Raw genomic sequence first — 288,358 nt, 5'->3', positions numbered from 1 at the left:
TGCTCTTGAGAGGGAAGAGTAATGTCAGGATCGCCTAGACCTCCTGCTTAGCCATAGTTCTTCTTTGTCCACTGGGTGTGCTGCTGTCTTCTGTTTCCTCTGGGTTCCTCTGTCTGCCTGTCTGTCTTCTTGTTGCTCCTGTCTCTGTCCTTTATAGCTTCTGCTTCCTGGTTGGTTCAATTGCCTTTGCTTGAAGTCAGACTCCTAATGCACATGCCTCTGATTCCTGATCTGTTTATGTACCTGTACCTGTATTATAGAAGTCTGTTCACAGTAAAAGCCCTTGCTGGTAATCTGGCTTGTCCCTGTTTGTTTCTGTTCTCAGTCCCTGCCCCCAGACCTGTCCTTGCTCCCCTGTCCTGTTCCAGTCTCCTCGTTGCCGACCTCTGCTTGTTTCCTGACTTCGCTACCTGCCGCCTGCCTCGGACCTCTGCTTGTACCTGACTTCGCTACCTGCCGCCTGCCTCGGACACCTGCTTGTGACCCCTACTACGCTCGTGCTGTTCCGCCCACCGAGATCCTACCCGCCACAGGAGTCTCCCATGACATAGCCAGACGGATTCAACCAAAGTAAGCATTGTTAATTTGTTTTCCTGACTGCATAATATACACTTACGGTTTGGTAAATGGTTTAGCCAGCCAGCCTGCTAGATAGGCCTGGAGTGTTAGTCAGTTCTCCCAATGTGGAGTAGGTTTTGTTTTGGTTTAAAGGGACAGTGTACCCACATGTTTTGTTATGTTGTTGAGAAATAAAGCCACTGAACGTTTTCATTATCCTGAAACTACACGTGTGGACTGTTCCCTGACTTCGGCTACAGGCCGTCCTGCCACAGTCCCCTTTTAACCAATCACACTCAGAATCAGTCACAGAACATACATATGCCACAGTCAATAAACAGCCAAGCAATACCACAGTACACTCACTGTTTGTATAGAGTGAAAACGAACAACAGGAACTCCATATAAGCGGGCATCCAACTTGATTGAAGATCAGGAAAAGAACAGCCTCTGGGGAGGTGTAATAGGGGAGTAATCCCTGTTCAAGTAATGTGCCTTTAATCTGGCAGTGTGGTGGTTAACTGCTGGTAGTCAATTAATAAACACCACATGCCTGATTGCTTACAAAAGCCTGTCTGTTGAGACAGGAAGTGACTCCTTAGCTCTGACTGAGAGCTGACCTTTGGAGAGACAGAGGAGTGTTCTTGAGACTCCCAGGAGAGACTGACCAAGAGAACACACATCTCTGGAGCTGACTGGTCTTGAGCTCTGCCCAGCATAGCTGATTGCAAGACACCAAATAAGACTTCTAAACCTGGATGCTGATATTTTCTGTGCACGCACGGTTGCGGTTCCAGGAGAGCAGAGAAGCTTACTCTACAGCAAGAAACCGATAAGACTTTCATAATTAAGAGACTGCTTATATCTGCTTATTTCATGCTATATGTTTTGGGGATGCGAGACATGCTTGACTTATGGAGTTGTGAATTAATTGCATTTTATTTTCACTAGAGATACTCCCAAGTGAATAGAAGCTTTGTTCCCCCCCTCTGTGTTTGAATGATTTCCTGATGAAAAGGAAAAAGGCACAATAAAGCCTATTATAATTTCACCTTATAAAGTCTCCAATTGTGTACCTCTGTGAACGTCCGTCTACATATGGTGTCCGAGGTGGGACAAGAGGTGTCTTTGTAGTTAAAAAGGACCGGAGATTTTTATGTGAATTTTTTTTTAATGATTTTTGCCTACAAGCAACTTAGAAAAAAAAAAACCTCATGCAACAGAGATCAGAGTTAAAGGGACACACCACTGAAACCACACTGCACTGAAACTTACAAAACCACAGATGGACTCTTTGCCCCAATCCCTAGAGGAGAAAGACTGCTGAAGTAGCTAAACCTTATTTTGCCTATCACAAAGTGTAATATGGTCATTGAAATAGGGGTTTTGCCTTCCAGCTATAGTCAGGGTTCAAGAAGTGAGTCAGCCCTTAAAAAGGGATAGGTGTTTGTTGTTTTCAAAAGTTTCACTGAAGCAGTGAATACAGATGGTGACCCACGAATGGTACTGATTTTGCAAATAAAGGTTACCACACCGCATAGGGCTACCAGCTGTGAAAGGAGTATATGCAGAAAAGTGTGAAAATTGATACAAGAATGTGCTGAAGCAGGGGAATTTTTAGCAAACAAATGCTGAGTGTTGAGTCACCCTGCCGGGAATGAAAGAATGTTTTTTTTTCTGCAAGTAAAAAAGTCTGCCTATATATATCTTAGGAGCAATCTATCCAACGTTTTTCGTAGCGTAAGCTATTTCATCCAACGCGTTGGATAGATTATATAGCCCTTATGATTATCTTGTTCACAAACTGCGTGCTGATATTTTCTCTGAGTCTTTCAAAAAATTTGTGGAATTTGGCAATATTAAAGTTACGCGATATCTCACTTTACGGCCATCCTCACCTTGTGGCTGGTCGTGAACTACATACGGGAGACTTGACGAACCAGCCCGGCGGTGGTTTCAATAGCTCTGACCCCTGAGGGCGTCCCATCGGCGTTTAGCCGGACGGAGCGGCGGTTTCGATGGCCCTGACCTGCAAGGGCTCCTTACCTGGACCTTGGAGACGAGCGGAGGGTTCTCCTCAAGTGCCGTGGCGGTGTGTTTCCAGGCAAAGATCTCTCTAAAGGAAACAAAGTGGATATCCTTTGATCCAGCGGTGGCTGTGTGACGTCGGGTAACCCATGTCATTGTACATGAAATGCTGAATAATTTTTGATCTGATGTATGCAGATATCTTACCCTAACAATATATATATATATATTTATTTTACTTACTTCACTATGTGCGTCTGCGCTTTTGTACTCTTTGTATTTCAGTTGCTCTAGGGGTGTTCTCATCCCTATCATTATAGCTGCAGACGCCTATCTTTAATATAGAGGTTGTTTTTTTCAACTATTGTATCACATAGGTGGTTAATGGGTTAACGTAATATTTTACAATAGAGGTATATAGTTGCGCACTTGTATTTGTTTGCATTCTTTATTTGAGAGAATATATGCAGATGTCTAAAACATAAAAGTATTTGGACACATAATTATTATTTGTACATCTCCTCGATCTTTAGAGTTACTCCTCACAGCTTAACTTGGTCATGATTTACATAGATTCTTGATGTTCTGAATTCCTATTTATTATGTAACTTCAAGATAGTCTATGAGCATATTTGTATTTTTATTTTATTATACAGATAATAACCCAATATAGGGAAATATTTGTCATATTCCACGAGAAAAAATGGGTATGTGGACATATTTTCACAATTCACTTCATACGGAATACTTCCTCACTTACTTAAGAGTGTATTATGGGTCACTTTTAGTTTATAGGGAATTGAAAATACCCAATGTTAGCAGCCTCATACTTGAATCCTAGCTCTGGGTCTCTAGAGAACAGGAGAGAAAGAAAGGGAGTCCCGAAAGCTGGTATACTCCTATAGCCAGTGGTCAACAAATCACAAAAAAATCTACTCGCTGAACCAAAAACTCTACTCGCCACCTAGCCCGGGCCCCATCCCCGCCCCTATTCCCACCCCCAACCCCGCCCCTAGTACTGCCCCGAACCCCGCCCCCAGCCCCGTTTTAAAAAAACCCCATAAATTGAATAAATTCCTAGTAAGAACAACATTAGTTTTTGACATAAGTTTATTTATTGTATTCCATTTTAGTCCTTATTACGTGTGTGTGTGTATATAAATGTCGGATCTAGAAAAAAAAGCCAGATGTGAATGACTAGTTTCCTGAACCCCTTAACCAGTGCCTGGATGCCCCCGCTTCACAATATCTAAAGCAGCAATCCCACCTGGGATCTTACATGATCCGCAGTCCCTCAATGTCCAGGTACCTCATTCCCGCAATGCTATATTTTGGAGGGGTGGTGTTCCCTATCTATCTTCTGGGTTAGGGGGATTCCTATTTCTCCCATGTGAAGCTTCAGTAAGATCTGGAAGAAAGCAGTACAGGTTATTTTGGTGTAGGTATAGGGCAGTTAAGATATAAAGGGTAAATAAAATATCCAGAAGGTGAGACAGAGAGTGTGGGTGAGAGACAGACAGTGAGAGAGTGTGGGTGAGAGAGTGTGGGTGAGAGACAGACAGATAGAGTGTGGATGAGAAACAGACGGTGAGAGAGTGTGGGTGAGAGACAGACGGTGAGAGAGTGTGGGTGAGAGACAGATGGTGAGAGAGTGTGGGCAAGAGTGGGGGCGAGAGAGTGTGGGCGAGAGAGTGGGGGTGAGAGACAGAGGGTGAGAGAAAGAGGTGAGAGACAGAGGGTGAGAGACAGAGGGTGAGAGACAGAGGATGAGAGACAGAGGGTGAGAGTGAGGGTGAGAGACAGGGGTGATATAGAGTGAGGTCAGAGACAGAAATGAAAGACAGAGGTGAGAGACGGGGGTGAGAGACAGAGGGTGAGAGACAGAGGGTGAGAGACAGAGGGTGAGAGACAGGGGGTGAGAGACAGGGGGTGAGAGACAGGGGGTGAGAGACAGGGGGTGAGAGACAGAGGGTGAGAGACAGAGGCTGAGAGACAGAGGGTGAGAGAGAGAGGGTGAGAGACAGGGGGTGAGAGACAGGGGGTGAGAGACAGGAGGTGAGAGACAGGGGGTGAGAGACAGAGGGTGAGAGACAGGGGGTGAGAGACATGGGGTGAGAGAGACAAGGGGTGAGAGACAGGGGGTGAGAGACAGGGGGTGAGAGAGAGTGAGGGTGAGAGACAGGGGGTGAGAGACAGGGGGTGAGAGAATGGGGGTGAGAGAGAGTGATGGTGAGAGACAGGGGGTGAGAGAGAGTGAGGGTGAGAGACAGGGGTGAGAGAGAGTGAGGGTGAGAGACAGGGGGTGAGAGAGAGTGAGAGTGAGAGACGGGGTGAGAGAGAGAGTGAGAGTGAGAGATGGGGTGAGAGAGAGAGTGAGGGTGAGAGACGGGGGTAAGAGAGTTAGTGTGAGACAGGGGGTGACAGAGAGTGAGGGTGAGAGACAGGGGGTGAGAGAGAGTGAGGGTGAGAGAAATTGGGTGATGAGAGTGAGGGTGAGAGATGGGGGTGACAGAGAGTGAGGGTGAGAGACAGGGGGTAAGAGAGAGTGAGGGTGAGAGACAGGGGGTGAGAGAGAGGGAGGGTGAGAGACAGGGGGTGACAGAGAGTGAGGGTGAGAGACAGGGATAAGAGAGAGTGAGTGTGAGAGACAGGGGGTGACAGAGAGTGAGGGTGAGAGACGGGGGTGACAGTGAGTGAGGGTGAGAGACAGGGGGTGAGAGAGAGTGAGCGTGAGATACAGGGGGTGAGAGAGAGTGAGAGTGAGAGACGGGGTGAGAGAGAGAGTGAGGGTGAGAGACGGGGGTAAGAGAGAGTTAGTGTGAGAGACAGGGGATGACAGAGAGTGAGAGACAGGGGGTGAGAGAGAGTGAGGGTGAGAGACATTGGGTGACGAGAGTGAGGGTGAGAGACAGGGGGTGACAGAGAGTGAGTGTGAGAGACAGGGGGTGAGAGAGAGTGAGGGTGAGAAACAGGGGGTGAGAGAGAGGGAGGGTGAGAGACATTGGGTGACGAGAGTGAGGGTGAGAGACAGGGGGTGACAGAGAGTGAGGGTGAGAGACGGGGGTAAGAGAGAGTGAGTGTGAGAGACAGGGGGTGACAGAGAGTGAGGGTGAGAGATGGGGGTGACAGAGAGTGAGGGTGAGAGACAGGGGTGACAGAGAGGCGGGTGAGTGGGTGAGGGGATGAGGGAGTGAGTGGGTGAGGGGATTAGTGGGTGAGGGGATGAGGGGTGACGGTGAGGGGGTGACTGGATGAGGGGGGGACTGGGTGAGGGGGGTACTAGGTAAAGGGGTGAGGGGGTGACTGGGTAAGGGGGTAAGGGGATGAAGGGGTGAGGGGATGAGGGGGTGACTGGGTGAGGGTGTGACTAGGTGAGGGGATGACTGCGTGAGGGGGTGACTGGGTGACTGGGTGATGGGGTGACTGTGGTGAGGGGGTGACTGTGGTGAGGGGGTGGCTGTGGTGAGGGGGTAACTGGTGAGGGGGAGACTAGGTGAAGGGGTGACTGGGTGAGGTGACTGACTGGGTGATTGGGGGGGGGTACTTCTGGTGTCCTGCACACACGCTCTCTCTCCCATACACTCTACATCTCTCTCTCTCTACCATACACACACACACTCTCTCTCTCTCTCTCTCTCTCTCTCTCTCTCCCATACACACACCCACACACACACACGCACTCTCTCACACACACACACACACACACACACACACACACACACACACACACACACACACACACACACACACACACACACACACACACACACACACACACACACACACACACACACACACACACACACACACACACACACACACACTCTCTCTCTCTCTCCCACACACACAGTCTCTCTCTCTCCCATACACACACACACACAAACACAGTCTCTCTCTCCTATACACACACACACATACACACACAGTCTCTCTCCCATACACACACACAGTCTCTCTCTCTCCCATACACACACACACACAAACACAGTCTCTCTCTCCTATACACACACACACACACACACACACACACACACACACACACACACACACACACACACACACACACACACACACACACACACACACACACACACTGTCTCTTTCTCCTATATAAACACACACAGTGGACAGGAGGAGGGGGGTGGAGAGAGAGTGGAAAGGCCGACGATCCGAAAAAGGCAGCTCCCCACCTCCCACCCCAGACGCCAGCAGCGACTGCGCACCACCACCCCTCCCGCGCTCTTCTCCCGCCCAGCGCGATCAACCAAGGGAGCGCCGTGGGCAAGGGGACCGGAGGGAAGGGAGAGCCGGGGAGGGAAGGGAGCGTCAGGGAGGGAAGGGAGCGCCAGGGAGGGAAGGGAGTGCCAAGGGGAAGGGGGGAAGGAATGAACACCCCCCGCTGGGTTATCGTGAAGCCGCAGCAACTTTCTAGATAAACAAAAAGGGAATGTACCACCTCCCGCTGGGTGGGCAGCCAGCCACGGGGACCAAGGGCAGAGGAGGGGCACCGCACCGCATTCGAGCAGCGCACACGCACGCGCTTACACGCCCTGGCAGCTCCAAGACGCGTCACACCCGATCAGCCAATTAGGGAGGGGGATTTTTTTTTTTTTTTTGCAAGCAGGGGAATTTTTTTGCAGAGTAGGGGAAATCTAACTGGCCACGAGCCAATTTCTACTATTTCTACAAACCGGGTTTGTCGAACACTGCCTATAGCTAATAGAAGTAAAAATATGGATCCCCACTATTAAGACAGAAATACCCCTTGCTCAAAATCAATGTTAAGTCCATTGGGGACTATGGTCTTCCGCTTATGGATCCAAAAAGTTTCACGATTGAAAAATATATAAGCTGTAACACAGACCACATGGTTTATCTCATGGAGTGACCTTGTGGCCTCCAATATGTTTGCAAAACCACGAGGCCTGTGAAGGTCAGGATCCTTGAGCATTTGGAAAACATAAGATGGAAAATCATTACCCATAATGTTGCAGGCCTCATACATAGCTGCTTTCTGATTAAGATTAGTATGTTTGGGCAATCATTAGGGAAAAATAATCTCTGTTATGCCTTTTCATTTTATTTTGACCACAATATTTCTACAGAAACTCTCATTACTGTTCACAGATGTCCATTAAAGCATGCCATCAAAATGTTGCTATGAAACATTAAGCCAAACAGCCAAGGCACAGAGGTGGGCTAAGATGTTGGTCAAGTTTGGACCAATGTATCTAAGCTCTGGTTTCTTGTATCACCTTCTTTTTTTGGGCATCACTTTGCAGCATATCCCTGCTTTTTCAGACCAGGCACAGCACAAGAAGAAAAAACTGGAAGCTATGAGTTGAGCTCTGCTGGTATAGGTGATAAGTGCAATTTATTCTTTCTGATGGTGAGAGACGACATCACACTTCATTGGTCAACTATCTCCTATCTAAACTTAGCAGTCCCCAGTAAATAAGATTTTTGTACCACAGTGCTGCATATGCAACAGAAATGTCCCTGTCGTCAGCAAGAGAAAGATCTGGCCTCTAATGTTTCAGAAAGAAAAGCATGAGAAAAATCCTGATTTAATGTAAATGTATGCATATCTTTATTTATATAGAGTCATTCAAGTACACAGCGCTTTACAGAAGTAACACACGTGACGTAATAGGAATAAGAACTTCATACATATAAGTAGACATTAAGAAAAGGAGTCCCTGCCCCAAAGAGCTGACAATCTAAGTTGTAAGTAAGATGAACTTACAGAGACAGTAAGAGGAAGGGGGGATAAAGTTAACTGTGTCTGCAAGGGGTCATATTAAATGCATATGAGATGTATAGTATCAGCCAACAGAGCTACCCAAATGCTTCTCAAAAGAGGTACTTTATGTTGTAAAAGAAAAAAGGACAAGCAGCGCACAACTCATAGTGTAGTAAATTCAATTGTATTGAAAAAGTGAAGGTGGTGATAAATGCACGTACATCACCATTGGAAAATCAGGCAATACATGAATTATGCCACGTTATCAACTGCAGTCAGCGTCAGCAAGAGTCCTCCTCCGATCGTCAACCAGCAAAGCACATCACAGTGGTAGATGGAATCTGCAGACATGAGATATCCTCCAGCCGCTTCACGTTCAATTACAGTAGGTAGCTGAATCCCGGTGCCTACGGAGTCCACTCACGTTTAGCCACAGGTAACAAAGGGTGTTACGCCAGTGCTGCCCGCAGACCAGACTCGTCCCTTATACTGAGGTGGGGACGTATAAGTGCACGCACCCGCAGCAGAAGGAGCGTGTCCGGAGTGTGGTGTTTGGGCGTTGCCAGGCCAGGTGTGAACAGGTGTAGCAATACTTGCCGATACCGGTACTGAAGGAGCGAAGTGGTTGCCGTTAGCCAAAGGTCGGGGAGAGAGAGATCCAGAAGGTCGAGTTCCAAGCTGAGGTCGAGGGATGGAAGAAGCTGCAGGGTCAAGAGGGAGCCGGGATCCAGGGACAGGTAAGTATGTCCACCAAGCCGGGTCGTAACCTGAATGCACGAAGACAAAGGGAGAGCCAGAATAGACGTCTGTAGCAGAGACTATGTCGAACGATGTGAGAGAGGCAGAACAGGCATTAAGTACTGTGGCTGACCAATGGTTAACGGAGGCAGGCCTGGAGGAGCCCTAGGAGCAGTCCAGGATTGGTTTCCATAATACGCTGCCAGGTGATAAGGTTTAGGGTTAACTAGTAACCAGCGTGTGGGAGGGAGGTGTGGCTTCACTGCAAGAGCAGTGAATAAATTAGCTGGTGCTGGAATGTGTTCCGTAACAGCACGGGATGCGCGCGCAGAAGCAACGGCAGGCAGCCGAGCACCAGCCCTGCGCGGGGCAGCAGAAGCCCGACGGGGAGGACGGGGAAGTCCCCTCAGCAGGGAGGCCAGGCGAGGAGGGAGCCGCACAGCCGCGGGAGCGGACAGAGGTGAGGGGAGGTCATGCTGCGACCGACGTGACCCCCGAGTCCTCACAGAGGGACACTCCCACTCCACACCTCTGGTGTACCAGAACACACAGATGTCTAATCAAATAGCTGACGGAAGCAGGTCCCACTGGTAAAGCATGTGCAGTCAGCGATAGATGTCACTAGACCCACGTCATATGAAAGTGACAGTCAGATGTAGAAACGGGCTGCACGGATGCTAGCAGAGATTTAGTATAAGTGCTCAATGATAGTCCAAAATATCAATGTGACAAGTAAATATCCTAAGCGTTTCGTCAAAACTTCTTATGGGGTATGTAAAATGGTGAATACCAATATTTAAATACCCTACGAAGTTCACATATTGGGCCAAACTGGTGGGGGGTAGTTCTACCAATCCCACAGATCCTCACAGGAGTATCAAGTTATTAATCACAAATTTATACCTGCTTCCGTCAGCTGTCCTTTATCACCACCTTCACTTTTTCAATACAATTGAATTTACTACACTATGGGGAGTATGCCAGTGATAACTGCTTTTAAGAACGCGAAGTGGCTTTTAAGGCTGATTCAGCCTCCTGCTGCGCGATTCACTAAGCAGTGATAACAGCGCTTTATCTGCCTTCAAAGGCATTTTTTCAGCCCTGTGAAAAAACAGGTCCGGTCAGGCAAAAAACGGCAAACGTGCTGTTTTTTGCCAGTCATTGGGATTCACTAAGCAATGATAAGTCAATCGTGGTTTTAAAGCACGCCAAAATAACACACCAGCAAAAGGCTGGCACAAAAGAAGTGAACCCAGTCAAAAAATCTTGGTTTACCTTTTATCCGGCACACCATTAACACAACAGGCCGGCGGGTGTCCCCGGGTGATAACCGTGGGAGTCCCCAGGTCATCCCTGCGGGAGTACGGGGCCTTCGGGTGTTCTTTGTGGGTTTCTGTGATCCCCGCTGGCCTGTGGTACCAATCGTGTTCCCCCCAAAAATAAATAATTATTTTAAATAAATACTGATTGTTTTTGTACACCATGTGACTCTCTTGACGTCACATCCTTTCCCCCAAGAAATCTGTCACATGGTCTACTACAACCAATCAGATTGGGGATATAGTTCCTACAATCTGATTGGCTTAAATACCATGTGACAGCAGCCATGTTGCTTTGATGACGTCATGTTAAAGGGAAGGGAAGCACAGCCATTCTGATTGGCTGGCTTCATTTCCTTTACATGACGTCACCAAAAAAAAAGGAAAGGCATATGGTTTTCACTGGCCAATCAGAGCCGTGAGAACCATTTGCCGAAAATGTGACGTCATAGGCCTATAAAAGCCTATAAAAGCCTATGCACCCTCATTTTAAGGCAAAAAGCTGAGGAGGAAGGACCTCCTCCTCCAATAGAAGGAAAAGGACGTGCCTACCAAAGATGTAAGAAGATATAGATGAAGAAGAAGACCGCAGAAGACCCATAAATACCCCAGAAGATTAATTCCCAAGAAGACACCGAAATTGGTTTACAAATTACAGATGAAGAAAAAGAAAGAAGAAAAAGACTTTGGATTTTTTTTTACCTGTGGCCTGTTCCTGTTCGTGGATTGGTTCGAGAACTTACTGTGTCCCCGGAAATCAGAGGGTGGAGACACCAAAAGGTAAATTTAAAAAAATAAATGTATGTTATTTTGCTTTTACAGGTTTTTTATTTTTATTGTGATTTACTTTTTTTGTATGCCCATTCATTGCCACTGTATTTATATATGTCTCTATGGATATACATGCATACAGGGGACAATCAATGGTTGTTTTTGCAAATGCTTGTTTTTATGAATTTTAAATGTATTTTGGTACTTTGTTTAGAAATGTTTGGGCAATTTAAATTGTATTTTTATTTAGTAAGATGTAATTTTTTGTGGTGTTTTAAATAGTTTATTTCCAGGGGCGGGGGGTGCTTGCTTATTAATAGTGGTTTATTTTTGTTAGTTACATTTTGTCGGATGGTGTTCACTTTGAGCTTTCATTTCTTTCATAATGGTTTTGTTTTGTCTTTTTAATTGTGAATTGTGGTCTTTATTTTGGATTAATTGATTGGCGGTAATTTAGTTCTGTTTACTTCTTGATTTGTTTTTATTTTCTGATTGTTTGGATGCATTGGATCTTGTTTGCGATTGTTTATTTTAGGTTGGCCATTGACTGGCATAGTGTTAAATGATGCCCATATTATGTTTTTTTGATCCTCCACCATTTCTTGGTATATTGTTAAATCATGTCTATATTATATGAGCATGATGTACCCACTGTACCAATCAATGGGTGAAGGGTGGGGATGGCTGCCTGGGTAGGGTGGTTAGGCCTCCTGGGTGGGTGGTGGCAGAGGGTGCGTTAACCCCTTAATTACTATAGCGGTTATTACCCATGTCTGGATAATAGTTATTTTAAACATTACTGTACTGTATGTGTTTTGGTGGGGGGAGGGGGGAGGTGTATTTCTTGATATGTAGACCATGTTTTATTTATTTTTAATACAGGATTGGTACTGCAGGCCAGAAGGGACCCACGGGGACTACTCGAGGACTCCCAGATGCCCATGGGGACCACCTGAGAGCCCAGCTGTGGGGGCCCCAGGGACCTGTGGGGACCACACAAGGGCCCCCAGACTTCCATGGGAACAACCTGAGGACCCCAGACCCCCCTGGAAATCACCCAAGGGCCTCCAGACACCTGTGGGGATGACCCAGGGACTCCCAGACACCTATGGGGACCACCCATGGACCCCGCGGGGGCCTGCGGGGACCACCTGGAGGCCCCGGAGCCTAGCGGGAAAATAGGATAAAGTTATAGTGAAGGAAGTCTGCAAGAATATGAGATTTCCTTCAGAGGCATTCATAAAAACGATTACAGGAGTGTAGCATGTGTTTATGGCAGTTAAGCCAAGGTCTGGGGTTAGAAGGGCCAGAGCAGCAGATAAAAAGAGGGTCATGTAGATCAAGATAGGACCAGCATATTAATGGAACAAAAAGAGAAGAGAGAGAGAGAGAGAGAGAGAGAGAGAGAGAGAGAGAGAGAGAGAGAGAGAGAGAGAGAGAGAGAGAGAGAGAGAGAGGAGAGAGAGGAGAGAGAGGATAGAGAGGAGAGAGGAGAGAGAGAGGAGAGAGAGAAGAGAGAGAGAAGAGAGAGAGAAGAGAGAGAGAGGAGAGAGAGAGGAGAGAGAGAAGAGAGAGAAAAGAGAGAGGAGAGAGAGAGGAGAGATAGAAGAGAGAGAGGAGAGAGAGAGGAGAGATAGAAGAGAGAGAGAAGAGAGAGAGAAGAGAGAGAAAAGAGAGAGAAAAGAGAGAGAGAAAGAGAGAGAGAAATAGAGAGAGAAAGAGAGAGAGAAAGAGAGAGAGAAAGAGAGAGAGAAAGAGAGAAAGAAAGAGAGAAAGAAAGAAAGACATTTGGAGATCCTTTTTGTTTTTTGTTGCAAACCAGATCCAGGTAGTGGCCATCCCTGTGGGTGCTGGCTGAAATAAATTTGTGAAGGGCAGAAGAAGAGGTTAGGTAAATTGGGAAGCCCAAGGGGGAAAGGGGTCATCAATATGGCAGTTAAAGTTCCCAAGGGAATGCGAACAAGAGTCAGGGAGAGAAAGGAGGAGAGACGGGATTCAAAGTCAGAGATGTCTACATTAATGCTAAACATTCTTTGTAATTAATTAGTAGTGCTGGTTCTGTATGAAAAAGCCAAATGACATGCTGTAGAACTGAGCATAACTTCTGGATATGATAACACAACAATCCAACATTGAGGTGGTTTGATTCTTGGATGGCGGTGCAGCTGCCTTGGAAAAATTTGTGGGACCAAACTTGCAAAAAACTGGGTACAACAAAGTTTAATGGCACTTAAAACAGCAACAAACAAACTCTGACGCGTTTCAGCCGCAACTGACCTTTGTCAAAGAGTATAGTATACACACAACACATCAGATTTAAATACCCACAATTCCCGCCTCCTGTGATGACGTATCGGCGCTCTCTGCCTATGAGAGTCAAACTGCCCCCTCTATCAGGGACGCTGAGTAATAACAGCACTAAACACAGCTGGTATCTCTTAAACAGGCAGGCATCACTCGGAGGCACAGAAGCTCCAGACCCCTTATGACGTGACGGCTGAGCCACCAATGAAAAGCTCTTAGTCTGATTACAATTGAGGAGCTCTTATGAGCACGCCCTACAGCACCTGGATTTCCAGAGACTTGTGAGTTCTTTTTTTTCCTTCTTTCACTGTACCCATGGCCTGTGACACCCATACAAAATATACCCCCTACAGAGGTTAGTGGGAGTCCACAAAGAGTGGCCCTAAGGGTTATTAGTGACTAAGGATTACTGATACGACAACAAAGCTGTGTGTATATGGAATTACTGTTTGCACTGATACATGGACGTTCCCTGTGAGCATTGCATAGGAGTTCTATCTCCTATTCCTCCACCCTGAGGTGGTATGAGGCACATACTGCTGCGACACACTTTATTCGAGCAAATACCCAGTATGTACCTGGCAGATACCTGGAATGCGCCGCTCCTCACCTCAGACAAGCCCCGTTGCGTTTGCCTTCCCAGCCATGGTTCATGCCTGGCTGACGGGCGGCTGATCTGTTAAATGATAATGATTAGGATTTAATAGGCTGCAATGCTTCGCGTGTCTACCAGATGGCATAAATTCATGAATTGTAATGCAGTATATATATATATACTGTGCAGTATTGCAGCCAGCGGGAATAAAATGCTTCAATCCCTGCCTGTAAAATAACACAATGCACTCGGGCAGAAAATAGTCACAAACCTCAATACACCCGAGTATACCCGAATTCGTGGGACTAGCCGAGCTCGAATAAAGTGTGTCGCCAGTGTACAGTTAGGTCCGGAAATAATAGGACACTGACACAATTTTCATAATTTTGGCTCTGTATGCCACCACAATGGATTTGAAATGAAACAACCGAGATGCAATAAAAGTGCAGACTTTCAGCTTTAATTCAAGGGGTTGAACAAAAATATTGTATGAAACATTTAGGAATTGCAACCGTTTTCATACACAGTCCCCTTATTTCAGGGGCTCAAATGTAATTGGACAAATTAACACAATCATAAATAAAATGTTCATTTTTAATACTTTGTCGAGAATCCTTTGCAGGCAATAACTGAAGTCTGAAACGCATGGACTTCACCAAACGCTGGGTTTCCTCCTTTGTGATGCTTTGCCAGGCCTTTACTGTAGCTATCTTCAGTTGTTGTTTGTTCGAGGGTCTTTCTGCCTTAAATTTTGTCATCAGCAAGTGAAATGCATGCTCGATCGGGTTGAGATCAGGTGATTGACGCGGCCATTGCAGAATATTCCACTTCTTTGCCTTAAAAAACTCCTAATTGCTTTCGCAATATGTTTTGGGTCATTGTCCATCTGTAAAGTGAAGCGCCGTCCAATCAACTTCGCTAAATTTGGCTGAATCTGAGCAGACAATATATCCCTATACACTTCAGAATTCATCCGGCTGCTTCTGTCTTCTGTCACATCATCAATAAACACTAGTGACCCAGTGCCATTGTAAGCCATGCATGCCCATGCCATCACACTGCCTCCACCGTGTTTTACAGATGATGTGGTATGCTTCAGATCATGAGCCGTTCCAAGCCTTCGCCATACTTTTTTCTTCCCATCATTCTGGAACAGGTTGATCTTAGTTTCATCTGTCCAAAGAATGCTGTTCCAGAACTGGGCTGGCTTTTTTTAGATATTGTTTGGCAAAGTCTAATCTGGCCTTTCTATTCTTGAGGCTTATGAATGGTTTGCACCTTGTGGTGAACCCTCTGTATTTGCTCTCGTGAAGACTTCTCTTTATGATAGACTTGGATAATGATATGCCTACCTCCTGGAGAGTGTTCTTCACTTGGCTGGATGTTGTGAAGGGGTTTTTCTTTACCATGGAAAGGATCCTACGATAATCCACCACTCTTGTCTTCTGTGGATGTCCAGGCCTTTTTGTTTTGCAGAGCTCACCAGTGCGTTCTTTTATTCTCAGAATGTACCAAACTGTTGATTTGGCCACTCCTAATGTACCTGCTATCTCTCTGATGGATTTTCTTTTTTTTTCAGCCTAAGGATGCCCTGTTTCACTTGCATTGAGAGCTTCTTTGACCGCATGTTGCGGGTTCACAGCAACAGCTTCCAAATGCGAATGCCACACCTGGAATCAACTCCAGACCTTTTACCTGCTTAATTGATGATGAAATAACGAAGGAATAGCCCACACCTGTCCATGAAACAGCTTTTGAGTCAATTGTCCAATTACTTTTGTTCCCTTGAAAAAGAGGGGGCTACATATTAAAGATATGTAATTCCAGAAACCCTTCCTACAATTTGGATGTGAATACCCTCAAATTAAAGCTGATTGACTGCACTTTAAGCCCATATTCATTATTTAACTGTTACTTGAATTTATTTTGGTACACAGCCAAAATAACAAAACTTGTATCAGTGTCCAATGATTTCCGGACCTAACTGTATCATACAAATACATTTGATTGTAACAAAAAAGGTTACTCATCTAATCCATAGCCATAAAATAAAACAGGGATACTGTAAAGGCTTAAGAAGAGAAAAGCTTGGTCGACGAAGTCATCTGATAATAAAATCATGAATGCTTAGTGTATGGAGCAAGGGATGGAGCATTACCTTGAGAACTGTTAATATAAAATTTGTATTTCAGAGACTTGTCTCTGCCCATAATAAAATATCTGGATATGAAACCTGCAAAAGAAAAGATAAATAAAACATTTGAGTAGAGGTGCAGCCATCAGCAAGGATGGAATTTTTGCAGAGGTACTAAAGTGGCAATCCCCTATAGCAGAAAAAATGATATAATTGAAGTAGAAATATACTGTACAACATCTTGTTATTTTTTTCTTTTAATCATCAATTTAAATGCTAAAATAAGCATTTATCACTCAAGATTCATCCTATTGACTTCTATGGCGAAAACGGCACTGTTATTTTACTCAAAAGGCTATGATTATGGAGGCAGATATCTCTGAATTTCAACTTCTTAAAATTAAAAGGAAAATGTAAAAATAATACTGTTAAATGGGGATATTGACATATATATATGTATATATATGTATATATAATCAAAAAATAAATAGATGATACCGTTCTGTGGCTAACGAAATGCTTTTATTTGTGCGAGCTTTCGAGATACACTGATCTCTTCTTCCGGCGATGTTACAATGAATGAAGCAAGCAAAAGCTATACTATAAACAGTGTCTCTTGGAATGTTATCTGTGCTGGTCCTTCCCCCGGTGTGGATGTGTTATGGCACATACACACTCTTTCATCACTTGCTTTCAGGAACCTTTTCACACCTCCAGCCATAACACATCCACACCGGGGGAAGGACCAGCACAGATTACATTCCAATAGACACTGTTTATAGTATAGCTTTTGCTTGCTTCATTCATTGTAACATCCCCGGAAGAAGAGATCAGTGTATCTCGAAAGCTCGCACAAATAAAAGCATTTCGTTAGCCACAGAACGGTATCATCTATTTATTTTTTGATTATTGAAGCTCGGATAACACGGTACTGATACCTCTATATGTATATATATATACGGCTATATGCTAACGGTGGAGGTTTTCTGTCGCCTTTTTCACCCACCATAACTTAAAATGTATGGTAAACCTACCCAGCCTATATATTTTTTTTTTTTTAAGAACCCAGTGCTGCATCTAGAAGTTGAGTCTAGTGCACAACTGCTAACCCTTTTTTTGATCTGCCATCCAGGAGAACATAACATTCCATTTTGTATGAAAAACGATACCACTAAAATTTGTAAGTACTCCCCTTTCTTTATATTCCCAAAAACATTGTTTAGGAATCTTTGTTTACTAAAAAAATAACAAGAGAGAGAACACGGCGTTGACTTCTTGCCATTTTAGTTATATAGTTCAGGACATAGGAAGTTCTAGGTATCATAGGCATGTTTGTGACTTAACATAACTTTTAACTTTTCATACATGGCAGGAAGGTCCAATGTAATGAAATGATATGGAAGAATAGATGCAACCCTTTTCTTTGATGCAGCAATACTGTCTCACTCATTCAAACTCTTCTTCCTGCATTAGAATGCTGTTTCTTAAATGGCAAAGATGTTGAGGATCAGTTGAAGAGATAGTTAGAAATAAGACTCGCAGATACATTTATAAGTTGGCATGAATGCAATGAGTTGTAAATAAAACGTTGAAAGGGCAGTGCACCACCTCCATAACCCCCCTTTATTTTTTACATGGAGGGGAGGCTTGGTGTCCCCTGAGGTGAACCATGATTATTTCAGCTCCAGTACCCTGTGCTTTATGATATACTTCCCAGGATAGGTGCTGCAGGTACTACTGTGAATTTAAATCCTCTGCATAACACGGACCAATATAAAGACACAACAGATGACATAGCGACTTTCTATTGGCCTGTGTAATGCAGAAAATTTAAACCCGCATTTTGTTTCCCCTGGTGGGGAATACAATACTGTTGCTACCTTTACAGTTATGTATCTCAGGATGTAGGGGGCCCCTGGAGCTGAAATGAACAGGTTTAAGATAAGGGGACCCCCTGATCCCTTACATGTAAATGAAATTGAGCAGGGGAACTTCTCCTTTAAACCTTCCCCTAAATTAAAAGTTGAAATAATGATATTTCTGAGCATGGCAGTATTAAAAAGTTAAATGTTGACCTGTTCTTTTTTTTCATGTTTGCCAATATCTACTAATAAGAAGATGTTCTAATAGTTTTTGAAATAAATCTTCAAAACTATTGAAACTCGCATGGAACTGTTTTTCCCATCATTCTGCTACATAAAAATAATTTGATCATGGACACATTGCTTTGATAAATACTTTGAGAGTTATGGAATATTTTTAAAACAAATTATTACAAAAAAATCAAGCGCAAGTGGCTTAACACAAAAATAAAATTTGTTATGTTAAAGAAAGAATCCTAAAATATATTTTTTTTAGAGGAAATGTATCATACAATACAATCTGAAACAATATTTGAGTGAAATGCTGCTCCACAACAAGCATTCTTAAAACAAAATATGTAGTTCTTTTTATTTGTTTTCTTTCTTTCTAAACACAAGCTCTTGGTTAAATCAAACACACCAATAAAATGTATTTCCCTATAAAGACAATACAGTTATGCTATCATCGCCTTGAATGCTTAATTGCTACTCACACTGCTTCAATAATAGCCTTCAGTATTTATTTTTTTTAAGCTAAATTGTTTCCCAAGTTCTGGCAAAGCAATAAAATGTAGATTTTTTTTTAGTCCAAAAAATGACATAAACTAAATGTAGTTTACTTTATACACTGAATTCCCCACACGAGGCACTTCTAAAACTCTCAAATACACCTTGAAGATCTATGACGCAAAATAAACTTTAATTGAAACTTTTAATGTTGCCAAATCTCCAATAAGATTCACATTGTCTCAAAATGGCGTCATTGTTTTTTCAAAGCCGTTTGATACATAGTGAGTTTCTCATCTTCACTTCATTCCTACAGACACCTGTGCCTGTCTACAGTCCGGAAGGAACTAGTCCTGACACACAAAGGAATTAGGATTCAATTGTTTTTGTGGAAGGAAACACACTTCTTGCCAGCATACTATTGCTCTGCTTTTGCCGACCATCAGTTGCATATTTGTGGCTAGCATTGGCACCTTCACATGATCATAAAAGTTACAACTACTTTGACAGACATGCCGGAATTGAAGTAGGCAGAAATTGGTTTTAATGGGAATCTTTGCAAAGCAGCTGCTGAGTGTAGAAACAAGACTAACTAAATGGTAGATCCATAACTTCCCCTAAATTAGATTGGAGCAATCATCTTGAAAAATTGTCCCATATGTTAGAAGAGTGGAGCTCAGACCTAGGGTTATGGCAAGGACACAGGCCATATTAAGGTTACACAGTCTGGCTACAATTAAATACTCACTGCAGAAATTGTGATGATGCTTCAGGGAGCTATTGCACTTTAGTCTTATATAATTGCACATTCGGAAATTACTCATTCTAAAACTACTACGGACTCTGTTAAATAGTTTACAAATATATGCTTCCAAATAAGGAAAGCATTACTTAAAAACACACAAATCTATTACTTTGAATTAAAATACCTTTATCCAGACTCCTATCACTTAATAGATTAATTGTTTTCTTCTTTAATTAAGGTTAGAGTTTGTCAATTTACTTTAAAAAGAGTATTCCTTTGGGTATAGTTGAAATAGTCATGTCATAGATTGTAATGCACTCAGCCATGTTGGACTACAAATCCCAGATAGCATTGCAGGTAATAGAATATGACATTCCACATTGGAGCATATTAGTCAATTGTTTTTACTGTCCTTTTTCCATAATTACAACCTTCCATTTGTTTTCTATGTCGATACTAATTTGGGTGAAAATTTATTTCACTCCCATAAAAAGCACTGTACTAAATGATATATATATATATATATATATATATATATATATATATATATATATATATATATATATATATATATATATATATATATATATATATATATATATATATATATATATAAATATATAAAATAAAAAAATAAAAAAAAAAATATATATATATATATATATATATAAGCATTATATATAAGCATTACTTTAGTTTGTGGTGTTTAATGTAATATTAATTACCTTGTAAACTTATGCAAAACATGTTTTATAAGCAAACTGTATACTGTTAATTTTAGAAACTTATTGCAATTTATTTTTAATCATCCCTCCCATTTTGTGTTTCTTTTTTATTTTATCTCTATATTTATTTTTGTCACAATAATATACTTTATTACATGTCGCCATGACACCTTTGGCTACTAACCTGCCCTACTCCTGGCAGTAAGCCCTGGTAGAATCAGGCTGCCAGTAGTCAAAATGGGGTTTTCCCCCTCCTTGATGCTGCACTGGAGTGATAGTGGGAGGCGGTGACATCAGGCCTGAGCATGACCAATTATGGGACAGACCTGGTGCCCTCCTCCTGGCTGTACTTAAGGGCAGTGCTGCCCCAAATTTAGTAGTGCCTCTCCCCACTGAGGGAGGCAGGTTGCACACAGGGAGCTTGAAATTGAGGCCTACCCTGTTCCTCTTCCCCTTGGGGGAGAGTGAGTATAGACCTATATCCTGACTCCTGATAGGGGAGTCGGGAAGAGCTAGGAGAGCTACAGGGGCCCTGACCTGACCAGGGATGGTCCCTGTACTAGTCCAGGGACCATCCTCAAGTTGACCAACCCAGAGACTGCAGTGGGCAGAGATCTGCCTTGTTCCTGTACTGAAACAAGAATCCCCACCATGGAGCTTGGAGGATGCGTAAAGATGTCCTTCCTTATACTTATGAACCAGGATGGGTTGCCCAGAAGGACTAGATGGAGGAGATGATCCCTATTGGGCTAAAGATGACGTCGAGGAGTAAATCCCGCGAGACACCAGGACAAGTGCAATGTGATAATGACGTCGCCAGGACCGGAGCAGATAGGGACCGCCCATGATGACGCTGATGGGGATTGACATCTCGTGGGGATTCAGGACCAGCCAGGACCATTGAAGGGAGGCAACAATGACGTCACTAAAGACCTTAATGCATAAGCACAATGCGGACGAGGAAGGGACTTTTCATTGGACTCACGTGAAGTAATTTGTGTTGGGGTGTTTGTTTGGTTTCACTAATTTGGAGGACTATTTATATTGGACATTTCTATCAGAACAACATGCTAGTCACTTGATAAAGGCCTCTGTGCAGGCCGAAACGTTGTGCTATGACAGAATAAATTATTTTTGCTGACATCCGCAGGGCCCTGGATCACTTTCCTGTTTCAGTATACAGAATTTCCAAATATAGGTTCTTCCCTGAACCAGGTGCACCGGTACCAAATGCAAGTATTTTACTGCTACTTATCTTGATTACATTGGTGTGCAGAACTACATCCCCTTTTGTTCGTGTACTGCACAGACCAAGAGAATAAACCATCCCTGTTGTTATACTCCCGCCTGGTATGTGATCTTACTGGGGGGGAGAGGTGATGGTTCTACTGTAGGAGATCATCTTCATCTATCTAGAGCCTATAGCAGATGGAGGCGCTGCAGTGCTAGAGAACCATGTGGGTAATGTACCCCAGAAACCTGATCCTGTGTCCCCACTACCACCGACGGACAGCTCAGCCCTCCTGTTACCAGCAGGTATCATGCACCACACGTTTAGTAATGGCCAAATCTCCCAGAGGATGGGGGAAGCACTGTTACATACATATGCACAAAGGTTTCTGATAATGAAGGATGAGAAAATGTATTCTCACATAAGCCAAATCAATACCTTTGACATATAGCGGTGTTATTCTATATGACACCTTCCAGCCCCACAAGTGATCTTATGACTCATTCACTTGAATACGCTGTCAGGTGTTTTCAGGCACCAAAAGATGTCTTCTGAAATAGCACAGCTTAGTATTTAATGTTCATGATCTTATGAATATTGTTTAGACTTGAACATGATTTATCTAAACAAGATACTTTATTTTATAATTAAAAAACGGTTCTTTAAAAAAAATGTAATAGTAATTTTGAAAAAAGCTACTGTACAAGCCGAATCCATGAAAAAAATGTTGAATGCTGCAATCCAAATAATAATTACTGTATATAATAAATAACTAATTATCAATGCTCAATTCTTTCCAATCTAAGGTAGAATCAGAGCAGGATGTAATTTTTCTCCAGAAGCAATTGGATAGACTGGATTTGGGGCAGGTAAATGGCAGATTAAGTTTAAATGTAAGGTTATGCATTTGGGAAACAAGAATAAACAGGTGACTTACAAATTAAATAGGGATAAATTAGGGGAATCCTTGATTGACAAGAATGTAGGAGTGCTTGTATAGGCTTAGCAATAGTGCCCAAAGTCATGCAGTAGCTGCAAAGGCAAACAAGGTCTTATCTTGCATTAAAAGGCAATGAATGGAAGGGAAGTAAACATAATTATGCCCCTTTATAAAGCATTAGTAAGACCACACCTTGAATATGGAGTACATTTGTGGGCACCATTCCATAAAAAAGACATTATGAAAAAGTTAAGAGAAGAGCCACAAATTAATAAAGGGGATGGATAATCTGATTTATGAGGAGAGGCTAGCTAAATTAAATTTGTTTACATTACAAAAGAGGCGTCTAAGAGGGGATATGATAACTATATAGAAATGTGTTCGGGGACAATACAAGAGGCTTCCAAAAGAACTATTCATCATAAGGGCAGTACAATTGACAGAAGGATATCATTAAGGATGGAGAAAAGGAGATTTCCCAGCAACAAAGGAAAGGATTCTTTACAGTAAGGGCAGTAAAAATGTGGAATTCATTATCCATGTAGACTGAGATGGCAGATAAAATAGATATCTTCAAAAAAAGGATGTACATATTTTTAGAATGGAAAGGTATACAGGGATATTGTAAAGATGCTCATCACAAGCAGGAAGCGGACACGCAGGACTGAGGTTGGAAGGTGATAGAACCGACCTGAGCCGAGGAGCAGAGTCCTAATAAAGTAGTCCATCGTAGGCCGAAGGTCAGGGCATGCAGCAGAGGTGCATAGTCAGTGTGGATGCAGAGGTCGAGGCAGGCTGGAGACAAGGATAGCTGAGGTACATGAGCCAGGACTGGTAATGTGAGAGACAATAGGTATAAGCGTGTTGCATGAACTCAGCATGAAAACTGGAACTTTTCTTTGCAACTTCCTGCTCAGAGGGCTGTCCTTTTAAAGGAAGCTGCCAGAGACAAATATGGATGGTGCAGACAAAGAGGGCGAGCAAGAGAAAAATCCCGAGCCAGAACATGAAAACCAGGAAATTATTTTGCCAAACCTCATAGTACCTCCCCCTCCAGAATCGATCTACGGATGATTTTGATAGGCTTGTTGGGGAACCTTCTGTGGAAACCTCGGATCAAGGAGGAAATGTGGACATCACAAGCCTTCACCAAGGAATTTTCCTCTGGACCATATCCCTTTCAAGATACTAAAAATTGGAGACTACCTCGAGATCTACAGGAATACAGAATCCGGCAAATTACATACTCCTCTTGGCCCTCCACCAGAACCGGTCCTGGAAGAGTGGCAGCAGCAGAGAAGTTGTTGTGGACCACTGCCTTTAGTAGTGACACATGGAAGACCGTGGAAATCTTTAAGGTATCCAGTAGCTCCAATTTAAACGCAACCGGATTTACTTGTTTCGCTATCTTGTAGGGACCTATAAACTTGGGCCCGAGCTTCATGGAAGGAATCTTCAAATGGATGTTCCTGGTAGTTAGCCATATGTGGTCTCCCACCTGGAACTACGGAGCTGGCCGCAATGCTTATCTGCATGATACTTCTGCTGAAGGGAGGACTTAGTTAGGTTGGCATGAATCCTCTTCCACAGAGACTGTAGCTCCTGGACCTTGTCATCTGCCACAGGAACTCTAGAAAGAGATACAGACGATGGGAGAGCAGAAGAATGGTACCTGTAGGCACAGAAGAACGGGAACTCCTGTGTAGAATCGTGTTTCAACGAATTCCGTGCAAATTCTGCCCAAGGAAGAAGATCCACCCAGTTACCCTGACTTACAGAGATGAAGCAACATAGAAATTGCTCCAGGGATTGGTTCGTCCTCTCTGTGAGGCCATTGGGCTGAGGGTGGTATGAAGACAAGAAGTGGAGTGAGATCCCCTTTCGTTTGCAGAATGCTCTCCAAAATTTGGCAATAAATTGGGAGCCACGGTCGTAGACTATCTCAATCAGAATGCGATGAAGGTGAAATATCTCCTTGATGAAAATTTCAGAAAGTTCAAAGGCAGTGGGTATCTTCCTGAGTGGTACAAAAATAGCCTGCCTTGTGAAGCGATGAGTTGTAAGGCTACTAACAGCTCAAAAACAGAGAGTGCAAAAAAAAAGTCAATAGGAGTTAATAATAATGTGGGACTGCTGAGGTAAGCCGCGAGGGAATTCCACAGCATGGGTGTGGGAGGGGTGGAAGCATATGGGGGAGACACTGTTGGGCTGCGTGTATGAAAGAGGAGTTCCAATGGAAAACGCTACCTGAGATCCGAGAAGTATAGAAGGCCTGGGTCAGCGCCACTATGGATCCCTCATGTAGCCCTCCTCCAGCGCAAGCCTCTCCGCAGAGGGAACGATGCCGTCCTAGGTGTCCTCTGCACGGTCTCCCATCAATAGCGCGGAGTTCCCGAGTGCCGGAAGTACGTAGTGGTGCATCCGGTCCGTCCGGAAAATCTTCCTCTCCCTGTAGACACGTGATTTCACGGGGGAGAATGTGATAGCCGCCGACACCCACGTACCCTCAGATCCTCAGCGCGTCACTCCAATCAAGCGGTAGCAGCATAAAGAATGATGATTGGAAAGTTGAATCGCAGAAGCCCAAAAAAATGCACCAACAGCTCACCAAGTGGAGGACTAAAAACGTTTAATAAAGACTACATAAAAAAGAAAATAGGACAAACAAAAAAACTAATACATAACCACCCTAGTTTTTTGTTTGTCCTATTTTCTTTTTTATGTAGTCTTTATTAAACGTTTTTAGTCCTCCACTTGGTGAGCTGTTGGTGCATTTTTTTGGGCTTCTGCGATTCAACTTTCCAATCATCATTCTTTATGCTGCCTTGTGAAGCGGTCGACCACTACTAGAATGATTGTCATACCCTTAGATGATGGTAACTCTACGATAAAGTCCATGGACAGGTAGGTCCATGGTCTGGTAGAGGGTGAAAAAACACACAAGACAGAGTCCGTGGTACCTTTGTTTGATTGCAGACAGCACAAGCGGCTACAAAGTCTTTAACTTCCTTGCCAATATTTGGCCACCAGCAGAGACGTTCTATAAAATTGAGGTCTTCCTCACTCCAAGATGACCAGCCACCTTGGATTGATGACCCCACTACAACACCTCACTATGAAACGGGAGAGGTACAAACAACTTGGATTTACGTGAGGACGTAGACCTTGGATCCCCCACCTGTGCTTGCGAAATCTTTGTAATAGTGCGGATGACACTGCGAAAATGATTTGAGATGGTGGAATGATGGGACCATGATCCCACTCGTCAGAGTCTTCCTAAGAGAATTGGCGAGACAGAGCATCCGCTTTGACATTTTGGGATCCTGGTCGAACAGAGATAATGAAGTTGAAGTGTGTAAAAAAGAGAGTCCACCTCGTCTGTCGAGTCCTGAGTCTCTTGGCACATTTAATGTATTCCAAATTCTTATGATCCGCTAATATAGTGATGGGCTGTGTAGTACCTTCCAGAAAATGTCGCCACTCTTGATGAGCTAATTTTATGGCAAGTAATTCCTGGTTCCCAACATCGCAATTTCTCTTGCCGTTAGAAAACTTCTTAGAAAAGGTGCAGGGGTGTAGACTCCCTTGAATCTCCTGTAGTTGGATAGGATGGCCCTGGCTGCCATATCGGATTTGTCAACTTCCACCAAAAGGCTTGGAGGGATCGGGATGAACCATGACATGGGCAGATGAGAAAGCAGACCCAGTCTCTTGATTGCCTGTACTGCTTCAGGTGTCCACTTCTTGGGATTCGCCCCCTGTTTCATAAGAGCCGTAATGGGACCCACCACCATGGAAACGTTTTTAGTGAACTGTAAGAGGACATGTGCAGAGGTATGCAATGGAGACCTTTTTAAGGTGAAATTAAATAAGGCTTTTATTGCGCCTGTTTCTTTAACACAAGAAAATCATCCAAACGTATGCAAAAAAGGGGCCAAACAAAGCTTCTGTTCCACTTGGGAGTATTTCTAGTGATACCTATGCAGTCCACAACTCCCTTTAGATTAGCATGTCTCCCAGACCCAAACATATATCTTGATATGTGCAGATATACAAAAGTCTTAGAAAGGAAAGTCTTATCTGTCTCTTGTAGGGGAAGGCTTCTTTGTTCTCCAGGTTTAGAAGTACTTTTCCCTGTGTCTTGCCGGCAGCGTGCAGTCTCTTCTGGCAGGCTCAAGACGTCTATCTCCTTGTTCAGCTCACAGGTGTGCTAAGGAGTCTCACTTCCTGTCTCAGAGGCAGGCTTTTTCTAAAACCTCTAATCAGCCAGATGCTGGTCAATTAACCAGCACATAGCTGGATTAGAGGCAAGTTTTCTGAACAGGGTAAGTCCCCTGTTACAAGAACCTTCTGTAGTAGTTGGCGAATCCGAGAATGCGCTGAGTGGGTTTGAGACCCTCTGGTATGGGCTAGTCCAACAGACCTTTGCTCTGTCCATCTCAAAACCCTGGGCGGAGATAATGTATCCAAGAAAGGTGATCTTGAGTTGTTCAAATTGGCATTTCTCCAGCTTGGCGTAGAGGGTGTGTTCTCATAACCTCTGAAGCACCTGCCTTACCTGGACCCAATGTTCGGATCATGAAGAAGAAAATATCAAGATATCGTCAAGATATACAGTATCACCAAAAATTGATCAAGGAGATCTCGGAATACAACATTTATGTAACCTTGGAACACAGCCTGAGCATTGCACAAACCGAATCACTAAGTATTCATAATGCCCGTCTCGGATATTGAACGCCATCTTCAATTCATCACCTGCCTTAATTCGTGCCAAATTGTAGGACCTGCGAAGATTCAACTTGGAAAAAATAGAGGCCCCACTGATTCGGTAGAATAGCTGCGGAATGAGAGGGATAAAAAAAAGTTTGTTCAATCCCTGATAATCTATACAGGTATGCAGAAACCCGTCCTTTTTTCCCACAAAGAAGAAACCTGCTCCCGCAGCAGCTGTAGACTTGTGGATGAATCCACGTTTCAAATTCTCATCTATGTTCTCCCACATAGCCTTCGTCTCCGGCTCTGAAAGGATTACGTGTGCCCACGAGGTGGAAATGGCTCCTGGGAGCAAGTCGATCGGACAGTCGAATGCCGACAGTCGGATGCGTCCTCAAAATCCTGGCAGATGAGGTGAAGACCAGGAGGAGAGACACAGATGACAGCAGTGAGTAAGAGCTGGGACAAGGTATAGACAAGCAAGTCCCATGACATAGCTGGCCCCAGGCGGTCACTTGTCCCGTTTACCAGTCGAATGTAGGGTTGTGGGAACGCAACCAAGGAAGTCCTAATCCTATACTGCTGCGGCCGAGTTTATTCGAGCATTTGCCCGTTCTCGGCCGCAGCAGTAACCTGGCGCGCGCCGGAGGGTGCCGGACACGCGCCAAAGCAGCGGAAGAGCGCCCTCCGATCGGGGCGCTCTCCCTCCTGCTGCCGGGTCCGCCGGGTCCCCCGGAACCCCCTGCCGCCGTCCCCCACATCGCGGGACACCAGGGCTCCCTCGGGGAGCCCTGGACGCACGTGCAGGGGGCGCTGACACCCGATGACGCGTGACCGCGCATCGGTGACACGCGGCACGCCGAGGGAGTGGGGCTAGCAAGCCGGGGCATCCCCCGGCTTGCGGAACTAGCCCTGCTCGGATTAAACGTGTCGGTAGTGTAGGTGTTGAGGGTGAGTTGATTGCCATGAAAGGGAGTAGCTCCTTATTAGAACTCTGATGTTCACTACCAGGGAGATAGACTCCTGGGTGATTGTCCCAGGTACTATGGGTCTTCCATCGATCACCACAATCGCTAACAGAATCTCCTACAAGTGAAAGGGAATTGCGTGCATCTTGGCGAACGATAGATTAAGGAAATTACTGGCTTCTCCGGAATCCACGAAGGCCTGAGTGGAGACTGCGGCAGAACTCCATGAGTGGGAGACCGGCAGAAGAATCCGGGAAGACACAGAAGGAGGATGGATGGTGGAGATGTCAAGCGAATGCTCCACCAACTTCACTGGGAATGGGCATTTTCCTGATTCCGCACCAATTGGGCAGTCATGGATCTGGTGGCCCTGGGACCCACAATACAGGCACAAGCCAAAGCTACGCCTCCTGCTTCTCTCCTTTTCTGACAGTCTGGTGTTACCTAGCTGCATATGATTATCATCTGGAGTAGGCGTAGAAACAAAGTTTGGGCCAACCGAGTAGTCGGACTCATAGCAGCACGGCACTTCTCGGACAGGTGTTCCTGCATTCTGAGATCGATCCATACGCAGAGAAAAATCAACTCCTCAAGGTCCTTAGGGATGTCCCGGCAGGTCAACTAATCTTTTAGGGGTTCCGATAGTCCCTGCCAAAAGGCTGCTACTAGGGCTTCATTATTCCAGCCGGTTTCAGCCTCGAGGGTGCGAAATTCAATGGCGTACTGGCCTACTGCGTGAATTCCCTGGTGGATCCACAGGAGTGAATCTGAAGCTGAAGATACAAACACCAATTTGAAAGTAGGATGAAGACAGGGGAGTCACAGGGGAGTCACTGACCAGGGACAAATCCCTCTCCCAGAGCGGGGAGGCCCAGGCCAATACCTCGTCAGTTAGAAAAAAATTATGTAGGTCACCCGGGATCAGTGCATGGTAAACATGGATGGTTGTAATTCAAATTGAATAGTGCATTGATTAAGAAAGCCCATGCATGCCATAGGGCCCCCACCATACCGTAGAGGAGTCGGGATCCGAGGTTCTCTGATCGCTGGGGATAATGGAAGCGGTATCGGAGCTGCTTCTGCTGCCTTCAAGTCCGGTTGATGGGTGCCTATGTGGGTGACTAAGCCCTCACTGCCTCATACATCCATGCCAGTTTTTTGCTTGTGTATGGTGAGGCGTTGCTCATGATCCCTCAAGTACTGCCCTTACAGGGTAACAGCTCGTCCAACCTCAGCGGGGTCATATTTGGGCCGAGTAAAATGTAATGATGCTCGTCTCAAGCAGGAAGTGGACCTGCAGGGCTGAGGTAGGAAGGTGAAAGAACCGACCTGAGCAAAGGGACAGAGTCCTGATAGAGTAGTGCGTCGTAGGCCCAAGGTCAGAGCTGGCAGCAGAGTTGCATAGTCACGTGGAAGCAGAGATCGAGGCAGGCTGGAGTCAAGGATAGTAGAGGTACGTGAGCCAGGTCTGGTAACTTGAAAGACAATAGGTATAAGCACGTTGCATGAACTCAGCATGAAAACTGGAACTTTGCTCGGCAACTTCCTGCTTAGAGGGCTTTCCTTTTAAAGGAAGCTGCCAGAGACAAAGATGGACGATTCGGCCAGAGGGTGAGCAAGGACAAAATCCCGTGCCTGAACCTGAAAACCCAGAAATTATTTTGCCACACCTCATAGATATACAGTACCAAACATGTAAACATGGGAAGAATGTTGATCCAGGGAGTAATCTGATTGCCAATATGTGAAGTCAGGAAGGAATTTATTGTTTCCCTTATGAGATATCATTAGATGATATTTCAATGGGGATTTTTCTTTTCCTTCCTCAAGATCAATATACTGTAAGTACAAATATAGGATAAGTGTCTATCGTCTAAATCTAGCGTAGGTTAAACTTGATGGATTTATGTATTTTCAACCTCATCTACTATGTAACTATGCAAAGATTAGTCTCAACTTACTATTGTAAATATGGTAAAATATATTATTATTATTTATTCATCAGGTGCCATCAAAATCTGCAATACATAGAAAGAAACATTAACCAATTGAAAGCGATTATTTCATAGATCAATTGGGTTGACGATCCAAATACTGGTGTTTACCTCTTTGCTACCATTTCATGCTCCACAGGTAATCAGGCAGATAAGCTATTGCTTGGACCAGAGAAAAAGGCATGTTCATTTAGGGTTTATTCAATTAATTTGGTAGCTGTTTGCAATCTGTATGATATGCCAACTGTTAGTATGGTTTTCCAGCGTTGCCAACATGGGGGGTGGGGCAGCTGAGACTGCTGTCCTATGCCCAGTGAGTAAAGAACCCAGAGTCCACCACTGGTATAATGACCCTAACATTTAGTGCTACATCCGCAAGCCTCCCTCCCATCAGCAAGCTCCCACTGATAGGCACCTCCACTTTCATCCTGCAGCAGGTCCCCTCAGACAGACCCCTTAGCAGATTCTATCTGGTAGGCCCCTCCACAGGCCTCTAGCAGGCCATACCCCGCCAAGGCTGCAGGTACTGTAGGCTCACTGTGCTCCTTTTTGTTGTGGCTCTACCTGCCCATCAGGTATACCTCCAGGTTCATGCCTCTGCCTACTCCCTTCCCCCACTCAGGAACATATCTACACCTCTCCCCCAAACCCCCATATCTAGCCCTAAACCTATAACTACCCTCCCATGGACCATAACTACCAACACAGCCCCCAAACTACTGCTCCTATTTAGTTTTTGGTTCTAGAATTATTTTGTGTTTTGGACATGTTTTAGTTCTGCTTTTGCCAAAACTTAATTTGTTTAGTTTTGGTTTTGAAAATGTACCAAATTTTGAAAAAAAACAAACAAAATAAGCAGGGGAAGGCTACAATAGCATAGTAAAGCATAACACAATGCTTAAAATAAGTATGAAATCATAAAAACAATCACAAAGCTAAAATAACTGAAAAACGTGAAATAATTAAAAAAACGATGGTGACAAATATCACTTGGCCAGGTGTTATGGTTTTGGATTTTATTTTACATATCTTAAGAGATTGGGTTTTATAATGTAAAATTCTGGTAGGTTCTGATTTCATACACACAGTTTTGTCTATCTCTAGTCTTCTGTCTGTTATTTTGACGATCAGTTAACTGTATACAGGCATACACCGGTTTGAGGACACTCACTTTAAGTACACTCGCGAGTAAGTACATAGCGCCCAACATGCAAACGGCAGCTCGCGCATGCGCCTGTCAGCACGTCCTGAACAGCAATACCGGCTCCCAAATTGTACCGAAGCTGTGCGCAAGCAGGGAGACTATAGAGCCTGTTACAAATGCGTTATTTTCATCAGTTATGCATGTATATGACGATTGCAGTACAGGGCATGCATCGATAAGTGGGAAAAAGGTACTGCTTCACTTTAAGTACATTTTCGCTTTACATACATGCTCCGGTCCCATTGCGTACGTTAATGCGGGGTATGCCTGTATTGTTATAGTCAGTGAGTGAAGTGTGATACTTATTTGTTGAATTGCATTTTTGGTTTGTCCACCCTGGCAATTTCACATGGAATAAGAATTTGGTCTTGAAGCAAGATTGGTAAAAGCATATTTGGAAGCATGGTGCTTTGAATAATAGGCTTTCCATTGTGCTTGAAAAACATTACCCCTCCAACAGCTCTTATAGGGTGGCCTTATTTGTGAGAAATATTAATGCATACTGTAGCAACTATAAACATAATACTACCCTAAACAATGTACACAGTGGGTTATCATTTTTATACAAAGTAATTAGCTTTACCTACAGTAACAAAGTTATTGGAAAGCACCACACACTGTACAGTAGAAAATTACATAGATAAGGAAAAGAAAAGTATTTTGATGCTCAATCATGCAAATTTAAGAAGTTCTGAACTTTTTCTCCCTTTGGCAGAACCAGGACAAAACCGGAGCAAAACAATGCACCAGAAGATGAGAGAAAAAAAAAAGATTGGAGAAAAAAATGGCATAGCTCCCAATGGGACATTTTTCTTTCACTAATGTGGTATCGTTTTTTGCTGTTTTACAGGCAGATAACTTTGATAACTAGCCCCCCTATGCTCTACATTCCTATGAGGAATTAATCATATTTGCATTATGTCTAGCGATTCAAACGTCTACAACAGTTTTGACCTTATTTTACTAACCTGGGCAGCTCATATTAAATTTCTCCAATAACCACCCAAAGACTGCAATTTGTCTTAGGAAATGTAACTGTATGATTAGTCTAATTTATTCAGCTATAGTTCTAAGGATATTGAGATCAGTCCGTTTATCTAAAATTGAGCAATGTAATAAACCACTGCATCATGATTTGTTATTCTGGATGAATATATTCTGTTTGCAGTGTCCATAGGAAGATAAGCACAAATACATTTTTTATTGAGTGTGGTCTATGTTAACAGATAATCCACAGAGATGAATATATTTAAATGAATCAGATTTTATTTGTGTGAAAATACATTTAACTCTCCCCAAGAGTAAGGTCTGTACAATATATTAGCAAGTAAAGCCACAATGGTGTGTGCTCTGCTAAAAATGAAAAAAATTCTAAAATTGGATTTTACTGCATAAAATGTGTTGTGCTAAACCATATTATTACAATGCACATGAATGTTTAAATGAACTGGAACATGGTTTTGAAGCCTACTGTATATTCATACCAACAACAGCGTATAATCTTTGTAGACATAAAAACATATTTCTGTATTTTAATTCTGTTCTTTTGTATAAATTATTACTGGCACTAATATTACACACAGTATGTAAACATATTAACATTTCTTGAAATCTTCACATATATTTATCACTAACTGAAGTTATCTATGGGCTTCCATTCATACCGTAGAGAAAAACTGGCAATAGCAAATTGAGTCCCACAAGGCTCTCTACCATACAAATCTTTAACTAAATAATATTAGTGCCTCATACTCAAACATTAAGAATTCAAAGATAGAGTATATTGATGACATCTTCAAGGTATAGGTGATACCAGATAAAGTTCTTACAATATCTCCTGACTATCTCTCTGTGCAACTCTGCCTCTCTGTGGATAGGATGGAGATTGGCACCGGAACACCGAACGGGTGACCAACATCCACTGGAGGGTAATCCAGGCAACGATGGACAGTCCTTCTGAAATGTCCAGGGGGAAAGTAAACCACTGATTGTCTGCATCTAAAGCCGAGATAGATCCCGCCTCTCGCAAAAATCTCTAATTCCACATCAGCTGGTATGTGGACACCTGTGCACATCCCTACACATTTCATTCAATTGTTTTAACATACATACATACATGCACACATACATACATACTCCAGAAATAACTGACTATGGATCTTACAAACACCAAATTTTGTGAAAGATTTAGAAAAATAAAGTTGACTAGTATAGACCAATACTGGCAAATACTTTTAAACATTGGTGATATTTGTGAACTTGTACTGTTTATCAATTTTTATTTCTGGAACTTTTTCAAAGCGAGCAGTAATCACGAATTTCTACCTGGCTATCTATTAGTGCTTGGCAGACAAGAAACTGATTTATACTGTAATGCCATAATTTAGGAGATAATAAATAAAAAATAAAAAATATTTTCTGCATGTACTATATTAAAGCTTTTACTAGAAAATACAAAATTGCAAGACTTAAATAAGGTTAAATTCATGAAATGCAATTTAAAATGACAATTTGTAAATACTCGAAGATGCAGAAAATTTCTTTGGACTACGTAATGAAGGACTACTGAAGCTTTTTGGCACAATAATAATATTTTTAAATATCAAATACAATATTTCATCCAAAATCTTTGTTCAGTTATTCAATTATTGTTCAGATCTAGTGGAAATAATATTTTCTCTGGAACAGAAAGGAATGAACATTTGACCTACTGCAGGAAGAAAAAAAGTAATGAGTTACTTACATTGTTCTTAAAACATATAAGTGTAGCTAATCCTTTGGATTTTAAAGATGCAAGCAAACTGCTCAGATTCACAGAGGAGAGTGCGAGAGTGAACAAGAGAGAGAGAGAGAGAGCAAGAGAGAGAGTGCAAGAAAGATCGCAAGAGAGGGAGCATGAGAGAGAGAGAGCACAAGAGAGTGCGTGAGAATAACAATTAACTCAAAACAATATATTGAAATAGAAAACATAACCATTAATTCAAAACAAGCATTTCACACAAAAATGAATTGCATGTCACTATATTTATATATACCCTAAAGGGGCATAGATAAATACATTAGCAGTCAATGGGCAAGCAAAAAAATACAAATAAAAAAATACAGTAAAAAACCCTGAAAAATTTAAATTATATACATTCAATATTTTTCTTACCTTTAGATGTCTTGACCCTCTGAATCCCGGCATATCAGGAAACTCTCGACCAAAGACGCCATCCTCTGACATCCTCAGACATACCTATGCCCTCAATGGGAGCATACCTATGCCCTCAATGGGAGCAAAGATAACCCAATGGCAAGGAATGGGCAGCTCTACACCTAACTACCATTACAATACAGTAATGGGCAACATTACTATTGCCCAGATCTGGATAATATGAAGGGCATCCTCATCACCATTTTCCATGTCCATGTCCTCCATTGGCAGGAACACAACAATAAAAAATATAATCTAATGGCCCCTGACCCCTTAATCACCTTCACGGTTAGTAAACGCTAAACTAATTAAGGGGTTAACCCTTCTCCCCCACTACCCACCCTTGTGGCCTAACTACCCACCCTGGGGCAACTATCCGCACCCTCTACCTATTGATTGGCACAGTGGTAAATCAAGTCCATATAATATGGGTATGATAAGCCTCTACAGCAGTCAATGTGCAAACTAAAAAAAAAAAAAAACAGCATCAAAAAGACACAACAAAAAAAAACAGCATCAAAAAGACACAACAATAAAAGAAATATGCAAGCACATAAACACCAGACGAATAATAGAACTATAATGCCAAAACACCAAAAAAATAAAATTAAGCTAACCTCAAAACACCAGAATTATTAAATTAATCAAACACCTAACCACTAGACCAATCAAAGAAATGTAACCCCTAACAAACAGAACAATTAAATTAAATGCCTAAACAATCTGAAGATGTAATAAAAAAAGCCCTTCAAATACATAACAATTAACTGAAAACAATAAACAAAAATAGAAAACATAACAATTAATTCAAAACAAGCTGGTGCCAAAAAAATGCATTGTCTGTCCCTGTATTTATCTACAGTATACCCTGGCATAGATAAATACATTAGCAGTCAATGGGCAATCAAAAACATAAAAATAAAATAATACAATAAAAAAACCTGAAAAATTAAAATGACATACATTCAATATTTTTCTTACCTTTAGAAGTCTTTACCCTCTGAATCTCGATGTATCAGGAAGCTCTCGACCAAAGACGCTATCCTCCAACATCTTCCGACACCCTCCACGGTTCTCAGCGATACTCCGCCATCAGGTAAAAAAATCTTCTTTTTTCCATCTTCTTATCTTCCATCTTCAATCTTCTTTCCATTATAATCCAATGCAACACCATGTTAAATCCAAACAGATGTTGACTCATCTCCTTCTTAAAGTAAAATGAGACTGAACAGGCCTTATATAAAGCCTGTGATGTCACATTTTAGGGTCAAATGGTGCAGGTCCAATCCAATTGGATGATGTAGCATGTGACAAGCTTTTTTAATACAAATTAAGGATGTGATGTCATCTCCAAGAGAGGTATGTCACATCCTTAAAACCACATGGCTGCCAACACATGGTACAGGAACCAATGGGATTGAATACAATCCCATTGGTTCCTGTACCATGTGACATGTTCCATTTTTTTTTTTACAAAGGATGTGACCTCACTTTAATCAGCCAGTCTTCTACCCAATCAGTAAAATAATTTTATGATTTTTATTTTCATATATGATTGGAAATCAATTTGATCAAAGTTTTATCAAATTTGGTGAGGTTTACTGTGACCTTCACAGGTTTTGCTATAGTTCAAGTGAGATTCACAATCTCAATAAATATTCCAGTAATGAAAAAATCTGAAAAAAATGGAAGTATGCAACTTTTGTTGTCGTATAGTATGTTTACATTTTGCAAAACTTTTTGTAAATTCTGTATAATAAATTTGCAACAATTTTTGTGAAGCAAACTCAGGCTCCTTCACACATCTCTACTCATGTGAAAATCTATTAAAGACTATAATGGATGATTTAAAACAATTGTCCCTACTTGTTAATGTTTAAAACAAACAAAAAAATATAAAAGAAACCTTGAAAGCAATCAAATATTTCTTAGAGCTTCAACTTTATTAGTCTATAATGCTTAGCCATACTTCTTAATAGTACTAAGAAAGTGGCAAGAGGAGTTCTGTATCACTGGAAAGGAAAAACACAATAAAGGGCAGGCATTTTAATGTGTCAAAAAGGAGTACTGTTGAGATTGTGACCTCAAGTAATACAACAGAAGACAAAAGCCCCAGTACTACATTCAATGTGCCAAATTATATAGTTAAATATATCTGTTTTTCTTTTCAGAAGTGTGTTATTTAATTAAATTCTTTGCCCAATGCATTTTACGTTTGCAAACCACGGCATGGTCACCCCTCTTTTGCAAGTCCTAACACTGCAAAAAGCTCTCATAACCTCTCTAATGGAGGGAGAACTTCTTAATAGACTGGTCATTCACAGGTGCTTAACAAGAACTGACATTTAAAAGGTGAGATGAGTGAGCTTGAAACAAGAGAGGAGGGGTCACAAACCTACAAATTAATTACAAACACACCCAGCCCCTGAAATAAAACAAAATACAGAAAGCCTCAGTGCTACATCCAATATTACAAATAATAAATTTAAATACTTTTTGACACACACACACACACACACACACACACACACACACACACACACACACACACACACACACACACACACACACACACACACACACACACACACACACACACACATGCTATTTGGGTTCTGAGCTTATAGGGGGGCTGTGTGTGTTTGTCAATTTCTATTGTTAACATTTTTTTACGGTTTGTGCGGGTTCAGCTAGTTTAGGACTTGCAAAAGAGGGGATACTGTGGTGTGGTTTGCAAGTTAAATTGCTTTGGCTGAAGATTTTCACTAAATGACCCTCACTTACGAAAAAACAAACAAATACGTATTAACTACATCATTTGTTATATTGGATGTAGCACTGAGGCTTCTTGTCTTTTGTTGCAGATATTTTAATGTCAGTATGCCTAAAGATGTGCTCGCTTTAACCTTGCTGGGACTGGTGCTGCTGGACCTCAGGCACTTCACTGTTGGACCAATCACGACTGTGACCAGACCCTGGATGCATGAAATGGAAGTGGAGGTTGTACCACTTCCGTTTTGTTCAAGCTTTTTGATCCGTTAGAGCTGTCAGATCGACATACCCCTATAAAAGGAACAAGTGCCCATGACCTACCCGGTAAATCATCAGGGCCCATGCCATATGGTACATCATTAGGGAAATCTATCAACCTCCACTAGTAAAAAAAAACTACATTGGTGTCCAATACATATTGATATGTAATACAATATATTGAAGTTGTTACCTTAAAGGTTATGCTAACTGTGGTTAACATCTACAGGCAGTGGTGTATCTTTGTCAAAACATCTTAGTTGACAACTTAAACTGTGTGATTTTGTGGTCTTGAAAAGATAGCGTAGAACCACATCTATTTGTAATCTTAAGAAATATAACACCTACAGAATGTTAGTATTATTACATCATTCCAACCAACCATTTGCCAGACACAGTAATTTATTTCTGCATTTTTTTAAAAATTAAATAACATTTGTGTCATCTAAATATTCAATGTAAATGCCTCTCTGTTTTTTAACAGTGGAAGTTAATTATAAATATCACCTTTGTTTTCTAATTTTACTGAGTTGATTTAAATGTCTTTGACAGCTCCAATCCGATATCACCATTCAAGCTGACAAGCATGACATGCATCTCTGCATACAAGTTCTCAATTATACATAATCCAATGTTTTCTTGGTTTTTAATTGAATCACTAGTCTCAAACTTGTTATTTTTAATTTTCAACATTTGTTTTCTGACACTGGTCCCTCTATGTTATCAATTATGTAAGCACGAGGCTTCAGTCATGAAGGTGATTAAAACAAAACTAATTAGGCATGATTAAAAATAAAATAAAACAGAGAACTTTGAAACGTGCACATGTTATCACATAAAGCAGACTTCACCATACTACAAATGCTTGCTTTTCCATTCCAGGAGCTTGCTTTCATATTGCTTACATTTGATTGATTTTGACAGAAATGAGAGCAAATGTAAAACTTCTTTTTTTCTTCCTGCATATTCTCTGAAATTGCATTACAAGGCCCTGTTGATGTGAAATTCTCCCACAGCTAATTTTGTTAAGTGGGTAGGAAACTGAATATAAAGGAAACTGACTATAATCCAAAATTTTCCTTGGCAGCAAAGCTCACCGAGGCTGTGCCTTTACTGGTGAAGAGCAATTAATTGCCTTACCTATTTAATTCCTCTGCCATCACTACAATATTAGTGCTTCAGACAGGAAAATGGGAACAGTACTTAAATTCGGAAAGAAATAACAGAATAAACTGTGGCTTTTGTAAATTTCATTTGGTATCACAGTACTATAGTGGTTTTGCATTTTAATAGATGCAATTTAAAATATGTCATAAGTGTACTATATTGATGCAGTGGAAGTGTGAGCAAACCTTGGGGTTCACAACCCAGGAGGTTATAATGTCTCTTTAATGGAGATATTAAAGAGGGTATGTAGAAATTGTGGACACGGTAGGGTTCATGCCAGATGATCTTTACATGTCTATAACCATACTTTCCATTTAATCAATCAATTAGAGATTTTCCTTGCTACAGGGCATTATTCTTTTGATAATGTTTACAGTCTGGGTATTACTTATTATATTTATTTGCTCCCTGAGACTTTTCCTATGATTCACACTGTGAGTTGGATCAGAGGCTGGAGCTAATGCAAGTATAATCAAAAATATGATTCTTTTAGAATAGAAACAACGGTAAACTAAATCGGTGTCAGATCTGTGCTTCGGTAATTAGCCAGGATTTCCAGTGATAAGAAAACCTTCCCTCATGGGAGTTTTTTTCTGGCTACAGTATTGCAAGTGTCCACCAGGTTTAAGACAAAGGAGAAAATACAACTCCAAGAGGCATTGCAATACAGGACACTCCCACTTCCCAGTTACAGTAAGCCCTTTTTAAAGGTCAAGAAGTCCTATGCTCCTTGTGTTGCTCACTTCAGTTTACTTCTCGGTTCCTGCCTCCCGAAAAGCTAAGTATTTAGCTTGATTCCCTTTTGTATGACCTCAGATCTGCTCTGGACTTTGCCTTGCTTAACCTCTTAAGTACCTTGCCTGTGTAGGACCTTGGATCTTCTCTCGACTTTGCCTTGCTTAACCCCTCATGTTTCCCTGCCTAATAACCTGTGAATGACCCTGGATTGCCTTTGATTCTGTTCTGTACCCTGTCACCTGTCCCCTGATTTTTCCTTCCTGCGTCTCGGTCTTCCCCATTTTTCTCAGAGCTTGCAATGCTGATAACGCTCAAGAGTTTGATTCACTCGTTCAACCTGCCCAATACTTTGTGGATGATATCTGGTTGATAGTGAATGATGAATTCCAAGTGCTGAAGAATCAGCCTTCCAAAATGTAGAGGTAAATTGCACCTCTCAATCACAAACAATAGATTCTGGTAATCCATGTAAGCAGAGAATTGAATCAATGAAAATGCATGCAAATTTTTCGGCTGTCGGTAGTTTTGGTAGTCCAATGAAATCAGCCATTTTAGTAAATAAGTCCACTACCACTTAATAGTAGAACAATTCTCAGATGGTGGTAATTCCATGATGAAGTCAAGAGAAATTTTTTATCATGGTTTCGTAGGTTTCAGTAAGGGTAACAAGAGCCCCGCATGGCACATACGAGAATTCTTATCATGAGAACAGATTTAGCTGGATGCCACATATTTATCGATATCCAAATTCAATGTAGAAAATCAAAAGTATTGTTGTAGAATTTTTATGTTTTATGAACACCCGGTTGTCCTGCAAACAGGTAATTGTGACACCATGCATAACTTGAACTTTTAAGGATTCTTCAGGCACGTATAGATGTTGATTGAGATAATAAAATTCCTCTTAGACGTGAACATTTCCTTTTTTATTTAATTCTTCTAGAAATGGATCTGCACATAGAATTCTTTTTTAAGGCATTATCAAGGTCCATGGTTTGTATGCTAACCACAAGACTTTGCGCATGTAAGATCAAACTTGATTCATGCGTCCCGGGTTCAGGAGTATCTCTATGAGAGAGGGCATCTACCTTGCCGTTAGCAAACTCTGGTAAAAAGATGAGTGAACACCCAAATTTATGTTTCATTATCTTGATTCTGGACACTGTAATCTCATATTTCTTCTTCAGAATCTCCCGAACATCTGCAGCAGTTTTCTCATCATTTTCTATGCTTATCTCATCCACCAGACAAATTGTTTCACTATGAATATCAGGAACATGATGATGATTAAAAGAGAGAGATGCATAAGCATACAGTTTGTCTGTGTGAAGAAAAACATTAGAAGCAAAAGTATACAGTATATAGTACTATACTTTCTCGGTTCTGATGATGTGAATCCTTCCACAAATCTTAGTCTACCCTTGGGAATGACCAAACACAGGCAAGTGTCACTTGGACACATCAAAGGACAGAAAAGCCCAATGCTACATCCAATGTCAAAAAAATACACAGTGAAATACTTATTTATTCTCTTGAATAAGGGTCATTTAGTTAAACCCTTTGGCCAAAGCGTTATAAGCCGGCAAGCCACATCAAGGTATGACCAGTGAGCAGATCCTAACAATACAGTACCTATGTTAAACAAATATATATTCACCGAGCTTCTCCGTGTAAGGAGCATGCTGCTGGTGAAGGATTGGCCATACATATGTGAAAAAACAGAGAGTGAATCCATGCGCATCTCACATTGGGATAGCAATAAATGGGGAAATAAATATATATAGTGCAAACTAAATCTGTAAGACAAATGAGACTTTTAGTTATATCCTTTGATCAAATAATGCCAAGCCTGCTAACCAACGTCAAGGTAAGTCTCAATAGCAGGTCCCTTTGCTAAATGCATACAAATAAGCATACAAATGCATATTGAGCAGCTTGTGGGAGGCCAGTCCCTCCTTTTTCAAGGTATATAATCTCCCAGTAAGGTCCCTGTAAATTCACTGTTCACTCTACTTGCTTACAGGTAAGTAGTTTCACTGGTATATATCAGTTTTTAACTGCACTAAGTTACATAAGCTTATGCTAAGTATACCCTTCAGGGTATATTTCACAGAATATTTTTATGCAATAAGCATAGGGACCTGCTATTGAGACTTACCTTGACGTTGGTTAGCAGGCTTGGCATTATTTGATCAAAGGATGTAACCAAAAGTCGCCTTTGTCTTACAGATTTAGTTTGCACTATGTATATTTATTTCCCCATTTATTGCTATCCCAATGGGAGAAGTGCAGGGATTCACTTTCTAACACTACCTATGCAAATTCTCATTTACAGATACAGCAGCCAATATCCGAACATTTCGCGGGTTATATTCCTTTGCATACCCGGTCTTGGTGCGTGATTTCTTGAAATTTTCTCACATTAAGACGCGAGTTTACTAGTGTTTTAATCGAGTGCAGAAAATTGCATTCTAGCGTTGTCTGCAATACCGTCGAGAAACTCAAGTGTGCGATCGCGAGTTGTCTTAAAAATCTAATGGCAAATCTTTTTTTGCCGTACAGTACTTCAAGGGACCTATGCAGTAAGTCATCTTGAATAGTGATCATATTCTTGGACTCACTCTGCCTCCTACGATACCTGTTTCGTACAAACGTGTGAAAAACATTAAAAATATTTTAGCTCCAAGCAGTTTGAAAGAAATCACTGTAGATCAGTCTACTTCATGTGATCTACGTTATGGCAACCATACATGTGGGCGCAGGCTCTGTCTCACATGTAAACATCTGGCTGCCAGTGATACCTTTCACTCTTTTTCAAATAATAAAGTCTATGAGGTAAAGGGGAACATTAATTGTGTCTCTAAATTTGTCATTTACCTCATATTTTGTTCCTGTGGCCCCCAATATGTGGGTAGAACGATCTACACAATGAGTACGAGATTCCTTGAACATAGGAGGAATGTTATTAATGGTAACCAAGTTCGCAATCTATCCAAACACTTTCTCACTCAACATAACAAAGATCCTTCATCTTTGAGGCTACTGGGATTAGAACACATTCCAGTATCAGTGTTAGAAGGTGATAGATTCAGAAGGCTCTGTCTCCGTGAGAACTTCTGGATCTACACGTTAGATACATTAGCTCCAAAAGGTTTCAATGAAAACATAGATACCAGTAAACTCATTTAGGGCTCTAAGCAGTAAGCGCCAAAAAAGTGCAATCGCCAAGTGTAAATATCGGCATGATTCTGCCGATTTTCCCTCTCCGTATGCAATAAGTGCCGAAACCCTTCCGAATCAAGCCGAAAACATTTGCTCCCACTCTGCCGATGATTTGCCGATCACACACAGGTGTATCGGCGTGCATAGCGGGGTGGTGTTAGGTTCGCCAATGAAAATTCTTGCTGAATCTGCCGAAGCAAGCATGTTTTGGATTGAGCGGCCCATTTAAAGGCAGCATGTATTTTTATTCATTCTCTGTGTTATTGGGAGTGAGAGAGAGAGAGACACACAGAGCTGGACAATTTACATATTTCATATTGACTGAGAGAGTTGTTGTGTATTGGGAGAGGTTTGTCCTGTGTTGTTTTGTTAATATCTTTGTCTTGTTTTCACTTTGTAAGTGTTCAGTGCGATTGTCTTTAAATTTCTTTTCTGTTCTTTGTGAGTGCTAGAGGTATGGCCGCAAGGCGTGGGAAGAGTGATGCTGGTGTGAGTGGTACTGGTAGTCATGTGAGTATGCATCTGAGTGAACGTAGGATTAAGGGGAGTGCTGTTGCTGTGAGTGCGAGTGGTGTTGCTGGGAGTGTGAGTGCTGCTGGTGGCTCTGTTGCTGGTGTGGCTGTGGTGTCTGTTGCTGGTGCTGATGGGGTGTCTGCTGCTGGTGCTGCTAGTGTGTCTGGTGGTGGGGTGGTTGGTGGTGGCCCGCTTTTGGAGTCTCTTCCATTGGAAGAAGGAGAGTCCAGTCAGCAGCAGCCAAGCTCTGGGGCTGCACGTGGTCGGAGGAAACGTGTGGAGCGGCTACGTAATCCTCGGTTCAATGAAGAGGAAAACAGAGTTCTTGTCACAGGGATTTTGGAGCACTATGACTCTCTGTATGGCCATTTACTAGGTAAGTCTATCTTTGCATTGATTGTTCAAAGACATGTTATCCTAGGTCATGTGAGATGTCTTAATATCAAACTATTATTCTCTAATATCTATCAATGAAAGTTAATTGTTACGCACATATTCCTTCATGCTTTATAACGACCATAACAATCAGTCTAAAAAGTTTGACAAAGTTCATACAATATTCATGCAAGCTTCCTTACATTTGTATGTTTCCACGTACTGCTGCGGCCAAGTTTATTCGAGCATTTGCCCGTTCTTGGCCGCAGCAGTAGCCTGGCGCGCGCCCGAGGGTGACGGGCGCGCGCCGAAGCAGCGGAAGAGCGCCCTCCGATCGGGGCGCTCTCCCTACCGCTGCCGGGTCCGCCGGGTCCCCCGGAACCCCCTGCCGCCGTCCCCCACATCGCGGGACACCAGGGCTCCCTCGGGGAGCCCTGGACGCGCGTGCAGGGGGCGCAGGCTCCCGAAGACGCGTGACCACGCGTCTATGACGCACGGCACGCCGAGGGGCGGCCACTAGCAAGCCGGGAAATCTCCCGGCTTGCGGATCTGGCCGATGCGCAATAAAGCGTGTCGGTAGTGTAAATGCTCATGTGGTACACATATTCCACCTAAACCAGGATGTTTGATATCTCTTGGAATAGGTAGCAGTTTAGGCAACTGATCTTTTTCTAATAATAATTGACGTCATATATTTTGTATGTATTTCAAGTGCGGACAAGTTCAGCATCCAAAAATGAAATGTGGGAGCAAATAACATTGGCTGTGTCTGCGTGTGGGAATCATATCAGGGAATTGTCGCAAGAGATTCGATGATATCAGGGCAAACTTAAAGAAAAAAATCCAAGCACAACGGATGCATGCTTCTGGCACTGGAGGTGGGCCGGCAACACAAGCTCTAATCTTAATTCCATTGGAGGAGCAGATGTGGGAAAAATTTCTTCCTGTCGTCGTGGAGGTTTTGCCAGGGGACAGAGATATCGGAATTTATTCAGCTCCATTTCCACCAGGTGACAAATCTTACTGTACTAGGCGTGTCGTAGGTTATAGTTCTTATCTATATTTCCGCTGCTACTTATACTTTCTTCCCAATATAAGCATACCTACATATATATCTGTATATATGTGTCTCTCTCTCTATATCTATCTATCTATCTATCTATCTATCTATCTATCTATCTATCTATCTATCTATCTATCTATCTATCTATCTATCTATCTATCTTTATATCTAGTTGTCCTACAAAAATAAAAAATTCATATATGTGTGTGTGTGTGTGTATGTGCGTGCGTGCGTGCGTGCATGCGTGTGTGTGTGTGTGTGTGTGTGTGTTTTTGGAAACATGTATTGGCTCAGCTATCATGGATGACATCATTATGAGTAAACATACACAACTTGACCTGCATGAAGGGATTATGTGTACTGATCTTCCAAATAACACACAAGCTTTACAAAGCATTCAACATCATTGCCCTATAGTTCAAAGCTGAATGTATGTGTGAATCTTTGTGCACACAATGGGTTAACATGCATAACCACAAAGCACATCCGCACTCATTGTCTGTCACAGTAATGTATAACTTCGTTATACTGTGTCTGTGCACACAAATGCCTAATTCACTTTTTCATGTATGTGTCGATACATATATACATATTATATATATCTATCTATATATATATATATTAGTGATTATCTATGTTTCACCTATAAACAGGCCATTACTGCCTAATCAAGTCTTGCATGGAAGATTGTGCATTGAAAGGCGAACATTAATAATTTGCACAAACACATTTGATTATGTTTTATTAAAGCTCTTTTTTCGCTTCATGTAGTATAATGAGAGCATAAATAGGAACATGTACCATATAGTATTTAATTGTGTTCATATGTAGCTCACTTCAGATTTTTATTTCGCTCATGTACCGGTGTGTGAAACCAGCTGCAATTAATATGTAATCACAGCATAGAGGTGAACAGAGGGGGTGTTGTCGGGCACAGAGCCAGATCACAGGGTCATGGTAGGGTCAAGTCTTGTGGGACGGCTTACAGGTGGTAGAACCAAATAAAAGGTCAGGGTGGTGTCACGTCTTGGGGGAGGGACTACAGTTGTTACACGCTGACAAGGTGAACAGAAGTTAATCACATTCATTAGAAATGGTAATTATCTGAATACTTTCAACCACCAGGCCACTATATATGAAAACGTACGTTAGTCATTCGTTCACTCATTCGTTCACTCATATCTTCTATTTACCTTATAGATACGCCATCTTATCACAACAGTACCATCTGTGAGCGACACACTGCATGTGTTGATGAGTGTCAGCCACATTGAGCGCTACACCTGCTTCACTAAAAACATTCATTCACATTTCCACAATTAGGTACTGAATTATAAGCAAAATCAACTTTGCTGTCATGGTAGTGATGTACATTATTATTGTTAGATTACTACACAACATATGCAGTGTATGTACAACAGAACACTTAATTTTACAAAGCATTCCTGCATGAATATTGTATGTTGTATGGTGTTTAAAATAAATGTGCCAATTAGGTTCACATGTACATTTATGTTAAGATGGATAATGTACAGCTTGCCTGAAACATATCATTGTCATTTCGTTATGTGATGCTGATATTTAGCCATAATTACTCCCACTACACAAACTTCATGCTAATTATGTACACATGTCAATAACATTCTGATGCTGTCACTGCATGAAAGGATGCATGAAAGGTCAATATCAGAACTGTCACAAATTCAAAAAGTCATCATCCAAGTTCCTAAAGAAATCCAAAATGTAAACAGGACATTACAAGCACTAGTTCTGAATGTCAGCCAAGCAAATCAGTTGCGAATGACAGCAAGAGAACAACAATTCCACTTTACCCCATCTGAGGATGGATCTTTACATGCTGCAACTTTTTCTCCTGAGTCATCAGTTCTTCATTCCCCAGTTCTGGATGATACCGGTACAGTAGGTGCAATTTCTGTGCAGGTCCCTCTCAACATCCAACCGCTTACATCTGTTCAAAATCTGGAACCGACCCCTACAAATGAGACACGAAAAAGAAAGTTAGGGCCACAATTACTACTAACCAGCTTTTGGAAAAAGATTAAAACACCAAAACAAGAAACTGCTCCACCATCACTCTTGCAATGTTTATCAACTGCTTCACAACTGCCACAGCCCACACCCAGTGCCCCTGAAGTGCCACAGCCCACACCCAGTGCCCCTGAAGTGCAACAGCCCACACTTAGTGCCACTGAAGTGCAACAGCCCACACACAGTGCCCCTGAAGTGCAACAGCCCACACCCAGTGCCCCTGAAGTGCAACAGCCCACACCCAGTGCCCCTGAAGTCCAACAGCCCACACCCAGTGCCCCTGAAGTGCAACAGCTCACACCCAGTGCCACTAAAGTGCCACAGCCCACACCCAGTGCCCCTGAACTGCCACAGGCCAGTACAAGTCGTATAGTTAAGGCCAGAGTAGTTGGCAAAGGGAAAAGGCAAACACAACAGCCAACAAGCAGGCCTGTGACTCGCTCTCAAAAGGATAAACAAAAATAAATAATCACATTCACTAAATTTGTTGGTGTCCTGGTGGTGTTTACTGCAGACTATTTCATGCATAGTGTATGTATGATCATGTACAGATGCTTGATAACATTCAAGTATGTCCTTGTACACATGAATGTTTATAAATGCTCACTGACTGAATGAAGGAATATTTGATAACATATGAATATGTATTAATCATCAGTTGATTAATGGTACAACATTATTACACACTTGCCATGTTAATTAAAGCTGACATTCACTTAGCTCTTGTTCAAGATAAGATGTATCTGGGTTATTTTTGTAATGTAGATAGTCATTTCATGCTAATATTGTTGACATACAACTTTAAGTAACTATCCATAAAACAGCATACATTTTTATGTTATGTTTTCTGGTGTCTTAACTCTGTAAGACATTACTTACCTTAATCTTCTTTCATAGTTAATAATGTTGGCATGTGATCATGTATGATTTTTGGATACAATAACAGATCTGTAAGTGTGTATGAATATATCTGTAGTCTCTTTGTATCTCTATGGATATATTATGTATACACACACACACACACACACACACACACACACACACACACACACACACACACACACACAGTATGTGTGTGTGTGTGTATATATATTAACTGATAAATATATATATATATATATATATATATATATATATATATATATATATATCTGCCACTGTTGTCAGCAAACAGGCCTTGTGTTAATGAGATATAAATGTTAGGACACTTGCTAAAATTATGGGATTCGTATGATTGAGCCCATAATTCACTCACCTGTATTTAACTTTGAATATGATTACAACAAGGCCTACTTACACACATCAATGGCTTTAGTTTAGCACTCTATATAATATATATATATATATATATATATATATATATATAATCAGAATGAACAGTACAGGCCTTCATGTTTGAAAAGAGGCCTTGTTTGCTGTTAAATGCAACTTCTACACAGCTGACTCAAACAGGCCCTCAAACATACTCACCCAGTAATGTTATAAACTGTAATGAACTGATAAGATAATTACAACAAGGCCTGTTTGCACACAAGGCCTTCAATGTAGATATATATATATATATATATATATATATATATATATATATATATATATATATGTATACGATATATATATAGTTATGGTGGGTAAAAAAAGTGACAAAAACCCTCCACAGTAAAGCATAAAGCAACTGTAAATATTACTGTATGTTCATTTGCATGTCTTAGACAGGTCTGCAACCCTGTCTTTCCCCATTGTCACCCAGCATACAGCGCTTCCACTGCAGCAAGGGATTCTGGGAAATGACATGCAAATGAGCACTCAGTGCCACCTTTTGTCTCAAGCTCGTATTACACAAGCCAATCCTCAAGCCAATGCATGCTGTTTTAAACACAGCTTTTAGACAGAGGCTGGGATGAGATGCAAAGCCATTAAACCCACTCACAGACATGTTTCATGACGTGCGCGCGAAAAAGACGTTGTGCGTGCACATTATTATGTATACAGGCACCGGAACTAACATATCAGTAGTAATGCCAGCAACGCGATTTGAAAAATGAGACAGTTCTGTATCTGTAGTTTTATCCTTGCAGTTTAAACATACTGCTGCGGCCGAGTTTAATCGAGCATTTGCCCGTTCTCGGCCGCAGCAGTTACCTGGCGCGCGCCGGAGGGTGCCGGGCGCGCGCCGAAGCAGCGGAGGAGAGGCCCGCCGATCGCGGCTTCCCCCTCTCCTCTCCGGGTCCGCAGGGGCCCCCGGAACCCCCTGCCGCCATCCCCCACATCGCGGGACACCAGGGCTCCCTCGGGGAGCCCTGGACGCGCGTGCAGGGGGCGCAGGCACCCGATGACGCGTGACCGCGCATCGGTGACGCGCGGCACGCCGAGGGGATGCCACTTGCAAGCCGGGAAATCTCCCGGCTTGCGGAACTGGCCACACTTCAATAAAGTGTGTCGCCAGTGTATACGTAACTTATGCGTGAATATCCACAATCATATAGAGATGTGTTAAGCGTTGTCATGCTGAAACATAGATAAATGTGCCATATTTGAACATCATGTGTTTGCTGTATTTCACAGATGTCGAGGATGAATACATGGGACCAATGTATGATTTCAGATGGCCCAATCGTTATATTAGATGATTGTGACGACTAGCGAACAACTATTATAATAAATATGTAACAATGCTTTCAATGATTGGTGCGCAGATTAACAATCCCTACATAATGTTAAGGACTACCAGATCTGGTTCTAGTGAATACAGTGAAAACAGCTGTAATAGCGCCTCCCGAGGTCAGGAGGAAAAATACCCCTGATACCCCCAAAATAGAGGACAAGATGCGGCATTCCTGTAATGATCCCTACCCCATGGAAGAGTGGCCCTTCCAGCCCTTTGAAGATAAGAATAAAGATATATCTTATGGGGAACATGAAACAAGATGCACCCACAAAACACCCCTAGGATGGTGGAGGTGCCTAAACATGGTACACACCGAACAAACAGGTCTATATGACCCCAAAAATCCCTGCCAGCTAATGCAATTGCAACAAAAGCATGGTGAATGCTGTGAAACTGCTTAAGTTTCGAACCTAGAAGGAGACACCTGTACCCCTGATGGAATGGAGTCATCCAAAGCAAAAAGACAGAACATGAAAAATAAATAAGTTCTCCAATTACCATTGAAGGATCAGACACGTCCGCAGACCTCATGGAGGAAAAGGGGGCCGAGATGCCCTGCAGCATAGAGGAAATGGAAAATACATCCCACGGATGACGAATATCCAGAGGGCCCAAGGCAAAAGACATGTACCCCAAAGAAGTATATGTCTGCTGCTGTGAGTGAGAAACCCTTAAACTATACCAGGGAAACAGAGCTGGAACCAGTGAGTGAAGATCACTTGACCAGCCCTGAAGATGTCCTACAAAATGTCAGGCATGTACACAATTAAAACTGAAGAGAAAACATAATTCTGAGCTACAGAAGACTGTGCTCACAATTTACTCGTTGGCCAGGACCGAATTAGAGGATCTAAAGACTGCACCAGATATTGCGAACGCTACTAATGACACCATGGTGGAAAAACAGAACAAATCTGATAGAATGATTGCTAATTTGAAACAAAAGTATGAGGAGGCACTGAAAGAGATTAGTCTCTCTCAGTAAGAAGTTTGCAATTGCCATAGATAGATGGAAGTCTCTCAGAATGAGGTTCACACTCTCTGCATAGAACTGAATACCTCACACCACGAGGTCAACAGTGTCCGGACAGAGGTGGACATATTGCAGAATGAGGTTCATACTCTCTGCATAGCACTCACACCAAGAGATCAGCAGTTGCGCACAGAACTGGAAGTCTCTTAAAAGAAACTTCACAGTCTCGCTGAGGGGTTGGACAGCTCTCAAAAAGCTATCCTCAATCTTAGTATGGATCTTAAAGTCTCTCAGAAGGAAATTTACACCCTCAACCTAGATATTGAAGGAGAACGGGAGTCTCAAATCAGAAGTGCGTAAATGGAAGGAGGGCTACATGGAGGCCCTGAATATTACATAGACTGTAAAAAGAGAAAATACCAGGCTGAAAGAAGAAAATTCTGATGTGACTGACCACGTCAATGAAAAGAAGGAAAAGCTGCACGGGCTACAAAAAATAAAGAAACTATTGGAAGATGAAATGTTTGAAGCATTGGAACATCACACACAAGCAGAGCACCAACTGCAAGATCTGCGTACGCACCTCCAGAATCTTGAGGAGAAGCAGCAAACTCTGCAGGAAGAAAATCTGCATGCTGCTAAAGAAGTACAAGTTCTGCAAAAACATCTGATTACCCAGTGTATCCCCACAGAGCAGTATGAGGAAATGAAGGCTACCCTGAACAACACCAAAGCTTTGTTGGAGGCCAAGCTTAGAGGCCAGGTGACTCGATACAAGAGGGAGCACGAGAAGGTCCAGGAACTGAGGCAAGCAGCTGTGGCCCTAGCACAGAAATTCACAGCTCTCCACAATATAATGAGAGCTGTGTCCTGCACCCAAACTAACTCCCATACAGAGAGTTAGCATGAAAGACTATATCTCTACCTAATTCACGCGAGCAGAGACTGTGGGTTTATTGAGCAATGGAGCATTAGCCCATGTATGCATAGCCACTGAGCATTACCACGATCTCTGTTCGTTTTTTATGTGACCAGCTCCTCACGTTTTTATGGTTCTGAGTGTATGTAGACACTACTTGTGTACTACAATTTTATTTTTTCCACCCATTGGATGCACGACCTCCTAATTTGTTGCAGATACACCCCCTATGACAGCTGCAAAACGGTAGTGGTTAGAGAGTATGTGTGAGTGCTCTTAATATTGCTGCAGCATTTAGACTTGCAGCATTACACAGGCAACACAGAAGTGAACTGCTGATCAGGAGCACAGAAGCAGATATACTTACCTGCTATACTCCACCGTGTATACTATATGTGCACCCACCTGATGTACCTACCTGTGTATATTGTGTGATTAAGACTATTATCACACTCACTTGGTGTACCAACCTGTGTATATTGTGTGATTAAGACTACTATCACACATACCACTACCCGGAACGTGTATATATTCAGCCACTAGTGGCTGTGTCTGTGTTTGAACACTACACTCACAGATTCCAATGGGGTTTTGATACCACCAAGCTGTAACCCGCACATATCATCAGGGATATTAGCTTACACTCCAACGTGAGACCTGGCACATATATTTTACTTTCGCTGCGCTTTTTTGGCTCACATGAGTCTCACTTATTTTGGTATTTAGCGTCTGTATTTTAACCTTGAGTCAAGACTCTAATAAAGTGTTTTAACGTGCACAATTCACTCATCACTATATACACCCTTATTCCTGTCCCCTGTATATTGTGCATCTGCAGAGTGCTCTCCATTGGGCTTCTATTCTACCCACAGTATCAATTCATTACTCACCCCAGATAGTAGCACCTCGGAGAATATAGATTTAGCAGTTGCGAGGGTTCTCTTCCCCTTACCCTCCCCCCACTCTACCCTAGTGTTTAACTCTGCAGGAAGAAAATCTGCAGGCTGCTAAAGAAGTACAAGTTCTGCAAAAACATCTGATTACCCAGTGTATCCCCACAGAGCAGTATGAGGAAATGAAGGCTACCCTGAACAACACCAGAGCTTCGTTGGAGGCCAAGCTTAGAGGCCAGGTGACTCGATACAAGAGGGAGCACGAGAAGGTCCAGGAACTGAGGCAAGCAGCTGTGGCCCTAGCACAGAAATTCACAGCTCTCCACAATATAATGAAGGATACTTGGAAGCAAGATTAGATAAAGCACAGTGAAGATATATAGACCCCGAGAGGAGAATTGCAGGATGCACTAAAGGAACAGGGATCTCTCACTGATGAGTTGAACTTGCAGCAAAGCCTAGAAGTGGAAGAGCTAAAGCTGGCAGCTAAACACACATCCCAAGAACTTGCAGCTCTGCAGACGCAGATTGCTGAGCTCAAGATCCAGCTCGCCAAAAAGGAAGAGCGTGAAGAGGTGTCCATTCGTCAACGGGCCAACCAGACACTGCGCTATGAGGTCAAGATGGCCAATGCCTGCAAATTGCTGAATCACATGGACAATGAGAGGGCCCGACTATGGCTGGAGCTGGACAATGTCCAGGATGAGCACCAGTAGCTACAGATCAGGAATAGAGAAAAGGAAACAGAGTTAAGCCTTGCTCTGGGTCAACTGGGAGATGTGGAATAGCAACTCAATTGCAAAGACGCTAAACTGGCAACTGCATTGAGTGGAAAAAGAAGTACAGAAGGACAGCTTCAAGAGCTGAAAACTCAAACAGCTATTCTTGAATGCTCATTAAGTGATGCCATGAAATGTCACAATTCTCGGATAGTAGAAATAGATTCTGAACATCAGACAGAATTCAAAAGTAAGCTGGCAGAGGCTTTGTAAGTCCTGAACAAGGGTTACAAGGAATGGACATTTAGTGCTAAAATGGAGTCCATGGAAATGTGGCAAGAGAAAGCTATTTGCATAAACGCTCTGCGAATGTCACCATACAGTGTACCTACAAAGAGATGATCACCTGATGCAGGGGAAATCTCATCACTACGCGGTCAGTAGAAAGACTGTACTTGGAAAAAGTTTTCCTCGAGGGACTGAGGAGTGCTGATCTCACGCTACTTCTGGAGGAGACACTAATAACCTGGAGAAAGGGCTCCAATCCCAGCGGGACTGGGGGTTCTCGTACTCCATTCACTCTCATTCAAGCCGCAGAGATATCTCGAGTGAGAGTGTAAGGATGGGCTTTGGCCGTGGTAAGCCCGAACTTCCCAAAACCAGGGGAGGTATGTAACAGGCATGTATCACTGTTTGAGGAAAACTGCATCTAAATCCAGCAGTGTGCTGGTTAATGGCACACAGGCAATAAACCAGACTCCACCTGGCTGATTAGGACTTTAAAAAAAAGCCTCATTTGAGAAACAGGAAAGGGATTCCTTAGCCCACAAGGGAGCTAACAGAAGGAAAAAGAGGGCTGTGTTCGTAGAGGATGACAAAAGGGGACCAGACCCCTGATTCCTGAATTTCCCAAGCAGACACCTACCCAGACACCACTGGCCTGAAGGGCCACCTGCGTTAAGGTACCGCTGAGACTTTGGGGTGATAATTGGGTAAGGGGCTTTTCCCCCAAACCTTGCAGAGAGGGACTGGGGAAGTAAGTTAGCCCTTATACAGGGATAGGTGTTTATTGCTTTATGTATATTTTTGGTTTGCTGTATTGTTTAAAGGGACAGGCAATAAAGCCTCATTTTAATTTCACCTTAAAACGGTCTCCATTGCATACCTCTCTCACACGTGGTGCGCACACTTGACAACATGCACCTCTCTCCAGCTGCGTGGCAAGTATTCATTTAGCCCACTTGTCTCCTGCAGCCAGTCCTTGCCTCCACGGAGGCCACGCCTCCGCTCCGCCTCCCTTGCTACTGGTTCCTGTGTGCTATAAATACCCTGAAGTTCCCTTCCTGCTTTGCTGAGCATAACATGTTGTAGCCTTGAGCTCCTGCATCTGTTGTGCCTTGCTCCTTGTCCTGTGTTCTTCTTGCAGTTTGACTCTTCAAGCACTGACCCGGCTTGACTTTGGAACCCCTCTGGATAATGAATCTGGCTTACCCTCGACTCTGCGAACCTCTCCAACCCAGACCATGGCTAAACAACCTCCACGATTCCAACCTCTCCAACCCCAGACCATGGCTATACGGACTTCCAATATTCTGATCTCTCCAACCCCAGACCATGGCTATACGGACTTCCAATATTCTGATCTCTCCAACCCCAGACCACGGCTAACGGACTTTGACAATTCTGACCTCTCCATTCCAAGACCTTGGCAAGTATTCACTAACCCACTCTCTCCAACCTAGACCCGGCTATGTTTGACAATCCATCTGCCAGGCACGCTTCCGCTGCTGTGGGTGCGTGGTTTGCTACTTCCCCACCTCAGTACCGGGGTCCTGTCTTGCTCGTGGGCAGCGCAAGCGTTACAATTTCTTCATGAAGAGGCACTGTGTTATAGACTTGCTTTTATGATACTCTCAAATAGCACCTTGTTACGCTGGTGCTGCCCGCAGACCAGACCCGTCCCTTGTGCTGAGGTGGGACGTAGGGATACACGCACCCGCAGCAAAGGGAGCACATCCGGAGTGTGGTGTTAGTGTTGCCAGGCCAGGTATAGTAAGGAAGACAATACTTGCTGGTACCGGTAGTAGAGGAAGAGTAGTTATTGCCATTGCCAAATTCAGTAATTGGAGAGTTGCGGAAGGTCGAAGGTATAAGCCGTGTGTCAGAGGATGCCAGAAGTCACGAAGTCCAAGTAGAGCCGAAGTCGAGAGCCAGAGGGGGTAGTCGTCCAATCCGCATCAATACCTGAGGAGTCACTGAGAGAGTAGTCAAATGCTTCCATACAGAACTATGTCGAGCGACAAGTGATGGGAAGCACAGGCATAATAAGGCTGGGCAGGCCAATGGGAAAAGGGGGCAGGCCTGGAGGACTGCAAGGAGTCCTCCCTGATAAGAGGGAGGTGTTACAGCCCAGCTGAGTGTAGTCATTCATTTGCATGGAACTGTGTGATGCTTGGGGGCGACGCCTCACTGCAGGAGCAGTGTTTAAAAGTGCTCTGTTAGGCGTGTGCTCTGTAAGCTGGGAATGCATGCGCATAACGTCTGGGGCTGGCGTGCGTGTGTGCGTGGATTCGGTGACTGACGCGCGTATGCGCATGGGGTCAGTGACAGACGCACGTGTGCGCATAGAGCGCGGAGCCGGAGACACACTTAGAGGCTGCGGTTCAACAGGCACCTCTTCAGTTGGTGCAATCCTGTGATGGCGAGGAACCTGAGTGCCAGTGGCAGACAACGGAGGTATGTGGGAATTGCGCTGCAGGCGCTTGGACGCCTGAGTACCGACGGGAGGTGAGTAATGGTCGCGCTGACGGCGCTGAGACACCAGATTCCTTACACACCTGGATAATCAAACAGCTATAAGTTCCTTGCTATATTCTTTACATGGAATGATATCTTGATTCAAAAAGATGATTATGTTGTTTTGTACTGGGAAGCACTAGTTTGGGACCTCCAATCCCTATACATATCTACTGTATGTATTTTCAAGAATGACAAAGATAGCAAAAACAATGTAACTCATTTTAACATTTGCACGGTATGGAAAAGTAGTCAATAATCAGACTTCACATTTAACATTACTAATGTCAGTTTTTAATTACATAAAAGCATTATGCATACTATTTCTATTCTAAGAAATTAATTATTTTAATAATGCCTCATTACATTATGTAAAATGATGTCTTTATAAAAATATCTTTATTCCTTTGCATGATACAGTAAATGCTTCTAAAATGTTGCGCACATTACATTAAAACATCAGTGTTTCATGTTTTCCAGGCTTTAACATTGCAACTGCTGCTGCATTCTTTCCTTAAGTATGATTTCCTACTTCCTAATAAGTCCCTAATGGAAGTAGGGATACATTTTTTTGTGCTCTTCACAGTTAAGCTTTTTCATTTGAGGCAGCACTGCTGTATTTAGAGACAATCTAGCATCAGTGTTTTTCTGTTGAATCTGCAATAATGTGTACTTTAGTTTTTCCTAAAGTAGTCTTGTTTCTAGTTTTGTATTGTGGTTAAAATTGTGAATTTTATGAAAATGAATCATGAAATAATGTTATCTGGTGCTGTTTTGGTTTCATATTCAAGTATGTATGTAAACTGTATTTAGCAATAGTAATGATAATAAATAAATTTGTTGATTGTTTAGAAAAACAACAAGTGAAGGGACAAGGCAAAGGATCTGCCAGATAGCTGATAAAAGAAATTGAGGCTGACTTCTGGGCCAGGTGAGCCTCCAGAGCTGCTGTTCCAAATGTCTCCCCATGTCAGGGGCCCTTTGCAGAACCTTGGCTGAGAGTTATCCAAGCCATGGGAATTTGGGATTCAGATTTCATCCACTGAATTTGCTATCCATGCTTTGTAATCATTGGATTAGAAAAATGTTGTTCACTAAACATTAATAATGACATACAGTAATCATTGGAATGTGCCTATAGAAGGTTTAAGCATCCCATGCAACAGCATATGCTCACTCATGACATTCCACTACCAATTAGATCATCCCCAATGAAGTTGCATAGAGTTATTTTAGCTAAACAAAAGCAAGAATTTAAAAAAATCTCCAAGATTAAAGCTCCCGAAACAATTTGACACACTAGATCATATTTCAGAAAAAGTGGTATTGTTGCTTTAAAAAAGTGGCTGATTTGGATTAAAAAAAATATATCAGTCATCCAAATGTAACCTATTAACCAATACAACATTTGACAGCAGTAATAGTCTACTGTATTTATCTTAATTTGCTATTATTTTTCAATATACAGGTGACCCTATTCCATATAGTGAGTAGTAGGGCGATACACTGTTAAGAATGTATCAATTGAAATCTGCTTGAATGGAAGTTGATCCATCCTTAAACAGTGGTACTACACGTCTCACATATTAAATAATAGATAGGAGATTATTAGATTATGATTACATTTTGCATTAAATAATTTTCAAATGATATATGGCTGCATTACCAAGAGTTTTATTATATTTAAGGCTAGCGGAAATGTATTTACAGTCCCATAGACATTAACTTTTTCTTGCAAAGTGGCATTGTTGTGTGCCATTCATTAAAAATTAGGCTGTATTAAGTGGGTACTTTCATGTATTGTTTATAACCTTAAATATATCAATATCTTATGTACATCCGGATTCCATAAATATTACAATCTCATTCTGCAAATATCCTTTTTTTTAGAAGCAATGAGCATACATTTACATAAAGTAGGTGTTGTAACTTCAACAAATGCAAAGAATTTTTAAAATGTGAAATGAAACTTTATGCTGAAGAGAGCCAGCTATTGCTCTTTATGGACTTCTCAATCGTTGTTAAAAAAAAATCAATTTTTAAATCCTCGATCATTCAAATACCTTACACTAGAAATAAAATAGCTCTTATTTATGAGTTGGGAAATTCAAAACTTTGAGCTCCAGTATGTATTATATGCAATGAAAATGCAATGATCTACAGAACTTCACACATACATCTCAAGGGGCATTGTTACTGACTCATAAAAAGTCAAATTTCTTTTACTTGTGCGTAAAAATTATTTTTACATAGAATTCGGCACTATTGTTTTAATATTTTATTGCTGGGCTGACTACATACCGTAGTCATGGACAGAGTGGAAAGTGAAATTCAAGTATAGAACTCTCAATGCCTCACTTTAATTTGTTAGACACAATAGGAACACCGTTTCTGGTTACTGGACAACTTTAGAATGTCTTTTATATGTGCATTGCATACCCGTACATTCATTCATATTGTACTTCAATATGTTTGAAATACAAAGCACATAACTAAATTAATATGATCAGATGTACTTGTCAGATCTAGAAATCATACCTCTTTATTGCTCACAGATATCACAGTAATGTCAATGCAGTTTTTAACTCAATGAATATTAGATTGAGCATTGTGAGTTCCATTTATTATTAGTAAAAACCATATAAATACCCTAGATTTAGTGTTTTTTCTTCATTTATGTTCAAGAGATTACTACAGTGACAACAGACATCTCTTTTTGGTGTGTAACTATGTTGCAAGGAATTGGACAAGTTGAAGTGTTTTGCATCTTGTATTATCTTGTTAACTTTAACAGGGCCTTTCCCTTGTCTAAAAGGCTTCCAAAATAAAGTATGTCTTTTGCTGATGAGTCCATCAGGGAACTGGTAAATTTAAGCAGGAATAAATTGGCCAGTCTCCACCTGACTCATAAAGCAGGCTTTAAAGCCTGCTACACAAACTGCCTAGATCTCTAGAACAGAACAGTCTGTGCTGCTAGAGAGATCTCGGGGAAGAGACACTCTGTTCCAGGCAGCATCAGTCCCTGGAACCCGCAAAGAGGGAACGATATAGCGGAGGATCATGAATAGCCTATCTTGCCTGCCTTGTGTTTCATTTCAGCTGTCATATTTTGCGTGTTAGAGGACATTGTTCAGGAATAATCCCAGATCCCAGAAGGTCTTGAAGTCCCTGAGGTCATCTCTTTGTTAGGGTCATAGCTTCAAGAGTGCGGGGCATCCTGGAGAGAGGACTGCTGAATTTTTGGAGCGGAGATTTTGGTGGCCCGGCATCCGTAAAGATGTGAGGACTTTTGTGTGTGCTTGTCCTGTCTGTGCCCAGACCAAGACACCTAGGAGCCGTCCTGTGGGTCTGCAACAGCCTCTCCTGATTACGGACCATCCATGGACCCACATATCGATGGACTTGATCGTGGATCTATCCTTTGCAGGGGTATGACCACAATCCTAGTGGTGTTTGATCAGTTTTCAAAAGAGGCTCTCTTTATCCCCTTGAGGGGCCTGCCCAATGTTTCCACCTTGTCCGAGGTGTTCATTCGGGAGATCTTCCGACTTCACGGGGCACCACATGTTATTGTTTCAGATCAGGGGTCACAATTAATTTCTACGTTCTGGAGGGCCTTTTGCCAGCAACTCTGGATTTCACAGCATTTCTTGTCCATCTATCATCTCCAGTCGAATAGACAGACGAAGCGGGCGAATACTACTTCCTCGAAGTTGCATCAGTTTCTCAGGTTCCAGGAAGTCGTTAGGAATGGAAGGTGCAAAACGAGGCTGCAAAGATCGAATACTTCCTCTGCTCTGGGCTCTCAAGTCCCTGTATTCTTGTAGATATAGATGCGGATGCAAAGAGCTAAAGTAATGAAGCTATTTTAATGTCATTTTTAATAATAGTTTGCTGAAGCAGGGCGTCTCCTGAGCTGAACCGCTTTGATTTCTGCCTCAGGGTCCCCCCCTGAGTGAAAGCCCCTGGCATGGGGCATCGGGTGCGGGTATCGCCGCCATTTTTAAAACTCTGCATCACATGGCGGGTGATTTAAATAATGGAGGTGATACAGGCACCCGTTACAGGGCTTGTAACTCAGGAAGCAGGCTGAAATAAATGCGTTCAGCTCAGGAGACCCCCGCACACTATTAGTAAAAATTAAATTAAAGCATCTTCATGACCATAGCGGATAGCCACTATGGTTATGACATTTTTTTTTAAACTTTATTTCTGTTAGCAGGGAGGAGGGAGTTTTGGAAGATGGAGGAGGGAGTTTTGAAGGAGCAAGGAGGGAGTTTAAGCACAAGGAACAAGAAGAGGGAGTTTTGGAAGAGAGAGGGCGAATGACATATGATGTCTATAATAGAGATGGGCCCATTTTTCCAGACCAAAGAGATCTTGGCAAATTTCACCCTTTTCAGTTCACGAAAAAGTTAATGTTGATCCAAAAGTTTGAAAGAAGTTTACAACACGTTTGCTCAATGCTGAAAGTCAATGGGCACTGCATTTTTGCTTAATTTTGCTTATTCTTTTGCATGAAATGTTGGGCTTTTTCGCTAGAACGTTTGGCCCAAATTTTGCTAACTTTTGAAAGTTCACTTGCACCTGTGCAGACTCGAATCTTGACATATTCATACATCTTTAGTCTATAATACAGAGAGAGAGAGAGAGAAAGAGAGAAAAAAAAACCTGGATGGACTATGGTCTAAATTTTGTCAGGATAAATCACTGTGCTAAACTGAATGAGTATATGGGCATATTCAACTAACAGCTGGAAATTAAATAACCATACATTATTTAAGGACTAGTACTTGGTTAACGTTGTTATTTGTTTTTGTGCATAGGTGTTATAATTAAGCTAATGTTAATTAAGTAATAATCCCAGAGAACAGGGCATTACTGCCCAATAATGCCCTGGCTGGAAGAGTTGAAGGCCCGAGGCGAAGCCGAGGGACTTTAACACAGCCAGGGCATTATTGGCCAGTAATGCCCTGTTCTGAGTGGATTATTAATATTATAGGCAAAATGTAGGCTTTTTTCATAAATAATAGACACTTTTGAATAGTTATATAGATATTTTTTTATTAAAATAAATGGTAAATACATTAAAGCACCTTTATACACACTTACATTGCAGCTATCTATATCCACATCCTGCCACCCCCTCTGTGTACACACACACACACACACACACACACACACACACACACACACACACACACACACACACACACACACACACACACACACACACACACACACTGCAGCTACACACACACACACACACTGCAGCTACACACTCACACACACACACTAAATAGACAGAAGCTACAAACACACTGCAGACAGACACTTACTTTTCAGCTACACAAACACTCTCTCTCGCTCCTCAACTCAGAATGAAGCTGTGTTCACGGAGGGAGGGGAGGAGTCACTGCCTGCTTCTATTTCCTGACCAATCCCCTGCTCTGTCTGAGATCTGTTCCTGCCTCCTGACCAATCCCCTGCCCTGTCTCAGAGCTGCTCTGACAAAAGGGAAAGCTGATTGGCTGGAAATAAACACATTGCACGCTGCAAAAATTCAATCAGAGAGCAGGGATTTCAGTAATGCTCGGAATTTACCAGCTTTAGCCTATCATTTTGATTAACGTTAGGTTAAATAGGCTAACGGAACTTAGTGCATCTGTCTCACAGTGTTTTCAACACCACTAGTAAGAAGAACATAGACCTGATAACATTTTAAGCACCCTGTACCATTTATTTAATCAACTCAAACTGTATTAGCAGACGTATCATATTAATTTTATAGATTATTTACTATCTCCTCAACATTTGAACATATTTAAACAGTTTGTGATAACTCAGTCAAGCTTCGTCACATAGCAGCTTCGTCACATAACAGCTTCATCTTGCACATTCTTTCCTCAGTGGCACTTCATTGTCTACTATATATCATTTCCAAATACACCTTGGTTGAATTAAAAATAAATTCAATGCAGCTCAAAACATGGACACCATCTCCCACCTTTTACTTTAAACAGCCACCAATACAAGAGACCCAGCTTCTTATCGTTCACAGTAACATAAGATAAAGCTGTTCTTACAAACTCCAACAATAATTTCAATATAATCCACCCCAATATTTCCTAATACTTTGATGTTGATAGAAAACACAGACCATTCCAATGGGCTCTTAATCTGAGAAGCAGCCAATAAATCCCAGAATAAGCAATTATTATGTGAGTTATAGTATGATCGGTCCCAGATCTCTTTGTTTCTTTTTTATGATTATTTTAAAAGTTACCATTCCTCGCATTATCAAAACTTGAGTCTTAGCATTTGCTATTTTATAAACTAATGGTGGTTCTGAATCCTATAGCAACTTGTACAAGGAAATACTGTACATTTCAAAACAAGATCATAACATGTTAAAAGTCTAACTTTACTTAGTTTTTAGCAATTGCTTGCAAATCTTTGAAATCCCCAATAATCTTCTCCACTGGTAAATACAAATATAAATAATTAAAACAAGGCCACAAGCACTGCTACTATGGATACAAATAAAAATCTTTCACACATCTATATATCTAGGATCAGCAAAGACACATACTGTACTGTACATCAAATCATGTTACAGAACACCTCCCCTTGATTATGAGCAAGGAAAGGAATGGGACTCTTAGCCTTCTACTGATTCTGGATGTGAATTCCAGTTAGGAGGATTTGTTTAGCAAAAAAAAAGTGAAGTTAGTTTCTTCTAGTTAAAATTATGTATTTTAAATCTTATAAATCATGATGACAGGCTGTGCAATGTGTGGTCCTTTACATTTGTACCAAACACGTTTATGCACGGAACTGAAGTATCAAACATGACTAAAACTAATGTTTCCACTGAGTCTAGCTTGAAAGGTAACCTCAATATGAATTCCTTCAAATAGTCAATAACAGTTTTGACTTTAGTGTAGAAATCTCTAAGCTCAAATTAAATGAGTTGGTGGTCTCTAGTGAAATCAGAGAGCATACAATTTGTATTCGATTAGTGTACTGTAGTTTAAATTGTTGGCTCAGATTTTATTATGAATACAGGGGAATTAAGTGCAAGTTCTGTATGGGTGTCCACAACAATCAATAGCAGAACTATTCCTGAATTTACACAATGGTTTTGTTCTTTATTTTTGTATATAATGCAACACATAAAATGGTAATTAACAAGTAGAGAAGCGCCTGATCCCTGGTCTAACAAAATGTTCTATTTTTTGGCTTTGGTTTTGACTGAAATGGGTTTGTTTTGGTTTTGATTGTGTAAAGAATAAGAATTTGATGTAATAAAAATCATGTAAGTATTGCTAAGTATTTGGCATTTAGTAGCTATTTGGAAAACATTATGATATTAGAAATAATACGTTTTATGGAAACTATCATGGATAATAGTGAGAGTTTAAGATATATATATATAAGAAATATATAGAATTGGTAAAATTGTATGCTATTTATACTTTACCAAACGTTTGGGATTTATTCTACGATTATGTACAGTAGATGAGATATACCCACAGAAAATAGATTGGAAGTTTATTTTCCTCTCTTCCTACTGTATGGTTCATTTAAAAATCATAACAATACAGAAAAGTTTTCCAAATATCATGTAAAAAAACTTGTTTCATTATATTTCTTACATTATTAATTATAGAACACATCCTCCTAAAAATAATAGAAACCGACACTCCAGAGGTCTTCACACAAAAAAAAGAGATTTAAATCAACGTTTCGGTCAAACACACTGACCTTTGTCAAGATAAAGTGGTGTGCATATAATGCTCCTTATAGTATATGTGTCTAAAGTGAACTGTTTTACATGATACATGTAAACGGGTGTAACTAATCACCACCCATAAAAGGGACATCATCAAGTTTCGTAGGTGTATCTACAGATGCAGCGGCCGTTATTCGAACATTTACCTGGTACATCCCATGTTACGCCGCGTGGTGGACCCGAGATGGTCAGTTGCAGACATAATGGCCCGCCGGAGTAACACAGCAGGGGTCCTTGCTGTGTGACTCCTACCGGGGTCTGCCTTTCTGTAATAGACGCGCAGTAAGAGATAGGCTGAATCAGTTACTCTAACTGCGCGCCTCTCACAGGCAATCGCGGGGGTTTTATAAAAATTCTAACATTACAGTAATGGTCTCCGGAGCTGAACCACATTGGTTTCAGGTCCAGGGACTCCCTACTTCCTGAAATATGGGCCCCATTATGGGGTGCCGGTATCCCCATGTTAAAATCCTGTGGGTCACGTGACCGTGGGATCTAAACAAAGCAGAGGACTACTGACACCCCACACCAGGACCTGTATCTCAGGAAGTAGGGTGTCCCCGAGGCTAAAATCAACTTTGTTCATCTCAGGAGACCCCCTGCTCCCTCACACTAGTATTAACCCCCCCCCCCAAATAAAAAATCATTACCAGTGGATAGCTGCTAAGATAATGAAGCTGCTTACATTTTATTTTTATTCATAGTGTGCATGAGCAGGTGGTCTCCTGAGCTGAACAAAGTTGATTTCAGCCTCGGGGACCCCCTACTTCCCGAGTTACAGGCCCCGGTATGGTGTGCAAGTCTCTCCAGAATGTTAAAATCCACGTGGGATGTAAACAAAGCAGAGGGATACTGGCACCCCATACAAGGACCTGTATTTCAGGAAGTAGGGGGTCCCCGGACCTGAAACCAATGCAGTTCTGCTACGGAGACCCCCTGCTGATCTACACTAGGAATACAATTTAAATGTAAAAATATTTACTGGAGTAAGCACCAATACCATACCCACCCCCTGTGCCCCCCCCATAAAACCATGATTTATTATTTTACACACAGGAATAATACCCCAGCCCGACGGGGGTCCCAGTGGTCCTGACGGGTGTCCGCAGGCCCCACAGTGCACCCCGGTGGGTACCCACGGGTGTCTACGGGTCTCCGGGTGGTCCCTGCTAGGCGCTGTGGGCAGCAATGTGATCCCCATGGGTTACCGCGGGCCCCAATGGGGTCCACGGGTGGTCCCATGGGTGTTTTGGGGTCCATGGGTCATCCCCACAGGTGTCTGGGGCCCTTGGGTGGTTTCCACAGGGGTCTGGGGCCCTCGGGTGGTCCTGCGGTTCTTCCCCGCTGGTGTCCCCTGTTGGTCCACTGGTGGTACCCGTGGGCATCTGGGGGTCCTCAGGTGGTTTCCACAGGAGTCTGGGGGCCCTTCTGTGGTTCCCACTGGGTCTGAGGCCCTCGGTGGTCCCTGCCGGCCCCACATCTATTTTTAATGGACCAATAAAGATTTATTTTCATACCAATTTTTGACCCACTCTCCTGGCTGTGCTCTATATTCTCTTGGATGCTTATCTTCACTCTCTATTAGTAGCAGCACGCTTCACAAAGAACACAGGATGGGGACACTCCAGAGATGTGAGTAAATCTTCATACAATACTATAACATTATTGTGGTTTAATAGTGTTATGCCGGTGCTGCCCGCAGACCAGACCCATCCCCTGTGCTGAAGGGAGAAGTAGGAATACACGCATCCGCAGCAAAAGGAGCGTGTCCGGAGTGTGGTGTTAAGCGTTGCTAGGCCAGATGTATGTAAGGTAGACAATACTTGCCGGTACCGGGTGTAGGAGTAGAATAGTGGTTGCCTTGCCGAGGTCAGGGAGCGGAGAGATGAGGAGGGTCGAAGTCCAAGCCGTGATCGTGGGATGCCAGAGAATATGTAGTCCGAGGAGAGCCGAGGTTGGGAGCCAAAGGGGGTAGTCGTACAAGCCGTGTTAGAACCTGTAGAATCACCAAGAGAACAGCTCTACGGATTGGTGCGGCTGATACAACCCAGGTGAGTACTGGTAGTATTCTGAGTACGCCCACGCAGTGTACGGGGGCGGAGCCTTACAGCAGGAGTGGAAGCTGAAGAGCGGATGCTGGGCGCGTGCTCCGTAAGGTGTGTGTGCATGCGACCAGCGTTGGATGAGGACGCATGTGTGCGCGCGGGATGGGGGGACCGCGCCTTCCACTGAGGAGGAGGGGGAGCGGTGGGACCGCTGAGGGGAGTGACCCTGCGGCGACGGAGGAGCTGACGGCCCGTGGAGGCAGGTAGGTGGAGGTTGCGCTGCGCGCCCTAAGTCTCCCTGAGAGTTGTCTGTGTGTTGCGCGGACGACGCTGAGAAATCAGATTCCTAACAGTACCCCCCTCTTTGGGAACAGCCTCTGGATGGTCCTCAAAAGGTTTCTCCGGTAACTTCCTTCTGAAGGCTCTAAGAAGCGTGAATGTCCTTTAAAGGAACCCAAGACCTCTCCTCGGGTCCAAAACCTTTCCATTGCACCAGGAACTGGAGTTGACCCCTGGACACGCGGGAATCCAATAGAGAGCGAACCTCATACTCTTCATTATTTTGGATGGTAACTGGATCTGGCTTGCGAGTCTGGTCCGGGAAGAAGTGACTGGAGATGAATGGTTTTAAGAGAGAAACATAAAAAACATTGGGAATCTTCATACTTTGTGGTAGCTGGAGACGAAATGCCACAGGATTGATCTGTTCTAAAATAGGAAAATGACCCAGGAATTTAGGTGCCAATATTGGGGATGGTACCTTTAAATGGATATTTTTAGAGGAGAGCCATACCAAATCCCCTGGCCTGTACCTGGGCGCAGGACAACGGCGGCGATCGGCCTGAAGTTAAGATCTGTGGGAGGAGTCGAGAAGGGTAGTTTGAATCCTGGACCATTTTGTTTGGAGAGAAGAAATCCGTTCGTCTACGGCCGGTACCCCAGAAGGCATGTTGGAGATGGGCAAGCAGGGAGGGTGAAACCCATTATTTATAAATAAAAAAAAAGGGCGACTCACGGGTGGCTTCATTCTTGGCAGAATTAACAGCATACTCCGCCCAAGGAAGGAGTTGAGTCCAATCATCCTGGGAATCAGATATAAAGCATCTTAGGTACTTTTCCAGGGACTGGTTGATCCTCTCCGTCTGTCCATTGGACTGTGGATGATAAGCAGAGGAGAAGGATCTCTTGGTGAAAGTTGTCCAAAACTTGGACACAAACTGGGACCCTCTGTCAGAAACAATAGAGGAAGGGATCCCATGAATCAGAAAAATTTGATCAGTAAAGATATCAGCAAGGGCGGGAGAGGTGGGCAGTCCCTTAAGTGGGATAAAATGAGCCATCTTAGAGAATCTATCCATGACCACCAAGATTGTGTTCATTCCTCTGGATTTGGGCAACTCCACGATGAAATCCATTCAAATATGGGACCTAGGGCGGTCGGGGACTGGTAGAGGTAACAGAAAACCTTGGGGTTTTTGACAGAGTGTCTTGTTCTGCGCGCAGGTAGGACAAGCGCGGGTATATTCCAAAATATCTTGGGACATTTTGGGCCACTAAAAATTCCGACGAATAAGGTCAATAGTTTTTTTGAAACCTGGATGACCTGTGGATTTTGAAGTGTGGCCCCAACTCAGGACTTCAGGAACAAATTTGGGAGGTACGAAGAGTTTGTTGTCGGGAACCGCCAAGTCCTTAGGAATGCGTCTCTGAGAATGCATAATCTTATCAAGGTTCTTGAAGGTAGATGTGGCGAGAATCCTCTCCTGTGGAAGGATGGTCTCAAAGGACTCCTCTGGTCTCTCCTCTGAGGAATGTTGTCTGGAAAGTGCGTCCGCCTTTACATTTTTTGTCCCGGGAATATAAGAAAGGTGAAAATCAAATCTGGAAAACAAAAGAGACCAGCGAGCCTGTCGGGGACCAAGGCGTCGGGCGTTCTCGATGTAGAGAAGGTTTTTGTGATCCGTGAGGATAGTAAACGGCTCTTTCGACCCCCTCCAAGAGATGTCTCCACTCTTGGAGAGCCATCTTCACGGCCAGGAGCTTCCTGTTACCCACGTCGTAATTCCTCTCAGCAGATGACAACTTCTTGGAGAAGTATGCACAGGGATGTAACTTGTCTTGGGGAGAAGGTCTCTGAGACAGAACTGCTCCTGGGCCGCAATCGGAGGTGTCGACTTCCAACACGAAGTGAAGATCGATGTTAGGATGATGGAGGATAGGTGTGGATTCAAAAGCTTCCTTGAGTACCTTGAAGGCGGACAGAGCCTCAGGTGACCAAGCAGATGGATCAGCCCCTTTCTTCGTAAGAGCTGTAAGGGGTGCCACAATGGTAGAAAAATTACGTATAAACTTACGATAGTTATTGGCAAATCCCAAAAAGCGTTGTATGGCCTTGAGGGTATTGGGTCTTGGCCATTCAGTCACTGCCTGAAGTTTACCAGAATCCATCATAAAACCCTCGTCTGAAATGATGTAACCCAGGAATTGAGTAGAGGTCTGATGAAAGGTGCACTTCTCCAGCTTGGCATACAGATGGTGTTCACGGAGACGAGAGAGAACGTAGGAAGTGTGGCGAATATGATCCTGGAGATCTTTGGAAAAAATCAGGATGTCATTTAAGTGAACTATTACAAAAATGTTGAGTACCTTATGAAAAACGTCGTTAATAAAGTCCTGGAAGACTGCTGGGGCATTACATAACACGAAGGGCATTACAAGATACTCGTAGTGGCCGCTACGTGTGTTGAAGGCCGTCTTCCATTCGTCCCCCTGTCTGATGCGCACCAGATTATAGGCTCCACGTATATCCAACTTGGAAAAGATCTTAGCCCCCTGTAATTTATCAAACAGTCCGGTAATAAGGGGTAGGGGGTAATGATTCTTAATGGTGATGCGTTTCAAACCCCTGTAATCAATGCAAGGTCTTAACGACCCATCTTTCTTTTTCACAAAGAAAAAGCCAGCCCCTGCTGGGGAGTTGCAAGGGCGAATGAAACCTTTCTCCTGGATATATTCATCCATGGCCTGAGACTCGGGTAGTGACAAGGGGTAGGTCTTGGATTTAGGCAAGCAGTAACCTGGAACAAGATCGATCGGATAATCGTAAGTCCTATGAGGCGGCAAAAGATCTGACGTGACCTTATTGAAAACATCCCGAAATTGATGGTAGACGGGTGAAGGGTAATCTCAGGGAGGGAGGTATTGGCCAAAAGTTGGAATGCTTCGCCTGACCTCGGTTTCCAAGTGATGGGAGAAGAGGAAGTCCAATCAATCAGTGGATTGTTTAGCTGTAACCATGGAAGGCTAAGGGTTATGGGTGTTCCAGGAGCATGTATGGCATCGAGGGCTAAGGTCTCCTTGTGAGGGTGTGAGGTCAGAAGGAGAGGAACCGTCTCTAAGGAGATGTATGGCGGGGTAAGAGGAAGTCATCTATACCGACCAGTGTGATGGGATTTATCTTTCTCTCGAGCGGTATGTAGTTTAACCTGGCGAATTCTAGATCCACAAAGTTTCCTCCTGCTCCAGAGTCAATGAACACTGCGGTAGAGGTCTGAAACTTATCGCCTGTAAGAGAGACAGGAATGGTGAGTTTCTTAGGGAGATCTCCCTTATGGAGGTGACGAGGTGACATGACACCCACAGAGAACCCCTCCGTACTCACTGGGTGTTCCCGTTTCCCGGCTGCAGGGGACATTCCCGAACCAGATGCTCAGCGGATCCACAGTAGAAACACAATCCCCCGGGGGGGTGGAATTGCCATATAGGTGTGCGGATGCGTTGTACCCCTAATTGCATCGACTCAGGTAGCTCCAGGGCAGGGCGAGGAGGAGTGGTAGCACTTGTAACCACAGGAGTACTGCCAGGAGTACTAAGGAAGGGAGATTGAAAATTAGGAAAGCGAGGGCAATGACGCTCAGAGCGGCGTACCTGGATGCATTGATCCACTCGGACTGCTAGTTCGATGAGAACCTCCAATTGATCTGGCCTGGTTGACGAGCGAGTTCATCCTTGATGGGATCAGCCAGACCTTGCCAGAATACTGAGACAAGAGCCTCCTGCCCCCAGTTAGTCTCGGCTGTGAGGGTCCGGAACACCATGGCATACTGCGTCACCATTCGTCGCCCTTGAGTGATTTGAAGGAGAGAAACAGATGCCATCTCCCAGCGTGCGGGGGAATCGAACACTTGCTGGAACTCAGCCTTAAAGGCTGGATAATCCTGGGTAAGGTCAGAACGTCGCTCCCAGAATGGGGAAGCCCAAGCCAGGCGCTGCCCGTCAAGAGGTTATAAATGTAGGCTACCTTCTTACGTCCAGTATCGAAGAGATGGGGAGCTATTTCAAACTGCACCTCACACTGGTTGAGGAAACCCCTACATTCTTGCGGTTCGCCTGCGTAAGGCTTGGGGGGCGGAATTCTTACGTCAGAGCTGCTAGCTGCGCTTGTGGGCAGGGGGATTAACACCAGGAGAGGAAGCGGCTGGTACTCTGGCCGAGAATACAGCGACCTGATGTGTTAATGCCACAATTTGATCCCCCATGGCCTGGTTTTGCTGAAGCAGATCAGAGAGAAACTGCTATCGTTCAGTCTGGTCTGCGTCTTGTGGGCTCAACATAATGTTACACCGGTGCTGCCCGCAGACCAGACCCATCCCCTGTGCTGAAGGCGGAAGTAGGAATTCACGCACCCGCAGCAAAGGGAGCGTGTCCGGAGTGTGGTGTTAAGCGTTGCCAGGCCAGATGTATGTAAGGTAGAAAATACTTGCCGGTACCGGGTGTAGGAGTAGAATAGTGGTTGCCTTGCCGAGGTCAGGGAGCAGAGAGATGAGGAGGGTCGAAGTCCAAGCCGTGATCGTGAGATGCCAGAGAATAAGTAGTCCGAGGAGAGCCGAAATCGGGAGCCAAAGAGGGGAGTTGTACGATTCATGTCAGAACCTGTATAATCACCAAGAGAACACCAAATAACTTCCATACAGAAACTATGTCGAGCGATGAGTGAGGGCTCAGAGATGCCTGATAAGGCTGGGCAGACCAATCAGGGATGGGGGCAGATCAGGAGAAATGCAGGGAACCTTTCCGGGTTGGTGCAGCTGATACAACCCAGGTGAGTACAGGTTGTATTCTGAGTACGCCCGCACGGCGTACAGGGGCGGAGACTTACAGCAGGAGTGGAAGCTGAAGAGCGGATGCTGGGCGCATGCTCTGTAAGCTGTGTGTGCACGCGACCAGCGTTGGAGGAGGACACACGTGTGCGCGCAGGATGGGTGGGAACGCGCCTCCCACTGAGGAGGAGGAGGAGCGGCGGGACCACGGAGGGGAGCGACCCTGTGGTGACGGAGGAGCTGACGGCCCATGGAGGCAGGTAGGTGGAGGTTGCGCTGCGCGCCCTAAGTCTCCCTGAGAGTTGTCTGTGTGTTGCGTGGACGGCACTGAGAAATCAGATTCCTAACATATAGAGATACAGGGACTATCCACTGAGGTTCTGGGAAGTGGGTTTAACCCTGTTACTCTGTTCCTTCAGGGAATATTGGCCCCTTTAACGATTTCATATCACTTGGAAGTTGCTTTAAGATTATTTAAACCCCTATACCTGTGTCTTGGATCAATTCTGATGATTGTAATCATATGTGCCAAATGGATCAGGCTCTAGAGCACACTTACCACATAAAACTCTCGTACATCATCCCGTAACCAGCCACTTATGGCAATTCAGTCCGTACAGTGACAGGGTCTTGTTTGTTAATGGCCTCCACGTGTTGTAGAGCTGTATACGTGACCAGAAGGCGTTGCTCTAAAGGCGTATAGCGCTGCTGAGCTCCAGTAAATTGCTTTGACCAGAATCCCAGCTTTTGGCTTTTTTCCTTTATGGTAAAGTCCCCAGGAAGCCACATTGTTCTGTACTGTCACATACAGCTGAAATGGCTTTCCCGTTTGAGGGGGCCCCAACAGCTGATGCTGCATGATTGCCTCTTTTGCGGCTTTAAACACACTCTGTTGTTTGACTCCCCAAGAAAAAACACTCTTCACCCTGGTCACATTATAAATAGACATATAGAACACCCACAAGCTCATATTGAACCCCCAAAATAGCCACAACATATATATAAGCATATAAGTGTCTCAGAGGAGTGCTACTGAGCATGGCAATATACATTTAACACCAGAGACGAACATGAAACACAGACAGAGCTCAATTCACTTCCAGCGAAACTTTATACACGGTACAGTGCCTAAATATACATGTATTGATATCTATTAAATAAAATGGTCTTTTAGTTTAAAATTTTGGCCAAATTGTTGTAAGCCCCTGAGCCACTGCACGGCAGACCAAATATCAAGGGTCCCTACACTAATATAAATTCTTAATAACCTGTGCATTGCCAGGAAGAATGATTTATAATAAATCTGTCAAAATTAGTTGCAAAGATCTAAGTCTCCCACTCTCAGGGGAACTTGACTGCTTGCAGTGTGATTGTGACAAATCTAATACAGAGTGCTTTTCCTGGTAATGTACAGGTTAATAAAAGCTTCAATCAGACTTAGAACTTTGCAACTTATTTTGACAGATTCATTATAAATCATTCTTCCTGGCAATGCACAGGTTATTAAGAATTTATATTAGTGTAGGGACCCTTGAGATTTGGTCTGCCGTGCAGTGGCTCAGGGGCTTACAACAATTTGGCCAAAATGTTAAACTAAAAGACCATTTTATTTAATAGATATCAATACATGTATATTTAGGCACTGTACCGTGTATAAAGTTTTGCTGGATGTGAATTGAGCTCTGTCTGTGTTTCATGTTCGTCTCTGGTTTTAAACACATTATAAATAGGCCATAGAATAAGTCCCAAATGGGGTATGAAACCCAGTCAGAAGCACAAATTCCCTAGAAAGATTGTGCTTGTTTAACATTGGTGGGTATAGGCATAGCTTGAATAGTCTCTATCACCTTGGCAGGGATTTTACACTGTGGCCCGTCCCAGACATTCCTAGAAACTGGATCTCCCTTGAAGGCCCCTGAATCTTTGCAGGGTTTATGGCCCAGTCCCTTGTTTCCATTTGTGCTACCAACTGAGGTTATGCAAGTTTTACTTGTTCTTCTGTGCCCTGTAACAGGGGACTTATCCCTGTTCAGTAATGTGCCTTTAATCTAGCAGTGTGGTAGTTAATTACTAAACACCACCTGCCTGATTAGATTGCTTACAAAAACATGTATGTTCAGACAGGAAGTAACTCCTCCCTAGCTCTGATTGAGAGCTGACCTTTGGAGAGACAGAGCAGAGGTTCTTGAGTCCCAGGAGAGACTGACCAAAAGAAACCCAGATCTCTGGAGCTGAGCGGTCTTGAGCTCTACACAGCAGAGCTGAATTCAAGACACAGGGAAAACTACTACACCTGAAGCTGAACCAGGAAGTGAGATTTTCCCTCCAAGAAACAGATAAGACTTTTATTCTTAAGAAACTGCTTATATCTGCTTATTTCATGTTATATGTTTTGGGGCTGCGAGAACTGCTTGACTAGGGGAGATGTGAATTATTGCATAGTGTTTCACTAGAAATACTCACAAGTGAATGGAAGCTTTGTTCCCCCCCCTGTGTTTGGATAATTTTCCTGATGAAAAGGAACAGGCACAATAAAGCCTATTATAGTTTCAGATTATAAAGCCTCCTAATTGTGTACCTCTGTGAACGTCCGTCTACATGCCCATAATCATAATATCATCAATATAATGAAAAAGGGGAATGTCCAATTTCAATTCTCCCAAGGACCCTACTACAAGCCCTTGACAAAGTGTGGGTGAATATAAATACCCTTGGGGTACTACCTGAAAGGTATATTGTCGCCCTTCCCATGTGAAAGCAAATTGGTCCAGTGAAGCGAAGTTGATGGGAATTGAGAAAAAAAGCATTTGCTAAATCTATGACTGCTAGCCATTCCCCAGCTGCCTGGTGATCCCTTCCACCACTATCACCATATCTGGGACAGCCGCAGCCAGAAATGGGGCCGTCTTATTTAGCCCGCGATAATCAACCGTCATCCACCAGGAGCCATCAGGCTTCTTAACTGCCCATACCGGTGCATTGAATTGGAAGGCCTAATAACCCCTGATGTAACAATGCTTGCACTGTGCCATATTTCTTTGTGTCAAGCACACAGGCTATCCTGGAGCGGGTATTCGTATGGGGGATTTGGCATGCCCTATTATTATTTTCTTGATTGCCAGTAAATAATATGCCTTATGAGGGAATCCAAATGTGAACACGCCCCACTCTGTTTGTATGCTTTGACCCAGCAACACATCTATGCCCAGTATGTTTTCAGGGATTCAGTTACCACTACACTGGTTGGGAAAGAGGGGCTTTTATTGATTGCCAAGCATACTGTAACCCGAATGGCCCTAGTGATTGCCCCACCTAGACCCTCTATATGCACTACTTCTCCTTTTTCCTTATCAGGGTTCCCGTGTATGTTTGTCACCTCAGCCCCCGTATCCACGAGAGCCATAAAAGATTGTGTGGCTTGTTTCTTACCCCACCACACCTGGATGCCTATCTTACCCCACCACACATAGGGATGCCTATCCCCTGCTGTCACTGTTTGAACCCGCAGCAGTGGAACCCCCTCTGTGTGTCATAAGGGTTTGGCCACCTCCCACCCCTCCAGGGGTGTGTGAATTGTGTCAGTCAAGTATTTTCAGGGGTATAAGGACGGGGCAGAGGGCTTTACTCTGTTACCCCCACACTGACTTTACTATCTGTCTTATACACCCTATCTGTGTTTTTTCGGACTATTTCCTTCAACTTTTTTAGCAGCTCGGCAGTGGTTTTCCCATCTATTTACTCCCGTGGGACCCCCGCCTTCAATAATCCACCCACATCTGTTTACGGCTTATTTTAATACAGGTTTTCATATGTTCGCCTTTTTGAGTTTCCGTGCTTCTAACAGGTTTAGGCCGACTATCTTCTAATTCAGCAAGCTGCCCAAGCAGTGTGGTAGCCTCATGTACCTTACTCCCTTGTATTAGACCCCCTAGGAGTGACAAAATTGGGGCCTTGAGAGAGAAGGGGCAGTTTTCAAACATTTTGCCCGCATCCCTGGGGTAAAATTCGCATGATCTAGACCTTCTCATTGGGCCCCTCCTAACCCTCCAGCGCATGCCATAATACGTAGCCGAGTGATCCCGTCTTCTATTGTTTTCCAATTGTCAGTTGGCTCTAAGTCACTTGGATCGGGTTACGCATGTGTTGTAGCGTCCCGCACCAAATCCAAGAGACTGAAATTATCTATGTATCCCCGAGCATGCCTCATAATCTGTCTCAGTAGTGGGTCATTAGTCATAGCCCTTATTGCCACTTCTTCCTTCCCTGAGAGCCTGAAACTGTCTCCACCCTCATCCCAAAGGCGTAGCACCCACGAGAAGAGTAACTCCCCTCCTCGCTGGCGATATGCCTTCGCCATATAAGTTCATTTTGACTGGGTGTAGTCACGTACATCTTCCATCTCAATATCTTTACCGTCATAGTATCGGACCTCACCGTCCACATCATCCTCCCTACGCCTTCTCTGTCGTCGCTGCGTGGTCACTACAGGCCGGACCTTGTGTGCCAACCTCACTGCACCCTCCACTTCTGACTCATCAGATAACTCTACCTCCACTTCTTCATCCTCTGAGTCACCCAGTGGACTCTGCAGTCTGTACTACCGCTCGCATGCGTGCTACAGTAACCCCTTTTTTCCCCTTTCTGCAGTGTGGTGCATTTACCTTCAAGGCTCTCAGCCCGCTCAGTTGCCGCTCGCAGAAACTCTTTTACTATAGATAATTGGTCCTGACTGCCTGCAGTTCTAGGTCCCCTGTCTTCCTCACCTGGGCTTCCTTCTGGAGTGCCTGCAACATTATCCATCCCACTTCTGCTGCGGCTATCTGCTCCCATTTCTTATAGCCCAATAAATTTAACCTGGCATGTTGATATCCCAGCTTTACACCAACATCTGGGTGTACCGGGGGGGGGATATTTAATTTGTTCCTCGGCTACGGGTGACCAGTGTCCGGATCTAGCCCACCCGGGTATGGAGCCGTTCTTTCCTCCCCCGTCCCCCATATTTCCTGTCTTCTTGTACATAATTTGTTACAGACAGCTAAAAATAACATCAACCAAATACTCATAATGAGTAAAGTGTCAGTTTCCCCCACACACAAAATATCTGGTTCATCAGACATGTGTAAGTTTCTGGGTGAATCCTGCCGACTACGCCAAATGTAATGCAAAGATTCTGGATTCAGATAATAACTTGCACACTCAGTCAGTAAACAGTCTTAGAGGTGTAATAAAAAAGGGATTTTACTTAGCTTTGGTTATGTTCTTAGTTACAGCTTGCACAGCTTAATAGCATACAACAAGAAAAATGCTCCAAACACCCGAGGAAGCCCCAATCAGTCTAGTCTGATTCAGAGAGAGCGAGAAAATTATTGGCCAGGGCACCTGCACGGTGTAAGGAATCAGGGAGCGCATCCCCCGTGGGGCACTCCCTCCCTACCTGACATCTCGCGAAACCCCGCTGTCCTTACGGCGTGCGCTCCCGCAGGAGCTTTTCTGACGTTGTGGAGTCTGGCTCCGCCCCCCACTTGCGACTCGCATCAACATTGCGTGTGGTGCACACGTGACGCGTGTGCACCACTCCCAAGATGCGTTTCAACTCTCGTTATTATGCCCACCTGTCTCCTGTGTCCTTCCTCCTATGAGTGCCTCTGCAGAGGCATGCCTCCGCTCTGCCCCCCTGTAAGAAATGTGTGCAGAGGTACGCAATGGAGATTGGTTTTAAGGTGAAATTAAATAAGGCTTAATTGCGTCTGTTGCTTTAAACAAAGAAAACATGTGAAAATCCACAAACAAAATCTGCTCCACGTTGGAGTATATTTACACATGTAGTCCAGCGATTCACCAGCCCAAATGATAGAGACATTTAGATATATATAGACAGACATAGATAATCAGTCTTATAAGAAAAGTCTTATCTGTCTCGTAGTTTTAGGGGAAGGCTTCTCTCTTTCCTGGGTTGCTGCCTTTTCCTCAGGCTATATCAGCATTCAGGTGTAGAAGTCTTGTGAGCTCAAGACATCTGTGATCCCTCTATCAGTCTCATCTGTGAGACTCAGGAACTTCTGCTCTGTCTGTTTCCTTGGACAGCCCAGTTGTGGACTAAGGAATCTCTCTTCCTGTCTCAAAGGCAGGCTTTTCTAACCAACCTCTAATCAGCCAGGTGGTGTTGGTTAATTGAATACCAGCAGTTAACCACCACACTGCTGTATTAGAGGCACCTTTTTGAACAGGGACAAATCCCCTGTTACACCCCCTCTCTCATTGGTCATGCTCTCTCATATATGCTCAGCTGTGCCACTTGCACTTTGGCTGAGCATAGTTCCACTTAGCCCTGTTCTCCCACTTCCTGGTTCCTTGTCCTGCCTTGCCTTGTCTCAGTTGCCTTGTTTCAGATTGATCTCCTGTGTACCGACCCGGCTATACTTTGGACTCTGCACTTCTGGCTTACCGACCCGGCTTACCTCTGACCTTCTGCATCTCTCCAATCCTGACCACGGCTTACGGACCTCTATGCTTCTACTGGCTCAAACCCCAGACCACGGCTAAACGGACACTGACCATTCTTCTGGCTCCTACCTCAGGCCTCGGCAAATACCTGACCATTCTACTCTCCAATCCTGACCCGGCTGCCTGACCATCCGCACTCCAGACGTGCCCCCGAGGCTGTGGGTGGCGTTATAGCCATTCCCACCTCAGTACTGGGGCCCCACCTTATTTGTGGTGAGCACAGCATTACAGTATGCCCAGCCCCACAAACGTGGACCAGGGTGAGGTTGGTCCGGCCCTGTCCTCAGTTGTGGACAGATGCTCCCAACTACAGATTCGTTTTGCTTCCCTTGCGCAATCCATTGGGGCTCTTACTTTGCAACACTAGCAGGCCAGTTCTCTGAGACCCGCGACCACTTTTTTGTCACCAGACACCCATCCTTCTGCTGAATCACGTCTGCCTACTCCTAATCGCTACTCTGATAATCCTCATGGGTGTCGGGGTTTCCTTAACCAATGTTCTATCCAATTCAATTTAACCCCTTCTCAATTTCTCTCTGCAAGATCCAAGGTGGCATACATAATCGCTCTGCTTTCCGGAGACGCTCTGGCATGGGCTTCCCTCATCTGGGAACGGAGACCAGAGCTGACACAGAATCTTGACCACTTCACTATGGAATTCAGACGTGTCTTTGACACTCCATGCCCTAAGGTGACTGCTGTATCTTCTCTTTTTCACCTTTCCCAGGGTTCGCGCCCAGTCGCTCGTTACGCCTGGAATTTCGTACCATAGCAGCTGAAGCAGGCTGGAATAATGAGGCGCTGTCGGCTGCCTTTTTGCAAGGCATATCTGACTATCTTAAGGATGAACTAGCTGCTCAAGAACGCCCTGCTGACCTGGAGGAACTTATTGCTATCTGCATTAGAGTGGACCAGTGCCTTCAGGAGAGGAAGGCCGAATGTTCTTCCCCGCGGCCGCTTCCGGCCAGATCAATAGGCTTTTATTGTTCCCCTACAGATCCGCCGCCTCTAGATGATCCGGAACCCATGCAGCTGGGAAGTCACCGGTTTTCCTTATCGGAGAGTCAGCGCTGACGTACCAATGAACTTTGTCACCATTGTGGTCACTCCGACCATCAAGTTCTTTCCTGCCCGCTCAAACTGGGAAACGCCAGCGCTCAATGAGGTACCTGGGAATCTCGTTTTGGCACTATAGTATCTCTCCTTCCCCAACTCTCTCAGAAATCCGTCTTACAGCTCACTACCTATGTGCAAAACAGAAAGTGAATCCCTGCGCTTCTCCCATAGGGATAGCAATAAATGGGGAATATATATATATATATATATGTATGGTGTAAATATCTATAAGAAAAAAGGAGACTTTTGGTATACATCCTTTGATCAAATAATGCCTAGCCTGCTAACCACGTCAAGGTAAGTCTCTTTAGCAGGTCCCTACGCTAAATGCATACTAGTGTTATGTGAAATAAGCCCAGAAGGGGTTAAAATATCAAAGCATATGCTTGTATAACCTAGTGCAATTAAAAACTGGTATATACCAGTACAGATACTCACATGTAAGTGAAGTGCAATAAGGGGACCTTGCTAGGAGATTATATACCTAGAAGAGGAGGGGCTGGCCTGCCACAAACTGCTAAATAAGCAGTTGCAGGTGATTGGCTAAATATATTCAATTACACCATAGTAGTGTTGCCCTCTAGGAGCGTGCTGCAAAGGATTAAAATCGGCCCAACAAATAATGTAAAACAAATATAATCACTGCGCTTCTCCATGTAAAGAGCATGCAGCTAGTGAAGGAAATGGCCATACAAATGTGCAAAACAGAAAGTGAATCCCTGCGCTTCTCCCATAGGGATAGCAATAAATGGGGAATATATATATATATATATATATATGTATGGTGTAAATATCTATAAGAAAAAAGGAGACTTTTGGTATACATCCTTTGATCAAATAATGCCTAGCCTGCTAACCACGTCAAGGTAAGTCTCTTTAGCAGGTCCCTACGCTAAATGCATACTAGTGTTATGTGAAATAAGCCCAGAAGGGGTTAAAATATCAAAGCATATGCTTGTATAACCTAGTGCAATTAAAAACTGGTATATACCAGTACAGATACTCACATGTAAGTGAAGTGCAATAAGGGGACCTTGCTAGGAGATTATATACCTAGAAGACGAGGGGCTGGCCTGCCACAAACTGCTAAATAAGCAGTTGCAGGTGATTGGCTAAATATATTCAATTACACCATAGTAGTGTTGCCCTCTAGGAGCGTGCTGCAAAGTATTAAAATCGGCCCAACAAATAATGTAAAACAAATATAATCACTGCGCTTCTCCATGTAAAGAGCATGCAGCTAGTGAAGGAAATGGCCATACAAATGTGCAAAACAGAAAGTGAATCCCTGCGCTTCTCCCATAGGGATAGCAATAAATGGGGAATATATATATATATATATATGTATGGTGTAAATATCTATAAGAAAAAAGGAGACTTTTGGTATACATCCTTTGATCAAATAATGCCTAGCCTGCTAACCACGTCAAGGTAAGTCTCTTTAGCAGGTCCCTACGCTAAATGCATACTAGTGTATGCACTACCTATGCCTTTTATTGATTCAGGTTCTGGGGGCAACTTTATTGACATAGCTTCGCTCTCAAACATAACATTCCTCTTATTCATAAAACCGTGCCTGTCGGATTGGAAGCCATAGACGGATGCCGGCCTTTATCTCTCTGGAAACCATCAAATTTACTCTTCTTACTACAGATGGCCATAAGGAGGAGATTTCCCCTTCATACTCCATCAGTTATGGTAATTCTAGGACTGCCATGGTTACAGCAACATAATCCGTAACTTGATTGGACTGATAAAGAACCCATCCAATGGAAGCCCCATTGCATCAAGACTTGCTTAAACCCTACTCAACGGATCTGCAGTCTAATTACTCCCTGAGAGGATAAGTGTTCTACCCGAAGTCTATGCTGATTTCAAGGATGTGTTCGATAAGGTACAATCCGAAGTTCTTCCCCCTCATCGCCCTTTCGACTGTCCTATTGATCTCTTGCCAGGTTCCGTCTGACCCAGAGGTAAATCTTAGCCCCTGTCTCTACCTGAAACCAAAGCCATGTCGGAGTACATTCAAGAGAATTTAAAGAAAATTTTCATCCGCAATTCCTCATCCCCAGCCGGAGCAAGGTTTTCTTCATTAAGAAAAAGGATGGTTCCCTTCGCGCTTGCATAGACTATACGGGGTTAAACAAAATCACCTTAAAGAACCGCTAACCGCTTCCCCTCTCTCCAAGCTTTTTGATCGTCTCCAAGGAGCCACCATTTTTTTCTAAATTAGATTTGCGTGGTGCTTATAATCTTGTGTGGATAAGACAGGGCAACAAGTGGAAGACGGCATTTAATATCAGAAACGGCCATTACCAGTATTTAGTCATGCCCTTTGGGCTGTGTAATGCCATTTTTCAAGAATTTGTTAACGACATTTTTCGGGACATGCTGAACCTTTTTGTTATCATCTATCTTGATGATATTCTAATCTTTTCTAAATCTCTCTATGAACACATCAAACACAATAAAATGGTCTTATCTTCTGTCTTCGTGAAAATCACCTTTATGCCAAATTGGTGAAATGCCAGTTTCATCAGACTTCTACCACATTTCTAGGATACATTACAGTGGCGGCCGGCGTGATCCTAATGCAGCTGCTGCCGCAGTTTAAAAATAGCATGCGGCTGTCTTCGGCCGTTTTCGTCCGGTTTTCCCGCGCCTCAGGCGCTTTCAATAGTAAGCGCCATTAGCGCTTATCTATTGAAGCGGCCGCCGCATGGGAAACTCCATTTTAAAAGGGAAAAGACCCACGGCTAGCCCGCTATGCACCCGGCAAGCTTTAGAATAAGCTTGGCCGGGACAGTATTTCTGACTCTGGTTTTGCCATGGATCTTGTCATGCTAAAGGCAGTTCTGGATTGGCCACAACCTACCTCTCTCAAAACAATCCAGCGTTTTTTAGGATTCGCAAACTACTATCGTAGATTCATTCGAAATTTCTCCACACAGTAGCCCCAATCACAGCCCTAACAAAGAAAGGGGCAGACGCTGCTTCTTGGCCACCCGCTGCGCTCCAGGCATTTGATCTTCTCAAAAAGACTTTCGTCTCTGCTCCCATCTTAGTCCATCCTGACCCCAAACATCCCTTCACTCTGGAAGTGGATGCTTCCGATGTCGGGGCCAGCACCATATTATCTAAGAGACAGACACCCCAGGCCAAGCTACATCCGTTTGCTTTTTTTTTCCAAAAAATTTTTGTCAGCAGAACAGAACTATGACGTTGGTAATCGGGAATTATTAGCCATAAAACTCGCTCTACAGGAATGGAGACACCTCCTGGAAGGTACGGAATCACTTGTGAAGCGTGTGATGTCACTTGAAAGGTCCGGCCTTTACTCCCAGATGGGCGAAGCCCACACCAAAGCGTCATCCGTTAACAAGGATACAATGTATGCCACCTTAGAGCACTTGGACTGAAAGCGGGATCACAAAATTTGAAAGTGAATAGAACATTCTAAGAGCCTGGAGGCAAGAAGGCTGCTGGAAGCAGAGAGGGGAAAAGCCTCTCCCCAAACAGGACACTGTAACAGATATACCACATACATACCTCAGGGAGGTTTGAACTTCCCACCGAACGGCCTGTCGGAGACCGTAGACCGGTGTTCCTGAGCAGACGGACACTGCGGGGTGAATTTCCAACGAGACGTGCACCCCCCGCTGAGTTGGTTACTGAGGACCGGAGGACCATTCAGACACATAGTGAGCCCGCACATAGTGAGCTGTTTCCACGAGTGGTAACATGTCCAAAACATGTCCTGTTGATATATGCTGTTTTTTGATGTACGTGCAATAATCAACTTTTTACTCTATAAATTTATTTAAATACTACACTATGGGGTTTTTTTGCGCTGTTTTTTTCTTTTTTCTGTATTAGTTGGACAGCTGAGCCATTCCCCAGGAACAGCAGCATAAAACCTCCCTATTAAGGTTGTATATTATTTTGATCACAATATCACATAATCCCTATATACCACCAATGAGCGCAATACCTGTTTTTTTTTTTACACAATGGATTACAATTATGCAGGTGAAAACACACTTACTGGGGGTCTGGGGAAATAGTAGACATTCCTAGTCCTTTACAGAACTTAAAACAAAGTTTGCAGTTGTCCGGGACGTGTCCCGAAATGTCCTGGAACTCAAATTGGCATCAAGTTTCACACGCCACCGTTGAATAAGCTCCAGAGCGTTAAAATAGGTTGACCACGAGTAAGTCTCAAACCGCCTGGAACTCAAATTGGCATGTAGTTCCAGCCGCGACCACTACGTTCGATTTGTAGAAATTGGCCGCAAAAAGTCAGGACTTAGAAAATATTTCAGCTCAAAATCCTGTAAGCTGGCTCGCTGCTATTTCTCACAGAGCATCTTTTGGTGATTTCGAATTTGCCGCTGCTGTCTTGGTGCTTAGAATATGTCGTCTGAATTGGCTGCTTGGTTTCTTATAGTATTTTAGATTCATTCATGAAATACTACAGCCAATCCAAGCATGGGAATTTTATAACCAGCCAATCAGCTGCTTGCCAGTCTTCCAAAGCTGGGCAGTGGGTTCTTCTGAATGGAATAAGGGCATGCGTGAGTTTGCCACCATAGCCACTTATTATTCAGAAGCCACCCGCGGGGCTAGGTGCCTCAACATCTAAGGATGTGACCTGTTGCCGGAATGGCTTGTATTCATCCCAGAAACAGATACTTCACCCACCCATCCTGTTCTAATGGCTTTCACACTTCTGGGGCAAGTGTGGCTTTCAAGTCTGGAACTAGCCCAGACCTGCTGGCACCAACTTGGTAGTCATTTGGTTCCTTAGGTTCCGGGGCTTGAAAATTCTCCGCTCATGTTACAGTGCACAAAGCATTATACATTTTAAACATACCGTTTAATAAAATATACTTTATACAGCTCAACCCCCTTATAACGCTGTGCTTGGGGTTCAAAGAATCAAATCACGTTATAAGCGAATCGCGTTAGAAATAATGTACAATTGTATGCATTGTACAATAAAGTATTGAAGATACCAATAATCGTGTTGTAAAGTATTCAGAAATACGAAAATTGGGAGCCACGCTTGCATCGCATTATAAGCGGATTCGCGTTGTAACGGATCGCGTTATAACGGGGTTGAGCTGTACTGTGTTCTGCTTAAATGTCTAAGTCCTGTTTTGGTGTCAGGGATAGAATAATAATTTATACTTGCTATTCTCACTAGCCATATCCCTGCCACACTGCAAAAACCTGACTTTACATTTTTACCCAAAATAAACCTTGCAGCTTTCTCCTATAGCTGGAGCACCTCCTAAACCCCTATACCAGGTTCAGGGTGACTTGGGCATGAACTAGGCATCCCCCTTTATACTGGGAACCCCTGTACCAGTCTGGGGATACCTTGATCCCCTATGCCCCTTTTACCTTTCTGGTCTGTGCTGAAGCAGGGACTCCTGGTGGTGAGCTGCAAGAACATTTTCAGGGTAGGATTTTGACCGGAGCATTGTGCTTCAATGTATCCGAGAATCTTACCTGATTCCCGGATACACTTTTGGGGTATCCAGTAACCCTGGAACCCCACTATATAGCCACAATTTGTAAAGATTTTCTCCGCAAAACCCGCCCTGAAACTCATAGCCTAGCAATCTCTGCCTGCTGGCACTCCTGGAAAGGCAAGAACATAACAATTCTTTATTGTCGCATATTTTACATACAGGCACAGCAGTCAGGTCAAAGAGCTGACACACTAGGACCCCAAAACATGGATCAGGGGCAACCAAGTGGGCTTTATCTTTATTAGTGAGCCTGGTTACCCCTTCACCGTCACATCAATACAAGCTAATATCAAGAGAAGGACGTCCTGAACATTACAACATTTATTACTTTACTTTTGTTTTATGCATTGCTTCTTCTTGCACACCTTGTCCCTTTACATTTTAGAGCACCAACGAGCTATCTTTTCGCACTAATGAATAATCATTAACCTATACTACCTACCTTAGTGGATAGTAAAGCATTGCCATTCAATGCTTTACTAACCACTAAGGTAATCTGGGGGTTAACCCCTCTTGCCCTCCTTTGGGAGACCTAACCACAATCCCCAGGGCACCTACACCCACCTCCCACATCCCCAACCATACAACCCCCCACCACCAGTGATGGGCAATATCCCTATTCGTCAAATGTTGGTAATAGGGATATTATCCATAGAAAAGCATTAAAACATTTTTTAACAAAATATACATGACAATAAAATAAGAACATAATCAAACTCTAGCCTTTTAATGCATTGATTGTCAATGTGGCTACCCAAGCCTTCAATGGGTGGGGGGGGTCTAGGTAGCCTCATTGGAAATCAATGTACACCCTAAATAAATTATAATTTTAAAAAATAAAGGTATTACTTACCCCTGCTAGGATGAAGGCTGTCCTCATCCTCAAGGCACAAGCAGACAATTTCAATAAAAGGCAAAAAAACAATCCTAGCCTGATGGACAATCAAAATTAAAATAAAAAAATTAAAACTGTATCCCTACCTGATGACACAAAAATAAACAAAAAAATATCAAGCAGGAATAATAAATCCAATTCGGAAGCAATAGATCCCCTGTTGATTGGCTAGTTTAAGGCAAGTTTAATGCATGTATTCAGAATGTACCTGGGTGTACCTGGGTCTTTTTGGCGAATGCCACTGGTTTGTGTTAGAATAGTCGCAGTCTCTGCTGTAGAACAATCTCCAGTGAGTAGTTTTCTTTTTTGCTTTAATGGTCTTCTTGCTTTTCTTTCCTTCTTTCTTTTCTCCAAATAGTGTAGATAGGTATCTTCTTGCTTTTCTTTTCTTCTTTCTTTTCATCTAGTAGTGTATAAAGATATTTTGTTGCTTTTATTTTCTTCTAATAGTGTAGTTTTATGTTTATAGTGACCCCTTTGTAATCATTTTTGACCAGCTAGTCATGCAAACCCATGACTAGTTGACCTGTGGGTGGGCTTCTTTCTCCTGTAATATATTTTAATTACTATTTTATCATCTACTTCAAGTTATTTTAGCTTATCTTGCATGTAAATAATGGCCAATGTTGGAAAGAAAGGGAAAACATCAATCTGAACTAGGTGATTCTTTTTTTCCTTTTGTATTGGTTTCCGAGATACACACTTCCGTACTGTAGGTAATGCTGGTATCTGTCTGCAGTTTAAATGTCCTGGTCACAGCCTTCGTATTGACCAATTTGACTGGGATATCTACATTTAAGAGGGATACCAGCACCTCCTATGGAGGTGTGTGTATCTTAGGAAGCAGGGGGCTCCAGAGTTAAAATTAGTGTGGTTCAGCTCCGAAGATCCCCTTCTGCAAGACTATTTGAAGAAAAATATGGATTTGCCGATTATTATGCCAAATCCATGGCTGGTTTATGGTGGGAGGGGGAAGGATTTATCTTAAACTATCTAGGAAACGCGAACAGATTTGGACTGCTCTGCCCATCTCTAGTTAGGAGCTCCTCCTGCTGTAAGGTGTTAAATTGTAAGGTGGATAATTTTAACAATTTATCTCAAGATGACCATTTTTTACTAAATGCAAATAAATCTATAATACTTCAAATCTCTATAATAAAAATAGTGGAATTATTTACTATGTATTACATGTATCACTCAATAAAGGAGTAAAATAGGGATACTGATCTTATTGATGAGTATTGTAATGCTTCCAGTATTCCCTTCTTGCCCAATACCTACACAAAAAGGCATCGTTTCTATGCCATAGAGGATAGTATTGCATTGTATAAAATAAAGGCAGCCCATCCAGCAGTGATGTGCTTAACAGATCTTGGCCAAAAATATTTTCAATCATTTTCTGATTTTTAATTAGATTGTGTTTTGCAAACAAAGTAATTTGTATTGTATGAAATTGGAACAAGTGGATATTATCACTCACTTTGGGAAGATTACATTATTATAGTCATCTAGATAAGAAACCTGTGAGGTCTTGAAACATTGTTTAAAACTATGAAAAACTAATGTGGGTACATGACTATCTGTAATTCTCCTGGATAAATATGGTGCATAAGAGAAAGGTCGGTGCAAGAGTATTCGGCACCCTAGGTGAATCTTCTGTCTTTCGCCCTGCTACCCCCATCTGCAAATTAACTTTCAGATTAAAAAAAGTTATACTGCATTCACTCCCCCCCCCAATTCTCTTCCTTCCTCCCCTCCATTTTCTCTCCCTTGCCATCATTCTCTCTCCCCCCTCCCCCTCGCCCTGCATCCTCTCTCACCCCTCCCTCCTCAACCTCTGGAATTGCGTGTATTTTGAAAGAGACAAATTGTAAATGGCAATGTTGAAATACAATAGCTTTGTTTGCTTTGAGAAAATTAGCTTTTTTCTGTATTTTCTGCTTGTTTTCTTCATAAAATGACCAATTGTGGGCTTCCTATTGGTGATGGTTTGAAATTACTTTCATGTGGTTGTGTCCCATTTAAATATTAGATATTGAAATGCCCAGTTATGGGGTCTCAGTCAAAGAACATACAGTATTTAGTCCGGCAAAGATTTTATTTATTTCTCATATCTGAATACTTACATGTACTTTAAAGAAAAATGATTACTGGATTGCTTGTCTTCAATAGTTTAAACTATAGCAAGGTGTTTTCTCCTTACATGCTCTAAAGTGAATTGTCCTTCCAACATAGAATTTTAATGTACAGTATGAAGTTGATTTTTTGTAACTGCAATTTTAATTGAGTCTACATGTGTAATGTGCATTAGCAATGCATACACAGGCAAATCATATAGTCTCATTCTCTAGAGTTGCTTTAAAGTCCAGGGGGACTCCGTTCTACTTAAAATTCCACTAATTTCTGATTTGATTGGAATGGGTGAAGCAAACAAATGAATTAATCGTTTCAGTCTGGATAACTGTCTGAATTAAAAATGCAGTCTAAGATCATCTAAAACCAGCCTCATCCATGAATATTGGAAGTTATCTTAATTATTGTTGGTTGTAATAGGAGTACTTACATTAATAATGCTTCTATGTTAAAGAGATTTGTGTGACCTTTTTATAGTGCAGGAATCAATAAGAAGTAGATAAAGCCAAGTTCATTGCTGCCTAAAGTAAAGCAAGCTTGATTTGTTTACTTACCAAAGCCTTCATCTGTCAGGCCCATTCTAGGATGATTTATAGACCTCTACCCAATGAAATCATTTAAAGCAGATTAGATTCAGGGAACAATCACCTCTAATATGACAAGCTGATGGAGGCTGACAGGTAACCAAGTTGCTTTAGATGGCAAACAAGTTCCTGAAATTCTGATTAAATTAAAATATTAATGGTACCACTGGGAGAATAAGATTGAATCATGTTAGGAGAATTCAGTATTAGTATTAAAATGCAAATACATAACGATGCTGGCCTGTTGAAATACAGAACGATGTAAAAGAATAATGACCTCAAGCAATGAACAAAAAAAGCAAATTCCAATAAAATGTGTTTCACCTGTAGCAGAGCTTCACTTTCTATATTTTATATTAAGGAATCCTAAAACTGTAGCTGCTTAAGGCTTAACAACAAAATAATTATAAAAGTGTGGCTCAAAGCCAAATAATGTTTTTTTATTCTCATTAAGGTTAGATTTGCAAATGATGCTTGGGATTTTTCTACTATACTGATTTCTTAACTACCCTTTTTCAGTTTTCCTGAAACATTACACTAATGTCTCATGATATCTATGTTATACTGTAAGTGAAACTACTATCCTCCAAACTTTCAAGCTAAACAAAGTTACACACTATTCTCCATCATTATTCTAATGAAAGAAATGAAAAAAAATGTCAATACTGCAGATTGTCTATGTACAATTTCACACAGACAGAAGGAGCCTATGTTCCTTACATTTTCAAGTTCGCAAACTATGGGAGATAACATTACTTGCTTAAAGTACCAGCTCCTCTTGCTTATTTTTTTTTTTTTGGAGTCCCTATTTTTGTTACGGGGTGGGAACCGGTTTTACTTCTGAGTCAAATGTCACTATTTTTAGCCCTGTGGAGCACCCACTTTCCGAGATACTTACTATTGAAATTACCAGGTTCAAATCTGCCCCAGGTGAAATAAAATGGCTGTCAAATGTCAAGCCAATAGGAATTTGCAACATCTCTGTGGCTTCCTATTGGATGGCTATTTGAGTCAAATGTTTGATAAAGGTACATTGAACAGATATTTCTGTGTCATCATTCAGGGTTTTTTTATTGCTGAATGTCACCAATGATGATTTTCAAGGAAGAAGGCAAGAGCAACTAACACAACAGGTACAGCTAAAGAAACAGCAGAAGCAGGTACTGCACCGACACACTTTATTCGAGCAAATACCCAGTTTGTACCTGGCAGATACCTGGAATGCACCGCTCCTCACCTCTGACAAGCCCCGTTGCGTTTGCCTTCCCAGCCTGGGTTCATGCCTGGCTGACGGGCGGCTGATCTGTTAAATGATAATGATTAGGATTTAATAGGCTGCAATGCTTCGCGTGTCTACCAGATGGCATAAATTCATGAATTGTAATGCAGTATATATAAATATACTGTGCAGTATTGCAGCCAGCGGGAATAAAATGCTTCAATCCCTGCCTGGAAAATACCTCAATGCACTCGGGCAGAAAACAGTCACAAACCTCAATATACCCGGGTATACCCGAATTCGTGGGACTAGCCGAGCTCGAATAAAGTGTGTCGCCAGTGTATTGTACTGTACCGTGCCTGACATTTCAGCTAACAATTTAGCAATAAGATGCTCTTTATAGCTCTTGATGTCTGCACTTAGTTAGAGAAAGGAACTAAACTTAGACATGAATTGTGAAACTTGTTTGCCTGTCACATTTACTGGTTGTAAAATGTTAAAAGAAATACTTGGATCCTCAATACTTTGGAGCCCTTTTGAGCAGCTTGCAAATACAGCTGGTTCTATTTATTTGCACAAATGTGTTTTGATTTTCCACTGTGATGGAATGAAGAAAACCCATACCCCATGTAAGAATTTGCTGTGTAGTAGTAATACATTTTTGTTGATATTCTAAAAGTTGTAAGGGTTTGAAACCATGTGTGAGGACAAGTGTAGCCTTTATTCTAATCATATTGGAGAAAACATACACAATTAGGTTAACAATGTTTACAAAGCTTTATGTCTTTCATTAGTATGAAAAAAAAAGATGATGAACATACTGCTTAAAAGGGAAGAAGCTAAATAAAGAAGATAATTATATCCAGTGGGCCATCACTGTCATATATAGTGCAGTTGACTAGTGCCAATTGTTCACATTTTTGTAGTTAAGTAAGTTATTGGCATAATTAAAGTTTCCCTGTCCTTGGTGTCTTTGAAACAGAGTTTCTAGTACTGTATCATGGTTTTGTGATCTACACTACCCAGCTAAACACCACACAATCAGTAGCAGTAGCAGAGATAGGACATGGATCAAACACCTCAAAATCCTTCTCAGCGGACCAAAAAATCTCTTCTCTTCTTGAGAAATGTGGTGCTTTATTTTTGCACTAGTTTTTCCCAAGTTTTGCAGTGGAGAGATTTTGATAAATGACCCCCACAATGTCTATAAACGCACTTTTTTTTTTTTACTGGTTGCGTACACATGTTACTAAAGATTCTATAATCCCACTGTATAGAATTAAGAATAATCTACAAAATTAGCAGAATTAGTTCTGAGCAATTTTGTATTCAATGAGGGCTACAAAGATTACCTGTGTACATGCACTACAATAACATGTCCTCTGTTGGATAGATGATAAATAATTAAATTACCCAAGGTTCATTTTTTTCCACCAGTTGTAGCTGCACATTTCAAACTGATGGATAATTATAGAACTGACAATTTTGACATTGTTATTTGTCGCCACTGAGTGTCACTCAATATATATACAATACTACTCAAAATAATGCTTTTAAGGACTTATTAAATTAAAATTACTGTATGTAAAGAATCCTCTTGTGTGGCGTGGGCTCATCCAATGATAAAGAGAAGAGATAGGTGCATTTTTAGGGCGGATCTGGATCCGCAGCAGATCAGCCCGTTACTTTGGTCCGCAGATTTAAGCGATCAATCTCAAAAGGAGCGATTCGCATTTTTGCAGATTTTTTATTATTATTACAAATACACTCCATGATTTCTGCAATCGGTGGAGGGATTTGCAGAATCCAATTCATGGATACAGCAATCCATTGGTGAATTCTTAAGAATCCGTCAATGAATTGATGAATCCCTGAATTTGATTCTACAAGTCCATCAGCAAATTGTATCCAATGGCAGATTTTGAAGAATCAACCAAAATCTGTCTGCGAATTATAGACAGCAAAATGGATTTTGGGGGAAAAATGCATGAAAACACGGGAAACGGGTTTGGGCGGATTCTCCCATCAATAGTAAAGCGATGTGTAAACATTTTGAGCACATTAGTAAACTTTGCATCTTTCACCCTTTATTGTTTGATCCAAAAGTTCACAACAAGTTCGCTTAATGCTAAAAGTCTACGGGTATACTGTATTATCTTAGATTCATTTCTAATACTTTTGCTTTCAAAATTCGGTAAAACTTTTAAATATAATTTTTCTTTTACATTTGCAGGGCTGCTATTTTGCCTCTTTAGGAACAAAGTAAAAAGGGGCAGCACTCAATCCTATTATAAGCATATCACTCATATATAAGTAATAGATCCAAATAGGCATCAAGCAGTGCACATGGCTTTGGTGTTGAAAAAGAGTTACTTTTATTCAAAGGAACATACCACATAATAAATGACGTTTCAGGCCCATCACTGCCTTTTATCAGGTAGGTGTGACAAACAATTGAACAGCAGTACAGTTTATATGCCCCCTTGCTCCAATCACTGGATCTGCCCAGAATGACATCATCAGACCGAAAGTATCAGACGTCTCTGGCTGCTAAAGAGGTACCCAAGCACAGTGAGACAACCAGATCCCCCTGCAATATTCAAGGCTGGAGAGGCAACTATTCTACATGGTATCCAATCTACAAACAAACGAAAATATGTATACAAATATGAAAATACATAGAAAAGTGTATAAATAACATATAAATAAATGTGTATTCTCAAAAGTATAGCACACAAAACGTGTATACAGCTGCACAATTCTAATAAGTAAACATACAGTAACTCAAAAAGACCGAGCAATAAAAAGGGTTGATAGTGCAACACATATATGCAATGATATCGTCAAATCCAATATAATACTCTCATAATATTAAGGATTCTGAAAAAAAAGCTGTGTGTGCTGTGCACGCGCATAGTAAGTGAAACTTCTTTGACTTTTGTCACAGAAATTGACTTATAACGCGCATGCTCGGCACATATGTGTCAGTCAGTGTATGTGTCAGTTAGTGAGTATGTATGTGTGTCAGTCAGAGAGTATGTATGTGTGTCAGAGACTATGTGTGTGTGTTTGTTTGTGTGTCTGTCAGTCAGTGTGTGCATGTGTGTCAGTCAGTGTGTGCATGTGTGTCAGTCAGTGTGTGCATGTGTGTCAGTCAGTGTGTGCATGTGTGTAAACCAGTGTGTGCATGTGTGTCAGTCAGTGTGTGCATGTGTGTGTGTGTGTGTGTGTGTCAGTCAGTGTGAGTGAGCGTGTGTCAGTCAGTGTGTGTGTGTGTGTGTGTGTCACTGTGTGTGTCTGTGTGTCAGTCAGTGTATGTCTCTCTCTCTGTGTTGTGTGAATGTCTCTGTGTCTGTCAGTGTGTGTATGTGTGTCAGTCAGTGTGTGTGCGTGTGTGTCAGTCAGTGTGTGTGCGTGTGTGTCAGTCAGTGTGTGTGCGTGTGTGTCAGTTAGTGTGTGTGCGTGTGTGTGTGTGTGTCAGTCAGTGTGTGTGCGTGCGTGCGTGTCAGTCAGTGTGTGTGTGTCAGTCAGTGTGTGTGCATGTGTGTGTCAGTCAGTGTGTGTGCATGTGTGTGTCAGTCAGTGTGTGAGTATGAGTCAGTCAGTGTGAGAGTGTGAGTCAGTCAGTGTGAGAGTGTGAGTCAGTCAGTGTGAGAGTGTGAGTCAGTCAGTGTGAAAGTGTGAGTCAGTCAGTGTGAGTGTGCGTCAGTCAGTGTGAGAGTGTGAGTCAGTCAGTGTGAGAGTGTGAGTCAGTCAGTGTGAGAGTGTGTCAGTCAGTGTGAGTGTGTGTGTCAGTCAGTTTATGTCTCTCTCTCTGTGTTGTTTGAATGTCTCTCTGTGTTATGTGAATGTATAGTTGTGTTGTGCTGTGCCCCCCTCTCCCCTTGCATGCAAATTCTGCCCCCCCCTCCCCTCGCACGCCAATTCTGCCCCCCCCCTTGCATGCAAATTCTGCCCCCCTCCCCTCGCACGCAAATGCTGCCCTCCCCCCCTCCCCTCGCATGCAAATTCTGCCCTCTCCCCCCTCCCCTCCCACGCAAATTCTGCCCTCCCCCCTCCCCTCGCACGCAAATTCTGCCCTCCCCCCCCCTCCCCTTGCACGCAAATTCTGCACCCCCCCACCGCGGGGAACATGCGCCCGGCACGGGCATGAGTGACTGAGCCCCTGTGCAGCGCGGGTTGCACCCGGGTTTGTGCCGTGTGCCAGTGGAGGGCTGAAGGACTAGGAGCGTGTGGGGGGAACGACTCCGCTGCCAGCCGCTTCTGCGCATGTGTGGCGTCCGTCAGCGGAGCCATCACAACTGCGCATGCGCGGCATGGCAGCGGGCGGGGAACAGCGTTACAGCGGCCGTGGGACCGTTAGGAGCGTCGGGTCAGCAGCCGGGTGTGTGGGGGTGTGTGTTTGTGTGTGTGGAGGGTGCAGCGGCGATTAGGAGCGGCACCGGCGGCTAGCGCCGCCGCCGCATGTGACAGGGGACGTGTGAGCGGAGCGGTGTCCATTACGTGACGTCACTTCCGTTTCACATTTCGCCCCCCATCTATCCAGTTTTATCCCATCAGAGGTTCCACTAAAGAAGTTTCACTTCAAAAATACCATCATTCATTAGTACACACAATGTAAGGGAAGAAAACAGAAAAAAATCCCCCACCACCCTCCAACCTAGTAAATGACCCATTACTCCCAAGAAAGGGTACCTAGAGTATTGAACACACTATCTTTATACTATTTATATCACAGTGAAGTGTAGTTGTTCTGACAAGTCTGTTGAACTTCAATTGGCTTAATCCACTTCTTTTCAACTTAAAATGTCTTGCTACAGGTGAATCTATGATATCACTAAGGCAATGAGTGCTTGCCTAATGTTGCATTTGTGTTCAGTTAGACGTCTCTTAATTGGTCAAATAGTTTTCCCAACATAACATTCGCCACATGGGCACCATAAGAGGAAGATCACAAACTTGGATTCACATGTATACAAAACCTTAATTTTATATGATGTTCCCAATGTGGGGTGTCTGAAGGTTTCACCCTTAATAACTGAATTACAGTGAATTTTGTGAAGGCACGGGAATGTACCATAATTTCTCTTTGCTAGGAATGTCTGAGTTTCACTAGTACCTACCCACTCAGCTCGGTTTAGTTGATCCCTTATAGTTCTATGCCTAGTGAAAAAAATTACATAGCATAGGGTCACTATCAAAAATCTTCCAGTTTCTCAAAAGGGACGTTTAATCTACAAGCTGTAGTATATTTAAAGACTAATTGAATTCTGCATTTTTTTCTGATCCTGCTGTAATTGATTCTTCAGAACCAATAGACTATCCCTATCCAAGTGTTCAACCATTCTAAAATGTTTGTTATTAGTCTCACGTTTATGGCCCCTTTCTAAGAATTTTGTTACTATCTGTTGTAGCCTTATATCCAATAGAGTAGAGTCTGAAAATGCATTTTATTGTGAGTAATTGCCCACGGGGTAAGTTATCTATCAATGTAGGTGTATTGAAACTGTTTGTTGACAACAGATTATTCCTATCTGTCTTCTTGACATAAATGTCTGTGGTAATACAGTACCATGACTCGTTTTACTAACAAACATATCTAGAAAGCTAATTTTATTATAATCTGCCACCATGGCAAATTTAATAGTAGGATGGGAGGAATTGATAGAGTTCATAAAGTCTGCCAGTGACTTCATGCTGCCCTGCCAGAGGAGAATGACATCATCGATATATCTTCTCCACATTAGGCAATGCAGCATGAAGTCCCAGTTCCTACAAATTATCCGATTTTAGAACATGCCCATAAATATATTTGCATATTCAGGGGCCATATTCAAACCCATCTCTGTTCCGTGTTTTTATAAATAGAATGTACTGTATTCTCAAACCTGAAGTAGTTTTCTCAAAATGATTTAAAGTAAGTGTAAGTTACATTTCTTCAAATCAGGTTTGACTATGTCCCTTATCATTTCAACTACTGCACCGACACACTTTATTCAAGCAAATACCCAGTACAGCTAAACCCCGTTATAACGCGGGTCTCGGGGTCCACCCCGAGACCACCGCGTTACTAACGGGGTCGCGAGAAAAAAAAATGGCCGCCGCGCTTTAGCGCATATTCATCCCGCGGGACAGGAGATGGGAGCGGGCATGTCCCTCCGCTCCCCGCTTCCCCCTGTCACCGCGGGACAGGCCGCGGGGCAGGAGATGGGAGCGGGGATGTCTCTCCTGTCCCCGCTTCCCCCTGTCACCTCGGGACAGGCCGCGGGGCAGGAGATGGGAGCGGGGATGTCTCTCCTGTCCCCGCTTCCCCCTGTCACCTCGGGACAGGCCGCGGGGCAGGAGATGGGAGCGGGGATGTCTCTCCTGTCCCCGCTTCCCCCTGTCACCTCGGGACAGGCCGCGGGGCAGGAGATGGGAGCGGGGATGTCCCTCCTGTCCCCGCTTCCCCCTGTCACCTCGGGACAGGCCGCGGGGCAGGAGATGGGAGCGGGGATGTCTCTCCTGTCCCCGCTTCCCCCTGTCACCTCGGGACAGGCCGCGGGGCAGGAGATGGGAGTGGGGATGTCCCCTCAGGTCGCCGCTTACCTCAGAACCATGCTGCCTGCATGGAGGTTGTAGCGGGGGGTTTCTTCTCCCCACCGCTGTCCCCGGTGCTCCCGCTGCCTGCGCGGGAGGAGGGGGGGGAGCGGGTGGTGGTGCTGGTCGCGGCCCGTCTGTGTAGAGTGAGAGAGTGTGTGTGTATGTATATATGGGAGAGAAAGTGTGTGTGTGTATATGGGTGTGTGAGTGTGGGTAAGTGTCTGAGTGTGTGTGTAAGTGTGTGTGAGTGTGTGTGAGTGTCTGTGAGTGTGTAAGTGTGTGTGAGTGTGTGTGAGTGTCTGTGAGTGTCTGTGAGTGTCTGTGAGTGTCTAAGTGTGTGTGAGTGTGTGTGAGTGTCTGTGAGTGTGTAAGTGTGTGTGAGTGTGTGTGAGTGTGTGTCTGTGAGTGTCTAAGTGTGTGTAAGTGTGTGTAAGTGTGTGTGAGTGTGTGTGAGTGTCTAAGTGTGTGTAAGTGTGTGTGTGTGTGTGTGTGTGTGTGTGTCTGTAAGTGTGCGTAAGTGTGCGTGAGTGTGCGTAAGTGTGTGTGAGTGTGCGTGAGTGTGGTCAGTGTGTGTGCAGTGTGTCAGTGTGAGCAATGAGCAGTGTGTGTGCAGTGTGCAGTGTGTGTGCAGTGTGGCAGTGAGCAATGAGCAGTGTGTGTGTGCAGTGTGTCAGTGTGAGCAATGAGCAGTGTGTGTGCAGTGTGCAGTGTGTGTGCAGTGTGGCAGTGTGAGCAATGAGCAGTGTGTGTGCAGTGAGTGTGTGCAGTGTGCAGTGTGTGTGCAGTGTGGCAGTGAGCAATGAGCAGTGTGTGTGCAGTGAGTGTGTGCAGTGTGTCAGTGTGAGCAATGAGCAGTGTGTGTGCAGTGTGCAGTGTGTGTGCAGTGTGGCAGTGTGAGCAATGAGCAGTGTGTGTGCAGTGAGTGTGTGCAGTGTGCAAAAAAAAAAATGTAAAAAAATTTTTTTTTTAAATTTTTTTTTTTTTTTTTTTTTTTTTTAAAAAAAAAACGGGAGCCACGGGAAAACCGCGTTATAACCGAATCGCGGTATAACGAGGCGCGTTATAACGGGGTTTAGCTGTATGTACCTGGCAGATACCTGGAATGCTCCGCTCCTCACCTCTGACAAGCCCCGTTGCGTTTGCCTTCCCAGCCTGGGTTCATGCCTGGCTGACGGGCGGCTGATCTGTTAAATGATAATGATTAGGATTTAATAGGCTGCAATGCTTCGCGTGTCTACCAGATGGCATAAATTCATGAATTGTAATGCAGTATATATATATATACTGTGCAGTATTGCAGCCAGCGGGAATAAAATGCTTCAATCCCTGCCTGGAAAATAACCCAATGCACTCAGGCAGAAAACAGTCACAAACCTCAATACACCCGGGTATACCCGAATTCGTGAGACTAGCCGAGCTCGAATAAAGTGTGTCGCCAGTGTACCACATTCATTGAACTGTTTAGACTGTAATGTCCATTGTGACCAATATTGTCTCCTCCTCCAATCATCCAAATTCCTTAATTAGTCTTAAAAACTGCATAGTGTCCATAACAAATGAATTAGTTCTTTCAAAATAAGGCCTAAGAATCACATCTAGGTAGACCAACAGTGGCTGGAAGACCGGGTCAGTTCCTTCCAGTATCGATCTACCCAGGGAATTCAAGGGATCCTTGTGTATTTTGATCAAAATATATAGTACTGGCCTAGCAGAATACTTGGTGACCAAAATGACCTTAAATCTCCCATCAATCAGATTGTTCAAGAAGGCCTCATTAATAATCTTATCAAGCTCATCCCTGTTTTGGAAAGTAGGGTCAGGAGGCAGGGGGCTGGTAATGTTCAGTGTTCGATAGTTGTCTATTAATCTCAATCCTATATAGTGAATAATCCTATAAAATCAATGCTCCCCCTTGATGTGCCAATTTAAAAATAAGATTTTTATCAGCTCCCAATTCACTTAGGATAGTTTTATCTTGAAAATTTAGGTTAGGATATTTAGGTTTTTTTTTTTCGTTAAATCAAACTTTCCCAAAAATGTTTTAACCAAATTCACAAATTTTTCCAATGTGTTGAATAAAATATATTTACTCCTGACTCTCAACCTATCTAAACAAGGAGAAAATCCTACCTTATCAGGGCAAGCCCCAGCCCCCATTTCTATAGTCTGAGCATTATCAGTAGCCAATTGTGTATAACGTCCCATCGCTCTAGACGTCAGATCTGTCTGTGAAGAGTTAAAGAAATAAATGTTACATTTTAGGGAACTGTGATGTTAGCTTCCACAGGCTTATTAATATTACACAAAAATAACTGGGTTTGAACTGAACGAGGCTTAAGATATAATAAAGTGATTTTATTCCTTAGGATGGGTGAACACACGAGATAATACAGTAACAAACAAGAAGTACACTTACATTGGGGTTGTGGAATGAGAAGTATGATGTAGCATTTCTCTCAGCAATCAGGAAATCATTCAGGTGATATCAGGTAACCATATCAGCAAATGAAGACAAAGGGTATAGGGTGGACAGCTAGTTTATAAACCTTTTGTCCCTCTATCTGTAACATTAAGTACCTGTGATTGGTTTTCAATTACCTCCAGCCAATCTTTAACATGGGAACACATTTCAACACATGCCCCCCTGCTAGCTGGCACAGGTGCAGTAGAACTCTGGGGTCTCCTTTCTGTAGCCCCACATATGCAAATGGAATGCCAGCCGGTCTATCCATTTGGCTTTCTGGCAGGAAAACCTTTGTTGGAAGGTGTTAAATGGAACACTTAAAAACTGCTCTGGTTTGAGCCTCAAATAAACAGTGAGGGTGACAAAACCCTTTGAACAATACTTAAGTCCCAGACATTGGGTCGCCTCTAGGGCCATCTGCTACCTTATGGCCAAAGGAATTTCCTCTGGAACTTATCCATACCTTAAAATACAGTATTAAGCATAAAACATAGACGTATTAAAAATTCCTTTTCCGTTGGGTCTAGCAGGTCCACACTTCCCAGTTCTCATTGCCAGAACTGGGACACCATATGGTCCAAAAAGAGACTTGCTACGACCTACGGAACCGGAGTTACACAAATGCACATTAAATCATTTTTTACTTTAATACAAAAATCTCCGCTAAAAAAGAAATCTCAGCTTTTCACTAAATCCCCATTGAAAACAACGGGCAGCTCCACCATAGACTTTCAATGGTAAATCGCCGCCATTGAAGTCAATGGGGTTTTTCTGCCATTGAAGTCTATGGGAAAAGTCCCGAACTTTCAAGGGGGTCCATACCCCGTCAGGTTGGTCCAGGCGGGTCAAGGAGGGTTCTGCAGTGATGCCGGAGCAGTGGCTACAGATACCCCAAACCTTAATCCGCTGAGCCCTCCGGAACCGGAGATATGGAGTACCAAATTTCCGCTTTTTCCACTTAGTCGTTTTTCAGAGCCGTTTTTGCCGCCGCCGGCAAAGCCTATGGCGCGACCCGCTCTATCTGGTTCGACCCTTATCGGGGTCCAGGATTCGGGGACCCGGTGGTGGTCGAGTGGGGGGAAGACCAGGAACTAGGGGCAAAAAGAATTTTATTCCTAGGTGCTCTAGAACTGTTTATTCCCACGCTAATTGACGTTGAACTTGACTCAAGTGATTTTAGCTCTTTTAAAGGACATTGTATCCGCTTTGCGGTTTGCGGTCTGGACGGCAGCCAACTCGTTCTTCGAAAGGGTACCTCGAGGAATCTCCATTGAAGTCAATGGGCCCATTGACTTTCAATGGGAAACCGCCGCTCTCCCTCTCGGACGCCACCTGCTGGTCTTTACAGGAAACAGGACTAAAACAGCACAATTCTCCATTGGAATGCATTGAGCCCTAATGGCGGCCAATGGGGACCTGCAAAATGATGCCTGAAAAGGCGGGAAAACTACACAAAGAGCTATAATCATTAAAGAATTATTAACCCTTGTGCTCCTGGATGGATTCTAGTGTGTGTGTGATGCAGACACAGATTAAACCCGACATTACAATTGAACAGGGGAACAGGCGAAAATACATTTACATGTTATGACAAGGTTTAAATCGCAGTTCTGGGCCTCAGCCCAGTTAACCCCTTGTCTCCCTGGTGAGGTCAGGGGGGCCAAATGGGGTGCAACCCCTTTAATACCGGCCACCCCCTTTCTCCCTCTACAGGAACGAACAAATATGAAAAAGTCAACCTAGATTAATTATTGTGAGATACAAATTATAAAGCTTTTTCAAGTACAGCTATGCAGCAAAACATTTGACAAGGAAAAGGCACACCCCTGTTCTTTAGTCTGCACACACACTTAGCTCACAACAGCTCCATGCAGCATTACCTACCTCTGGCATAATGAACCTGGTATATACCTTAACTTTGTTCTTTCTCGTGGCCTCATTGAAATTTTACTCTCTCTATCCACTACAAACTCCTCCCTCCTGGCCCAAACCCAACATCACCATATACCCTGGATTACTCAAAAGCCTTGCACTATCTACTGAATGTTGGTGGAAAACCCTAAAAACCAGCACACCAACCACCGCTCACTCTAATGGCAAACACCACAAATTTACAACTTGCAAACAGCTACTCAAATTTCTACTCATACTTTTACTCTCTTTAGCAGGTAATATTGAACCTAACCCAGGCCCTCCCTTTTCAACTCTGTCTCATACCCCTGAGAATTCCACCTTTAAATTCCAAAAAGGGCTATATGTTGCCCATATAAATATCCGGAGTCTGCTGCCCAACTGGATGAACTAAGAGCATGATGCCTTATGCATAAACCCAAAGCCATCGTTCTCACAGAAACATGGCCAACCCCTAAAACTCACAATGCAAATATTGCCGTTCAGGTATACTCCATTTCTAGGAAAGATAGGTCAAAGAGAGGAGGAGGGGTGTTATTTTATATTGCAGACACCTTACAATTTACACTGTTAAATTGCCCCCCATGCCAAACCCTCTTTTGAAATCCTAGTTGGCAGAATCTGCCTCCCCTTTTCTAAGCCCATCTTGGTTGCTGGCATATACTGCCCCCCTAAAGCCCCTCTACAATCCCTGACTGATATCACCCAGTTTCCTGGCTCTATTTCCTCTCTGAATGAGAAGTGTGAGTTGCCAGTTCTTGGGGATTTCAACTTCAATTGGCTCGACCCTAAAAACCACAAAATCCAGATACAAATCAAGTCACTTAACCTATCGCAGCTCATTTCCCAACCCACACGGACATTACAAACCGGAAATCGCACAACCATTCCTTGCTACAGTAGACTGGATTCTCTCCTCAAATCCCAGCAGAATCCAATCCTCTGGCATCCTTCCTGACATTTTCAGTGACCATGCAATAGTGTACTGTGTAAGGAAAAATAACTAATAGGGTTAGAGGACTAGTACCTAATGCCAGCGGCACAATAAATAGTACAGACCAACGTCCCATATATCAGAGAAAAAAGGGGTACAGAGACCCACAAAGTGAACTCACTCAGTTTCTCCTGGAGTATCCAATCTCAGAATCTTCATAGGCGTGCAATCTCCCAGGTGATGGCAGGAACAAAATGCCTTAAACTAGTTGGTGGACCCCTGCTGCGGCCTAGGGGGGACCCTTTTGTCCACTTTTTATGTAATAAATCTATTTTTTGTTGCTAAAAACGTGAGCCTCCTTCTGTTACTTTGGGCAGTGCACTGCCTTATTTTTCTACGCGCCCCAATCAAGCCCTAAAGTTCTCCTCATTAGAACATTTAGAAACTTTAATTCACTAAAGTTTCTGGCTGATCTTATCAACTGCCCTTGGCATAGAATCGATTTAATTCCTGACCCTGATTCTGCACTCGACTATTTCCAATCCGAGTTCCTAAAACTCTGTTATACCCATGCTCCACTACGCAGAATAAAGGTATGGGGGGCCCACATCCATAGGTTACAACTGACCTTATAGCACTCTACTAATTCAGGGATGCCTTGTGGAAAAGGTACAAAGTAACTGGCACGACCAAGGATCTCAATCACTACAGATGCCTGCGGAACATGTGCTTCAAGGCAAACAAGGCATGCAAAAGCACAATATGACTCTGACAATCTCCACCAGAATACATCAAAACCAGCTAACTTCTGGAAGGTTATCAACAATATATGCCAGCCTTCTAACCATCAACAACCAAGTAATATCACTAAGGGGGATATTACACTGACAAACCCCACTGATATTACAAATGCATTCAACGATTACTTTGTGGGGTGTCCTACTAACTTATTAGCAAAAAGCAAACCAAACCACAAACCTGAATCTCATCCTGGGAATACCCATATAGCAATGTAAAGGGGGTTAAGGCTGCACTCCACAAGTAAATAAGACATACAGTTTACCGGTGCTGCTGGTTCAAGGAAGTACCTGCCAGGCAAAATCCAAAGTATACTCAGGAAAAAAAGGATCCAGCGCTCCACGGTTATCTAAATAAAGTAAATTTAAAGTAAAGTGTGGCACAATAAATTTACTTTATTTAGAAAACCGTGGAGCGCTGATCCTTTTTTTCCTGAGTACCCATATAGCCCCACCCCTCACAGCACTGCCCACAATTTTCAAGTTGGCCCAGTATCCAAAGAGATTACACAAGCGCTCCTCAAATTAAAACTAAACAGCCAATGTGGACCTGACTTACTACAATCTAAGTTCCTAAGACTTGGTGCCCCAGCCATTGCCAAACCAATAGCTTCCATAGTCAACTCTATACTGTCTGCAGGCCATATCCCTAAGATCTGGAAAACTGCCAGAGTTGTCCCAATTTCAAAAGTGGGGACAAATATACTGTCTCAAACTACAGGCCAATCTCTCTTCTCCCAATACTATCCAAAGTCACGGAAAAATGTGTCCACTCCCAACTAAGCGATTACTATACCAAAACAAATTCCCTAGCCTATTCCAATCTGGCTTTTGCCCCAAACACTCCACCGTAACTACCCTGCTAAAAGTATGCAATTAAATTCAGTGTGGAATGGAACGGGGACAACTCACTGGTGCAATATTCGTAGATTTTGCAAAGGCTTTTGAAACTGTTGATCATACTATCCTGCTTAACAAACTCCAGAGCTCTGGAATAGGGAAGCATGCTTTAAACTGGTTTCAGTACCTATCAGGTAGATCCCAACATGTGTCCATCTTAGGCTAATCTAACTCCAATTCCTTTGATATCACCTGTGGCGTCCCGCAAGGCTCTGTTCTGGGGCCCCTACTCTTCTCAGTGTTCATCAATGATCTTCCCACAGCTTGTCAGGAAGCTTCAATACACATGTATGCAGATGACACAATCCTATATGCACACAGCTTGGGACCAAGACTAAATTTTTAATGCTTCCAGTGACTGAGCTCCTGATCAGAACCACCGCTGACACCACCCTAACTCCTGTTACTAGTTTTAAATACCTGGGCATGTGGTTTGACTCCCACTTAACATTCTGGATGCACATTGATACCCTGACATCCAAAACCTATGCCAAACTAGGTGTACTTTACAGAAACAAATCCTCCCTAAGTCTGCTGGTCAGAAAGTGTATCGCACAGCAGATGCTAATGCCAATTATCAACAATGGAGACATAGTATATTGCTCAGCACCCCAAACCCACCTTAGCAAACTTGACACCCTCTACAATTCAATATGCCGTTTTGTTCTCCAATGCAACTACAACACACATCACTGCAAAATGCTCAAAGAACTAGATTGGTCATCACTTGAGTCTAGGCAGGTAAAGTTCACCTTTCCTGTCTTGCCTTCAAAAACTTTCTGGACAAGCTACCCATCTATTTGAACAAGCTCCTCATCCCCACCACATGCAGTATTTAGCATCTGAGATCAGACTCCAAAAGACTGTTCATGGTCCCAAGGCTCACCAAAGTATCCAGCTACTCCTCCTCTTACCCTGCACCCCAAAACTGGAACAACCTACCAGAGACTCTCACATCCACCACCAGTTTAAGTTCTTTCAAAACTAAGGCTGTCTCACATTTTAATCTTGTCTGTAACTGTTACATAAGCCTATAATATATATTTTCTTTAACTGTACATTCAATGCCTTGTATATAATGTATACCCTGTTCATTTATGTAACTGTATTTGTAACCATGTATTATTTGTCTTAACTCTATGCCCAGGATATACTTGAAAACGAGAGGCAACTCTCAATGTTTTACTTACTGGTAAAACATTTGATAAATAAATAAATTAAATAAAATGTTTTTCAAGTTACCATTCTAGATGAAATGTTATGTATTAGTGTTTCTTTTTCCCATGATTCAGTTTTGCAGATCGGTCTGTCTGTGGATAGCTGTTCTTGCTACTTGTACTCCTTCCACCAGCCCCTTCTTGGTTCCTTGTCTTACCTTCTACTGGGAGCATTGTATAGGACCTGGGAGTGTCTAAAAATATCCATTGACCCAGTCATATTTGCAGTTCCTCTCTGGGATAAAATTGTTGTTTAAAATTACACCACCATTCATAAGAAATAATTATACTTTCAATTAACTATTTGTGTGAGAGGTGTGGAATGAATGAATACACTATTGCTATATATATATAGGATGGTTATGGGAGGGGCTAAAACCTTCATTACCTTAGCGGTAGTAACCGCTATGTTAATAAAAGGGTTAATCCCTCCCACTTCCCACCCGAGGCCTAACCACCACCCCTGGGGCAACTACCCCCTTCACTCACCCCTTCTACCACCAATAAACATTATAATGTAACCCCCCCCCCCCCAACATATACAGAATAGTAATGGGCAAAATCCTTATTATCCAGATCTGGATAATAGCTCATTAAGCATAACGAAAACATTACCCAGCCAGCATATAGTAAATTAAAGTTGCACTTACCCCTGCCAGGATGATGGCCATACTCATCCTCCTCGTCTTCCTGTTCCTACTCTTCTTCAGTAGGCACCAACAGTAAAATTAATAAAATAACTACTGGCGAGAAACCCCTTAATTACCTTAGTGGTTATTAACACCATAGGGCATGGTGTACCACTGTGCCAATCATTCGGCTTATGGGCACTTTTGTTTTTTTAAATTGAAATGTAATATATTGTATTTGCTGCTTATTTTAATTATTTGTAACTGGCCCATTGACTGCAATAGTGGCAAACCATGCTTCTTGCACTTCCTCCTCCCTCCTTGTTACCTCTTCTGATCTGACATATTGTTATATACAGATATAGCATCTGTTACTTTCACATTTCTTTTGAGGGTTGTGTGTATGCACTCTTGGTCATTTGTCACCTGCTAGCAGGCTAACCCCCATATGTGTCGCAGCCAGGAACAAGGAGATTTAGCATAGTTGCAACACTGCAGAAATTATAGTAGGTGCTTGTATGCTAGTTTGTCTTAACCGAGCAGCACCCAAAACATATTTTGGCTGTTGTTTTATTGCTTGAAATTGGTAAAATATTGTGAAATAATTTACTGTACCCTATTAATAAACAAGAATAATTAAATGCTTAAAGTACAGTATGCGCATGTGTGTCAGTGGAATTCATATGTGACTCATTTTGGAATGACAGTCCGACTGTATGGTTGTACAGTACTGTATGTAAACTCATGTAAATTTATATTTACCTTGATTAGACACCTTGAAAATTAGGTAGCAGGGACCAATTGTTGATGCAAGGGATGTGCTGTATGTAGATGTTCAAGTCGATCCTGTAGTTGGGATGTAGATGTATCTTGTTTTCCGAGTAGGTTGGTCCATACTGGTAATGATATTGTGGCAGGCACTCAGGTTGGAGCAGGTAGTCGGTGGAGCCAAATTGGAGGGTCTGGAAGGTCTGTTATTCAATCTCTTGGTCCCGACCAATCTCTTTCTCCTTCAAAAGTTGCCATGGCCGAACATACCCATCCACAATGCATGCAGTGCCCAGTACCTGCCCCTCTTGCCAGGACGCAAAGGTGTTCTATAGAGAAATCATTTATGCTTGGTTTGGTGGGGTTTTTTTTGTAGAATTTGTACTTGTCAATTATATATTCATAGATCTCAGATAGAGTTGCACTCTTAGGCCTGGGACATAGTAAACGCTTTTGTGCTGCTGCTCGCTCTCGCTTGCTGCCGCTCGCTCTACCAGGAGCTTTTTGCTGTCCTGGCAGAGGAGACAGCAAGCGCGCTTGTGAGGCGGGTATCACTGTGTGTGTGTGTCACTTGGTAGCTGTCAGTGCGTGTGTGTGTGTGTGTGTGTGTCACTTTGAAGAGGTCTGTGTGTTTGTGTGTCACTGGGGAACATATGTGTGTGTATATGTGTGTGTGTGTGTGTGTGTGTGTGTGTGTGTGTGTGTGTGTGTGTGTGTGTGTGTGTGTGTGTGTGTGTGTGTGTGTGTGTGTGTGTGTGTGTGTGTGTGTGTGTGTGTGTGTGTGTGTGTGTGTGTGTGTGTGTGTATTATATAATATTTTAAAAATTAAAAAAAAAGACATGTTGTGAGAATAAATTATTTATTAACATTGTGCGACTTTGATAAATACATTCACACACATACATCACACACATACATCACACACACACATACATCACACACACACACACACACACACACACACACACACACACACACACACACACACACACACACACACACACACACACACACACACACACACACACACACACACACACACACACACACACACACACACACACACACACAGACACACACACACACACAGATAGACACACACACACACACACACACATAGACACACACACACACACACACATATATACACACACACACACACACACACACCTCTGTGCTGGCTCTGTGCTGGCTCTGTGCTGTGCTGGTCTGGTCTGGTGGCTCTGCTATCCACCGACACAGTAGGAAAAAAAAAGCTGCAGCCCCATTGGATGGGAGCGGTCACGTGACCGCTTCTCCGCTCCCCCAAGCGCCAAAATTTCAAACCTGCCTGTGTCTTCATATTTTCTCAGCCTCCGCGCGCATCAGCAAGCATGCGGAGGGAGAAACTATAGCCGCACTGATTACAGATGCAGGGGCTTTGTGCATATGTTCAGCGCGGCTCAGCCCGCCTCAGCGATGCTGATTTTACAATGTCCTAGGCCTTACAGTACAGTGCAGAAAGATTCCGTAAATGCATAGTGTTTTATAATAAAGTGTTTTTACATATAATTAATCCCCTCTCACCCCCTGCATCCCCACTCCCACGCACACTGCTGATAGATGTACAGTCCTGTGTCTCACTGTCCCTTTCATCCATTTGTGGCCCTGTCTGTTTATTCCTTTTCTGCATCATTTGCCTTAGATGACTACTGTATCTTGTTTTTCTTTTTGTACATCTGTGTTAAACTCAAGGACTCTTTGTAAATCAGTCTTGCTGACCTGAGAGAGAATTCTCGAAAGCTTTTCTTATAATATCAATTGTTAGTCCAAATAAAAAAGTTGTTGCCTAATACTGTACTAATTTACTCTATTGCAACTGGACTAACACAGCTATGTCTACTTAATTCATGATGGAAGATACCGCATATAGCCACATGAAAAAGCTACTGACAAAACTGAATGCAAAAGAAACACAACTCAACGGTGAAATCTACAGTACTTCTTATCAGAATGAAAGAAAATTAACCCGATTCCAAATGGACACTTAGGATAAAAAAAAAAAACTTTCAACAACGCACAACGCAAACGCACCAGCGAGAAACTCTGAAACAAACTGATTCATCAACTATATAGGAAGAAACATACATTAAAATGCCAAAAACTGACAATACTCCAAACCCTGCAAATGCTGAGGATTGGTAATGCTGACTGGCTGGAAAAAAATATGCAAACCCTGCACATGAAAATACAGTGGTACTCAATCAAGGAGAAACAGAAGAAACTGAAATGCCTCTCTCAGTATTACAACAGACCTTGGACACAACATGAGGTATTTCATACTAACAAAATGCCTATCAACTCTGCCACTGCAAAAATAACAACCAGCATTGAAATAACTTAGATATCTCACATGACTTTTCAAAACAGATACAAACTGTCAAGCCAGAAGAAAACAAACCCTGCCTGGGAGTTATAAACCTGTCTGATTACGAACTGTCAAAACCTGAGATTTCAGTTTTTTTTAAGGGACTAACATTCTGTCCCATCACCAAATAGAATCAAATCCAATTATATTCAGTCTTAGAAAAAAAAATTCAGGAGATTACGACTGAAATAATATTTGCACAAAAAAGAGAGCACCCCCTGAATGATGGAGTACAACAACAAGAACACCTTTTTCACACCACCAACAGGACACAACAGCAAACTAGACAGCTACATAGAGAGCTTCAGATTGCGAGTTTCCTCACTAGCATCAGCACAGCGGAAAAAATAAATAAAGTACAACCTTTCCCCCATGAAATGATCTGCAATCAATTAACTGTGAACCAACCACAACATCATCATCAGACCTGCAAATAAGGGAGGTGTACTGGTTGTTATGGATACAAACATATTCATAGAAGAAGGCAACAGACAATTCACAGACAAGCAACTGATCCATGAAACAACCCAGGAATATACAAAACAATTCATGAATCACATCAAACAATTCCCTAATTACCTCCAACCAGAATTGGAGCTACTAATACCTAACAACCAAATAGTTGGTATCTTCTACATGCCTCCTAAAATCCACAAACCAAGAAAACCGGCAGACCAATTATAATAGGTATGAACACACACTATGAACACACTCACTCACTGAATCAGGCTTAGTGGAAAAAATCCTTAATCCACTAGTCACAAAAACAACAGCTTCATAGAAGATACCACAGACTTTCTCAATAAACTAAACATCAACTACAGTACTATCCAACACACTACTAGTTACCATGGATGTAGAATACCTGTACAGTTACATCGCCCACAGGAATGGCACAGAGGCATGCTTGCAATTCCTTGCAACATCTCTCCTGGATCAGTAATACAGCACTGAAGTAATTATCAAACTGATAGACTATATCCTCACACACAACTACTTCAGCTTCAACAAGAAACTTTATTCACAACTCATAGGACTGCAATGGGCACCAAATATGCCAATATTTGTATGGTTAATCTTGAACACAGATTCCTTACCACATGCCTCCACAAACCTTACAAATATTTACAGATACATCGATTTTATGAGTTTTATGAGTCCTACTAGACAGATGTAGTTACTACCATAACTCCAGTTTCCATCCCACTCATGCAAAAAAGCCATCATACACATCCAGGCTATAAGATATCACTGCATGTGCCCTCACACTCAAGACAGAAACCTCACAACCCAGACTGAATCATTCAGACAGAACGGATACAAACCAAAAACTTTTACCACAAACTCCCAACTGCACTTAAAGCCCCACGAGAACAAATGCTCCAAAACATGAAGAAAAAAACAACCACACGCACACCACTAGTAGCTACATATAACCCTGCCCAAGAGGGAATGTGAAAAATAATCAAAGATCTGCAACCCATGCAGAGGATAAAACATTAAAAGACATTTTCTCCAAACCTCCCATCCTTGCATTCCGGCAACCACCAAACCACAGACAGGATAGAAAACTTCATAACAAACTGAAGGACGCTGATAATGGCACAAGACCATGCAACAATACATGCTGCAAATTTTGCAAACATATATGCCATATAGAACATTCAATGTTAAAGGAACATTTTGCTGCTCATTGAGGAATGTGGTATATATGATTCAATGCAGACAATTTAACTAAGGATGTTACATTAGTTAAATCAGCCCAAAACTTCAAACCAGAGCGAACCTATACAGACACACAATAACACACCATGAAGAAGGAAGATACTGCACCACTTCACACAGCCAGATCATTCCATAAATGGCTTAAAAATGTAAATCCTCAATGGAGTGTTTAAAAGTGTTTAAAAGTAATCAAGAATGGAAAACATTTGAACTCAAAATTATAATACACTTTGACACTAAAACAAGAGGACTTGAGGCGCATGCGCGAAGCCAGAGTAGATGGAAGCTTAGGTTTCTAGCTCTGCTCGCATCAGCACAATAATCTATTAAAAGCGGCAATCAAAGTGACCCCCCACGAATCAGCCCAGTGAACTCAAGTAGGGGAATACCCGGTGATGCCGGCACGGGGAAAAGCAAAGCGGAAAGACCCCTCGGTCACGACTTATTTCAATAAAAAAAACCCTGCAGCGGGAGACAGCCCTGATCCCCCTATAGCAGGGATGGCGGCAGAGGCTGAGGTTGCCAGGCCGGCGGCAAGAGCGGATGACAACGAACCAGTAACTAGAAAAGACTTCAGGGAGCTCTGCGCAGAGATGAAACAGTTCTTCAACAAAGAGCTGTGGAATCTGCGGAGGGACCTCGATGGTCTGGGGGAGAGGACCGGGTCCCTAGAGACCAAAATGGACGCTAACACAAAGGCCATCCAGCAGACAAACAAAATAGTAGCCCAGTTACAGGATAAGATCCGTGACCTATCAGACAAACAAGAGGACACCGAAAACCGGGACAGACGAAATAATGTCCGTATCCGTGGGGTGCCTGAGACAGTAACAGACGCTGAGGAATTCGTTCAACAGTGGCTGGAGCACATACTGCCTGATAAATCTGCCCAGGACTTACACCTTGATAGGTGCCATAGAGCCCTCCGTTCAAGACCACAGGCAGAAGCCCCCCCTCGGGATATCATAGTTCGCTTTCATTTTTATAAAATAAAAGATGCAGTTTGCCGGATGGCCAGGGAGGCCAGGTCCATGGAATATGAGGGTGTCAGGCTTCAGATCTTTCAGGATCTATCCCCGGCTACCCTCCTAAGACGACGTAGCCTGGGACCGGTAACTAAAATCCTGCAGGACAGGGGGGTCAGGTACAGATGGCTGTTCCCCTTTGCCCTGCTAGTGGTGAAGAACGGTGTGGCGAATACCCTATGGAGGGCCGAGGACGGCAACAGCTTCCTCAAGAAGCTGGGACTACAGCAAAACCCCCCCAGCCCTGGCCTCTCTCATTCACCTCACCTGGAATCCGAGGCTGATCCGACCCCGTCGACGTCCTGGAACAGAGTGGGAGCCGCGCTGGAGGAAACCCCGTGAAACCACGAGTTCTGCACAGCTCCGCCGGACTGGTAGAGCTCTTAAAGGGACCTGATGCATGTCTCCCTCCCTCGTCTCAAAATGGCCGGCCATGGGTACTCCTGCGATGTCCCCCCCTGGTGGTCTTCTCCGAGTACTGCAGTTAGGTGACGCCGGATCCCTTCCTCTCCGACAGGCAGTGAAGATGAGAGCGGGAAAGCAGCTTAAAGGCGCGAACGGGAGGAGGGAGGAGCTCCAGTCCGGCACACACCGCGACGTCATCACCAGTACTCCCTGGCGCTCAGGCACTTCCGGCCATGGAGGGGACTTCCGGGTCAGGGGGTATCGGACGCGGAGGGAGGGGGGGTATCGGACGCGGAGGGAGGGGGGGAAACGGAGGGGGAAACGGAGCTGGATGCCGATGCGGGGGGCGGCGGCAGTGAGGGGCTAGCTCTCCTGAGAACCCGGGGCGAGCCTCAGAGCCCTGCATTGGCGACGCATCGGAAGGGTTTGGAAATGCTCGCCGGTGCCGCTCTCCCCCTCGCGGCCCCCCCCCCTCCTCTTGCCACCTCTCCCTCGTTATCTCATATTGCCCTTGGCCTTCTCCCCCCCGCCCTTCCCCCCCGCTTATCTGCCTCCCTCCCCCCCCCCGCCTTATCCCCCCCCCCCTTTTTTTTTTTTTTTTTTTCCTCTCTTTCCTCTCCCCCCCTCTCCCCTCCCCCCCCTTAACCTCCCCCCATTCATCCCTTCCCCTCCCTCTCCCCTCACCACCCCCCCACATCATTTCCCCTCCTCTGCACCACCCTACCTTTTGTCCCTAACCCCTCCACCCCCCTCCCTTCCCCCCACCCCCCTTCCACCCCCCTCCCTCCACCCCCCCTCCTCCCACCCCCCCCCACGAGTTGTACTAACAATAAGCAGGGGGAGTTTAGCAATACGCCCTAGGCTGAGGGGAGAGCAGTTAGAGCAGTTAGGGGAGAGAAAGAAGCTCCGCCATAGGGGTGCTCCCGCCAAGGCCAGGCTGACACATCTACATCTCGAAGGGATGACATTACAGGCTCAAGAGAGAAAGGTTATTGCTGGGTTAATGTTTGACCCAGGTTTGTTTGTTCAACCTAATTGGCTTAGACTCTACATGATGACTATTGATTAATGCTCTTTGTCTACTTTAGGGTCAGGATTCGCTCACGGCGGTCGGCTGGCGGGGTGTCGGGGTGCTCGGGGGCACCCTCGATGGGGTCCCATCTCGGTGGACCGCTCCGTGACCGAGACACAGGCCCCCACTCCGCATGAGATCTACGGATGGGGCAAGCGAGGATACGTAAGACCCCAACGCAGAATCCCACAGAGGCATTAACTTCGGGAGTGGGGAGACGTCGGTCCGTGGAGGCCCCCGAGCGCCGGGATGTGTCCGTGGAGCCGAAGCTGAATTACGCTAAGTCTATAGTTATTGTTTTACTTTTTGCAGTTGTAATAAAGAATGTTATGTGATGCCGCAATACACACACAAAGTTCAATGTCGATGCGAGACACCTTTGGTCTTCGCCGGCGCCTCACAAGGTATCTCATGGAGGTAGTCCATGGGAGCCAACACGCCCTACAGAGGACATGCCCACAAAGACTGGCACTCCCGATTGACGGGTGCCAGTCGGCGGTCCGACAAACAGGGCATAAGAGCCGACTCTGGATCAGCCCAGACAAGGCTCTTCCCTTTTCTTTTTATTTACCCAGTTCTTCCCCCTCTCCTTCCCCCTCTCCTCCCCCCCTTCCCTATCCTTGGGGCTGCGGGCCTACCATCAGAGCAGGGCAAGGCCAACCCAGGGGCACATACCTATCATAGATCACACTCACAATAATAGGAGGCCCAGACTTGGTCCGCCTCAGAACCATAACAGCTCTACGCAGATCCCAGACACCAACCTAACTATATGGTGCTGAATTTTATATCTATAAACGTAAAGGGATTTAACAACCCTACGAAAAGAAAAGTCGCCTTTACAGATTTTAAGGCAAAACAGGCCGACATCCTCCTAATACAGGAAACACATTTTAGCCGTAACAGTGTACCCAAATTCCTAGATAGACAATTCACACAGTTCTATTGGGCGTCCGCTGCAGAAAAAAAAAGAGGGGTCGGAGTTATCCTCCACAACAGGGTTCCATTCACACTGGACACGATTAGGAGAGACAAGGAAGGCAGATACTTAATAGTAGTGGGTTCAATACAAGAACAGCCATTGACAATAGCCTCGGTGTATGCCCCGGGTGAGCAAGGACATGAATTTATCAAGGATTTTTTTCAGAAACTGACGCAGGTAGCCAAAGGTCAGATAATCCTAGCGGGAGACTTCAACCTGACTATGAACCCCAAGCTAGATAGATCGGGAATCGCTAGAAACGGTCGCAAGAAAGTGATTGGCACCCTAAAATCAGGTCTCAAGAAAGCCCAGCTAGTAGATATCTGGAGGGAACTTCACCCCACAGAAAAAAACTATACTTTTTACTCCCACCCCCACGACGTCTATAGCAGAATCGACTACTTCTTCATTTCTAGTAGACTGGTTCCCTTGGTCGCCCAGGCTTTGATCCATGATATTTCATGGTCAGACCATGCGCCTATAGAGCTGAGGTGCAACCAAATTCGCCCTGATAGACCCGGTGCAAACTGGAAATTAAATGAGTCACTCCTTAAGATCCCAGCTATATGCGACTCAGTCGGAGAGGAGATAGATCAATTCTTCACGACTAATTATGGTTCGGTGAGCTCCGACCTCACCCTCTGGGAGGCCCATAAGGCAACCATAAGGGGCACTTTAATTGGTATTGCCGCCCGTAGAAAGAGAGAGCGTAATAACAAGATAGCAGCCCTCCAATCCAAATTAAATTCCCTCACATCAAGTCACAAAATGACGCAAGATCCGAGGGTCCTATTGGAGTTAAAGAACACCAAAATCGAACTAAACCTACTTTTGGTCTCCCAGGCTGATAAGTCTTTGAGTTGGTCACGGAGGAAATTTTACGAAAAGGCGAACAGGCTGGATACCATGCTAGCGCGCAAACTAAACACTAGACAGCCTAATTATAACATACAGGCGGTGCGCCTGAAGGACGGCTCCTCCACATCCAACCCAAAAAGCATAGTCGGGGAATTTAAATCATTCTACGAAAATTTATATAATGGAGAGAAAGTGGCACATAACTCCAAAACAGCAAGGGCCACGGAAGATTTTCTGGCACGGTCCAACCTAACAGGGCTGAGCGAGCAGGACAGGGAGGGGTTGGAGGCTGATTTCACATTAGAAGAACTTACCCAGGTCATTACGGACCTTAAACCCTCAAAGGCCCCAGGGCCAGATGGGTTTTCGGGGCAGTATTATAAGGCGTTCGCAGAGAACCTAGCCCCATGGCTGCTCCGAATGTATAATGCTGTATTAGCAGGAGCCCCGTTCCCGGAGCAGATGCTCCAAGCGTCAATCTCAGTTATCTATAAACCTGGGAAAGATCCGCAGGACTGTAAAAGTTATAGACCAATTTCCCTAATTAATACGGATGTTAAAATATACGCCAAGCTACTGGCCAATAGATTAAGTCTTATCCTGCCCAGACTCATACATCCAGATCAAGTCGGCTTTATAATGGGTAGACAAGCTGCGGACAACACCCGACGAATCATTGATCTGCTAGAAATAGCCACTAATCAGAAATTAAGCGTTATGATGTTGAGTCTGGATGCGGAAAAAGCGTTTGACAGGATTGACTGGCCCTACTTAAAACAGACGCTTGGGGCATACGGCTTTGGGGAAAGGGTGAGTGGGGCGATAATGTCGCTATACTCGGGCCCCGCAGCCAAGGTCATACATCAGGGTTTCCCCTCTAATTTATTTCAAATTAAAAGCGGCACACGTCAGGGGTGCCCGTTATCCCCCCTGTTATTCGCCCTATGTATGGAACCTTTAGCTGCGCAAATCCGTAACAACCCGGATATTTCAGGGATTACGGTGCACTCACAATCACATAAGATTGCCCTGTACGCAGACGATATACTGCTGCTAATCACCAGGCCTCTCACCTCCGTGCCGAACCTATTTGACCTGTTGGATAAATTTAATAGAATATCAGGATTCAAAATAAATCAAACCAAATCAGAGGCCCTGAATATCAGCCTCCCAAAGGAAACTGAAAAACTACTGAGTCTGAACTTTAATTTCAATTGGCAACCAAAACATATTAAATATCTAGGGGTCTACATCACTAAATATTACAGGGGCGTCTATGATGCTAATTACCCCAAACTAATCAAGACACTAAAAGCAGATTTAAAAAAATGGACGCCCTACAAGATCTCCTGGATAGGAAGGATACATAGTGTTAAGATGAATCTCCTCCCCCGTATCCTATATTTGTTTCAGACTCTACCAGTGCCACTTAGACTGAAGGATATACTCTCACTTCAGTCTGAAATCTCCGAATTTATCTGGGGAGGGAAAAAACCGAGAGTAAATAAGACAATTATGAAAAAAACCACGCGGACAGGAGGCCTAGCGGTACCTTGCCTGGTCTCTTACTACAAAGCGGCGCAATTGTGTCAACTCACACAATGGCAGACCAACCCCAATCGGAAAAGATGGGTGGATCTGGAAAAGAGGGCTTGTGCCCCACTAGAGATAGAGAATTTGTTATGGTTACCCAAAACAGCTATTAAATGGGCTGAACGACCGCTCTCATCGGTGGCCAACTCACTGTCGGTATGGGAGGCCACAAAATATAAACATACCCTGACCACAAGGCGCTCTATGATGGCCCCCTTGTGGGGCAACCCTAACTTTGCACCGGGACTAGTGGCAAATGCCGCAGGGCCCTGGAAAAAATATGGATATCTTAGGTTAAGAGATCTGGGGGGTATAACGAACAGAGTTAAATCATTCGAACAAATCAGATCTGACAAAAACATCCCACATTCCGAATTTTTTCGCTACCTCCAGATACGAGCGTTCTTCGCCAAAAACTCCCCCTTCCCACCATTAACCACATTCGAAAAGCTCTGTCTGACGAAAACAGACACACAGGGACTTACATCGCAGATCTATAGAGAAGTGGTCGGTTCTGGGAGCTCACAGCAACGACAGAAACTGACATACCAACTTAGATGGGAAACAGATATTGGGGAGGAATTGGAGGAGGATGACTGGACGGCTATAATAGAGGCTACTGCCAAGAGCTCCATATGCACTACTTTGAAGGAGAATGCATATAAAGTATTGATGAGGTGGTACCTCACCCCATTAAAATTATCAAGGTTTGTCACAGGATACTCCCCGCTGTGTCCCAAACAGTGCGGAGAATCGGCGGACCTGTTGCACATGCTGTGGTCTTGCCCTCGGATCTCACACCTGTGGGATGAAATTAGACATTGGATCCAGAGGATTTTTGACCTCACAATTCCCCCTGATCCGTGGCTGTTCCTATTGAACAGACCATGGAAGGGTCTTTCAAAAGCAGGTAATAAACTAGTTGCACATTTTGCAACAGCAACGAGGTGCGAGATCGCAGCTATGTGGAAACAACCAGAGACCCCAAATATCCCAAAAATTAGGAATCGATTATGGTACATCTGCCAGATGGAGAAATTGATGAGTCTGGTCAATGACACTGGCGAAAAATATCTAAAAGTCTGGACGCCTTGGTTGGCACAGACAGACATCCCGGGGGTTGAGGTTGCCACGATATGGCAGTGATTATTCCAAGTGCATTCTCGTACAAAGTAAGCGGAACGGACAACGAGACCTAGTTGAGGACACACCACGTGAACACTCTGGGCGGCCCTCGAAGTCGGCAAACAAACGGTGTATAGTAAATCTACCAGCCACCTATGGGAAAGTGGCAGTGCAGCGGGCCCGCGCCCCCCCCCCCCATCCCCTTCCTTCCTTCCCACCCTCCCCCGCCTTAATTTACTTTTTTTTTTTTTTTTTTTGTGTGTTGTTCCCCCAAGTTTAACCTACATAAATATCCCAACTGGTTTTAGAAATACCATGTGCAACGCATGAACTCTTGTGGCTCCAGAAGGAGAATGTAGCAGTATCGTACATGAATGTAATACTGTGAATGTTCGTGTTATTTGTATTGCGATGCTATTTATATTGAAAATATTCCAATAAACTTGAAGTTATAAAAAAAAAAAAAAAAAAAAAAAAAAAACAAGAGGACTTAATGCTGATATGGAATCTTTAACCAACTACCATAATTATATGTAATGTTTATCCCTGCCAAGCGGAATTTTTAAAATTACCCCTTCTCCTCCCTGCACACTACTGATGGATGTATAGTATTGTGTCTCTCACTGTCCCTTTCATCCATTTATTGCCATGTTTGTTTATTCCTTCTCTACATCATCTGCCTTAGGCCGAGGGAATGGTCATCGCTTACCCGTTGAGCCGCGCTCACGCTTACCAGTGAGCCCCTGCAGCTGCAATGAGAGCGGCTTTAGCAGGGGCTCGCACACTTTATCAATGTGTAAGGTACAACAAATGACACACAGATTTATACATACCGGTTCGCGCCATTATATTGTTGAGAGTGCCGTAATCGGCACTTGACTCAACCCTGAGTCGTGCTGATGTGACGTCTATCCTCATTGGCTGAATGGGTCATGTGATAGCATTATTCAAGACTAAACTTTAATCAGCTTAAAAAACGGTGAACAAAAAAAAATGACAAGAATACATAAAAAAGATAAAAACAAGCATAACACATGTATAGAATTTATACAAGTCCCTGTCAAATCACCAAAAGAATACATTAGCTAATAATCCAATAGAATATTTACTTTTTAGAAGAATACTAGATTTCCGTATACATATTAGCTATTCCTTAAGAAATATTTATAAGGAAATACAGAGCCTGCATAGATGCTCTCTTAGAAATCAAATAATGATAATGCAGGAAGTTGAGAGAAAAACTCTATATTAAAGTAAGTGGTGTAGACAGGGAATTGCTAAAACCTTAATTTCATTTCTCTTATAAACTAGTATAAAGGACAAAAAAGCCCTATATAAACTCATAACAAAAAACTAATTTTGAAATTGTGTGTTTTTTCTATTGTTCTTTGTTTTTAATGTATACTGGTTTATATTTACAAAGGACAAGAGATAACAAGCTTTGTTGTGAGTAGAAACGAGAGACACTAAATAGTTTAAGCTCCTGCAGTCACAACAAAAAGCACCAACAGTAATAATTATCACATATTATATTGTTAAATACAAAAAGTACTTAAAGAAAAATATTTTTACTGTTTGTATGTTTCAAATATATTCCTAGCCTCTATTCACACTATATGTATTAGAAAAGATGAAAAAGAACATTCCTAAGTTATTGTTAAAGAGGCAAAGAATATAAATATACTGATACACTGTGGTTCTTCAAAAGAATCAAATGAAAGAAAGTGACCTAAGTCCCAGTCAATATTAAGCCCCAAAAGGGATCTGGTTCTCAGGGTAAAGATCCAAAAGTCTTCTTGTCTATCTGCAGTAAACCCTTGCTTCTTTCCCCTCCTCTGGGTAGGGAAGTGATATGTTCGATACCTTGACATTTAAAGTAATCAATGCTACCCGTAGGGCAATTGGAGAAATGTTTGGGGATAGGATGATTTTGATCTTTTTTCATGATAAGTCAAAGGTGCTCCATGATTCTAATTTTTAAACACCTTGTGGTCCTGCCCACATACTGTTGCCCACATCCACATGTTAATAAATAGGCAACAAATGTTGAATTACAATTTATGAACGTGTGGATTTTGTGGGTTTCTCTTGTTACGGTAGATGTGAAGGAAGACATAGATTTCATTCTTACACAGATTTTACAACCATTACATTTAAATGTCTCTTTGGGTAAATCAGGCTTAGCATCAGTCTCAAGTTTAAAAAGTCTAGGCGATGAAGAATTTGCTGTAGTTTTCACCATTTTGGAAATAATATTAGGACCTGATGAAATGTAAGGTTTGAAATCTGGATCCAGGGTTATTACTCCCCAATGTTTTTTGAAGATAGGTTTAATCTGTTCAGCTTGTGAGCTATAAAAGTGATAAATGAGGGTCTCTCGTTGATCAAGGGCTTCTCTGCTGAATGCTTCAGAAGTGAGGTATTTTCTGATTGTACCCCATTATCAAGAAATGGTCTATACAAATCCCTAGAGTGTAACTCAAAATCCTCCTCGCTAGAGCAGTTGCGTCATGCCCGAATTAATTGTCCTTTCCATATCCCCTGAACAAGGCTTTGGGATGGCAGCTGCTCGCCCTAAGAAATGTTTTGCGTGAATTGGGTTTGCAAAATATATCTGTTTCAATGTTGAGTGCAGTGTCAGTGTATAAACAATGATCCAAATAATGTATGTGGTTATTGGTTAATTTTAAATTGTAATCATTGTGAGTGAGTGTGTGAATCTATTCTTAAAGAGTGGAAACGTCACCCCCCCAAATAAAAAGAATATCGTCTATAAAACATCTGTAAAACAAAATGTGCTCTCTATATTTATTCTTATCTCCAAACATGTGGAACGACTCCCATCATTACATGGAGAGATTGGCATAGGATGGGGCAAGGCTTGTCCCCATCACCGTTCTACGTGTTTGGAGATAATGAATCCCATCAAACCCATACACGGTGGCCGCTATAAATATAAAGATATACATACATACTGTACAGTAAAGTACTGTTTCATACAGTAAATGCTATAGTACTGCACAATACAGTAACTCACTGGAGGTGTTCTGACTCACTCGATTCCACTGTTCTTAATAAATGTTGCAAATGCACAGTCTTTTGGGACATTATCTTGGAAGAACTGGTGACCAGATGGGAAGTATTCTGAAATGTAGGGTGTTGCCAACTGAGCAATAATGATTTCCTGGAAGTTGGCTCTATCCATGATTAGATATTTCTTAAAATTTGAATATATATAATATATATAATCTTCTTTCTGGATTTTTAAAGCAAAAATGCCACCAAAATCCGTTTGCAGATTGGATACTAAAAATCCAAGCAGAAACATTTAATTCCACCATTAAATCCTGCCCAGATTTTTTGGAGGATGAAATGCTGCAGTTAAATATATATATACAGGCATATCCCGGTTTAAGGACACTCTGTTTAAGTACACTCGCGAGTAAGGACATAACGCCCAATAGGCAAACGGCAGCTCACGCATGCGCCTGTCAGCATGTCCTGAACAGCAATACCGGCTCCCTACCTGTACCGAAGCTGTGTGCAAGCGGGGAGACTATAGAGCCTGTTACACATGCGTTATTTACATCAGTTATGCACGTATATAACGATTACAGTACAGTACATGCATCGATAAGTGGAAAAAAGGTAGTGCTTCACTTTAAGTACATTTTCGCTTTACATACACGCTCCGGTACCATTGCGTACGTTAATGTGGGGTATGCCTGTATATATAAAAATCTGGGCAGGATTTAATGGGGGAATCAGATGTATCTGCTTGGATTTTTAGTATCCAATCTGCAAACGGATTTTGGTGGCATTTTTGCTTTAAAAATCCAGAAAGAGGTTTCGGACCAGTCCACCTTTCTCTATCCATGATACCTGTAGATGCAATAAAAATGTTGCACTGTTTTCATTGATGGAAAACGGACAGGGTCACATTAATATATAGTTACTGTTTACAACATGGAAACCGAAGTGGGCTTACATTCGAATATAACTATAGGTCCTGGTCCAAGTCTAGTGATTTCCCCTTACACATGAACCTTTAGTGGATTCTTTGGTATTTGTTTTAGGGATATATTTTTTTTCTTAATGCCATAGGGCAACAGATGTTTCATCAGAAAATATGACATCCTCAATCTCTTCTTCACTCTTAATCCATGCACGTCCCTTATCATGTGATACGCTCGCAATAATAATAAAATAACAGGAACATGCTACAATATTCATACATATCACTTGGCATGTGCATAAAACAAAGTGTAGAGTACAGTACTTTACCTCACACATCCAAAGGTCCAGCCCAAATCACGTCTCATAAGTCTGATACTGACCTCAGGCACTAGAATAGCATGCTTGTGTCCTTCTCAGCGTGGCAATAGTGGTGTGAAGATGGTCAGCGCGAACCTCGTGGACCTCACGAATATGGTGGATTCGGATGAAGTATCAAGGGAAGAATAAATGAGAATAAAACACAATTTTAGTGTATCGTGTCCACATGTGGGGGATGGGGGGATGGGGGTGGGGGGGTGGGAAGGGGGAGTTGTGGGGTGAGGGAGGAGTGGACGATGGAAGAATTGATGGTAGGTTCCCACTAACTAATCACAGAATACATAGAGTATATGGATCCAGTGACTCACACGGGCTTGTGTGGTGTCTCTCCCTCAACGCTGACTGGAGTGGGTTAATACAGACTCATATACTGGAGTCTCAATATACATAAAACTCACACGGCCTGATGTGAGTCCTTGCCCTCAGAGGGTGATGTCCTGTATGGATGGTGTTTTGTTGTTTCAGCAGTGTTGTCCCCCGATGGGTGTGGTGTGTGGGTGTACAGATCTCCCTTTCCGGTTCCGCTGCCGGACGCGCCAGTGGGAGCAAGAACGGAGGAGGAAATCGTGCAGGAGTGTTTCGAGCGGTTGATGCTGGGCAAGTAAATCTGTTTAGTGTGAGTGTCTATTTTTGTGTTTGCTTCAGTGCATCATCCACTGTCTAGTTCATTGTGTTATTGTGTCATATATTGTTTTATACCTTTTAAAGCACCACAACATGTATGCATAGTGTATGCACATGTCTTCACTGTTAACCCATTAAAGACCTTCAATTTATTTTGGTTTGCACACCTCCTTTTTTGGTCATTTGGGATACGGGGAGAGGAGACACCCACACACCACACCCATCGGGGGACAACACTGCTGAAACAACAAAACACCATCCATACAGGACATCACCCTCTGAGGGCAAGGACTCACATCAGGCCGTGTGAGTTTTATGTATATTGAGACTCCAGTATATGAGTCTGTATTAACCCACTCCAGTCAGCGTTGAGGGAGAGACACCACACAAGCCTGTGTGAGTCACTGGATCCATATACTCTATGTATTCTGTGATTAGTTAGTGGGAACCTACCATCAATCCTTCCATCGTCCACTCCTCCCTCACCCCACAACTCCCCCTTCCCACCCCCCCCACCCCCCATCCCCCACATGTGGACACGATACACTAAAATTGTGTTTTATTCTCATTTATTCTTCCCTTGATACTTCATCCGAACCTACCATAAAAAAATGTCTGCAGTCGAGAAATTGCATTTTAAGTCAAAGGAATTCACTAGTAGGTATACCTTTATTTTGGTGAAGGGGGTGAGAACTGGTGGACGAATCATTTCAATGAATATCCATCAGGAGGTGTCCGCCAGAATCAATAATGACTCAGGTCAAAAAAATATACGTGTAGTACTTTGTTTAAATGTCAATTTAATGTTAAGATCATTGTGGTTGAGGACATCGAGGAATCGGGCAAGATCCTGCGGGTTACCCTGCCATAGAATGAGGATATCATCGATGTACCTCAACTACAAAAAAACATGCTCAGTCAATTCCATATTGGTCTCGGAGAACACCACCTCCTTCTCTACCACCCCCGAAACAGAATGGCATAGGAGGGCATGCAAGTAGAAGCCATTGCCATTCCCTGTTTTTGTAAAAAATAAGAATTCTTGAAAACAAAAGAATTGTGCGTTAATACAAAAGTTCAAAATATAACACTCCACTGCCAATATTTTAATTCCCTTGTATATATTCCACACCCAGTGTGTTATTTTGCAGATATTAATAAATTATTTTTTGTTTTTTCTACTCACTATGACTGGTTATATAGGATACTATCCTGGATCACTGTTATCCTAGCAATAATTACATCACATGAGTGCAATTGTGAGGGATTCTTGTGGGGATAGGATTTTCTACAATCCTACCTCCTATGTATGTATTTAATACAAAAGTTAACAGATCCATAAGGGCAGTAATCAAATTAGTTAATAAATCACTAGTTAATTAATTAACTACTTTGCTATTCAGGTAGTAGAACTCGATTCAGTGCTATACCAAATTGCAGATCCTTTAGATATACCTCATATTTGAAAGTGAACTAGAAGAAACAAAAAGTAACACAAAATATAAACTAATAGCTATATATATATTTTTTTTAGACCTTTAGATTGTTTTTCAGAGTAATTTATTATTTTTAACCTAATGTGATCTTGATTTAAAAAAATAAATTATTTTATGTAGCTCATGTACCTCTTACGGCCAACGGTGGAAGTGACACAAAAAGGTAACTGCTAAAGTATTCCTGATTGTTCTTTCTCAAATGTTTCTCAAGACATATTTTATACCTACCCCTATTTGACCTGCTATCTCTTCCTTGTTTTACATTTAGCATTTTTGTTTCTATTCTCAGAATTGTGTATTCTGTTCGAATATTGAAAAGTGCATTGAGGATCAGTTGGAAAATGGTTTGTACAGGTATTAAAAAATCCTCAAAAGGGATGATATGATAAAAAAACAACAACAGATTAACCATAAGACTTACATAAATGTACAAATTGAGGTGGTATGAGCAGATCGGGAAAATTGGTATGAGTAGCCGGTGTGTATAGCAAGTAAGTGGTGTGTAAGTGAACATCTTAAGATAGATGGAACTCCAACAATATCTCAAATAGGTCTGTGACACCACCAATGGAATGTGTTCAGCAACATCACATGACCTCTCCATGTTTCGCACTTATGTACTTCTACCCCCTAACAAAGCACGTACTGTAAGTGTGAAACGCATAGAGGTCACGTGAGGTTGCTGAATGTGTTCCCATTGGTTTAGTCACTGATGGCTAAAAATAATGCAGTTTTTATTGGATCTGTTAAAAATATTGAATTGGCTAAAATATAGGCCTAAAACTATTTTTTTTTGTACTATCGGCCATACATAACGTTCTGATATTTATCGGAACGAGATTTTCAGAAGAAATACCACACATTTGTTATCACCTACCTCGGGGTGACGTTAGCCTTATCTTGCCTACAGTATATACAGTATATAACAGCCAATACATTGCCCATTATATACATACTGTATGCAAGATAAGCTTAAACAGCATGATGTATCATTTGAGTCTCTCACTTTGAGCTGAGATAACATCTCATCAAAAATTGAGGGTATAACATGGTACTGTAGCCAACCTGATTGGTTGATGAACCATGTGACGGCTGGCCTTCTGTGATGTTCCAGGCACTATATAAGGCTTTGGCCATCTCAGAAGACTAGACCAAAGCCAAGTCAAGAAGCCAGATCCGGTGACTGAAGAGTAAAGAAGAAGCGTGAAGACTGCTTTAAAGAAGATAAGAAGAAAAGAAGTAAAGAACATTTAAAGGAAAAAATACGTATAGAGTAAGCAACTGAGGATCGAGGGTTTTGGGTCAAGTTGAGTATCCAAAATTGGACACCATGGAAGCCTTTGGATGTCAAATTAGGCCTGGATTTATTTAGCACTTTGTGTTTTTTGGTCACTGGGCCTTGGATTATTTTTTATGGTTTTTGTGTGTTTTGTTTTTGTTAGCCATTGGTCTAGGATTTGTTTTTAATGTTTTTTTTTTTAGTAATTGAACATTGGCCCTTTAATGGATTGGTTCTGGGTGTCTTCAGCCCTGAAGATGAAGAGGACTGGCTTGATCATAACTAGGGAAGGTAATCACATTTTTTTAATTAGTCAACTACAGTATTTGCCATATTTGGCTAATAGGGCTATTGCCCATTAGTATAGAGTGTAGGTTTGTTGGGAGTCGGTGGGGGTAAAGGGGGTGGATGAAGGGTGTAGTTTCCCTGAGGCATTTGGCTAATCGTCTGGGGGATGGTGGTGTTAAGGGTTAACCCCTTGATTACCTTGGTAGTTAGTATAGAATTGCTTGCAACGCTTTCCTTGCCACTAAAGTAAACAAGGTGGGTAGTGTGATGACTGTGATGGCTGGGCTCACATACAGTAGGCCATTTTTCTATGTGAGAAGTACTCCCAGTCATTAATATAATGTGTAAACAGTACGTGTATTGCAGCACTTATGTTCCGCATGTCCCTGCTATGTTTCCTGGTCCTGCATACAGAGGCCTCTGTCGGAGATAGAGATGACCATATTTGGGCATGTCGCCCTATGTGTCCAGAGGCCAGACAGCTACCCGCCATGAGACAATATGGACCCGTATTGCGGCTATTGTTTTTACCCCAGACTAATTAGCAGCTCACTGAGTGGGGTTTGTCAGTGGTTGGCGACTTCTTGTTTTTGCAGAGTTACTGTCAGTGCAGTGGTTGGTGTCTAGACTCTATACGTTGTGTTAAGTTACCATCATTGAGACTAGTGTGTGGACCCCGCTGTGGTCCTGTATCTGATCAGTGACTTTTCCGAAAGAATCCCAGAGGAACATCGAGGGTAAGCTTGTATCAGCAGCATCTTCCACCTAGCCAGCTAGGAGTTTCCCCATATACTCATTTTGGTTAAGTATTTCTGTACCTGTTGTATCATGTGTTTTACTGGTAGCTCCAGCTAAATAGGCTTTGGTTTATTAAACACTTGCTTTCTGTCTAATGATTGTACAATCCCTGGTAGTTCGATCAACCTTGATCGTAACAGATACGCAGTGGTTTTTTGTGTAAACCCCTTTGATGCCTGTGGTATACCTTGGTAACCATAGGCATCAAAGGGGTAATTGTTATTTCTACCATAGGATTCTTTACTAATATTTATTACAGCCTATGATAGGAAATAGTATTACTGTGATCATGAAGCGGTAATAAACGTGTTATTAACAGTCACATTCATTCCTGCATCACGACTTTGGGTTAAATATTGCACCTGGTAAATTATTACTGCAAAGTTGATGTATACCATCATAAAATTAAGATAACAGTTTTTTTTTCCCGGGGTGTGATAGTAACTCAATTTTAACGGTGGTTGATGTACCGAGCCAGAGAGTCACAGCAAAAATGAACAGGAAAGGCAGTCATAGCACAAATAAACAAGACAGTCACAAAAAAGCAAACAGGACAGACAGTCAGAGAGAAATAAACAGGACAGTCAGAGAAAAATGAACAGGACAGTAAGTCACAGAAAAAACACCAGATACGCATACAGGAGAACAGATACACATAGGACACAGACACAAAGCCTCCCCTCCCTCTGCTCAAACCTCTCTCCTGCCTATGCTGCTACCTCCTGCTTGGCCACACCCCACAGGCCCCTGAAGCCACATTCTGATTGGTAACATTACCCAGCAGCAGCCAATCAGGATGGAGGAAACTGTCCAGTCTCCTACCAACTTTCCTGCTTTCTTCCTGCTCTACCAGATCAGGGACATCCCACGTCACCCTTTCAATCCCCTTATCACAGCCCAGGTGCAGCGGGACCCCTTATGAGATACTACATTAGTGTTTAAGCTAATTGTATGGACGAAGGAAACAAGGAGCAATAAGAGAGTGAATTCAATACTTGCTTCAAATATTACATTAATATTGTATGCTGCAAATTCCACTATAATTTTCCAATTATGCATCTATTTATTTGTCGGTAAGAGGAGGTGTTTATCTTGTTTCCAGTTGTTTTTCTAAGAAATATAAGTTTAAAAGTTTAGAACTTCTAGCTCCAGTACTTTAATACAATACATGAATTATCTTAGTGGATGAATGGCATTGATATAGTCTGCATAAATAGCATTCATATTTATAGGTTGGACGATTGGGAGATAATGACAGCTGGCTCTAAGAACAGACTGGCCACTTAATGTAGAATATTATGAACTAATCTATGTTCTTCATAGATACCATTTTTATACAGCCCACATGTAGCAGTTGGTTTTGTGCTCAAATAATTTTATTAACAAACTTTGATAAGAATATTTTTAAATTACTTGTTGCATCAGGACAAGTTCATTTAGATAAAAACAAGTCGCTAATTCCCTGGGGATATAAATTGATTCAGAAAGCAAATTTAAATGTGTGCTTTGGAAATTAAAACTCCATGCTCTGATATGCAATCAGTCAGTTTGTTAAACAGTTTATGTAAAGGGACATTAAATTTTATTCAGGCATTTGAAAGGGGCAAGTGCATATGGGCTCGTGACACTAATAACAAAAGAGAGTGAATGTCATTTATATAATTTAATTTAATTGTTTAAAACCTCAAATTTGATTCATATTGACCTATATACCTTGTCAGTTATAAGCTGGGGAAAATAGGAAAAGGATATCCCCATATTAAAATAACATTAGCTGAAAAAGTCATCTAATAAAGTCATCTCATAAAGGTTTTTTAAAATGAGCGTTTCATTTTACTATGTTGGGGGTTTTTTTTGTCACATGTTATTTTGTTTCATTTTGTCATAATCATAAAACATGTAGCTTGCATTAGCCTTTTTATAAATGCTTCACTTTATGTAAAACCCCACATCAGAAATGATATGTGAAAGGATGTGCAATCTTGTAATCTGATGTAGAAGCATAGCATTACTTGAGACTTAATATTTTCACTACATTTTGCCTGGTAGGAACTATATTTTATGTTTTCAATCAACAACTTGCACAGGGTTGAGCCAAGGGCTTAATCACTTTTAATATAATAAAGTAGCAGTTTAAAATATTATTAACCTCATCTGTCTAGATTTGGAACTAATAGACCATTGTGTGTGCATTGTCTTTATCCCTGCCAGTTATGTACATATTTATTAATCCACTCTTCAAGAGGAAACAGTGCTAAAGGAAAACCACCAGTAACCTTCAAGTGTGCGGGCACAGGTTAGTAGGGCACTAATTAAATGTCAGGCTTGACAGATTAAAATTATGAAATTTAAAATCACAGTGGAGCTCTTTGTCATTGTCAAATTAGGAGTCTGTGTGATGAGGAACAGGGGAATGAATAGTTTAATGGATTGAAAGGGAATCTGAGTTAGCAGCCGGCTTTTCTTGTATTCAGATCAGTCTGTAGCTCAAATCAAAGAATGTAAGTTCAATTTCACATTTAAAAACTGGTGTAGTCTTGGATTGTATTAGCTGGCCCTTTCATCAGAAATTCACGAGTGCCTCCTGTCACCTTATTTTTTGCATGCAATAGAAATTATTTTATATTATAGACAAATTTATATGCTAAAATATTTTGGCAGGCACTTATTTTTTTATTAAGCAAGGGATATACACCTATACTGGGGGTTTGCTAAAACATTTTTTTTTGGCCTTATCAGAAAATGTATTGTATGTCTTTATTTTTATAGCGCCATTAATGTACATAGTGCTTCACAGTAGTAATACTGTACACATGGTAATCATATAAATAACAAATAATATAAATAACAGGTCATGAAAATAAGTGCTTCAGACATAGAAGTAACATTAAGGAAGAGGAGTCCCTGCTTCAAGGAGCTTACAATCTAATTGGTATGTAGGGAGAACGTACAGAGACAGTAGGAGGGAATTCTGGTAAGTGCGTCTGCAGGGGGCCAAGCTTTATGCATCTATTGTTTGGGTTTTAGAACAATAAAAAGGAAATGTATGGATGCGTTTATTCTGTGTAATCATTAGAAATGGCAGAATATTATACAGTTACAGCAAAGCTTACCATTCGTGCTCCCATGGCTATTCATGGTCACTCGACAGCACCAATCGCAGGCCAGGAGAATTAATGCACTGGGGTGTTGGATCCGGAATCATAGACCCGCGCGGCCATTTGCTTTGTCAGCCATGACGCTGGGGACAGTAAGTCATGCTACATCTGTAATTACCCCATTAGCATGTCCAGCAGACCTGGAATATAAATATCACAATGTAAATTCTAAAACCTGCATGCCCAAAATCTATTGCTTTACATAACAGTGCTACATTTCTACATCTCTTCACCTAATTCAATAAAAATGATGTAGGCATTGAATGTGGGAATGTTAAAATGTTCCCCACTGCCAAGTATTGACTTGGGTAGCCTGTAAAATAACATTAAGGTGCAGTCTTTCATTTTTCGGAAAAATGCTTTTTATCCACATGGCTATGGGAAACTTTGTTTGCATGCAACATCTGTAAATGTTAAACTTACTGTATACAAAATTGTTAGTGTATTTGAAAAATACAAGCCCCACTACTGCAATAGTATTTAAATATACATACTGATGCAGCGGCCGTTATTCGAACACTTCACGCGGCAATTGATGCGGGATACCGTGATCACAACGGGGACAAAGCTCGCTGTGTTTAATGAAATGACCGCGACGCATTAGCATCCCAAAGCAGGGACAATAGAGGTGAAGTAGATCAAACGTGCACTGCAACTGGAGAAGTTCTTAGAAAAAATAATATCACGGGCAAACTCCAAAATAAAATAGAGGGTATTTAATGAGTAAACTCACAAATACTGTAGATGAACATGACAAACGCACCAACGCGTTTCATCCCGCAGGACTTTATCAAGGTGTATAATCAAACACATTATGGGCTATATGTGGCAGAAGGTATGTGTTTGATTATACACCTTGATAAAGTCCTGTGGGATGAAACGCGTTGGTGCGTTTGTCATGTTCATCTATTTGTGAGTTTACTCATTAAATACCCTCTATTTTATTTTGGAGTTTGCCCGTGATATTATTTTTTCTAAGTACTTCTCCACCTTTGCTCTACTTCACCTCTATTGCTTCTACACTCCAGGATTGCATGCAGAGGAACCACTATCCTGCTTTGGTGCTCCGGACTTCAGTATACCCCCAGGGCAGGTAATGGGCATTAGCCCTTATTTTATTACCTGTGACCCCTATGGGGATGTTTATGCTCTAAGTGGGGTGTGCATTCTTGACCATCTTTGCGGTTGTCAGGCAGACTGACCGCTAGGTCTTTATTTTTGCCCCCCCTTATATGATTATGATATATATGAGCTTATGGATTGAATACAGTGTTCCTACTTTTGGATTCTTTTTCTCAACTATCAAGATGCCTGTGTGTACACACGGTTATTGAGCGTCGCTCTACTAACTTTCCCCCCAAAGCAGGGACCCCTGCTGTGTAAATGCTACCGGCGTCTGCCTTTGTGTAATAGATGCGCAGAAAGAGAGTCTGAATCAGTCCCTCTAACTGCGAGCCTCTCACAGGCGATCGCGGGGATTTTATTAAAATTCTAAAATTACAGTTTTGTAGCAGGGGTTCTCTTGAGCTGAACAAAGTTGATTGTTTTGATTCGATCCCACGGGATTTTAACATGGTGGGTGTACCGGCACCCCAAAAGGGGATGCAGGAGGAGCACCAGAATGGAACCTGGATGGGCCTCATGCCTTGAGGTAACCTTCAGGGAATGGGGAGGGCTGTATAATCTGGACTATGCAATAAACATCCATTGAACCATCCAAGTGTGTGATTCACTGCCTGGTGATAAAAGAAGTGTCTGCATGGACCATCCTACAGACACAGGATCCTCGCTGACTGGAGGCGCTGCCAACTACGAATCAGCTTGTCCTGATTCTCCCCACACAATCGCGGAGCAACTCAGAGCCATCCTGTTATCTCACAGGTATGCACAGCACCAGGAGACATACTAGTAGCGACCAATTCTCACAGAGGGTGGGGGTAAAGTGGCAACACCACATTATGCACAAAAACTCAAAAGAAGCAGGAAATGCTAAAATAGCATACCAGAGGATAAAACATTCTTAAAATTAGTATAGAAACATATAAAATAATTAAAGTAGAAAACCAACATACAGTACTGTAATAAAACCAAAAAAATATTTTTAAAGATATGGAGAGACGTGAAAATTGGTCACATTTTAATTTGCAAAATTGTTTTCAAATTTGCTTTAATTTTGCAAAAGTGAAAACATTTTTTAGGGGGAAAGTTAACTAAAAAAATGACCAAAAATTTTACTCTCTCTGTTAAATCTTTATAACATTTAGTTAAAATGACAAAGGTTTTGTCATTTTTCCAATTTTTTTAATTTTTGTTAATTTTACAAAAAATAAAATAATCACACATTGCTCATACGACACTGCAATTTTTCTTTGGAATACCTTGTCCTTTTGTTTTGCTATTTTTTTCACACAATAAATGCAAATGCAAATTACATTTCTATCCCCAAGTTTTCAAATCCACTGTAAAAATTGAATGTTTTGGAATGTAAGGTTCAGGTTGAGTCTGATCTTACATACCAATTTTTGCCCAGCTCTTGAAAATATTTTATACATTTTAGTTTACCCAGTGATAATCACTGTTCTGAGCTTATTGAATAGCATGTGCATATTTATTTGGCAAAAGATGCTGCTTTACATATAGGTTAACACTGTGAGAAAATGTTCTCACTCTCCTCTTCTCGACCACTTCCTCTTGTCTTGTACTTTTTGTTCACTATGATAATTTCACTATTAAATACAGGAAGCTCTCTTCACCTTTTTGTTGCCATAAAACTCAGAATCAGACTTTATCTTACTTTCTTTCAAGTTATTCTTCTGTTTCAGATCATGCCAGACATACATATTCTTATTAGCATAAACCTGCCATCAATAATGGGATAGTCAGAAGAAAGCAGGGCCAGCCCTTCGGTATTGCCTTATGTCTAAAATCAATGTTTCTCACCTGCTATATTAGTTGTCACATTGACTGTATATGTTTTTATATACTGTAAATCTTTATGTGCCTATGAATTTCCTAACCGGAAACATTTTGTACAATAATTCTGCAATATTTGTAGATTTGTTCCAATATATATTGATAACTATTTTTTTATTGGAATATGAGTTAGTATTAAAGTATATAGTATGTGTGTATTTTACCAAGAACAAGTACTTAGAGATATGTGTACTTGTTTCAGTTCACTTTGCATAAGTTTTTTTTTTAATTTTAATTCACAAATCAGCTACTATACATACTTAGGTTACAGGAGTTAAGAGAGATAGATGCTCAGCAAAGAAGGCAGCATCCAGAAGCTATGGCCCTGGGGAGGCAACTTAAGGCTGCCATGTCACAAGTAACTGTTGGCCTGCACCATCACACAACTGAAACAACAGCAGCTATGAAGAACCATACTTGTATGCTCCAGAAAACTATAGAGGTTATGCGACCACCGGCATCAACACCCACTGAATCAATGGTTTCCTGTAAGAGGTCACTGTAATCTATGGGTCCTTACTTACCACCATGTTGTGGCATTTCCCACCAAAGGGGTGGTACAAGTCTACCTTCCATTTCTGCCTCTAAAAGTGGAAGGAAATGGTCATTATTGATTTTCTTATCTATATGTAGCCATGCCACCTTTGACTACTAACCTGCCCAACTCCTGGCAGTAAGTCCTGTTAGAATCAGGCTGCCAGTAGTCAATATGGGTTTTCCCCACTCACTGGAGCTGCACTTGAGTGACAGTGGGAGGTTGTGACATCTGGCCTGAGCATGTCCAATCATGGAACAGTTCTGGTGCCTTCCTCCTAGCTGTACTTGAAGGCAGTGTCACTCTAAAGTTAACAGTGCCTCTACCTACTTGAGAGGGGCAGGTTAAGCAACCAAGAGTCTGATCATTGGACCTCCTGTGGTCCTCTTCCCCTCAGGGGAGAGTGAGTGTGTACCATACCTATGCCCCTGCTAGAGGGGCAAGGAAGAGCTTGGACATCTGTGGGTGCCCTTGACCTGTAGTGAAGGTCCAGGGACCATCCTTCAGTGAGTAGCTGACAGTTTCTGCATTGGGCAGAACCATGCTGCACAGAGTAAGAGAATAAACCGTTCCTGTTGTTATACTCCCACCATGTGTGTGATATTACTGGGGGGAGAGGTGATAGTTCTACTGTAGGAGATCATCTCCACCTACCTGGAGCCTACAGAAAATGAAGGCACTGCACTGCTAGAGAACCATGTGGGTAATGTACCCCAGAAACCTGATCCTGTGTCCCTACTGCCATCGGTGGACAGCTCAGCCCTCCTGTTACCAGCAGGTATCATGCACCACATACGTAGTAATGACAGAATCTCCCAGAGGGTGGGGGAAGCACCATTACATATATCTTTGCTACTGTTTAATGCTATTTAATATTGTTAAATACAAAACAAATGGGGAAACACAATTATGAGATAACACTTGTGGCAATAAAGTTATTTTGGATCAAAAGAAGAAAAAGCAAATGGAAACAATTTAAGTTAATCATTTTATATAAATAAATAGAACTATAATAACGTTACTAATGTAGCCCCCTTTACATTTTATAACCCTATTAATTAGTGTGTAGTACGCTTTCCCCCCCTCCCCTATTGTTTTTGTATTGTTTCACTCCTTTTGTTTCCCCTCCACCCGTCATCTCCCTCCATTTTTATGCATACAGTATTGTTTTGCCCCATGAGATGTACTCTCCAGGCCTTCATTAGGGCCAATTTTGTATCTGCATCTATTTTCAATTCATTTAGTATTTTTTCATATTGACATTTTGTCTGATTCTTATTCTGATAATGTGCTGGGAACTGTTGTATATATTAGTGATTTTCTCAGGGGTCTGAGGTTCCTCAATGTTCCTCTGCACCACATTATTAGTTCATCCATTTACTAAAACTCATTTCTGAGGAGTGCTACCCAGCACACATACTTTTTGTATCATAACATGTTACATCTAAATTAATGTTAAAAAGCTTATATTTTCTCTGAGTGGTTTCACTGCAGTCCCTCTGGATTTTTCAACTCCTCTAACATCCTCCACTGCTGTGAGTTCCCTCCCTGGGCAAGCCAAAAAGACATTATGCTAGGCTGAACTCTGTTCTCCGATGCGGGTGGGTTATGATGACAACACACAGTGACCTAAACATGTTTCGTGAATGCTCGCTTCAATCTACTTATAATACATAATTGTTTCCATTTTTTTTTTACCTTTATGTACAAAGTGAACACTAGAGGTTGAAGACAAGATAAAATAATCTTTGCACCTTTTCTGTGCTGTAGTCCGGTATACTGTACATGTCCTGCATCACTTACAAAGGAAATAACATAAAACATTAATACTTGTAGCTTTATTTGTATATGTAGCATCAAATTACAGTTCAACATATATTATATATATATATATATATATATATATATATATATATATATATATATATATATATATATATATATATATATATATATACTAACCCAAAGTGGTGCTGGCTTGAGGGTTTCCACCATTTATCAGCTAATGTTATTTCCCTCAGAACTAAGATATTTTTCAAGTATGTATGTATGTATGTATGTATGTATGTATGTATGTATATATGTATGTATGTATGTATGTACAGTATGTATGTTTTTATTTATATAGTGCCATTAATGTACATAGCGCTTCACAGTAGTAATACACACGGCAATCATAAATAGCAAATAATATAAATAACACATAATGGGAAGAAGTGCTTCAGACATAAAAGTAACATTTAGGAAATGGAGTCTCTGCTCTGAAGAGCTTACAATCTAATTGGTACGTAGGAAGAATGTACAGAGACAGTAGGAGGGCATTCTGGTAAGTGTGTCTGAAAGGGACCAAGCTTTATGTATCAGGTGTAAAGTATTAACCACGGAGCTACTCATATGCTTCATTAAGCAGGTGTGTTTTAAGGTGGGTCTTAAAGGTGGCTAGAGGGTGCTAGACAGGTATTAAGGTATGTGAGAGGAATATCTCAACCCATTTATGAAGAAATAATTCTTAGTAAATACGCCGATTATTCAAAGAAATACCAACATAATCAATTTTTGTAATAATGTCAAATGTTAACACAGCTACAGTATATCTACCTTCATTGATTCTAGCCCTGAAATAGAACTTTGCTATCTCTTTTTCCATTATTCTTACTTCTCCTCACCAGAAAATTTTTTTATTTCAGTGCATGCCTGGGAGTAACACCAGAGTTGGGTCTCACTCAAATCAAGTACTGTTCTTTCACAGCATTAACTTTTTTTTTTGTAACTTAATTTTATTGCATTTTTCCAAACAAGTGATACAGAATACAGTATACATTACATTCATTTTTAGTGTTAATCTCCGCTATAGACAGTACCGTATGTCAGCTTGTGAGACATATCCTGGTTTTTCGGGCCCTACTCGACCGGATTGTTTTGGGTAGACTAGCAATAAAGATAATAACATAATTCACATAGTACGATTGATTCAAATTGACAAACACAAAATCAATAAAGAAAAAAAAAAAATAATAATAATAATAAAAAAAAAAAAGGAGGTGGGTAGGAAGGGGGTAAAGGGGGGGCGTGGCCGGAAGAGGAGCATCGACTCGTGCTAGGTCTCTTCACCGCTCCTAGTAAGGTTCTTTGTGGGTTGCGTCCTCTCCAGTTTAACACCTCTGTAGGCGTTCTGTCTATTTGTCTGTGTAGTCGTCATGAGCTGAGTTTCCGCTCCTAAAGGAGAACGCACCTTCATCTATCACAGCCAGATTGTGTTCCTCTCAACCCCGGGGATATCCGTCTGCGCTAGCCAAGGCGTCCATACTTTGAGATAATTGGTGCCAGTGTCGTTAACTAGACTCGTCAACTTTTCCATCTGGCAGATAAACCACAATCGATTTCGAATCTTTGGGATACTTGGAATTTCGGGGCGTTTCCATAGTGCTGCTATCTCGCTCCGTGTGGCTATTGCAAAATGTGCTATTAGTTTATTGTTTGCTTTGGACAGGCCCGTTAGTGGTCTATTCAAGAGGAATAGCCATGGGTCTGGGGGAATAGTGAGGTCGAAGACTCTCTGTATCCAATGTCTAATTTCTTCCCATAGTGGGGAGATCCGCTGGCAAGACCACAGCATATGTAACAGATCGGCCGATCCTCCGCACTGCCGGGGGCATAGTGAGGAGGATCCAGGCACGAACTTGGCTAATTTCATTGGGGTGAGGTACCACCGCATTAGGACCTTATATGCGTTCTCCTTTAGTGTGGTACATATGGAGCTTTTTGCCGTGGCCATATATATAGCGTTCCACTCGTCATCTTCTAATGTCTCTCCCAGGTCTCTTTCCCATTGGGTTCTAAATGACGATGGCTGCTGTCTAAAGCTCGCAGAATCAACTACTTCCTTGTACAATTGTGATGTGAGTCCCTTTGTGTCGGTCTCGGCCAGACAGAGCTTTTCGAATGACGTCAGGGGGGGGTATGGGGCAAATTTGTTATAAAATGCTCGAAGCTGGAGGTACCTAAAAAATTCTGAGTGGGGTATATCTTTTTCTTCTCTGACGTGATCAAACGTTTTAATCTTGCTATTGTAACCCTCCAGATCTTTAATTCGTATATAACCTTTATGTTTCCAAATTGATGCATCTCCCTCCAGAAGGCCAGGAGCGAACTTGGGATTGTTCCAAATTGGGGACATCGAAGAATTACTCATTGTGAGAGAGTATTTAGTCTTATTAGCCTCCCAGATAGACAACGAGTTGGTCATTGAGGAAAGCGGCATGTTAGCAGATCGTCGTGCTGTTTTAGGTAGCCAAATCAAGTTGCGTATTTTTAAAGGAGCGCAGGCAGCACTCTCTAATTCCACCCACCGTTTTAAATGTGGACTGGATTGCCATTGAACAATTTGGCTTAATTGAGCCGCTTTGTAATATGAGAGCAGGCAGGGTACCGCTAGGCCCCCTGCTAGGACAGATCTTTTCATATTTAATTTGTTGACTCTCGGTTTTTTCCCTCCCCAGATAAATTTAGAGATTGCAGACTGAAGTGAGAGCAAATCCTTCAGTCTGAGTGGCACTGGTAACGTCTGGAAAAGGTATAGGATACGGGGGAGTAGGTTCATTTTGACGCTATGTATCCTACCTATCCAGGATATTCGTATAGAGGACCATTTATGGAGGTCAGCTATCAACGTCCGAATTAGGTTGGGGTAATTTGCATTGTAGATGTCTTTGGTGTTCTTGGCTATGTGGACTCCTAGATATTTTATGTATTTCTGTTGCCAGTGGAAGTTAAAATTCAGTTGCAATAACTTCTCTACGTGTCTAGGGAGATTGATGTTGAGGGCTTCAGATTTAGCTTGATTTATTTTAAATCCCGAAATGCTCGAGAATCTGTCCAATAAATCCAATAGGTTTGGCAAGGAGGTGAGGGGCTTTGAAATAATTAGTAGGATATCATCTGCGTACAGGGCCGCTTTATGTGTTTGAGAATATACGTTTAACCCTGAGATGTCCGGGTTGCCTCTAATTTGCGCCGCCAGTGGTTCTATACATAGAGCGAACAGGAGAGGGGATAATGGGCATCCCTGTCTCGTGCCACTCTTAATTTGAAAGGGGAGAGATGGAAAGCCCTGGTGTATTACCCTGGCGGTAGGTCCTGAGTACAGCGAGAGAATCACTCTACTCACCTGATCCCCAAAGCCAAATGCCGCAAGCGTCTCCTTCAGGTAAGGCCAGTCTATCCTATCAAAAGCTTTTTCTGCATCCAGACTTAACAGCATACTTTGTGTGTTATTTTTAGTGGCCAATTCTACCAGATCAATAAATCGCCGGGTATTGTCCGCTGCCTGTCTGCCTTTAATGAATCCGACCTGATCTGGGTGTATAAGTCTGGGTAGGATTAGACATAATCTATTGGCCAATAGTTTAGCGTATATTTTAATATCAGTATTGATTAGGGATATGGGCCTATAACTTTTGCAGTCCAGCGGATCTTTACCTGGTTTATGGATTAATGATATAGACGCCTGTAACATCTCTCTGGGGATGGGGGCTCCTGCTAATATTGCATTGAACACGTGGAGCAACCTAGGGGCTAGTACTTTGGCAAATTTCTTATAGTATAGCCCCGAGAAGCCATCTGGCCCTGGGGCTTTTGAGGGTTTGAGTTCCTTAATGGCTTGTGACACCTCCTCTATAGTGAAATCAGCGCCCATGGCCTCTCTCTCTGCCTCTGTCAATCTCCCTAGTTTTGAGCTGGCTAAGAAATCTCTCAGCTTCTCGCTCGTTTTAGCGTTATGTGCCACTTTCTCTCCATTATATAGTGTTTCATAGAACGAACCAAATTCTTCTACTATTTTCTTAGGGTTGGCCGTGGGGGTACCTGATTTTAAGCGTATAGCTTGGATATTAAACTTCACTTGTCTGTCTCTTAACGCTCGAGCCAGCATAGTATCCGGCCTGTTCGCTTTTTCGTAAAATTTCCTCTTAGACCAACTCAGCGCGTTATCTGCCCTGGAGGTCAACAACATGTTTAGTTCAATTTTGATTTCTTTCAATTCTTGTAGGGTTTGCGGGTCTGGGTTACTCTTATGGAGTGATGTAAGGGAATGTAATCTCGATTGAAGCTTCATAATTTTTGAGTCCCTTTCCCGTTTTCTCCTAGCTGTGGTGCTAATTAGTATGCCCCTCAGCGTCGCTTTGTGAGCCTCCCATAATACAAACTGGGAATCTACAGAGCCTGTGTTTGTGTGGAAGAATTGAACTATTTCTTCCGTTATTGTCTCATAAATCTCAGGAATTTTTAGGATTGATTAGTTGAGCTTCCAGTTCGCTCCTGGTCTGCCTGTTCGGATGTGCTCGCACCTTAGCTCTATCGGTGCATGGTCAGACCATGAAATATCATGGATCCCAGCTCGGGAGACCATAGGAACCAGTTGGCAAGAGACGAAAAAATGATCAATTCTGCTGTAGGAGCCGTGTGGGTGGGAATAGAACGTATAGTCCCTATCAGTCGGGTGTAGTTCTCTCCATATGTCAGTCAGTTGGTTGTCTTTGAGGCCCTTGCGTAAAGAGGTCCCCACTTTTTTATGTACTGTGCCCGTATTCCCTGATCTGTCTAGATTTGGTTGCATGACCATGTTGATATCCCCTGCGAGTATTACGCCGCCCCTTGCGACGGTGCGTAGAGTCCGAAAAAAGTCTTCAAAGAAGACTGCGTCCTGCTCGCAGGGGGCATAGATTGTGGCTATTGTGATGCATTGCTCCCGTATCGTGCCCACTAGTATAATAAAGCGTCCCTCTGTGTCTCTTTTAATAGTTTGGGCTACAAATGGGATTTTATTATGGAACAAGATGGCCACTCCACGTTTTTTAACCGGTGCGGAGGAAAGGTAGAACTGGGCATAGTCTTTGTCTAGGAATTTAGGCGCGTTGGTCTTGCTAAAATGAGTCTCCTGTAACATTAGGACATCTGCGTGTTTTCGTTTATAGTCAGTGAAAGCTATTTTTCTCTTGGTTGGGCTATTAAAGCCCTTAACGTTATGTGATATAAGGGTTAACGCCATCACTTAATGTGTGAGAAGTGTAACAAACTAACGTTTGATGACTCACCCTGTCCACTTTGTCCCTTGTTCAACTGGCGGACGTTTTTGGTGTTACCATCCGGCAAAGTTCTTGTGTTCCGTCTAGGTCGGCATCCTCCCCGGCCGGGTGGGGAAAGGATTGGGAGGGGTAGGGAGGGAGGAGACAGTACAAGGGAAAACACATAAGGGGTAAAGCAAAATTGGAAACATAAGTTAAGCCGCTTTGTAATAATGAAAAAAAATAAAAGAAAAACCAGAGCTCCCCTCGGGGTCCCCCGAGTGGGAGTCTGACGCCCAATGGGCAGGTCGGTATGCCTGACCTTCCAAAATTGCCGGCTTTCCCTTCCCGGGACCGACCCCCCTGGGACTTGTTTGAGGTCCTGATTCGTCAGGGACCTATATGAGGAACACATGTACGACATCGTGGGTGAATCCCACCGGCGCAAAACTGATAACTAACTTAACCTTAAACTGTAGCGTGATTTTTTACTTTATAACGACTTACAGCAGTACCTAAGTTATAGTGAGTGCATATCCATATATATACATGCATATTCCCAGCATTTGAATGAACCCAATTATTTAATGATTTAATGAACATATTTAACATATTTAACCCATTAACCCTATATAACATATGAACCATAAATAACATATATAACCTACAACATATACAACAGAAGCAACAGATATTCTATACCATCTAACATACATATAACATAACATACAGAGCCTCATTGAAACTTTATTGGGAAGGGCTCCGCGTCAGATGGTGACAAGTGAATTGAATCTTTCTTTACCCTCTTTCGTTATCCCCCCCCATCCTCCCCCATTTTCATCTTATTCCTCCCCCTCCTTTCATCCTCATCCTCCCCCCCTCTTCATCCCCCCCTTTCATCTTCACCCCCCCCCTTTCATCCTCATCCCCCCCTTTCATCCTCATCCTCCCCCCCTTTCATCCTCGTCCTCCCCCCCTTCATCTTCATCCCCCCCCCTTCATCTTCATCCCCCCCCTTTCATCCTCATCCCCCCCTTTCATCCTCCCCCTCCCCCTCCCCTTTCATCCTCCCCCTCCCCTTTCATCCTCCCCCTCCCCTTTCATCCTCCCCCTCCCCTTTCATCCTCACCCTCCCCTTTCATCCTCACCCTCCCCTTTCATCCTCCTCCCCCCTTTCATCCTCCTCTCATCCCCCGATCTCAGCCCCCACCTCTCTCCATTCCCCCCCCCCGTGTCCCCGGCCCCTGCGCTATCGCGGACCGTCCCCCTCTGCATCTCGGGCAGAGTCTCCCTGCAATGTGCGCAGTCACGTGGGGCCGCGCCGTCCTCTCGCGAGAGAGCGGCCCCTGGCTCGTCGCCTGGCAGTGACGTCAGCGGCAAAGCCCGCGAAAACCGGAGCCGCTCCCGTGGAGCACAGGGAGGGATAGAGGCAATATGGCTGCCCTCCAAAAGTCAGCGACGGACCCGCTCGCGACCAGGAGGGCAGCCGCAGGTCCGGGAGAGCAGCCGCAGGTCTGGAAGGGCATCCGCAAGTGCGGAAGGGCATCCGCAAGTGCGGGGGGGCATCCGCAAGTGCGGGGGGGCATCCGCAAGTGCGGGGGGGCATCCGCAGTAGGGGGGGTAGCTGCAGTAGTGGGGTGGGGGGGGGGTAGCTGCAATAGTGGGGTGGGGGGGTATCTGCAGTAGTGGGGTGGGGGGGGGGGTAGCTGCAGTAGTGGGGTGGGGGGGGGGGTCACACAGCATTAACTTTAACAGAACTTAGTGAATATGGACTGGACTTAATTTAGGTTGTAATGAATAGAGATGTGCAAATATCTTCAACGTTATTTTCCTTAATTTCAATTATTTTCCGAAGTAACAAAAAATAGCATTTTACAGGATTAAAACCTGGTTAATGTCACATTATTTGCTTAAGTAAATACTGCATTATGATTAACATCACATTGTCACATTAAATGGAGTTTAGCGAATCTAAGAGGTAGACATTTAAAAGAACAATGCCTCCTGGGGCCAAAGTGAACTAATAGCAGTGACATGTTGGAGGGGTCTCCTCTGGGTAATTGATAACTTATTTACCCAAATCTGACCCCTGTGAGTGTTTATAATTTCTTTTTTAAAGTTGTACTTTGGATGGGTTTGGTTTCCTCTGGCTAATCCCTTGTGTATGATGTTACTGTGTAATAAGCAAGTGCTTGTACAGCCAGAGTCCCTCCTCTGTTCCACCCCTTTACTTTATTGGCTCTCTGATAAAGAAATGGTGGGATAAGGTAATATAAAACATTGAATTGGCAAACACTTCACTATTCAGAGGCCCTAACAAACTATGTGGGATTGCACCTTTAAAAGAATAAGAGAAGATTCAATATAGTGAATAGACATGGGAGAAGCCTTTACATGCATGCATGGCCTTGGATAATTCACAACATCAACAGCTGAAAAGGGAAGTTACAAAATATGAACATTCCACAAAAAATATCAACAGTGAACATCTTACTTGGAGAGCACATTTGAATATTGTTGAATATTGCCAATATTTATATAAAATATTGAGAAGCTTTTTTTTTTAAATGAAAACATTTAGCTGAATAGCAAATTTCTTAGAAACTTAGGGCTCCATGCAGTAAGCAGCCGAAAAATGCATTAGGCTGTTTAGCAATGCGCCATGTTTTTGGCGTGTTAAACTCGCTGTATGCAGGAATGGGCCAATCAACGGCAAATGAATTAGCCACCACCATTTGATGAAATGGCGTGTAACCGGTGGCGGGACGGCTGCCTGGCGAGAAACTGCCGAGAAGCCGTCCCCTGCCGAGTTGTGTTTGCAGCAGAGAGAGATCCGCTGCTCTCTCGGCGCAAACATCAGCACAATAAAAAGTATTTTTTAAACCATTTTTATTCATAGTGTAGGGGGTCTCCGGAGCTGAACCGCATTGGTTTCAGGTCCGGGGACCCCCTGCTTCCCGAGATACAGGCCCCTTTATGAGGTGCCGGTATCCCTCTGCATTTAAAGGTCCCGATAACGTGACCGCGGAATGTAAACAAAGCAGAGGGATACCGGCACCCCATAAAGGGGCCTGTATCTCGGGAAGCAGTGGGTCCCCGGACCTGAAACCAAAGCGGTTCAGCTCCGGAGACCCTCTGCACATCTACACTATGAATAAAACACACATATCAATAAAGACTCGTTCCTTACCTTACAGGGTATCTGCTATGGTAGCGAAGCAGCATTAATATTTATTTAATAATACTATACAGTGAGCAGGGGGTCCCCCGAGCTGAACCGCATCACTTTGTGGACCAGAGACCCCCTGCTTCCCGAGTTACAGGCCCCGGTATGTGTGATCGGATGGGCAGTGTCTCCGCCATGTTTATAGCGTCCCATACGCTACGTGCCCGCAATAAACATGGCATCCACATTGTAACCGATGCCCCAAACCGGGGCCTGTAACTCGGGAAGCAGGGGGTCTCTGAGCCACAAATCAATGCGGTTCAGCTAAGGGGGCCCCCTGCTCCCGCACAATATTATTTAAATACATTAATGCTGCTTCAATACCATAGCGGAAAGCCGCTAAGGCAATGAAAAGGTTAACGCATACTAGCATGTTTATTGGGGACAAATGTCCCCAATAAACATAGCAGCAATACACAACATACAATACAGTAATGGGCAACATTACTGTTATCAACAAATGGATAATAGTGCAGTTGGCCATTTAAAATACACACAGAACAATAAAGAAATTAAATACATATAGCACTCACCCATGTGTGGCTGCCACGATGAAGGCCATCCTCATCTTCATCCTGCCCATGCCCCATCCGCTTCTGCAAAACAGACACAAGAATAAAAACATCCAATGTAATGTCCCCTAACCCCTTAATCACCATAGCGGTTATGAACCGCTACAGTCATTAAGGGGTTAACCCACCATCACCCACATACCCTCCTCCACTACCCCCCCCCCACCCCCTGAGGCCTAACCACCCTCACCCACAGGGGAGTCCTACCAAATACCCTTGGGGCCAATACTCCCTCCCCCAGAACATACAGTACAATAATGTGCCAAATAACTATTATCCACATAGGGATAATACATTATTTGGCCATTATTAAACACATTAAATACCGTAGTAAAATAAAGAAAATTCTACTAACCTCATCAATAAGAAGGCCCCGTCGCCAGCATCATCCTTGGAGTCCGTTGCCAAAATAATAAATAGCCAATACATATCAATGCCATTCACATACCAATGAACCCCTTAATCACCTTATCGGGTACTAACCTCAAAGGTAATTAAGGGGTGAAGCCATCCTGCAATGGCAACACCACTTATGCATAACATCCTCAATGAATTAAAAAGCAATTTCCTAAACAAATCTCATGTAATCATTCAATCTGAAGCCTCAAATGCCACTTAAAACATTGCATTTACAGTGTACTGCTGCGGCCGAGTTTATTCGAGCATTTGCCCGTTCTCGGCCGCAGCAGTTACCTGGCGCGCGCCGGAGGGTACCGGGGGCGCGCCGAAGCAGCGGAGGAGAGGCCCGCCGATCGCGGCTTCCCCCTCTCCTCTCCGGGTCTGCCGGGTCCCCCGGAACACCCTGCCGCCGTCCCCCACATCGCGGGACACCAGGGCTCCCCCGGGGAGCCCTGGACGCGCGTGCAGGGGGCGCAGGCACCCGATGACGCGTGACCGCGCATCGGTGACGCGCGGCACGCCGAGGGGATGCCACTTGCAAGCCGGGAAATCTCCCGGCTTGCGGAACTGGCCACACTTCAATAAAGTGTGTCGCCAGTGTATACATGTAGCATAAAATGTAAGCTACATGTACACGCTGCAAATCAATGTTAACAATACAATAATCCAACTAAAATAGCATTACATCACAAGAAGTATACTATGTCATCCAATAAAGTCACCATCAATGAATTAACAGACATGAATTACATCCCTAAACAATTAAAATACCATCCATACCAATTACACAATTAACTATAGCTATCGTTACAGAGAACAAGTTAGCATCATACAAAAAGGAGACCAAATATTACAATATACTAAAGCAAGCCTCACCATAACCTACAGTACAGCATAGAAGCCCAAAAATTACATCTCTCTAATAATAAAATACATTTAACACACACCTATGCATAGCAGCATAGCCACAATCATTTACAATACAGTAAATCAAGCTTTTACAACACTATCATTTCTTACCCTGTATGTATATATCTCTCTAGACATACATACATACAGTGGCAAGAAATGATATGCATAAAAAAAAATAAACACATGAAAAAGCAAAAAAAAACACAGTTAAATTAAATACATTTCTTTATTTAACTTACCATTACTTGACCCCACCGACTCCCATTGATCAGCTTACTCACGAACCAATCCACGAACAGGAACCCATAAAATAATAAACCAGAAAATAATAAACATTAAAATAATAAAACACGACAATCCAGGGGTCTTCTAGTTGTAATCCATCTTCATCTGTATTCTTCTACCTTCTTCCGGGGTCTTCTTCCTGTCTGCGGCCACGTCCTGGTCTTCTTTCTTCAGTAGGAGGTCCTTCCTCCTCGGCGTCTGGCTTCAAAATGAGAGGACATAGGCTTTTAAAAGCCTATGACGTCACATTTTCGTCATATGGTTCCCACGGCCCTGATTGGGCCGTGAAAAACATGTGTTTTGGCCTATGTAAAAAAAAATTATGACGTCACTTAAAGGCAAAGAAAGCACAGCCAATAAGAATGGCTTTGCTTCAATTGCCTTTAAGATGACGTCATGAAAAGAAACATGGCCTCACATGGTACGGCAGCCAATCAGAGCGTGGGAATTCCATCCCTACTCTGATTGGTTCAAGTAGACCATGTGACAGAGGCTTGGGTAAGAACGGATATGACGTAATTGAAAGCCTGTCACATGGTACTAGAACCAATCAGAATAGGGATAGACTTCCCATGCTCTGATTGGCTACCGTACCATGTGAGGGCGGCCATGTTTCTTTTCATGACGTCATCTTAAAGGCAATTGAAGCAAAGCCATTCTGATTGGCTGTGCTTTCTTTGCCTTTAAGTGACGTCATCATTTTTTTTTACATCAGCCAAAACACATGGTTTTCACGGCCCAATCAGGGCCGTGGGAACCATATGACGAAAATGTGACGTCATAGGCCTTTAAAAGCCTATGTCGTCTCATTTTGAAGCCAGACGCCGCGGAGGAAGGACCTCCTACTGAAGAAAGAAGACCAGGGCGTGGCCGCAGACGGGAAGAAGACCCCGGAAGAAGGTAGAAGAAAGAAGAATACAGATGAAGATGGATTACAACTAGAAGACCCCTGGATTGTCGTGTTTTATTATTTTAATGTTTATTCTTTTCTGGTTTATTATTTTATGGGTTCCTGTTCGTGGATTGGTTCGTGAGTAAGCTGATCAACGGGAGTCGTTGGGGTCAAGTAATGGTAAGTTAAATAAAGAAATGTATTTAATGTAACTGTGTTTTTTTTTGCTTTTTCATGTGTTTATTTTTTTTTATGCATATCATTTCTTGCCACTGTATGTATGTATGTATGTATGTATGTATGTCTAGAGAGATATATACTGTACATACAGGGTAAGAAATGATAGTGTTGTAAAAGCTTGATTTACTGTATTGTAAATGATTGTGGCTATGCTGCTATGCATAGGTGTGTGTTAGATGTATTTTATTATTAGAGGGATGTAATTTTTGGGCTTCTATGCTGTACTGTAGGTTATGGTGAGGCTTGCTTTAGTATATTGTAATATTTGGTGTCCTTTTTTGTATGATGCTAACTTGTTCTCTGTAACGATAGCTATAGTTAATTGTGTAATTGGTATGGATGGTATTATAATTGTTTAGGGATGTAATTCATGTCTGTTAATTCATTGATGATGACTTTATTGGATGACATAGTATACTTCTTGTGATGTAACGCTATTTTAGTTAGATTATTGTATTGTTAACATTGATTTGCAGCGTGTACATGTAGCTTACATTTTATGCTACATGTATATACTGTAAATGCAATGTTTTAAGTGGCATTTGAGGCTTCAGATTGAATGATTACATGAGATTTGTTTAGGAAATTGCTTTTTAATTCATTGAGGATGTTATGCATAAGAGGTGTTGCCATTGCAGGATGGCTTCACCCCTTAATTACCTTTGAGGTTAGTACCCGATAAGGTGATTAAGGGGTTCATTGGTATGTGAATGGCATTGATATGTATTGGCTATTTATTATTTTGGCAACGGACCCCAAGGATGATGCTGGCGACGGGGCCTTCTTAATGATGAGGTTAGTAGAATTTTCTTTATTTTACTACGGTATTTAATGTGTTTAATAATGGCCAAATAATGTATTATTTCTATGTGGATAATAGTTATTTGGCACATTATTGTACTGTATGTGCTGGGGGAGGGGATATTGGCCCCAAGGGTATTTGGTAGGACTCCCCTGTGGGTAGTGGGTGAGGGTGGTTAGGCCTCAGGGGGTGGGGGGGGGAGTAGTGGGGGAGGGTTTGTGGGTGATGGTGGGTTAACCCCTTAATGACTGTAGCGGTTCATAACCGCTATGGTGATTAAGGGGTTAGGGGACATTACATTGGATGTTTTTATTCTTGTGTCTGTTTTGCAGAAGCGGATGGGGCATGGGCAGGATGAAGATGTGGATGGCCTTCATCGTGGCAGACGCACATGGGTAAGTGCTATATGTATTTAATTTCTTTATTGTTCTGTATGTATTTTAAATGGACAACTGCACTATTATCCATTTGTGGATAATAGTCATTGTGCCCATTACTGTTTTGTATGTTAGGGGGGTATAGGTGTTGTTGGGGTCATATATATATATATATATATATATATTTATATATATATATATTTATTTAGTTAGTGTGGGGCTGTTGTGTGTATTTTTTTTTATTGTGGGTAGCGTGGTGGGTGAAGGGGGTATTAGCCCCAACGGTGGTTGTTTAGGGCTTGCGGGTGGGTAGCGGGAGGGTTTAACCCCTTCATGACCGTAGCTGTTTTAACTGCTACGGTCGTGAAGGGGTTAAGCGCAACCGCAACCCCCCCGCAAGCCCTAAACAAACAACAAGGGCCAAATACCCTCTTCACCCACCCCCGCTACCCACAATAAAGCTGGCACGGCTGTTTAACCTCTTCATTACCTTAGCGGTTAACCGCTAAGGTTATGAAGTGGGCTTTAAATGCATTTTTCCTGCCTCGGATGCATGCCGGGGAGGTCCGGTGCTGATATTAATGGTATCAGCTCCGGAGACCCCCGGCATCAATCCCAGCCAGGAAAAAGGCCTGCATTTTTTGTAAGTGCCGATCCGCCTCTCATCCGCTGCCTCTCAGCAGCAACTTGCCATCTTTTTCTTGCGTGGCTGATCCGCCAGCAAAACGCCATTCTAGAGTGGCGAATAGCTCCGCTTAGCTACTCGCCTCTACTAGAATACAGCGTGGCGGAAAAATTTGGATTTTTAGGCGGAAAGTGCCTTCTCGCCCCGCCACCGGCGGAAAAAAAAAACCGCCAGCCAAACTGCCCGTTTTTTTGGAATCTCGCCCCTTACTGAATACGGATAGGCTTTTTTGGCGGGAAAGTGGCGAGAAGTGCCTTTCCGCCGCTTACTGCATGATGCCCTTAGTCTTTTGGATTGAATTGGAAGAGGTTCACACAACTCTAATTATTATTAATTACCATTATTAATTTTACAATGCTATATTATTTGATATTACTTTTCCCCCCTTAATATTTTATAAAACTTTACTTGGAACTTGTGGGAAGAATATGCCCAACCACTAATTTATGTCACCCTAATCTATCGACCAACAATATTTGATTCACTGTATATCAATTTCTTTCTTGGCTTGCATATTTGAAAATGAAGGTCTCCACCAATTGTGATGCATTGCAAAATATTATTTATCGTGTAACAATGTTGTGGTAACACAATGGCAAAAAAAATTCCTGAGAAATGGTAAAGTTAATAACATCAGACATATGTTTATTCTGCAAATAAAGAAACCCCGGTTTCAAGATTTTATTTTGCTTGCACTAAATAATTAGCTTTCTTTTTTCAGTATTTGTTATTGCAGTCATAGTTCAAAGACCTTTGCATAAACAAGTCCCCTCTTTATTATAGGAAAGTCATGTTCAAAGCACAGCTTGCAATAAAGAAATTAGCAAACTAGAAGCTGCAATTCTGTTGAAACACTCAAAAACAAAGAGGATTTAAAGTGACAAGATCCAATTAAATTTAATTACCTGAGCTGTATTTTCATTTAACTGACACTTTTTATTAAGGAGCCACATGCACTAACTTCAGAAACATTGGCTAAATTACAGACTGGTAATACAGTTATCTCATGCAAAATTCTTAGCATCTAATTTTCTGAAACAAAATTATAGATAGGGGATTTGAACAAAAAAAAGACGTGTTTGCTATTGCAAGAGAGAATAGTACAGTACGGTATATGTACCTTATAAGCTGAAAATAACTAAAATTGTGATATATCAACTGTGATGCCATTAAAGTTTACAGTATACCAATGCTTAAAGCATTCTGTAACATCTGAAATGCCAAAATTGTACCTTTACAGCCTCAAATGTGGCTACTGTATTTTGTTATTTGCTCCTACCTCTTTTTATGGTCTTGCCAAAGGAACGCTCAATCATTTCTAATACATGTAAGGCTGCTATATGCTATTCGGTGGAGGTTTTTTGTCGCCTTTTTTCACCCACCATAACTTATAAAAAGTATGGTAAACCTACCCAGCCTTGAAAATGGCAGAGGCAGTACAACCAGCCTCATACTGATGAGACCCAATAGGTCGAAACAGCTGACTGTGAGTGGTTTCACTGGCTTGGCATCTAATCCCATGCTGTGCTTAAAAGCTGTGTGAATAGCAAGCATTAGAATATAAGGGTCCCATGTAAAAATTGATTTCAGGCAAAAAGTGACACAGTTTGCTCATTTGCATGTCATTTCCCAGAATCCCTTGCCGCAGTTGAAGCACTGTATGTTAGGTGATAATGGTGAAAGGCAGGGTTGCCGACCTGTCTAAGACATGTGAATGTGCTCACAAGTGATCTTTTTATTTGCTATGTATATATATATATTTATATATATATATATATATATATATATATATATATATATATAACACTCAAAAAGAACAAAGCAAGTCCTCTATAAAGCACTCAAATTGACAAAAATATTATGTAAATAAACAGATGTACTTTATTAGTAATCACAGAAAAAACAAAAACATATAAAAAATAAATAAAAACAAGGGGTGATACCGCTAAACTCCTAAATAGAATAGTGCTGACAACCAAGTTCAAAAAAGGATATAGAAGTAACAAAGGAAAAATCCAATATATATATATATATATATATATATATATACATATATATATATATATATAATCAAAAAAATAAATAGATGATACCGTTCTGTGGCTAACGAAATGCATTTCGTTAGCCACAGAACGGTATCATCTATTTATTTTTTTATTTTTTTGATTATTGAAGCTCGACTAACACGGTACTGATACCTATATATATATATATATATATATATATATATATATATATACCATATATATATACCATAATAAGAGTTTTTTTATTTGCTATGTATGTATGTAGATGTATATAAATATATAGAATGTATTACGATTCTACTTTAATTTTATGACCTGTCAATTTATTCAGAGAACTACATTATAATTAGTTATGCATTAATTCAGCGTAAATAAAATTACCATTTGCCATGCAAAAAAAAAAAAAACGACTCTAAAGATCCTACTTGTCTGGTTAGGTTCCATTGTTATTTTCTGCCATCTCTTTTATACAAATATTCCTTATATCTGTTACAAGCTTAGGCAAGCTGAAAAAGTAGTGTAAATGCATGGGTCAAAAAGGTCACCCATGACACCAACTTTAAGTGTTATTCACTCTGATACCATGACAAGATAGATACATTGTGGCCTGACTAAAGTGATGCATGTTAAATTTGTTGCAAATTACTGGCATGATAGATATATAGATGACCCATTGCAGCTGTCAAAGTGTTTCCATCAGTCTTTCAGTTATGTTTTATCCTGATGTTTTTCCCATCCCCCTTTTGCAGTAAATCATGTGCCACTAAGAAGGTGTGATTTGTATACAGTGAAGTGCAACCCCAGTGTGAAGTGATATAATAGCATTAGGCATAGGTTCATTTTAGTGGGACTATTTTTCACAAATTGTTATAATAAACTGCTCCTCTTTACGTGACCGTTTTTAAAAAGCAGAAATTATATGCTATTTTCAGTTATTTTCAAGGTCTCCCAACTGCAGAAACGGTGCAAATAAGCCGCACCAGATTTATCAAAGGAGAAATTCATATTTATTTTAAAAGAATTATTTTTTTACATAAATCTGGTGCTTTATTTTTTGCGTATGTTTTGGCTCAGTTTTACAGCCAGGGGATTATGATATCTAGGACCCTACCTTTTCAATTATGTTTTCCATGTTAGTATTGTGTTGGACATTTAATAGTGAGGCTACTCTAGGCACAGTCAGTTTATTGTATGTGGAATCTTCAAAATTGTATGGTGATGTCAATGTATGTCATGTGCATACTGTATGTGAAAAACTCAAATATAAAATTCAGATATGAGGCTTAATTAAAATAAAGTGTGTTATATATCGGAGAACCTACGGTAATTGAAAAGTGATATGTTAATGAGTTGAAAAGAGATTTTACAAAAGCCTATGAATAACAACAACTACTGTAAAATACAAAATCAACATTGTTACATTCAAATTATCAAAAGCCTGTGTTGCTGCTCAAACTAATACTCGATCAGGGTCAGACTGGTCCATGGGGGAACTGGTGAAATCCAGGAGGGCCCATAGCCCTTGTAGGCCTCCCCCGGCAGGCCAATGAAAGGGGGGATAGTTGTCCTGAAAGAGCTGGGCCCAATAGTGGAAGAGGGGAAAGTGCCACTTCCTTGGGCTCCTTCTCCCTTTCCTACCTGGCAGACCGTCACCCCAGGCCTGCTCAACAACTGTGGGTCTCAACCCTTCTCTCAACAACTGCATGCTCTCACATCCCCCCTCGGACAACCCAGGACCCCACCCCCTTTGTGCTTATCACAAACAGGGGGAGCATGAAGGGTTGGCATGCATTCTAATTTGCCAGTGTACCTAGATACCCCAGTTCTAAACTGTACTTGGAAACTCCTTTATAATTTGCTTAAAATTTGTAATTTTTTAAACTTTTTTTCTTAAAAATTGTGTATTTTCCTATCCAATTTCTCTGTAATAGAGTTTTCAGATGTTGGTACGTATGACTGCTTGTTTTTTTTTTTTTTATTACAATTTTATTGTAAAGGACAGTGCTTACCCTCTTCACTGCTAGAGAGGCTTGGCACAAAGGGTTTAAAATCCCAGTGTAACTTGGCTTAAAACTATTGCTTCAAATTTATAAAAATATGCAACATATTAAGTAAGTGGTGCTATTCTATGACACCTTCTGGTCATGGAAAACACCTTACAGTTTATTAATATGAATAAGCCCTAAATTCTACTGTAGCACCAGAAGGTCTCTTACTGCAGCGGTGCGCAAACTGGGGGGGGAGGCACTAGATTTTTTTAGGGGAGTGCAGGCGGCTGCAGAGGTCCCATGCTCTTCTCCATGGCATTTAAATTAAATGCCGGGGGACTGCGCTAGGCCTCTGCAACAACACTTACCGTGGTTCAGAAGCTTGGTGTCAGGCGTTGACATGGCAAAGCAGCGTCAAATGATGACACGGGGTCATGTGATGTCACGGTTGCCATGCTAATTTGATGTCAAATGATGCCGCGGGTCACGTGGTGTTACACGACCCAGTGGTGTAATATGACGCCTCGTGAGGTAAGGTGGGGGGGGGGCACTCTAACTGAGGAGAGCATACTTATTAAATATTGCCCTAAATGATTGACTTCATCAAGGAACAAAAAGCCATGTGAAAAAAAATAATAATAATAAATATATATATATAATCAGGATCAGGGCACATACAAAACAGAATATGAAATAAAGGTAAAAGGAGGGTGCATGCCGTCCAAAAAGGTGCAAAAAAGGAAAACAGGATAGACACTCCTATACTCAATGAAAGTGAGACTCAACGTTTCAATCCCCACTGGGATCTTTCTCAAGAGTTCTTGGGAAAGGTCCCAGTGGGGACCAAAACAACGAGGCAATAAATTTCACTTTTTTAGAGTATAGGAGTGCCTGTCCTGTTTTCCTCTTATATATATTCTGATAAATATTTATGCAAAATCAGTGCTTTTAAAGCAGAAACCTCATACAGAATGTGCACGTAAACAAACAAAAACAATAACTATAGTGGAGTGTACCTGTTGTTATTTTTAGTGATGCAAACCATTTAAAATTCTGCAGTTACACACTGGCGGTATCATGGTTCAATATACTCAACAATGGAAAATTAAAATGGTTATTTCAATTCACACATATTCAACAAATGCAGGTTACTGTGGAAACTATTAAATTAATTGAAATCAGAAACAGCTAAGTACAATTTTGTAATACACCTCAAATATGACTATCTTTGGAGGGTAAACATCAAGCCTCATATATTGTATCGGTGTAGCGTACAAGAAAAGGTGGTGAATGCGAGCATATTTCATATAGAGTTAAAAGAGTTAAGTCGCTATTTAATTTACCAGTTTCTATTTATATTTATAGTAGTAACGCCTTTTTGGACAAAAAGGTAACATTGCATTTTTTAATAATCTGATGAGATTTGATACTTTAATTTTCCTCTATGTACTATCTGGCATTGGTTGTTTTTAGAATATATTTTCTCATTGACTTCCTACAGTATATAGCTCATTATCCAGTGAATAACGAATGCAATTTTCTCTGTAATTAAATTGCAACTATTGACTCTGGACATTTGCTACATTTTTTCGCAAGAGTACGTTTTGAAAACTTCCTCTTGATACAGTAAGAGAAAATTAAAGGTAATATTCTTTATCTGCCACCGATTGCTGCAGAACTGCTTCATATGAACCTAAATAAGATTTAGTGCATTCTATCCTTCAGCTGGTCACAATTGAAAGTGATCAGGAAGGATCAATATCCCTGCAGCCCAAGCTTTGTGCATTACAATAGGCAAGAGGTCTGTATTCAAATATTTCTGTGTCAAATTAATTTCCATGTTATCTCCAAATTCAATTAACTAGGAACCCGTGTAACTAAAAAAAAAATTGTCCTACACTCAGTGGTGACAAATTGCAGTGCTTACTGTGCATATTAAGGCGATGTGTTGAGCCTTGCTAATCTTCTCACTAATTCTCAATTACCGTAAAATGAAATAATAAATCACAGAGACAGAAGATCGATGGAAATGTTGTTTTCAGGGTGATTGGCAGCCTCCCCTTAGGTTTTTTTCAAGTTGTTTTAAGGTTACCACTGTGAGGGAAGCAAAGGGATGGAGAGGGAATAGGCTCATAGCTACTGTATAATATAGGCCTACAGGCCTTTAGGGGATAGTGTGGAGGGACAGCACCAATTTCATCCCATCAGACATCCAATTTTTCTCCTTTTCATACCTGCTGTAGTAAATGAGAAACAAATTTAATTTCCCTCCACTATCTCCACAAAAACCATTTAAATTTTTCATGGAAACTAATTTGTCCCCAGATAGATAGCCCCTCATTCTATGGAAATATACTGTGGCGCTGGGACAAAAATAAATTTGTGTCACTCTGGATTTGCCATTCTATGTAATGTCATTCATAGCAGACCGATAAATGAGGCCCTCCTGGAACACAATGGCAGTACCTTGTGCTCTGGTGCATTTGCATTGTGCTCCCCACTCCATAGCGTTCTCATATTCTCCCTGTTATTAATTTGCAGTCTGGGTTTTACATTCATGAGGCTGAGATTGAAATGTAAATGAGGCACAAAATAAGTAGTCAGCACTAGTCCTGGCCAAGCAGCCTATGTCATAGACTCATGGACGTACATGAAAATAGTTATCATTCAGAGAGATTAGCAGCTCAGAACATCAATCACTGCTGCAAGGAAACAATGAATAAAAAAAGCCTCAACACGAGGAAGGAAATTACAACAGCTTTAAAGTGGAAAAGGAATATGTTATAGGTCCTACCTGTTGTTGAAGCAGTAGAGTGGTTGTAATAAAAAAAAAAAAACTGTATCCCATTTACACTTTCTTCATCTCTCTCCTGATCGCTTGTATTCAAATTGTTCCATTTTTGTCATCTCAATTTATCTATTAAATGAGCCCAGGTACCGTGTATAAAATACCACTCAGAATTGACAAATGAAACTGGCGAATTTCAATTTGGTGGCGCTGTGTCATAATGTTACTGAATTTCCATGTTAAAAAATAATACAAATACACAAGGATAGCAAAATGCATACTAATATTTAATGGCATATTTATTCATCTATGGTGATAAAACACAGAGTGCTTTGTAGAATGCTCCCAAGTAATATGCTATTGCTAGATATCATGTATGATATATCACACATTTCCTATTACATCCATTAGTGTTTGATGTAATGTAATGGGATTATTTTTCTTTGTTAAATACAATAAATACTATATGGTACGGTGTTTTTGCTCTCTTTTGTTGCCCCAGTTTTGTAGACAAGAGACTTTAGTAATTAGATATCTTGTTAATGAACACATTTCATACAGGAAGTTGATGCCACATAGGTTAAGCCTGATTGCATTTGGCAGTTATTATTGATGCAGAAAAAAAGAAGAAAAATTAGAGCAAAGGTAACAGAATTTCATGCACTTTATATAATCGGTGTCTAAAATAAATCCACCCAAGCATCTCCTGTTATTTCCCATTCCAACTTATCAAATGTATCTTAATGAGAATTGTAACTTAGACCCAGATCCACAAATCTCTGTTGTCACTTAACATGACTTTAACCTAACTTTGTGTCATGTTAAGGCTAACAAGGGGATTTAACGTTACCATACTTGCTGTTACTCACATTCAGTACCATGAAAAAGAGCTTTTGGCCTGGAGAAAACTCTGAGAAAGAGTGAACCGTACGTCGGGTTGTACCTGGTTGTATGGGAGGAGCAGATTGAGAGAGCAGAGATATCTGACCACTTAGCCGACATCTCAGTGGTATGAGCACCTGGGACTCACAGGTGCGAGATTATGTTCTTGATCCTGGTTAACAATGCTGTGCCGGTATAGGAGACACACATGGGAGATCTCGTTTCTCTCACTGTGTGTGCCGCCAAATACCACGTTTCACACTGCAGATCAGCTCTTATACTTGACTGTCTGATTAGGGAGTCTAGGAGCCACCCAGAGCTACAGTAAATGGAAATGGAAACAGCTCCCACTCTACATGAAAAAAAAGGTACCTCCGTAGCCAGGGCCAGCTTGTTGCTGGTTCCATCGGTGCCATCGCACCGAGCGCCGCACTTACAGTGGTGCCGCACTCTTCCCCACAACAGTTAAACTGATAAATCGGGGAGAGTGAGGAGGGTCCCTGTTTCTTACCTGATCCTGCAGTATCTCCTGGCATCTCCCCTCCTACAGCGTTCTGTCATGGTACAGGACCTCACATGTCATCAAATTGCCATGACAACGTGTTGCTTCATGGCGTTGTGATGTCGCAACATCCTGACGCCATGACTTCTGAGGAGAATGACCCGCCGTGAAAGGTAAGAGGGCCTGCGACAGCCCCTGCACCCAGCCCGACAAAATTACAAACCGGCCCTGTATGTTGCTTACTTATAAGTAGTGTCCTTAAGCTTGCACCTTATTCCAGGGGACACCACTTGCATTAGGTTTTATACTTGTAACTGTGTTCCCTCTTACCTCCTGTGCCGGGGAGGGGGGACGGCTCCGGTGTATGGGAGCACCGGAGCTCCGCGGTGTACCCGGCAAGCGGGAGCTGCCACCTTGCAGCTCACACATGCGCGATCGAAGGTATGCGCCTGCGCTGAGAACCGAGAACTTGTGGTGGCCATTTTGATGTTACGCATGCGCAATGGAATGCGGTGCGATACGCAGTGCTAAAAACGTACGGCGGCCATCTTAGAAGAGGCTCAACAAGGGACTACAAGTCCCAGGAGCCTTAGGGACAGGGAGGAGAGGCAGTTTGGTGCACATCGGGGAGCAGAGTCAGTCAGAAGGAGGAGATCAACCATTGAGGTAGTGTCCAGGGAGCAGTGCTCCCCTTGACTAGGCCTAGGTTTGCCCATTAGGCCCTAGCTAGATTTACATTTACACAATCTACTGAGATCTGTCCTAACATAGAGGTATTTGTAGAACTCGTGAACAAAGATCTTGAACAGCTGACACATAAACCATCTGTAGGTAACCTAAATAAAGATGATAAAACTGCACTACTTTATCTTCAGGCTAACAATGCTATCATCATCAAACTGTCCGATAAGGGCGGGAATGTCATTATCCTGAAACGACAGGACTATGTTGATGAAAATCTCAGTTTTCGGACAGTTGACAGACAATAGAAATTGTATTAAATTACCCTCTGATCCAACGACAGCCTTTAGAAGGGAGTTAATGACGCTTTTGAGTGATGGCCTTACAACACGGGTCATCAACCAATGGGAATTTGATTTCATCCAGGGAGGGGGTCCGCGTATAGCAACTTTCTACACATTACCGAAAGTTCATAAGGGTACATGCCCCCTTCCTGGCCGTCCTATTGTGTCAGGTCAAGGTAACCTGACCAAAAATGCCAGTGTTTTTCTTGAGAAGATCCTTAGGCCTTTTGTGACATCACTACCTTCGTATTTACAGGATACGAAGGATGTATTGAGAAAACTGGATGGCATAGTCACAGATACAGACACCCTATTAGTGGGGCTTGATGTGGAAGCCCTTTATACTTCAATTCCCCATCAACCGGGACTTCTGGCATCTCACATTTTCTATCAACTAAGAGCAATCAATATTATCAACACAATGACTTTGTGATTAAACCTCTGGATTTTGCTTTAACAAGAAATTATTTCCTTTTTGAAAATGCAATCTACCACCAGACCCAAGGTACAGCAATGGGCACGACGTGCACCTATGTATGCCAATCTGTACCTTGGTCCACAGCTATTTTAGCACACCAGCTCCCACTTCATGGCTCTGTCCTGACTATGGGCAGCTATGTGTGGACGCTGCAAGGCCTGTTACTACACTGGCGACACACTTTATTCGAGCTCGGCTAGTCCCACGAATTCGGGTATACCCGGGTGTATTGAGGTTTGTGACTGTTTTCTGCCCGAGTGCATTGAGGTATTTTCCAAGCAGGGATTGAAGCATTTTATTCCCGCTGGCTGCAATACTGCACAGTATATATATATATATATATACTGCATTACAATTCATGAATTTATGCCATCTGGTAGACACGCGAAGCATTGCAGCCTATTAAATCCTAATCATTATCATTTAACAGATCAGCCGCCCGTCAGCCAGGCATGAACCCAGGCTGGGAAGGCAAACGCAACGGGGCTTGTCAGAGGTGAGGAGCGGCGCATTCCAGGTATCTGCCAGGTACATACTGGGTATTTGCTCGAATAAAGTGTGTCGGTGCAGTACATGTATCCAACAAAAGTCTTCACTAATTGGAACAACACTAAAGAACATACTATCCGGCATTTTATTAATTGCCAGACTGCAGGGGTCATATACCTGGTAACTTGTGGGTCCGGTATGAAATATGTAGGCAAGACCTGGCAAACAATTGAGACGCCAGGTACTTGAGCATATTGGCTTGATTAGAAACCAACTGGATACCCCCCTGGGCAAACATGTTCTTGTAGCACATGATGGCAACATCACGAACCTGCGTTTTCAAGGCATCGATAGGGTTGTTCTAGGCCAACGTCAGGAAGATTTGAATAGGCTACTGCTCCAACGTGAATGCCATTGGATTTATGTCTTGCACACCAAGTATCCCTCTGGCCTTAATGAAGGGTTTCTGTATTCACCTTTCCTTTAATGATTACGAACTATGGTCCTTTTTGGTCAGTATCAGTGTATCGGTTAGACCTTTTTGTCCCCTCCTACTTTGTTATTGATTCTCTATCTATTATCCTACTTGTGAGCTGTGTCAAGCTCTGCTCAGTAAAATCAGAGTAGACTGACAGTATTACTTTATTAGTAGAGATAATTTTCACTTGACACACAGATTCTTACATTTTTACCTGATAGGAAGTATTATATGACGTGATATCTCTCAGCCAGAAAGCATTAAGTGTTGTAACTTTTGGAAACCACTCAGCCATTGGTAAAACTATACATAGCTGTGATATTGACGCAGTTTGATAATGATGAGTGCTACCTCCAGGGTTAGTACATGTACATCAGAGATAATTTTAATTCTGAACGCATGTAATACCTAGCATCCAACACCAGAGGGGGTTCCTGCACATCATATGAATTACGTAGACCATGCATGCGCACCAATGCGGCCACGAACAGCAACCAGCTGAGTATGATTGACAATTGGACAGTGCATGCAATGGGGAGTCTACGTCACTGGATATCCTATGCAGGCATCAGTACGCCCTTGACAAAGCCGCCCCAGTGAAACGTAGTCGTTACATGGGCACGACGACATTATTAGAGGCAGTGCTCCTTGTCCAGACCGGGACACCATCACTACCAGCTGTAGCTAAGTATATTTGCGGTTGCAACAGTCTGCAATACTTTTTTGCTTGACAAAGCACTTTTGCTTATGCTGGCTTCCGTGCCATTGAGATTACTGATTGGCATAGCACAGTATTGTTTTATATGAGGATCCACAGAGCGAGGTTACACATGACTTATTAGCATCTATTACCTATTAGGGTTCTGATATTGGTAGTTGTAGGGAGATCTCTGCTGCCAATATCTCCACTAAAACTAGGTACACCACACACCTGATTTTTTAGGAATTAGTTGTAGTTGAGTGTAGCTACAACTCACTACTTCAATCAGTTTAATTTTACTTTAAGGTGTATTAGCTATAATCCCTACCCCCCTGTCCTTTTCCCGTGGCCATAGACATTAGGGCTCATTAGGTAATTAGCAATTCTTTATTGTTGCAATAACGTTAGGCATCTAATGGTTTTCTAGGCACACTTGAACGTACTTACTAATAAAATTAGGTACACCATACACCTGAATTGTTAGGAATTAGCTGTAGCTGAGTGTAGTTACAACACACTACTCCAAATAGTTTAATTTTATTTAGGGTATACTAGCTATAATCACATACCCGCCTGTCCTTTCCCTGTGTCCATAGACATTAGGGCTCATTAGGTCATTAGTATTTCTTTATTGCTGCATTAGTGTTAGGCTATTAAAGGCTTTCTAAGAACTTTCTTACATCAGTGTCCACTTAGTTCTGATTAATGTCCATCCACTATATTGCTTCACTTGTATAATGTATCTACTGCTGCGGCAGACTTTATTCTTACTAATCACTGGATTGTACCTGGCATGTTCCTGGAATGTGACACTTTTCACCCGGAGCATGCCGGGCTCCTTTTGCCTTCCCAGCCAGGGGTCATGCCCGGCTGACGCGTGGTTGATGTGTTAATTAATAATGGTTCAGGATTTACTAGGCTGCAATGCTTCGCGTGTCCGCCAGATGGCATAAATTCATGACTTGTAATGCGCTGAATCAGTAATGTGTCGGCTTGCAGGTGTTTAGTTTAAAAAAGATACTGTACCACAGTGTGCCATTGTAACTTGGCCTTGGCCTTGAGACTGAAGGAAGAGTTGCCAAAATGTATCAATTTAGGCTTTTCATATTAAAGAAAGACAAAGACCAGTTTTAGTTTGTGTTACACTATTCTCCAGAGACCCACCCGCCATGAGTTTTCAAGTGCAGCCTGCTTTCCAAAAACCTGACAGAAGTTACGCGTATTTGATATGGGCCGCGATTAATGCAACAGAGGATAAGATGGCAACAGTTGCTCAAATTTATCAGTATTTTATTGAAAAATATGACTTTTACAAATTTTCGCCAACTCCTCATACGTGGAAGCGTGCAGTAAGGAAAAGGTTATGTAGTGACCCCTGTTTTTACCGTATTGAGCCCCAATTTGTTGGAGGGTATTGGTGTGTATCACCGGGTTTTTCCCGTATCTATGATCATGGCGGCGGCAAAAGGCGAAGGGTCATGTTAAAACCAACTAAGAAGCGACAGTCGCTGCCAAGCAATGCACCAGCACCAGCACCAGCACCGGCTTCCAATGACGGTCCCACTGTCAGTGACAACCCTGAGCCTGAGCCTGAGGCTGAGCTGGATTTGGCGTGCAGTTTTGACGAAGCTTGCATGTACCTAAGCGATTTCCAGCCTCACCTGCTGACTACAGATGGACTAGTCCCGCTGCCAACTATCGACGTGGATGATGAAGAAAGCTGGACTGGCAGTGGACCGGCACCGACGCAAGCTGAATGGGAAATTCAATGGTGAGTACTGTCTTGTTGCCGTATTATTTTGGTGGGGCTGGCTGGGTAATTCTTTAGGGGGCTGACCATTACTGGACTGTACTGTACATTAAAACTTTTCTTTTTGTTTTTTCTCAGAAAAGAAAACGGCTAATGGGGGGATTTCGATAATATTGTACTGTATGCTGATGTTTTCCGGCCGTACAGTATACTGTGTAATAAACCCTGATTAAATAAAACTATGCATTTATTCTACATATTCAGTATCGTTTCATTATTTGTCTTCCACAGTATACTGTACAGTGGTATACAGTAAAAAGAAAGAAGGTGAAGGGGGAGCACTGGTGGAGTAATATAGTAGAGTGATATCTGATTCAGGTGTGTAGGACACTGAAAAATGGATGGTGTGAAACTAAAATAATTTAAACACTCACACGGCCTTGTGCGAATGCTTGCGCATCAAGGTTTCTTTTGCGTCCTTGGTTCTTTTTCTTGTGGATTCAGTCTCCGCTTCTCGTCAGGGCCCTTTTTCTCTCGATCTGGTGTCCCTTGTCTTCTTTGTACCTCACCTTTTTCTTGCGTGTTGTATCACCCTCAGAGGAAATAAATAGGGGTATCAACAGTAATAGATGTAAAACCACAATAGTGCAACAAGGGGGTGGCACATGGATAGAGTATATAGAGTATATATAAACACTCACATGGGCATGTGTGAGTGCACACTGAGGGAAGGTATCTTGACCTCCAAGTGGATCTCGATGTGCCAAAGAGCCTAATGTGACTCTATGGCAATTGGAACAAGGTGTAAATAGAAATAAATTAATATTTACTCACACGGCCAAGTGTGAGTCCCCACTTGGAAAGGTATCTTGTGTAGTCCGTCAGGATTCCCTGGATAGGGGCTGTGCCAGCCTCTGATGGTGATGGTTCTCTCCCAAAGGCAATGAAGAAATCTGTCAGCTCAGAATGTATGGGCTAAATTCTTTATTAATAGCAAGGTTAAAACAACAAGCTCACCGCTCGCTCAACCAGTGAGCTGCGGTGTGAATGAGGGTTAAGAAGGCCAGTCTGTGGGGGATGTTTAGCGGGACTCGTGGGGCTGCAGTAGAAACTCTCGCCGCGTCCGGCGCCGGAAGTTAGCTGACTTCCATGTCCCCATTATTTTGCCCACCCCTCCCCTTTCCCTTCCTCTCCCTTCCCCCTCCCCCCTCCCTCCCTCCCCCTCCCCCCCCTTTCACCTCCCTGTGCTTTAAGATAGCTTTGAACACATCACATCTATGCCAAATTTAGGGCATTTAATATATTGATTGTGCTTTTGATTTATCTTACAGGTTTGGATCTGTCAACCACCATCTAAGAGTCCAGTTATATATGTTTTAAACTTCTAACTATTTTTTAAAATATTTTTTAAAATATTTTCACAATATTCACTACACATATTGTTTCTCATTAACATATCATATGCAGATTGACCTCAACTCCCAGCAGAGATGAGGTTAAAAATGAGGTTAACCATTAGCGTTGCCATCAACAATCTCTCCAACTAATAAACACGGGCAGAGCCTTTGTAGGAACTATCTACTCCTAACACTCAATGATTTAACTTTCAGTTTTTCAAATATTAGAAATATCTGTGTTTTTAGACTAGTTTACATGAAATGTCACCAATCACAGCCCTCATTATTAGCTATGGAGGCTTCCGTTGTCATCATAGGCGTGACTTTTATTCCATACACATCAATATCAGTTGATTACAATTAAAAATGGACACACACATCATTGGAGCAAATTTTTATTCAGACCAGCTGTATGTAGGAGGAGGATGGATGGGGATTGATTTACCCGGCAAGCCGCAGTATATAAGGACGAAAGGCGAGCCTTATCCATTCAAACTATAAGCCTGAGGAAGCCCATAGGGCGAAACTCGTTGCTCGATATCCCCCTACCTTTTTGAACTGTTGCGGCCACCATACGGAGCAGGACACGGGAAGTGCAGAGCTCCATCCGGACGCGGCGAGAGTTTCTACTGCAGCCCCACGAGTCCCGCTAAACATCCCCCACAGACTGGCCTTCTTAACCCTCATTCACACCGCAGCTCACTGGTTGAGCGAGCGGTGAGCTTGTTGTTTTAACCTTGCTATTAATAAAGAGTTTAGCCCATACATTCTGAGCTGACAGATTTCTTCATTGCCTTTGGGAGAGAACCATCACCATCAGAGGCTGGCACAGCCCCTATCCAGGGAATCCTGACGGACTACACAAGATACCTTTCCAAGTGGGGACTCACACTTGGCCGTGTGAGTAAATATTAATTTATTTCTATTTACACCTTGTTCCAATTGCCATAGAGTCACATTAGGCTCTTTGGCACATCGAGATCCACTTGGAGGTCAAGATACCTTCCCTCAGTGTGCACTCACACATGCCCGTGTGAGTGTTTATATATACTCTATATACTCTATCCATGTGCCACCCCCTTGTTGCACTATTGTGGTTTTACATCTATTACTGTTGATACCCCTATTTATTTCCTCTGAGGGTGATACAACACGCAAGAAAAAGGTGAGGTACAAAGAAGACAAGGGACACCAGATCGAGAGAAAAAGGGCCCTGACGAGAAGCGGAGACTGAATCCACAAGAAAAAGAACCAAGGACGCAAAAGAAACCTTGATGCGCAAGCATTCGCACAAGGCCGTGTGAGTGTTTAAATTATTTTAGTTTCACACCATCCATTTTTTAGTGTCCTACACACCTGAATCAGATATCACTCTACTATATTACTCCACCAGTGCTCCCCCTTCACCTTCTTTCTTTTTGCTTCCATTTGAAGGATCCTGGGTAGATCCTCCATTGGGGTTAGAGTCACAGGAGGACAAGAAAGAGAGGGAAAACCTTGTCTACCATCAAGGTTTTTTGATACCATACTTACCCTATTCCTAGGTAGCGCCCAGGTATTTCCATTCCAGTGGTATACAGTGCCTAACATCTATGGGCAAAAATAATTTTATTCCTAGGTGCCCTAGAACAGAAGTTCCCACGCCAATTGCCCGTGAACTTGACCGCGGCCCTAAGTAGTTCCCACGCCAATTGCGCGAATATAATGTAAAATAACCCGTTCTGTGTGTCTGAGCGGGTTGAAATTTACCTGGTCCCCATGCGGGAGGACCATTGCCATAGTTGTAAAATATCAGCCTTCCAAGACCCCCAGAACCGGAGGTACCAAAAGACAGTTTAAAAGCATATTAGCAAAGTGGCTTTTTTTTCAGCCATTCAAGTCAATGGCAGAAACCTAAATTTTAACATCACCCTGACTCCGTTCTGTTGCCACGAGAGGGTCGCAATTTGCCATGCAATCCTGCCGCAACTAGGACTACATGGTGACCGAATATGGGCCCTCTAGCTCAAACCGAACCGGAGTTGTGGGTTCCAGGTTTCTGCTCATTCTGACTTAGCCGGTTCAAAGCTTTCTCCGCCATTTGCGCTCAATGGTAGGACCCTCCTCGCCGGCGTGACCCTTTCTCGCCGCCATTACTGCTGGGACCCTGTTGGGGTCAAGTGAGGGGGTTCCTAACATCTAGGGGCCAAATAAATTTTATTTCTAGGTGTCCTAAAACAAAAGTTCCCACGCCAATTGACCTAGTTCCCACGCCAATTGCCGTAGTTCCTACGCCAATTGCGCGACCAGGCAGTAAAAAAACAGTGCAGCAAGCCGCTACAGTACATTTGTTACACTGGCAAAGGAGCAGATGGAAACAATGTGAGGCAATTCAACATGGTCTTTTATTGGTGGAGTCAGTACAAAAACATTTATTTACAATATTGAAACATTTATAAAGTGCACAGAAATTCAAAACATCAACACACAATAATACTTTACAGTACATTCTGCTGCCTTTATTACATTCTTCTGCCACAAAACATTTTTGGTGCATGGGGCACAGGGAGTTAAAGTGACTTGCTTTTTATGTACTACAGTACTGTATATTTGGGGGTTGTCTTTGGGGGTTTATTCATCCAATTATTATGATTAACTGCCTTTTGAAATGACACTGCTGTTAACTATGTCAGCCACACACCTCCAGAGTTTTTAATCCCTCCCTAGCCAAGCGTCAATCGGCTGAGTCACCCTAGCTAGCCTACAGTACCATCCCCCTCTCTCCACTGGGTCGTTGATCTGCTGCATACTGTATTGGCATTGTTTTCTTAATCCGCCCATAGCCGAGCTACAAACACAGCACGCCTGCGTCTAATCACACCATCCCCCTCCCCCAACCCTTAGAGGCCTGTTGTTTGAACGGTACTGTAATGCTTTGAAAAGTCCCCTCTCGAATTTGAAATGTAAATCTGATGTGCAAAGCACTGTGAGAATTGAGAGTACACTGAGACAGTATTTCATCAGGGTGTGAAAATATTTGTCAGTCACTACTGCATGGTTTACAGTCACATGTTTTTAATACAATACAGTACATTCTTTAATATCTTTAAAATAAAAATATTTAAATCCTGTATACACTATACTGTAAGTACATACTGTATAATGTAAAATAACCCGTTCTGTGGGTCTGAGCGGGTTGAAATTTACCTGGTCCCCATGCGGGAGGACCCTTGCCATAGTGGCAAAATATCAGCCTTCCAAGAACCCCAGAACCGGAGTAACCAAAAGACAGTTTAAAAGCACATTAGCAAAGTGGCTTTTTTTCTGCCATGCAAGTCAATGGCAGAAACCTAAATTTTAACATCACCCTGACTCCGTTCTGTTGCCACGAGAGGGTCGCAATTTGCCATGCAATCCTGCTGCAACTAGGACTACATGGTGACCGAATATGGGCCCTCTAGCTCGAACCGAACCGGAGTTGTGGGTTCCAGGTTTCTGCTCATTCTGACTTAGCCGGTTCAAAGCTTTCTCCGCCATTTGCGCTCAATGGTAGGACCCTCCTCGCCGGCGTGACACTTTCTCGTCGCCATTACTGCTGGGACCCTGTTGGGGTCAAGTGAGGGAGTTCCTAACATCTAGGGGCCAAATAAATTTTATTTCTAGGTGTCCTAAAACAAAAGTTCCCACGCCAATTGACCTAGTTCCCACGCCAATTGCCGTAGTTCCTACGCCAATTGCGCGACCAGGCAGTAAAAAAACAGTGCAGCAAGCCTCTACATTTGTTACACTGGCAAAGGAGCAAATGGAAACAATGTGAGGCAATTCAACATGGTCTTTTATTGGTGGAGTCAGTACAAAAACATTTATTTACAATATTGAAACATTTATAAAGTACACAGCAAATCTAACCATCAACAAAACAAAACATTTTTGGTGCATGGGGCAAAGGGAGTTAAAGTGAAATTTTAAGTAACATCTCCTTTATTAAAGAAACCCAGTACTGTATACAGTACAGTGGGATGGTGCGCAACACTGTCAGTCAGACCTGCACCAGTTCAGTCCTAGAGGGCAGCAAACAGGGCAGGTTTTCAGGGCAACATTGATAACGGTGCCTGTTTGCGGCCCTCAGGGACTGGAGTTGTGCATGTCCTGTGAAAAAAAACAACATCTCCTTTGTTTAAGTACAGCAGGTACTGTAGGGCAAAACATGTACAGTACAATACAGTTCAGCACAACAGTATGGTCTCACTGACAGTCCTCCACATTGTCCATCCATGGCCGATACCTTGCATGGCGCAAAACGCCATTAATGCAGTCTCTAACGCCTTTCATTACAGGATCTGTAACTGTATAAAAGCGCCGCAATTCTTCCACAATGTTTTTCCTTAAATTGGCAGGAAGGGCCTTTTTTACGCGATTCCCATCGTAGTTCACTTTGAACACCCACTCGCAGTACAACGTGTAGGGAACATGGTGCTTAAAAATGATCAAGGCATACTTGTGGGGTACACCAGCACTCATCACCCTATACTTCTCCCTAAGCGCTGCTGTCAGATCGCGCAGGGTGATGTCGGGCACTGTTTCGATGAGAGCGGGTGTAGGTCTTTTGGGAACAGGTGTGCTTGAGGCGACGGGCGATGGTAGGATGTCAGGGAAGAAGCTTTCCTCCGGTCGTGGTCGCCGTGTTGTCTCCTGGCGTGGTCTTGACGGGGTTGTCATGTCCTCCTCAACGGCATACATGTACACTACATCTTGTGGTGGAGGGGGGGCGCTTGGTGATGGAAGGGGGTCGAAGGGACCATTCATCACATCCATGTCACCCTCCTGCTCCGGCGTCGGGGAAACAGGGGCATTAGCACCGAGCAAATAATGTATGCCCGCAATGTCAGCCTCTATCTTCTCCATCCGTTGATCCATCCGTTGCTCCATTTGTAGCATCCGTTGATACATCCCTTGCTCCATTTGTAGCACCGTTGCTCCACATTTAGCATTGTCTCCAGAAGCAGATCTATCTTTGCCAGCACAATAGAATTCCCGGGGAGATCCAAACTTATCCCATTCAGCATCCCATCCAACGAGCTGCTTCTTGTGCATGGCGTCTGGACATCTGGGGGGATGGGTGCAACGGAGGATGAGATGGGGGTTCCATGGAGAGAAGCGGCATCGATAGTGAGTGGAGGAGGTGACCTGTGGATACCCGGTAGAGGAGAAGCGGCAGTGTCGTCGAAGAGGGATGGAGAAGGTGACCTTTGGATTTCCGGGCGAGAAGCAGAGTCGTCTAAGAGCAAAGGAGACAGTGACCCGTGGATTTCAGAGGCGGCAGCGTCGTCAGATGGAACCGGAGAAGATGGGGGTGGAGAAGACGGGATGAAGATTTCCGGGACAGCTAAAGCAGAGTCGTCGAAGCATATGGGAGGAAGTGGTCTGCGGGTCCGATGGGTTGGCTGCCATTCTTTTTGCGTAGAGAGCGTATTACCGTATATCTTCTTCACATAATGAGGCTTACGTCTAAGAAAACCCTTTACCTTTGGGGTCAGCAGAAGGTTTTCTTTATTGGCCTTAGCCTGTCGCTTTGCCCTTGGCGTGGAAACAGCTCCTGCCTTTCGCTTTTTCAGCATGACAGGCACGGCAGAGGTGAGTGGGTTCTTGGGTCCATAGAACCGGGGATGCTCCATGGAAGCAGGTGGCACAATGCAGTACAGTATCTGGACAAGGGCAAGTTCAGATAAAGATCCTGGAGTGGTGGCCTATGCAAAGTGTGTGACCTTTTATGCATTGCGGCCAGGTGCCAATGTACTGTATATTACAACATTACATTTATATACATTTTATATTGCTGCATATTAATAAACCAATATAATTTCTTTACATTGTAGGGAGACAACTCTTCTGGTGAACAAAATAAGTGAGGAGAATGATGAGAGGAGTTCATTAAGGGTCAAATACACTCTGCAGGAAAAGCACAATATGACTGTATCCGAGAGCAGCATAAAGAAGATGAGACGCAGCATTGGATGGAAATATGGACGTGTGAGGTTAGTACTGGACAGTACAGGAGGTAAAAGTGTTGTTTCGCAAACTGTACTGCACTGTGCCACAAATTTTTTTTATTTCTTGTCATTACAGAGCGTACCCCATGATACGGGATGCAAACAAAATCAAGAGAGTGCTCCAGGCCCAGGCATGGATCGACAGCGGGGAGACTTTCCAGGATTGCATCTTCACTGATGAGTCTACTGTGTCGCTGGAGAGATTTGCACGATTTGCATTCCACAAAAAAGGCCGCTTATCTTTGAAGCCACGGCCAAAACACCCTGTGAAGCTGCATGTGTGGGGTGCCATCTCTAGGCGTGGACCGGGATGCATTGTCATCTTTGAAGGTAAAATGTATCAAATATAATGTCGCCTAATGCACTGTACTTGACTAGTGTTGCCTTACCGTATGCACTGTACTGTACTATTGTGCAGTTTTTTGAGCACTTTTCTTTTCTTGCTATAGGAATCATGAATAAAGCTTACTTCCAAGACAACATTGTGCCCGAGATAGTGCAATACATCACACGCGACTTCACCAATGGTCACCGCTTCTACCAGGACAACGATCCCAAGCACACTGCATCAACGGCGCATATCCTTGAGCGCGGCATCAACTGGGTGAAGACGCCAGCGGAGTAAGTGCAGTAGACCGTGTCCCATTTTTGTTCCCCACTGTTTTTAGCTCTTAAACCAATTGTCCTTTCTTTCCAATGACAGGTCGCCAGACTTCAATCCGATCGAAATGGTCTGGCATCAGCTGAAGGACCATATCCGGAAAGTGGTGAAACCCTCCAAAAAGGACGAGTTGTTGAAAGGCATACTGAGTTTTTGGAACGATGTACTCACCGTGGAACGCAGCAATAAATATATAGACCATATTGCCACTGTGTTGCCCATTGTCATCGCGCGTAATGGCCAAGCATCAGGAAAGTAGTACTGTGCTGTAGTATTGTAAGTACAGTATGTTACAGGTAAGTATGGCAAAGATTTTTTCTTTCCAGATAGTAAGAGTACTGTATACAGTAGTTAGTTTTTTCTTTACAGAGAGAGCAGCACCAGCCATCAGGTTACAGTACATAGAATGTAACAGTAGTCAGAGTATACAGTAGTTCCAGTACAGTATACAGTACACTAGTTTGACAATACTACAGTAACTGCCTTCTACAGTAACTGCCCCATTTTTTTTCTTTCCAGAGAAAGCTGCACCAGCCACCTACTGTACAGTAGTTCTGCCATAATACAGTACAGTAACTGCACACATTTTTGGTTTTCTTGTCGTTCCAGGAAAAGCGGTGGCCAAGGGGGATGGGGGCGTTGTGTCCAGTCAAATCTGCTTGTACAGTCAAATGTACAGTATATAAACAGCAGCAATGATGTACACAAAACCTCTCCTCTCTCAATGAACTACTGTACTGCAGACAGAATGAGGAAAAGATAAAGACTAAAGAAAAATTAATTTTACTATACAGTATATACAGTACAGTATATTATACAGTACATTACAGTACTGTACTGTATATACTGTAGTATTAACTAATATTCTTATAAATGTGCATTACTCATGTTTCCCCATGTTTCACAAAGGTTTTCCAAATGGTTATCCAATTTCAAGCTGCCAAAATAACGTAATAAAGACTGCATTACTGTATGTATTATTCCTGATTATTTTTAAAATAAAATAAATATTTATTCACTTTCCTGCGAATCATAATCATTTACAGCCACCACTACAGTGCACCAATGAATTATTTTATTTATTTATTTATTTATAAAATATTTTACCAGGATTTATACCAAGATTTATATATTTTTATTTTAAAGATATTAAAGAATGTACTGTATTGTATTAAAAACATGTGACTGTAAACCATACAGTAGTGACTGACAAATATTTTCACACCCTGATGAAATACTGTCTCAGTGTACTCTCAATTATCACAGTGCTTTGCACATCAGATTTACATTTCAAATTCGAGAGGGGACTTTTCAAAGCATTACCGTTCAAACAACAGGCCTCTAAGGCTTGGGGTAGGGGGATGGTGTGATTAGAAGCAGGCGTGCTGAGTGTTTGGAGCTCGGCTATGGGCGGATTAAGAACACAATGCCAATATGCTTGGCTAGGGAGGGATTAAAAACTCTGGAGGTGTGTGGCTGACATAGTTAACAGCAGTGTCATTTCAAAAGGCAGTTAATCATAATAATTGGATGAATAAACCCCCAAAGACAACCCCCAAATATACAGTACTGTAGTACATAAAAAGCAAGTCACTTTAACTCTCTGTGCCCCATGCACCAAAAATGTTTTGTGGCAGAAGAATGTAATAAAGGCAGCAGAATGTACTGTAAAGTATTATTGTGTGTTGATGTTTTGAATTGCTGTGCACTTTATAAATGTTTCAATAAATGTTTTTGTACTGACTCCACCAATAAAAGACCATGTTGAATTGCCTCACATTGTTTCCATTTGCTCCTTTGCCAGTGTAACAAATGTAGAGGCTTGCTGCACTGTTTTTTTACTGCCTGGTCGCGCAATTGGCGTAGGAACTACGGCAATTGGCGTGGGAACTAGGTCAATTGGCGTGGGAACTTTTGTTTTAGGGCACCTAGAAATAACATTTATTTGGCCCCTAGATGTTAGGAACCCCCTCACTTGACCCCAACAGGGTCCCAGCAGTAATGGCGACGAGAAAGTGTCACGCCGGCGAGGAGGGTCCTACCATTGAGCGCAAATGGCGGAGAAAGCTTTGAACCGGCTAAGTCAGAATGAGCAGAAACCTGGAACCCACAACTCCGGTTCGGTTCGAGCTAGAGGGCCCATATTCGGTCACCATGTAGTCCTAGTTGCGGCAGGATTGCATGGCAAATTGCGACCCTCTCGTGGCAACAGAACGGAGTCAGGGTGATGTTAAATTTAGGTTTCTGCCATTGACTTGCATGGCAGAAAAAAAGCCACTTTGCTAATGTGCTTTTAAACTGTCTTTTGGTACCTCCGGTTCTGGGGGTCTTGGAAGGCTGATATTTTGCCACTATGGCAAGGGTCCTCCCGCATGGGGACCAGGTAAATTTCAACCCGCTCAGACCCACAGAACGGGTTATTTTACATTATATTCGCGCAATTGGCGTGGGAACTACTTGGGGCCACGGTCAAGTTCACGGGCAATTGGCGTGGGAACTTCTGTTCTAGGGCACCTAGAAATAAAATTATTTTTGCCCATAGATGTTAGGCACTGTATACCACTGTACAGTATACTGTGGAAGACAAATAATGAAACGATACTGAATATGTAGAATAAATGCATAGTTTTATTTAATCAGGGTTTATTACACAGTATACTGTATGGCCGGAAAACATCAGCATACAGTACAATATTATCCATCGAAATCCCCCCATTAGCCATTTTCTTTTCTGAGGAAAAAAAAAGGAAAGTTTTAATGTACAGTAATGGTCAGCCCCCTAAAGAAGTACCCAGCCAGCCCCACCAAAATAATACGGCAACAAGACAGTACTCACCATAGAATTAAAATTCATTTTCCCCCAGATGTTAGGAACCCCCTCACTTCACCCCAACAGGGTCCGAGCATGTACTGTACAGTACTGTACTTTAAAATAAATTAAATATGCAATTTTACTATTACTGCGCGCGCACGCACAGACTGTGTACTGCAGGTTGAACCGCGAAGGTATTAGACTTCAGAGACAACAGCTCGCAAACGCCCCCATGCGTTTTTACACGGCATTGCAGTATTGCAGCCAGCGGGAATAAAATGCTTAAATCACAGCCGCGAAAATAACACTATATACCCCGGGAGAAAACGACACAAAACCGCACATCACCGGGGTCCTCTGAAATTCGCGGAGCTAGCCAAGTAAGAATAAAGTTGGTCGCCAGTGTAGCCTTTAAAGTTCTATGTTGGGCATATATCATTGGTTATCAGTGCCTGTCTATGCATCTCCACAGAGTTATTATGGACAGTTTGTCTGTGGCTCCTCACTCCCTCTCCTATCTATATTTGTAGCAATTATATCTGCAGCATTGTCATCGGGAGTACCCTCTACTTGGTTACTACTGCAGTAGCGACTATACTGGATTAGTGTATATTTTAATTAACTTCCATCATTATTGTGTACTGAGTGTTTACAGGGAGGTTTCGTTTCATTACAGTATAACCTCCTGCTGTTACTATACACTGAGTCACAAGGAGGCTCTGTATTTTGTACAAGAGTCCTGTTTGTTTTACATTGGTCTAAGGACCTAATACACTATTTTTAAACTATTCATTTTACAACTGTGTGTTAGGGACTTTCTCTATAAGTATATTTATACCTGACTTCAGATTTGTTACTATTGTTATTTATATTAAGATGTTGCAAAGTGCATGTTATTAGGGACCTTTTTCTCCTCCCTTCTTCCCTTCTCATTAAGAGTAGAACTTTGAGCTTTTGTCTATATAGAATTCTCTTTACCTCGTGCACCTTCCACTTTATACTATGTATAGAGGCTGAGCGGGCTTCACCTTTTCTCCAATTCAATTGATTATAGAACCAGGCAATTCTTGCTGGGAGCATTGCTCACATCCCCTCGTAGCCAGGATCTGCTGTATGCTCTCCACCACGAATCCTCCCAACTTTGAGGACCAAATACAAGAGCAGGGTGTCATCTTGTGGTTTCAGACCCCCAAGACGTCCCGTGAATCTCCAAAGGAGAGAGTAGCGTGATTCCATCAAAGAAGGCTAGCGCGAAGGAGAAGTCATAGGATCCTACTCTCCAGAGTCACTCATGACAGACCTCCTCGATGCCGAGGAGATTGGATACTAACGCTGGGTTCGATATAAACCGAAGTACCCGCTCATATAAATGCAACAGAGAAGGTCACTTCGCTAAGGACTAACCTAAGCCAAAGACCCCCACCTCTGAAGCCAGGCCTTCACAGTCCAAACAGAGGAACAGCCCTCCATGTCCTCAGAGAGTGCCCCTGCGCTCAGCCCCAAAAAGCCACCCCAGACGGATGCCTACAGTCAAGTAGGTCCGGCAGTTATCATTAGAGTCCTAGTGGAAGGAATATACTCCTCTGCATTTTTGGACCCCGGGTCGCAGGTGACCATTATCTACCGGCCCTTCTACGACTTACATCTGAAACACCTGCCCATGCAGTCAGCGGAAAAGATGAAGCTGTGGGGTCTTAGTACTGAAGACTACTCCATTGACGGTGTTGTTCAAGTGTGGTTGGACATAACGCAGCTGAACACCAACAAAACCCAGCCAATGGAAGTGGAAGCTCTGATATGTCCCAAGCCCCGGGAATATCCGAGTTACCATCATACTGGGGATCAACGCCGATGTAGTGCAGGCCCTGATCTGGGCCTATCTGCAAGCGGAAGACCCCTATCTTCGCTGAAGATTCACCCCGTATTCAAGGAAGAATGCCGTAAGATCTCTGCACAAGAAGATATGGTCAACTCTTCAATCTCGAGAAGGGGTTGACCAAGATAACACCAGGGGGAGTGAGGCACATGGCCACTGTACCTAGCAACCCGGCAGTTATGAGATCGACTGGTACTTCTCCCTAGAAACCATGTCCGAAGAGGATGCCGGCAGAGGGTTCATGGTTGTATCAGAGATAAAAGAGTGGAAGTCTGCATTTCCTGGGAGGATCCAGGTGACCATCCAGAACATGAACATCTCGCTTCAGCCTATACAATTTGAAGTTGGTCAAAGACTGGGTCGGATATATCAGGTTACACCCGTAGAATCTCTGGCTCATGTGAACACTGCTACGTGCAAGAATATCCTGCCAGGTTGCATTTCGACTTCTGGAAATCGACCCTGCCTGCGGACTGGAAGAAATGGCATATATAAATGGAAGAAACGGCTAAATGCCAAATTGGAGGAGCGCCAGGAGGTGTTCTCACCAGCAAGATAGATATGGGCTGCAGCAAGAGCGCCCAGCAAACAATCCAGTTGATTAATGTCACGCCATTCCGGGAGCATTCCATCATTGTGTTCGGTAAGAAGAACACGAGGAATGCCTCTTGAAGTTACTAGATAGACTATGTAATGAAGGCCTGAAGTTATCCCTGGACAAAAGCCGGTTCTGCCGCACATCAGTCACCTACGTGGGTCACATAGTGTCCGCAGACAGAGTTGCCACCGACCCCGCTATGGTCGAGCCGTGGTGAACTAGCCCCGACCAGACAACATGATGGAGCTGCGGTTCTTCTGTGGGTTTTGCGGATAAAACTGCCGCTTTGTAGAAGGTTATTCCATCAAAGTCAAGGTCCTTCATATTCTCCTGAAGATCCACCAAGAGAAACCTCGGCACAAGGCCACATTCCCATGGACACACTTCGGAGACAAGTGGATGTCTGCCTGCGAAAAGGCATTCACTGGCCTCAAGAAAAGTCTTACGGAAGCACCGGTTTTGGCCTACGCCGACCCAGAGCAGCCATATATCCTGTATGTAGATGCCAGCTTCAACGGACTGCGAGCTTTACTACATCAAAAGTACCCTGCTGGCCTCAGCCCAGTCGCGTACGTGAGCCGAAGCTTGACACCGTCGGAACAGAACTACCCAGTTCACAAACTGGAGTTCCTCACTCAAGTGGGCAGTAGTCGAAAAACTTCATGACTACCTGTACGGGGTCTCTTTCAAGGTACGGACCGACAACTATCTGTTAACCTATATTCTGACCTCCGCTAAACTCATGAAGACATTCATAGCTGTTACTCGTACTAATTAATTGATATAAATTCTTTCTGAAATGTAATATTGTCAAAATGAATCACTACAGTAGACACTTAGGGCTCTATGCAGTAAGCGCTAAAAAAGTCCTCTCGCCAAGTGTTCCTTATCGGCATGATTCTGCCGATTTTCCCTCACCGTATGCAATAAGTGCCGAATCCCTTCCGAATCAAGCCGAAAACATTTGTTCCCACTCTGCTGATGATTTGCCGATCACACACAGGTGTATCGGCGTGCATGGCGGGGTGGTGTTAGGTTCGCCAATGAAACTTCTTGCTGAATCTGCCGAAGCAAGCATGTTTTAATTGAGAGGCCCATTTAAAGGCAGCATGTATTTTTATTCATTCTCTGTGTTTTTGAGAGAGAGAGAGAGAGAGAGAGAGAGAGAGAGAGAGAGAGAGAGAGAGACAGACACACACATAGAGCTAGGCGATTTACATATTTCATATTGACTGAGAGAGTTGTTGTGTAGTGTGAGGGGTTTGCCCTGTGTTGTTTTGTTAACGTCTTTGTCTTGTTTTCACTTTGTAAGTGTTCAGTGTGATAGTGTTTAAATTTCTTTTCTGTTCTTTGTGAGTGCTATAGGTATGGCTGAAAGGCGTGGGAAGAGTGATGCTGGTGTGAGTGGTACTGGTAGTCGTGTGAGTACGCGTCTGAGTGAACGTAGGATTCAGGGGAGTGCTGTTGCTGTGAGTGTGAGTGGTGTTGCTGGGAGTGCGAGTGGTGTTGCTGTGAGTGCGAGTGCTGCTGGTGGCTCTGTTGCTGGTGCTGCTGGGGTGTCAGTTGCTGGTGCTGGTGGGGTGTCTGTTGCTGGTGCTGGTGGGGTGTCCGTTGCTGGTGCTGGTGGTGTGTCCGTTGCTGGTGCTGGTGGGGTGTCTGCTGCTGCTGGTGCTGCTGGGGTGTCTGGTGGTGGTGCTGCTGGGGTGTCTGGTGGTGGGGTGTTGGTTGTGGGCCGGTTTTGGAGTCTCTTCCATTGGAAGAAGGAGAGTCCAGTCAGCAGCAGCCAAGCTCTGTGGCTGCACGTGTTCGGAGGAAACGTGTGGAGCGGCAACGTAATCCTCGTTTCAATGAAGAGGAAAACAGAGTTCTTGTCATAGGGATTTTGGAGCACTATGACTCTCTGTATGGGCATTTACTAGGTAAGTCTATCTTTGCATTGATTATTCAAAGACATGTTATCCTAGGTCATGTGAGATGTCTTAATATCAAGCTCTTATTCTCTAATATCTATCAATTAAAGTTAATTGTTACACATATAATCCTTCATGCTTTATAACGACCATAACAATCAGTCTAAAAAGTTTGCCAAAGTTCATACAATATTCATGCAAGTTTCCTTAGATTTGTATGTTTCCATGTAAATGCTCATGTGCTACACATATTCAACCTAAACCAGCATGTTTTGTATCTCTTGGAACAGATAGCAGTTTAGGAAACTGCTCGTTTTTCTAATAATAATTAACGTCATATATTTTGTATGTATTTCAAGGGCGGACAAGTTCAGCATCAAAAAAAGAAATGTGGGATCAAATAACATTGGCTGTGTCTGCATGTGGGAATCATGTCAGGGACCGGACGAATTGTAGGAAGAGATTCGATGATATCAGGGCAAACTTAAAGAAAAAAATCCAAGCACAACGGATGCATGCTTCTGCCACTGGAGGTGGGCCGCCAGCACAATCTCTAATGTTAACTCCATTGGAGGAGCAGATGCGGGAAAAAATTCTTCCTGTTGTCGTGGAAGGTTTGGCAGGTGACAGAGATATCGGAATTTATTCGGCTCAATTTCCACCAGGTGACAAATGTTACTGTACTATGTGTGTCGTATGTTACAGTTCTTATCTATATTTCCGCTGAAACTTATAGTTTTTCCAAATATAAGCATACCTACATATATATCTGTATATATGTCTCTCTCTCTCTCTCTCTCTCTCTCTCTATATATATATATATATATATATATATATATATATATATATATATCTATATATATATTTACATATATATATATATATATATATCTATATATATATATATATAGATATATATATATATATATACACTGGCGACACACTTTATTCGAGCTTGGCTAGTCCCACGAATTCGGGTATACCCAGGTGTATTGAGGTTTGTGACTGTTTTCTGCCCGAGTGCATTGAGTTATTTTCCAAGCAGGGATTGAAGCATTTTATTCCTGCTGGCTGCAATACTGCACAGTATATATATATATATACTGCATTACAATTCATGAATTTATGCCATCTGGTAGACACGCGAAGCATTGCAGCCTATTAAATCCTAATCATTATCATTTAACAGATCAGCCGCCCATCAGCCAGGCATGAACCCAGGCTGGGAAGGCAAATGCAACGGGGCTTGTCAGAGGTGAGGAGTGGCGCATTCCAGGTATCTGCCAGGTACATACCGGGTATTTGCTCGAATAAAGTGTGTCGGTGCAGTATATATATATATATTAATTGAAAGATTCAACAGCGCCTGGGTGTGTACTAGCCCCACAGTAGACTCCTAACAACAAACAAACCTCAACATATGTTAGCACAGATGACCCGTATAAAAAAATGTAAAAATTTATTATTATAAAATATATATAGGAATTCAGATGGTGGTCATAAGTATTGATGGTGAGTGTGTGTAAAATATAAAAAATGTAAAAATTGTATATGTATAATTGTTGTGTGTTAAAAAATATATTGAATAAAAAATGATGAATGATGTACTATTATTGCAAAAAACACTGAAAAATATAATTATCAAAATATAATATGATTAGGTGAAATGTATTAACCAAAAAATTTAAATGTTAAAAAATGTAAAATAATAAAAAAAAACGTGTAAAAAATGTACTAAAAAAATATATATGTGTTTTCCACAAAAAAAAAAGTTGATGATTTTGTATGGAGATTACAATGTCCGGGCTGCTTCTTCTTTGGGGTCAGCAACCTCCCAGCAAATTCTATTGGAGAAACAAGAGAAAAACAAGAGAAAAACAAGAGAAAAAGCGCCTGATCCATGTGTAAAATCTGGTAACAAAATTTTAATAAAAAATCACAAGACAAATGCACACTCACAATTTGTCAATGCAAATTAAGCAGTGGTTTCAAGGAGCTACATTTGGTGGAATAGCTCATGCGTCTGCTGCCAGGAGAGGGAGAACGTTCCCTGAGCCACACACAGCATCTAATGCTGGAACAACAGACTGTATACCTGAATTTCTGGAGGGACATCTGACTGTGATGCACCGGTAGCAGTGAGGTCTGATGTACTGAAGTAAACATTTGGCGAGCAGCTACTTGTTGGCACATGGGTTTACCCATACAATGCTTAATTTGCATTGGCAAATTGTGAGTGTGCATTTGTCTTGTGATTTTTTTATTAAAATTCTGTTACAAGATTTTACACATGGATCGGGCGCTTTTTCTCTTGTTTCTCCAATATATATATATATATATTTATTCACCTATATATATAGGTGTCCTAAAAAAAACAAAAATAATTATATATATATATATATATATATATATATATATATATATATGCGTGTTTGGAAATAACCACAAAGCACACCCGCACTCATTTTTTGTCACAGTAATGTATAACTTTGTTATACTGTGTCTGTGCACACAAATGCATAATTCACTATTTCATGTATGTGTCGATACATATATACATATATATATATATATATATACATATATATATATATACATATATATATATATACATATAATATATATATATATATATATATATATATATATATATATATTATTAGTGATAAACTATGTTACACCTATAAACAGGCCATTACTGCCTAATCAAGTCTTGCATGGAATATTGTGCATTCAAAGGCGAACATAAATAATTTGCACAAACAAATTTCGTTATGTTTTATGAAAGCTCTTTTTTCGCTTCATGTAGTACAATGTGAGCATAAATAGGAACATGTACCATATGGTATTTAATTGTGTTCATATGTAGCTCACTTCATATTTTTATTTCGCTCATGTACCGGTGTGTGAAACCAGCTGCAATTAATATATAATCACAGCATAGAGGTGAACTGAGGGGGTGGGGTCGGGCACAGAGCCAGATCACAGGGTCATGGTAGGGTCAAGTCTTGTGGGACGGCTTACAGGTGGTAGAACCAAATAAAAGGTCAGGGTGGTGTCACATCTTGGGGGAGGGACTACAGTTGTTAGAAGCTGACAAGGTGAACAGAAGTTCATCACATTCATTTGAAATGGTAATTATCTGAATACTTTCACCCACCTGTCCACTATATATTAAAACGTACGTTAGTCATTCGTTCACGCACATATTCTTTTAACGTTATAGATACGCCACCTTATCACAACAGTATCATCTGTGACTGTGAGTGACACACTGCATGTGTTGCTGAGTGTCAGCCACATTGAGCGCTACACCTGCTTCTCTTAAATATTTGGACAGATCTCTAAACACATTCATTCATATTTCCACAATTAGGTGCTGAATTATAAGAACAGTCAACTTTGCTTTCATGGTAGTGATGTACATTATTATAGTTAGATTACTACACAACATATGCAGTGTATGTACAACAGAACACTTAATTTTACAACGCATTCCTGCATGAACATTGTATGTTGTATGGTGTTTAAAATAAATGTGCCGATTAGGTTCACATGTACATTTATGTTAAGATGGATAATGTACAGGTTGGCAGAACCATATCATTGTCATTTCGTTATGTCATGCTGATATTTAGCCATAAATACTCCCACTACACAAACTTCATGTTAATTATGTACACATGTTAATAAAATTCTGATGTTATTCTTCTATATAGTTGCTCCAGCAGCTCTTGTGACACCTGACACTGAACATGTCTCATCACCTGTCTCTTCAAGGTCATCATCAAGCATGGAAGGTGAGTGTATGAGGTGTAGCACATCTAATGTGTACATTTGTAGAATTTCATTTGCCATGCAAAATAAATGCCTTTCACATGTAATGAACTTCACATCAGTTATTGTCACAGAAGATGTAGTGTTTCCTGACAACATGTATTGTGTGTGTTTTAAAGTATCAGCTAGGAGTTGTGATGTTACAACAACCTTTCATTCATTCTTCTTTCACACTGAGTCGAAACATCATTGTTACTTCAAACATCATCTTTTAATTGGACACAAATTAATAATTATGGAAACATGTTATGTGTTCCACTATGAGAACAACTATCATTATAGTGAACACAAAGTGAAAGTTCCATGGCAGTTCATAATGTATTTTTTTATTTGTAGAACCAGATGTTGCCACTCAAGGACAAATTCACTCAAGTGACCATGAAGATGTTGACACTCCTGGATTAACCCAGCATTCAAGTCCTCCTGCTCGTGTCACCTACTCAGCTATTGCAGCTTCTGAAGAACGAATCTTGGGTGAAGAAAATCGTCGCCATTCAGAAATGATGTCAGTGCTTGAAAGGATGATGTTACTGCATGAAAGGATGCATGAAAGGTCAATATCAGAAATGTCACAAATTAAAAAAGTCATCATCCAAGTTCCTAAAGAAATTCAAAATGTAAACAGGACATTACAAGCACTAGTTCTGAATGTAAGCCAAGCAAATCAGTTTCGGAGTACAGCAAGAGAACAACAATTCCACTTTACCCCATCAGAGGATGGATCTTTACATGCTGCTACTTTTTCTCCTGAGTCATCAGTTCTTCATTCCCCCATTCTGGATGATACCGGTACAGTAGGTGCAAGTTCTGTGCAGGTCCCTGTCAACATCCAACCGCTTACATCTGTTCAAAATATGGAACCGACACCTACAAATGAGACACGCAAAAGAAATTTAGGGCAACAATTACTAATAACCAGCTTTTGGAAGAAGATTAAAACACAAAAACAAGAAAGTGCTCCACCATCACTCTTGCAATGTTTATCAACTGTTTCACAACTGCCACAGCCCACACCCAGTGCCCCTGAACTGCCACAGCCCACACTTAGTGCCACTGAAGTGCCAAAGCCCACGCCCAGTGCCACTGAACTGCCACTGTCTATACCCAGTGCCCCTGAAGTGCAACAGCCCACACTTAGTACCACTGAAGTGCCACTGCCCACACCCAGTGCCACAGAACTGCCACTGCCCAAACCCAGTGCCACTGAAGTGCAACAGCCCACACTTAGTGCCACTGAAGTGCCACAGCCCACATCCAGTGCCACAGAACTGCCACAGGCCAGTACAAGTGGTACAGTTAAGGCCAGATTACTTGGCAGAGGGAAAAGGCAAACACAACAGCCAACAAGCAGGCCTGTGACTCGCTCTCAAAAGGATAAACAAAAATAAATTATCACATTCACTACATTTTTTGGTGTATTGGTGTTGTTTACTGCAGACTATTTCATGCATAGTGTATGTATGATCATGTACAGATGCTTTATAACATTCAAGTATGTCCTCGTACACATGTATGTTTATAAATGCTCACTGACTGAATGAAGGCATATTTTATAACATATGAATATCTATTAATCATCAGTTGATTCATGGTACAACATTATTACACACTTGGCATGTTAATGGAAGATGACATTCACTTAGCTCTTGTTGAAGATGAGATGTATGTGGGTTATTTTGGTAATGTAGATAGTCATTTCATTCTAATATTATTGATATACAACTTTAAGTAACTACCCATATAACAACATACATTTTAATGTATTTTATGTTTTCTGGTGTCTTAACTCTGTAACACATTACTTACCTTAATCTTCTTTCATAGTTCATAATGTTGGCATGTGATCATGTATGATTTTTGGTTACAATAACAGATCTGTAAACCTGTATGTATATATCTGTAGTCTCTCTGTATCTCTATCTATATATGTATATATGTATACGCACACACACACAGACACACACACACACACACACACACTGTGTGTGTGTGTGTGTGTATATATATTAACTGATATATATATATATATATATATATGCAAATACAAATGTATGCTCATCTGCATGTCTTAGGCAGGTCTGCAACCCCGCCTTTCCCCATTATCACCCAGCATACAGCACTTCCACTGCAGCAAGGGATTCTGGGAAATGACATGCAAATGAGCACACAGTGTCACTTTTTGCCTCAAAAACCATTTTTAACATGGTTCCCTATAGGCTTAAGCTATATATATATATATATATATATATATATATATATATATATATCATATTCAAAGTTAAATACAGCTGAGTGAATTAGGGGCTCACTCATACTGATACCATAATTGTAGCAAGTGTCCTAACATTTATATCTCATTAACACAAGGCCTGTTTGCTGCCAACAGTGACATATATATATATATATATATATCTGTCACTGTTGGCAGCAAACAGGCCTTGTGTTAATGAGATTTAAATGTTAGGACACTTGCTACAATTATGGTATCAGTATGAGTGAGCCCCTAATTCACTCAGCTGTATTTAACTTTGAATATGATTACAACAATGCCTGCTTACACACATCTATGCCTTTAGTTTAGCACTCTATATATATAATATATATATATATATATATATATATATATAATCAGAATGAACAGTACAGGCCTTCATGGCTGCAAAGAGGCCTTGTTTGCTGTTAAATACAACTTCTACACAGCTGACTCAATTAGGCCCTCAAACATACTCACCCAGTAATGTTAAAAACTGTAATGAACTGTTAAGATAATTACAACAAGCCCTGTTTGCACACAACAAGGCCTTCAATGTAGCAAGATATATATATATATATAAATATATATAGCACCTGTAAATATTACTGTATGTTCATTTGCATGTCTTATATATACACACACACATATATATACATACTATATATATATACACACACAATATATAGTTAAATATATAGATATATTTATCTAATTATATATATATTTTTTTTTTATATATATATATATATATATATATATATATATATATATATATATATATATACACTGGCGACACACTTTATTCGAGCTCGGCTAGTCCCACGAATTCGGGTATACCCGGGTGTATTGAGGTTTGTGACTGTTTTCTGCCCGAGTGCATTGAGGTATTTTCCAGGAAGGGATTGAAGCATTTTATTCCCGCTGGCTGCAATACTGCACAGTATATATATATATATACTGCATTACAATTCATGAATTTATGCCATCTGGTAGACACGCGAAGCATTGCAGCCTATTAAATCCTAATCATTATCATTTAACAGATCAGCCGCCCGTCAGCCAGGCATGAACCCAGGCTGGGAAGGCAAACACAACGGGGCTTGTCAGAGGTGAGGAGCGGCGCATTCCAGGTATCTGCCAGGTATATACTGGGTATTTGCTCGAATAAAGTGTGTCGGTGCAGTATATATATATATATATATATATATATATATATATGTATATATCAAGAGAGACAAACAGAGAGAGTCAAAGAGATAGAGAGAAACAGAGAGAAACAGAGAGAGAAACAGAGAGAGAGATAAAAGAAAAACAGACAAAGAGAGAGATGTGTGTGTATGGTTAATTTTAGCTAAGTGTAAGCAGAAATCTGTTCATCATAGCACTGTAGCTGATTTCACACACATTGTTATTTTAATTAAAAGAGTAAACTTGTTTTGCACATTGTGATTGCCTAAGCCGAAAGTAAAGTTTCGATTCCTGTGAAAAGAGGGTATCTTAGACAAAGAATTTCAGCCAATTATTGTAACAAATTTCTTTTGGGAGAAAACCTAGGCTTATAACTGTTAGGTTGTATTATAACCTTGGAACAAACCGCGAAGATAACATGTAACTATTCACACATTCAGCAGACATCCGTATGCGTTCAACTTAGACACTGTACACTTGAAGAGAGAAGAAATGGCAGAAGCTTCAACATTGCACAGCCATCCACGTAAATCATACAAAGTTTTGATTTATGAAGCAATCGAGTCAACGCCAGAGAAAAGGGCAACCGTGGGGGAAATCTATGACTTGATCCAAAAGAAATATCCATAATACCAAGAACCTGACAAACAACGAAATTTTAAAACTTCTGTGCGTTTCACTTTATCCGCAAATGAATGTTTTGAGCGTGTCCATGATCGGCAAGATCAACGATATGGATGCTGGCATGTTGCGCCATCATTTAAACTTACCATGGAACATGGAACATATCTTCTGTTAAATAGCATATTTTTGCCTAATACCAGTGACATTGAAGCCGCACAGACTGTCGCGTCTGCTAATATACCTGCAACCTCCATTCATCAAGACCAGATGCAAGATGGACATAACTACTATGATATGTATCAAAACTTATATGGCCAATACCAATGTGGATGTGAAAACAATCAACAACTGTACGTAACTCCGGACGTCTTGTTTGAAGAAGCCACTGCAGATCCATATGACGGCCTCACGGAGATGTGTGTGATTCAGGATTCAACGGTTGCCTCAACCATGGATGATACTGTTGTGCCTTCCTGGAGCGAGTTGTTGCACCCAAATCAGTTTTGACTTCTACAAGAATGGTAAATACAAATTTCGTTATGCCTTTACTCAAATTATATATGTCTACATTAATAATATACACCATTTGTGAGCCAAATGAGTGGATACAGCTTAACATTGCAGACAGCCTTACATGTAGCGTGCACAAAGACATTATTTCCTATAACAATATACTACATGACGAACCATTACTACACATTGGTGACAGAGTCCTAAATCATAGATTATTATCGCTTTTAAAGTATCATTTCAACATGTTACACTAACTGTAACACACACACACCTCATTGTTTAGCATTTAACATTTAAAAACAAAGTGTCGCCCACATATGATGTGGGAACGTGGTCATGTCCCAAGGCGTCCTTAAAAAGGTTACCGATGCAAGCCCCACCCCCAATCGACGTGCGCGTGTGAAACAGTATTGGCTGTGCCCGTAGCTTATTGTTACGGTCAGTGCAGTGTGTCATGCGCGCGCGTTGGTGGGGCGGTGCGTGCCCAGCGCTGGAGGCCAATGTTCATTCAGTGGGAGGGGTGTTTGCGTGCATTTCACGGTGCCTTAACATGACGTCACACGTATTTTGTTCGCTCATTGGCTGATCGTCCGTTTTGGCCGTGGGCACACGTCCATTGAAAAAGTTTAGATATGTACGTGTGTAGAAGTGAATTTGTTTCGCTTCCATATCATAACTTTCAGCCATGATATGCATACTGCTAGCAGCACCATGGAGGGACATGTATTGAACGCACAGCGTACACATCGTTTTGCGCATGTGATAAGACAGTCCACACATTCATGACGTGCGCGCGCAAAAGACGTTGTGCGCGCACATTATTATGTATACAGGCACCGGAACAAACATATCAGTAGTAATGCCAGCAGCACCATTCGAAAAATGAGATAGTTCTGTACCTTGCAGTTTAAACATATACGTAACTTATGCGTGAATATCCACAATCATATAGAGATGTGTTAAGCGTTGTCATGCTGAAACATAGATAAATGTGGCGTCTTTGAACATCATGTGTTTGCTGTATTTCACAGATGTCGAGGATGAATACATGGGACCAATGTATGATTTCAGATGCGCCAATCGTTATATTAGATGATTGTGACGACTAGCGAACAACTAGTATAATAAATATGTAACAATGCTTTCAATGATTGGTGCGCAGATTAACAATCACTACATAATGTTATCCTATTGTGCAAATATTTACTATGCACTTAATTATCATAATGATCATAATGATGTTGCTAAGCACTGAAGTTAGAACCTATATTGATATTTTTTTCTTTTCTACTAACATTATTTGTATTGCCATGATATATATGCAACCAATATTATCACTCAGCAAACACATTAATCTACTATATATTATAATCTCATGTGTGATTTATCAAACAATGTAAATGCTACATAACAACTCGTAGACATTGTATCTGAACGTACACAATAACAATAGTGAGGTGATTGAAACTTTTTAGTCGTGTGAATGTTATATTATCACATAAGTTGTAATGGTAACCTAACCTGCATGAGCTAATGAATGTTAGGTACAGATCATTAAACCATGAACATTTGTGTGTACATTTAATTCACACGAGTAACTATAGTTTAGTGTTATTAGTAAACGTTCAACACATACATAGCTAAGTGACGCCGATGATAAAAGCAACATTATGATGTTGGTTTAGATTATTTCTGGTAGAAATACATGCATCACACAAAAACTAAAACACACACACACACACACACACACTATGTTGCTGAAATGTGTGCGTATGCAAATGTCTACTTCATTTATGTTCATATGTTGACAGTACTTATAAAGGATCATGATCATTATGAATAACTAATGTGAATGAAATAAAAAATGTATTAACTACATTGTCATTGTGTTGAATGATTTAGGAAAAGTTGAGAATCCAAAGAACTATACTTTGGAATGTTGTTAACATTTTGACAAATGTTAGATGAACGTCAAATCAACACACATCTTTCACTTATACATACACATGTGACAATGTAGTATTCAACATGAAGATGAAGTGAGAGAAGAAATAATCACATACATTGCAATGTTAATGATGTTTAACACATTTGGGTATTTTCATACAAACATACATTGAGTGTTAACATCGCTCATGTGCATGAATGGATGTTGTTACGTTGCCAAAATTACATGTTATGTAATGCACGTAATGATTTGAAAACACACTGCACAATAACCACCAAGTGTAGATAAACGCACGGACACAATACAGAAACGACATTTTTCAATTGTCACATCTTTTTCATTACGTTCTCTTTATACATCCTGTAACTATACCTGTATCGAGGTTTGCACATCTTATGACAAATGTGAATTGAAATACCTACCATGAGCAGAAATTGGAGTGATATACCTTGAAAAAGAAAACATGAATGAATATAAATCATTGTCATGACATGTTCATTAAGGTAAGCAACAAACAGAAGTGACAATTTTGTATGTGATATGAAACAAAATCTAGAATACGTCAAATATGATCTTAAATACACAATTGTCTACACATCATGGTGACACACATGTCACACTCCAAAAGAAAAATTGTATGTAACCATACTGCACTAGCTATTGGCTATCGACATAGTAGGTTTATTGTGTATGCATAACCAAAAAGAGCTTGTACAGAAAATACAGATTTAGTACACATTATTTCCTCACGTACACACAACACCTTTTAGTGGTAAGAAGTATAATACAACCTGTTGATGAATGACATACCGGTGCCACATGCAATTGGCCACACAGCAGAGAAGAGAAAGGTGTGAGAACAATATTCATTTGTTTCCTAAGTGAATGGTATTTGGACACATGTATTTATCATTACAATGAATTAATACATCTATGTAGTACTATGAAAATATATGTATTTGCTTACATGAAAAATATGTGTTTATGACATTCCGACGTGTCTCCACACCACTAGCTGTTTGCTCAGGGTCAGCTGGTAAATTTACGGGATGCTCCTCCTCCAAGCCCTGACGTATGTCGGTTTCTAAATTATTGCGGAGTGCCAGATTGTGCAAAATGCAACATGCAATTATAATATCTGACACTTTAGCAGGCTTATATTGAAGTGCCCCACCAGTTCTATCTAAACACCTGAATCGTGTCTTCAGAAGCCCAAATGTCCTCTCTATGACGGATCATGTAGATATATGTGCCACGTTATACCTCTCCTCTGCTTCACTTTGAGGGTTTGCCACCGGGGTCAACAGCCCCGGCCTAATTCCGTATCCTGAGTCACCTATAATACATCGTGCACAAATATGATACAATTTGTGTTAACATTATTACATTGAACAGTTCATATAAAAACTAGAGTTGTTTGTTAACACATCATAATATGTACTCACCCTGTGAGGGGGGGTGGGCTGCTGACATGTGAGGGGGGGTGGGCTGCTGACATGTGAGTGTATTGTGAGAGCTGTGTGCAGTAAGTGTGAGCAATGAGCAGTGTCTGTGCAGTGTGTGTCAGTGTGTGTCAGTGTGTGTCAGTGTGAGCAGTGTGTGTGCAGTGTGCAGTGTGTGTCAGTGTGAGCAGTGTGTGTGCAGTGTGTGTCAGTGTGAGCAGTGTGCAGTGTGTGTCAGTGTGAGCAATGAGCAGTGTGTCAGTGTGTGTCAGTGTGAGCAATGAGCAGTGTGTCAGTGTGTGCAGTGTGAGCAATGAGCAGTGTCTGTGCAGTGTGTGTCAGTGTGAGCAGTGTGTGTGCAGTGTGTGTCAGTGTGAGCAGTGTGTCAGTGTGTGCAGTGTGAGCAATGAGGAGTGTGTGTGCAGTGTACAGTGTGTGTGCAGTGTGTGCAGTGTGAGCAATGAGCAGTGTGTGTGCAGTGTGCAGTGTGTGTGCAGTGTGTGTGCAGTGTGCAGTGTGTGTGCAGTGTGAGCAATGAGCAGTGTGTGTGCAGTGTGCAGTGTGTGTGCAGTGTGTGTGCAGTGTGTGCAGTGTGAGCAATGAGCAGTGTGTGTGCAGTGTGCAGTGTGTGTGCAGTGTGTCAGTGTGTGCAGTGTGAGCAATGAGCAGTGTGTGTGCAGTGTGTGTGCAGTGTGTGCAGTCTGAGCAATGATCAGTGTGTGTGCAGTGTGCAGTGTGTGTGCAGTGTGTCAGTGTGTGCAGTGTGAGCAATGAGCAGTGTGTGTGCAGTGTGCAGTGTGTCAGTATGTGCAGTGTGAGCAATGAGCAGTGTGTGTGCAGTGTGCAGTGTGTGTGCAGTGTGTGTGCAGTGGCAGTGTGTGCAGTGTGCAGTGTGTGTGCAGTGTGTGTGCAGTGTGTCAGTGTGTGCAGTGTGAGCAATGTGCAGTGTGTCAGTGTGAGCAATGAGCAGTGTGTGTGCAGTGTGGTAGTGTGAGCAATGAGCAGTGTGTGTGCAGTGAGTGTGTGCAGTGTGTGCAATGTGCAAAAAAAAAAAAATTTTGGATTTTTTTTTTTTTTTTTTAAACGGGAGCCACGGGAAAACCGCGTTATAACCGAATCACGGTATAACGAGGCGCGTTATAACGGGGTTTAGCTGTATTATAGATCTGTGTATAACTTAGCATGAAGTGATTATAATGCATCGTGTACAATGTAAACATGCAATTGTATTGAGTGTCCAATTGCGGACGTCATCAAAAGAGGGAGGTCACAAAGTACATGTAAACATGAAAACAAACAGCTACATTTACATTTGATCATGCGTTACACATTCAAAGAATTCTCTAATGTATACCAACATTACTATACGCTGGATCTGTTAGATGTGTGAAATCTGTTACATCATATAATTATTTGAAGCACACTTAAGTAACATGTTTGATATTATGTGCCCTGTTCCTTTAAGAGTTTACTATAGGAGTTTACCTTGACACATCATAACATTAACACTAATGTGACACGCAAATCATCATAACATATAAAAGTACAATGTTCTGCCAATAATAAACGTAAGCAGTGACACGATGAAGTGAATGACATCGACACTGTAATGCCAAGCACATTTTTATTATGAGCAATAGAACGTAAACAGTCCTATAATGTTATAAGTCCCCGCTCCATTGACTCCATTGATGTAGAGATGAGCTATTTTTTCTAAGTGCCGTCCTGGCAACCTTGCCGATCCTTCTCCCCTCCAACTTGCCAACTTTAGTTGGCGGGACAAATTGCCGTAGAAATCTCCATTTTTGAATGCCGATCAGCACCGATAAGCTGATCGGGGCTACTAGAATACAGCCGCTTTCAAAAAGTGCCGAAAAGTGCCGATAAGTGGGTTATCGGCAGCCGCATGACGATAAATTTTTATCGGGAAGACAAAATGCCGATTTTGATCACTTATCGGCGCTTACTGAATCTCAAATCCAATTTTGGTGGGAAAATGCCGATAAAAGCCTTATCGGCGCTTACTGCATGAGGCCCTTAGATGCAGAACCATACATGGATGCTCTTTTATCATTGCTGTTGGTCTATGGGACCAAGTATAAAGTTAGTTTATTCATGGGTTCCTATACTCACCACAGACTTTTATAGGTTTTTAGTCTTAATAGATATTTTATTAAATTGAATAGTAATTATGTATTTAGTTGTTGCTTCATATATTGTTTTAATGTTAGTTTGTTTTTGTCATTTTGTGCATTGTTTTGTCTTTATGTCCTTATGAGTTAGTTTGCTTTTAGTATTAATATGAACTTTTTATGTCCGTTTGTAGCAAACACTGTCAATGTTTTATGTTTATATCAAGCATGTGTTTTGCACATTAGTATTGCATTAACACTGATTGGACGTTATTAGCAAGGTGCGATTCTCATAGGTTGAAGGATTATTCACCTTTGGCATTTAAGCAATGCCTGGGAATCGTAATACCAACCCCCTAAAGAAGTGTTGCTATGACAAGAAACACGTTGCGGTGAGGTCATACGCAGCGACGTATGGTTCGTGACGATGAACTACGGAAGCTGCAGTTGCATATACTCACGAGGATACCGTTTGGAGCATTGATCCGGCGTTTCTATTTACATAACGTAAGCTGGATATCTCCTGTTCCTTTTTTCCATCTGGGGTTTCAGCTATTTGGGGCCCTATCCTCGGTGGTTTTGCGAACTATTGGGATCACTGAGATCCACCTTTATTTTTTATGTGTTGTAAATGGTCCAGGTTTACATATAAATAGTATTTTATTTGCCTAATTTTGTCTTTGTTTCTTCTCCTATTCGCCCCTTTATGTTTGGTTGTATTTGGAAAGTGCCCCCCTGATCACGGGAGATCGGGAGCTGTAGGGAGAATTGCACAGACTATGAAGAGATAGGCGTTTTAAGGATAACGCACACTTTTTTTTTTAAGATTCTTCTTTTTCTGAACTAGATCATGACTAGATACACCATTCTTTTCCTATGATAGCACACATTCCCCCTTTTTTCTGCCAATATATATAGTCTAACACCATTCAATTTTGGAAAGCTACAGTTTGTATAGCAGACATTTCCGTAGTTAGTTGTCCCAAAGCGTCTGCCATGTAATTGCTGATTAGTTCCATCAGGATTAAATCCAAGCTGGCCGGTATTTCAGCCAATCAGATTGTGGGAACTAAATCTACAATCTGATTGGTTGTATTAAACCATGTGACTCCCTTTGGATGACGTCACATACTTAACCTAAAATGACTCCGTCACAGCTGTGGGGGCCCCGCGGACCCGCAGGGACCACCCGATGGCTCCAGACCCCTGTGGGAACCACCTGTGGGCCCCCAGACCTCCGTGGGAACCACCCAAGGGTCCCCTTGGGGCCCACAGTGACACGCTGGTTCCACCTGGAGGCCCACAGCGCCTAGCGGGGACCACCTGGAGGCCCCCAGTCACCCGTGGGCACCCTCCGGGGTGCACTGTGAGGCCTTTGGACACCCGTCGGGCCCACTGGGGACCTCCGTCGGTCTGGGGTATGAATCTTGTGTGTTAAAAATAAATTATGGTTTTACATTATGGGGGGGCACGGGGGGTGGTGTATTAATGCTTAGTAAATGGTTTTTCGTCCTAGTGTAGAACATTTTCTTCCTAGTGTAGATGTGCAAGGGGTCTCCGGATTAGAACCGAATTGGTTTTATATCCAGGGATCCCCTGCTTCCCGAGATACAGGCCCCGTTATGTGGTGCTGGTATCTCCTATGCATTGAATTCCCGCGTCACCTGACCGGGACATTTAAATGCATATGAGATACCGGCACCCCCTAACGGGGCCTGTATCTCGGGAAGCAGGGGGTCCCCAAACCTCAAACCAATGTGGTTCTGCTCATCTACACTAGGAAGAAAATGTATATTAAAAATCATACATTTCGGGCAAGATTTGCACAGGGAGAGACGGCTCTCTCTGAGCAGCTCTCTCTACAGCAGAAATAAATCGCTGGGTAAGGCCTTTTCAGAGAGGTGATCCTATCACCGGCGGCAACTCGCCCTTTTTGGGAGTTTTGCAATGACAGGTAAACAACACTTTCTGAATACCGTGATAGCAACGCTCCAAAAAACTGCGATATAAATGGCACGGCGATATTTGTTTTCAACCTTTACTGCATAGGCCCCCTGATGTGATAGCAAAAATAAAGAATGTCATACAGCCGTGGCAAACTCCAAGGGCATTTGAGGTTGGGTTTGTGGTGGGAGATAACAGTTCCAACTTGTTTGCAGCACTGAAACAAGGCAACATGACACACATTCCTTGGTTTTCACACGTTCTCAATTTAATAGTCACTAATTTTCCTAACTCAGTGTTGAAATGTGCAGAGCATTTTAGTTGTCGCTAGAAAAATATACTTTAAACTTTAGCTGATTGTACACAGCCCATAATGCCCTGTCTAAGCTGCAGGAGCAAAATAACCTGCCTCATCATCAGCTAAAAATGGAGGTGCTTACACACTGGAATTCCACCATATATATGCTTGAGCACCTCCATGAGGAGCAGAAGGTGGTCAATGCTTTTGCCATGGAGAATGGCAGCCAGCAGCTTGGTGGACTCTTTCTATACCCTAGATAGTGGCATATGATAGGAAAGCTGTGAAGGATGCTGAGGCCCTTTGAGGAAGCCACCGTTTTGGTGAGCAGTGATGAAGATGGCAAAAGCCAGATCATGCCTCTAATATTCCTCCTCAAAAAACATTAATCGATATGCAGCATAATAATGGTGACAATGATGATGAAAACTATATGTTGGCAACGGTTGCTAAATTGCTTGAATGCTTGATGAATCACCCGCGTCTTGTCAGTATAAAACGGAGAGTGGAATACCTTCAGGCTACACTTTTAGACCCTAGATTCAAAAACAGAATGAAATACTTTTTACCCTATGGAGAAGAGACTGTGGCTCACTGAAAGGAAAAACAAATTGATTGTATCCAGTCACAGTTGGAAAAAGAAGAAATGCAGAGAGAGGAGGGCAATAAAGTGTCTCAGAGGACAGCCTCAGTGGACATTCATTCCACAATGAGACTGAAAACAACACAGTGGTCATTGTCACTGCTTTCTTTCTCAGCAAAACAGCAGGAGATTGGTGGGACAGTGAAACCCAATAAAAAATCTCAAAAATCATCGGGTTGATGAACAAATAAAAAAAGTTTATTTACTACATTCTAAAAACACAAAACATGAGTACAACCGAAACAAAAACTCCTAATAAAACAACAAAACAGAAAAGGGGCGCAAAGGAGAAACAACAAAGACACAATTAGTAAAGCAAAATACAATTTACATGTACGAGTGGAACATATAAAACTTACATAAAATAATGGTGGATCAGAGTGATCCTGATCATCCGCAATGCCACAGAGAAATGGGCCTCAGTTCACTGAAGCCCCGCGATTCTAAAGTCCTAGGGCCTCATGCAGTAAGCGCCGAAAAAGTGCTCTCGGCAGGGGTTCAATATCGGCATGATTTTGGCGATTTGCCCTCGCAGTATTCAGGGAGGGCCGAATCCCTGACGAATCACTGTGAAAGCAAAACGCCGAGTAGTCGGTGGCGAGAAAGTCTGTCTTCCGATAACCTGGCGATACGCCGTCCCCTGTTGAGATGTCAGCAGAGAGAGATCCGCCACTCTCTCTGCGCAAACATCGGCAAAATAAAAAATCTTTCTAAACAATTTTTATTCATAGTGTAGATGTGCAGGGGGTCTCCGGAGCTGAACCGCATTGGTTTCACCCCATAAAGTGGCCTGTATCTCGGGAAGCAGGGGGTCCCCGGACCTAAAACCAAAGCGGTTCAGCTCCGTAGACCCTCTGCACATCTACACTACACTATGAGTAAAACACACATATAAATAAACAATCATTCCTTACCTTTGCGGCTATCTGCAGTGGAAAGTATTTTTAATAATAGTGTACGGTAGCAGGGGGTCCCCTGAGCTGAACCGCATTGTTTTGTGGACCAGGGACCCTCTGTTTCCCGAGTTACAGGCCCCGGTATGTGTCATCGGGTGCCAGTGTCACCGCCATCTTTATAGAGCCCACGTCGCGTCTTGGACGCTATAAAGATGGCGGCGACATTGGCCTCTGATGCCCCATACCGGGGCCTGTAACTCGGGTAGCAGGGGGTCCCTGAGCCACAAATCAATGCGGTTCAGCTCAGGGGACCCCCTGCTCCCGCAGAATATTATTAAAATACATTAATGCTGCTTCATTACATAGCGGATAGCCACTAAGGCAATGAAGGCAATGAAGGGGTTAAGGCATAATAGCATCTTTATTGGGGACAATTGCCCCTAATAAATATTGCAATAAACAACATACACCCCCTGTGCCCGCAACAATCCATTTACCCCCATTACATATACGGGTACATATTATGGCCCAATTAGGTACGTGGGAACCATATGACGATAATGTGACGTCATAGGCCTATAAAAGCCTATGTCGTCTCATTTTGAAGTCAGACGCTGAGGAGGACGGACCTCCGGAAGGAAGAAGAGGACCGGGGCGTGGCAGCATACGGAAAGAAGACCCCGGAAGAGAGCCGCAGCTGAAAAAAAAGAAGAATACAGATGAAGATGGATTACAAGTAGAAGACCTGTGGATTGTTTTGTTTTATTATTTTAATGTTTATTATTTTATGGGTTCCTTCCTTTACACATCCATACCACATGCTGATGGTATACTGGCGGTGAGGGAAGTAGTGGAACCAGCGAGTGTGTTTACACCTAAGGAGGGTATGCTAATTGTTGATCTTTTAGAGATCATTCTATGTGAGAACTATTTTCTGTTCGAGGATAACTACTACGTTCAAATTCAGGGGACGGCTATGGGTTCGAACGTCGCACCCACATACGCCAACATCTTTATGTCAAAATTCGAAGATGACTTTGTATATGGTAACCAGTCCTTTTTGGACAATGGGCGTATGTGGGTGCGTTTTATAGATGACGTGTTTTTGGTGTGGCAGAATGATACCACCTCTCTATTGGCATTTGTGGCAGAGCTCAATCAGTCCCACAGAACAATTAGATTCTCATGTACTCATGACCCCCCTAAGATTAGTTTTTTTGGATACAACAATCAGTGCCCTTAATGGCAAATTAGAATCTGATTTGTTTTCTAAACCTACAGATCGTAACAACCTTTTACATTATTCAAGCTTCCACCCACCGGGTACCACATTGGGTTTACCCTATAGTCAGTTTCTGCGTGCCAAATGTATCATTAGTAGCCCATCAAAAGTCATGGATGGTATGGACAGAATAGAATCAAAATTTTACGAGAGAGGGTATCCCAGAGATTTACTGTCTAAACAACGTCAAAAGGCGGTAGAGTGGGCTCCTACGGGACCCACGGGAATTGAGAAAAAGAAGTTCTCAGTGCCTTTTATATCCACCTATAATACTAACAGTGGATATATCAGAAATATTATACAGAGTCATTGGTCATTGTTTCAGAATGATCCTCTCATAGCTCAGGTCCTTAAAGATCCACCTCTATTCTCCTATAAGAGAGGGAAGAACCTTCGTGACCGATTAGTCAGGGCTGACTTGGTGGCAGAAGTGTCAAACAAACCTTCCTTGGTACTCACAAAGTTGGCTGTTATAGGTGTTACAGTTGCAACCAATGCAACAGTATCATAGAAGGCCCTACATTCAAACATCCCTTGTCCGGCAGATCCTATGCGATCAAAGAATACTACACGTGTCTGTCGAAAGATGTGATATACCTTATTAAATGTCCGTGTGGCATGGTTTATGAGGGGGAGACCACCCAGAAAATAAAGGATAGGATAGCACAAAGCGTCCATACGCAGATGTGACCCGGATGCCCCGGTAGCACATCATTTCACACAGGCTGGGCACAACGTGAGTCAATTGAGGTACCAGATTATCGACGGGATGAGAATTGGCCGACGTGGTGGCAATCTACAGAAATCACTGTTCAAGAAGGAATCTAGATGGATTCGCACTCTCGGTACCTTGACTCCTTGGCATGAACAAGGATCTCAATATGGGCTGCTATCTGTAGTCAGCCTCTGCCCAGGTACTTGCCCTCTGTGTGGTAAATGTGCGTTTATTACGATCTCCATATTATCTCCGATACGGTCTGGTGCTTGTCCTACTCTATTGCTCTATACTCTGAGGTATGTGATTACATGGTTGGGCTCTGCGTCCTGGTGCTGATGCAGAGTGATCCATCCTTTATGTGAGGGGTGAGTCTCCTTCACCTCTAACCTGGCCCTCCTGATAGTATGGTTCTCCACTCCGGATTTGTGCAGGTCAACGTCTGATTTGTTTCCAGCTCGCTTTTATATGATTTATCATTAGCATTTATTACCATGTACAATATTATTAGAACTACTTGGTTTCAACTGATTTGATTTAGGTATTCCTTATATGAATGCTTATCTCATCACATTATATATATATATGAATATATATATATATATATATATATATATATATATATATATATTTATACATACATTAATTATGTTCTTGTGGTTGTGCTTTATTATATTTATTTATAGGTAATTGTCATTTGCCTTCCTTTGGGGGGAGCAATAGTGACCTACCCCTGGTGCTGTCTGTGTGACCTGCCCCTTGCAGCTTGCCTTCAGTGTTGACATCATTCTGACACTCCTTTACATATGCAGTCCTGGACTTGGAGGAGATCTACTAATCATTTGGAGCTCTATACAGACACTGCAACACTGTGTTGCATCTCTCCAATCTACTGCAAATGTGCAGTACTCTCTGTTATTTTTTTTTGTTTGTTTTAGAGAGCCCACAGCTGATTTCCATGTCGGGATTGCACCTGCGACGCTGATTGATGATGTCATCTCCCCTTTAATACCATCTGGCAGACACTGCTTCACACAGATGCCCTCAGCCTCTGACAGGAGCAGGATTGCTGAGTTTCACTAGACTCAACTTTTCCAAAATCATTCAACACAATGACAATGTAGTTATTAAATTTTTTATTTCATTAACTTTACTTATTCAAAATGTTCATGATCCTTTATAACTACTGTCAACATATGATCATAAATGAAGTATACATTTACATACGCACACATTTCAGCAACCTACTGTTTGTGTGTGTGTGTGTGTTGTCGTTTTGGTGTGATGCATGTATTTCTACCAGAAATAATATAAACCAACATAATAATGTTGCTTTTATCATCAGTCTCACTTAGCTATGTATGTGTTGAACGTTTACTAATAACACTAAACTATAGTTACTCGTGTGAATTAAATGTACACACAAAAGTTAATGGTTTAATGATCTTTACCTAACATTCATTAGCTCATACAAACAGTGAGTGTACTGTGGTATTACTTGGCTGGCTTCTGACTGTGTCATCTATATGTTCTGTGACCTTATCTGAGTGTGGTTGGTTAAAAGGGGACCGTCTGCCATTGGTATTTGTGTCCCCCTAGTACCCAATAAATCCCACTGGCGGTCACATGTTCATGAACTATAGATTTGGATGACAACCCATGTAATTTCTTCTATCAAATACATTGGAGCAGTTTCATTTAGATTTGTATACCCACGATCAAGACTAATGATATTCGTTACATATGGGACTTATATGATATACCTGCGAAATATTTCTGTTGCACCATGATTGGACTTTATGTCCTGTCTTTGTCATATTTCTACCAGAAATAATATAAACCAACATAATAATGTTGCTTTTATCATCGGCCTCACTTAGCTATGTATGTGTTGAACATTTACTAATAACACTAAACTATAGTTACTCGTGTGAATTAAATGTACACACAAATGTTCATGGTTTAATGATCTTTACCTAACATTCATTAGCTCATGCATGTTAGGTTACCACTACAACTTAGGTGATAATAAAACATTCACACGACTAAAGAGTTTCTATCACCTCACTATTGTTATTGTGTACGTTCAGATACAATGTCGACGAGTTATTATGTACCATTTACATTCTTTGACAAGTCACACGTGAGATTATAATATATAGTAGATTAATGTGTTTGCTGAGTGATAATGTTGGTTGCATATATCACATGGCAATACATATAATGTTAGTAGAAAAGAAAAAAATATCAATAGAAGTTCTAACTTCCATGCTTAGCAACATCATTATGCTAATTAAGTGCATAGTAAATATTTGCACTATAGGATAACATTATGTAGTGATTGTTAATCTGCGCACCAATCATTGAAAGCATTGTTACATATTTATTATAATAGTTGTTCGCTAGTCGTCACAATCATCTAATATAACAATTGGGCCATCTGAAATCATACATTGGTCCCATGTATTAATCCTCGACATCTGTGAAATACAGCAAACACATGATGTTCAAATATGGCACATTTATCTATGTCTCAGCATGACAACGCTTAACACATTTCTATATGATTTTGGATATTCACGCATAAGTGACGTATATGTTTAAACTGCAAGGATAAAACTACAGATACAGAACTGTCTCATTTTTCAAATCGCGGTGCTGGCATTACTACTGATATGTTAGTTCCGGTGCCTGTATACATAATAATGTGCGCGCACGTCACGAATGTGTGGACTAAGTCTTAGCGCATGCGCAAAACGATGTGTACGCTGTGCGTTCAATACATGTCCCTCCATGGTGCTGTTAGCATTATGCATATCATGGCTGAAAGTTATGATATGGAAGCGAAACAAATTCACTTCAACACACGTACATATCTAAACTTTGTAAACGGACGTGTGCCCACCGCAAAAACGGACGATCAGCCAATGAGCGAACAAAATACGTGTGACGTCATGTTAAGGCAATGTGAAATGCATGCAAACACCCCTCCCACTGAATGAACATTGGCCTCCAGCGCTGTGCACGCACCGCCCCACCGACGTGTGCGCATGACACACTGCACTGACCGTAACAATAAGCTACGGGCACAGCCAATACTGTTTCACGCGCGCACGTTGGTTGGGAGTGGGGCTTGCATCGGTAACCTTTTTAAGGACGCCTTGGGACATGACCAGGTTCCCACGTCATATGTGGGCGACACTTTGTTTTTAAATGTTGAATGCTAAACAATGAGATGTGTGTGTTTGTTACAGTTAGTGTAACATGTTGAAATGATACTTTAAAAGCGATAAGCATCTATGATTTAGGACTCCGTCACCAATGTGTACTAATGGTTCGTCATGTAGTATATTGTTATAGGAAATAATGTCTTTGTGCACGCTACATGTAAGGCTGTCTGCAATGTTAAGCTGTATACACTCATTTGGCTAACAAATGGTATATTTTATTAATGTACACATATATAATTTGAGTAAAGGCATAACGAAATTTGTATTTACCATTGTTGTAGAAGTCAAAACTGATTTGGCTGCAACTGCTCGCTCCAGGAAGGCACAACAGTATCATCCATGGTTGAGGCAACCATTGAATCCTGAATCACACACATCTCCATGAGGGCGTCATTTGGCTCTGCAGATGGCTTCTTCAAACAAGACGTCCTGAGGTACGTACAGTTGTTGGTTGTTTTCCCATCCACATTGGTATTGCCCATATAAGTTTGGATACATATCATAGTTAGTTATGACAGTCGGTGCGGCTTCAGTGTCACTGGTATTAGGCAAAAATATGCTATTTAACAGAAGATATGTTCCATGTTCCATGGTAAGTTTAAATGATGGCGCAACATGCCAGCATCCATATCGTTGATCTAGCCGATCATGGACACGCTAAAAAATTAATTTGCGGATAAAGTGAATCGTACAGAAGTTTTAAAATTTCGTTGTTTGTCAGGTTCTTGGTAGTATGGATATTTCTTTTGGATCAAGTCATAGATTTTGGCGACGTTTGCACTTTTCTCTGGCGTTGATTCGATTGCTTCATAAATCATAAATTTGTAAGATTTACGTGGATGGCTGTGTAATGTGGAAGCTTCTGCCATTTCTTCTCTCTTCAAGTGTACGTTGTGTTAAGTTGAACGCATACGGATGTCTGCTGAATGTGTGAATAGTTACATGTTATCTTCGCGGTTTCTTCCAAGGTTTAATACAACCTAGCAGTTATACGCCTAGGTTTTCTCCCACAAGAAATTTGTTACAATAATTGGCTGAAATTCTTTTTGTAAGATACTCTTTTCACAGGAATCGAAACTTTACTTTCGGCTTAGGCGATCAACATGTGCAAAACAAGTAGACTCTTTGAATTAGAATAACAATGTGTGTGAAATCATCTACAGTGCCAATTTGAACAGATTTCAGGTTACACTTTGCTAGATTTAACCATACACACACATCTCTCTGTTTGTGTCTTTTTCTGTTTTTCTCTCTGTCTGTTTATCTGTCTTTCTCTCTCTTTCTCTCTCTGTTTCTCTCTCTCTTTGACTCTCTCTGTTAGTCTCTCTTGATATATATATATATATATATATATATATATATATATATATATATATATATATATATATATATATATATATATATATAATTAGATATATATAAAAATATCAACATATATATTTATATATATATAATTAACTATATATTGTGTGTAGATATATATATATGTACAGGTAAACCCCGTTATAACGCGACCCGTTATAACGCAAATCGGTTATAATGCGGTTTTCCCGTGGCACCCGTTTTTAAAAAAAACTGCACACTGCACACACTGCACACACTGCACACACTGCACACACTGCACACACTCTCACTGCACAAACTGCACACACACTGCTCACTGCTCACACTGCACACTGCATACACTGCTCACACTGCACACTGCACAAAGCACACACTCTCACTGCTCACACTACACACAGCACACACTCTCACTGCACACACTGCTCACTGCACACACTGCCCACACTGCACACTGCACACACTCTCACTGCACACACTGCTCACTGTTCACACTGCACACTACACACACTTCTCACTGCTCACACTGCACACACTGCACACTGCACACAGCACACACTCTCACTGCTCACACTGCACACTGCACACAGCACACACTCTCACTGCTCACACTGCACACACTGCACACAGCACACACTCTCACTGCACACACTGCTCACTGCACACTCTGCACACACTCTCACTGCACACACTGCTCACTGCACACACTGCACTTTCACATTCCCATATATGCAGTGCTGGTAACTTCCCCCTCCCCCAGCAAAAGCTTTGTTTGCACATGAATAGAGAGGAATGCGATGGCCACTGAGCAGCCTTGAGGACATCTCTGTTAGCATTGAGTAAACTTTAGTCTGTGCTGTCCATCACCTGCTGACAAAGGAACCCATGAGCTGACGACAATCTGAGCTGAAATCCCAGGGGCTGCGTCTGACTCGCAGCCCTTGGCTTATTTTTTTTAGAATGAGCGCCTAAGGTACAGCCAATTCCTGGAAGGAAAGCACTGCAGAGCCCAAATCCTTCCCATTCCTGTTCAATCTGCTGCATCACACACCATCACTCTGCATAATGCCACGAGTCCTGAGGTTAGGTTGAGAAGAGGGATGAGATCCAGTTTAATTCAACATAAGGGATTGACCTTCAGCACAGTAAGACGAGACCATCATAAGCAAAGCGTGTGCAGAACCAGGGACTGCTGCACCCGACAGCGAACAGTCCAACACATTAATTCAGGCACCCCTCACGTGCGCCGTGCACGTGCGTATGCGCATGCGCCGTACGGCTCGTGAGGTGTGGATGTTGGCTGCCAGTTCCCCCTGCTCCTCTGCGGTTCATCGTGTAATGACTCAGCGGGGTCATGTGACGTCACGGCATGGCAACGTGACCCCGCGGGGTCATTTTACACGAGTTAAAGTAGCATAAACATGACATTAAAGTTTGTTAAAATGATTAAAAATTGAATAAAAATTAACACAAATGAAGTGATCACATATACCCTGTATAATACAACAAAAAATACTGTGTGTAAAATATAATCAAATATTGTAATAAAGTGACACGTAAACACACCTCTGACCCCTCTGCCATTTTAATCCTACAACACACTGTCCTGTCTGAGAGCTGGTAAAATACATACTGTACTCAGGTACTGTACTTAAGCCCTCCAGATTAGTTGTTAAAAGCCTCAGGTTTTCAACACTAGGAAAAGGCATACTGAAGACCCCTGGCAGGTAGAAATGGCAGAAACTTCAACCAAACGTAAGAGGTTTACAGTCCAAGAAAAAATTGCTGCGCTTGACAGAATAAAATCTGGAGTCACGCAAACAAAAGTGGCTAGAGACCTAGGACTGAATGAGTCTACAGTTCGCGGATGGAAAAAGGAGGAGGAGAAACTTCATGATGCAGTTAAATCCATAGAAAAAGACGATGGACTGAAGCGTAATCGTTTGCGTGAACTTAAAGACAGCCAGTTGGATAAAGCTGTTTTTCAGTGGTTTGTCCAAGAAAGATCCGAAGGTATACCTCTGTCTGGACCCCATCTGCAAACGCAAGCCAAATAGTTTCACAGCCAACTTCACGGCAATGCTTCAACCTCCTTCGCGGCAAGTAGTGGATGGCTAGATCGCTTTAAAAGGCGACATGGAATAAGTAAAACCGCTATATCAGGAGAGATACGGTCAGCTGACGATGAAGCTGCATGCACGTACCCTGCCCAACTTCAACAGATAATTGAAGATGGTGGCTATACCGCAGAACAGGTTTATAACTGCGATGAGACCGGACTGTGTTTCAAAATTCTACCGAATACCACTCTGGCCTGTAAGAATGACGACCAGCGTACACAAGGATTTAAACAAATGAAAGACAGAGTGACTGTACTTTTTTGTGTGAACAAAACTGGAAATCACAAACTGAAGCCACTTTGTATTGGCAAGTTTAAGTCGCCGTGGTGCTTCCACCATGTGAACATGGGTACTATGCCTTTTGCGTATGACTTTAGCAGAAATGCCTGGATGACTGCCAGTATTTTCGAAAGGTAGTTTCATCAACAGTTTGTTCCAGATGTCCGTAAAAACTTACGTCAACAAAGGCTGGATACAAAAGCTTTGTTGTTACTTGACAACTGCCCTGCACATCCCCCGGCCGATAGCCTAATAAGCCGAGATGGAAAAATAAGGATCAGCTACTTGCCCAAGAACACGACATCCAAAATGATCAAGGCATTATTGCAACCTTTAAGATGAACTTTCGGAAAACAATGATACATCGAATAATCACAAGTGATGATTCTGTTATGTCATTTTTAAAGAAAATGAATCTAAAAGAAGTTTTTTATATTGGTGGCGAAGCTTGGGAAGCGGTCACACAAATGTGCATTGCGAAATGTTGGCGAAACATAACAGGTGCACGTCCTGTGCCGGCTGACGCCGAACTCGCCAGTGACAGTGAGGACGATGCTGATTTTGAGGGGTTTACGGAGGAAGAAGTCACCGCCGCAAATCTGTTACTTGCAAACTATGTGAACGAAGGCTTCACAGAACAGGAAATTGCCGAACGAGTACTGGAACCGTTCCTTGATACGGAAAGTGGGGCTACAATTGACTCTTGGGTCGATGGGGACAGCAGCTGTCCTACTCATGAACATATGACGGGCTCGGAAATCATTCAAAGCCTTACAAGTGAAAATACTGATCTGGATACTACAGAAGACGATGAGGACGGGGAACCAGAGCCGCCACCAAAGATCACAGAGGCGCTGGTGGGATTACAAACAGGACTTCAATTTCTAGAGTCAGAAAACGTCGATTCAATTACAATCTTACAATTAAAAAGAATCATTGAAATCGTCAAAAAGAAGAAAAGAGATGCACTGAAACAGACAGCACTTGATAGGTTTATTAAAGTGTAATCTCAAGCTGGTTTTATTACAGTATGTTCAGTATAGTATGTTTTTTGTTGTACAGTTGTTACATGAGCACAGAGTGCATTACACGGTTTTCACTTTAATTAGGAATTACAGCAGAGTTATTAATGTTAAAACAGCAATGTACAGTAACTGGAATGTTACATGTACTGTTTAAAAGCTGTTACGAGTTCAGTATGAGCTGTATCTACAGTGCATACTACAGTATACTGTATGTGCTTTTTGTGTGTTGAGCAAAAAGTTATTTAACGTTCAGTACTTTATTTACAGTACAGTATTTATGAGAAATGAACAACACAACAATTGGTGTTTTAAATACAGTACTTTATTGTACAATGCATCAATAAAAGTGTTAATACTGTACGATTGTGCATTTTCTGTATTTTTAATTCTACTGGTGATGTTTTAAACACATACCGACACACACTTACACACACTTACACACACTTACTAACACTTACACACACTTACACACACTTACACACACTTACACACACTTACACACACTTACATACACTTACATACACTTAGACACACTTAGACACACTTAGACACACTTAGATCCACTTACACACACTTACACACACTTACACACACTTACACACACTTACATACACTTACATACACTTAGACACACTTAGACACACTTAGACACACTTAGACACACTTACACACACTTACACACACTTACACACACTTACACACACTTACATACACTTACACACACTTACACACACTTACACACACTTACACACACTTACACACACTTACACACACGTACACACACGTACACACACTTACACACACTTACACACACTTACACACACTTACATACACCTAGACACACTTAGACACACTTACACACACTTACACACACTTACATACACTTAGACACACTTAGACACACTTACATACACTTACACACACTTACACACACTTACTCACACTTACACACACTTACACACACTTACACACACTTACATACACTTACATACACTTACACACACTTACACACACTTACACACACTTACACACACTTACACACACACAGCACACACTCTCACTGCACACACTGCTCACACTGCTCACACTGCTCACTGCACACACTGCTCACAGCACACTCTCACTCACACACACACACACAGGCATCCATATGCACACACACACCCCCATATACACACACACACACCCACACCCATATATAGACACACACACACACATATACACACACACAGTTTCTCTCCCATATACTGTATACTGTACATACACACACACACACTCTCTCACTCTACACAGATGGGGGGGGGGAGAGGTCGGAACAGAGAAAAGGCCGTGGCCAGCACCACCACCCGCTCCCCCCCCACCTCCCGCACAGGCAGCGGGGACAGCGGTGGGGATAAGGTAAGCGGTGGGGAGAAGGTAAGCGGTGGGGAGAAGGTAAGCGGTGCAAGAGGAACATTTCTAACAGTTGACAGTGACATTGGACTCCAGTAGGGAAGGGGTGCAGGCTACATTTAATTAACTCCTTCGCTGCCATCTCCTGTCCCACGGGCAGTCACGCAGTGACAGGGGGAAGCGGGGACCGGAGGGACATCCCCGCTCCCATCTCCTTCCTGGCGGGCTGTCACGCGGTGACAGGGGGAAGCAGGGACCGGAGGGACATCCCCGCTCCCATCTCCTTCCCCGTGGGCTGTCACGCGGTGACAGGGGGAAGCGGGGACCGGAGGGACATCCCCGCTCCCATCTCCTGTCCCGCGGGGTGAAGGGTGCTGCTGGGGGGGAGAGGGTGATGATGCGCCGATGCGGCGGCCTTTTTTTCCCCCCGCGACCCCGTTACTAACGCGGTGGTCTCGGGGTGGACCCCGAGGACCGCGTTATAACAGGGTTTACCTGTATATAGATATGTAGATATATATATATTTAGATATATATATATATTGATATATATATATATATATCTATATATATATATACATTGAAGGCCTTGTGTGCAAACAGGCCTTGTTGTAATTATCTTAACAGTTCATTACAGTTTATAACATTACTGGGTGAGTATGTTTGAGGGCCAATTTGAGTCAGCTGTGTATAAGTTGTATTTAACAGCAAACAAGGCCTCTTTTCAGCCATGAAGGCCTGTACTGTTCATTCTGATTATATATTTATATATTATATATAGACTGCTAAACTAAAGCCATTGATGTGTGTAAGCAGGCCTTGTTGTAATCATATTCAAAGTTAAATACAGGTGAGTAAATTATGGGCTCAATCATACTGATCCCATAATTTTAGCAAGTGTCCTAACATTTATATCTACTTAACACAAGGCCTGTTTGCTGACAACAGTGGCAGATATATATATATATATATATATATATATATATATATATATATATATATATACACAGTGGTTGACAAATCACCAAAAAATCTACTCGCCACACAAAAAAATCTACTCGCCACCTAGTACCAAACGTGTGCTGCTTGGGCCAATATTTACTCGCCCGGGGGTTAAATCCACTCGCCCGGGGCGAGCAAATGTATAGGTTTGTCGAACACTATATATATATATATATATATATATATATATATATATATATATATATAGTCAGGTATGGAGATTAGCACTCACGGTTTTGTTGTAGGAGGCAGATGCTTGTCCCATAGAGAGTATGTAGACATATGGAGACCAGGGGATCCTGATAGCCAAAAAGAGACAGCACACTGCAGGTATGGTATCAAAAAAGTGTATTCAGTAACACAAGGCCGCCAACGTTTCGGTCCTCCCAACGGGACCTTCCTCAGGGCAGTGCAACTACAGACTAACACAAGCACCCATATATACCCCTTAACACATACTAAAAATCACCTGAAAGCAATCATGAAATCCAAATTGCAATCCCAAATACAACCCACATTTCTAAACAGCCAATCCAACATACTGACACTGGTACGCACCAATGAGAAAACCTGATCTATGCACATGTGTACTTAGTCACATGATCAAACCTTGATAACAACATTGTGACATCACAGTGCATCCTGTTTATGTAACCATGACAACTTGAAGCATGTAATTGTATTCAAATGCGCATAAATGGTTGAAATACATATAAAATACACATAAAATGCCTTACCAAAACAGCAGCTCACCATCAGTGCTGGAGATGCATACTATAGATGCTGCAAAGTGTGCCTATAAATGAATACCTTAATGTAAATGGTCCTGGAAAGCGTGCACACTGTCTGGGGAACAGCAATCAGGGTAGGACGGGCAGTCAATCATAAATCCCATAATGGCAGCGCGTCCATTGGATCTAAGCACTTCCCCAACCTGTTGTGAATGGAGGGCGGGTGATTCTCACTCAATGCGCGCCGTGGAGCGTAACCACGCATGCGCAGTGTGTCACTGACAACCCGAACGCGTCCCTGACTACTGCAGCAGAGGGTGCGCGTGCATCTGTACTAATGCGCATGCGCAACGCTGCGCAAATAGGGCAAGCAGTATTAGAGAGCATAAGACTGTTACTCAAACAGCGTAATGGCCAGAACTGAGAAGGAAACATGGGCACAATAAAGATGGCAGTAGCACTATAAGCACGGATAGTGGCAATGTCAGAAACACAGTGATCAAAGGTTAGACACTTAAAATGCATGAGTGAACCTGAAAACAGGCCCATAATAAAATAAAAAAATCGAAATCATGAGACTAATGTCTATAACATAGATAACTGTATTCCAGAAGGAACCTGCTAATTGTTAGTATATATGCAGCCCTATCTGGTGGAGTGTTGGTGTAATAACCGTAATCTATATGTTAGACTGCCAAAAAACGTGATATATACATTTACGTCTACTATGAAGTGGCATATCTAATGCCTGTAGTACCAACAAGCCCATCCCTATATATAGATGGTTAAAGTGGTGGTGTATCCACATGCAACCGATAGTAGACTGTGAGTTGTTTAAAAGATGGACACCGAGTGTGGCTACACACCCAAAAGTGAATAAAACATGCATGAAAAAAGGAGGGGGAGGGGAGGGAAAAGGGGGAAAATGGAGGAAAATGCGTAAAGGGTACAGAGCACATTAAAATAGTGCAACAAGGGAACAAATGAACAATCAATGTACCCAAAAATATTCACACTACAAAAAATTGTATATAATTTTTACAGAAAACAGCCTAATTTCAGATCTTCATTTAGTCCGTAAGGAGAGATGGTCTTGAGCTCGTATATTAGTCTTGCCTCTTGTTGCAGAAGCAGCTTGTTCCTGTCTCCCCCTCTGGGTGGTGGCTGCACTTGTAATATAGGCATACATCGCATTGTGGCTAGTGAGTTCCGTAGTTCTTTAAAATGTCTGGCAACCGGCAGATATTTAAGCTCACTCTGTTCGTCCTTGCTGTTCAATGCTTTCCTAATCGTGGAGCGATGGATGGCTATTCTCTCCTTGAGCATCCGTGTTGTTTTCCCCACGTAACGCAGCCCACAAGGGCACATGATCCTATATACGACAAAACGAGACTCACAGTTTAGGAAATTCTTGATCTTGATCGGTACCCCACTGTGTGGGTGGGTATAACTTGCACCAGTTTGCATGAAACTGCAATTGGTGCAACCATGGCATCTGTATGAACCTGGTTTTCTTTCGAGCCAGGTTTTAGAGTGTCCATACTTATCCACTGGGTCCGCTTGTGTCAACATATCTCCCAAATTGCGTCCTCGCTTGTAACAGAACAGCGGTGGATCTTTACAGATTTTGCCAATCTTGTTGTCATTCGCTAAGATATGCCAGTTCTTGTGTATACTACGCTTGATGCGGTTGGACGCCGTACAGTAAGTGCTGATGAAGTGGCAACGTTGTTCCGTAGATTTATTCGTAATCGGTCGCAGCAGAGATTGCCTGTCGATGCTCCTTACTTTGATCAGGGCTTCACTGATGTCCTTGTGGTCATAACCCCTGTCCTGGAAGCGTGCCACCATGGCTGAGAGAGCTGGTTCTAATTCATCCGGATTAGACGTTATTCTTTTTGCTCTGAGTAACTGTGAAAGGGGGAGACCCCTCTTGAGCGGTGCAGGGTGGTGGCTGGTGGCATACAGTAGCGTGTTCCTGTCTGTATCCTTGTGATAAAGCCTAGTGGCCAGGCCCTCACCCGACTTGTACACGATGGTATCCAGAAAGGAAATCTCGGAAAAACTGAACTGTGCTGTGAATCTGATGGTAGATGGAATATGATTCAAGTGTTCTATGAATTCTAACAATGCAGTCTCTAAACCATCCCATATAAGGAAGACGTCGTCTATATATCTTAGATATTTTTTAATGCATACCGCGTGTGGGGCATCATGTAGGATGTGTGTATGCTCATATACATCCATGAATAGGTTTGCATACGCCGGGGCCATATTGGACCCCATCGCAGTCCCACTTAATTGCAAATAGACGCTTCTTTCGAATCGGAAATAGTTTTTGTTGAGAATGATTTCCATGAGTAACATAAGGAATTCCACCGGTGGACCTGCATGTGCTGCAAAGGTCCCGAACTTCGATCTGACCGCTTCAAGCCCCTCTTGATGGGGGATATTGGTATAGAGACTACTCACGTCAAGAGTGACCAAAATGTAATCCATATTTTCAAGTCTGATGTCGCCAAGCTGTAAAATAAAATCCGTTGTGTCCTTGACATAGGAGATCATACTCATAACCATGGGCTGGAGGAAAAAAGCAATAAACTGAGATAATGGGTGACATAGCGATATTCTTGCAGAGATAATAGGTCTTCCGGGTGGTTTTGTGGCCGATTTGTGTATTTTAGGAAAGGTGTATAGGATGGGCATTCGTGGAAAGGGTTGTGTCAGGAATCTGCCCGTTTCCTCAGAGATCCAGTTGTTCAAAACCCCCATCTGTATGATCGAATCCACCTCCTTTTTATACTCCACCGTAGGATCCGCTGGTAAGCATCTATATGTGGATGAAACGGCTAGTTGATTCTCTATTTCCTTTTTATACTCCACATATTTGAGTAACACAATGCCACCCCCTTTGTCCGCAGCGCGGATAATGATCTCTTTGTTGTTTCTCAATGCGTCAATCGCTGATTTTTCCTCTCTCGTAATATTATGATAACTTACTCTCTTGATCTTATTTTGTGTGACAGTTTCTTTATCCAGAATATTCAAAAAGGCAGCTATACTATGGTTGTTTGTTTGTGGATCAAAATTGCTGCTGCATTTGAAGGTGTTTGCCTTGACAGAGGTGTTTGGTAGGGGCTGTTTGATAAAGAAGTCTTTAAGTCTCAATTGTCTATTAAATTTGTACATTTCGACTTCCCAGTTAAAACTGTGTTGAACGTGAGTGGGTACAAAACTGAGGCCTTTGTGGAGAACGCTTAGCTGCGCCGCGGTCAGGGTAACGTCAGTCAGATTATATATTACCGTGGTGGCCTGCGACTGCGAGGTCCTCTGCCTCTCTTGTTTTCGCGCTCTGGATACCGCCGATTTTCTCCCACCCCTCCTGGTGGGTCCCTTCCGTCTGCTTCTGGAAACGGGTGTTTGGCGTGTCCGGCCTCTGTGGGACCTAAAAAATCACTTCCAGAGCCCTCCGTATTATCAGAGAAGTCAGTGTCATTCGTGGGCACACCCGATCTGTAGGCAGGCTTCCTGGCGCGAGCGGTTTTGCGTCTCTGTCCCCCTCGACCTGTGTTCGGTTCCCCTAGGCCCAATAGCCAGCGATAGACCTTACGTTCTTTGTAATCAGCTTTCACAAGCCTCAGCTTTTCTTTCTTATATTTAATAAGATTGTCCCTGTAAATGTCAATTGTGGTCTGGATCTTGTCCGTCCAATCAGTGCTTGTGTCAACTATCAGTTTATCACCATGCTGCCCCTGGATGACATCCACCTCATGTTTAATTTTAGCAATTTCCTTGCTGGATTGCTCTATCACCAATATCATAAGGTCACTGGAGCATTTATTGAGAATGGCAATCCATTTCTTACAAAAATCGGGGTCATTGCGTCCAATGGTGGGCTGGTTCCTGAGTCTAAACCCACGCGGGAGTAATTTCTCCTTGTGGTAGTGTGATAAAGTTACTCCATGAAGGAAAAAGTCTACCTCTCGTTTCTTAAGTTTTATGAGATCGTTGTATATATCTACTGGCTTATCAGGTCCCAAAACAGATTCAAAAGACTCCGTGTACCGTATTTTGGCTATCTCTGCATCGCTGAAACTGGCAGTATCTGATAGTGTAGTAAAAATACCCGCAAAGTCCGCAAATTCCTCCATAAGAAATGGGTACAGGTAAGATCAACTAAAGTCCAATATGCTGTATGTAGTAATAATCCCAAACTCACAGTTAAAGTACGGGTGAAAAACAATTCTGGGTGGTGCACACAACTCATAAAAAAATTATAGTCAGGTATGGAGATTAGCACTCACGGTTTTGTTGTAGGAGGCAGATGCTTGTCACATAGAGAGTATGTAGACATATGGAGACCAGGGGATCCTGATAGCCAAAAAGAGACAGCACACTGCAGGTATGGTATCAAAAAAGTGTATTCAGTAACACAAGGCCACCAACGTTTCGGTCCTCCCAACGGGACCTTCCTCAGGGCAGTGCAACTACAGACTAACACAAGCACCCATATGTACCCCTTAACACATACTAAAAATCACCTGAAAGCAATCATGAAATCCAAATTGCAATCCCAAATACAACCCACATTTCTAAACAGCCAATCCAACATACTGACACTGGTACGCATCAATGAGAAAACCTGATCTATGCACATGTGTACTTAGTCACATGATCAAACCTTGATAACAACATTGTGACATCACAGTGCATCCTGTTTATGTAACCATGACAACTTGAAGCATGTAATTGTATTCAAATGCGCATAAATGGTTGAAATATATATAAAATACACATAAAATGCCTTACCAAAACAGCAGCTCACCATCAGTGCTGGAGATGCATACTATAGATGCTGCAAAGTGTGCCTATAAATGAATACCTTAATGTAAATTGTCCTGGAAAGCGTGCACACTGTCCGGGGAACAGCAATCAGGGCAGTCAATCATAAATCCCATAATGGCAGCGCGTCCATTGGATCTAAGCACTTCCCCAACCTGTTGTGAATGGAGGGCGGGTGATTCTCACTTAATGCGCGCCGTGGAGCGTAACCGCGCATGCGCAGTGTGTCACTGACAACCCGAACGCGTCTCTGACTACTGCAGCAGAGGGTGCGCGTGCATCTGTACTAATGCGCATGCGCAACGCTGCGCAAATAGCGCAAGCAGTATTAGAGAGCATAAGACTGTTACTCAAACAGCGTAATGGCCAGAACTGAGAAGGAAACATGGGCACAATAAAGATGGCAGTAGCACTATAAGCACGGATAGTGGCAATGTCAGAAACACAGTGATCAAAGGTTAGACACTTAAAATGCATGAGTGAACCTGAAAACAGGCCCATAATCAAATCAAAAAAATCGAAATCATGAGACTAATATCTATAACATAGATAACTGTATTCCAGAAGGAACCTGCTAATTGTTAGTATATATGCAGCCCTATCTGGTGGAGTGTTGGTGTAATAACCGTAATCTATATGTTAGACTGCCAAAAAACGTGATATATACATGTACGTCTACTATGAAGTGGCATATCTAATGCCTGTAGTACCAACAAGCCCATCCCTATATATATATATATATATATATATATATATATATATATATATATATATATATATATATTTATCAGTTAATATATATATATATACACACACACACACACACACTGTGTGTGTGTGTGTGTGTGTGTATACATATATCCATAGAGATACAGAGAGACTACAGATATATTCATACACACTTACAGATCTGTTATTGTAACCAAAAATCATACATGATCACATGCCAACATTATGAACTATGAAAGAAGATTAAGGTAAGTAATGTCTTACAGAGTTAAGATACCAGAAAACATAACATAAAAATGTATGCTGTTATATGGGTAGTTACTTAAAGTTGTATGTCAATAATATTAGCATGAAATGACTATCTACATTACAAAAAAAACCCAGATACATCTCATCTTGAACAAGAGCTAAGTGAATGTCAGCTTCTATTAACATGGCAAGTGTGTAATAATGTAGCACCATTAATCAACTGATGATTAATACATATTCATATGTTATCAAATATGCCTTCATTCAGTCAGTGAGCATTTCTAAACATTCATGTGTACAAGGACATACTTGAATGTATGAAGCATCTGTACATGATCATACATACACTACGCATGAAATATTCTGCAGTAAACACCACCAGGACACCAACAAATTAAGTGAATGTGATTATTTATTTTTGTTTATCCTTTTGAGAGCGAGTCACAGGCCTGCTTGTTGGCTGTTGTGTTTGCCTTTTCCCTCTGCCAATTACTCTGGCCTCAACTGTACAACTTGTACTGGCCTGTGGCAGTTCTGTGGCACTGGGTGTGGGCTGTGGCACTTCAGGGGCACTGGGTGTGGGCTGTGGCACTTCAGTGGAACTAAGTGTGGGCTGTTGCACTTCACTGGCACTGGTTGTGGGCTGTGGCACTTCAGTGGCACTGGGTGTGGGCTGTTGCACTTCAGGGGCACTGGGTGTGGGCTGTGGTACTTCAGTGGCACTGGGTGTGGGCTGTTGCACTTCAGTGGCACTGGGTGTGGGCTGTTGCACTTCAGGGGCCCTGGGTGTGGGCTGTGGCAGTTGTGAAGCAGTTGATAAACATTGCAAGAGTGATGGTGGAGCAGTTTCTTGTTTTGGTGTTTTAATCTTTTTTCCAAAAGCTGGTTAGTAGTAATTGTTGCCCTAACTTTCTTTTTCGTGTCTGATATGTAGGGATCGGTTCCAGATTTTGAACAGATGTAAGCGGTTGGATGTTGACAGGGACCTGCACAGAACTTGCACCTACTGTACCGGTATCATCCAGAACTGGGGAATCAAGAACTGATGACTCAGGAGAAAAATTAGCAGCATGTAAAGATCCATCCTCAGATGGAGTAAAGTGGAATTGTTGTTCTCTTGCTGTCATTCTCAACTGATTTTCTTGGCTTACATTCAGAACTAGTGCTTGTAATGTCCTGTTTACATTTTGGATTTCTTTAGGAACTTGGATGATGACTTTATGAATTTGTGACATTTGTGATATTGACCTTTCATGCATCCTTTCATTCAGTGATATCATCCTTTCAAGCACTGACATCATTTATGAATGGCGATGATTTTCTTCACCCAAGATTCGTTCTTCAGAAGCTGCAATAGCTGAGTAGGTGTCACGAGCAGGAGGACTTGAATGCTGTGTTAATCCAGGAGTGTCAACATCTTCATGGTCACTTGAGTGAATTTGTCCTTGAGTGGCAACATCTGGTTCTACAAATAAAGAAAGACATTATGAACTGCCATGGAAATTTCAATTGTTTTTCATTATAATGATAGTTGTTCTCATAGTGGAACACATAATATGTTTCCATAATTATTCATTTGTGTCCAATTAAAAGATGATGCTTGAAGTTACAATGATGTTTCGACTCAGTGTGAAAGAAGAATGAATGAAAGGTTGTTGTAACATCACAACTCCTAGCTGATAGTTTACAACACACACAATACATGTTGTCAGGAAACACTACATCTTCTGTGACAATAACTGATGTGAATTTCATTACATGTGAAAGTCATTTATTTTGTATGGCAAATGAAATTCTACAAATGTACACATTAGATGTGCTACACCTCATACACTCACCTTCCATGCTTGATGATGACCTTGAAGAGACAGGTGATGAGACATGTTCAGTGTCAGGTGTCACAAGAGCTGCTGGAGCAACTATATAGAAGAATAACATCAGAATTTTATTAACATGTGTACATAATTAACATGAAGTTTGTGTAGTGGGAGTATTTATGGCTAAATATCAGCATGACATAACGAAATGACAATGATATGGTTCTGCCAACCTGTACATTATCCATCTTAACATAAATGTACATGTGAACCTAATCGGCACATTTATTTTAAACACCATACAACATACAATGTTCATACAGGAATGCGTTGTAAAATTAAGTGTTCTGTTGTACATACACTGCATATGTTGTGTAGTAATCTAACTATAATAATGTAATCACTACCATGACAGCAAAGTTTTCTCTGCTTATAATTCAGTACCTAATTGTGGAAATGTGAATGAATGTTTTAGTGATCTATGTGAACATTTAAGAGAAGCAGGTGTAGCTCTCAATGTGGCTGACACTCATCAACACATGCAGTGTGTCGCTCACAGATGGTACTGTTGTGATAAGGTGGCGTATCTATAAGGTAAAAAGAAGATATGAGTGAACGAATGACTAACGTACGTTTTCATATATAGTGGCCTGGTGGGTAAAAGTATTCTGATAATTACCATTTCAAATGAATGTGATTAACTTCTGTTCACCTTGTCAGCTTGTAACAACTGTAGTCCCTCCCCCAAGACGTGACACCACCCTGACCTTTTATTTGGTTCTACCACCTGTAAGCCGTCCCACAAGACTTGACCCTACCATGACCCTGTGATCTGGCTCTGTGCCCGACCCCACCCCCTCTGTTCACCTCTATGCTGTGATTACATATTAATTGCAGCTGGTTTCACACACAGGTACATGAGCGAAATAAAAATATGAAGTGAACTACATATGAACACAATTAAATACCATATGGTACATGTTCCTATTTATGCTCTCATTATACAACATGAAGCGAAAAAAGAGCGTTAATAAAACATAACGAAATGTGTTTGTGCAAATTACTTATGTTCGCCTTTGAATGCACAATCTTCCATGCAAGACTTGATTAGGCAGTAATGGCCTGTTTATAGGTGAAACATACATTATGACTAATATATATATATATATATATTATATGTATATATGTATCGACACATACATGAAAAAGTGAATTAGGCATTTGTGTGCACAGACACAGTATAACCGAGTTATACATTACTGTGATAAACAATGAGTGCAGATGTGCTTTGTGGTTATGCATGTTAACCCATTGTTTGTACATATACACATACATTCAGCTTTCAATTATAGGGCAAACATGTAGGGGAAAGACACCTCCTGTAGCGCTGAGGAATGGTTTAATTGTGATTGTAGACAAAGTTATTTTCTTGATGGATTCCTCAAGAGAAAAAGATAAAACAAGCATACACACTGCAATAGTGCATTACTCAGGGACAACTAGGATGTATAAAAAGAGCAATTTTAATACAATAATAAAATACAGTACAACATATAAAATAAAAAACAAATGATTACACTAAAAATACAAAAATTTATACTAAAAAGAATTATACTAAAAAGAACTATCTGTGCCTTGGCATAGGAACCAGATGTCTTGAAACTTGCTCCGTTTGGTGTAAAATTGGAAACCTACTCACCAAAAGTGACTAGGACATAAGCGTTATTGAAATGGTCTTATTAGCATATGGGACCGCTTGCTGCGAGGTTAAATTGCGTCAATCCACGGAAGGGGATCTCCTTTTCTGCTCGGGTTTCTGCTTGCTGCACACTGCTTGCTGCTTTCTCCCAGAGTTTAGCCGATCAACTCCTCCTGTGACGTCACCGCTTGTTCTCCACAGCTACGGTGTCTCAGTAATGCCAAAAGACCTCCTACATGTTTCGAAACTCCTAGTAGTGGGTTTCTTCCTCAGGGATAGTTACTGCATGAGTCCATACTCATATATATATATACCCTTTCCTTAATTCATCTTGTCAATTATTTACATGAATTAAGCAGTGTGTATGCTTGTTTTCTCTTTTTCTCTTGAGGAATCCATCAAGAAAAGAACTTTGTCTACAATCACAATTAAACCATTCCTCAGCGCCACAGGAGGTGTCTTTCCCCTACATTACCAAATCTGGGTAGGAGATTCCAGATTCACTTCTTTGGGCAGCTCTAGGACTACCTTGGACTCTATATCACAGGTTTTTTGTAATTCATTGTAATTCATTGTTTGCATGAGCGCTATTGTTCACCTTTATTTTCACTATAGGGAAAACATGTTGAATGCTTTGTAAGGTAGAAGGTTGCAGTGTGTGTTATTTCGAAGATCATTACACATAATCCCTTCATGCTGGTCAAGTTGTGTATGTTTACTCATAATGATGTCATCCACGATAGCTGAGCCAATACATGTTTCCAAACACACACACACAACACACACAACACACACAACACACATAATTTTTTTCTTTTTGTAGGACAACTAGATATAAATATAGATAGATAGATAGATAGATAGATAGATAGATAGATAGATAGATAGATAGATAGATAGATAGATAGATAGAGAGATACATATATACAGATATATATATATGTTGGTATGCTTATATTGGGAAGAAAGTATAAGTAGCAGCGGAAATATAGATAAGAACTATAACCTACGACACGCCTAGTACAGTAACATTTGTCACCTGGTGGAAATGGAGCAGAATAAATTCCGATATCTCTGTCCCCTGGCAAACCCTCCACGACGACAGGAAGAAATTTTTCCCGCATCTGCTCCTCCAATGGAGTTAAGATTAAAGCTTGTGCTGGTGGCCCACCTCCAGTGCCAGAAACATGCATCCGTTGTGCTTGGATTTTTTCCTTTAAGTTTGCCCTGATATCATCGAATCTCTTGCGACAATTCGCCCGGTCCCTGACATGATTCCCACACGCAGACACAGCCACTGTTATTTGATCCCACATTTCATTTCTGGATGCTGAACTTGTCAATCCTTGAAATACATTTAAAATATATGACGTTAATTATTAATAGAAAAACGATCAGTTTCCTAAACTGCTACCTGTTCCAAGAGATACCAAACATGCTGGTTTAGGTGGACTATGTGTACCACATGAGCATTTACGTGTAAACATATGTAACCCATGTTTCTCCCCCCCCCCCCAGACACAGATCGCTATCTAGGGTGTAGTGAGAGCTGGCTACATGTACTTGGGTGGTGCGTACCTGCTTGGAACAGGAGGGCCTGAGTCTCCCGTGTTGGTGTTGGGGACAACAGGGCCAGGCTTCTGGGGTAATCACCTTCATTCTTTAGCAACGGTGCAGCGCCTCCATTCTCTATAATCCCCAGGGATGTGGGGTAGGAACCTTATAGAGAAAGAACCCTGGTCCCAGGGTGAATGCTCCAGAACTCACACACCGTCTTATGTAAAACAGCAGCAGTGTCTTTATTGTTTTGTACTTTGAGGTAGTACACAGCAGTTCATGCAAAGAGTAGAGCCTAGAAACAGTGCTCCCAGTGTACAGCGTCTCTCTCCTCTCCTTTCCTCCAGAAGTATGCTTCCCAGCAGGATGGGCTGAATGGGGCCTCAATACCCCTGCCTCCACCCCACAGGGTAGGCCTTTGGGGTGAGGCTAGATATCCTTCCCCTCACCCCCTAAATAGGGTGAGGGGCAGTGGTCCACCTCTATAGTCCTGTCCGCTCTACTCAGAGGAGCTCTGAGGTCTCTCCTACAGATATCACTCTCACGTTGAGCGGGGCCGCTCAGGGAAGGCATGCGTTCTGCTGGGTCTTACTACACTTCAGACCAGCACTCTCCTCCGCTCCAGGACATCACTCCACATACTCCCTCCAGGCTCTCCACAGACTGCCAGTCCTGACACTCTGCTCTCCAGACTCTGCTCCAGCTTAGACTGACATCCTCACAGAACTGAGCATGCTAGACTGCCATCTCTTTCTCTCAGCTCTGACTCCACTCACAGCACGAACTCACAGAACCAACTGAACTGACACACACACAGGACAGCCCACTAAATAGAGTCAGCCCTGCCCCTCATGATGTCAGCAGGCCCTCCCCTCTGTCTAGGCCTGCACAGAGTCAGGGGGCCCATCCTCTAGCACTCCAGGCAGGGCTTGAAGGGGGGAAAACCCATGGTTACTACTGGCACCTGCCCTTACCAGGGCTTATTCAAGTAGGAGAAGGATAAGTAGCCCGCTCTTACTTACAGGGGCTACACATACAAATGTAAGGAAGTTTGCATGAATATTTTATGAACTTTGGCAAACTTTTTAGACTGATTGTTATGGTCTTTATAAAGCATGCTTTAAACTCTATTTCCAGAATCTGGAAAGGGTCTACAAAAAACAATCTCGCCTGTGGTGGGAGGTATGTAGTCTGCAGAAATACACAAAATCAAAAATGATACCAAGAGGCCTAAAAGTTAACCTCTCCCCCTCCTACCACATCCAAGAAGACTCCTTTATAAAACAGTGGGACGATATCATCACTAAATGCTCAAATGATCTGATGAAACTATTAGTCGATAATGAGCTAATAGAACATAAAAAAAATCAACATAGAGGTTGAACAAAATAAAGCTGAGGCCTGCAAATGGAAGGAGTTTGAAAACTTTGAAAAATTTGAAAACATCTTGCAAAAAACAATCGATAAACATGTCAAGGACATCAAAGAAAGAAAACGCACTAAATACATCAGAGATGCAGCAGACTATGAAAGTGGCAAGATTTACAAACATCATTTCAAAGTTTTGAAACCCAAGGCCCAGGAGCTCAGCGAGTCCTCTACTGAATGGGAAATATCAGAAACAGACGAGAACTCTAGTTACCAACATGAGTTTAAGAACAAAATCAGTACCAGATCTAAAACAAAGAAGAGCACCAATAAACCATCCACTGAGCCTCATTTTTTAGATCAGGCACAGGAAGAGGTAGACTATGGTCCCACAAAACACGTAGAGGAGGCACCATGGAGAGGAAGAGGAAGAGGAGGCTGGTCGCAGCACAGGAGGCCAAGGAGAAGGAGATGAGACACATGACAAAAGCACAAGAACAGAACAGGGTCATTAATCTGTCAAAGCTCAAACTCAATAGGGACCAACTAGAAGTACTAAGCAAAGGCCTATCCTTTGTCCCCATGGGTACTTTCGATCTGCTCGAGACAGTTAAGGACATGAACTTGTTTGCCAGAAAGTTGTTATTGCATAAGCACTTCAAACGGAGAGAACGACAGAGGTACACCGGTCTACATGAGGAACCAGTATCCACACAAGATCAGGAACATCTCCATAACCTGGTTGGTCTATTAGAAGACGCCAAAAAAAATCCAGGCGATGGCCCATATACATTGTTGAAGCCACAAAGTTGATTCACCCCACACAAAGACTCGTGCTCAAATGTAGCTACTTTCCTCAATCTTGTAACGAAAGATTTGGAAGAATTGAACATCAAAAAGGGTAAAAACAACTTAACATCAAAAGAACAGAAGGCACTCAAGGAACTCAAAGATCAAGAGAGTATTACCATTAAACTGGCGGACAAAGGTGGTAACCTTGTGTTGTTGGACACAGAACAGTATGTGGCTGAGAACCTAAGACTCCTGGGGACAAACGGTGTTACAAAGTTCTTGAATGGGATCCGACTGAAGTCTTTCAAAAGAAACTAGAAACCATTCTAGCTCATGGCCTAGATATGAAGGTCATTACAAAACAGGAAAAAGATTTCATGATGCAGAAGAACCCAGTTACAGCCACCTTTTATAGTATACCAAAAATACACAAGAACAATACGAAACCACCAGGCCACCCCATAGTATCGGGAATTGGGTCTTTGACAGAGAACTCTAGCAAATATGTTGATAAAGTCCTGAGAAATTTTGTTAGCAGTCTTCCCTCATACGTCCAAGACACCAATGACGTATTAAAACATCTGGAAGGCATACAAGTAGGCAAAGAAACCCTTTTGGTCAGCTTCGATGTTGAATCACTCTATACGAGTATTCAACACGACATAGGCCTATGGGCTATGAAACACTTTCTATCAACCAGAAGTTTGCTCTTTACAGAACATAATGACTTTGTGCTATCACTCCTCCAATTTATCCTGGAACACAATTATTTTCTTTTTAATTGCAAGTATTATCTGCAAACACAGGGAACAGCCATGGGCACGACGTGTGCCCCTACATACGCTAACCTCTACCTAGGATGGTGGGAAGAGGTTAGCGTATTTTCAGAGGCCATGGTACAATACACAGACCACATTGACATCTGGCTTCGGTATATAGACGACATCATGCTGCTCTGGAATGGTAGTAGACAGGAACTAGACACCTTTCTAGGTCTCCTGAACTCCAATAATCACAATCTTAGATTAACTTCAGAGATCAGCAGTTTGAGTATTTCATTCTTGGATCTTACTATCACCAAAACTGAAGAAGGCTATCTGTCCACCTGTAATTACAAAAAAGAAACATCTACTAATAGCTACCTCCTGGCAGACAGCCACCACCCAAAATCCCTTATCCGAGGTATCCCTACAGGGCAGTACCTACGCATAAGAAGGAACTGCTCTGACAAGGAAACATTTAAAACACAAGCAAAGGATATGAAAAGCAATTTTCTGGCACGTGGATACTCTAACAACCAACTCAAAAAGGCTTACCATAGGGCTTTAAACACCCCAAGACAAGACCTTCTCATGGATAAAGCCAAAACTGAAGACACAAAAGAGATACGGTGCATCAGCACGTATAGTGGCCAGTGGCATGACATCAACCGGATACTCCAAAAATATTGGTCTATACTCACCAATGACGAGGACCTGAATAAAGTCCTGAAATCACATCCGTCAGTTGTATGGAGACGATCCAGGAATATCCGAGACCACCTGGTGCACAGCCACTTCACGAGAAATTAAAACCAAAAAACTTGGCTGTCCATGAAGGGCTTTTTCAAGTGCCACCACTGCAAGGCCTGTAAATTCATGAAAGAGGGTTCCACATTTACCAACACACAGAAAACCAAAACGTACCCAATCAAAACCTTCATTAACTGTAAAACCACAGGAGTCATTTATCTGATCAGCTGCTCCAGTGGCCTGAAATATGTGGGGAAAACTAAGCGGGAACTGAGAACAAGAGTCCTTGAACATTTGGGCTCCATCCGCAACTCTGCAGATACCCCAGTCTCCAGACATGTGCATAGTGTACATAATGGAGACAACAGTACCCTCACTTTCAGGGCATTGACCATATTGCAACACACATACGAAAGGGCAATTGGGATAAAAAAAACTATTACAGTGTGAGGCAAGGTGGATTTATCTATTAAACACGCATTATCCAGCGGGCCTCAATGAAGGTTTTGTTTATACACCTTTTCTGTAATTATTATTACGGATGTAATTAGCATTATGGGTACAGTTACCATCTCGGACCACTTTCCCTTAATAGTAACACTTGCAGAAACTATCAGACCTTCAGCATCCTTTTATGGATCTACTATAGAGCATTAAGATCTAGCCTCTTATCCTATCATTAGTATTATTGCTTATACTATATAGACTTCACAAATCATTCAGATCTTTAACATACCTCACATTACTGCATTAAAATATCTTTGCAGCTCTGAATGGGTCTCTGGTAATTTTAACGTTCATTTAAATGACATCACTGATAGTCATTGGATTTGGTCCTCCATCTGCGCACATTTCACTCATACTGCAAGCTGCAGTACACTCGCACCACCACAACCATTGGAATAGCGTCTCACGGTTGCTAAGGCAACGAATACGTATGAAGGGGCCGACAGAGACGTGGCAACGCCCACCCCAGAAGAAGTCGCTTTAGGCGACGAAACGTACGTCGGGTCTACATTGCAATGGTGCACATTAAAGTTTTTAATATGAAGTTCTCCTAATACCTCTCATACTTCTACTTGAGGCATATCTACGTTATATCACGCTGGTCTCTACCTTCACGATAGAATCCCCCAAGCGGCAACATCCACGTGACTGTACTAAGTCATGAGTTTAAACTGACGGTGTACCGCTCGGCTAGATCTGGACACGGCTGCATTTTATTATTACACGGGTCACACACGATGCACAGCATTGCGCAATACTTGCCTGGGTTTCACTTTGCAGAGTGCCTGCGACCATACGGACACACGATGTGAAGTGTATTGAGGTCTATACTACGTTACACTTATATACCTCTGGCCGCAAGTATTGGAGCGGCTCCAGTGTCACAGTATATATACTATCACCAGTATACACCAACACCGGATACTCGCTGGCAGTACAGTTGGTCTTATCTATTGGCAACTAGTAGCCGACAGTGTCCCTAAGTACATTGTTTCTCAGGGACTTTACACGCAGAGGAATACAAGTTCATTACATGACGTCATTACAACGGATCCATAATATTCAGACAATTATGTCTTCAGCAGTATAATCTACACCGGCACCTGCCATATCAAGCGTGTACATTTATCAACAGAACCTGGTGTCAAAGTGTGAATCATTAGACAGCCACCTACAGTCTATAGCGGTATACAGCGTTACCTTATATACTCACCTTAACACTTGTGTGGGAGTTTGGCAGCGCGCCACCGCGCAGACACCCCATATGGGAGCATAGTCAGCCGCATCTGTGGGATTCAGTTGTTAGAGTCACATTCTATCGTTGTTCTGCGGAACACATTACCTAATAGTTGATAGGGTCACCCTATGATTCCGTATGATAGGGTCATCCTATGATTCCGTATGCACGGAGCCAGTACATGAGGCCTATAGAGATTTCATACACCACCTTAGATGGAAATAGACATTTAGGGAATTTCTATCAGAGCCCAACCACTGAGAGCTGTATATCTCGGTATCGATCTGGTATTACTGGTTACCGCTATCTGTGTATCCTATCACAGAGGACTATCCATTTACATCCATTAAAGAGTACTGATGTCTATCATGACCATACTTACACAGGGTCTCTTTACCCATTGATGGTTACCTTTTGGGTGAATATGCAGTAACACTGGTCACTGCAGTGTATCATATGAGTCATCAGGCTTGAGTTCTACACTTTTGACACCTATTAGCATCATATCTATAAAGGCCAGCTGATCATCATCATCTCTGTAGATATAACTAGGTATTAATATATACTATGACTGTTCCATGACCATATCAGCTATGAGATCCCCTTGATTTGTTTGCGGGTGTTCAGAACACCCGTATGGCCTGGATTTTTCGTTCATCCATAGCTATTCAGTGCACCAAGATCACATACCCCAGAAATTTGATTTGTGTCTGATCAAACAAGCATTTTTTAAGCTTGGCATAAAATTGAAAATGTTATAAGTGGCTCAATACCTCCTTGCTTTGGCTTTCGTGTAGTTGTGGGTTATAAGAGAAGATGAGAGTGTTATCAAAATATACTACAATGAACTGATCTAAAATGTCCCGAAATATATAATTTATTAAATGCTAAAAGTTGGCAGAAGCATCACAAAGGCCAAAGGGCATAATCTGATATTTGAAATGTCCGAACTGTGTTCGGAAGACCATTTTCCATTCATCACCAGCCCATACACGAACTAAGTTATAGGCCCCACAAAGATCCAATTTAGTGTCTTTTGATTTTTGAATCTTCTTTAATAGTCAGAGGTTTCCTTTAATTTTCTAGCAGTTCCGGAATTAGGAGAAGTGAGTTTCTGTTCTTGATGGTGATCTCGTTCAGAGCACGGTAGTTTATATACGGTCTCAAGGTTCCCTCTTTATTTGAGACAAAACATAGGGGTGCCCAAGCGGGAGACTTAAATGGAGCAATAAACCCCTTTTTCAGGTTTTCCTTTATGTATTGGTGCAATACTGTAGTCTCCAAACCAGACAGCGGATAAAAACGACCAAAGGGAATAGTAGCACCAGGTATCAGGTCGATGGGACAGTCATATTCCTGGAGATAAAGTTTCAGTGACCTTTCGTTCAAAAACACCATGGATGTCAAAATATTTAGCATGTAGCAAGGTTTCTACCACCTTATCTTGAATCGAACAATGTAGGTATGGTGTTTGTGGTCAGCGCAAGTAATCCAAGATAAATTTAGATGGAGATATACAGTATGTCAAGATATATAGAAAACAGCGTAAATTAAAATGAAACTCCCAATGCATATGATAAAAATTACATTGAATACACAATAGTGGGAAAGTGGCAGTATATAGATATAAAATGTATTCACACGGCCGTGTGTGAGCCCCTTCACATCAACAGGGTCTTTAAGGTCAAAGATGTGAACCCTCCTCTCCTCATTCGATCCCCCAATTGGACCAAACGCTATGGTGGTGAGTGGTTAACGTTAAGACTTGCGACTCTGCATATTTCCCTTGCTGGGACCACGGGAGAGATGTTAGCCACTCACACCATAGAGGTTTGTCCAATTGGGGGATCGAATGAGAGGAGGGTTCACATCTTTAACCCTAAAACCCTGTTGATGTGAAGGGGCCGTGTGAGTACATATTATATCTACTGTATATACTGCCACTTTCCCACTATTGTGTATTCAATGTAATTTTTATCATATGCATTGGGTGTTTCATTTTAACTTACACTGTTTTTTATATATCTTGACATATATCTCCATCTAAATTTATCTTGGATCACTTGCGCTGACCACAAACACCATACCTACATTGCCTTATGAGGATCAAGGGATGATCTTCTCCTGTAAAGCAGCAGTACTGTTAAGGGGCCAGTAGACATGATTTAATTTTTTTATCATTGTTTATTTTGTCAGGTGGTGTAGTCAGTATAGCTATATAGAACAATGCATTCCCTGTGTGCGGGTCCTAACAGTTTATCTAGCAGTCTAGTATGGCAATGCACACAACTTGTTCTTTAACATTTGCATGCATTTTATTGTCTTGGAATGCTAGCGCTGGACTTAATGACTTATCCGCCTTTTCAATAGTCTTTACAAATTATGCACAGAAATAGATAAGAAAATTGAGCCACGACCACAGTGAAATCTAACAGACCAGTAGCATATTCAAATTAGAAAATGTATTTATTAATAGTTATATACAGTTCACAGCAAGAGATTTTGAAAGCACTGTGTGCCCTGAAACACATTTTGTGCAAAATTAGCTGGGTGATGTTTTCATTTTTCTCTGTAGCACTAAATAACAACTTTTCTGTGGATGGGATATTATTGCTGTGCATTAGAGAGTATTGGCCTCGCTTGAAAACTGGTAAACAGATGCAAACTGTTTCATATTTGGATTCATCATCAATTAAGTAATTAATCTTGAACCCATAAAACAATTAACAAGGAGATAATGTTACGAGTACTGCAATTTTATTCTTGACAAATGTGTAAAGAATAGAACCATGCTTTTCCCTTTCCTTTTACATTGCTAACATTTATTTATTGTGCTGTCACTGATGGGTAGCGCTAACATGTTTCATAAACCATTTCAAACCATTCTGAATGACTTATGTCTCTTTATGCTCTCAAAGTGAACAGCACTTAAGCTATTAACATAGTCATTAACATCCATTGTGATATACAGTATCATTACATAAAGTTGAGCTTCAAAGCAGAATGTGGGCAGAATTACTTTAAGAATTTAATAGTATAATAACTATCCATATGAGAGACAATTAATACAATATTGTATGATGCTAAGTGTTGAGACAATAAGGAAAATTTGAAGGTATCTGTATTGTCATGACTGTATCACATTCTCACATTCTAAAATGGTTCAATGAGCAAATACTGACCAACACTTCATATTTGTAAGGTAGACTCCTTCAGAGAGCATAGATATTTTTCTACCTTCACTCTCACCCCAATTCAAGTCAATAAAAGATGAAAATATCTCCCACATTTTCTAAACAAATCTCCCTGAAGCCAGATTTCCCATACTGTTCAGTATGATAGACAAATGGTAACCTGAGCATCATTCTTTAATGCACACACTATTTAACAAGTTTTTTTTTACGTAACGAGTCGCAATAACAGGAGAAATACCATAGGCTACATCTTTATCTTTAGACATATTACAAAAAAATTACAATGTAGTAAATAAAGATTTTGTTAGTAACGGATAATAATAAATAAATAATGTATGCTAAAGTATTAGTGAACCATAAGGCAATAAACTGTTTATTACGGTACTGCAGTGCCCAATAAGACAAACATGACTATTAATGGAAATATCTGTTTATTACAAACTGTTTTCATGAAGCGTGACACACTGTCTTATTTTTTCAGATGGCTGAGCTGCCAAAGGATATGGTGAACTCCATATATCATACATTTTGAATTGAATAGTTATAGAATTCACATTGGTCCTGGATGTACTATATTTACGGTATATATCCTTTTGTAAGCAGTGATAACTTTAGGATCAACATGAAATTTCTTTGTAGACCAAAGAATGGCTCACATTGAAGTGCTTATGGCATAATGTTGCTTATTAAAAAGAGGTCTAAATGATCTTAAATGCATTTTATTGTAGATATGCATGCACTCATTTGAAAATTGTTGATATGTAAATATTAAATGGAATCCAACATTTTTTACTTTTCTGTATCACATGACAATCGAGATAGCAGCAAGAACAGTAGGAAACCAAAATCAGTCAGATGGTTTTATTTTGAAGGAAATTAACACTATGCTGTGAAGCTTTTCTGTCCGTGTGGGCAGGGAGATTTTTATGGTAAGTTTATTTTTAGTAAAATGCCTCTTACTTAAAAAAAACTTATAGCACAATACTAAATGTAGCCTGGGTTCCCTGGTTTGGCTTTTACCTCCGCTGCAGCTTGGGAGAAGGGAGGTTTCAGCAGAGTCAGGTGACTAGGCCTGGCCAATGGAGTGTTAGGATTCCCTGCTGAGGCAGTTGTTACAGTTGGTGCTCTGAGGGCTTGCTGTCAGTTGGCGCAGGGACACAGCTAGGGGAGGTTGTACAGGTGCATGGGTCTGTGACCCTCTGCACTAGGCCAGATATCCCCTAAGCCCCAGTTAGGCCCCAACTCACCCTATGTGGCTGCTTTAGGGAAGGCCCCTTCAGTTAGGGATCCTGCCCTTTTAGTGATTAGCCAGCTTAGGGCCACAGTGGTTTCATTTGAACTATTGCTGCTGCTGTCTGTGACCAGACTGCCAGAGAGGGAGCGACCATCATTGCGGAAGTCACTCCAGAGGGAGACATCCCATCCAGCAGAGGATATCATTGGATCGGCGGATCCCCTGCTTCTCGTTGTTAGTGCGCCCGGGTGTGGACACACTCGGCAGGTACCGTTCACCAAATGTGCCCCAACACCGGTATAATAAGGTGCTGATCACGCCTAGAGGGGTAGGCATCTTTTGGGGACACTTATTGGGTGAAGTGACCAAAAGACACCTCTGGTTCTGTGGACACGGTGTGGGGATACAAGGTGGTGGGACAACGCCCTGCGAGGCGAGATATAGCTGTAACCATTAGTATTGCTATTGCCTGTATGTGGTTTATGGTTATTGCTCACAGTGAATCAGAAAAAGGGGGGAAGGAAAACACAAAATGGATGTGTCTCCTAAAAGAATTCACTATACTGCACACCTACTTAATTTAAAATTTAACTTTTAATATATTTACATAAAACATATGTTACCAAAAGGTCGTGTATTGTGCATTAAAAATAAATTAAATTGACAATACCTAGCGTCTGTGTCAGTGAATGTGCGTTGGAATTGCACAAAACACACTACTACAAATTGTTGTTTGAGACCATTCCAACGCACATTCACTGACACAGACGCTAGGTATTGTCAATTTAATTTATTTTTAATGCACAATACACGACCTTTTGGTAACATATGTTTTATGTAAATATATTAAAAGTTAAATTTTAAATTAAGTAGGTGTGCAGTATAGTGAATTCTTTTAGGAGACACATCCATTTTGTGTTTTCCTTCCCCCCTTTTTCTGATTCACTTTTCAGTTCACAGTTTGCACCCACTTTTTTGGATTACCATTTATTCACTCATTATTTGTTTCAATTGGTGTGGTTCTGTGATCACTCCCTAACCCTAGTGCTTTCTATTGCTCACAGTAAATGTTATTATTGTTATTCTTATAATCAGTGGACTGTTATTAATAGTTCCTGCTCGTGCTTATCCCGTCCAATTGGGATCCCGTGTAGGTGGAGGCGCTGCCACTCAGTATATTCATTTCCCCAGGCTCCCAGTAGTGGAGGCTCAGATCCCTGTGAGCCGACAGGTACCGCCAGCACTAGTAGACCCTTCACATTAGAGGGAATAGGGGCTACATAACAAAAAAAATGTTGTAAATAAATTCTCCTTTTATAGGGTTATCGTTTTAATTGTGAAATCCTCGAATATCTTAATGGGTATTCCTTATTTGATGTCATAGCATCAGTGACGCTTCCATCCTAAGGGGAAAGCCAAACGAGTTTCTGCAGCTCCATGCCGTAAAGAACCCACACAACAGACACCTGCTTCAGTCTCCACTGTGAAAGAGATTTGTTTTAATATATACAGCACTCGTGAGTTGGACTGTTTGAATCAGGGACTTCCTTATTGCCCATATTCCCTAAACTACAGGGCAAAGATTTTAATATAGTATCTATTGCACAAGAGTATAAGGGATATTACCCTTTCTAATATTGCAGTCTCCACTGTGAGAGAGATCATCTTTACTTTATGCAGCACTAATTGAGGATTATTTAAATTAGGGTCTTCTTTTTTCCCAAATCTCCCTAAACTACAGGGCAATGATTTGAATATACTATCATCTAGTGCAAAAAAAACGAATAAGGGAGAATAAAATTTCTAATACTGCAATGTGTCTGCAACTCTATGTATCATTAGCAGGGCAGCAGACAGCTTTCCAGGGGTCATGGGCAAGAGTTTCAACTGGGGACCACTCCCTCCCCTCCTTCCTCTGTCTATCACACACCCACCTCTCCCTCCCTCTCTCACCCCCATCTCTACACTTACCCCTCACTCTATCAAACCCCCATTTCTCCCTTCTTTCCTCCCTTACACCCCACCTCTCTCTCTCTCCCACACCCCAACCTCTCCCCTTCCCTCTCTCACACCCCTACTCTCCCATATCCCTCTCTGACACCCCCACCTCCCTCTCTCACACACCCACCTCTCTCCCTCCCTCTCTCACATACCCACCTCCCTCTCTCATAGCCCCAACTCTCCCCCTTCTTTTTTTGGAACCCTTCCTCTCCCCCTCTCACCCCCACCTATCTCCCCTCCCTCTCTCACACCCCAGACCCTCATTCTCTCCCATCTCGATTACTGTAACCTCCTGCTGTCTGGCCTCCCTGGCTCTCACCAGTCACCTACAATCTATCCTAAATGCTGCTGCCAGAATCACTCTACTATTTCCGAAATCTGTCTCAGCGTCTCCCTACTGAACTCCCTCTTTTGGCTTTGTATCAAATCCCATCACACACTCAATTCTCCTCACTTTTAAAACTTTATACTCTTATGCCCCACCTTACATCTCAGCCCTAATTTCCCACTATACACAATCCCAACTCTTGCATTTTGCTCAAGAATGTCTTCTCTCTAACCCTTTTGTATCTAAAGCACTCTCCCACCTTAAACCCTTCTCAATGACTGCCCCACACCTCTGGAATGCCCTTCCCCTCAATATCTGATTAGCACCCTCTCTTTCCACAGTTAAGACCCACCTCAAAACACACTTGCTTAACGAAGCATATGAGTAGTTCCATGGCTTATAATTCACACCGCATACATTAACCTTGCCCCTTTGCAGATGCACTTACCAGAATGCCCTCCTACTGCCTCTGTACATTCTTCCTACCTACCAATTAGATTGTAAGCTCTTCAGAGCAGGGATTCCTTTTCCTAAATGTTACTTTTATGTCTGAAGCATTTCTCCCCATTGTGTTATTTATATTATTTGTTATTAATTTGATTGTCACGTATATTACTGCTGTGAAGTGCTATGTAACTTAATAGCACTATATAAATAAAGACATACATACATACCCCAACTCTCTCTCACCCACACCTCACCTCTATCTTTCTCTCCCACACCCCACCTCACTCTCTATCTCTCACACACCCCACCTCTCCTCTCTCCCTCTTTCACACCCCTACCTCCATAGCTCACACCCCACCTCTCCCCCTCCCTCTCTCACCCCCTCACCTCCCAACCCTTCCTCTCTCCACCCCTCTCTCTACTTCTCCTACATGCCCGCCTCTTTCTTTCTCTCTCCCACACTTCCACCTCTCCCCAATCCACACCTCTCTCCCACATCCACACCTATCTCTATCTCTCACACCCATCTCTCTCACAGAGCCCCACCTCTCTTTCTAACCCAAAGCCCACCTTTATATCTCTTCCATACCCCACCTCTCTGTCTGTCCCACACCCCTAACACCCACCTCTCTCTACCCCCACCTCCTCTCTCTCTCCCACACTCCCAACTCTCTCACATAATAACTTCTCCCCATCCGCCAATACACATAGACATAAGAACTTCCCCCAATGCACATAATAACCCCCCACTCTCCCCAATACACATAATAACACCCCTCCCCCAGCACACACACCCCTTACCTTGGGAAGAGGTCTCCAGTGCTACTCCAATCTTACAGGCCGATGCAGAATTTGGGCCAGACTTTTGGACGAGTCAAACTTCCAGCGTGCAGGTGGGGCTTACCCTGGAGGCTAGGCCGCAGCAGGGGAGAGAGGCCTGCTGCAACGGGGAGAGCCCAACTTTCATCCCGGATGACTGGGCTCCCACGGCCCTGTTGGCAGTCCTGGTTATTAGGACTGACACAGCAGGCATCCGCTTCAGTCTCCGATGGGAGAGTTCATCTCTACTTTATACGACACTAGTGAGTCGGACTATTTGAATCCGGGACTTCTTTTACCCCAAATTTCCCTAAACTACTGGGCAATGATTAGAAAATATTATCTAGTACAAAACATTATAAGGAAGAATACCCTTTCTTTTTTTTTTTTCTTTTATAACTTGTATTTTATTAGTGTGTAAATACATGGTATACATGAAAAACAGATCCAATACATGGTGAACAGGGTAGCATAGATTACACAATGATATAGGCATAACATATCTATTGAGCCCACGCGGTCTTTTGAGCCCTACTCAACCGCGTAGGTAAAGATCTTATTTTAGGTTATGTGTATCCACGGTAAAATAATACTTGTTACAAACAAGGGAAAATAGAAAATAATAAAAAAAAAGGGGAGGTAGGGTAGAGGGGGGCGGAGAGAGGGAAGGGGGGCTTATAGGGTGAGGATGTAATGGTTTCTGGAGTATACTAAGACGGCTCATGAGCTATGTGACCTCGTAGAAGATCGTGTGGCAGTATAAGTAGTTAATAATGAGTGGAAGTGGTGATCCAGCTGTAAACTTAGTTTACACTCCACCCAAGGAGAACGCATCTATTACTATTATAGCCAAATTGTGTCATGCTCTACCCCGGGGATGTCTGTCTGAGCTAGCCATGGGGCCCAAACTTTTAGATAATTGTCGCCAGTATCATTAACTAAGCTTGTTAGCTTTTCCATCTGGCAGATATACCAAATACGGTTCCGAATCTTTGGGATAATTGGAATTTCGGGGCGTTTCCATAATGCTACGATCTCGCACCGCGTGGCGATTGCAAAATGTGCAATTAGTTTGTTGTTGGATTTTGATAGGCCCTTTAGAGGTCTGTTTAGGAGAAACAGCCACGGGTCTGGGGGAAAAGTGAGATCAAATATTCTCTGGATCCAATTTCTGATCTTTTCCCATATCGGGGATATCCGCGGGCAGGACCACAGCATATGTAACAGGTCAGCTGTTCCTCCGCATTGTTTAGGGCACAATGGAGAGGACCCTGGTATGAACTTAGATAATTTGAGTGGGGTGAGGTACCATCTCATAAGGACTTTATATGCGTTCTCCTTCAGTGTGGTGCACATCAAGCTTTTTGCGGCTCCTAAAAATATAGTATTCCATTCCTCGTCCTCCAAGGTCTCCGCAAGGTCTCTCTCCCATTGGGTACGAAATGAGGGCATTTGTTGCTTTGAAGTTGCAGGCTCGACTACCTCTCCGTATATCATAGATATGAGTCCCTTTGTGTCGGTTTCTGCCCGACAGAGCTTTTCGAATTTCGTTAATGGGGGATATGGGGAGAATTTATTATAAAATGCTCTGATCTGATGGTATTTGTAGAATTCAGCATGGGGGATATCTTTTTCTGATCTGAGATGGTCAAATGATTTAATTTTTAGATCGTAGCCCTCCAGATCTTTGAGTCTATCATATCCTTTGTGTCTCCAGATTGAGTGATTATGACCAATAACACCCGGTGCAAAATTAGGATTATTCCAAATAGGTGACATCAGCAAACTTGCTGATGTGAGTGAGTTTTTCAGTCTTGACACTTCCCAGACAGATAAAGAGTTAGTCATTGAGGTGAGTGGGAACAAAGTGTCTTTCCTTGACGACTTAGGTAGCCAAATCAAATTGTTAAGCTCTAATGGGGAGCAAGCAGCACTTTCTAGCTCCACCCATCTTTTTAATTTAGGGTCAGAATGCCATTGTATGATCTGGCTTAATTGAGCTGCTTTAAAATATGACAACAGGCAGGGTACAGCTAAGCCCCCTGCTAAGGTAGGTCTCTTCATATTTAATTTATTTACTCTCGGTTTTTTTACCTCCCCAGATAAAGTTGGATATTTCAGACTGAAGTGAGAGTATATTCTTCAGTTTGAGTGGCACAGGCAATGTCTGGAAGAGGTATAGGATACGGGGATGTAAATTCATCTTCACGCTATGTATCTTTCCTATCCAAGAAATCTTCTTGGAGGACCATCTGATTGAGTCTTGTTTTAGAGTCCGGATTAGTTTGGGATCATTTGCCTTATAGATGTGTTTTGCATTTTTGGTGATATGGATCCCCAAATATTTGAGTGAATTCTTTTGCCAGTTAAAATTAAAATTCAATTTCAGTAGTTCCTCTATATGTCCGGGGAGATTGATATTCAGAGCCTTAGACTTGGATTGGTTTATCTTAAACCCAGAGACCTTAGAGAATTTATCTAAAAGGTCAAACAGATTAGGCAATGATGTGAAGGGTTTTGAGATGATTAACAGGATATCATCTGCATATAGGGCTGCTTTGTGTGATTGGGAGTATGCGTTTAACCCTGAGATATCCGAATTTTCTCGAATACGTGCTGCCAGGGGTTCAATACATAGGGCAAACAGGAGGGGGGATAATGGGCACCCCTGTCTCGTGCCACTTTGGATAGGGAAAGGGTCTGAGGGGAAGCCCTTATGTATGACTCTGGCAGATGGGCCTGAGTACAGCGACATAATCGCTCCACTCACCCGATTTCCGAAGCCAAATGCTGCGAGCGTCTCTCGTAGATATGGCCAGTCTATCCTATCAAAAGCTTTTTTCGCATCCAGACTTAATAACATGCTTTTTATGTTATTTTTGTTTGCCAATTCTAACAGATCAATGAATCGTCGGTTGTTATCCACTGCCTGCCTCCCCTTAACAAACCCAACTTGATCTGGATGTATTAGTCTGGGTAGGATTAGACTCAATCTATTGGCCAGTAGTTTGGCATATATTTTTATATCGGTATTGATTAGAGAAATTGGTCTATAGCTTTTACAATTGAGCGGATCCTTGCCAGGTTTATGTATTAGTGATATAGACGCCCGTAGCATATCCTCGGGAGTAGGGGCTCCTGCTAAGATAGCATTAAACATATGGAGCAACCGTGGGGCGAGTGATTCAGAGAACTTCTTGTAGTACAACCCCGAAAAGCCATCAGGACCTGGTGCTTTTGATGGTTTCAGTTCCTTGATGGCTTGCAACACTTCTTCCAATGTGAAGTCAGCGCCCATAGCTTCTCTGTCACGCTCTGTCAATCTCTCCAGTTTTGAGCTGGCCAAGAAATCTCTCAGTGCACTGCTCGTGTTATTATTGTGTGCCACTTTCTTCCTTCGTATAGGGAACCATAGAATGAACCAAATTCTTCTACTATTTTTTTAGGGTTGGCCGTGGGAATACCTGATTTTAAGCGTATAGCTTGGATATTAAACTTAGATTGCCTATCCTTTAGTGCTAGCATCGTATCCGGCCTGTTAGCTTTTTCATAAAACTTTCTCTTTGACCAACATAAGGAATTATCTGCACGGGAAGTCAATAGCATATTTAATTCATTTTTTGTGTCTTTCAGTTCCCGTGCTGTAATTGGATCTGAATTGGTTTTATGATTTATAGCAGGGAATGTAATTTGGATTGGAGGGTCCGAATTTTGGAGTCTCTGACTCATTTTCTTTTGGCAGTAATACTGATTATTATGCCCCTTAAAGTTGCTTTATGAGCCTCCCATAAGACCGTATGGGATTCCACAGAGCCTGTGTTAACCTCAAAAAATTGAGTTATTTCCTGATCTATTGTAGTACAAATTTCGGGTATTTTAAAAATAGATTCGTTGAGTTTCCAATTTGCGCCTGGTCGACTGGTCACAATATTGTTGCACCTAAGCTCGATTGGTGCATGGTCAGACCATGAAATATCATGGATCATTGTATTAGTGACCTTTGGAACCAGGTGGCACGAAACGAAGAGATAATCGATTCTGCTGTACGAGGTATGTGGGTGGGAGTAGAAGGTATAGTCCCTAGATGTTGGATGTAACCCCCTCCATATATCTACTAATTGGATGTCTTTCAACGCACTGCGTAGGGTGTCTTGAGCTCTTTTATTATCAGAGTCGCCTCCTCCTGACCTGTCCAGGGAAGATTGCATCGTAATATTGAAATCTCCTCCAATTATGATATATCCTTTAGCTACTGAACTTAACAGGCGGAAGAATCTGTCAAAGAAAGATGCCTCTTGTACACAAGGAGCATATAGGGAGGCCAATGTGATGGGCTGCTCGTGGATTGTTCCAGTGAGAATGAGATAGCGACCTTCTGCGTCTTTCTTAATTGTCTGGAGTACAAAGGGTATGGTATTATGAAATAAAATGGCCACTCCTCTTTTCTTGACAGATGCCGAAGCCATGTAAAATTGAGTGAAGCCTTTATCTAAAAACCCAAGCGAGTTATTCTTGCTGAAGTGCGTCTCCTGCAAGAACAACACCTCCGCCTTTTTCCTCTTATAATCTGTGAAAGCCAGCTTTCTTTTGATCGGGCTATTAAAGCCCTTTACATTATGTGAAATACATGAGCGCCATTTTTCATGTGTAAGAGAAAATATGTATAGTGAGCAATGTACTTACTCTTGACGTTTTTCCTGGGGTTTCTTACAGTAATATTCATACTGTACCTGCTATGTCAGCTTGATGTGGTGGCCAGAAATCATACATCCTAGGGAGGGAAGGGTGAGGGAAAGGGCGGGGATAGGTAGACAATACATGGAAAACAACGAGGGGATTGCGGCAGAGACGGGTGGGGAGGGAAAATAAAAGGTGAGAAAAAAAAAAATAATAAAAAAGAAAAACACAGGATACAAGAGCATATCTCGGGAGCCCCCGAGAGTAGCTCCTGCGACCAGAGGGTGGGGTGTCTGGCTCCAATTTAATGATGGGCCAGTCTCCTAGAGTGGAGATCGACCACCCTGGGTCTTGGTAACGGTCCTTCCAAACTGAGGACCGAAAAAGGGGGCACATGCACGAAGGAGAGTAGCTCCCCCGGCATCATATTCATATTGTACAACTTGTAAAACTTGTAAACTGGTATCACTTATATATAACACATAAATAACGTATCTGTCTTATCTAACTTAACAAACTAACTAATCAACCTTGTCAAACCCGTCAAAATTCCGCACTCATCCAACCTGTCATTTTTATTATTTGTCTAATTTGTCAGCTTTCAAATTTGTCTAGACCGTCCATTGTCATATAGTATGTAATTTATATAATTTGAACTAACTATTCCGTTGACTATGTAGCCCTCTAAACAGCCCAACAAAATATGTACATATATCTCTGTGACGTCTATACAACCTAAATCTTATGGGGTTGATATGATTTATATCTCAAACTATGTAACTAAAATATACCTATGCTTAAATATATACAAATGGCACATAACATGGATCACGGGTATATATATTCGCTACTGAGGGCATATAACCTATATGGGCACATACATATACACATCCATATATATAGACCCATATATCCAGACACATACCCAAATAAACCTTCACTCGTACCTATATATATATATATACATACATGCCCATACATACGCATACACATATACATATACATACATACATGTACATATACACCTACATATACATATAACCATATTCCTAAAAATACATATAACCATCTATATGACATATATGTTAACATATACAGCTTATTTATCAGTAATATGCCCTTACTTGTATATACTTCATTATATATCTACAACTATTATATAGCTAATATATATCAAATATATACTATGGCATCTGTGCTTAATACTCTGAATCCCCTCCTAGGAATGTAGAAATTGTAGAAAATATATCATAATTAATTATATTATGAACCATGTTAATTAATGAATTATATATATTATATATATATATTATTACTTATATTATAGCCATATCCACTTATATTCATGGTATAACCTTAAATTGCTGAATATAACAATATTTAAAGGGGCGGGTAGGGGGGACTCTTTATTTGCTGTGTTATTTTGTGGTTAACTATATATATATGACTAAGTGACCCAAGTAGAGCAATTTGGGCTGCCAAGTGTTGGACTTCAGATTGTCTAGGGCGGTCGGAGGGGCGTGCCACCGTTTCAGCACTTCTCCCACCACCTCGCGACCCTCCCGGACAACCCCCGACCTCCATCTTGGGTCCCGAGTGTTCAGCGTCTACGTCATCCAGGGGCGTCCGTGATCTCGCGAGAAGAGGGCGCCCGGCGATGACGTCATCTCCTAAAGCGCGCGAAAGCCACTCTGCTTCCCGCGCGAGACCAGGAAGGAGCCTGGCAAGATGGCTGCAGTGTTAATGTTGGATGCGTGTCAGCTCCAGGCGGGAAACGATATCCTACATCCAGGAGACATCCAGGTAAGGCTGGTCCATGTCGGGGAGTCGGGGAGTCGGGGAGTCATCAATGCGGTATTCCGGTGGCACTCCGGCTCCTCTAGTGCAGGACGGGGGTGTGTAAGTGCGGGATCTTATATGGCATTGCACGCAGAGCTGTTTATTCTTTAGCAGGTCCAGTTGTCGTCCCAGTTGCGCCATCTTTGGTGGGTTTTCTGGTGCTCGAGGTGCCAGCGTGACTCCAGGTGGGTGTTGGGATGCTGGAACGGGTCGGAGAGATGTGGGGTGAATTATGGTTAGCCCCAGTGAGACCAAGTTTGGCTAAGAATCCCTCCCCTTCTTCAGGGCTCCGCAGAGTGTGTGCTACTCCATTTTTAATGGATAGGAGGGCGCAGGGGAACAACCACCTATACCTCGTGTTGTTATCCCTGAGAACCTTAGTGATGTGTGCTAAGGCTTTCCGTTTGGTCAAGGTGGGCGGAGCTAGGTCTTGAAATATTTGTATTTTAACTCCTTCAAAGGCTAGGGAGTTATCCTCTCTGGCAAGCCTGCAGACCTCCTCCTTAGTGCGGAAATGGCGGAAGCGGGCCACAATGTCTCTTGGGGGGTCACCTTTCTGAGGTTTGCTATGGAGAGCTCTGTGGCACCTGTCCAGTTTGATTTCAGACTCCGGTTTATCAGGGAAGATATGTTCCAGCCAGCTATTTGTGAAATCCTCAGGGTCGAGGACACTTTCTGGGACACCCCTCAACCTTATGTTGCACCTTTTGTTCCGATTCTCAGCATCCTCCACTTTATCTTCCAGAAATTTGATTCTGTCATTCATTGTGGAGACTTGATCCTGTGCCTGTACAATGGTGGCTGTAGTTTCATCAGCGTTTCTCTCCAGGGTGTCAGTTCGCTCCCCAAGTGCGTCAACCTCCTTCCTAAGAGCCCATAATTCAGTCTTAAAGAATTTTTGCATCTTGGCACAAAATTCTTTCAAGTCCTTTCGTCTGACCATCTCCTCGTCCCTGTCATCCTCCTGAGAGGGATCACTGTCGGGGTCCATGTTAGCAAGCTGAGCGGGAAGCTTTGGTTTCTCCGCTGGTATCTCTGCTTTCTTTCTAAAATATGTAGTGACCGGTTGACTTTTAGCTCGGGCCACTCTGCCTGCTGGCATCCTCGGGTGTTTATAGGTTTTTCTTTATGGTTTATATAGTTAGATCGTGGGATCTGTTGCTGTTATTAGCTTTATTAATGCCGGTGGGAGAGGAGCTCAGAAATCAAGACTCCATCTTCCTCACCGTCGCCGCCCCCTTTTCATACCCTTTCTAAAACTGCAAGGAGTTCATAGAAGCCTGCTTCCAATTGACTATCTGCAGCTGTTTTTTTCAGGAAATATTAAGGAACCTGTATATAAAACCAGAGACTCCCCTTTTCCCCATAATTTCCTCAAAACTACAGGGAAACGATTTGAGTACACTATCCAGTACTAAATAGAATATGAGAGATTACATTTTCTAACATTACATGGTCTTCTAAAAAGCCTACCTCCAATATACAGTATTACTCATAGCTATGACATATTTCCCAGGAGAAGCGATGGAATTTATATGCACCTAGAACCAACGAGGTTGAACCAGCAGGAAGGATTATTCTAAAGTAGGGATTTCCTGTACCCGAATTTCCCCTCTCACTGAAAAATGGTCAGGGCTTACCCTAATTAATAAATTGCGAACTAGGAGATTTTCTCTCTCTCTCATGAACACAGCACTGGCATTATTGAGCTTTTGAGACTCACCAGTACAAATCCAGACAGCAGGTAAAGTTTTCTTTAGCTATTGAATGTTGTAACAATGTAAATATTAGTGTGTGATTGAAAGTTAATACCAGATAGAAGCTCCCACATCAACAGAGCTCTTGAATACACTAGTATTAACTCATGTAGCAAACAAACTTCTCTGCAGTTCCATTTCTATAACTGTGTACATACTGATGGATATTCCCTCTCCTTTTATCCTACACCACTAATGCTACCTGCCCACTAGTACGCTGCTCTGATCTCTGTAGGGCTACCTTGTGGATATAGCTAATTAAGAGATAATTGTTTTGATTATTTGATTATAATAAAAATCTTTTTAACTACATTAAGTACCCCAATACATATTTAGCGATCTCATTTTGCCTATTTGATTTGTTTTATATTTAGTCTATTCTCCCAGGCATCTGGGTTATAATACTCTCATTATAACATTATTAAAGGTGAAGTGTGCATGTAAGGGGGGGCTTCTTTGATCTTATTCCCTCCTCCAGTGGGGGTAGTTTCTGGTGCTTTACTTCTTATTATTCTAAATATAAACATGGGTTAACTAAAATCTTTAAAAATAGATATTGTGAACTTTAAAAATACACTTTCTAACTTATCCTTAATTACTATGACTTGAAATCACAGAAACATTACAACATTTCCTTGATTCTTCAAGAACCTTAATGAAAGCTGAATATATTATATGAACAAAGATAGATCTTTGGTCTAAATGTGAAAATATTTAAAATATATTTACAGTAGAGATGAGTGAAATCTTTGCACAAATTTTTGCCTCTGAGTTTGGTAAATGTTGAACATTTACAGATGGTGAAAATGCCTTCAATATGTGAATATTTGCCAAAAAATACAAAAATAAACATTGATTAACACTGGTGGATATTGATGAATATAAAAGAATGATAAAAAAAAATCAAGTATGATTGTATCCCTCCAAATCAACAAATAGCCATAACTCAAACATTTCACTGGTTTCCAAATTTCTTAAGAAATCATGACAACTTTTGTCAAGCAAACCAAAAGAGGTTTACACACTATAATGTTTACATTGGAAACAAATGGGATAAATGACAGATATGGTATAGAATGGCTGAGTTATAGGGGAGTATAGTTAATCTATTTTGTTAAATGGGATTGTATCTTTAACTGGCATCAAGACATTATCACTCAAATCATTCTCTGTTGTTTTTGCAATGTGCTGTATTTTCTTAATCCACAATTGTTGTCTTGTTCTCTTTTTTTATAGCTAATATTTCATGAACATAATCTAAAAAATATTGCCTGATCTGAACAGGAAAATAAAACTCTCGAAAGCTTGTCCTAAAATATAAAAAAAGTTAGTCCAAATAGAAAAGGTATCACTTAATAATGGACTATCACTGCTACTTCTGTTTAATTCAAGAAATACATACAATTAGTATTATTGTTTCTTTAACATAACTAAAATATATGACAAACATATACATATATTTTCTTCATGTAAGAAAGAAATATAATGTTTTCTCAAAATGTTTTTGAAATAGTTACTGTACAATGAAACTCCACTGTAGAAAGTCAGCAATTTGCAATAAGATTTGTTTTTCTGTTCACACTACTGCAAATCTTCCCTAGAGAAACAGATGCTTGACTTGTATTCTATAAAAACAAATTGAGTTATGGTTTTATAGCAGTGTTTGCTACAGTATATTAATGTTAACCAAATAAAAATGACATTAGTGAAAAAGATCTACATGATACCTACAAACTCTTGAGATTAGACCAGATGGTCACTTCTAACTGATGTAATCTAGTAAACTCTGTTGAGAGGCAAGATATTGATTGAATTTCTGAGTTTAAATGCAGGCCCCATATCTACACATGTCCACACTGATATCAGTTGCTTGAAATCCAATACTGAGGTGTAGATTGGGAGATGATGTTAGCTGCAGCCTATTAAACCTGTCAAGTCCATCTGTTGTCTAATACTTTAAACTGCCGTGTGTAGTTTTTAATAGATTGGCTTTAGATTTCGAGAACATACAGTATATTTAGACTTTGATTAGTTTAGATGGAAAGTGTGGGTGTCATTAAATAACATTAGATAAGATACTTTAGATATGATACATTTAGATGTGAAATATCTATACGGTTAGAGGTCATTGTGGATAAACAGTATAAAACAGCTCCAATAAATGATGTAAATAACAGCACAATTAGATTAAACAGATTCACTTTATGTAATAAAATATGTGCTGTATTTCTACAAGCTACTGTAGTATTGTGTTCAGAAGCTTAAACAAATTTAAGAATCAGTCTTCCCAGCAATCCCTCCAGCCAATTAGGCGAGGGATGCCCATGACCGGGGGGCAAGCCCCCCCCCCCTCACCATGCTAAGGTCTCTGGGCCGCCGTTGCGGCCCCTCGGGGAGGGATGGGGGGGGGGGCGGGGCAGGCCAAGGGAAGCCTTAAGAGGCAGCCGGGAGCTGAATCTTTCATTCTGCTCCCGGCCTGTAGCGAAATTGGTCCTCTCTTCTCCTCAAGCGTGGTGAGTACACAGTCCCCTTTGGGCCCGACCACGTGGTAGACCGCCCCATCCGCCTCCGTTATTCGGACTGGCCAGCTCGAGGCGGGCGGGGAGTGTTGCCACGGAGGAACCCCTTACTGCGTGGCTCTCCCTCCCTCAGTCTCCGTGGCTGGCCCACTCGGTGGGCGGGGAGGGTGGCCACCGGGGAATGGGGAGGGCGAGGAGAGGTCCCAACAACAACCCCCATGGTTCTTACAGTGACGGTCCCCCCAGCTGCGCTCCGTTTGGATGCTCCCTCACACGCACCTTCAGCGTGGGGAGGGGGGTCGTTTCGCACAGACTCAGCGGGCTCCATCTCGCCCTGCTGCCAGGTCACCCTGTCCTCCCTCCTGGGAGGGTTGGCTCAGCAGCATGCGGCTGAGGCGCGGGGACCATCACCACACAGGCGTCGACAGCACGTGATCACAAGGGGAAACCCGCTAACAGAGACCGGGGGGAGGAGGCAGCCATCACGGTTCCCGATAGGTGGCCGGCAACGCCACCCGGGTCAACCCCCAGCCAGGCAAAAAAGCGGTCAAAAAAAGGTAAACGGCCAGCGAAACCTGACAAAGGGGTAGCCAGCGGGAGTTCCCCGCACAAGAGACTAGCGGTTTCCTCTCCCCCTCAAGTGATAGTGGGTGAATCCCCCCGGTGTACTGGATCGCAGCTCATGGAGGCAGCATAAGGCAAGCCCTATCCCCTTTAGTGGCGCACCTTGATGCAGGGTCAAGGGCGTCAGCGAGCGCAGGGGGTCACATTGGGGTGACGACACCCGCGCTGGCAAAGTCACCAACAGCAGTAGTAACACCAGCGATAAGCGCAGCACCAGTTCTAACAACGCTAATCGCGTCAGCAGAGGCGATAGCTCCGTCAATAGTGACAGTCGTAGCGCCAGCATTGGGGGCGGCGCCAGTGGAAGCGACACCTATAGTACCAGCAGCGGCAATCACTCTGGCAGCAGCCGCGGGTCTCCCGCAAGCTGTTAGCGACACAGCCCTGGGGGCGGGAGGTCAGCCCGGGCAGGTGGAATCACCATCTTCCACGCTTCCCCTTCCTCAGGTGGCATCCGCTTCAGAGGAGCTGGCCAAGGATAAGAGGATGCCCGACACAGCATATAAGGTCTCTTACACATCCAAGCCTAGCTCAGTGTGCTTTCATTTGCTTAAAGAGGTGAAGGACAAGATATGGGCCGGGGAGTATGTAGAGATATTACCTCTGCTACCAGGCTACAGGGAAGCAGTGGCTGGGTCTACAAAGATGGGGGAAGCGAAGAAGGAGGATGTGGAGAAAAGGCTTTTTCCACACACCTTTCGCAATTGGTCAAAGGCCTTTGTTATCCTGGTTGGAGTAATTGGGGAGAAGGATCCGCAGGCGTGTGCCTCCCTCTTTACTTATCACGACGTGATCGAGGAAGCGCACCACATTTACGGGGGAACAGCTTGGTGGACATCTGACCAGCGCTTTAGGCAATCAATTAAGGCCCAAGATAAAGTGATACCATGGAACGTCAAGGACGTTGACCTTTATTTGCAGTTTGTGTCTGGGGGCGGGGCAGAATCCTTTTGAGGGAGCGGCACCAGAGGTAGGGGGGCATGGCGGAATAATGTACCAGGGAGTAGCCAGTCACCACACAGAAACACAGGCATCTGTTGGCCGTTTAACCAGTCCAACTGCACGTTTGACAACTGCCGTTTCCAGCACATCTTCTCCTTTTGCGGCGGCTGCCACGCCCAGGCAAAGTGTTTTAAGAAGGGCGCTCGCAGGGGGAGGGGCGCAGGGCGGAAGTTTGGATGTGAGGGCAGTGACACCAATAATTTTCACCAATTTGGCACCGTGGCTAACAAGGTACCCCAATAGGGAAGCAGCCCAGCTACTTTTAGCTGGGTTTAAGGAGGGGTTTACGATTCCGTTTGAGTATCAAGCGGGATCAGAATTTAGTCGTAACTTGAAATCGTTCAGGACACACGTTGACATAGCTAGGGAGAAAGTTTGGAAAGAAGTCGAATTGGGGAGGATGGCTGGCCCCTTCGAGTCCCCTCCCTTGCCTAATCTCAGGATTTCCCCATTGGGCATTGTCCCCAAGAAAGAGGCAGGGGCGTATAGGTTGATACAACACCTTTCCTACCCCGAGGGGTCGTCAGTAAACGACGGTATTGACCGGGAGTTGTGTTCGGTGTCTTACACAAACTTCGATCAAGCCGCAGCGCTAGTGGAAAGGATGGGAGTAGGGGCTTTAATGTCAAAAGCCGACATCAAATCAGCCTTCAGACTTTGCCAGTCCACCCCGAGTGCTTCCACTTGCTAGGCTGCATGCTCGAGGGCCAGTACTATGTAGATTTATGCTTGCCAATGGGATGTGCGCTTTCTTGTTTTTATTTTGAGACATTTAGCACCTTCCTAGAATGGGTGGCCCGGAAGAGGGTGCAGGCAGCGGAGGTTATGCACTACTTGGATGACTTCCTTTTTGTTGGCCCCGGGGGTTCAGACTTATGCGCAAAGTGGCTGTTTGAATTTTTAGCCTTGACGCATGAGTTCAGCGTTCCTTTGGCCGACGAAAAGACGGTGCGCCCGACAATCACTCTTACCTTTTTGGGCATAGAGATCGACTCGGAGACGATGGAGTACAGGCTCCCACTGGAGAAGCTGGTCGCCCTAAGCAGGCTTCTCCGCGAATTCATAGCCCTCAAGAAAACATAATTGAGGCACATCCAGGCGCTGCTAGGCCACTTAGTATTTGCGGCGCACGTCATGCCGGCAGGAAGGGTGTTCGCCAGGCGCCTCTCCACAGCAATGGTTGGGGTGAGACGCCCCAACCACTTCATCCGCGTCACCGCCAAAATCCGAAAGGACTTGGCCGTGTGGCTGCGTTTTTTAAAGGATTATAACGGCAGAACCTTGTGGCGAGGTCCCACAGCCAACAACACAGAGTTACAGTTGTTTACAGACACTTCAGTGTCAGACGGTTTTGGGGCCTACTTTAATGGGGCATGGTGCGCGCAGCAGTGGCCTCACCACTGGCGGGAGACATTGCTCATTATTAACTTAGCGTTCTTAGAATTATTTCCCTTGCTCGTCGCAGTGCGCCTGTGGGGTCACTTATTCGCGAATAAGCAAGTCATCTTTTGGACGAATAACATGGGGGTAGTGGAAGCCGTGAACAATTTCGGTTCACGCTCCCCTCCGGTGCTGTCCCTTCTGCGCAGTTTCGTACTTTCATGTCTGCAATTGAACATTGCGTTCAAGGCTCGACATGTCCCGGGGGTGGCGAATAACATTGCTGATAACTTATCCCGGTTACAGATGGCGCAGTTTCGGAGACTGGCTCCCGAGGCGGACCCAATCAGCAGTCCATGCCCTGCAGACCTGGGGGAGCTGGCGACGACCCAGTAACCTCGTTGGTGCGATCATCGCTGGCTCCAGGTACGTGGCGTGCCTATTCGGCAGCGTGGCGCGATTATCAAAGTCTGGCAGGGGAATTGGGTCTCGAAGTATTGGAAGTCGGGACCTTGCTATCGTTTTTCCTAAACTTAAGGGCAAGGGGCTTAGCAGGAGGATCCATAGGGAAAAAACTGACAGGGGTTTCCTTCTTTTTGCAGCTAGAGGGCAAGTGAGACCCAACAAAGGCGTTTATCGTCAAGAGGGTGCAAGCGGGGTTAATGAAGGGGAAAGCGGCAAATGACAGTAGAACGCCAGTAACGCCAGCGATATTAGAGGGTTTAATGCAGGCCGCAGACAGAGTGTGCCTATCCGGGTTCGAGGCGAAGCTTTTCCGGCTGACTTTTGCATTGGCCTTCTTCGCAGCACTGCGAGCCGGGGAGCTGGTGTGCGCGTCGTGCAAAGGCAAGGAGGGATGCAGTTTGAGGATGTAGTCTTAGGGGAAGGATGGGTGAAACTATACATTAAAAGGTCAAAAACAGACGAGCAGGGGAGGGGAGCGTGGATTTCTTTGCTAGGGCTACCAGAGACCACTTTTTGCCCAGTGAACACGCATAGGGAATACTTGGTATTTAGGCCAGGCGGTCAGGGCCCCATGCTCCTTCCCGCAGACAGGGTACCGTTATCTAGATTCCAGTACCTGCGGGTTTTCCGCATGTGCCTACAACACCAGGGTCTAGACGAGTCACAATACGGGACGCATTCGTTCCGGATTGGGGCGGCAATGGAGGCATCACGCGCGGGGCTGTCAGTAGCTGCGATCCAAAAGATAGGGCGATAGAAGTCTAACAGATACCGGTCCTATATCAGGGCCGCATTATCTGGGATTTAGCGTGCTTGGATAAACCCCCTCATCCCTTTATGCCTTCACAGATGCCACAGCCGCTTGGATAATCGTAGACTCACTTATACACTGGGCAGAGAAGCGGGCTGTCAAACGTCCATACGGGGCAAACCTCGGGTTGCGAGCGGAGCAGGCAAATGTGGTATGGGGGGGAGGTAGGGAGCAGCGGTGGGCTCAGTTGCACCCACGGCTAATGGTGATGGGTAGGGATAGGAGGGCACCACAGATCCTGCTCCTCCACGTCGGGGGCAACGATCTGGCCGCTCGACGCTACTTCGAGCTGATCAATTCGATCAAACACGACCTGGCCCTCATACTCACCCATTGGCCAGGAGTACAGATCGTTTGGTCAGACATAGTTTGCAGGATAGTGTGGAGGGTGCAAGGGCCCCGGGCGCCGTCGACCGAGCGCAGGTCAAATTGAACAAGATGCCGGGAAAATTTGTGACGCAGTGTGTCGGATGGCTGATCAGCCATCCCGAGTTCAACTACAAATCAATCGGCCTGTTTCGGGCTGACAGCATACACTTATCTGAGATAGGGGCAGATTTGTTCAACAACGATTTGCAGGAGGGGCAGAAGAGGGTCCTAGCGGTGTTGGCGGCATGGTCTAATTTAAGGAGGTTTAAATAGAGCCGTGAGTGGCAGCAGTTCGGGGGTAAGTGCTTGTCTTTGCCAGATGGGCTCGGGGCGGGCATCGCCCGGGGGTAGGAGCGAATGGGCGGGGTCAAGCGAACGTGACACCCGGGAACCCACTCACGACAACGACCGGCTCTTTGGGGCTCAGCCGGGTACAGGGGCAGCAGGCCAAGGACTAGCGCTTAGTCCATTATTGTTTAATAAACAAAGCTGCGGCCTTTTATACCTCCAAACTGAGTCTGTCATTACTTGTCTGTTTATATGTGGGTACCGGTTCCAAGTGGGAGGGGGGGGTCCCTCGCAGCCTCCCTGGTCAAGCAATCCCTCCAGCCAATTAGGCGAGGGATGCCCATGACCGGGGGGCAAGCCCCCCCCTCACCTCGCTAGGGTCTCTGGGCTGCCATCGCAGCCCCTGGGGGAGGGGGGGGGCAGGCCAAGGGAAGCCTTAAGAGGCAGCCGGGAGCTGAATCTTTCATTCTGCTCCCGGCCTGTAGCGAAATTCCAACCCACCCATCCCGTTAGCAAATACAGTCGGGGGCAGATGCTTGCCTCCGGCCACTCCATGGGAGTAGGTACAATTCCCTTGGTTGTTAAGCTGTCTATAATGCCTGTAAGCTGTAACATGTACCATCATATTTTACAGGGCAGAGTCCGAGGACCTCCGAGAAACAGAAAGGACTGAAGTTCCTTCAGGAGGGTTCAGTTGGTCGTTTTGCCACTGTCGCGGCGACAGTTCAGGGGTAAGTGCTTGTCCTTGCCAGATGGGCTCGGGGCAGGCGTCACCCAGGGGTAGGAGCGAATGGGCGGGGTCAAGCGAACGAGACTCCCGGGAACCCACGCGCGACAACGACCGGCTCCTTGGGGCTCGGACGGGTACGGGGGCAGCAGGCCAAGGCCTGGCTGACCCCCTGACCCCACTCTGGCATGGACTAGCGCTTACTCCATTATTGTTTAATAAACAAAGCCGCAGCCTTTTATACCTCCAAACTGAGTCTGTCATTACTTGTCTGTTTTTATGTGGGTACTGGTTCCAAGTGGGTGGTGGGGGGGGCGGTCCCTCGCAGCCTCCCTGGTCATGACTGCATTATACTGACTGAAAAGATGTCTATATAAAAAGATTAATAGCAAAAAAGATGGTGTGAAACAGCGCTATAGACAATGTAAAAAGTGTAGTTAATAAAATATTGAGTAAACAAACACTGGCAGCCAGGTAAATACTGACAGTACAGTCAGTCAGGGAGCATGGAAAAAAAGAGAATACCGGCGCCGCAATAAATGTAAAGCAAAAAGTCCAAACCATAAAGTGTAAAGTCCAAATGGAGTCCTTAAATAAACTGGTGATGAAGGAACCTCACATCAGAGGGCAGTGCAGTATGTGGAAAGAAGAAAAAAAAACAAATTATAGTGCAGTATGCTAATCACTGTTGACTAAAATCATATCAGACTAACAACACAACACAAACATGACAGATAAACGTGAACACACTAGCAAGGCTGAAATATTAAAACAAAGCTAATTTATTAAGACTAATACTGGATTCCTGGAGGGTCACTGAAATCACAAGCATCCGGAGGGGTAAAAGTGAAACCCTACTCACAAGATACTGGACAATATCAGGCAAAACAGACTGGAATCGCGCTGATGATCTTCAAAGATGGCGACCGGAGCACTCTCACAGGTGTCCCCACGTGACAGGGGTGGAAGGGGAGTCACACGAACTGCGGGACTTTCGGGCGGATATGACGTCACGCCTCACGATACTCCCAGAGATAACGTTCCTCCTTCACTCCTCTTCTCCCACGGCTTCACCACGGCTTCACCAGCTGTAATACAATAAAAAGATTATCATAAACTTGCAGATCTGGCCTGTTTTGCTCCTAAAGGATCTTTGTGCTTGTGACCATTCATTCATATTTGCTGTTCCTTAGGTTACATGCTTTTTTTTTATTATTCTTTGCGGGTAGATTCTCAGAAGTCTGTTAAATCTGGGCTACTGATGACGACATTAGCAAAATAGGTAACGTCCGTTAGCTTCTGATAAATTGGTAGCCACAAAGCTAAATATATGTAAAAAAACCACTGATGCGGCGTTAGGCAGCTGACGCTGGGATCAGTCCTTAACACTTACTGGCTGAAATGCTGGCTTGCAGCCATATGCTAAGGAACTTGCCAGGTATATATTTCATTGCAATATATACCTGGCATCTGCCTGCCCAATTAGCCCATTGGAAGCCATAGTGGCAATCAAAGCATGCCTTCATGGCCCCTAAGGTAATCAAGGGCTTAATACAAATACCTTAACTACCCTACTACCCATTGTATGTTTTTTACTTTGTCATGAGCTTGGAAATTTTTTAATGGTTTGGACTGTGTTTTATTTTATTTTTATGGTTGGATATCGCCCCTTTATTGGATTTTTATTTGGGTGACTTCAGCCATAATGAGGAGGGTGGCCTTTATCCCAGCTGGGGTAAGCAATATATGTATTTATTTATGGTCAACATTGATTGCCATTGTGGTTATCTAGGCCCCAATTGAAAGGGGTCATTTACAGTGAAAATAAATGGATTAAAAGGATTGTTAATTTAAGATGTGATTTTTTTAAATGTCTTTATTTTTAATGTATTTGTTGTAGTGCTGGTCAATGTGCAAAAGCCTTATTATCCACATTTTGCTAATAGGGCTTTTGCCCATTAGTCTAGTGGGTGGGGGATATTGTTGGGGGTGTGGAAGGGTGGGTTATGGAGGTAGGTGCCCTGGGGAGGGGGGTTAAGCAACCTGATAGAATACAGGGGGGGTGAGTGAAAGGGAGAGAGGGTTAACCCTGTGTATGCCATAGCACTTTTACAGCTGTTACATACAATGGGGAGTAGGGTAGTTAGGGTATTTGTATTAGCCCTCTGGTTACATTAGTTACCACGAAGGCATGCATAATGCCACCCTGGCTTGCAAGGGGTTAATACACAGGTAATGGCTACATTTGTTGTCCTAGTCCAGGCTATTCACTTTGGATACCTAAATTACCAAAACATATAGGAAGCCAAAGTGGCCCACTTAAGAACGCTGAACAAGGCCAAATCATTTTCTGCTATACGGCGTTCGGTGCTAGAAGCACCAAATGCCAGGTACTGTATAGCTACAACCTAAATAAAAATGCGTCAAGTCCCACTGTAAATTTAACAGACTGCTGAGGATATGCGCTGAGGGGGTCCACTCCTCTTTTGCATATCATTAGCACAAACATCTATTAAAGTAAATGGCAGGCCTTCTTACCTGTAAGAAATCCCTTAACACCTCGTTAGGGAGCTTTGAAGATTCCGCTACCAATTAACGAGATGTTAACCAAAGTTAACATCTCATTAAGTCATTAACGGACTTCTGAGGATTTACCCCTTAATGTACATATCCATTGCTAATTGACAAAATATGTCTTAATTCTGCAGCCTTCACTTATATTTACAGTATGTCCAATATTATTCAAGTATTATGCTGTTTACCTCCGAAAACATCTCACTGGAGAAGGTTCCATGTCTCCACAGGGTAGAAATGCTTTCAATAGAAATATGATTTGGTACAGATTCTGATTCTTTTTAATGTATGAGTTCTTCCTAGATGCAGATGTACGTGAGCTCAAACGTCTCTTTTTCAGATTTGTCCAGTAAAGTGTATCAGTCTTTTACAAGTACACACTTCTCCAGGACAACATGGCTACTAGTATTCTACACTGATAGAAACATTAAATATGTTGGTGTGTACTACTACTGACAATTACAGGCATGCACAAAAAAAATGATTTGGGTTACATGTGGCAGGCAACATTGTTGTGAAAATAGGTACAACCACTAAAATGAGAAAAACTTTCTCAGAGCCAGATCCACAGATCTCTGTTAAATTATTTTATGTGGCGATAATATTATTCTACTGACAATTATGCCATTATTTGCAGAGCAATAAAAGGATTGTTGATGCCGGGTATGTTTGTAATTGTATGTGTACAAATTGAGTAAATAAGTATAAGGCATGTGAGTATGAGGTACTGTATGTACTGTATATTGATGTGTAGTAGGGGTTTCTTAAAATAATATTTCCTCTTTTACTTTCCCCAGAACCTGAAAAGGTGCTAGCAATGGATATTAACTCCCTCTGTCTTTAAGTGTATGTGTACAAATTGAATTTATGTGTGATGTACTATGTGAGTATGCGGTGCATGATGTTTGTGAATGCATAGATTTTATTGCTGTATATAAAGAGTTTCTGCAAATATTTTGCTTTTCTTTTGCCTCCAGAGCATGAAATGGTACTTGGAATGGTTAGCACAAGACGGAATTGTTGAGTTTAAAAACTGTTTGTAAAAAAAGAGAAAATAGGACATGTAATACCCCTATCCTCCCCCCGCCCCCTCCTATAAATGGCGCCAGGAACTTTTAACTGGATCACTTTATTGTCAGTAGCATCATTTAACAGGACAGGTTTTCAGCATTTACTCAATACAGTATTCCTAATCCCCATTGGTAGAAGTCTATTTCTGATCCCAACTTAAATCTGGAAATGGAACCCAGAATAGATCCACCTCGGGACCCCACACCTAAAAGTGGACATGGGTCAACCCTCTCTCAGGACCATACTTAACCCTGGGAAACGATTTCTTCTTTACAGCGATGTATAATTCTTTCAGCATAGACATTACAGGAATCACATATTAGGCATGTTCACCATGAAGGCTATATACAGAGAGGTTTTCCTCTTTCACCCTTCTGTGACAGAATACCCCCTATTCCTGTTATTGTAGGGCCCTATTACTGAGAAAATAATATCCCTGCCTGGAACATAATAAAGTGGTTGCTCCTTACCCCACAGGCCAGGTGAACCTGGAGACCCCCCTTAATGGGTATAAAGTTGGGGTGTGGATGATAATAGGATTCTTGGAGGCTGATCTTGATGGTAAAATCCTCCTGGGGGTCTGAGGATAAAAGGGTGGATCCCCACCTTTTATACCTAGGGAGTGGCTAACATTCTGCCCCAGTAACTGGGCAGAATAACTATAGCAAAGTGATCACACCATAGGCAGGTGACACTCTGCAGCTTCCAGACAAACAACAGGGCCTAACATACAGTACAGTATGCCTGGAAGTGCAACATTTGGGACATTACAGGGACTAACTAACATGCCTAGCCTTGTGAAAGCTGTTAACCCTAGCACTGTCTGCAGCTACCAGGGCTGACATGCAGGGCCAAGGGGATTTTTTAGCAGGGTGCTACATACAAATGCAACGCTAATAGTGAAGTACAATTTAGTAATTAAAATTAAATTAATAGGTGAGTATTCTGCGTACATCAAAATAGATAAAACCAGGCATATCATGTATAACGACATGAGTTTCCGAACACCAGGTAAGGAACCGGGGGACGCCGTCGGTTGTCTCACACAGGAAGGTTGGCCTCTCTCTCAAAGGCACAATCGCTCCTCCTGGTCATTAGCGTCTTATTTGGTATATCGTCCATAAATTCCGGTGTGTGGTAACACTCCAAAGGTGGGATCCCGTGTAGTCGGTATACAAAAGTCTCAAGAAGTCCCGTGTTAGCAGGAAGCTCTCATTTCCTCACCCCTGGTTGCAGGAATAGCCAAATGCGCATTTGTATGCGGTTAGTCCACGGAAGTAACCGGAGGCTGGATATTAGCAGCACTGCATTAGTAAACCGCTGAGAGCTCTAAGCATACAATCGTAGAGGCAATCTTGTGATGACACTTGGCGCGCTGTATACCAGTAAGAGAATGTTCAGTTCGCGCTCTTGCTTCCTATGGATGTGGAAAATTGATTCCTCTCTGTCCTCTTGCAGCTACTGTAGTTTGAGGTGTCTTCCCCCACCTCAAAGATGGATCCCGGCAGAGAACTCCGTCGGCAGAGCCAGGCAACCAAGAAAAAGAGAACACAGGAGCGCACCAAGGTAAGAGTAGTATAGTGTAATACAAAAATTAAAAAGTAAACACTTACATATAATAAAACTTTAATAAATCCCGATCTAGGCGATGTCCTCTTCAGTCAGGCACCACTTGAGAGGGTGTGCAGGGGCGATGTTCAAATCCCTCCCATACCAAGTATACTTCTTCAGGCATAAAGGAGTATACCTTGCCTGAAGAAGTATTCCATAGAACTATAGATATAGAATAATACAATCACAACAAACTTGCAATGATGTAAACAAATGCCCTAGTTTACCTAGAAAGTAGGTGGCATTGGCAGCTTAAAGCTATTGCAACTGAACTGACAACAATTATATATTAAAAGAAGGAACACATATAACTAAGCAAATAAATTATATCATACATTTTCCCAGTATGACTTAGCATCATACACACTGTGGCTTTTCAAGAACAGCACATACATTACTAAACCACAATAACAAACAATGTATTTGCTTGAAATGCTGAATAATCAGTTTCCAAATGATTGTAAACAGTGTGCAATTTTAATGGTGTAAAAATTAATTCTAGTACTATAATTTGGAAAGTTGAACTGTAGTATATCATAGCAGCCTACATGCTTTTAATATTAAGTTGTATGTATCAGCTACTCAAATATCTTCCTTAGAAGAATAACATAAATTACAAAATAATACTCATAAAACAACAGATGTTTTACACTCAACATAGAAAGCATACAAAATATGTCCTTGTTATTTAAATTAACTGTTCTTAGAATTGGCTTTGCTTTTATGGTGTCATTAAATAATTCATATAAACCAGAGTGATTAAATACAATAATTATGATGATGATGACATAATCCCCAAGGAAAGAGATGATTCATGTATAAATCGGTGCCATCCAGAATCTTGCATGTATTACAGCTGAAGAGATGTCCTTTTCTTGTCTTGCTTTAATCTTATCGGAAACACATTACTCTGAAAGCAGAGGTCATCTTCCCAGAATTGATGGCTAGGGAAAAACAGTATCCATAGAAAACTTTGGTTAGAACACTTTTACCAACATTTAATTGGAAAGATATTCCCATCAGCAATTCTCTAAAACAATTTTTTTTCTTTTCCCAGGACCAAAGGCCAGAATATGCATCTCAATCTGCCAAGAAGCTTAGGATAAATGGTGACCCTTCAAAATTAATGTTGAACACATAGATAAATAGTTATTATTTATCTATGGTTACAGTATGCTGTTCTGTCCAATTATGCAGTTGAGATTCCTTTCTTTACTTATTGAAATAGGATGGCCAAACTCCAATAGTATAACAATTCCAGTGTGCATACACATGCTCCTCTTACATAAAAAGAGTTGTTAGTGAAATATTTGTGGATTCTTCAATGAAGCTATATAATCATGCATTATTTCCCCTATACGAATAAATACTAAGAAAAAAAAAACCATTGTGAAGATGAAAAAACAATTATACACTGGCGACACACTTTATTCGAGCTTGGCTAGTCCCACGAATTCAGGTATACCCGGGTGTATTGAGGTTTGTGACTGTTTTCTGCCCGAGTGCATTGAGTTATTTTCCAAGCAGGGATTGAAGCATTTTATTCCCGCTGGCTGCAATACTGCACAGTATATATATATATACTGCATTACAATTCATGAATTTATGCCATCTGGTAGACACGCGAAGCATTGCAGCCTATTAAATCCTAATCATTATCATTTAACAGATCAGCCGCCCATCAGCCAGGCATGAACCCAGGCTGGGAAGGCAAATGCAACGGGGCTTGTCAGAGGTGAGGAGTGGCGCATTCCAGGTATCTGCCAGGTACATACCGGGTATTTGCTCGAATAAAGTGTGTCGGTGCAGTAAATGAATAATATTTAATCTTGCTAATGTTTCAATGTCCTGCTCAATTACCATAGAAAGAATGGTTACATTAAGCAAAAAAAAAATTCTCTGCTACATAGCTGAGCTGTCTAAGAAGAGAACTACAATGATACAAGACAGAGCAGACAATAGTGTGATGCTCATTTCAAGATATTAATAATCTGCAGCCTCATTTTATATGTATGTATGTATTTATACATGAACGTATGTATGTTCCCACCCAGACCCAATTGTATGGAGAAGACATCCGAGTAAGTAAATTATATTCTACAGAACAAATGTCCAACGTTTCAGAACTACTCAGGGAAGTTTCAGCAAACGGTTCTAATTTTACATAACCACCATCACATGCACAGTTACTGTAATTGAAGATAGAACAAAAGAATCTGCTTCAGCTCAATTTTTTTAGCTGTATATGTTGGATGATGAGGGATGGAGTAGGGGAAACTTACTGTAGCTCTATCAGCTATAAGACAGAGGAGGATAGGGTCACAGCTGGTAGCAGTTTATGTCTCTAATAGGAGAGACAGGTGGAAGCCACAAGGCAGCTGGGTGAGTTGAGAAAAGGACCAGGTCAGATGTTAAGTCAATCAGGGTCGCTAATTAGTGTGAAAGCATTTTGTGGGCACAATAAAAGTAAATGTTGTGCTGCTAAAAAGAAGTTATTCTCATTGACCAAAATCCCCAAATATGTAGTAAACATATGTAAAAAAAAAAAAATGCTTTTGACAAATTCTGACTTGTGGAAACACAGTAGGCTAATATAGCCATTTTTAAAATTAGTACACAATAAAGGTGGTGGCATAAATTACTGCATGTTTAATGTTACAGCTGGAAATATTATTGTATCACATAACATTGTATGTAACCGTCAACTATGTCAGGAGTAAAAAGCACACTGACACTTGCATCTCTCTTTGGTCTATTGGCTAAAGTGCAATAACCATTATTGTTCATTAATGGACATGAAAGTGAATGACAATTAACAAGTTGATAGTAGTGAGCACACTTTAGTCAATAGCTCCCTCTCTCACACAATAGTTACACTATCCACACTGTTTAGATGATGACCCACTCCCTTGATATTGTGATGTCCTCTCGGTCATGGCAGGAAAATTGGGTTTACAGTGGCGACCGCCTTTAGTCTAAATCGGCTAGATCCGCAATTTTCAGATTATCCTGGTTATGTGCGGTTTTGTGTCGTTTTCGCCAGGAGTGAACTGCGTTATTTTCGCGCTCGTGATATTAGCATTTTATTCTCGCTGTCTGCAATACTGCAATGCCGTGTAAAAACTCAGGGGGACGTTTGCGAGCTGTTGTCTTGGAAGTCTAATACCTTCGCGGTTCAACCTATGTCAGTACACAGTCTGTGTGTGCGCGCGCAGTAATTGTAAATTTGCATATTTAAAGTTTACATGTATTTGCAGTGCTGTGCTGCTGTACAGTATGTCTCATTTGAAAATTGTTCAAACGCATAGGCGTGTACAGTACTGTAACAGTGTCACATTTTTGCATACAGTATACAGCGCTCTCCCCTCGCTCAGGATAATTAACTGCACTGCAGGGTATTTCACCTTCTTATCTTCTGTGCAATGCAGTACATCTCTCCCACACCATTCCTTTGAACGTGTGTCTGGTTTCAATCAAATTCCTGCTTGCAGAAGGAATTTACTGCGCATGCGCCTGTAACTTCTCCCATCACTGCTTGCTTGCCTGAGTGAGTGACCAAAAAAAATTAAGATTTTTTTTTATTGTAATTTTTTTTTCTCCACAAGCCTGAAAAAACCATCTTACTGTAGCTTTTGTCTGCGACCCTGTGCATTTGACTGCACATGGTAGATTTGTGTGCTTTTTACGTACTGTATTTGGGGGTGTATTATTATGATGAACTGCCTTTTGAAATTAAAGTATGTCTTTAGCTTTGAACTTCATGCGGCTGTCTTTAATTTTTGGAATCTTGCCATTGTGTTTTGAATCCGTCCATAGCCGAGCTTCAAAGCCTCACTGCGCCTGCGTGTAATCCTTGTTCAGATAGGAGCTATTTAGCTGCTTAGATGCTTACTGCGCATGAGTCACCCAACTCCCCCCCCTCTCCACAGAGTCATTCGAAAGACACGTGCACAGAGTCATTCATTTTCTGAAGTTAGTTTATATACTGTTTATATACTGTACATTTGACTGTACAAACAGATTAGACTGGACACAAAACCCCACCTCCCCCCAGGCCACCCTTTTTTCCTGAAATAACAAGAAAACAAAAAAATAGTGCAGTTACTGTATGTGTACTGTATTATGGCATTGTGTGATATGTAGTACTACTTTAGATGTCTGGTGCTGCTTTCTCTGAAAAGAAAAAAAATGACCAGTTAGTAGGCAGTTACTGTACTACTGTCAAACTAGTCTACTGTATACTGGAACTACTATACTGTATACTCTGACTACTGTTAAATACAACTGTATGTAACCTGATGGCTGGTGCTGCTCTCTCTGTAAAGAAAAAACTGTAACTACTGTACTGTATACTCTGACTATTGGGAAAGAAAAAATCTGCGCCATACTTACCTGTATCATACTGTACATACAATACTACTGCACAGTACTACTTTCCTGATGCTTGCCCATTACGCGCGATCACAATGGGCAACACAGTCGCAATATGGTCTATATATTTATTGCAGCGTTCCACGCTGAGTACATCGTTCCAAAAACTCATTATGCCTTTCAACAACTCATCCTTTTTGGAGGGTTTCGCCACTTTCCGGATATGGTCCTTCAACTGATGCCAGACCATTTCGCTCGGATTGAAGTCTGGCGATCTGTCATCGGAAAAAAAGGACAATTAGTTTAAGAGATACAGTACACAGTAAAAACAGTGGGGAAAAAATGAGACACGGTCTACTGCACTTACTCCGCTGGCGTCTTCGCCCAGTTGATACCGCGCTCAAGGATATGCGCTGTTGACGCGGTGTGCTTCGGATCGTTGTCCTGGTAGAAGCGGTGACCATCCGGGATCTCGCGTGTGATATATTGCACTACCTGAGGGACAATGTTGTCTTGGAAGAAAGCTTTATTCATTATTCCTATAGCAAGAAAAGAAAGGTGCTCAAAAAACTGCACAATAGTACAGTACAGTGCATACAGTAAGATTACACTAGTAAAGTACAGTGCATAAGGCTACATTATATTTGATATATTTTACCTTCAAAGATGACAATGCATCCTGGTCCACGCCTAGATATGCCACCCCACACATGCAGCTTCACGGGGTGTTTTGGCCGTGGCTTCAAAGATATGCGGCCTTTTTTGTGGAATGCAAAGCTTGCAAATCTCTCCAGCGACACAGTAGACTCATCAGTGAAGATGCAATCCTGGAAAGTCTCCCCACTGTCGATCCATGCCTGCGCCTGGACCACTCTTTTGATTTTGTTTGCGTCCCGTATCATGTGGTACGCTCTGTAATGACAAGGAATAAATAATTTTAGCGGTATAGTACAGTTTCCTAAACAACACTTTTACCTCCTGTACTGTCCAGTACTAACCTCACACGTCCATATTTTCATCCAATGCTGTGTCTCATCTTCTTTATGCTGCTCTCGGATACAGTCAGATTGTGCTTTTCTTGCATAGTGTTTTTGAGCCTTAATGCACTCTTCTCATCATTCTCCTCACTTATTTTGTCCACCAGAAGAGTTGTCTCCCTACAATGTAAAGAAAATATATTGTTTTATTAATATGCAGCAATATAAAATTTATATATAAATATACAAAATATATATACTGTTGTAATATAAATATAAATATACAAAATATATATACTGTTGTAATATAAATATAAATATACAAAATATATATACTGTACTGATATAAATATAAATATACAATATATATATATACTGTTGTAATATAAATATAAATATACAAAATATATTCTGTATACTGTACTGATATAAATATACAAAATATATATACTGTACTGATATAAATATAAATATACAAAATATATATACTGTACTGATATAAATATAAATATACAAAAAAAATATATACTGTTTAATATAAATATAAATATACAAAATATATACTGTATACTGTACTGATATAAATATAAATATACAAAATATATATACTGTACTGATATAAATATAAATATACAAAATATATATACTGTACTGATATAAATATAAATATACAAAATATATATACTGTTGTAATATAATTCAACAGAAATAACAAAAATATTAGATTTAAATAAAAATTAATTTTATTTTTAAGTTGTATAAATTAACTTACACATTAGTTACCCTTGGTGCACTTTTGTGGTCTCTGTTTTTTCCGTGTGCATGATAGCTCACGGGGGTTGCTGGCACAACGATGCCAGAAGTAGCTAACCAGCGTTGGATAGCAGCAATTCGGTGTCTGCTCGTGTACATCTCCTTAATTCGCATGCTGAGATCCTTGGAAATCTTTTTAACAGGCATTGCTGCGAGTTGAAAGAAATACAAACACAAGAATGTATATTCGATGTTTAGTCGATGTGTATTCCATGTGCAGTGAATCCACAAAATGGATGGTGTATTTATACGGTAATGACTCACATTAGAGTACGCCCACTTTCAACACCTGTACCTGGTCGCCATGCATAAAAGGTTACACACTTTGCATAGCCCACCACTCGATGATCTTTATCTGAACATGCCCTTGTCCAGATACTGCATTGTGCCACCTGCTTCCATGGAGCAACCCGATTCTACGGACGCAGGAACCCACTCGCCTCTGCCGTTCCTGTCAAGCAGAAAAAGCGAAAGGCGGTTGCCGTTTCCGCGCCAAGGCAAAAGCGACAGGCTAAGGCCAATAAAGAAAACCTTCTGCTGACCCCAAAGGCTAAGGGTTTTCATAGACGTCATCTTTATTATGTCAAGAAGATATACGGTGATGTACTCTCGACACAAAACGATTGGCAGCCAACCCATCGAACCCGCAGACCACTTCCTCACATATGCTTCGACGACTCTGCCGCCGCTGTCCCAGAAATCTTCAGCCCGTCTTCTCCACCCCTCCTCCTTGACACTGCCGCCGCCCACCCGGAGACCCACAGGCCATCTTCTCCAGTTCTATCCGACGACGCTGCCTCTGAAATCCACGGGTCACGTTCACCTTTGCTCTGAGACGACTCTGCTACTTGCCCGGAAAACCAAAGGTCACTTTCTCCATCCCTCTTTGACGACGCTGCCGCTTCTTCTCTACCGGATATTCACAGGTCACCTCCTCCACTCTTCTTCGACGTCGCTGCCGCTTCTCTCCATGGAACCCCCATCTCATCCTCCATTGCACCCATCCACCCAGATGTTCACACGCCATGCACAAGAAGCAGCTCGTTATACCGGATGCTGAATGGGATAACTGTGGATCTCCCCGGGAATTCTATTGTGCTAGTAAAGATAGATCTGCTTCTGGAGACAATGCTAAATGTGGAGCAATGGATGCTACAAATGGATAAACGGATGATACATATGGATCAACGGATGGATCGACGGATGGAGAAGATAGAGGCTGACATAGCAGGCATACATTATTTGCTCGGTGTTAATGCCCCTGTTTCCCCGATGCTGGAGCAGGGGGGTGACATGGATGTGATGAATAGGACCTTTGACCCCCTTCCATCACCAAGCGCACCCCCTCCACCAGAAGATGTAGTGTACATGTATGCCGTTGAGGAGGACATGATAACCCCGTCATGACAACGCCAGGAGACAACACGGTGACCAAGACCGGAGGAATGCTTCCTCCCAGACAACCTACCATCGCCCGTCGCCTCAAGCACACCCGCTCCCAAAAGACCTACAGTCGTTCGCATCGATATGGTGCCCGACATCACCCTGTGCGATCTGCCACTGGCGCTCAGGGAGAAGTATAGGGTGAAGAGTGCTGGTGCACCCCACAAGTATGCCTTGTTACTTTTTCAGCACCATGTTCCCTACTCGCTGTACTGCGACTGGGCCTTCAAAGTGAACTACGACGGAAATCGCGTAAAAAAGGCGCTTCCTGCCAATTTAAGACGGAACATTCGGGATGAAATGCGGCGCTTTTATCCAATTACAGATCCTGTAATGAAAGGCGTTCGAGACTGCATTAATGGCTTTTTGCGCCATGCAAGGAATCGGCCATGGACGGACAATGCGGAGGACTTTCTGTAAGACCATACTGTTGTGCTGAACTGTTTTGTACTCTACATGATTTGACCTGCTGTACTTAAATAAAGGAGATGTTGTTGTGTGTTTTTTTTACTTGTATTTATACAGAAATGTTTTAACTTGCTGTCCACACACACAGGACTTGCAGAATTCCAGTCCCTGGGGGCTGCAAACAGGCACGGTTTTCAAGGTTGTCCTGAAAACCTGCCCTGTTTGCTGCCCTCGAGGACTGTAGTGGTGCAGGTCTGACTGACAGTTTTGCATACCATCCCACTGTACTTTATATGTTTCTTTAATAAAGGAGATGTTTCGTTTGTATACTGTATTTTATGAATAAAGTTTTTTTGGTAATCACAGGTAAGGCCATGGACGGACAATGTGGAGGACTTTCTGTAAGACCATACTGTTGTGCTGAACTGTATTTTACTCTACATGTTTTGACCTGCTGTACTTAATAAAGGAGATGTTGTTGTGTGTTTATTTACTTGTATTTATACAGAAATGTTTTAACTTGCTATACACACACACACAGGACATACACAATTCCAGTCCCTGGGGGCCGCAAACAGGCACGTTTTTCAAAGGTTACCCTGAAAACCCGCCCTGTTTGCTGCCCTCAAGGACTGTACTGGTGCAGACTGTTTTGCACACCATCCCACTGTACAGTATATGTTTTGACATATCGTTCTTTAATAAAGGAGATGTTGCGTTTTGCTTATTTTATGAATAAAGAATTTGTTTTTAAAACATGTGACTGTAAACCATACTGACTGACATAAATGTTTTGACAAATGTAGCAGTAAACCATACACCTGTTGATGTTTTGAATTGCTGTGCACTTAAAATGTTTCTACATTGTACAGTATTTGTAAATAAATGTTTTTGTACTTACTCCACCAATAAAAGAACATGTCGATTTGTTTTACATTGTTCCATTTGCTCCTTTGCTACTGTAACAAAATACAGTGTTTCTAGAATGTCGAGGCATACTGCACTGTATACTGTAGCATGCTCAGTATGAGTATTTAAAAAAAATAGAAGACACAAACTGTACTGTATGTACTGGCACTGTATACTGTAGAAGACACATAATGTATGTGATACATGTAGAATAAATGCATAGTTTTTATTTTTTCGGGTTTATTACACAGTATACTGTACTGTATATAAAAAAGTATTGTACAGTATACTGTACGGCCGGAAAACATCAACATACTCTTTCAGGTACAGTATTCTATCCTAATCAATAACAACGGCCACTAAACTGTAGACCCAGTACGTGGCTTTTTAAATCCGATTCAGCAGGCATTGTTACACAAAGCGATATTATCCATCGAAATCCCTCCATTAGCCGTTTTCTTTTCTGAGGAAAAACAAAAAGAAAAGTTTTACTGTGATGGTCAACCCCCTAAAGAAGTTCCTAGCCAGTCCCACCAATAATTTTCTCGGGGGGCATCTTCTGTTCACATGCGCATGCGCCTACCGTCGATGTAATGACACGCATACTGTATGCGTTTCAAGAAGGTTCCAATGCGCATGCGCCTAGCGTTCCACCAATAGTTCGGTATCTGCAGTACAGTACTGTAGAAGCCGCTCAGCCAATAATATTGCTTACAGGAGAATCGCTTGACTTTTGAATCGCACCAATATTGTTACTGTATTGTCAAAATAAAAAAAACACAGAAAATAATACTGCAACAATACTCACCATAGAATTTCCCATTCAGCTGGCGCCGGCGCCGGCGCCGGGCCACTGCCAGTCCAGCGTTCTTGATCATCCACGTCGATAGTTTGCAGCAGGACTAGTCCACCTGTAGTCAGCTGATGAGGCTGGAAATTGCTTAGGTACATGCAAGCTTGATCGAAACTGCACCCTTTCACGTATGAGGAGTTGGCGAAAAATTTGTAAAAGTCATAGTTTTCGACAAAATACTGATAAATTTGAACAACTGTTGCCATCTTATCCTCTGTTGCATTAATCGCGGCCCATATCAAATACGCGTAACTTCTGTCGGGTTTTTGGAAAGCAGGCTGCACTTGAACACTCATGGCGGGCGGGTCTCTGGAGAATACTGTAACCGAAACTGGTCTTTGTCTTTCTTTAATATGAAAAGCCTAAATTTATACATTTTTGCAACCTCTTCCTTCAATCTCAAGGCCAAGTTACAATAGCACACTTAAGCTTTAAACGAAACACCTGCAAGTCGACACATTACTGAAGCGCATGCGCATTACAATTCATGAATATCTGCCATGTGGCGGACACGCGAAGAATTGCAAGCTTTTAAATCCGAACCATTCTCAATAAACGCATCAACCGCGCGTCAGCCGCGCATGACCCGTGGCTGGGAACGCAAAATGAACGCGGCATGCGCCAGGTGAAGAGCGTCTCATTCCAGGAAAAAGCCGGGGAATAAGAGGCAATTTGTTAGAATAAAAGCTACCGCAGCAGTAAGTCTTCCCTACTAATAAGGTCAATCTCTCTGGAAAATACAACTAAATTGTCAGCAAGGTTTAACTGCATATCTAATTGGGTCAGTCATCTTTTTACGCCATGAACTATACCAGACAGCAAATATGCACTGAACTTAAAACCCTTGTAAGAACCCATCATCCGTTATTTAGTATGTGCTAGAAGCTTGCATTTTCTTTCTACTCCATGTGAAAATAGTTAACCACATGGAAAGAGTCCCACCCCTCCACTTTACAAAATGGTGAAATTAAGTTTTCCGTACAGCTACCAAGGGACGGCAGTAAATTACCCTAGTAACAGAGTTTACATTGATTCTGAAAAAAGCACTTGTCCATATGTAACAACGATAACCTTTTAGAAGGTTTGGAAAACAAATCTGACACCCCATTAAAAGGCAAATGATTTTTTCTCCCGACAAGGAAAAGAAACTTTTAAAACATAGAAGGCTATTAATAAATAATGGGGCTTTTTTTTTTATAGGAAAGGCTGACATGAAAGCTTAAGCTATAAACTGTATCGGAGGCAGTATTTTGACTTGTGTGGTTTATTTGTCAAAGCAGTGAGTTTGAAGCTCATTTTTATTAGCTGCACAAAAGATATTTTATTAAATGTCACATTGTAATTTGATTTTAAAAGAGAACAGAAAAAATTACATTTACTCGGATGTGTAATACGGCAAAAACCTGATACCCATACTAACCACGAAACCACAATGTGAAGCTAACTTGTGGCTTAGAGATCTGTAAATGTATCTTTACTGTGATCTTAACCTTTGCAATCTAATTTCTGTATGTTTATTTACAGACTTTTGTTTATAGCATCTTTATTCTTTTAGTACTTGACAGTGCTTAATAGAGTAACAGCTATGAGTCATAATTTGTAGTCTAAATATATATATATATATATATATAAAATGTAAATATATTGTATGCTCATTTGCATGTCTTAAGCAGGTCTGCAACCCCTTCTTTCACCATTATCACCCAGCACACTGCATTTCCACTGCAGCAAGGGATTCTGGGAAATGACATGCAAATGAGCACACAGTGCCACTTTTTGCTTCAAAAACCATTTTATACATGGTTCCCTATAGGCTTAAGCTTGCTGCATGGTCACAGCTTTGAGCACAGCCAGGGTTAAGATACATAGCAAGAAAAACCACCAACAGACAGCTTTTTTTTTTTTTTTTTTAACGGTTCACATATTAACAACCAGTAAGTATCCCTTTACAAAAGGTAACAAACAAAAAACCATCACTGCACATTTCTTATATTGCCAAGACAAAAAACCAACACAACGGCAAAAAAAATAAAAATTCCATTTCATACTAAGTAACTTTCAAAAGGAAACACACAAACAACCACCTAAAAATTACATTTTATACTTTCTGTATTTCCCTGTCTTTAAGGATTCTTTCTACTTGCTCTAACATACCCCGTGCCTTTGCATTGCTCTGTGCGATGCCCTTTATAAATTCATAAAATTGCTCTAATGTAGCGATACCACGTCCTTCACTATACTTCCTCATATGCTCTGTTTCCACTGCTCTTACTCTGTCCCTGACACCCTTTACTTTCCCTATTCTCTCCACTTCCACTCTCACTCCTACTTTCCCCCATTACCTTATGTTCAGATGCTTTCACCTCCCCTCCTGAGTCCTCCTTTTTCTTTGTTTTTTTCTTACCAACAACTGTACCCTGCCCTACTTCTCCTTCACTCTCTGCTTACTTTCTCCCTCTTTTCTGTATCTATCTCAACCACTTTCCCCTTACTATCTCCCGCTGAATTTGCCTCTTTTGCCTGAGCAATCCCTTTTTGGCCTGCCTTTTCTTCACTTCCATTCCCACTTACTCCACTTACACTGTTTTTTAGTTCCCTCCACATTTATCTGACTTTGTGAGGACGAGCTACACTGGCGACACGTTTAAATCTTAGTTGGCTAGTTCCGCAAGCCGGGAGATTTCCCGGCTTGCTAGCCAAATCCCCTCGGCGTGCCGCGCGTCACCGATGCGCGGTCACGCTTTATCGGGTGCCTGCGCCCCATGCGCGCGTGCCCAGGGGGGAGCCCTGGTGTCCCGTGATGTGGGGGACGGCAGTAGGGGATTCCGGGGGACCCGACGGACCCGGAGACGGGAGGGGGAAGCCCCGATCGGAGGACCGCTCCTCCGAGGCTTCGGCGCGCGCTCGGGACACCCCGGCGCGTGCCCGGTTACTGTCGCGGCCGAGACCGGGTAAAGGTAAAAATAAACTCGGCCGCGACAGTATTGCTCTCACTTCTCTCCTTCTCCCTCACCTCTCCCCTAGCCTCTTTTATTTTAACCCACTGCACATGCTCCTTTTTTAGTTCTTCATATTGCTCTTTTGTCAGCTGTTTTCTTTGGTACATCATTTTTTCTAATCTTTCTATTATCTGTTCCTCACTACTCCCCCCATGCTGCTTCCGAAAAATACCAACCCAAAAAAGAACATCTCCCACTGCGTCCTCAAAATGTTCCATCTTCTCTTTTAGGGTTACTTTCCCTGATACTTTTACAACTTTACCCTCTACACCTTCCTCTCTAGGCTCCACTTTACTCTGGCTATCCTTATCTTCCTTTGTTTCTATCCCTTGCAGATTTTTACGCTTTTGAGCTTTTTTCCCTCCTATTTCCATTTCCTCCTCCAAGACATCTTGGGGACCTTCCCTCCCCCTCTGTGCATCTTGAAACTCCTTACTTTCTACCCAGCTAGGTTCCACCACACTCAATGACCGTATTTCCCCCTCCCCCGCATATTTCTGATGGACTGCTCCCATATCCTCCCCTCCCCCCACCTCTGGTTTCTGGGCCAAGGAGTCCAGGAAGAGATCTTAAAATAAAGAAAAACCTGGCGCCAAATAGTCAGTGGAATGTCCTGTACTCCTCAAGGGATCCGCACACTTGCTCGACAGACCATGCAAAGAAAAGAACACAAACAAACAAAAATCATAGCGCAACACTGTAGGGTAAGCAGTACTGCACTAATACACACAAACAGTTAAGAATCCTAGCGAACATCAAACTGTGTTTAACATTAACCATACCTGCATTATACTGACTGACCTCAGGACACCACATTAAAGCCCCTGAGGAAGTAGAGTGACATCTACGAAACGCGTAGGGCTAGTGGCACAGCCACTATTTGACTGACTTTGGACGTTTAAGGACATTTGGCCTTGGAGCCCAACTTTCCCTTCAGCCTGCCAGCTGTTCCTTTAAGGCAACGGGCACTATCGCGCGCGGGCGCGCAGAGACTTCCTGTTGCTCCGTAGGAGGAAGTGAGGCGTGTGTCTACACGCGGTGCAGAGCTGTGGACCCCGCACACCAGCCCCCACGGCCGGAGCTGTTCCGGTTACCATCGTAAGGACTGACTGGTGTCTGAGCCGCAGTGGAGCAGTGGCATCACCTGCCAGGGAGATCATCTCTACCTAGGACTTGTTCCTACCATGCGAGCTTAAACCTTGCTGTATGTAAGTAGGGCTCCAATTTTTGTGCTCCGGATGACCTGCGGTTCCTTGTATTTGCCATTGTCGGTCTTGGCATAGTTCTTTTTAATAAATAATTATTTTAATAATCGCTAGGATTCTTAACTGTTTGTGTGTATTAGTGCAGTACTGCTTACCCTACAGTGTTGCGCTATGATTTTTGTTTGTTTGTGTTCTTTTCTTTGCATGGTCTGTCGAGCAAGTGTGCGGATCCCTTGAGGAGTACAGGACATTCCACTGACTATTTGGCGCCAGGTTTTTCTTTATTTTGGTTTATTCTGTTAGTACTGGCAGTATCACCGGGCAGCCATCCTTTATTATAAGTTTTTTAATATCACACTGTGTATTACACTTTAGCGCTAGTTCACATTTTTTTTTCTTCACCAGGAAGAGATCTTCCTCTTTTTTCTCCAAGATATCACTTATAGAACCTTCCAAAGTTTCTTCAATTTCTTCTCCTGAAGTTTCTCCTTGTAGAAACTCAGGGGTTTCCTCCACTTCTGAGATCCCCCCCCCCCCTCCTGTAAGTCCATCCTTCCCTCTTCCATCTGTCCCTTCCCAAAGATCAGTCCAACAAACTCTGCGGTATCTCCAGGCTCACTACCCCTTGCCGCTTGGGCGTAAGATTTTCTTTTTGTGCACTGCCGTGCAAAATGACCATGTTCCCCACACAAGTCGCACTTTTTTGGGACTCGACAAGCCATTGCTGTATGTCCTTCTTCTCCGCAATTGCGGCATACAGTCCTAACTTTGTCACACTCCTCCTTGGTATGTCCATATTTGTGACAATTCCTGCAATAAACCGGCTGGCCAGGGTAGTTTAAGAAGCTCCTTTCCCCACCAATTGCAAAACTTGCAGGCGGTTGCATTACTCTTCCTCCTCGTTCTGGGTCATGCTTAAAACGCACCCAAAAACACAATTTTCCGTTAAAAAAGCCATAAGCGTTTCTTAACATTTCTCCTCCCATTACCAGAGAACAATATCTCCTCAGGAAACACACAATGTCTTCCTTCTGTACAAAAGGGTTAAACATACCAGTATGTACAATTAGCGGCTTGTCCTCCAGCATAAAGCTTGGGGCCACGCTGATTCCCAACAGCCTTGGATCCTCTTTCTTCTCACGGCACATTTCATAGATGTTCCAGCAATCTGCATCTGTATTCAGGGTCAGGTCATACACTGGCGACACACTTTATTCGAGCTTGGCTAGTCCCACGAATTCGGGTATACCCGGATGTATTGAGGTTTGTGACTGTTTTCTGCCCGAGTACATTGAGTTATTTTCCAAGCAGGGATTGAAGCATTTTATTCCCGCTGGCTGCAATACTGCACAGTATATATATATAAACTGCATTACAATTCATGAATTTATGCCATCTGGTAGACACGCGAAGCATTGCAGCCTATTAAATCCTAATCATTATCATTTAACAGATCAGCCGCCCATCAGCCAGGCATGAACCCAGGCTGGGAAGGCAAATGCAACGGGGCTTGTCAGAGGTTAGGAGTGGCGCATTCCAGGTATCTGCCAGGTACATACCGGGTATTTGCTCGAATAAAGTGTGTCGGTGCAGTAAATGCCCTGCCTCGGGAAGTCTTGGAGGCAGTACACCTTTGTCTCGTCCAGCTCCAGCATCTCTCCAAGGACTTTCTCCACCACATGTTGCAGTCTCACGCGGTCTTTCTCGGCTTCCTTGACCAGGAACCGGACTGTATTCCTCATCCCACCGAAAGCCATCGTCCGCCTTGAATAAGCTCAGGTGTGGCACCCTAATTGCAGCAGGTGGGTTAAGCCTTTCGGGTGATCCCACCAGGCAAAGGCGCCGGCCCCTCACTTCCGCATCTGCTCACTCAGAACCGCTCGCTCAGGATCACTCCTCTTAGCTCGAGATGGCGTGCCCCCCCAAAAGCAGCAGGAGTCTTTAGTCCCGAAGGGATGATGACTCAAGGCCAAGGGGACACAGTCTCAGCTACACAGCTTTTTTTTTTTTTTGTAGCCCGGGTGGTGAAAAAGTGATTCCACCTCAAAAACCGTGCTCGTGGTCAAGTGAGACCAGGTGCGCTCCTCATGTGACAGTCTTCTCCGAAGAGTAGGCTAGTCCGGTTCCATGACGTCTTCCTCCGAAGAGTCCGACGTCCTTCTCGTTCCCTCCTAGTGCAGCAGGCGCGGCAGGAGGGTCCAAGTCTTTAGGGTTTTCAGCGTACGCCTACTAACCCACCGTAGTCTTTTCCCGAAGGAGGGGTGACCACCGACCAGCACTTAGTCTTCTCGCTCTCCGAAGAAAGAAGGGTGACTATAACCCGACACCAACAAACAAAAAAAGTTCATAGTGCAAGTGCTCCTGTGCGCTGTGTGATGCAGTGCAGGAAGTGCTCTGACAGACGACACAAAAAAGTGTGCACGAGTGCACGCCCGGCCCTTTGCAAGGCCAGGCGGGTGAAAAAAATATTGGCTTGTCCCCTCAGCGGAAGGCAATAAGGAGGGCCAAAGTGCGGGAAAAATAGGGGACGGTGCAAAATCATCAGTGCAGATCAGGTGCTCTTAAGTGGAGGCCGCCGCCCAAACAGCCATCCCCAGTGCAGCAAGTGATACTCCCCAGGGGTTCCAAGCCTGGGGTGCAAGATTAAAAAGCCCGGGCTACTTTGCATCCGCCGTCTCAGCCCATGACCAGACCAAGTGATGCAACTAGGGCTATCCTTCATAGGACAGACCCTACACTTGATCTTAGCCAAAAAGGCAGAGAAGCGACCTTTATGGGTCTCATCAGTGTGGGGTTGGTTAACTGGTTATGCAGAGAAGCTAAAGGATGGGGTTTACCATACTGAGTTAAGTTATGGTGAGTAAAAAAGTGACAAAAACCCTCCACAGCAAAGCAAATATGCAAATGTCAATTTAACTGTATGCTCATCTGCATGTCTTAGGCAGGTCTGCAACCCTGCCTTTCACCATTATCACTCAGCACACAGCATTTCCACTGCAGCAAGGGATTCTGGGAAATGACATGCAAATGAGCACACAGTGCCATTTTTTGCTTCAAAAACCATTTTATACATGGTTCCACTTTTTTTACTCACCATAACTTAACTCAGTATTGTAAACCCCATCCTTTCACTTCATAGCATAGCCAGTTAACCAACCCCACACTGATGAGATCCATTAAGATTGAAACAGCTGTCTGTGCGTGGGTTTTCTGGCTATGCATCTTAACCCTGGCTGTGCTCAAAGCTGTGACCATTAAGCCTATAGGGATTGCGGACCTACCTAAGACATGTGAATGTGCTCACAAGTGATTATATATATATATATATATATATATATATATATATATATATATATATATATATATATATATATATATATATATATATATAATTGGTTGACAAATCACCAAAAAATCTACTCACCACCTAGTACCAAACGTGTGCTGCTTGGGCCAATATTTACTCGCCCGGGGTTTAAATCCACTCGCCCGGGGCGAGAAAATGTATAAGTTTGTCGAACACTGTATATCTATATATATATATATATATATATATATAAAAGCAGTTTCTTTTTTAAAGTAGGAATATATTAGATGTGTTATTACTTTTTATATTTAATGTAATAAATGATATTGTAATTAATAAATTTAATCTGACCTATGCTGTTTCAACCTCTTGTAAATAATCAGTGTCTAATGTAATGTATGTATATACTGTATGTATGTACAGTATGCATATATGTATATCTTTATTTATATAGAGCACACAGTGTACTTTACAAAAGAGACAATAGAGTACAGGAAAATATAATAAAATAAGTGAAACAAACTAAATCAGAAAATAGGAAAGGAGTCCTATAGGAGCTTAGAATCTAAGTGGTATGATGGGCAATTTACAGACACAGCAGGTGAGGGAATACAGTAAGTGCAGTAGATGACATTGCTTGATCACAATGGTTGGTAGGAGTGAAGGTGGATGTGGGGTAATAGCCATGAGCCCAGGCTATAAGAGTGCTTCATTTAAGAGGAGAGTTTTAAGGTTTGACTTAAAGGTCAAGATAGAAGGTAATTGACATACACCAAGTATGAAGGAGCTTTGCACATAAGGGGCAGTGAGGGGAAAGGGATTGAGGTGAGAGAGCAATAGAGGTGAAAGGTGTATATATTCATGCATTTGTCTATATACACACATACACAGACAGTTACACATGTATACATATATAATACATACACACATATTACATTACAAACATGTACAATATCTGAGGTGGGAATTGACTGGTATTTTCATTTAAACCAGTTATATTTAGACGCGAGTAATTTTTGACACATATAAAGCTTGATAATCTGGGGAACCTACATAGAAACATAGAACTTGACAGCAGATAAGAATCTCTTAGCCCATCTAGTTGGCCCAATTTATGTATGTGCAAAATAATTAGACCCTACTGTATTTGAACCTTTGCTTTAATGATACAGAGGCGCCAGCCTTTATTCTAACACCTCGCCCAGCATACCGCTCTGAATTAAATGAAATAGAATTGGGCCCACGGTGACCCGCTGGAACCACTTGGAGGCCCATGGCGCCTAGCGGGGACCACCCGGAGACCCCCAGACAACCGTGGGTACCCCCGGGGTGCACTGTGCGGCCTGCGGGCACCCATCGGGCCCACCGGGGACCCCCATCGGCCTGGGATATTACGCCTGTATATAAAATAATAAATCATGTTTTTATAGGGGGGCACTGGGGGTCGGAGGTAGTGTATTGTTTATTAAATATGCAAATGTTTATTGTGGGGCCTAGGAGGTAGTATTGGGGCTGTTCTGTGTAGTGTTTCTATTGTGGGCAGTGGGGGTGGGTGAAGGGGTTATTGTCCACAAGGGTGGGTGTTTAGGCCACCCTGGTGGGTAGTGGGGGAGGGTGGTTAGGCCTCCGGGGTGGGTAGTGGGGGAGGGTGACTAGGCCTCCTGGGTGGGAAGTGGGGGAGGTAGGGGGAGGGTGGGTTAAACCCCTAGTTACTATAGCGGTTACTAACCGCAATGGTGATTAAGGGGTTAGGGGACATTAGATTGTCGCTTTTTATTCTTCTGTATTGTTTGCAGCACCGGAGAGCATGGACTGTGTGAGGATAAGGTCGGCCTTCATTGTGGCAGCCTGGCAAGGGTGAGTGCAAATTTATTTATTTTATTTCTGCTGCTTATTGTATTTTAAATGGGCAAATACATTATTATCCATATGTGGATAATAGTAATTTTGCCCATTGCTGTATTGTATGTGTTAGGGTGCGTGGGGGAGGGGGTGTATTTATTTTAAAGTATTTATGTATTTTTTATTTATTTTTTTGGGGCACAGAATTGGTACTGCAGGCAAGCGGGTATCCCTGGACACCTGCGGGACCTCCCGAGGGCCACCTCCGGCCTATAGTATAATTCATGTGCATCCCAATAAAATGAATATATGTTATGTATGTTAGTGGGTTATAAGGGTTGTTGGGGGCACAGGGAGTGGGTGTGTTGTATTTTGCAATGTTTATTGAGGGCAATTGTCCCCAATAAACATGCTATTGTGCCTTAACTCCTTCATTGCCTTTGCGAATAGCCGCAAAGGTAATGAAGCTGCTTTAATGTCTTTTTATTAATATTGTGCAGGAGCAGGGGTCGACTGAGCTGAACCGCATTGATTTCTGGCTCAGGGACTCCCTGCTTCCCGAGTTACAGGCCCTGATATGGGGTGCCAGTATTTCATTGTTTACATGTCGCACGTCATGCAACGTTTGACGCTATAAAAATGGCAGCGACACCGATGCCCCATACTGGGGCCTGTAACTTGGGAAGCAGGGTGTCCCAGAGCCAGAAATTCAGCTCAGGAGACCAACTGCTTCCACACACTATTAATAAAAATGACATTAATGCAGCTTCATTGCTATAGCGGATTGCCGCTACGGTAATCAATTATTGTTTATTGATATGTGGGTTTTGAGACTAGTATAGATGTGCAAGGGATCTCCGAAGCAGAACCGCATTGGTTTTAGGTCCGGAGACCCCCTGCTTCCCGAGATACAGGCCCCGTTATGGGGTGCCGGTATCCCTCTGCTTTGCTTACATCCCACGGTCATGTGATCGGGACATATCAAAGCAGAGGGATACACTTTATCCTATATCTATACTTATTGATTCAGAGGAAGGCAAACAAAAAACCCCATTAAGGGGAAAAATTAATTCCTTCCTGACTCCCTGAATCAACATCCTTCCCATGTATACTTATTTGGTATATCCCTGTATACATTTCCCATCTAAAAAGATGTCCAACCTTTTGTTGAACAAATCTATTTTATCTGCCATCACAGTCTCCATGGGTAATGAATTCCACATTTTAACTGCCCTTACTGTAAAGAACCCTTTCCTTTGTTGCTGGTGAAATTTCCTTTCCTCCAACCTTAAGGGATGGCCCCGAGTCCTTTGTACTGCCCGTGGGATGAATAGTTCTTTTGAAAGCTCCTTGTATTGTCCCTGAATATATTTGTATAAAGTTATCATATCCCCTCTTAGACGCCTCTTTTCTAATGTAAATAAATCTAATTTAGCTAGCCTCTCCTCATAAGTTAAAATGTCCATCCCCTTTATTAATTTGGTGGCTCTTCTCTGCACTCTCTCTAGTTCCATAATGTCTTTTCTTAGGATTGGTGCCCAAAATTGTACTCCATATTCAAGGTGTGGTCTTACTAATGCTTTGTAAAGGGGCATAATTATGTTTACTTCCCTTCCATCCATTGCCCGTTTGATGCAAGATAAGATCTTGTTTGCCTTTGCAGCTACTGCATGACATTGGGCACTATTGCTAAGCCTGCTGTTTACATGCACTCCTAAATCCTTCTCCATCAAGGATTCCCCCAATATATCTCCATTTAATTTGTAAGTCGCCTTTTTATTCTTGTATCCCAAATGCATAACCTTACATTTATCTGTATTAAACCTCATCTGCCATTTACCTGCCCACATTTCCAGTCTCTCCAAGTCCTTCTGAAGAGAAATTACATCCTGCTCTGATTCGATTACCTTACACAATTTAGTATCATCAGCAAAGAAGGAGACTCTGCTCTCAATGCCAACCTCAAGGTCATTAATAAACAAGTTAAAAAGCAGGGGTCCCAGTACCGATCCCTGAGGTACTCCACTCACGACTTTAGCCCAACCTGAAAAAGTTCCATTTATGACAACCCTCTTTTGTCTGTCCTTTAACCAGTTTTCAATCCAGGTGCATATATTATTACTGAGTCCAACTTTCTTTATTTTGTACACCAACCTCTTGTGTGAAACCGTATCAAAAGCCTTTGCAAAATCTAAGTAGACCACATCAACGGCATTACCCTGGTCTAGATTCCTACTTACCTCCTCAAAGAAACAAATAAGGTTAGTTTGGCAAGATCTATCCTTCATAAATCCATGCTGACTATTACTAATAATTTTATTTTCCATTAGGTATTCCTGAATATTATCCCGTATTAAACCTTCAAGTAGTTTCCCTACTATTGAAGTCAGGCTTACAGGTCTGTAATTTCCCGGTTGTGATCTACAGTAGCTCCCTTTTTAAATATAGGCACCACATCTGCTTTACGCCAATCTTGTGGTACTGAGCCTGTGGAAATGGAGTCCTTGAATATTAAATATAATGGTTTTGCTATTACTAAGCTTAACTCCTTGAGAACTCTTGGATGTATGCCATCGGGGCCAGGTGCCTTATTAACTTTATTTTTTTCAAGTCGCTTATGAACTTCTTCCTCAGTTAACCAATTGTTCATTAATATGGAGGTTGTGGCTTCCTCCTGCGGCACTACTATTGAACTTGATTCTTTCCTGGTAAACACAGAGGCAAAGAATTTGTTTAATACCTCAGCTTTTTCCTTTTCTCCAATATTCTGCCTACCCATCTCACACTGAAAGGGTTCTATATTTTCTTTTCTCATTTTTTTGTTGTTAAGGTACTTAAAGAATTTTTTAGGGTTGACCTTACTTTCTATTGCAATCCTTTTTTCATTATCCATTTTTGCTAATTTGATTGCCCTTTTGCAATTTTTGTTACATTCCTTATAATTCTGATACGATGTCTCTGTCCCTTCTGACTTACAGTAAAGAATCTAAACGCCTTCCTCTTCTTGTCCATTTCCTCCCCTACCTGTTTATTTAGCCACATTGGTTTTGACTTATTTCTTTATACTTATTACCCAAGGGTATACACTGATAAGTGTGCTTTTCTAACAATGTTTTAAAGACTGCCCATTTATCTTCTACATTTTTCCCTGCAAAAATATCATCCCATTGTATTAGTACTAGATTAGACCTCAGTTTATTAAAATCTGCCTTTCCAAAGTTGAAGGTCTTTGTTGAACCTAAGTAATCTGTTTTTTGATCATTTATTTCAAATGAGACCATGTTATGATCACTGTTACCCAAATGTTCCAGGACTTGAATATTTGTTATTACTTCTACATTGTTTGATATAACCAAATCCAGAACTGCCCCTCTCCTGGTTCGTTCCTCAATAATTTGGGTCATATAATTGTCTTTAAGCACCCCCAAAAACATGTTCCCTTTTGTTGTAACGCTAATCTCATTGCCCCAGTCTATGTCTGGATAATTAAAATCCCCCATTATGCAAACATGACCCAGTTTTGATGCCTTCTCCATTTGCAAAAGTATTTTAGCTTCCTCAATCTCACAGATATTTGATGGTTTATAGCATATTCCCACAAACATTTTCTTTATACTTTTACCTCCGCTGCTAATTTCTATCCTCTACATTTTCAACATTCCCTTCATAGACATCATCCCTTATAATAGGTTTTAGATCCGGTTTAACATATAAACATGTTAACATATAAACATACTCCACCTCCCCTTCTATTTGTTCGATCCTTCCGAAAAAGAGAATAACCCTCTAAATTAACTGTCCAGTCATGAGTTTCATTTTAAAGGGAACTAGATCACAACTGGGGAATTAGAGACCTGTAAGCCTTACATCAATAGTGGGGAAGCTACTTGAAGGTGTAGTACGTGATAATATTCATGAATACCTAATAAAAAACAAAATTATTAGTAATAGTCAGCATGGATTTATGAAGGATAGGTCATGCCAAACTAACCTTATTAGTTTCTTTGAGAAGGTAAGTAGAAATGTAGACCAGAGTAATGCAGTTGATGTGGTCTACTTAGATTTTTCAAAGGCTTTTTATACGGTTCCACAAAAGAGGTTAGTATACAAATTAAAGCAAATTCAACGCTGCAAAAATATTTGCACCTGGATTGAAAAATGGTTGAAGGATAAACAACAGAGGGTTGTTGTAAATAGAACTTTTTCAGATTGGGTTAAATTTGTAAGTGGAGTACCTCAGGGATCGGTACTGGGACCCCGTTTTTTTAACTTGTTTATTAATGACATTGAGGTTGGTTAGAGCAGTAATTCCCAACCTTTTTTGTATGGAGGAACCCTTGAAGAATTTACAAAAATTTCGGGGAACCCATATCTGGCTGACACATATTAAGTTCGCAAGGGTAAATCACAAAATGTCACACCTCTTGAGCCCCCACTATTTCCCACCCTCTACCAATGTATTTATATCCCCTCTGTCTCACTCACGCTCCCGCCTCACATGAATTTCTCCCCTGTGTTTCACTCTTACTCCATTTTTTCCTCACTCACTCCATCCCCCCCCCTTTCTCCTCTCACTCGCCCCTACCTTCTGTCAATTACCCCACTCTCACTCAATCCCCCCCACAAAATACATACCAAAACAACCCATCCCCTAAATACATATAACCCCACCCCGCAATACATAAAACTACCCCGCCACTGCCAATACTGTAAGGAATCGGGGAACATGTCCTATGCGACGTGTTCCTCCCGTCATCTCAGACCTCCGCTATGGCACCAGCACATGCGCGCACACTCGCTCTGCCTACAGAGCGCGCGCGCAGCTCTTCTAGTGTGCCACGGAGCTTCGCCCCCCTCGGACGCGCCGCGCTTCCCTCGCGTGCGGCGTGCACACGTGACGATGTGCACCGCTCCCCAGCTGCGGGGCAAGTATTCATTTAGGCCACTTGTCTCCTGCAGCCAATCCTTGCCTCCGCGGAGGCCGCGCCTCCACTCTGACTCCCTTGCGACTGGTTCCTGTGTGCTACTTAAACCCTGCAGTTCCTCTCATACCTTGCTGAGCATAACTTGTTGTAGCCTTGAGCTCCTACGTCTGTTGTGCCTTGCTCCTTGTCCTGTGTTTCTCTTGCAGTTTAACCCTTTGTGTACCGACCTGGCTTGACTTTGGAATCTCTCTGGATACTGACCCCAGCTTACCCTCGACCTTGTGGATATCTCCAACCCAGACCACGGCTAAACGGACCTCCACGATTCTGACCTCTCCAACCTCAGACCACGGCTATACGTACAGTACTTCCACGATTCTGCTCTCCAACCCCAGACCACAGCTAACGGACTTGACTATTCTGACCTCTTCATTCCAAGACCTTGGCAAGTATCCAGTAACCCACTCTCTCCAACCCAGACCCGGCTACGTTTGACAACCTGCCTGCCAGGTATGCTTCTACTGCTGTGGGTATGTGGTTTACTACTTCCCCACCTCAGTACCGGGGTCCTGTCTTGCTCGTGGCAGCGCAATTGTTACACAATAAATATTACAAAGACCTCTGCCGCCCCAATGCATATTAAAAATAACCCCGCAGTCCCAATATATATTTTTTAAAAACCACCTTCCCAATACATTTTAAAAACACCCCCACCACCCCAACATATTTTAAAAAGACCCCTGCTGCCCCAATACATTTAAAACGACCCCCACCACCTGAAAACATTTTAAAAAGACCCCCAACACCTCAATATCTTTTTTAAAGATCCCCCCGCCCCAATACATTTAAAAAAGGCCCCCACCGCCTCAATACATTCTAAAAAGACCACCACCACCCCAAGATATTTGGAAAAAAAACCACCACCCAAATACATTTTAAAAAGACCCCACCTCCCCCCCAATATATATATATATAAAAAAAAAGACTTACTGAAGACATGTGGGGGGGGGGCTGCTGCAGTCAATAAAACACTTACTGGGCTGGGGAAACTAAATCAAATGTCCACAGAACGAATCAAAGTCTCTGGGCACACCTGCACGCATGCCAGTGGGTGTGTGGTTTGAGCCCTGCGACAGTCCTTGACTAGGGGCGCAAATTGCCAGTCCTATATCTCCGCCAAAAGGAATTCTTTCGTAATGTCCTTACAGGATTCATTCGGGAATCCTTAGCTCAAACAAATTCTGGAAGAGGGTGCAAATCTTCGTTACGATGTAGGTTAACCCCTCACACTCCAGAACCGCTGACGCTAAACCTTGGATGTTTCTTTGTTGACCTTATGTGAATCTGCCTGGGACTGGGCTGCAGGCATTTTTATAGGGTTAAGGGTCCTTGTGGCAGCACGGCCTGTAGCCAAGGTCAGGGAACAGTCCACACATGTAGTTTCAGGATAATGAAAATGTTCAGTGGCTTTATTTCTCCACAGCATAACATAACATCATAAACACCAAACAAAACCTGCTCCACATTGGGAGAACTGACTAACACTCCAGGCCTATCTAGCAGGCTGGCTGGCTAAACAATTTACCAAACCGTAAGTGTATATTAAGCAGTCAGGAAAACAAATTAACAATTCTTACTTTGGTTGAAAGAGTTAGTACGTGAATCTGTCTGGATAGCAGCTCACATAGCAGAGTTCTCTGGTCTAAGGCAGGCAGCTACTGTCATATACCTTTTACCTTGCTGGTTATCAGGTGTCAGCTTAAATCCTGATTACCTAGCTTCCTCCTGAGTTAACCTTCTGAGTGCTGGATGAAGCACTCAGACATATGTTTCCCAGGCATAACTGATAGAGTTGACTTCACCTTGTCACATACCTCCCCTGTTTGTGTGTGGCTAGGGTCCCACACGGCTGAAGCCCAACCCTCCACTCCTTCTCTTGACAAAAAATCGTAATTTCCATGGTCCTTTCCTGGTCTATGCTGTATATCAAAAGAGAAGGGTTGGAGGGCCATATACCACCTGGTCAACCTTGAGTTTGTGTTCTTCATGGTGTTTAACCAATTCAAGGGCACATGGTCAGTGACCAGGGTGAAGTGTACTCCGGCGACATAATGTCCCATTTTACAGCGAGGCACTCCTTCTCAATGACGGAATACCTCACTTCCCTTGGGAACAGCTTCCGGCTGATGAACAGTATGGGGTGTTCAACACCATCAAATTGCTGGGACAGTACTGCTCCCAGTCCTACCTCTGAGGCATCCGTCTGGATGATGAAGGGCTCTTTAAAATCTGGGCTCCGAAGAGCGGGGCCCTCTGATAGGCACTTTTTTAGCATGTCAAAGGCGTCTTGGCACTCCCAAGACCATTTAACTTGGGTCGGGGCACTCTTTTTTGTCAGATCTGTTAGGGGTGCAGAAATTTCTGAAAAAATTGGGGATAAACCGCTTGTAATACCCTGCTAACCCCAAAGCGGACCTGTGTCTTTGTCTGTGGGTTCGGGACTTCCTTTATGGCGGCCACCTTGCTAGCTAGTGGCCTTACTATCCCTCCCCCAACAGCATAGCCCAAGTATTTTGTAGTGGATTTACCCAGGGCACTTTTTTGGATTTGCAGTGAGCCCTGCTTCTATTAAGGACGTTAGGACTGCCCTTAACCTTTTTATATGAGACTGCCAGTGTCTGCTATAGATGACAATGTCATCCAAGTAGGCCGCGGCATATGTCCTATGGGGTCGTAATACCTTGTCCATTAACCTTTGGAACGTGGCTGGAGCCCCATGTAACCCAAATGGCATAGTGACGAATTGGTATAAACCGAGAGGGGTAGCGAAGGCAGTTTTGCATTTGGATTCTTCAGCTAGAGGTATCTGCCAATATCCTTTCGTGAGATCTAGGGTGGAGATATACTCTGCTTTACCAAGAGAGTCAAGCAATTCATCCACCCTAGGCATTGGGTATGCATCGAATCTGGATACAGCATTTACCTTTCGCAGATCCACGCAAAACCACACCTTCCCATCTGGTTTAGGGACCAACACTATAGGGCTACACCATTCACTGTGGGACGCCTCAATCACGCCCAATTCCAACATGTCTATTATCTCCCTCTCTACAGGGTATTTTCGGCCCTCTGGCAATCTATAGGGATGGGACCATACTTTTACGCCAGGTTCTGTCTCAATCCTATGGGACACTAAATCAGTCTGCCCTGGCAGCTCAGAAAAAACATCTGGGAACTGGTCACATAATTCTAGTAGGTCTGACCTTTGTTCCGTTGTTAACTGCCCTCCCATGGGAACCTGATGGTCATTGTACGTACTACCCTTTGGAAGCTGTGGACCCAAATCCGTCTCTCCTTCCCGAGGGTGGATGAACAGCAATCTCATCATTTTACAGGGTTTCAGGAGGTTTACGTGGTAGATTTGTTTACCCTTACTGGACCCTGGTTGGGAGATCTCATAGTTCACCTCCCCGGTGCGGCAGAGAACTTGGAAAGGACCCTGCCACTTCGCAAGGAGTTTACTCTCTGATGTAGTAGTAGCATCACTTGGTCCCCAGGTTGGAAGAGCCTCAAGCGGGAATTTTGGTTGTACTGCCTCTCTTGATGTTCTTGAGCAGATTTGAGGTTTTCCTTAGCAAACCGACCTATCATGTCTAGGCGGTTTCTAAGGTCTATGACATACTGAAGGGTATTCTTGGAGGGGGAGGGCTCCTCCTCCCAGGATTCCTACAGTAGGTCGAGAATACCCGAGGTTGGCATCCACATAGGAGCTCAAACAGGGAGAAGCCTGTGGATGATTGGGGAACTTCTCGTACCGCAAACAACAGGAAAGGGAGAAGTTCATCACAAGCTCGCTTTTCAATGTCCACAAACTTCCTAAGCATGGTTTTTAAAGTACGATTAAACCTCTCTAACAATCCATCAGTCTGAGGATGGTAGACTTCAGGACATCCTGCATTAACTTTGCCATGAAATTTGTTCCCTGGTCAGTTAACATTACTTAGGGAAGTCCTACCCTAGAGAACAGTTCTAAGAGCCTGTGAGCAACCTGTTTAGCAGTGGCTGATCTCAGAGGGAAGGCCTCGGGATATCTGGTGGCATAATCTACAACAACGAGTATAAATCCCTTCACAGAGGGTTCCAAAGGTCCGACCAGATCTACCCCAATTCTCTCGAATGGGACGGCTACCAAGGGCAGAGGGACCAAGGGAGCCGGCTTCTGTCCTTTTTGGCTAGTTAACTGGCATTCAGGACATGTCTCACATAGTTTCATGATGTCACCATGTATGCCTGGCCAGTAAAACCGGGACGAGATGCGGTCCGTGGTCTTATCTCTGCACAAATGACCATGACCATGGGAGAGTATGGGCTAGGGTAAACATTGTATTAATCAACCCTTTGGGGACTAGCATCTGTTGAATGACCTCCCCTGTTTGTGTAACCTTGTTCACATGATATAGGATGTCATTCAATAGTTCAAAATGTGGAAACACTCTTACACCTTGTTCATCCATTATTTGGTGTTGACCTGTACCACCTTCTCATATTGTCTAGCCAGAGCTGGGTCTTCCCTCTGCCTTTGACGGAAGTCAGGAAGATCCAGGTCTGGCAAAATTCCGTATCTATCTGTTCCCCACCCTGGTCATCTCCGGCCATGACCTGCAGTCCTTTGAGCTGACTAATGTTACCAAGAGTCCCAGCCTTTCTTAACCAGTCCTCTTTTTCCGCATGTCTCTGTTTACGTGTCTTTGGGACATGGTGTCTACGGGAAAAAATCTCTGGGGAAAAAGGAAACAAGTCTCCGGGCTTCTCCGGTACCAGAGAAATAGGCTCCGTAGGAGTAGGGGCCAACAATGTTTCGAAGTAGGGCCAGTCTCGGCCAAGTAGAACAGGAGCCAGGGAGCAACTCCCACTAGTAGGCTAGCCTCTTGATCCTTGATACGCAGTAGAATGTTCGCCGTCTGGTATCTCTTTGTATCCCCATAGATACACTCGATATTCCAAGGAGAGTCATAGGATAGTCTGTTGCTTGGAAGTAGACCCTCTAGGATCAGGGTTTTTCCAGATCCCGAGTCCAGCATGGCTTTTACTATTTTCCCCTCCAGAGATGCTGGGAATAACCACGGATTGTGGTACCCTCGGAGAGAAGCTGTGGCAGTGGTTCTGCCATATGAACAGTCCATCTCATCATCTCCTGAGTCCGCAAACTCGGTCGTCAGTGGAAGCTCTCGACTGGGTTCGGTGTTTAGACCTCTCAGCTGTTGGATGGGATCCTCCCTTCTGGTTGGTGGTGGTATCCTCTCCACCGGATGAGTGACGGGAGTCCAGGTTCTCAGGGAATACTGTGGGTGGCAGCCTCCCTTGAGTGATCTAATGGCCTCGTACCCGGGATGGGCGTCTCTGCGGGAGTTTGTACCAGGAACCCTCCGAGATGGGAAAGGGTCTTCCGATCGGGTTGACTGGATCTCCCGAGCTGGCGGGTTGTAGACCCCTCGATTGTCTGCTCTCCTGCCTCTGGCATCACCAGAAGCAACTGGTGTTTGCACGGACCGTTCCCAGCAATCCTGTTGGGTGTCGTCGCCAAGGAATTTTTCCACCAAGCGGACTGCTGAATCCAGGTAAAATGCAGCGTGTCTTTTTACCCAGGAGCAGGAGGAGGGGGGCAGCATCTGTATGAACTGCTCGAGCACAAACTGTTTAAGGATCTCTGCCTTGGTATGCTTCTCCAGTTGTATCCACCTGGTACATAAGTCTACTAAGCAGTGGGCTACGACCCGGGGTCTGTCTCTGTTTGTATATTTGACTCTCCGGAACCGCTGTTGGTAGGTCTCTGGAGTGAGGCCTAGGCGATCCAGAATAGCAGCCTTTAGTTGCTGATAGTCCATGGCCTCGTCTGCTGGAAGAGCCTGGTAGGCTGCCTGAGCTTCTCCTATGAGGAGTGGAGCCAGAGTCGTTACCCAGCGATCAACTGTCCAGCCGTGGGCCGTGGCTACCCTTTCAAAAGTGAGGAGAAATGCCTCTGGGTCTTCGGTTTGCTTCATTTTAGGCAGCATCACCGGTGGGTTATTTGAAATCTCTGGTCTGACTGGGGCTGGGCCTTCGACTAGCAGTTGGAGTAGCTTTTCCTCTAGCCAGGCCTGTTGCTCATCTTGCTGGGCTTGTCGCTCAGCTTGCTTGGCCTGCCATTCTATTTGATGGGCCTGTTACTCAGCTTGTTTCTCTGCTAGCTGGAGCTGTTGCTCAAGGAACTGAGAAAAAAAATTCTCCATTTTTTTTTGGTGTGGCCCTTCAGATAAAGGGGCCGTCCGACATCCCACTTCTGACACCACCTGTGGCAGGACGGCCTGTAGCCGAGGTAAGAGGCTCTTACCTTCACGTGCACGCGCAGATCAGTTACTGTCTCTGCATGATTCACTGAACCGCGAGGTGATGCGGTAGTCTGCCCGTGCCATGTATACAGGGTATTAGTGTCCCGACGGTCGCTTTTAACCTCCCTATAGAGTGAATACAGGGTACATGCTCTGTGCAAATAAAGTACTGACTATTGTGCCTGCAGCAACACTGTAGCTGCGCTGCTGTGTTCGGATCCCTTCACAGCAGCAGTGAGGCTCCACCTTCCTGACAGCACAACAGCCTAGCCTCCTGCTATATGCCATACTTATGTCTTCCACACCAGTGTCTCATCTACAGTTATTACTTAGGTCTGCCCCACGACCATAAGCCAGGGCACCTACCTCTGACATAGCCACACAGGTTACTGCAAGTTTACACACTCCTGCAGACTGGCACCCAGAGGGTCACCTGAGGTTACTCTGACACTGATATGGACATTTGAATTCGACTGCAGAGCCCAGCTGTTTGCATCACTGATATACATACTACAATTGTTGTATCTGTTACCAGTTACCACTGGTCACTTTGACTAAGTCTCACCAGGGTCTATTCAGTAATTACTCCTGTTACCTGTAGCCCCCTTACCTACCAGGGCACACCCAGAGTACTCACTCATTACACAGATGCACACCAGGATTTCTGTGTTGTTCTGATACCAGCGCTTTATTAAAACTGTCTGGTATATATATATACTAAGTCTGATCCGGAGCCAACATGGCTATTAACTATTAGGATCAACCTACCTCCAGTACGTTGCTCTATCATCCCTATTTTATATATATTGATATTAATAAAGATTATGTTTTAATCCAATCACTATCCTCCAGAGTGTGAACTTGAGTGCTGTTTCGGGTTCCTTCTCTCCATTTTCAATACTATGTTCACAACCCTAGCACCGTTCACAAGCATCTATACTTGTGGCTGACGCAGGGGCTCCCCTAACACACTCTAAGTCCTTCAGGAAAAAGTTTCCAGAGAAACCGTTCTTGGACCGTCCTGAGGCCGTTCCTGAAGAGGGGGGTACTGTCAGGAATCGGCGTTCTCCTCGCTTCCCACACAAAGCACTCCCTCTCTGCAAGGAGTCCCTGGACACACAAAATAATCCTGCCTTACCGGTCTCCACGGCTCCTCGCCCCTGCCGCCATCACGGGATCACTCCCCTCGGCGATTCCTCTGCTCAGCGCCGGGCGCGCCCACGCCCTCCTACACGCACGCCAGCCCCAGACGTTATGTGCATGCATTCTCAGTTTACAGAGCACACGCCTAACAGAGCACTTTTGACCACTGCTTCTGCAGCGAGGCGTCGCCCCCAAGCATCACACAGTTCAAGGCAAAGCAATGATTACACTCAGCATGGCTGTAACACCTCTCTCCTATCAGGGAAGACTCCTTGCAGTCCTCCAGGCCTGCCTCCTTTTCCCATTGGCCTGCCCAGCTTTATTATGCCTGTGCTTCCCATCACTCGTCGCTCGACATAGTTCTGTATGGAAGCATTTGACTATTCTCTCAGTGACTCCTCAGGTATTGACGCGGATTGGACGACTACCCCCTCTGGCTCTCGACTTTGGCTCTACTTGGACTTCATGACTTCTGGCATCCCTGACCTTGGCAACAGCAATAACTACTCCTTCTCTACTACCGGTACCGGCAAGTATTTTCTTCACTACTATACCTGGCCTGGCAACAATAACACCACACTCCGGACACGCTCCCTTTGCTGCGGGTGCGTGTATCCCTACGTCCCACCTCAGCACAGGGGACGGGTCTGGTCTGCAGGCAGCACCGGCGTAACAAGCGTGGACTCACCTTATATACTATGGGAGGCCCATAAGGCCAAGTGATGAGAGGAAAACTTATCAGTGTCACAACGCATAGAAAGAGGGAGAGACAGAAACAAACCGCAAGTATGCAAGAAAAGATAAAGACCCTAGAAGAGGCACATAAAGCAAATCACAGTATAGCCGTTGAGACTGAATTGCGGGATCTAAGAGGAAAATTAAATCTATTACTGACTGACAAAGCTGAAAAGGCCATACTGCTGCGACACACTTTATTCGAGCAAATACGCAGTATGTACCTGGCAGATACCTGGAATGCGCCACTCCTCACCTCAGACAAGCCCCGTTGCGTTTGCCTTCCCAGCCATGGTTCATGCCTGGCTGACAGGCGGCTGATCTGTTAAATGATAATGATTAGGATTTAATAGGCTGCAATGCTTCGCGTGTCTACCAGATGGCATAAATTCATGAATTGTAATGCAGTATATATATATATACTGTGCAGTATTGCAGCCAGCGGGAATAAAATGCTTCAATCCCTGCCTGGAAAATAACGCAATGTACTCGGGCAGAAAACAGTCACAAACCTCAATACACCCGAGTATACCCGAATTCGTGGGACTAGCCGAGCTCGAATAAAGTGTGTCGCCAGTGTAGCATGGACAAAACAAAAATTCTACGAGAAGGCCAATAAGGCTGACACAATGCTGGCCACAAGACTGAGGAAGGACAGAATGCAATCTAGAATACATAGCATCAGAAGAAAAGATGGGGTGTATACAACAAATCCACAGACAATAGCTAATGAATTCACCACATATTACAAAGAGTTATACAATGGAGATAAAGTAGATAAAGGGAACACCACCAAGGAAAAACAGAGAGCATTCCTCAGAAAAATGAATTTGCCCAAAGCCACAGTACAGGATATAACAAAACTATCCCAGCCAATAACTTCGACAGAGGTATTACAAACAATAAAGGGGTTGAAAAATTCCAAGGCCACGGGACGGGATGGCCTGTCCAATATAACCTATAAAAAACTAGCCCCAATATTAGTTCCCCAATTACTAAAGATATTTAATAAAGCTCTTGAGGGAGAGCAGTTTCCACAAACAATGCTGGAATTGAAAATAATATTAATACATAAAGAGGGAAAAGACCCCACCCAATGCAAAAGCTACAGACCGATATCCCTGATCAATAATGATCTCAAAATATTTTCCAAAATATCAGCCACTAGATTGAATAAGTATCTCCCGCAACTGGTAGACGCAGATAAGGCAGGATTTATATGAGGGTGACAGGCAGTGGATAATACACGGAGAACAATCGACTTAATCCAGTTAGCTAAGCATAATAAAACGCCTTCGATGCTACTATCTTTAGTCGCTGAGAAAGCTTTTGATCGTATTGATTGGGGATATATGTTTGAGACTGTAGGAGGACATGTGCAGAGGTACATAATGGAGACTGTTTTAAGGTGAAATTAAAACACGGCTTTATTGTGCCTGTCGCTTTAAACACAGCAAAAATCAACATCAGAGAAATAGTGAGCCCAATAAAACTTGCTCCACTTTGGCATATATGTATCCTTCTATTCCAGCCCCTTTTAACTGGGTGGCTACCCAGGCTATTCATCATCCCAAGTCATATAGATATATATATATATAGACAACAGTCAATGGAAAATAAAGTCTTATCTGTTTCCAGGGTTGCTGCCTTTTCTCCGGATTATCAGCATCCAGGTTTAGAAGTCTTATTTGTCAGCTCCAGAGATCTGTGTTCTCTTGGTCAGTATCTCCTGGGAGACTCAAGAACCTCTGCTCTGTTTCCTTGTTCAGCTCACACTTGAGCTAAGGAGTCTCTCTTCCTGTCTCAAAAGACAGACATATCTAAGCAGTCTAATCAGGCAGGTGGTGTTTGTTAATTGACTACCAGCAGTTAACCACCACACTGCTGGATTAGAGGCACATTACCTGAACATGGATAACTCCCCTGTTACACACCTCCCCTGTTTGTGGGAAGCTCGGGCTTGCCACGGCCAAAGCCCATCCTTCCACTCTCATTCTAGATATCTCTGTGACTTGAATGAGAGTGGATGGAGGAAGAGAACCCTGAGTCCCGCTGGGATTGGAACCCTTTCTCCAGTTTATTCGTGTCTCCTCCCGAAGGTGATTGAGATCAGCACTCCTCAGTCGCTCGAGGAGGACTTTTTCTAAGTATAGTCTTTTTGCTATGTGCACGGTCATGAGATTTCCCTCACATTGGGTGCTCGTCTTATTGTAGGCAGACTGTATGGCAGTAATTGTAGAGCGTTTAAAAACAGCCCTTTGAGTTTTCTGCTCTTGAAGCTGTCTCTCTGCCCTTTTCCCACTCAGTGGGGTTGCTAGTTCTGCCTCTTTGGGATTACGTTGTAATTCCACACCCACTTCCAGAGAATGTCCCATCTTTTCAGCTTCATAAGCTAAGGATTCTTCTGGTTTTGATTAAGCACGTGTACCTTCTTTTATTGCCTGTTGGGTGGCTGAAGGTTTTGCTAGTGCTTGTTAAAGGTGGTTCAAATTTGCAACCTTGTCTTTCAGACGAGCGGTATTCCCAGCTCTCACTGTACCCTTGTCTTCATGGGTTTTTGTGGCTGTGGGATACTGACGCTTAGTCAGGGTCAATACTTGTCCTTGTAGAACTGTAATCTCATCCGCGAGAGATCCTGTTTTTTGAGTGCGTCTTGCAAGTCTCTTCTCAGGGAATTTATCTGCATGCTTTGCTTTCTCTGAGCTTGCTTCCACATTTTTATTGCATTGTGAAGCACTAGGAACTTCTTTGCTTGGGCCACAGTTACTTGTTTCAGTTTCTGGACCTTCTTGTGCTCCCTTTTGTGCCGAGTCACCTCGGTTCTAAGCTTGGCCTTAAGCAATGCTTTGGTTATGCTCAGGGTAGCCTTCAGTTTCTCATGCTGCTTTGCGGGGACATACTGGGTAATCAGATGTTCCTGCAGCCCTTCTATTTCTTTAACAGCCTGCAGATTGTCTTCCTGCAGAGTTCGCTGCTTCTCCTCGGACATCTGGAGGTGCGTACGCAGACCTTGCAGTTGGTTCTGCAGTCGGTGCTCTGCTTCAAACCTCTCACCTTCCAACAGTCTATTTATTTCCTTAAGCGCGTGCAGCTTTTCATTCTTTTCCTTGACTTCGTCTGTCAAATTAAAATTTTCTTCTTCCAGTTTTAAGTTTTGTCTTTTTAATCTTAAATTTGATACTTCAGCAGCTTCATTGGATCCACCTGGCTTTTCTTGCAACTGTAATAGCTGACGGAAATATTCGGTGATCCACTGCACCCGCTCTTTCTCCTGCCGATCATATTCGACATCATAGGGAGCGGTCTTTTCGGTTCGTACCGAGTTCAGGCACCCCCACCATTCTTCGGGTGTTTTGTGGTTGTGATTAGGTTTGGGTTCCCCATGAGAGATGTCTTCCTCCTCATCGGACTGGAAGGGCCACTCTTCCGTGGGGTAGGGTTCATTACAGGAACGCTTTATTTTGTCCTCCATTTTGGGGCTATCAGGTATATTTTTCTTCCTGGCCTCAGGAGGCGCTATTGCAGCTGTTGTCACTGTATTTGCTAGAACCCCAAATAGTTGTAGTCTTACAGGTGGGCATATTTTGCTTGTAGAGGTCGTAGCTCTCACAGGCCTCTCTGTAGACTTTTCCTTCCCTTTGGTAAGTTTTACAACATTAGCATTAATGTGCATGCATTCATTCTCAATGTCTGAATAAGGCCTGAAGGGACACTGCTCCGTGTGGGGGGTTCTTTACACCAGGAACAATTTTTCTTCCCTATTTTTACAGACTCTGTATTTGACTTCAGCTGGGTGGCTATTTTAAATTCCCAGGGTTCTATTTCTTTAAATACAGTGCTTGCAAGCTGCCCATTTTCTGCCTTCAGCAAAGACATTTGCTTTACACTATTTACTTGCTATGTGCAATCCCT

Source organism: Ascaphus truei, chromosome 3, assembly GCF_040206685.1.
Source record: "Ascaphus truei isolate aAscTru1 chromosome 3, aAscTru1.hap1, whole genome shotgun sequence".
Classification (NCBI taxonomy): domain Eukaryota; kingdom Metazoa; phylum Chordata; class Amphibia; order Anura; family Ascaphidae; genus Ascaphus; species Ascaphus truei.
This window is presented reverse-complemented; position numbering follows the sequence as displayed.